This window comes from Glycine soja, chromosome 16 (genome assembly GCF_004193775.1).
Source record: "Glycine soja cultivar W05 chromosome 16, ASM419377v2, whole genome shotgun sequence".
Lineage (NCBI taxonomy): Eukaryota > Viridiplantae > Streptophyta > Magnoliopsida > Fabales > Fabaceae > Glycine > Glycine soja.
In genome coordinates this window covers 2,282,023-2,546,076 of record NC_041017.1, presented here as the reverse complement: position 1 = coordinate 2,546,076, position 264,054 = coordinate 2,282,023, and the positions used below count along the sequence as shown (strand labels likewise).

The window sequence follows — 264,054 nt, the reverse complement described above, 5'->3', positions numbered from 1 at the left end:
CTTTTAAAAATATGAGGATTGAATTAAAATACTTTAGTAAAACTTGAAGAAGAAATTGAATATTAAGCCTAAAGTAAGGCGTGAAGATATTCAAGCTGCAAATATGTGTTATAACTGGATGTATGATACTCTCTAAGACTGAATGTCTTTCTTCAAAATGATTCACGTGATTACTAAATAATTGTACAAGAAAATTAGCCAGCATGCAACTCAAGTTAATATTTCTTAAAATGTCAAGACATTAATTAACTAAGTTTTCAATATAATATAAATAGGCAAATACCAACTTGCCATTAATTTTCAATATTAATATAAATCATGCAAGTTAGTTTTAAACAGTTTTTTAGAATTTAAAAAGGTATAACAAATGTGTTAACAACAAAAAAAAGTCAAATGATTAAATTGTTAGTATGTTTATTTATTTTTACAATGATCGAGTTGACATTAATTTCTTAAACTGTCAGTATTACATTAAATTTTCAATATAAAATAAATAATACTGTAGACTTTATTTGCATAAATATTAGGCAGCCAACTTCCAACTTAAACGTAGTCGATAATTTCTTTATGAAAAAAAAGAGTGGTATAACATACATAGTCTACATGTACATGTCATTTGACAATACATCGTATAATTAAATTGCATAACTCAAAATGTAAACAACTAAACATTGAACGTAAAAATTATTTTATGACATGTAGATATTCAAGCTGCAAAAAAATTGAAAAGTACTCTAGTTGTATGTTTATTTTTATTTTTTTACAATATTAGTTGTATGTTATATATATATATATATATATATATATATATATGATCAATCAAGTCAATAAGTAATTCAGTCATTGAATCTCTGAATCTTTGACCTAGTTTTGATTAAGTCAATGATCGAATTAATTTTCACAACACTAATTGATACAGTGGTGTAAGGTTTTACTATACTCAAGTGAGTAACAATAATCTATTTGATGCAAGAACTTATGATTAATTTTTACTAAGACAATCATGCAGTGCCAGCTAAACTAATTTCTAATATAATGGATTGAGAGACCCGAAACTTAGAATAAAAATACAGAAATCTATTTAAAAATTTAATAAACTATAAATACATTAAAAAAAGATTAATATCACTGTTTAAATAGTGTGATTTGTAACATAAATTCAATAACAAGTGCAAAACAGAACATGAATATTGTAGCCGCCGAACACTAACCTGCGGCTGTTTAGTCCTAAGTCAATGGTTTGGTTTCTCCGTTTTAGCATTCCATATTTACGTTATTTTCTTGTAAACGCGTTGGCACACTTCAACTTATATGATGCAGAGGTTAATTAATTTCTATATTCTAGAAAGACAACGCGGACAATCTTTCATTCAGAGAAACTAGCTAAGAAACGAACAAATAAAAGATATAATAGTAACGTACTAAAAAAAAAAGATTATCATATTATACTTTTTACATTATTGTACGAATTCTTAGTCTATTTAGTCTTACGACTTTCAAGATAAGTATTTTATTTCTTATTTTTATGTATTTTTAATTAAATCTCTTAATTTATCATATTCGTATGTGTATACGTATAAAATTCAATAAAAAAATTATATTAATTATTTTAATTGGTCTGTGTAATTAATGTCCAAATTACCTTATAATAAAGATAAGAGAGAGTAACTATTATTAATAAGGACAGTCTAATCTTGCTATCGTGCAAAGTTGGTTTTACATTTTTTTATTAGCTTTTTTTGGCTTTTTAATGAACTAATGCTCCCTTATATTTTCAATGTCTTTATACTTACAAATTTACTCCATGACATGAAAAAAAAAACAATCTCCAAGAAAAAAGTGTTTGCGTTTATTAACTTCAAAACTTTGAATTAATTAACAAAGTGATTTTTGAATTTTTATTATTTACAAATTATTATTAAACTAACTTTTTTAACCAAAGTAATTTTATGCAAACTAAATTAATTTACATAATATTTTTTTATTTTATAAATATAATTTTCGTTAAATCAAATAACTAGTTTAAAAAAAGTAAATTTTGAAAAAAAAATTATCAAACAAATTTTAATTTAAAATGATCTTTCCAGCCAAAAAATGAAAAATTGCAACCAGTCCTTATTTTTCTTTAAAAAATTATTTTTATTTTAATTTAAAAATAGATTTTAAGTAGAAAAAAAACTGAACCTAACAAGAAATTATTTACCTCACTTTAATTTTTGTGTTTCTTTCCTATGATTAAGTGTTTGATTTTTCATTTACATGCCTCCAATAAACGTTTCAACATAATTTATCACTCAAAGCATTTATGTTCACAAAAAGATAAATATCTAACATGTTTACACTTATAAATGAGCAAGTGCAAAAGAAAATAGAACTAAACCATTTAATTATCTTTAGATGTCAATTGGAAGAATTTAAAAGTAGTTCTACTTTCAAAGTAATCATTTTCTTCTTCTTCTTTATTTTATGTCTTGAAATTCAGGGATGTATATTCAAATTATCAAAAATATGTTCTCCACTTTTACCCAAACATTATATTATAGTCTTAAAAAAAATTTTGCATTGCAAAACTTGAGTAAATAAAGATTAAATTAAACGAATGAGTATATATTTAGGTGCTATAAGTGAAAATTGATATGGAACAAAGATGCAACTAATCAAGCTTGTTCACACTAGTTTAACTAAATTTCTCACATAATACTATAATCATAACTCTCAAAGCATATAAAAAGTGTTATATTAATAAATTAAAGAAATAAACATTCATGGATCTACACAATACAAGACATTTAACATATGTTGTATTGTCATCTAGGATTTACAAGACCATCATTGTTTTAGCTAAATTTCTTCATCTAATTAGCCCGATGCTTTTTTCTCCATTCTTATGGCTCTGCCTTATTTTTAATATGTTAATATAAATGTTGACGTAGTTATTTATAATAGAAAATAAGTATACATATAAACATCAAGTCCATTTTGATAATTATATACTAAAAATCAATTTTGATTTAAAAAATCCAAATAACATTATCTTGAATGGTGATGGTCTCAACCTCTGTTATGTTTGTGTGGAAATTGATCTTTTGTTATTATCGATAGCCATACAATATGTTTTGTAGGGTGCAGTGTCCTTGATCTGCATGGGGGGGGTGGGTCTGTGATGTCGGTTATGAATTATTTTGGAATCCTAGTTGGGTACAGTGTCCTTGTTATAACAACGTTATAATGAGCCTCTACTCCAAGTTGGGCGCAGTGTCTTTGTTATAACATTGTTTTTCCTTTGAGTGTAGGGGCATGACCTATAGTCTTGTACCTCTACTCTCTTTTAATAATAATCTTTGATTAGGCTGTTTCAGAAAGAAGAAAAAAACATTATCTTGAAAAACATTTTTCTAATATTTGTTATTTAAAAACAAAAAAAAACATATTATTACTTAATAATCAATTTTAATCATAATATTATAAAATCGACTTCTTTCAAAATTAATTTTATTAGGGTCAATTCAAACCATTCCTATTGATGAATTTCTTAAATATAACATTCTCCTCCAAGCATGGACACAAAAGGAATAATGTCAAGTTTGCTTCTCCATCCTCCATTCATCTAGATCTAGACTTTTAATGGAAAAGGATCTCTCTAAATTGTTACTACTACCACAAGTTTGCTGTTAAAGTTAAAGTCCTTCTAACTTAAATTTCTTCTACCTCCAAATATTTGTTGGGTACTATGCCTTCTTCTATAGCTCATTTAACTTTGGAGTAATTGGGAAATATTGAGATCGATGATTCCGAAGACCTTCTTTATTCCGTGTTTTAGTCTAGCCTTTAATAACGTGAGTTTCTCACAAGTTAATCTCGAACATTTTCCATCTGTTCAGTTGGGAAAGTTAAGTTAAACACGTAACGTTAATGTTTGGGAAGTTATTTTCACACGATCAACTTTTGGTTATATTTATTTAAATTTGTGTTTTGTATCTCATCAATTTATGAGATAATGCATATATAAATCATATCTATTTATATATACTACTTTTCATTTTTTTGGAATTTTATACTCAGTTTTTTGACGCTTTGTTTTGTCGAACTATGGAATATTATTTAATTAATAAGAAAATTCAACGACCAGATCACAATCATTATTTTAAGTAGCCAATTAACGTTAATTATTTTTTTAAAATAGTGCATCAACATATTTGGAACATTATCATTTCGTGAAGACATGATATTGACAACACATTAAACATAAAATGAAAAGGTTGAGTTTAAACCAATCATCCAGGCACTTAATATATAGTAAATTAATTTTGGGTAACGAAGGAAAGATATTAATTAACACCTTTTGTAGTTTGACTATGATGGCGATTTGATAATCGATGTCGCAACAGATTCATATATATCTTATATGAGAAAGAAAATTGTGGAATTCAAACGAACTTTTGGAAGGATATAATCTGAAAATGAGACCCAATAATAGATAGCTCCTCAACGACGCGTTCCAATTTGGTAAACACTTTTTAATAATATTCACATATCTTTCTCTTGTAAGTGAAATGGGTACGAAGTTGTCAACAACAATAATAACATAAGACCAAGACGGGTTGCAAATTTTCCACAACGAAATTACCAAGTTATTTTGTGGAAAGTGAGAGCAGGGAACACTAGTAACGTATGTCATGTTTTCAAGATTTTGTCACTAGAAACCGCGTGCCTTTTGGACCTTGAAATGTTTTGTCTTTTACTTCATATCACATGGTTTCTCTTTAGAATACTTATTTATTTCTATTTCAGGGGCATTTTTTTCATTTCAAAAAATTTATATAATTTCAATTTTGAAATGAAAGAAAAGTTCTGGGATCAAATTGACACCTTTTCTTTTCTAACTTTCCTTTTTTTTTTTCCTCCTTACATTATTTTCTTCTAGGACAATTCTATTCAAGACGCATTTAAATATATATTTATAACATGTTTGCTTTGGCGTGGCATTCTCTGGAGCGTTTAATATTAGCTTTTGCGTTGTTTTAGCGAATTTGGCGTGAAAACATGCATATATGCATGTTGCTGCAACTTATTCAGACTCGTATTTGATGTAAGCATATCTTCTAATAGAAATTTAAACTTTAATTTATTACGAATAAGATGAGAGGTGTAGAAAAAGTGAAACATGAAGTCAACAAAAGTGAAATATCATTACTTTTAAAATTATTTTATTTATTATTTGGATCGAAAATGAGATACTATCCATGTCATAACAATCATCACACTTAATATAGTGATCAGCTAAAATTTAATAAATTACCGATATCAAAACTAATTCCATTTTTTGTTGATATAAAAAAACTAATTCCACTAATTGATTTTTAGTTTTTTTTTTTTAAGTTTGTTGTTTGTTTCTATGATTAAATTAACCCGTGGGACAGAAATCTAAATGAAAAAAATCTAGAAACTTTAGGAAAGCGTTGGATACAGAGAATCAAACAAGCAGCCACGTGTGTGAACATGTGCCATATAGCCCAACAAGTTGAAAACTTCAAAAGTATGTGTATGTAGACGTGAGTAAGAATGGGTTCGAATTAATGATTTTAGTCATTTCCTGAAAATTTGAATTTTCATATACTTCTCTATCTGCTAATAGATGATTGGAAAATTTTATCACGTATTATGCTAAACGATTCAATAAACTTTAAACATATGAGACTGTCGATGACATATCAATAAATTGGTTTCATGTGAAAAATATATTTAGTATGGCCTTATAGAGACTTGCATTCTTTTATCAACCCTGTCGTGTTTATTTCTTTCAAGAATTTGTGGAACTGTTTTTTTTAGTAGGACTTAACTTTTAAAAATAAATAAACGTGTATTTAATTAATTTGATTTTTGTAATATAAATAAATGTCTTTTTAGAAGTAAAGTAAATAAATGTAAAAATGAAAATGAAATGTATATCTATTATTAATCTGACCAATAACGGGAGATTAATTTCTTTTCCGGTGTACTTTACCTCTCCCAACTCAACTTTTTACAAACAAGATTATTGCTAAAATTTCCATGAAGCACTGTGTATCAAACAGCATGATGTTGAAAAATACTTGTACAGGAATATTGTAAACAAAATTTGATTTCACACAAAATGAATGATTTTTTTTTTATAAATATTAGTTTAATTAGAAATATTATATATATATATATATATATATAATCATATATACTTTTGTAAAGGGTGCAAATAAAAATATATACTAGAAAATAATAAAAGATTTGAAATGTTAAAAATTAGCACGTGTACAAAATAAATCCATTTCATATATATTTTATTTTTGATTGTGTATAAATATTTTTTGAATGAAACAAATTTCCTGGAAATATGATATTCGATTTTTATTGTTTTATATTACTTACACGATTCAGTGTACTTGCCGAATAATATTGCAGAGAGAGTGGCTCTAACATCTATTAAATTTCTTTTTAAAAAATAATGTAATCTCTAAAAGGCATTACACATTTGAATGATTCAAAAATAACATTTTAAATAAATAGTGTGGGGCCCTTTTGGAAATGGACCCACAACTTGAGTTGTTCACTTACAAGGGCAAGAGAGCATGTTTAACGACATTTGGACTTTATGGAAGATGAGGAGACACCTTTGTAACAGAATGGATTAATGTCAATGATAATATGTGTTAAAAGCAATAAATATGAATTAAAGTCGATGTATAATGTATTATAGAAGTTTTGATGCAAGAATGATACTTACATGGAAGATGTATACAGTTTTAGCATAATTTCAACATGAAACATTTGAAGAAACTTGCTCATTATAAGTTCAAGGTTCTATAAAGATGCAAAAGTATTTTGTTTAGGCGGTGGAGAAGTAAATTTTCTTGTGTATCTTCACAAATTTTTTTAATCCTTAAATTAGTTTAAGATTCATGTTAATACCATACACCATATGTAGAAGTAAATATGATATGAAATTTTCTAAAGTTTTGATAATGTCAAAGATAAGTGTTTCTCATGTTTGATCAAAGTCAAGAATTCAGAAATTCAAGATAATTGATGAACTTAGTTCATAGAATTTAAGGAAGAGTTTTCTTAATTGATAATGCACAGGTTTGGCCAAAGGATATTTTTTAAAAGTTTTGAGATTTCATAATTATGATATTTACTCTCTGTTAATCGATTATCAGAGGCTATAATTGATTACTAGTGGTCAAAATAATTTCTGAAATGCTCTTACAAAATTTGAATTTAAAATTTAAGCCTGTAATCGATTACACAAGGCTTGTAATCAATTACCAGAAGTTTTAAACGTTTTGTAATAGTCTTTAGAAATTTAAATTTAAATTTTAAAGCATGTAATCGATTACCAGACATGAAAATTCAAATTTCAAGTTTGAAGAGTCACAACTCTTTAGAAACTATGTAATCGATTACCAGTCAGGAATTTTCGAAAATAACTCCCAAGAGTCATAACTGTTCAAGAAGGTTTTTGAATAGTCATCAAAGGCCTATAAATAGGTAGCTTGGGACACGAAATTCCTTAGAGTTTTTCTGAACAACATTATCTTATCCTCTCAAAACCAAATTGTCTTATCACTCTCAAAATATTCCTTGGCCAAAACACTTACAAATTCAATAAGGAATCTTCATCGATCTTCAATTGTAATATTCTTCTCTTAAAGAGAGAATTCTTCTTCTTTTTATACAAAGAAATCTGTTTAAGAGACCCAGGGTCTCTTAAGTTGTAACGATATCTCAACATAAGGGAAGAGTGTCTCTGTGTGATTCGGAGTTTGTAAAAAGTTTTGAATTTTAAAATATGAATGAACTTTTCTTACTCAAATAATATTAGTGATATACTTATATATAGTAGATACATATATAATTTTGAATTTTTAATATATATTGGATCAAACTGGACCAATTACAGGTCCACTAATTGAACCACTAGCCCATTATCTTGATCGGGTTAATAACCGAGTCGGATTTCATAACTATGCTTTCAAGTCTATGCCTTTTGATTAGATGGAATTTAAAATATTTTTTATTTTAAATTTATTGTAAAATTAGATGAGATTTTTCATTCTATGTACAACTAAAAGGGTTATAGTATGAAGAGCAGCATTAGAAATTTAACTGTTTTTATTTTAACTTTGCTGTTTTTTTCTTCTAACTCAGTTGTTAAATATCAAATATCGAACTCAGGATTAATAGGAATTTTTAGAAGATTGTAATTACGATTTATTATTGTACTGTCGTAAAAACATAAGCATTGGCCTCTAGTTTGGTTAGACGTTACATCAAACGTTAACAACATTGTTGGACCCCAGTGTCGGGTATATAATTAAAAGTGAGATATTTTTTATTCTTTTAATTTTATGACAATGTTTTAATATACGTATATACAAAAGTGGTAAAAATTTAATAAAACTAAAGAGAAACAGTGATGTATAATATACTTTTTCACATTGTCATCTGATTATAACAAAATGATAGTAAGCATCCTTGCCATTGGCCTATATTTGTTCAACCTTATATATCTTTGAGCTCATCATGTATGAGTAATGTGAACACAGGCATACAAGTATTCTGAATATTTTAAGATACTAATTTTAAAAACTGTCAAACCAAATTTCTTCCTATAATAAATGGATTCAACCGATGTTGAATGAATATGAATAATATCGCATAACGCTTTTAATACATTTATGTCTTTTGACAGTTTGACCTGGAATGTCACTCTCCAGAGAACAACTCCTGGATTTTAAGTCATTTAAAATTACAGTGCACTTTCCAGAGAACAACTACTGGTTTTTAAGTCATTTAAAATTACAGTGCACTTTCGTTACGCGTTTCTGATTTCAGAAAAAGAAAAACGAAATTATTACAAATAAATGAGGAAGAAATTTTAAGCCTGCGCATTTTGTTGACACTTGAATTCCTTCTACCTTAGAAAGTTAACATGAATGACAATAATCTTGGAATATTTCATTGCTACAATGGTACACTATTACCTCACTCATCAAATTAAAGTCATAAATAGTAGCAACCATTCTATAATGGTTGTTTCACCTACGAAGATATAATCATTGACATACATTAGTTAGTGTGTAGTTCCTAACATTTAATAGCCAAATAATCATCAAATTTGAGTGCTGGGTATAGAAGCAACAATGCCTCCATTGAAATTCCCTGTACTCTCTAGTCCCCCCTACTGTGTGAAGTTTTACAAACAAAAGAACCAATGGTCTTCTACTGGCATTGTCCAATCACCAAGGCCTTCCTATTCCTCCAAGCCTCCGGGCCAACTCGATATCCTTTTTCACTGAGGGAACAAACAAGAAAAACAAATGGAGCATATATTTGTGAGGTTACAGAAAGAGAACACAAAAATATTCACAATGGAAAAACATAAACCAGTTAATAACACAAGATCTTTGCATAATTATCAATCTCAGATTGTGGTTGCTATTAAAAACTGCTCTGCTTTTTGAATTCCATAGCAGTCCAGGGCCTCTCTGCTCTGCTAATACACTATAGCGCCCGCTAATCTATAGACTAGTATGGAATTATGGATCTTTGGCAAATACCACTATGTTAGCAAACCAACGTTGTGTTTTAGTATTCTGCCCATTTATTTTCCTTCAAAAAAGTAGTATGCTCAACTATTCTGTTCATTTAAATATTTAGCTACTGAGATCCATCAAGAACAGTATGACACCAGCTCCCCCACCAAAAGGCAGCTTGGCTTAAGAATGACTTTTTTCTATCACCAAAAGGCAAATCCTTTTCATTCCATACTCTAATTCGATTTTATAATATCCGCTTCCATTCCAAACATAGCTAAGTTGTTGAAAAAGTATTCTGAAATTGATTATATGAATGGAACAGTAAAGAAGAGAATAGAAGCATTACTTGCTATCTAAAGAAGCATGCACTGCACTAGTGCGTGTGTGTGCTGTTCAACTCTAGTGGTAGCAAAATAAAGTTCACATTCTTAAATATGGTTTAAAAACAGTCAACATTCTTAATGAGAATTTGATCTCAATTAATAATCACCCCTGGAGGTAACTTAGTTTGAAGAGCTCTAAGACATACAAGGAAAGTGCAAGGGAACAGGTTTAAACCCTGCAATACACTCTGCAACCTTTTTCACTCCCCCTCCCTTTTGGAGCCATGCATAACCTTTCCCTCTATATACCAAGGAAAAAAGAAAAGTTCCAAGTATGCCTGTTGAATTAGTAAGGAATTATGAAATACAATTGCCAGGTCCTTGCATAATCGATATATTAATATTGTAATATGAATTGAAAGTTAAAAATGTAGCCTTCTAATGAAACATATATCACTTGGAAGTCTGATGGAACACCTCTTAAGTAGAGAAGTTAATATTATTCTCATTTCACTAAGACTGAAGATAACTAAAGCATATTGTGTTATACTAAAATGTTGAATGTGTAAAATCTCAATTTTCAATAATCAATGGGGTTTTTTTATATATGTAGAAATAGAACACGATATCAAGGGGTTTACAACACTCACACACTCTGCTCAACCAGCCAGACCCCCTTGGTAATCAATGGGTTCTTTTCTATGCAGATTTGGTAATATCTGACCGAGTTTCAATTAATACATAATCATGTAAAACATACAAATAAATTAAGCAGACAATATAGTGGACAACAGTAACAGTAAGTATGAAAATTTAAATAGTTCAACCAGAAGCAAATTGAAACAAGCCACATTTGCATTATAATTAGAAGAATTGCAAATTTGAAACAAGCTCCCTAGCAATAACTCACATGAGCATGGAAAAAGTTGCATACCTCCTGAAGTGCCACCACAGCTTCAGGTGTCCAACGAGACACCTCTGAGGAGAATTGATTTGTAATTTGTTTAACCTATAGCCAAAAAGAAAAATATTACCAAAACAGCAAGAACAAACTTCTCACAAGATTTAATTCAGCCAAATCAAATCATAATTCAGCTAAATCAAATAATAATTCCATACAGAGCATGTTCTTCAAGCACTTTCATCAGTGAATAAGTGGTAAGTTACAAAAATATTCCTACGAAAAAATAAATAAAACAGCAACCAAACTATGATGCTCACTTTTACGCCTAAGTTTACATCAAATAGTGTTAGAGTGAGGGAAGCTGCAAATGAAGAATTATGAAAAGGGAAAAATTTAGAAGCAACTCCTTAGATGCTTTTGGAGTGGTTCTCCAATTAGAATTGATGTTTCATCTTGGTAACCTACTCTAACATTTAATGCAAACCTTTATTGTGCATATTATCGAGGTGAAACTTCAATGTAATTTAATAGTATCACTAAAAGTAACCAAAACTGTATCCTAGTTTTGTCCTTATAAAAAAAACAGATTTTGAACTTTAATTACAGTTTCAGCTATTAGTAGCTGTGGTGAATACATGAAGGCGAGAACTAATTCTGCTAACTGTCTAGCAAATATAACTAGTATCTACTTACTAACTAAAGTGCCTAATTTTAACTAGAATGTGTTTACATATCCATTCCATCCAATGTTACACCAATCCAACACCTCTCTTACTTTATGCTTTGGCATTATAATATGTAAAACTTCCATTCAACACCAATCAAACAGTTTTCCAAACACACCCCTAATCATTAGTAATAAAAGATAGATAGACAACCATAATGATTTTTTCTTTTGGCAAAATTGACAAAGTTTAGAGTAAAATCTAAGCAGCAGCAATGCAGCACACCCAAAATTAACACTACATAATCATTATTATTATCATCATTCCGAGTACAAGCAAACACAAATCTGTTAATTTTCACTTGAGAGCAAAATGCTGAGGGTTTCAGAAATACTCACACATCTGATAAAGGGAGCAGCCGGGATAAGAAGCTCACAACTCCTCTGAAGATGCCGAATCTCACGAAGCGCCACAGTGCCCTGCCTATTGCGCATCTTTTTCCTTCCCTGAGTCTCAGGCAATGTTTTTATTTTTTTAACTAATAATTACAAAACATTAAAACACCACAATTAAGCACCATAATTATTACAACCACAATACAAACAAACTCAGAATGAGGCTTTTCGCGAAAAGACGTACCCTGCGGCTCCTCTCTCTAGTTGCAGGCTTCACAGATTCAAATTCAGAAAACAAAGGTCAAATTAGGGATTTCGCAAATCAAAACACAGAGAGAAAAATAGAGACAGAGTGAGTTACCGATTGGGATGATGATAGTGATGGCTGCGTGGACGTGGATGCGCGTGGCGCTTTTTTTTTACCTGCGAATTTTGCATGGCGAAGAAAATGAGGGTTGCATTTTTTGAGAAGTGAAAAAAAAATGAGTGAAGTGATGAGATTTCAGACATACCGGATTTGCGAGAAGCTGGCGTGTGCTTCACTCTCGCCATGGAATTCAAACGAACGAACGAACGAACCTTCTTCACGCTTCGGATTTGATTTTCGGTTTCGGTTTCTGCATTTTTCTTCTTCTTCTTTTTGGCTCTGTTTCGGATTCGGAACTTTGTGAATTTTCAAAATGCAGTGGTTTGCCTCCATTTTCTTCATTATACCCAAATTATCGCACAGACTGAAAAATGTTTTACTTTTTAGTTTAATTAAATTATTCACGTATAACTCAAAAAAGTATATGATTTTTAAAATTATTATTATAAAAATTAATAAATTTTAATTATATTATAATTAGATGATAGTTTAAAAAAATGTTTATAAAATCAGTGTATTTTTAATTAAATTCTATATTTTTTAAAAATATTATTAATCATATTTAATTTTTTCCTATTATAAGTGGAGATGTTAACGGTAAAGAAAGTAGAATGCTATAATAGTATCGCTTGAAAATGAAAAGCCTTCAAGGCAAAAAATACGTGCATAAAACATAAAACACCAGAGCAAAAGATACAACAAAACATTTTACACTTTCATTCAATTTCGGATTGTTACGACTATATTAACTAGTATTTAATTTTTATAATAGTTACTTAAAAAGTATATCTAAACTAATTTCTAATTAATTAACAGTAAAAAAATTTCACACTATCAATATATTAAATTAAGGGTCATGCTAACTCGTACTTTTATTGTATTAGTTAAGAAACTAAAAAAAAAATATTTATTGTAAAGATTAAAAATTTCATGGACATTACAATTTTAAACGTCTCAATAAAAATAATTCTACATTTAATTTCTTAATCAATGCACCAAAATTATTGATTAACATTTGCCTTAAATTAAATCCATCTTATATTGATATTTTCAGAAAAAGTCTACCATCAACATTTTTCTTTTCACAATTGCATAGTCAATTTGTGTTGATGAATCCGTACAAAGCAGAATTTCATACATAAACCTTATTTGCTTGCTCCAAAACTGAAAGATTAAATGTTATACTAAATCTCAAAATAACTACAATGTTAACTTGACACCTACCTCTACAACACATCCATCAATTACAAAAAGTGTACCGAGTAGCACAAAGTGGAAGGATAATCATAACAACTTCAAAATTATACAACGTATGTCACGGATCTTATCTGCAAATTAAGATGCATGACTATTTCTGATAGGATTATAGATTGTAGAGTTGTACACCTCTTGATACATGCTGGATATTTGGATAATTGATTTGCCTTCCATGGAATTCTGTTCAAGATTAAAAGAAGTGAAGGTCTAGGGCTGTGAAGGGGTAGGAGATGTTGGAGGCTTGAAATCTGGATACTACAATTCAAGAAGAAAAAAAAAGGAAAAGCAGAGTTATATCAGGAGCATGCAGTATAAACAGAGTATATAGTTTTCATAAATTAAATTTCCATTCATTACTATTTTTTTTAAAAAAAATATGAAATATAATGTTTCCTCTCACATGAAACTTCATATTCATCCCAAACTTCATTCAATATTTCAGTCTTCTCTTGGGCAGAGGGATCTCACAAATGAGTTGGGTCTTAGGGACTCACTAGGGTCAGGACTGGCGTCAAGACTCAAAGAGCACATACAGAGATTACCCACAAACAAGGTCTTCACATCGGCAATGAGAATCAAACTCATGCCCTTTTGGGATATGAGTTTGTTCTTTACCAATTGAACCAACCTTTGTTGGTAATGCAGTGTGACATTTGATATTGATTAAAGAGATTCTATTAAATGGAATCATAATGGCACCGGAAAAAAAATAGGAGTGTTAACAACACAGTCTTTAACACACTACTGTTACCAAACCTCTATTATTGAGTAAAATGTATTAGAAACTACAAATTATGAGTGAAACTCGTTATATAAGAAGTGAAACCCACCAAATTTTGTGATTTTCCATCAATTTCAACCAATAATAATGGGTTCTGAAGAGTGTTTTGGAAAATATGTTACTAGCATTTCTTAAAGAAAAATATATAATATATGGAAAGAAAAGTTCCAAGAAAATTGGCCACCACAAGCATGACTAATCAGCACCAAAAGTGGAAAAATTCATAGAGAAAGGAAGTTAAGACTTTACATATGGGTATGGTGAAAGTGGCCTTGGTTGCACAGGAAGTGATTCTTCTGCCTTGACTTCAGTTTTGGGCACAGAGTTTACTTCAGGAGCTACTGCATCCACTTTGGGCTCGGGAGTTGCTACTGCTTCAGCTTTGGACTCGGGAGTAGCTACTGCTCTCTGTACAGTGCTATCAGCTGTAGCAAGCTCTGAACTTTTCTCTGCCGGAGCAGGAAGAGCCTTATTATCGGTAGAGGATGGTAGAAGAGCCTTTCCAATATCCTAGTGTTTCCCAGCAATTTCATTCAAAGAGAACAAGGTCAGAGCAAGAGTGATAAAAAAGTTCACAAATCATATAAGGTAAATTTTCAGAAACAGATATAATATCTCAATTAAAATTTTAAATATGTGCTCCAAAATGATGCATCACATCATAATTACAGCTAATTTATTAGGATGTAGATCAAGACAAATATTAAGTACCTTTATTTCATCAACAAGTTCTTTGGGGGCAACCTTGGTGTTCAAGAACTCACCAAGTTGTTTCACGGTTTGCTCTCGGTCCTGCCATCAAATAAAATGAAATTAATATAAAAAAAAAAAACAAAAATAATGCGATATTGAGACTTTACCCATATAAATGACAATAAACCAGAGCAAAGGGCATGATGACCAATGAGACAGGGTTAATTGTCATGCAACAGTCAGCCTCAGTTGTCAACAAATGTCATAATGTACAAATTCCCGAGTGTGAAACTAACCTAATAATTTATTCTAGAGTATATTATACTCCCCTCCCACAAGAGAGGTTTAAAATACACCGCCCTACCCCTCTTATTTTAATATAAACAAATATCTTAGGGTTAATTTTTTCTCTTATGACTTTCAACATTATCAGCAACTAGTTTTGAATTCTTGCTATGAACTTTGAGACTTTAGAAGATGAATAATGATTCCAAGTGAAGTTTCAAAGCTGATAGTATGAGAATTCAAAATATCATTACATATTATTAAAGTCCAAATGTTGATAATACAATGTTCAGAATTAATTATCAGTGGCCTTCAAAGTTAAAGAAAAAAGAAAAGTATTCATACTGATGTCTCAGGAAAAAGGGAAGCAACTTCTAAATAAAGAGGGGAAGAATGTAATTTAAGTATCTCTCTAGGGAGAAAAGTGTATTTTTCTTTATATTCTAACTTCTTCAGTCATCACTATCAACTTTGGTGGATTTTCATGGAATACAACTATGTTATGTGAAATGAAAATTACCCAAAAACTACAGGCTATAGCTTTGCATGCTCTAGCAACAAGTCTCAAAACTAATGCATTAAAGAGGGAAAATGTTCTTCATTAAGATTGGTTTTTGAACATAGGAATCTTGATTCACATGATATATGGAAAACCATCTGTTAATAACAATCAACATTGTTGCCAGTTATCATACATCCATTAGAGTAGCAGAATATTCAAACATTTGTCCCATTTCTATCACCAAAATGTTAGGAAGTTCCACAAGACCTGCCTCAATTCTCGGGATGCAGCTTATATATTTGTTGGGCAACTTCACTTAGTGTCAATTGGTTTTAAGCTGAAAGCTAACATGGTATCAAAGCCTATAACAGTTGGGAGTACCCAAGGCCTTATAAACCTCACACTTCATATGTGGTACTCAAGTCCCATAACTTGAAATTGGATCCTATGCTTATAATATGGGACTCACAATCGCATCTGGGATCACAAACTGACAGGTTAAAATTGTTGGACTAAATGGAAAAACCCTCATACATTCTTCTTTCAGCAATAGAGGGAGACTGGTTTCTTAACCTCAAATGTACCTTGGCCCTTGCTCTTGCTCTCTCTCTCTCTCTTTCTCTGCCTCTCTCTCTCACATGTAGTTACAAACCCTAAAATGGCGCTTCTCTAATTTACATAATTAATTCAATTCATGAGCATATCTCTCTTTTACTTACATTTTGATGATATCATTAAAAAAGAAATGAACATATTCTTCATTCCTTGAAGAGAAATATCTGAAGTTTGATTTTGATACAATGCCTCAATAAACTCAACAGAAGGGCATACTCTAAAATTAAAGCACAGACATGCAACAAAAGGATGGTTGCCTACTAGAGGCAAAGGAGAATTATTCAAGAAATTGATGATAATAAACAACAAAAATGGAAAAAGCATGCATCTTGATTTGAAAACATTGCCTACCTCAGCAAACAAAAGCTTCTTGCTTGCAAACTGAATGAGCGCAGCTGATCCAACAACCTGGAGGATTGATTCTATCTACAAACAGAAAAAACATCATGAACAAGAAATTTATGTCAGTGAAGTAACATCATAATGGATTATTGCTTTTTCAGAAGAAGGGAATAAATTGTAAGTAATAACTCATCAGATCAACCTCAGAAAAAGCTAATAGACTAAGTCCAGCAGCAGCTGCAGCAACCCCAAGAGTAACTGCCACGCCATCAGTGGTATCCTGCAACAAACCTCCAATCATTAGAAAGACATAGAAATGGTCAAATAAGATCATGAACAAAAACTGTTTATGTTAAAAGCATCTATAAATGGATCAATCACCAGATTCTTGAAAAACAATATCTCAATCTCATATTTAACTTTTCTGATGAGCAAGTCCAGTTAATAATTCATTCTAAATTTTTCCTGATCGGTCAGTTTCCTTTCTTGCTAGCAAAAATTCTCAATTTGAGAGGGCAAACATTTAAATTTAACAGAATGAAAATGCCTACTATTTTTAAATCTGAAAACCAATAGTAGTATTTTGCAAGTGCATCAGCGTTGAAATAAGAAATGCAATTAGACAAATCCCAGATACTTACTCCTATTGCTTCAGATATAGCATCTGTCAGATTGTCAAAACTCAATGTTTTCCGTGGTTCTATCCAAGGAAGACCACTACTCTGCAGAATTCCAGCCAATGTCAGAATACTAAACAATAGAGAAAAAAAGTTGGTACTTAAAATGCAAATATTAGAAATATGATTAGAAAAATGGAAAGGGAGAGGAAATACCTTCCATCCTCGCGGTCCTTCTGCACCATCCTTAATCGCATAAGCTGCTTTAAACCCATTAACGGTAACCAACTCTGCAACCAGTTCAGAGTTCCCATCAAATCTGGCTTCCATCACAAGTTCACTCAATCAGATTCAAGAATATTCTCTTGCAAAGTGCAATTAGAAACATCAAATATCCATGATAAAATAACACAACAAACAACCTTTGAATGTCAATGAGAATTTTTCAATCTTCCCCTCAGCATTAATAGCAAAAGTGTGTTGACTAAATCTTAGATTTTAGGCCTAACTCATCATCCTCACAAAACTGAGTTTGAATTTTAAAGAGAATTCTTCAATTTTCCTGTCACCATTAATAGCAAAATTGTGATGACTTAATAGCAAAAGTGTGTTGACTTAATCTTAGATTTTAGGCCTAACTCATCATCCTCACAAAAACTGAGCTTGAATGCTAAAGAGAATTCTTCAATTTTCCCTTCACCATTAATTAATAGCAAAAATTCAGATTTAGGCCTAACACATCCTCACAAAATTAACATGTAAGGTAGTGGGTGCCTAAGCTTTATAACCTCCTAGCAGGTATAATCTCAAGTCAATGTGGGACATGTCACATGGGTTTTTCCCAATTCTCAATATGCTATATCATCAACATGGATTATAACAACAAAATAGATAAAAAATAAACTACAAATGAAATTGTTCTGTACTACTCTTACTTGTCCAGAATAAACAATGTGGTATTCTCTGGCTCCTTAAACTTCAAAGCAAGCTTCTTCAAGAACCCTGGCTTATCATCACCCTTATAAGGTATTGACACTGCTTTCTTCTTCAGACCCCCAACATCTGGGGACCCCACTTGCCTAATCTCCACCAGTGCCCTTATATCAAGCAACTGAGCATTCCCATCAGCACCAAGTTTTGCATAAGCATTCTTGGCAGACTCAACACCCCAAGCCTTAGGCTTCTTGAAAAGAACCTGAGACAAAACCAATGGCACTGCCAAAACAGCTACTCCCCCAGCAAGAATTGCAGGGTTTTCAGCTGCAAAGCCAGTGACACTCTCCACAAAACCGTTCACATCAAAGTCCCCAGCACCAGGGAGGCTCAAAGGTTGTCCCAGGGCTTCATCGTACGTTAAAGCTGTGGCAGCTCCACCATTTACAACGGAAGCTGCAAGAATCAGCCCCCCATGCAAAGTTTTTGATATGCAACTTTGCAGCAAGGTTTGTTTTTTGTTGGTGGAGGTGGAAAAGTTTGAGACTTTGCATACAGAAACAGAAGGGTGTTTAGTTCTTGTTGTTTTTGCATCAGAGAGCACAGATAGAGGGGTCAAGCCAGCAGCATTGAGGGCCTCCATTGGTATATATATCACAGAATCTGTGGTGTGAGGCACTCAGAGAGAGAGTGTGTGAAGTAGTAGTGCTACTACTACCATGAGAGTTGTGCAAGCTCTCAATGGGTTGTTTTGTTTCCTTGTGGTGTTGTGTTTTGGAGGTTGTGATCTATCTGGTTTGAGTGGAAACTCTTGAGAGAGAGAAGAAGCAAAAGGGTAAGCCTGTGTTGGTAGGTGAAGTGCAATTCAGTGGAGGTGCTGATGTGGTGAGGATATAGGAACATGGCCAATGGTTGAATGACACGTGGAGAATGAAGATGAGACTCTTCAGCTGATGAGGGTTGAGTTGAGGTTTCATGGTCTGCAATTGTGTGGCTCAGAAACGTCCGAGAGATGCTCATGAACTTGCTACCACCTGTTGAACAATGGGAGTACGACTACTCTCGAGAGTAGAGAGTGTAGTACAATTTTCTAAACTTATAGTATTCTTACAAGACATAATTGTTATTGTTTTAAAGAAATTTTATATAAATATGAATTATTCCATTAAAAAAATTGTGATCGTCCACCTCTGAACATTAATACATCAATTTAATTATGATTAAATCTTGGGATACTTTGTTTTAATTAGTTTTAATTTAATTATTTATTTTAAGTATACAGATGATATTTGTTTCTTACACTCTTTTTTTTATTTGATGAGATACTATGTTTTAATTAGTTTTAATTTAGTTACTTACTTTTATTTTTCATTTGATATACTTTCATAAGGATGGAATTACTTCACAATTATTGGTAAAGTTATTATTTTCCATACTTATTTGTATATATTATTTTTATTTATTTAACTATTAAATATTTTGATATCAAATCAATGAACATATACACCAAATGTTAGACAAATCAATTAACAAAAAATGATAAGTAAATCGACAACTGTAGTAATGTAATTTTATAATTATTATTATATTATATATTAAGTTGAATTTATTTAATGGAGTATTTAATAGGTTTAAATTTTTTTTAAAAATGTGAAATCTTCCATAAGAACATTTGATACAATGGTTGAATTTATAAAATTTACTGTATAAAATGAATTATTGAATCTATTTTTTAGGTAATTTGATTCCTCTTAAATATATATATATATAAGTATCAATTACTTAATCATAAGTGTTTGTTTAATCTTAAATTTAAGTTTATTTTAGACAAACGAATCAAATTGTTCATTGTTTTGTTAGCACGTACAGGTTGTATGTTATTCAATAAATCTTTGATTTCATTCTGCCTTTGTATGTATCCTTTATGAATGAAACTTCTTAAGTATTTTTCCTTAAAAAAATCTAAAATTTAGCGTGAATGATTGCTAAGGTATTTTGAAAATATTTAATAATTGAAGTACTAGATTTTAATATATAAAAAAATATTAAATGAGATAATAAACGTTGATAAGAACACCATTAAATATATGCATCAACTTATATGGAATTATTCTAACTTAATCAATAATTTCATGTTTGAATCTTATGTTTTCAACTACATTAAATACTTTGAAGAAAGAATTTGATTTCCCAGAGTGATTCAAAAAAATCCCTTCAACGAAGAATACTTTTTTTTCACTTCAAAAACTTTTTAAAACTAAGTTTGAAAATATTATTTTTTATTCTCAAACTAAGTTTCTCATACAAACAACAGTTGTAATATAAAAAACTAACCTCATTTACTCCAATTATTAAACAAAATCCTTAATTTTAACTCAACGTCAAAAAAATATAAATCAACTCGCTTAAGTAACTCAAAGATATTCTAAGCATGGATTATAAGAGCCTACCCACTAACACTTCTTGTTAAAAGACATTTGTTTGTTGATTCTTCTCGTAACAGGTGTGGTGCTCATCAAGAAATTTATTGCGGGACTGCAGCAAAGCCAAAATCATTTGGAATTCTCTTCATTTGGATGTGCATCAAGGTGTTCAGACTCTTGACACATTTCATCTTGGATCCGTAACAATGTTAATGGCAACTCTGGAATTCTTTTTTATGTTGCGTGTTGGATAATTTGGAAGGCTAGAAACAGAGAAATATTTCAAGACAACACTTGGAATCACTGGAATGTTCTGCATCAAATCCAGAATCCGGTCTCTTTGATAAATCAAAACTTAGACCACACAATGAGTATTAGACTCACTCACAGTCCGGCTCATATTAGACTCAAAAACATTGAAATAAACATAGTAGGAAGGAGGAATGATATGAACATTTAACTTCGTGTACAAAATCAACTAGTACATCAATCTCACTTATAACAACAACTTTCTCCCTTAACAAAATTTTCCAAGAATAAGGAATCAAATTTCTCGTAAAAGATGGCATAACAGCATAGCCATGCGCTGTGCGCCCCTTGATTTAGACAGCCTTGTTCTTGTATTAGAAAATCATTATGACACAAGAAACGAATTGAAAGTTGTCTCGGTTAAAGCATCAAACCTACTCAAGCAGTTTGATGGATCGTTGAAAGCATTAACAACTAATGTCTATAAATCTTTTTGTTCACAATAATGAAAACCTTATTATGACATATAAGGGAATCTGACCTAAAATGTTGGCATCTAAATGCTTATTAGTAGTATCATAAATTAAAATACATCGAAGAAGCCAATACGTAATGACATATACAAACACTGAAGTGTAAAGTCTCAACCCTTTTGTAACACTCCTATTCCTAGTAACAAATATTAGAATCATTGGAACAAACAGACCATGATGTTTTACTTGACAGATACGCTGAAAACTAAAATGTTTGTCATTCCCTCACAGGCATATGAATGCACAGGATTTTGTTTTTACCAAAATAAATAAACCCCACAATTTAAACCAAGAAGAAATGAATTATAAATAATGTGTTTGTATGTGTATACAAAAGATGGTATGGGATCAGGAACCAGTGTACATGTGTACTCCAATAGCCATCAAGAAGATGCAAACGAGAGCAAAGTAGAGGATGGAGTGAACCAATATCGACACTCCACTTGTCTGAAAGTTGCCAAACTCTACCATCTTGCCTTTACCAGGAATCTGGATCAGCAACCCTGGAGTCAAGAGAATGAAGAGCACCACAGACACAAAAACTGGCCCCCAATCAGCCATGATCTTCTTCTGCTATTTTTCCTTCTCTCACTCTTGTGTCTTTCAAGTTTCAATGCTTCTTGGTTGGTGGTTTCAATGAGTGTAATGTGCACATGGGACTTGAAAAAAGGTGAGGTTGGTAGAAAGGGACAAGAAATTGATGACTAGGAAGGCAGAAATTCTTGCCTAGAAAGGTTACAAAATCAAGTGATTCTCATTCATTCACATTTTACAACTCATACCCGCACACATGCCACCAACTTGTTAGCATGTTTACAATTAACAATTAACGTTTTATAGATCATTTGAGAAAGAATCCTGATGAATAAATATCCTTAAGATCTTCTTTTTTAACCTCTTTAAATTTATTTGAATAACTGATCACTCTAACATATAATAATAAATTCATATTTTTTAAATTATTAGTGACCATTTATCTTTGTAATATAAATTATAGTTTTAGTATATTGCCTACAAAAGTCATTAGAATTGGTATCAAATAACACAATTTAAGACTTGATAGATGTCACTTAGTTAGCAACACTCGTTAAGTTTGTGAGATTAAACTTGAGTTTGATTTCTATACAACACATTTTTTTAAAAGAACAAAAAGCTTTAATGATTAGTCATATAATTAGTCCCTAAGGTCAAAGCTTATGGAGATAATCGACGTCTCACTAGAAAACCAAATGTCCTTATTAATGTGATTAAAAAAATAAGATAGTTCAAGTTGCCCAAACGATTTTTTTTTTAATTTCTTAAAAAATATGTTTTACAAATTAATTTAAAATTAATGACACAAGCAAAAATCAAACATGTGAGTCTCACATTATTAGCACGATATTCTGATCGACTGAGCTAATAGGTCAATTATATTATAAAATAATTAATATCGTTATATATAACACTAAAATTTTTAAGGTATATTTAATGCACATATAGATTTAGATAATAAATTTTGTGACTATTAGTTTTGATCTAATAATTAATTTATTTACACATATAAATTTTTATGAAACCTATGATTTTTATTCAAAATTTATATATGTAAAAAAATATATTATTAGATCAAAATTAATTCTTACAAAATTTATTATCTAAATTTACATGTGTATTAAATATACATTAAAAATTTTAATGTTATATATAACGACATTTAATTATTTTATAATATAATTAACTTATTAACTTAGTTGATTAGAGTGTGGTGCTAATGACGAAAAGTCACGTAAAGCAATGCAATGTCCTTGTGTAAGTGTAGAAAGTTTTAGGCATGCACGTTGATGGGCAAGAGATAGGTCAATTATGTTATAAAATAATTAATATGGTTATATATAACACTAAAATTTCTAATGTATATTTAATGCACATGTAAATTTAGATAATAAATTTTGTGAAAATTAATTTTTATCTTATAATTAATTTTTTACATATATAAATTGTAAATAAAACTCATATGTTTAATAAAAATTTACATATGTAAAAAAATACATTATTAACATAAATCTACTAATTTATTTTTTGATCTTATTACAGTTAATTTTTATCTAATAATGTATTTTTTTACATATATAAATAACTAAATACATCATTCAATTAAATATCAAATTTGTTTAATTATCAATCGTTGTAATAAACATCTAATTACATCATTCAATTAAATATCATATTTGTTTAATTTTCAATCATTGTAATAAACATTCAAATACATCATTCAATTAAATATTAAAATTTTATTATTATTAATTACTATAATAAACATCTAAATCCAACATTCAGTTAAATATCAAATTTATTTAATTATCAAATTTTGTAAATAAATTAAATGTATAAAAAAATCCAAATAAATTATAATTTTTAAAAAATTCAAAATATACAGATTGACAATTTATATATTTTGAAGAAAAAAAATGTATACCTCTTCTTCTCTAACGATGAAAAATCAGCAAATTTCACACCATATATCTGTAAATAACATACATATATTACCTACGACAATAAACGCTCACAAAAAGATGCTAACAGAAGTAAGTTATACTAAGTGCAATTTTAGGAAGAAGAAAAAATACTACAAAAATAAAAAAATTAATCTATTATTTATAATAAAAATACTCAAAGACATTTTTAGTATTTTAAAAAAATGTTGGATGGCTAGGAAAAATGCGGGCACCCCAAGCAGTTACCGGCACCATTTCTATTTTGAATGAAGGGGAACATTGCTCTCTCAAAAAAATTCAGTTTTACGGATAGGATAAACCTTATCAACAAAAAAAATCTTAGAACCCACACGCTCACGAACTTTCTAACATTACTCAGCATTCAGACTATGAACAAATTTGCAAATAGATAATTGGAGTTACAGCTCAAGCTAGAGCTCTCAGTATTTAATTGCCCCTACCATTTCATCACTACTGACATAAACACTCTCATGACATTTTCCTTCTCCTTTCAGTACCATAGCTTCATGGATAACCTAGCAGCACCTTTCCATCATCTTAATCCTTATTTTGTTCATAACCCACAAACACACATGCCGCCAAGAAGCCATTCACCCTCTTCAATTTCTCTTGGAATGTCAGAAGCTCAGCTTGTTTCTTCTCCTCAATTTTCCCCACCAAAATTTTCTCCATTCTTTCACCCTTTTGGTGAGATAAGAACCTTGAATTCTGTGAGGGAATTGCATGCCCAGATTATCAAAATGCCAAAAAAGAGGAACTTGGTTACAATGGATGGAAGCATGATGAGAAACTACTTGCAATTTGGAGACTTTGAGTCAGCAACAAAGGTATTTTTTGTGGGTTTTGCAAGGAACTACCTTCTATGGAACTCTTTTATTGAGGAGTTTGCAAGTTTTGGAGGTGATTCACATGAGATTCTGGCGGTCTTCAAGGAATTGCATGATAAAGGAGTGAAATTTGACAGTAAAGCTCTCACTGTTGTTCTGAAAATTTGTCTGGCTTTAATGGAGTTGTGGCTTGGGATGGAAGTTCATGCTTGTCTGGTTAAGAGAGGCTTCCATGTTGATGTACACTTGAGTTGTGCATTGATCAATCTCTATGAGAAATATTTGGGAATAGATGGGGCAAATCAAGTTTTTGATGAGACCCCACTACAAGAAGATTTCTTGTGGAATACAATTGTTATGGCAAACTTGAGGAGTGAGAAGTGGGAGGATGCCTTGGAACTGTTCCGTCGAATGCAATCGGCTTCTGCCAAAGCCACTGATGGCACTATTGTCAAGCTGCTGCAAGCATGTGGAAAATTGAGAGCTCTCAATGAAGGGAAGCAGATTCATGGGTATGTTATAAGATTCGGAAGAGTGTCAAATACTTCAATTTGCAACTCTATAGTTAGCATGTACTCTAGGAACAATAGACTTGAACTAGCTAGGGTAGCTTTTGATTCAACTGAGGATCATAACTCGGCATCATGGAACTCGATAATTTCGAGTTATGCAGTCAATGACTGTTTGAATGGTGCCTGGGATCTCCTCCAAGAAATGGAATCTTCCGGCGTCAAACCAGACATTATAACTTGGAATTCTCTATTGTCTGGCCATCTTCTTCAGGGGTCATATGAAAATGTTCTCACCAATTTCCGGAGCCTGCAAAGCGCAGGCTTCAAGCCAGATTCATGTTCAATAACTAGTGCTCTACAAGCAGTCATTGGATTGGGTTGCTTTAATTTAGGGAAAGAAATCCATGGTTACATAATGAGAAGTAAGCTTGAGTATGATGTCTACGTTTGTACTTCTTTGGTGGATAAGTATATTAAGAACGATTGCTTAGATAAAGCTGAAGTAGTGTTCCATCATACAAAAAACAAAAATATTTGTGCCTGGAATTCATTGATATCTGGTTACACCTACAAGGGTTTGTTTGACAATGCTGAAAAGCTACTCAACCAGATGAAGGAGGAAGGAATAAAACCTGATTTGGTGACATGGAATAGTTTAGTTTCAGGTTATTCAATGAGCGGCCGCAGTGAGGAAGCATTGGCTGTGATCAATCGGATCAAGAGTTTGGGATTAACTCCTAATGTGGTGTCCTGGACTGCTATGATATCAGGCTGTTGTCAAAATGAGAACTACATGGATGCCCTACAGTTTTTCAGCCAAATGCAAGAAGAAAATGTAAAACCTAACTCTACTACCATTTGCACACTTCTCCGGGCATGTGCAGGCTCATCACTGTTAAAGATAGGTGAAGAGATACACTGCTTCAGTATGAGACATGGGTTTCTGGATGACATATATATAGCCACAGCCCTCATTGACATGTATGGTAAGGGAGGAAAACTTAAAGTAGCCCATGAGGTTTTCAGGAATATTAAGGAGAAAACACTACCATGTTGGAATTGCATGATGATGGGATACGCTATTTATGGCCATGGGGAAGAGGTATTTACTCTATTTGACGAAATGCGCAAAACTGGTGTTAGACCTGATGCTATAACCTTCACAGCTCTTCTATCTGGCTGCAAGAATTCAGGTTTAGTTATGGATGGGTGGAAGTACTTTGACAGCATGAAGACAGATTACAATATTAATCCAACAATTGAGCACTACTCTTGCATGGTAGATCTTCTTGGAAAAGCTGGCTTTCTTGATGAAGCTTTGGATTTCATTCATGCCGTGCCACAAAAGGCAGATGCTAGTATTTGGGGTGCTGTTCTTGCAGCCTGCAGACTTCACAAAGACATTAAGATAGCGGAGATTGCCGCTAGGAATCTCTTAAGGTTGGAGCCATATAATTCTGCTAACTATGCGTTGATGATGAACATATATTCCACTTTTGACAGATGGGGGGACGTGGAGCGCCTTAAAGAGTCAATGACTGCCTTGGGGGTGAAAATCCCAAATGTTTGGAGTTGGATACAAGTTAAGCAGACTATTCATGTGTTCTCCACAGAAGGGAAATCACATCCAGAAGAAGGAGAAATATATTTTGAGCTGTATCAATTAATCTCAGAGATAAAAAAGCTGGGGTATGTACTTGATATTAATTGTGTGCATCAGAACATTGATGACAGTGAGAAGGAGAAGGTTCTGCTCAGTCACACAGAGAAGTTGGCTATGACATATGGACTGATGAAAACTAAAGGAGGGTCACCAATCAGGGTGGTGAAGAACACAAGAATTTGTCATGACTGTCACACAACAGCTAAGTACATTTCCTTGGCTCGAAACCGCGAGATTTTCCTCAGAGATGGTGGCCGTTTTCACCATTTCATGAATGGAGAATGCTCCTGCAAAGATCGCTGGTAATAAGATACATGGCCAAAAGCCTGAATCATTTTCTTCTCTGGCTATTGTGATCTTGTGTATCAACAGAGGGAGTGTGTTCATGAAGGGAACTTTGTGCTAAGTTAAGGAATGACTAAGTTTCTCGGGGAATCATAGAATACCCTTTTTGCAAGTGGCAATCTTCACCTGAAATAGTTTGCCTTTTTTTGCAAGTCACAGTATGAAGGAGTTAGAATAGATACATTACTTGGGAGCCAGCATCACCAACAACGTGGCTTAGCTCTCGCTTTAAAAGGTTGCATGCAATCTGAAGAAAAATATCATGCAAGTTACTAAACAGTGGCACAAAATGTGCCTTGTGCTGCTTCTGCAACAAGTTCTTGTACTTCCAGGTTTCACCACTGTCAAGAGTGGCCATCTGTTGGCTTCAACAGCAAATGAAAGTAAAGTATAAAAAATACTTTTCAAATTCACATTGCTAGCAATCCAGTTTGACAAAAAAGCAATCATTTATTTCAATAGAAATTTTGTCTATGGCTATTACAGTATTTTTCTTCACATCCTCTCCTCTTCTCCACCTTTCACATAAGTTCGATGTCAGAAACACTGTTTTATTAGCGTGCACTTGTAAATAATATATACGTGAGGCAATTTTCAGGGTATGTATAAGATAAAAACTTAATATTACAAGTTTGACAAGTTATTCTGACTCTCACTCAAGTTAGTAAGTGATGTAGACGGTAACACGGGCTTTGAAAATTGAGTTTGGAATCGAGTTTGAGTTGCATATATAAATGACAAAAGGATAATTATCAACGTGCACCTCATTTTGAGGTGAATTTGAGTGGTAGGAACTGGGAACTAGGATAATATTTTTTGCAATGCTTTACGTGGAGTAACACAACTCAAAAACCACAAAATCCCTCGCAATATAATCACACATCACATAACAGTAGTTTTAGAATATTCTTCTACTACAACCCCCCTATATTCCATAAGTGGTTATGACATTAACAACTATACTTCCTACACCTAGGCCAGTTAAGCCACATCAATTATGTTTATGCAATCTACTCTTAGCAATGTTACTTCACCGACATAAACACTGAGCATTAAAATACCTTCTTAAATAGCTCCACCCCCTTCCTACTTGAACTTACAAAACTTCTAGAGTATTGATTGTTTGTGTTGTTACCTCAACGTCAAGGTTCAGGCACAACACTTACAAGCGTGATCCGGTTAAGCTTCAGGGTATTTAATGCAATCTTATCTCATGTATAGACAAGATGAAAGTGATATTCATAAATATTTATGTCAATACATTCAAACATATGAGAAAAAAAAGTACCACGAAAACTTCACTCCCTTGCAATTCCATCCTTATGATTAACACAGCTCTTCACACTTCCCTTTTCAGATTCAATTGAATTTGCAGTTAGAAATGTTATAACAGGCATTCTAATACAAATCCAAAGGACAAAAACAAAATGATCGCATAAGCAATGATCCTGGTATATTGGTAAAATTACTTTTGACCTACGGAACTAGAAACCAAACATGCACTAACCCTTGTATGCGTGTCACGTATGCCCAACTTACATAACACCCCTTTATGCAGTCCCTCCCAAGTTATAGATCAAAGAAGCCACCAGGATTCAAGGATCCACCTATTGCTTTAAACCATTTTTTTTTCTTTTCTTATGAGTAGCATTTTATCTACCCAACAAAGCGACACAAAAAAAAAAAAAAAAAAAGTTCAATTCGGAAGCGCTTGCAATACTTGGAAGAAGACACTATATATCTTTGAAGTTCCTCAAAGTAAGGTGCATGAAGAAACAGTATCTTCAAAGTTCCTCAAAGCATGGTGCATGAAGAAACATAATATCTTAGAAGTTCCTGAAAGTAAGGTGGACGAAGAAAGAGTATCTCTGAAATTCCACAAAACAAGGTGCATGATACCAACCGTGAGCCAGAAGCAAAAATCATTTTAACTGAGTGTTCTGAACATAGTCCTAAACAAGGAGAATATGGAATAGATAACTTACAAAAGCTACACTACTTATTAAAGAAAATAACATGGAAGTATCCACTATTTGGAGTTTCCTTGTGTCAGCACATAAATCTGGCAAAAAGTTGCTACTAAACATGAAACATGAAACATGAAAAACTGAAGAAACTGTCTTTGGTTCAACAAAAATATTTACAAATAACTATAGGTAACACACCATCCACAAAATCCAGAAAGAATATAGCAGGTAAAAACTTCCCCCCTACATCCCTGTGTTTTCATGAGGCCCTGAATCTCATCTTACAAATATTGAAGAAGAGAAACTTAGCTGTTCAAAAGAGTGATTACACAGCTAAAAAGTGCAAGAGGGGTGGTAGGGGGAATGTATCCATGATACAGAGGAAAAAAGTTCCAAAACTTCTGGGAACATGGAAGGTATACTCCAACCAATGTCCACACTTGAACTACGATCAGAGAGCAATGGATCATGTAATTTGTATGAACCCAGCTTCATTCTTCCCTAGACATGCTTAATGGTTGATAGGATCGGTTCGACCTTGCACGGCCATTCTCTCTGAGACATCAGCTAAAGAGCTTAGGTTACACCTGATCAAAGCCTCCACAAAGTAACAAGTTTCATCCCTGGTGTTCCCATCAGGCACATCCACCACAAATGATTCAATCACCATTGTACTGGGTCTCCCATCAATGACCTCCGGATGGACGGTGATTATGGAAGAATAGTTCTGCAAATTCCACATAACATGATTGAGCATTACAGTTGGTGACAGAGCTAGAAAATACATGATTTAGTGACAACATAACAGCATAAGGAATGAATTAACAAACTTAATAGTTAGCATATTCTAAGTGCATATCATCCAAGTTCAAACAAATATCGGCATTTCATCTTGGTAAAACCCTTGCTTTCATCTCGATGATTAAAATAGGCCACAATTACCACAATGAAATGTTGATTTTGGTTAAAGGACATTACCTACTGCACTTATGGTATTGTATCTAAGTTTTGTCAATAAATTTGCTTGATTTGATAAAAATATTCCTCCAATTAATGGTATATTTTGGTAAATGAATAGCCAGCTGCAATAAGTTGGAAAAATAAGGTAATCATCATGCAAATTAAACTGAGAAACCAAGGTTGCAAGACATAACAAATTATAGACCAAACAGAGTACATACCAAGGACAAAATAGGACTCTGCAATCCACAATCCTTACAAACTATTTTATATATACAATACATGATAAAAGAGCTAGTTTTAGGCTTTTTTATATATAGAAAAATCAAATGTAATTATGAAAAGAAAGATCCCCAAAGTTATACCAATTTAACAATATCTTCAAATGCCCGCTTTGTTTCCCATCAGCCAGATTTAATCATTAATAGTTAGCTCTCATGATTTTCTTTTCAAAAGCAGTAGAATTATTAGATTGTATAATTCTTTTCGTTTGTACAGAGAAGAGTGTTTTCAGTTAATAACTCAACACTAACATTTTACATATACAATATTATGATCTCGTAGAAAAGAACAATAATTTGGCTTTCAAGGTCTAATAATACAAAAATAAAAACGAATAAGGAGCAACACAATGGATCATACCCTCAGCCTGTGGTCACCTCCAACTATCCTTATTCCAAGAATGTGCTCCTCATCATCCAGTTGTTCCAACCTCTCAGTACTTGTTGTGGCTGGAAGGCCAGATTTAACATTCACTTCTCTAACGCTTCCAATGCCTAGGTCCCCTTGCATGATACACCTGCTAACAAATGGTTTATATTTCTGAGGTTGATCAAATCTTCTAACCAGCGACCACACCTGAGAAGGGAAATAACCAAACCACATCAAACAATAGTTCATTTTTTCCTTTACATCTACAAAATCCACCAAATAACAAAACATGCCATCACATATACTTATTTCTTCAATTTCAAGACACTGAATCCCAATTGTAATTCCCATAAAAAGAATAAATTTGGAAGATAACTTTGTAAAGTTAAGAATATTACATATTACTTGGTCTACTGAAAACAAGTCTGCAAGAAAAAATCAATTAAAGGGCATTATAGAGATGAGAAACTTGAAATAAGTGAAGAACTCTCATCAGCTGCAAAGCAAAATGTATTGCATAAAAAATCCAGCCGTAAAATTTTCAGAGTTCCTTCTTTTTCCGCTTACACTCACTATAGCCAAAAGAATTGAAACTTAAAACTTGACAAACAAATTCACACACAAAAAAACAAAGAAACAACCAACAATGTCATGGTTTTTGGAGTCATTGAACCGCATCACAACTGAAGTTGCGGTCGATACCGCATTACCGCAGCATGGAGGTTTTGTAGTTACTGCAATTGTTGATGTCAGCACAACTGCATCGGAACTGCAATTGTGGCTGATACCACAGCGACAGAGTTTTTTATGTCAGTGCAACTGCATCACAACTGCAATTGCGGCTGCATCAATCATATTTCTCCACAATTTTCCACAACAGCAAGGATGGTGATGCAGCCGCAGCAGCGACTGCAATTTAAAATCTTGCCAAAACCCAAAAAAAAATTCGCATCTCATGAGCTGAAAAATCAAACTTTTGTAAAATTTGACAAACAAATCCACGCACACACTCAAAACTATGTTTCCCCCAAAACTGATTTCATCACGGTTTTAAAAAACCGCAATTTCAGCCATAACATCATTGTTTTTGGAGTCACTGCAACCGCATCATGACTGAAATTGCGGCCAATACTGTGGCATCAAGCTTTTTGGAATCACTCCAAGACTGCAATTGCTGCGGTCACTGCAACTGTATCACAACTGCAATTGCAGCTGATGGCAGTATCGAGGTTTTTAGAGTCACTGCAACCGCATCCCGACCGCAATTGTGATAGCATCTGATGGTGACAAAACTGCAACCGCAACCACAATTTAAAATCTAGCCAAAAACCCAACAAAAACTAGCATCTAATGAGCTGAAAAATACCAACTTTTGGAACACCCTGACAGAACCAAAATTCTAGAATAACCAATTAACCACCCATCCCCAAGAAAGAGACAAAAAAACAAGAGAAATGCTAATAGTCACGCACCCAGATAACTATACAGAATTGGAAACTCAAAGAACACACCACAAAACAAGCAAAACCTCGCAGATCTCCAAAGAACAAAAAAATAAATAACTTTCTCCCACCACACCACACAAGTCAAACACGCACAATTCAGAAGAAAAACAAAACAAAAAACATGATATTGGTCCAAAAAGTTTAAGATAGAAAAACAAACTAACAAGGTGAACAGGAGCTCTTATGTGTTTAACAAGTGCAGAGGTGCACTGGTTTTCCCTTGGTTCATGTTTGTGATGCCTTCTTATGTACTGTGTCTCAATAGCACCATAAGATTCACCACCATTCATCTTCCGCTCTCTCTCTCTCTCTCTCTCTCTCTCTCTCTCTCACTAACTTCCCTTGATGGTTGGTTGTTGTTTCTGTTTCTCTCTCTCTCTCTCTCTCTCGCACCCTTTTGGCTATAACATTCGGCAGAGGGAACAAGTGGGGAGGGATAAGCTTAAGCTTAGGCTGTGTAGAGAGAGAGAGAGAGAAGAGTTGGTGTAAAAAAGTGTCAACCTTAGCTTAGCTTGGCAGTACATAAAAAATCCATGAATTCACCGACAATGTTTATATTTTATTGTTTTTGTTCAACTATGCTTAGCACACATCAATATCAAAACATTAAGCATATAATGAGTGGGTGTTATTATTTTATCTATCTCATGTTCCCAAATGACCTTTCCCTTTGCCCCACTATTGCCTCTTTAAATAAGTTTGAGACAAAAGGGATCCTCATTCACATTGTGGAACATAGCATGACAATATGATATGATTGGATAATCATATCACTTAAGTAGGTAAATTAAAGGTTTAATCTTTTACATGTATGAAAAAAATATTTGTTATTATAGTAAAAATGAAGCTTATGAATATATATTAATATTTTAAAAAAATATGTTTTTAGCTGCCGACAGAATAATGTTTGAATTGATTTTCAAAAACGCAAGTAAACAGTTAAACTCACGTTTAAATGAGAAAAACGACAAAGAAGCAAGAAAAAGTAGTTTCAGATTGACGCGCTCTTAACTACATAGGAACGTCAATCCAGATATTCTATGAAAGATACCCTGTATTCATAAAAAAAAAATGTTTTTATGAATTTTAAAATGCTATAACGATGGTGTTGTTCATATTTATATGATATGATAATAGATGTAAATGATAGCACCTAATAAAGTACTTTGTTTTGGTATTTCTTTTGTTAGGTTAAAAAATTGGAAAAAAAGAAAGTGCAAGTACAGGTCTAGTGGTGTCACAAAGTGTACAAGGTCTTTTTGGAATCACAGCCAATCTCTTCTGTCCATTTAGGAAATGCAAATGCACTTACTTAAAGTCAAACTACAGAGTGGGATTGACTTAACCTTCAAACAGTTCCCACAATTTTAACAATAGTTAAAAACTTAATTCAAAGAAATGCCAATCGGATTAATTTTCGACATGGACATTTATTAATAAAACAATGGACCATCAACTGAAAAATAGAGCTTTTGATATTTAAAAAAAACTAATTGAAATCATTTCATAAAAAAAAAATAGACAGCATTTTTAGTTTCTTATTGATTGTGTATGTGATATGTCCGTATAGGCATTAATAAAATCTTGAAATATTTAAGTTCTTACTTATAGTTATATTAACTTTATTTAAACACAACATTTATGAAAATGTATTTAATAATATATTGTAATGTTATTTTTGTATTTTAACATATAGTATCACTTAATCTTGTGAATATAATATTAATATACAAATAAATTTTAATATAAAATAATTTATATTAATAATATATTATATGTATAAAATATTAAAATGTATTAAAGTTAAATTATTATATTTTTTAGACTTCAATAGCTATTTTATCTTTATATTTTTGCACTTTTTGGATTTTAGTCACTATGCTTTATTTTTAATCAGTTTTTTGTTTCTTGTTGTTTTAGAGTCAATATTTATTATCCATATCATCAATTTAAAATAAATTAATAAAAACACAATTAATGATAATTGCATTATCACCATTATGTTTAGTTTATCTCAACACAATTAATGATAATTGCATTATCACCATTATTTTTAATCAGTTTTTTTATTTATTTTTGTTGTCACCGCTAAACACGCGTCGTCGAATTTAGAGTTTTTTCAGTAATTTTTATGTTTTTTTATTTTATTTTCTTTTTTATCTTTATATTTTTTCACTCACTATATATGTTTTATTTTTAATCATTTTTGTTCCCTATTATTTAAGAGTCAATATTTATCATTCATATCGTCAATTAAAATAGTTAATAAAAACACAATTAATGATAAATTAGTATGTGTTTAATTTTTTGTTCACCTTACCCTAATTTAGTATGCGTTTAATTTTTTGTAGTGCACCATTAGATGCACATCAAGCTTAAAAGCTACATTACTTCATTATAATAAATTTTTAAATTTTTTTATTTTGCAATTTTATGATGTTGGTCTTATGATTTATTTTTAAACATTTTATTCCTTGTTATTTTAGAGCCAAACTTTATTATTCATATAATAAATAAATAATATCAAAGAAGTTTAATTCAATTTATGAACATGAATATTATAAATTTCTGAGATATTATATTTAATTCTTACAAATAAAAAAAAATATACTTCATTAATGATAAATCACGTCATCACTATCAAGATTATCATCATCTCACTTCACTCTAATTTAGTATGCGATTGATTTTTTTCGTACACCCTTAAACACACATCAGACTTAAAGCTACTTTCAATAGCTTTCACGTTTTTTTATTTTATTTTAACGTAAAAATTGCTCTTGTACATTAATAATGTTGTTCCAAAGCTAAACAAGTTATTAACCTTTTTTTCCCTTTCCCATCTGGCCATATCGCAACCCTTTTTCCTTTCCCATCTCCTATCACACCCATCTTCCATTGGATTTTATGAGTTGAGATTGAAATGCTTGGTATAGCAATGTCTAAATACTTTCTCGTTGAAATCGTTAGTTCAAGAATGCGCTAATCTGTTTGTTGTTAAGCTCATTGATATTGTTGTAGTTGTTGCTATTGGTGGAGTTTACTCTATAATCAAGGTTCATTACATTTACCTATTATTATCCTAAAAATGCTTTGTTTTTCACATTCTTTTGTAAGCATTTAGTGAATCATTTCCATCCTATTTTGATGCGAAATGATCTAAATTGCCATTGAAATCGATTCTCAGTCTGTTTGTCTTATAATTATTATTGATTGAAATACTTGGATTTCAAGATTGAACTTGTGGTTCTTCTCTTAGTAGTGAGAGAGAAAGAAGAGAACAAGTAAAGTGAGAATCAAAAGTTGAAAACTTGCATATAAGTGGAGGAGAAGAGATCCTCTCAATTTGAAAGAAAAAAAAAGAGTTGAGATTCTCATATCTCGTTATTAATTTTGTAAAACCTCCACTTTCAAATAGATATATATTACATCAATAAAAATTTATTAAAAAGCTATAAGATCTCATCTAATAATAATGTCACTAAAAGGATTCATTTTGTAAGTGGAGTGGTAGAGGACAAATGAGAAAGAATGGAGAAAAAGGTTTGGTGGAGAGTTGATAACATGTAAAAAAAAAAACTACATCTAATAATAATATTTTTGTTTTTTTATTTGTTTTAGTAAAAAAATATTTATTTTTACATACCTTATACTTTTTATTCAAATTGAAAGTATTATCGTGCTTTAATTTTGAACACTTTTAGCTATGGCAAAAAAATGATTTATCATACAATCGAGTCGGATCACTTATTTTAAGACAATTTTTCATAAATAGTTGTTAACTTTTTAAAAATAAAATGTATAAATACATAAGTTAAAAAATAATACTTATACATATTAAGTATTTGATGTCGACAAAAGTATCTTTTGGAATTGTTTACTCTACCAAGTTAAAAATAAATTAATTAAAATGCATAAAACTAACTTTCTGTATTTCATCACAATTAAAAATAACTAATAATAGTGTTTTAGTATTATATATTTTCATTAACTTTAGAAATTAAAATAATCCAAATGCATCCTACACATCAAATCAGATTTTGGCATATAACTAATTATTGGAATTGGGGTGTCCACTGTATATCCACTTGGGCGTGCAATAAATGCATTATCTATCTACAAATTATAAATTCGTATTTTACTTTTTAAGAAAAGGCAGGAACACAAAAAATTAAAGTGACCCATTTTAATAAGATTCTTATTATTTGTAATTTTTCACAATGGTTTTGTCACCATCCATCTAAGGTCACTGATATATATTTATTCTCTTTTAAAAATATTTGATAAAAACTCAGTGTGATATTCAACATAAAAAAAGAGTAAAAAGAAAAAAATATAAATATGATAAGGTTTATAATATGATAAAAAGAGAAAAATAAAAATAAATATTGATGAAGTATAATTTATATATTATTACTTTTTTTTTTACAAGAACGCTATTTATTCTTCATGCATGTTTCTTGAAGGTATATGCCGCAGCATCTTTCTTTCCTAAAACTTGTGCAAGTAAGATGTGCCCCTTAAGAAAAAGACAAAGCTGCACCAATCAATCTACTTTGTAAATCCTTTTCAAGGCATCTGATAGAAGGTTTTAGAAGGAAAAAGATATATGAAAGCTAAAATTTTCATTTTCAATTAAGAAGTTAATGTAACATTTATAAAAGTGATTAAAAGATTTTATTTTAATTTGTTTACAGAAAGATTTATAAGTTAAGAAATATTTAAAATTATATTTTTTATCAGAACTTTTTATTTCAAACATTCCGTATGGTTTAATGTAAAAACCAATTAATAAGTTGTTTTTGGCTACATTATATTTTTGGTAGTTTTTGGCAGCATTATAAAAAAATCATTATTAAAAATATTTTAATTGTTAGAATTATTTTGCAGCATAATTTTGAATAGTCTATTTGTTAGTTATCAACATTCAACATTCTAAAAGAGAGAATTTTTTTTGAAAATTAATTACAAGAGTTTATATTTTTATATATAAATTCTTTGAGTAATGGTAAAATTTGAATGGCCTATTTTATTAGAGCCATACAATTTCAGTCGCATCATAAGAAACAAACGCATTGGCATTTCGTAAATTATTTATGAAAACCAAGACCAAGTAATTATTAATCTTTTTTTTTCTTTTTTTGACAAAAGACCAAGTCATTAATCGATATCATCATATTAACAAGCAAATATCATGAGTACATATCACTAAAATAATTAAGTTAAAAAAACCATCCAATTTTTAAAAAGTGAACAAGTTAAAAAAGTATTGTAAGGAAAATGTCCGTGGCAAAAAGTTTTCATGCACTTTTACTTCAAGTCAAAACATTTGTCCCAAAATATATTTAATTTTTTAATACTTTTAACAACAACAAAAAAATTCATAAATGACTCCAAAAATATGTCGAATTTCTAATAAAAATGACTTCACAGCAAAAAGTTTTTCTTTTCTTGATGCATCACAATGCCTCTGAAAAATGAAGTTTTATTTTGTTATTTTGTGTACCATTCAAATTAAAACAAATACTTTATTAGTTTATGATAAAATTTCAGTCAACATTCAACAAATCATAGGTAGTTTTCAACAATATTTCTCTGAAAACCTCCTTTATCCGTGTCCCTTTCCCACCATGTTTATCTCAAAACTTTATCTTTTTCACAAAAAATGTTAGACTTAAGCATTTGACCCAAATCCTATACCTTCAAATCTAACTTTGTGCTACGAAGATATATCCAATTCAATATTGTTAAGGAAAAGGACCCATTCGGATAATAAAAGAAAAAAGAACATTGCTGACCGTTGAAGTTAGAACGTTGTGAAACTTTTTCTTCTCTAGTTATTCATTTCATAACCCGCTTTGGTTATATTCATATTAAATGATGTTCATCTATAAGTAGTAGTCCCTTTTATCAGTTGAAAAGAAAAAGGAAGATAACTTCAATGATATTTTATAGACTCTTCTGTTATTTAATTTATTCCAAAAGGCACAAAACCCTTCCATAAAATGTTACATTTCGATCGAATAGAGGACGAGAAACCATCATGACCTTGCATGTAGAATTTTATAAAGCCACGTATGATCACAAGATGAATTTTAGTTTCTCTCGTAAATTCATTCATTCTATCAATATTTTTTTTGTAAAGAAAACACATGCATGTATCTTTTTTCTTGATAGGCAAGATGTTCGAATAAGACAATATTATTATATACGATAAAAAAATTCTTCCAGATATTAAATGTAATTTTGTATTCAAAATTTAAATCTAAAACATCTGATTAAGTTAAAATCATCAGATTAATTGATCTACACAAATGGTAGTCAAGTAAGATTATTAGATATAACAAATAACCTTCAATAAATATTTAGCTCTATTACATGTTTAAAATTGAAACTAAAAGTATTGATAAAAAATAAAATAATTTCACTTCAATTCAATTGATCTCCTCAGCAAAGAGCAAAGATATCATTTATTAATTCAGTTTATAGAATCCACCGAGCAAGGCTTGGAAATTATTTGTTTTACTCATCCCATCCATTTTGCTAAAATGAAATGACCTTTTTGATCAGTCACTTGGGGGGACAAACTTTTGTCCAACCCCGTGGCTATTGGAACAAGTGGATATAACACGACAAATTTGCTATAAAAATAAAAATATGGAATTGGTACTCACTTTAATATCGTACCCAATTTTTTTTCTCAATTTTAAAAACCATGTTGGATGTCAAAGTTGCTACTGCTGGCTTAGATCCTATTCCAAGTTTAGAATCGAAGTCGATCTTATCACCTGCTGCATTAAAATAATTAAAATCGCAGTTAATTATTCGTACGTCTGAAATTTAATTTACAGCTCTTTTTATTTTTTTGTATAGTATTATTGTTGGATTTGAGTAAGATCACGAGTGCTAAAGCTCTTTTATTGAGTATTCAATGCAGATGTTTATTGAATATTTGAATTCGAAGCCACTTAAATTGGGATGATTACATCTCTTATATATAGTTAATGATGAATTAGTTATTAATTAACTGTATATCAATTAATTAATAACAAATAACTTGTCTTTTCTTTTAAAAAATGTTATTATTGTGGACTAATTGATATATATATATATTAATCATTAACTTAGTGTTGCTGCTCCCTCCATGGCGTGTGAATAGTCACTACACTTTTCTATTTGGAAAGTTACCAAGTTTTTTTTTTTTTATCAGCAATTATAATTTGCATCATAAAAAACTCACAAGAAGTGCAAAAACAGTACATAAAGCGTCTGAAACCTACAAATTAGAGGTTCAACAACAATACCCAAACTCTCACCCAATGAGGGTACTTACCATCTCCTATAACCTTTATATATAAAATTATAAACCATAAACAAAGAGGGATATAGGTAGGTTCTCTTTTCTCAATGTGCTTTCCTAATTTTGAGGCTGACTTAAAGTCTTCGTAGATACTCCATGCTACTACCATTTGATTGACTTGAAGCTCTCCAACTGAACAAGGCATCGGTTAGAACAGTTACCACGACTAGTACATATTGAACATGTGAGATATTCTTTAAAATTTGAGTAGCACGCAATAGATGAACACTTTTTTTTTTTTTATAACAAATGCTTCTATTTGATATATTTTTCCTTTATATTTTTTTCTTTTAAAGTTTTTGCGTAGAAATTAAAAAATATAATAAATTTTCTTATCATAATAAAATAGTTATGAGCTTCATATTTTATCATTTTTTATTTCATAATAAATACGTATGAATAAATTAATTGAAGATTGGATGAAAAGTAATCGTATAATTGAAAAAAAAAAGTAATTAATATAATCTTAAACTTTATAACAGATAAATAAAAGCAATTTTTTTTTCAAAAAATCAACAATTAAAAGGAACAGATAGAGGATAAAGGAGATTTCCAGGAATATTTTTCAAATAAATGGTAAAAGTGTTTAACAAAAAGTGAACAGTATAATTGAATATTCTTGTTATATTAGTTAGAAAAAAATATGTTTTAGCTCATATACTTTCAGTTAAATGTGGTAAAAGTCTTTATATTTTTATATCAATGAATTTGATCCTCAAACTTAAAAAAAAAACATGAGTTTAGTCCTATCACTCTAAGAAATCATCATGTTTTTAAGGTTGGGAGAGGCTAAATTCATAAAAAAATTTAAGAAAAATGAAGACCAAATTCACTAAAACGAAAATATAAAAAAAAACCTTGACCACATTTGATGAAAGTATAAGGACTAAAAAGTATTTTCTAATAACTATTGAATTTAATAATTATGCACCAACCTTATATAATTTTCTTTTATTTTATTTTTCTGTTTAACTCATAGGCCGGTTGTTTAACCACGATCTATGTGGGGATGCAAATGAAGAAAATAAAGATAATTTATTTTGCGTACCAATCTAGCCCAACTCATTAAAAATGCAGATAAATGCAAACGAAATTTAAACAGTCTGATTGATCTATTTACCTAACTGTAATTGCTAGCATTATTCTTTTTTTTATTACTCTAGCATTATACAGGTCAACAATAAAATAAATTTTAATCAACAAATATATTTCTTGAGAGTTTGCGAAGAAAAACTTTCAAATGTCTACATTTCTGTTTTTGTACTTTAGTTATATTTATGGGTATTCATGCAATTCATTAAAAACTTGTTAGTTTTAGTATTAAAATAATTTTATTCATTTTTTTATAATTTGTTACATAAAACATTTTCTAATTATGATTATAAACATTGTTCTATAGATATGAGTTTAGATAAAAAAAAAAAAAAAAACCTTAAAGATACATTTAGATTAAGATACTCCAATACCTTATATAAATTATCCATTATCACCCTCTACACGAGCTACGGAGTTTCAAGGGAAATAATATATATATATATATATATAGATTTTCTTTCTTTTTCTATTTCCATTTAATTTTCCCCTCCCTATTTCGAGATGCTATCCAAGTGCACCGTATGCAAAGTATTAACTTTTGCTTCAAAGAATCAATCCTATGGATCAAGAGTCACGTGGAGCTGCCTTATTCTTCTGAGAACATAGACCAACCTCTAGAGTAAACCTAAAGTGCAAGCTAGGGCACCATAGATTCTTTTTATGGCGCCAAGTGGAAGCTGGGCTAGGTCCAACAATGTGTGGTTAGTAGCTTGTTCTTAGGGTTCCAAAGCTAGAGGTAGAGGACCATGTTGTCTTTGTCTGAGTGGGCTGTAAGATATTTGAGTCATGTCCAATGTTCCAATCTTATTTCCTACCTCCTAAGAAAGCATTTTTTTTTTTCAGTTCCACCATGTTAAAGTGATCAAGTCAATTATAGCATTTGAGGCAATATTTTAAGGTAGTCACGAAAGATTGGTATAAATGGTGGGCCCAAAACCTAACATGAGCTCCTAAAAGGACGGCTAGGAATCCCCCTCCCATCCCTAAACTATATAGATGGAGGTTTATGATTAACTTTACACTGCGTTTGGTAAGGATGTGTGAAACGAAATGAAAAGTAAGGTTGTTTAACTGAGATGAAAAATAGTGTAGAAAATATGAAATACTTGAATTAAAGTGATTAAGTAAGTAAGAATCTTTGGTGAAGGTGTTGTTATACTGTTTATACAATGTCCTTTTGCTACTCGGATTTGGAATTGGCTGGAAAGCAAAATCCTTGATCATTCTTTTGATCCCTCTTCTTAATATCTGCTATAACTAGCTAGTGAAGCCCGCATCTGAAAGTGACAGGACTTGGTGTGATCTTAAACACTTTTGGGATGATCAAATGAGGTTTCAGAATAAATTAAAGTTATATCTTTTCAGCAGGTCACAAATTAACTTGATTACAACTCATACAAACCTTGTTGGCAATCTATCTACTAGGCATATGACTTTATCCATGATCGATTTCCAAACTCTTCAATCTTTCCATGTCACGGGGAAACCTGGTCCAACTCCTAAAATCAAACCAGTTAATACAAATGGTGCAACTCATGTATCTCTTGGATTTGCAGCTTGTGGTGGAAATTTCACGGATTCTTTAGGAGCTGCATTGGGTTGTTTTGCAGTTAATGTTGGCATAGCTACTGTCCTTCACGCTGAAATTTCGACAACTAACTATTCATGCAATTGAGTTAGCTCATACCAAGGGTTAGTGAAAATTGTGGCTCGAATCTGCCTCTCAAACTCTTGTTTCAGCCTTCAAATCTCCCCCTATTGTCTATTGGGAACTTAAAAACAGGTGGAACAACAATTTTGTTTTGATTAGTAATTAGTAACATGCAATTTACTATTTCTTATATTTTTCTAGAAGAAAACTCTCGTACATATAGCTTAGCTACACATGACTTGTACAGAGTTTTGTTTGGTGGTATACAATTCGAACTTTTGTCAGAGATCACTTTTATAAGAAAAGAGTAGACATTTCTAACTATAGGTTTACATAACTCTTGTTTGTCATGGATTTTGGTTCTTGTCTCCCATGCTTTGTTTTCTTTATTTTTTTTATACATATGATATTCTTCAGTGTGTGACATGCAAACATAGTTGGAAAGTCTGCTGCCATTAATTTGCTCTGCATGTTTTGTTTTGCTTGAAAAAAGTAAGAAACAAAATCATTAACAAATTTTTCATCTTGCCCCCTCAAAAAAATAACATTTTGGTGTCTCTTTTGATACGAAATTTTTTTATATAAAATATATAGTTTATAAGAAAATAGTTAGTAAATTACTTCAAAAAAATTATAATATCTGGTTTATTTTTATTTTTTTAATAATCATCTCATGAAAAAAATTAATAATTAACATGATTAATTTTAACAAAATACACACAATATCTTAAAAAGCATTATATACAATAAATTATAAGTTGATAAAAACTTTGTTTCTTAATTTTACCCTTTTACTGGAAAGTGCATGTGATAGACTCTTTCATGATTTTCAATGCAACATTTTTAATAAATTTTTTTTTATGATTTCTTAATTAATATATTAATGACACTGGTTAGCATGACTCTTAGAATTAGTTTTAAGTAATTATTTTGTATTGGAGATAAAGCTTGGTGAAATTTATGTTTTAAATATGACTATATTTGACAAAAGTAATTAAAAAGCTTGTTGAAAGTTTGTAATTTATAATTGAAAGTTATTAAGTTGACTTATTGAAATATAAATGTTTGATAAAATTATTTACTGAAATAATTGATAAAAATAAAATAATAAAATTAAATAAACATATTTATATTATATTCTTATATAATTTTTAATTTTTTTATGTTAATTAGTAAAATAAAATACACATATCATCTATCGATAACAATATCTTGATGTAATGCTGAAATAATAAAATAAATATTGTAAATATTATAATGGTTAAACATTGTAATATAAAAATATCCAAATAATAAGAATAAAATAAATAAAAATAAATTTATTATCTATCATTATCAATATGTGATTAAAGAGTAAAAAAAAGAATAAAGAAGAAAACAAAAAATATATAATAAAATGATATCTTTTTATGTTGAAAAGAGTAAAAAAATAAATTTAACAAATATTTTAAGAATAAATAGAAGAATAAAATATAAAAGTTAGAAATTAATATTTTTTAAAATGCTACTTAAAATAATGAATTAAAAACAATGTAGACTACTGCAAAATTATTTACCAAATATTTTTAATAAAATTAAATAAAATATTCAATTAATAAATAAATAAAAGTAGCTAACGTTGCATGTCAAACATTCTATATTCTCTCTGTAGACCACACGTTCGTATCTCAAAAGAGAACCCCGTTGTCACCTGCAAACAAATTAAGGACCATATCCATAATGGTCCCCGTTCAACTACCCTTTCCCACAACTCCAACTTTCAACCATGAAGATTAAATTGATTTGCTATCATTTCAAACTTCAGTTTTTGGGTTAATATTTTGGCCCAACCTTTTGCTAACCTCTTTGTCTATGTTAGGTGGGCATGCCCCAATAGAAATTCAGAGTTAACCAAATTGCCACACATAATGAAATTATGTTTCCACTCAATTAATGCTCCTGAAAAGACCCAATAAAAAGAATTTAACGTTTGTATAAGTTACATGATTTTATTATAGTATATATGGCATGGCAAAAAAAAAAACATATATATCCAACTATGAACTGCCAAGTGTTCCAACAAAGCACAGCATAAAAATCCATTGCTATCTATGCATAGGAGAAATCAGAGAGCAATTTATGTAAAGGATATCTTACGTAATCCCATTGGACAATTCAAGTTTATGTTGTTTGCGACAAAATAATGCTATAGTACAACTTTTATTCCACTGGAACATACCAAAGTGGAGCAATTTTATTGGATCATATACAAAACTGGATGAGATATGATGAATTAGAGTTTCTAGAATATATAGATTGAAGAGCAATAAAAGGTGTTTCTTTTATTTTCAAGCAGAATTACTATTCAGACCTTTTTTAAGAGCAAGTCTTTTCCTGTTTGATGCTTTTCATCTTTAATGTACTTGTGCGATATTAATTGGAATGATGATAATATATATAATATTACATCAATGCTTATTATTATTGTTTATTCTTTTTATCGTATTATATTATTTATTGTAATTTTTTTTCTTCTCTAAGTGTTACCTAATATTTAGTGTCTAATAAATTCTTTCCTATTAATTTCACTCAACACAAGACGTTACAGCTACCAAAAATAACAGGAAAAAAAGGGAAACATATTTCACTTGTTTTTTTTTGCACCTGATTTTAGTAGAATGATTCATCTGGGGCAGGGTGAAACTGGACTGAAAGGATGTCCTGAAATCCAAATAGGAAATTTACGAAGAAAACAAAGTTTGTGTAATGTCCTTATTGTATCTACCAAAGGCATTCTAATGATCAAACTAGAAGTGATATTATGAATTTGGTTTGTGTACAAATTGATGTTCGGTGTATTTTAGAAGGTTACATAGTGATAACCGTTAATTGAAAAAATAATAATTGATTTAGTTCCTCTAAGTATATATGTGTACATATTGTAATTTTCAACGTATTCTTTATACTTTATTTTTTAAACTGTACCCTACACTTCACATAACCCAAAATTCAGTATTAGGAAGCAAATATGCGTGAGGGAAGATTCGTAATGGGTGGAATGGTGGATACTTGCTCAATAAATTGCTCGAGGTAATGATTAACAGAAAATTTGATTCGTTGATATAACAGGAAATTTAGTACAATCTAGCACGTAACACTAGTGAAAAGTTATGACTAATATGTTAATTCAGGTTATTTAGCAGTTTCATACTCCAAATTTACATTTCCTGTTTTTTAAGTTTTAATTAGATTCATTCGTCTATAGTGTACCTTAGCAAGAGTATATAAAATAATGAAAATGATAGCAATGCATGCAGCCAAACTCATGCATGTGAGTATATAAAGAAATTCAAATTGGCTTTGTCAAATTCCCTATCAACCTTTTTGGATTAACATATCAAAGGTTGTATCCATGGCGAATAAGGTTTAATTAATTTGTATTGTAGTGATAACCAATTAATTTAAATCTACTTTACCATAGACCTATTAGAAAGAAAGAAAGAAAAAAAAAAAAAGACGAGGGGTAAAAGGGTGGGAAGACCTATAATTTATCAACAAAATTGGATAGGGACCCCGTTAGAAATAAGTGTTTGGTAAGAACTCAAATCCTTATCTTAACTGCAAAAAAAGATTGTTGGACCACTCCTATTTTGTGCTTTAATTGCATAAAGTTAATCAATATTTACAAGATATTTAAGGCATGTAACAATATAGTCACATCAAATGTGAGAAGTTTTCAAAGGTGTTTGCTTTTGATAGGATCATTTTGCAAAAATCCGTAGTCAATTATATCATAGATCTCATGATAGCATACAGGAAATTTAGCTCTTCTTTTGAACTCTTTAGGGTACATACTTAGCTATCAATGGTAATTCTTGTGGAGATTCCAAGCGTGCTGTATGTTCGTTGTTTTCTCCAATTGACATTTGAAAAAGAAAAAAAAAATCCACTAGAACAACCTAACTGCTTTCTTTAGAGGGTATATTAGTACTTTGGTTAATTTGCTTTCGGATGGATTTATCCAAAGTAGGTGCTTATAACTTATAAGAGAGATATTGCTTGTCTTTTACAAGAAATATGAGTCAACAGAAGAAAAAAAAAAAGTTAGTAGTAAGCAAATATTTGACTGAAGATAATGTACTGACTAAAAAGCTTAATTATAGAATCTTTAGGATAAGTGAATATGGCACTAGACTGACTCTGACTTTAGAAGAAGAAAACTATTTTTTTTGCGTAATGTTCAAAAGTGGTATATATAATTGGAGTTTTTGTGGTCCTAAAATGTCGAGCCATTGACGGGTATAAGCTGTTGGTTGGTATATCTTCACAGATAAAAATGTGAGACTTATCTTTTGATCAGGACAATAATAAAGCAATGTATATAAAGTCTTTTTTTTTTTTAGAGATAACCTTAATATTTGATTTCTTAAATTGTAAATAGAATTTATAACCAACTATTATTAGATAATTCTTTATATAAAAAATAAGGTAGTTTGGGGACACTCTCTTTTGATTAAATTGAAGGTAATTTTGTAATTTATATTTTAAAGAAATTTAATTAGAAAATATGACACTAAAAATATTTTTAATTTATGAATTATCATATTATCCATAACTATTAAGATGATATATAGTATCCACTTTTCGTTTCCATAATTTTGAATTATTTTCCGTTAATTAATATTATTAGCATTTATTTGCATCTTTCTTATTTTCGAGGTTATATATCTTTTACGAATGCACAAAACATTTTATCATTAAATGATTTATTATGCTTTACAGTTAGCATGGAATCATGGATTTAGGAACATGATTTGTTAATCTAACTCCGAGTTAGCAGTCAAAATATGGGCCTTCAGTAGTCGCAACGCATTCCTCTTCCAAAGTAATCGAATGGTGTTGCAAATCAAAATAACTTAGGGTTGGGCCAATTAAAAACTCCATCAAGTCACGATCCAATCCAGTAGAATGACCCATCCATTCAAATGAAACAATTACTTAATGCAACCCATTCTCTAGGAGTGTTCAATTGTCTGACTCACGAACCCAATTAATTTTTTTTTTAAGCATTTGGATCAAATCCTATCCAACCCAATTAAATTTGGTATTCAATAAATAAATTGGATAATGGATTTTGTATTTCAGGCCATTGACCCAACCCAACCAGAAGATGTATATTATCTTATTAATAATAATAATAATATACACAAAATCAATTATTTCCAAATGAGAGAATTTTTTCTGAATTTTATTGGTTTCAAAATGAGATGACTTTTTTTGCAATTAACATATTGATCGATCCAAATCCCAATCAAACCAACCAATTTGATTTATTTTTTAAAACATTGATCTATATTGAAGGCGAGTTTTCAGTATTGATATGCCTTTCTTGGATTATAGTTTAATAATAATAAAATTGTTATATCTATAACTTAAAACTATGATTAAAGATAAATTATATATATATATATATAAATTAAAGATAAATTATTTTTTACTGTGATAAATATTATAATTAGTATTTTTTAAAAATTATTTATAGACAAATATATAATATGACCCTGTTTAATATCTATGGACAAATATACTTTTTTCATTTGTTTACAATATTTTATTCCAATGATATTTTGTTTTAATTTTTAGAGTTGTATGGTTTGACTTTAAATATTATTAAGATTAGGAGTATTTAGACGTCTAGTATTGGGGGTTAGGACTTTAAGGTAATATTTTCACTGCTTTAAATATAATGGACATCTAGTATTCGAAGTTAAGACCACTAGTTCTTAAGGTAATAATTTCACTAGTTTAAATATAATGGTTGTCTAGGAGAGGAACTATTGGATATTTAACAAACATGTAAAATGTGTGCCTTATTTATTTGCATTGTTTTTGTTACATGTCTACAAGGAGTGTGGTGTGACATTATGGTTGTTCAACATTGCACTGTTTAACAATTGTCTAGCATTGGATCTTATGGTTGTCCAAGTCCAACAAATTACATTATTTTTAGTTTTACTTTGTAATAGACTATTAGTGTCTGTTGTCCAACAAATTGCCTTATTGCTTTTAGTTTTATTTTGTATCAATTTTATTTTATATCACCATTGTTGGATGTGTGAAGTACTTCACATGAGAATTACCTCAAAGTGATGAGATATATTATGACATGGACAAATTGATTATGGATATGAAAGATGTTAGTTATATAAGCCACAAAATAATTAAAATTTTTAAAAAAGTCCATTTGAGATTAATATGTACATATTATTCAATTTGTTTTTATTTTTGCACAATTTATTCAAATTTAAATTTTTTAAAACGTTGTGATCCAATTGACCTCAACCCATTCTTGACCAAGTTGATTTGGGTTGGGTTTGATAGAAAATTTCTCAAACCCAACATAATCTAACCCGAAATTTTATTAGATTTGGTGACGGTTTAGTCAATAGTCCAACCTAACCGTGTACACCCCTACTATTTGCTTGGTACACCTTCAAAATTCCTAATATTTCTTTTTTACCATTCTTTTCCCTAGCAAACCTAGTTGCTTCTCTCCCGAACCTCCATGACCACTACACCCAACCTCATAACACTATTATCACACCAAACCCGCCATTGTGTTGCCACTCAACCACCCATTGTCGCCATGCACATCACTATGAATCATGAAACTCAACAATACATCAAACTCACATTGTGCGTCCATACAGTTATAGATTAAATAGCCTGTAAAACATTTGTATTACAAATTACTCAATTCATAATACATGGATTGAGTAATTTGTATTATATTTTGTATTATGGATTACTTAATCCATAATATATTTTATGTATTACATATTACTCAAGCAATCCATAATACAAAATACATTACAAATTACTCAATTGATAACTATAAGAAAATAGTGTGACGTCAAGGCTTGTGGATCACATTGATGTATGTGACAATGGTGGATGATTGGGTGGTGGCTCTATGGTGGGTTTGGTGTCGAGGTGGAGGTGGTGTTGGGTGGTTGTGACTCAGCACTATACACGGCAACAACCCCTCCCACCACCACCACGACCATTGTAGAAAGAGATCGCTGCTCCACCCCACAACCTTTCTCCCTATTCACCTTCCTCTTCAACATCCACAATAACCACCATCTTTTACCCAAACACCACCACCAGTCACCACTTATTCCAACCATAACCAAACCAGCTCGTGCCTCCACCAAACCCAACGCACCACCACCACCTTTCTATGGTGGTTGTCGTGGTAGTGCAGAAATGATCATGGTGGTCACCAACTATGAAGGAGGTAAGGGGCTGTGTAAAGGCCAAAAGGGGTTGCGTAAAAAAGATCTTGTGCAGAGAGTATATGGTATGATCCTAAGGATGAGATGAATCTAATAGTTATTAAACATGATTCATTTTAGACCATCTAAGAAGACGATACATGCTAGCAAATAATAAACTGTTGCATTTATCTTTTTAAGTTCAAATAATAAACTTTGTTCCATGATGAAATCTTTAATTTCCTTTATATATATTTGACTTGTATTTCACTTATCATTCAACAAAATCAGATCTTTAATTTTTTCTATATGTCAAACATTCTTATACTAAAACACAAAAACAAAAATCATGCATCCTCATTATGGAATGAATCTCTCTTATTTGCTTTCTCATCTTTTTCCCATTCTTTCTCATTTTCATAATTTATTAATTATTTTTCTTCCAAATAATTTTATAATCAAATTAATAATTAATTAGTTAATAGTAATACTAAAATAGAAAGTATCGGTTACAATTAAAGATCAGGGAGACTCTTATCAAGGACCAGGGGCGGACCCAGACTCTTATGGCAGGACACCAACTATAAAAATTAAAATTCATATAGAAAAAATATATAATAAATTTGTATATATAAAATATTCATAAATTGATATTTCAAAATGTTAATTACATTAATAATCCATCAAATTATGGAACATCTTCCTGCATCTCATGAAAATCTTCTATAATTTATACTAAATTTTTAAACAAATTTATTTTTAATGTATACTAAAAAACAATCCGTCAATATTTCATCCTTCATCTTCTTGGGAAGGATATGCATAGCTGAGAAAGATCACTCTGCCGTCTTGTTGTGAATTTGGAAATTATAACAATTTACTGTCACTTCAATGACACTTTGAGAAATAAGGACTAATTATATAATAACTCTAAAATTAATAAAATGTAATATTCATATAAGATTTATTTATAAAAAATAAAATTACTATTGATTTTATAATTTTAGAAGCATAGAGATAAAAACTAACCATAAAATAACAAAAATCTGATAACGTAATATTTAAATAAAACTTCTTGAAAAAAAATAAGATTGTTATTGATTTTACAATTTTTAAAAATTTCAAGGGATAAAAATAGTCATATGATGACTAAAATTAATAAAATATGATCTTCAGGTCAGATTTATTTTTAAAAGATAAAATTACTATTAATTTTATAATTTAAGAAAGTCAAGAATAAAAACTTATTGTATACAATAGTAATTAAAATTTGATAAATATAACATTTAAATAAGATTGCTATTGATTTGATAAATATAATAACTATAATTTAGTCCAATATATTTTTAGATCAGATTTCCTTATAAAAAAATAATAATCTATTTTCATAGACAAATTTGATACCAATCTCACACTGCTGCTTCTCCACTATGATTATACAAGACAATAAACAATAAAATAAGATCAATCTATAACCATCCAGGAGCCTAACTTGAAGTTGATATTTGATATAAGAGCCATATGTAAAACTCAAATTCAAACTTCCATAAAACATTAAAACATAACCGAATAATACATTAAATGTAAAATTTAGAAAAAAATCAAGGGGGCAAGGTCCATCGGTTGAACTTCAGTCCGTTCCAGTTAAAGACTCTTTAGCCAATCAAATTATGTGTTTGATTTCACATTTCGGATGTGATTGTACACATTTCTAATGTGACCTTTACAAGATAATACTTATAATGTATGTTTGATTGTAAATATGTAATGTGGATTTTTATGTCCAGGTTAATGCTCTATGTGATAACTTTGACGTATTTTTTAGAATGGACATGCACTAAAATAAAAAGAATTAGTTATTGTGAATAAATAATTAAAAAAAAAACTATTTAGCCAATCTAATGGCATGTTTGGTTCCACATTTTCATGTGATTTTTCACATTTCGGATGTGATTTTTAGGAAGTTAATAATTATAATACGTGTTTGGTTGTAAATGTGCAGTCCGATTTTTTATGCACAAGTTAATGCTCGGTGTGATAGTTTTCACATATTTTCCAATAATGGACGTGCATTAAAATAGAAAGTATTAGTTATTGTAAATGAAAAACTCTTAGTCAATTAAATAACGTTTTGATTCCACGTTTCATATGTGATTTTTCGTGTTTCTAATGTAATTTTCAGAAGTTAATAGTTACGATATGTGTTTGGTTGTAAATGTGCAATGTAAATTTCTGATTTCATGTTAATGTTTTGTGTGTTAACTTTCATGTATTTTTAAAATGAATGTGTACTAAAATAGAAAATATTAGTTACTAGTAATGAAGAACTCTTTAGTAAATCTAATAGTGTGTTGTTTAATTCCACATTTCATATGTGATTTTTCATGCCTTGGATGTAATTTTCATATGTTAATAGTTATAATGTGTGTTATTGTGAATATGCAATGTGAATTTCTACGTCTAGGTCAACGCTCCATATGATATCTTTCACATATTTTTCAAAACAGACGTGATCCGAGGCTTCATTAGGTGTTTCCAAACATGATAATATAGTATTCACATCTCAAACATGATTCTTCCATTCTCAACAAGTCTTCGAACACACTATAATTTAATAATTTATCAAAATCAATTCTCATGAACCAAGAATAAATTCTGGGATCATAAAAGAGAGAGTAGATTCTTGGTAAATTTAATCCAGCCCACAAAGTGCAGTCCAGAACACAAAATAAGGAGTTCACATTTCATGGAAAAGATGGGCTAGGTCTAGGCTTTTTCTAAACGGGTCTGGTATGGTGATGATCTCACAACACAAATTTTGTTTTTCAGGTGACAAAAACAATTTCCATTCCCATTTTTTTTTGTAGATAAAAAGGAATGGTGCAAATTAATGAAATTATTGAGTGAATATTTTTTACTTATTTCTTTCCTTTTCCCCTTTTGTTTTCTCTGTGCTTCTTTTTTTCGTTGTCTATCTCACAAGATTCTATTTCTATTTCTATTTATCACCCTCACAACAGGCTCAGTTTTTTGCCAATTAAATTATTTTTTGCATTACGAAAACCAAAACCAAAAAGAAAACTCCCTTAAATTGCACACATTCACAACAACAATAACACAACACAAACTCTCTCCTTTCTCTCTGAAACGCCGAACCCCTTTTTGTAGACTACTTCTTCAATCCCTAATTTTTTCATTTCATTTTTTCACACGTAACAACCACCAACCTTCGTTTTGCACCCTTTTCTCTATCTGTACCAAGACCCGTTTTGGATCGCAACCCAACTTCTCTCTCCCCTAATATTTGATGCCCACCATCTCCTCTACGCATTTCAACACTGTGTTGGGATTCACCCTTTTTCCATTAGGGTTTTGATCATCTCAACTCTTCTCTTGTTACAACCAAGCAGCACTTTTATTCTTTTGATTCGTTTTCATTTGGGTGTCTTGCAAAATCTTTTTTTTTTTTTTAACTTTTGGGTATTCGTATTTTGTACTTGCTGGGGTTCTCTGAAATTGTGCCTTTTGCAATATCTCTGTGTGTATTATTTTTTGGGTAATACCCAGAATTGGTTTAGTGGAATTTTACAGTTTTTGCTTCTTTTTTTTTTATTTTAGATTTTTTTTTGAACTGCAGAGGGAATAAAGTCCTGTCTTGGTATGTTTGTTGTGCAAGGGGAAGAAATTTTTTCCCTTCAAAAGTTTGAGGGAGAACACTGAGATTAATAGCTGCTTCTGCAAGCTTTTTTTTGAGTTTCAATATTGGTTCTTATCTAGAAGGAGCTGTGGTGGTATTTTGGTTTGGGTTGGTAGGTTTAGTTGGGGAGTGTTGAAAACATAGGCTTGCATGGGAGAACATGAGGGGTGGGCACAGGCACCAAGTGGGCTATTGCCAAATGGCTTGTTGCCCAATGAAGCTGCCTCTGTGATACAGGTTCTCGACTCAGAGCGGTGGTTGAAAGCTGAGCAAAGGACTGCAGAGCTGATTGCCTGCATTCAGCCTAATCCTCCCTCTGAGGAGCGCCGCAATGCGGTTGCCGACTATGTCCAACGGCTGATCATGAAATGCTTCCCTTGCCAGGTTCGTGTTTTGTGGAGATTGTCGTTTATCTGTTGCATAATAACTCAGGATTAGTAGGGAGTCATGTATTGTTTTAGCTATAATTATGCTGTGATATTTTTATAGCTGAAGGTCGTTGTAACTTGTGACCAATTACGACATCATTATTGTATGATGAAAGTACTTAATAACACTATCATGCTGTTGCAAGTCTTTAAACTGAGTGGTGCTAGATCAGAAATCCCAGTTTGTAGTGAGAAGGTGCACATATCATGTGTTTGTAGTGGGGGAATATTAAATTCTGGTTTTGGTAGTGAAATTATGTTATCCCTAGTAGTGAATAATTCTGCATCATGCCATTGTAAATTTTAATGCAGCGATTGTTGGGTATTGGGTATCATGGCTTTGTATGTTTCATCCAGAAGATCAGCAGTAATATTCTTGATTTTAACTTGCAGTTGTACTCACACATTATTATACAAATGATTGCTTACAACTACAGGTGTTCACCTTTGGGTCGGTACCCCTCAAAACTTATTTGCCTGATGGAGATATTGACTTAACTGCATTCAGTAAGAATCAAAATCTGAAGGATTCATGGGCACATCAAGTTCGTGACATGCTAGAGAATGAGGAGAAGAATGAGAATGCCGAGTTTCATGTCAAGGAGGTTCAGTACATCCAGGCTGAAGTAGGTTCTCTAATAACAGAGAGTCTTTAAGATTGTTAAACTCTTACTGTAACTGTTTATAATGTTGATCAATCATCTAGTTTATAAATATTTTGTTGCTTTCTCAATTTGGTTGTGATCTTTGTGTCATGCTTAAGTTTGGATTTTTCTAAGATTTATTTTAAAGTCTTGTGCTACTCTGCATTCACATTCACTGAGGAAATAACTTTTGTGTTAACTTGCAGATATTTAAATATATCCACCTACTAATACATATATGTGAGTGTGAAGGGGATTTTTTAAGTGGTTGTGAGATTGTTACAGAAACTTGAGGTCATAGGACACTAGGTCTGGTTATGGTTATGTATATGAAAATATAACTTATGCATGGTGGAAGAACAAATACTAGTTAAACAATTGCTAGCTTGAGAGACACATTTTTGTGCTATTAATTGCTGAATTCATTTTTTATATTTTAAATTTGTTGGCATGGTTAGGAATTTTTAAATACTTCAAAGTTAAAATTCAAAATGATAATTTACTAACAATTTGTTTCTAATGTTGTCATTTTTGTTAATTGTCTAGCTTGGTAAGATTTTCAAAGAAAGATGATTTTTTTGGGCCTTCTATTGGGATTATAGAGGGCTATTATTTACATTGTTTCCCTTCATATTTGCAGGTGAAAATTATAAAGTGTCTTGTTGAGAATATTGTAGTAGACATTTCATTTAACCAGCTTGGAGGGTTGTGCACCCTTTGTTTTCTTGAGGAGGTAATTTGGGGCATCCCAGAAGCCTCACATATATATCATTTGAATTTACAAGAATTTGAGTTTGTTGCTGTAAGTTGATACTATTTTTTTCTTGATTTTACAAGAATGAGTTTGTTTCTGTAGGTTGATAATCTGATTAACCAAAATCATTTATTCAAGCGTAGCATTATCCTGATAAAAGCTTGGTGTTACTATGAGAGCCGTATACTTGGTGCCCACCATGGACTTATCTCAACTTATGCCTTAGAAACCTTGGTTCTTTACATTTTTCATGTTTTCAACAATTCTTTTGCCGGACCGCTAGAGGTAGCAGAAATTACGTGGTTTTCTTTTATTTTAGTGTTTTTGATGATTGATTTGGAATGGTATTGTCTTTGCTTATGTAGGTATTGTATCGATTTTTGGAGTTTTTTAGTAAGTTTGACTGGGAAAATTTCTGTGTAAGTCTTTGGGGTCCAGTACCTATTAGTTCACTCCCAGATGTGACAGGTAGTTACATTCTTATTAAAGGTCCCTTTGTCTATATTGGTTTAGGTTTGTCTTGTGTATTGATTGCTTTTCTTCCTTCCCTAACATTATCCACAGCTGAACCTCCTAGAAAAGATGGTGGAGATTTACTGCTCAGCAAGTTATTTCTCGATGCCTGTAGCTCAGTTTATGCCGTTTTCCCCGGTGGCCAAGAAAATCAGGGGCAACCCTTTGTTTCCAAGCATTTCAATGTTATTGATCCTTTGCGTGTCAACAATAACCTTGGCCGTAGTGTCAGCAAAGGTCTGTTGGTCTCAAAATTTGGATTTGGCTCATTTTATATGTCCGTGTTACTATTTTTCAGATTATAATTTGGACCAAGTTCATTTTGTTTTGGATCTGTCCCTGCTGCTAGTTTTTAATGCAACAATAATATGAACTTTATAAAGTTTGAAGAATTAAGACACATGGGACAATGGACTATGGTTGCCATCTATGGATAAACATGAATGTCTTTCATGATGTAGTGTAGTCTCCTTACCTTTTTGTTTTTCCTATCATATATAAATTTATGCTATAGATTTGTAATGAAAAATGCATAAAATTCAAGCAGATACTTATACATGTCTCATAATGTTATGATGACCATCGATGTTTCCCTACATGACCATGGTAGTTTACTTCCAACTATATGCCTTTGGAGTCACTCTCATGGGTTCTTGTTCCATAGATGGTTAGAAAATCTGGACACAATATATAGAAGATTGGTACTGTATTTGTTTGTAGCTTCCAATAATTATTGTACACATTTTGGATTTTAGAATTGAACAAAAAAAAAAACCTTCAGTGTGTTTATCTAATCATAACCAACGATGAGAGTATGACAAAATTTTATGCATTCTGTGGAAGTTAAACTGGATTTATATTTGTTTGTTATTAGTTTCCTTAACTATTTTTTATACATTTGTCTTGTTTGCTAACTCTGCATATATGATACACGTAAACCAGGTAATTTCTTTAGGATACGCAGTGCCTTTGCGTTTGGGGCAAAAAGGCTGGCTAGATTACTTGATTGCTCAGAGGATGAATTGTTTTCTGAGGTCAATCAGTTCTTTTTTAACACTTGGGAGAGACACGGAAGTGGGGAAAGGCCTGATGTTCCAAGCATCGACCTACGGCATTTGAGTTTATCCAGTCATGACCAATTACAGAGGTTTGAGAATCTCCGGAACAATAACCATAAAATTGGTAGTGCCTCCAATCATGAATCTAATGAAGAGGAAGATGTTTCACAAAGTGGTCTGTCTCAGTATAGTAATTTATCATCGGAAAAGACAACTAGAAATGTTGTTTCTACAGTTTCGCATTCTCAGAATCAAAAGAGTTATGGAAGCCAAAATAATTCAAGGACCTTTGATCAAGTCCGTAGGGAAACTAATTCTAATCCAGGTCCTCATGTCGATAAAGTTCAGAGAAATGTTAAAGCCGATAACCTAGTGAGTGATGTTCAGGGAAGGTTTCTATTTGCCAGGACATGTTCTAGCCCTGAGCTGACTGACTCATATGGTGACGTTTCAACCCAAGGAAGGCGTACAAAAGCAACAGAAAGTAGTAAAGGCCAGACTTCCTTTGCAAAGTTGGAGAATAGTCGTAGGAAGCATGTTGAACCTGATGTAGCTGTAAGAATGGATGAGTCATCTGCTAGGCTCATCTCATCTCATCAAGTTCTTGAAAATGCTGCTGATTCAAACAGTAATCATGATGAATCAAGGTCAGGTGTCATGGGTGAAGAGTTTGCTTCTGTTGTGGGTGCAGATGGAATGCAGATGATGCATCAGGAGGAGCAGGACCTTTTGAATATGATGGCATCTCCCACAGCTCAGGGTTTCAGTGGTCAGACTCATGTTCCAATGAATATTGCGCCAGGTCACCTACCATTTCACTTTCCACCTTCCATTCTTGCATCGATGGGATATGCTCAGAGAAATATGGGTAACATTCCCTTTATTGAGGCTCCTTGGGGTACAAATATGCAATTTCCTCAAGGTTTCGTCCCACCATTGACTCCATATTTCCCTGGCATAGGAATGACCTCAAGTCCTCAAGATTTACTTGAAACTAACCATGAAAATTTCAGTTCTGTTGAGATGAACATAGCAGAAGCAGATAATAATTACTGGCATGAACAGGAAAGGGGTTCTGCTAGTGAGGTTGAAGTTGATAATGGAAATTTTGAAATGCTTCCAGAGGATAGACAACAGTCTACTTCAGATAGTTATAATAACTCTGCCCCATTGTCTCGGGTAGGAAGCTCCAACAGTAACAGTTCTGCCAGAGTTCAGCAGAAGTTTACTAAAGAAAACCGAGGTTCTACAAGAGAAGAGCATGTTGACAATTTTCATTATCAAGATGGCCGAAGAAATGAGGTTTATTTTGATGATAGAACAGCAAATTCTGAGTTGTCCAGTGCACCTCCTTTGAGCTCCTTTAAGAGTAGGACCTCTTCTGAAAGCTCATGGGATGGATCATCAGCCAAATCCTCAAAATCAACTAGGGAGAGAAGGGGGAGGAAAAATACTTCCTCAATAGCATCTCCTGTTTATGCGAAGGGTAAGAATGTTTCAGAAACTTCATCTAATCGAGTAGATGATGAAAATAGAGAGTGGACTCCTTTGTCGACCATGGCATCTAACATATCAGAAAGAAGCATTTGGCCCACATCTAGTACTTCTATGCATGTTCCAAGGAATCAAATATCTGGTTTTGAAACTGCCCAGACAAGTGGATCAGATTCTCCATTACCCATATCTCCGGTGCTTTTAGGTCCTGGTTCTCGCCAAAGAGATAATTCTGGGGTTGTTCCATTTACATTTTATCCTACTGGGCCACCTGTTCCCTTTGTTACAATGCTTCCTTTATATAATTTTCCAACTGAGTCTTCTGACACTTCAACAAGCAACTTCAATTTGGAAGAAGGGGCAGATAACAGTGATTCAAGTCAGAATTTTGATTCATCTGAGGGATATGAACACCCTGGGGTGTCAAGTCCTTCCAATTCTATGACAAGGGTGGCTATTGAGTCATCAGAGCACAAGTCTGACATTCTTAATAGTGACTTTGTTAGCCACTGGCAAAATTTGCAATATGGCCGATTTTGTCAAAACTCACGTCTTCCGCCTTCAATGACGTATCCTTCACCTGGTATGGTGCCTCCTGTTTATTTGCAGGGTCGATATCCTTGGGATGGCCCTGGAAGACCTATTTCTGGTAACATGAATATTTTCAGTCAGCTTATGAACTACGGGCCACGCCTGGTTCCTGTTGCTCCTCTCCAATCGGTTTCTAATAGACCTGCCAATATTTACCAACGTTATGTAGATGATATGCCTCGATATCGAAGTGGGACTGGAACCTACTTGCCAAATCCGGTATGATAATTTCTAAGGAACTTTGTAATTTTTTCTGCAGTTTTTTTTTCTTTCTGATGCGTGCATACCAAAATAAGTAAGTGTTTCCATTTCAAATTCTATAGTCAATTTACTTTTTGGTTCTGCTGTTTTCTTTATACTCTTTTTTTTAACTTCCTTTTCAATTTATTTAGAAGGTTTCTGCTCGGGATCGGCATTCCACTAATACCAGAAGGGGAAATTACAATTATGATAGAAGCGACCATCATGGTGATAGAGAAGGAAATTGGAATACAAACTCAAAATTGCGAGGAACTGGGCGTGGCCATAATCGCAACCAAAATGAGAAGCCCAACTCAAAGACAGAGCGGCTGTCTAGCAGCGAGAGCCGTGCCGAGAGATCATGGGGTTCACATAGGCATGACAATTTCATTCCTCACCAGAATGGTCCAGTTGGTTCAAATTCCTTGCAGAGTAATCCTTCCAATGTAGCTTATGGAATGTACCCTATACCGGCCATGAACCCAAGCGGGTTCTCGTCAAATGGACCAACAATGCCATCTGTTGTAATGTTTTATCCTTATGATCATAATACTGGTTATGGTTCACCAGCAGAGCAGCTTGAGTTTGGGACTTTGGGACCAATGGGGTTCTCAGGTGTCAATGAGCTGTCACAGGCAAATGAGGGAACTCAATCTAGTGGAGCACATGAAGATCAAAGGTTTCGTGGTGGTCACAGCCAACGATCTTCCCCAGATCAACCCTCCTCACCTCATGTCTCAAGGTAGTTGTTCTTAATCTACCTCTTTTATTTGCCCCTTGATTCATGAAACAAGCATCTTATTCTGTTGACTTCTATGATAAATTACCTTAATTTAAGGGGTGCATTTGGTAGAAGGGAAAATTTTTCATGTCCGAAGATCATGATTCCTAGGAATGACTAAAATCTGTTTGGTTTGTCATAAATGTTTTTGGGAATATTTATATATGTTTCTTAGGAATGAAAAAATTTTCGTGTTTATATTTTTGTAGAACTTTCTCATAAACTTAATTATTTACCACATTAAATGATATATAATAAGAGTAACATGATATTTTTATCACAAGCTTTTTTTCCCATCTTAGAAAAGTTTGATTCCTACTTCCACCCATGTCAACAATTTTGTGGGAAACATAATTAAAAAACATTCCTGAGAAACAATGTTTCTTGAGAATGTTACTTTTTAAATCATAAACAATCATTCTCCCCAAGTTTAGATTTCTTGGAAACTAAAAACTTCTTTTGTACCAAACACCTCCTAAAAGTCATCGCTAGCATGATTTTTGATTAGTTAACTGTGTAAAACTTTACACTGTTGTAGTTATTGTAAAAGTTAAAACTAAATTACCATACACGACAATTTCTAATTTGTCGACAATTTAAAAATTCTTTACACCATTGGTGCATAGATTTTAAACTCTCGTCATTATTCACTTGGATTGTTTTCATCATGTCTTAATTTTATGATTTTCAACAGGGGTCCCTGATTCTGCGGTCAGGTCAAGTGGCCAGGAGGAATTCTTGAAAGAGGAGGATTGTTCCTCTTCATTCTAGGACTGGGCAGGGCATGTAACCGGGGAATACTATCTGTCCATTTCATGGCATTATTGTTCTTTAAAAAGAAAAAGAATGTAGGTCCCTTGTTTGTTTGTGCCCAGGCTCTTACATGTACACTTACAGGTGATTAACCAACTTTGGTTAAGTTTGTCCATCCAAGACCCATGTTTGAGGATGAAAACAATGGGGACAGAGAGGATGCAGGACTCTCCTCCCAGTCTATCAAAAAGAAAAAAGGGATGGATGGATGGCTTGGTGATTAGATTTTTATTCAAAGTTTAGACACATTTGTAACCCAACCAAAGTAGAAAACTGGCTTAGGTTCAGAATTTAGAAAATTTACCTTGTTATAGATTTTTGTCAGCTTCTCTTTTAAACAATGTTGTAGTTGGGTACTCGTTTTAGAACACGCAGCAGATCTTTGTTGAAGTTTTGAACATTGTTATATAGCTTATTAGCAATAAAATTGTCATGAGATACTATTAGATGTCATTTTACGTTTGTGTTACCCAATCTATAAAACGATAAAAGGTTATGAGGCCGTTTTCTCCAATTTTTGTCTTCTAAGTAGAATTTATGAGGAAAACCCATTTCAACAACTTGTTGGTACAAGGTGGTATTAAACCTGGATTTTTGAAGTTAGGTCTTATGATTGAGTCTTGCAGATGAAAGAAAAATGTGGTTGAAAGAAGATATTTCATCAAAGATAGAGTCTTGCAGATGAAAGAAAAATGTGGTTGAAAGAAGATAGATATTTCATCAAAGATAGATGGTTAGAATTTTAATTAGAAATTAGTTATCAACGAACCTGCTAGAGATATACATTCATTTTATTTATTATATGTCATCAAACAAGCATAACAGAAAACTGTCTTTATTTATTTTCTTTTATTAAATAACTTAATTATCTCTTTTTTTTATACTTTCTTTCTCTGTTTCCTTTTTTTTAATTTTTTTCTTCTTTAAATCAAACATCCATGATTGTCAAATCGGTGGAGTTTCCACCACCCATTTTTATATTCTTTTTGTGAATCGCACCTCATCTTTTTTCCATCCTTATTTTCTTTTGTCTCCGAGACAATAAGATACTCCATTTTCCTTCTTAATTTCTGTCTCCTATTTTCATGTAACACACGAGCTATATCAAAGTAGTGAAAGTAGCCTGCTAAAACAGATGTGAATGGAGCTGGGTTTGACCAAGATATCTTTTAAGGTAAATTTGAAAACAAAAATTTAATTATAGTTTTAGGATTAAACTTGATAGTTCTGGAGTAATTCATATTTACTACGCTAGTATTAAACATTTTTTTCTTTAACCATATCAAAACTTATATTAATTGAATATTTAAGCTCTTTCAAGTTATAATTGTAACTTAATATAAATTTTTCATACAAGCAGTTAAAGATTTGATAGGTGCCCGACTTGGATGCTGTAGATTCACTCTTTTTGAATCCAATCTTATGTCTCTACTTTTACACCAACAATTCTTTACAAATAGAGAGATTTATTCCTCAAACAAATCTTTTTACATCTATATATTAACACTAATTTATCAAAAATAAGAAAAAAAACATTTTAATTTTTTATTATTTACCTAATGGATTTTTCCATTCCAATACTAAAAAACATACAAATCAAGAAATTATTATAGTTAGATGCTAGTTGAGTTGCAGGTTGGATAAGAGAAACTTAAGTTTAATTTGAAATTAAGGGAGTCTAGTTTAATTGGTTAAGTAAGATGCATAGTTATTATAAATCTCCTCATATTTGTTTTTCAATTCCTATGAATAAAAAACATTAATTTGCAAACAAAAATTGACTTTAATTTCTCAATATAATGAATTAACATCAAATCTTCAAACTCTTAATAGGCTATATGTCAACAACATAAAGTAGTTTTATACTATTATTTAATAAAAAAAAATCATGTTTGGTACGTTTGTTAACTTTTATAATGAAGAAAAAGTATCATGCATTAACTGCAAATTTTTTTACATAATCATCCAATCGCAACTCATTTTATATAATGAGTTTGTTGAATTTTAAAATAATTATCATAAAGTAATTCAAACAGTGATTTGTGATGAATAATAATATAAAACTATTTCACATTAGACTCTTTACCATAAAAATCACACCAAAAATGATTTTTTATTAGTTGACAGTGTAAAAAAAATACGTACATAATCATTAAGCTTTTTTCCCCATATATTTAGTTAATAAATAATTTAGTAAAAATAAATAAATACTAATATATTAATTATCATTAAAATTATATTTACATATCTTTTTAGTTTTTACATATATTCCCTTTAGAAGTAATCTTGTTTGACTTGTTAGGTACTAAATATGAATATCTCTTCTAGCAAAAATTTAAATCTTGATTCACTGATCATATTGTGGAGGACTAATTCTTTTTAGTAAACCCAACCCCCGTTAGTATATCTCTAATTATGCTCATAATTTAATGAATCATATAAGCGAATCAGGTATTACTGAATTATCCTTATAACTATTGAATCAAGCACAAGTCTCAAGCTCACTATAAACGAGCCAAATTTATAGCTCGTTAACAAATCAAGGTACGAACTAACGATTAACTTCACCTTCAATCCTAGCAACTATGGTGGATTCGTGGTGGCCCTTCTGTGAAATTGCATTAATCTTTAAATCTTCAGATAAGTAATTAAATAGCAATTCAAAAAATATAAATTAAATCATCAAAGTTAATATTTCATTTTAGTTTGAACATGCAATTTGATCCCACTAACATTTAAAGGCAATCTGCCGCACATATTCATTTCAATCTTACTCATTCAAAGCGGGATAGCTGTTGCAATATCTTAAATATCAAAGGCTTAAATATGTTTTTTTCTCTCTCAAATTTGGGATATACCTTTTTTAAAGGCAAGGAATATGTATTTTTTAGTCCCTTAAATTCACAAATTTTTTCTAGTCCCTCATTTTTTTACAGTTTAAATGCACAATTTATAGCAGTTTTGACTGCAAGGACTGAAACACTTTTCGAATTTGAGAGACAAAAAAATACACATTTTAATTTGGGGGACTAAACAAGACAGCTTCAAATTTGAGGGACTATAGATATATTTAAGCCAATAACAAATTCATCCAATATGAAGTTGCCTAGATGCAGTATTTTGTTCAGTGATATAATCTGGAACTACAATTACTCGGCAATGAGTTCAGTATAGCAGAAGATAAACAAAAAATGGAGGATGTATATATAATTGATATTTTGATGTCTCAAGTCTTGCAATTAATTATACGGGAGCATTTTAACTAGAAAACAATACATATTTCACATGACTTGTGAGAAATTGAATGGAAAGAATAACCTATTTGGCACGTAAACCAGGGATATTCCTAAGGCCCATCTTGCCAAGGACTAGCTTAGGTATAGCTGGAGGGTTATCAAGTCCCATGCTTCTACTAAACTCGTTTGCAAGCTCCACTAGCCTGTACTTGTCACGCCCTACTTTCTTGTTGGAATTGTAGTAACCAAGCCATGCCTGATATGCTGCTTCTTTATGCTTCATCTCCACATGGGATAGAGCTTTTTCCACCTGTAAACACCAAAATGTTGGTATATATAGATCCAAATTGATTTAATCATAAACTTGCCAATGCATGAGATGAAAAAAAGAAACAAATAAAGCTACCCTTGGGCCCGAGATTGTAAGGGCCTATCATTTTAATCTCTAAATATTCAAAACCTTTACTTTAGTCTCTGACCTTAGAAAATGTCATTTAGTCCTTGTTGGACAACAAATCCCACATTGGTGGATTAAATTAAGTTAAAAAGGTATGCACGCAATAGGGCCATGAGCCCAAACAAGTCACTAATATACTCTCCCATGCTGTTGGAGAAATGCTTTCACACTAATTCTAATAGTCCTTTTTCAACAGAAGATTCATTTTAGTCCTTGTCAATGGAAAATTATAGTAGAAAAGGACTAAAGTGAAAAATATTTTGCAAAATCAGAGACTAAAGTGAAGATTTGATAAAATTAGGGACTAAAAGTCTAGCATGAGGATTTGATTTAAAAAATGTCTCCATTGTATATCCAAGTAAATACCTTTTTCTTAGTATCAGGATCAACTGAAGGTAACACGGGAGCTTTCTCAATAGGCAAATCTTTTACTGTAGATAAAAAGAAGTCTTCCCAAGGAGCCAGTAGCAGTATGCCCTGCCCTTCTTTCCCTCTTCGCCCTGTTCTACCGAGTCGATGTATATACTGTTCTCTATCTGCTGGCAAACCAACCTGTCCATTTGACAAGTGGAGGAAATAAGAAACAAAACAATTACTTTTGATCAATGTTTTAACTTCTCTCCGATGCCAACAGGTGTTTAATTTCAGCAAAATGTATCATGTATTAAGCATTCTTTCAAATATTCATTGGCATTCATGCCTAAAGAAAAAACAACATAAATCCCTATAAACGATTCTAGGATGCCTGCTAGCATGGTTTGCAAGGGCTGATAGCTATAATTGTCACAGTAATGACATTTGAATGTGTGAATGTGCAGCACAAGATGCCATGCAAAAGTGTAATGACGCAAGGTTTTGTATGTATTACCTGTATAACAAGAGTGACATCTGGATAATCAACTCCACGTGCAGATACATCTGAAGTAACCAGGATGAGACCCTTTGACCTTCGAAATTCCTCAGAGACTCTGGTTCTATAACTCTGAGGCTTTCTTGAATGGATTTCTCTCACATTCAAGTTCAACTCACCAAGAAGTTCAGCAACAAGTCTAGTGACCATAGCAGTTGTGCAGAAAACAAGAACCTGATAAAACAATAGCTACATTACATATCTTCATAAAATATGTGAAATGTGATAGAAAAAGTAAAACCTTTTGTTATCAAATCACACTTTTAGAATTTAACAAGCAATAGACTAATCCAAAATATGATTTCCTTGTTTGTTAATCATGTTATATGTCTTGAAGGGAAAGGATAAAAAGAAAAACAGTCAATACAGCTGGTTGCAGATTAGAAAGCATACCTTGTAATCAACATCATCTGCAATGTGGTCCTTCAGAAGAACATACAGTAAAGAGAAATGTTTGTCCAATGGGGCAACTAAATGCGTCTGGCGGACCTGAAATGATTCGAAGTCCCATAAATAAATATCATAAAAAGGCAGTATATGCTGGTCGTGCGAATGCATATTCATTACCTCACACATGCATATACATGTGCAAGGAACTTGTTAGTTATTTAGCATGAATGATAAGCAATTACCTGTGAATGTGTCTCCTCAGTTCCCTCTTGCACTGTATTGATAAATTCATGATCCCTTCTCAAAGCAATATGACATACTTGACGGACCTTTGCCACAATAGTAAATACCAAAATAAGCTTGGTACTTCTATCTTTTCTAAACAAGTAACATACAACCATACACTAAAAAAGTTAAAGGAAAAAAAAAGACATACATACCTCTTCTGGAACAGTGGCAGAAAACATAAGAGTTTGTCGTTGTTTAGGGACTGCAGCAATTATCTTCTCAATGTCTTTGCGAAATCCCATGTCTAGTAAATGATCAGCTTCATCAAGCACCAAGACCTTCACACCCATCAGCCTAGTTGCAAAACCAGCAGTATTCTCAGTATGATCTCTTAGCCTTCCAGGAGTAGCAACAAGGATCTGTACAGTATGCAAATTAAAAATGGGTGTCAACAGAACATGTAGCTTAAGCAGAACTCAATATTCAATCAACAAAGTCTGAAAAACTAGTTAGTAGTTAACTATATGAGGATGATTATGCAAATAAATAAAAGATTAGAAGACTTACACACCAACAAACATATAAATTTTCTTTTCCTTGTCTCTTGATGTTTAAATTAAATTATAATCTAAGATGTTTAGTTGGAAAAAAGAAAATCCTACAATTTGTGATGGCTGCAACATCAATGTCCCAATACGAAGAATCATAATGTTCAGCATCCTTAAGCCAAGGCTGTTTAGTAGCGAAGGGGTGATACATAATATTTTGGAGGTGTACATTAACTAATAACTACATAAAATAAGACTTTGGTGGCAATGAGGAAAGAATTTACCTGGCAAGGGTTTGCCTGCATCCGTTTCTGCTCTAAAGCAAGTCTTGTCCCTCCAATCACAACTTGTACACCAATGGTAGGATGATACTTCAGCAGTTTAGTGGCCTCTGCAGCAGCTTGACTTGCAAGCTCTCGAGTTGGGCATATGACAAGAACAGAAATTGGTGGCCGCCTATGATCACGGTCACTTGGAGGTGACTTTGCCACAACTTCAATTGATGGAAGCTGATTAAAAACACTTTAAAAATAAGTAGAGTCAAAACTACTATTCATCTGTTACTACTGGTGCAATAAGAAAATAAATTAGCTGCCAGCTCGACGTGTTGAGACTCAAATAGACTTTTTGGTCTCTTCTTTTATTAAACATTCTTAATCAATATTTTAAATTCTTTCAAGATATTAGATCAACATATAACTTTCTTTAATACTCCCACTTCCACTGCAGACTAGCTAAACAACAAAAAAAGGGTTATAAGCAGCCTCCAACAAAAACAATTAAAAAGAATACAGAAACAGAAATTCCCCATCATCATGATAAAATATCCAACTCTGAATCTGAAGCCCAAGGAATTAAGCAGAGTGATCCAACCCAGTAGTTTGCTTATTTAAAGGTAGCTTAGGTGCCAACTGTACCTTACATTAATTGTCACCCATAAAGGAATATGAAGAAACATTCCAATGATAAAGAGGCTATTAGCCACCAAATCACTCAGGCAAACACAAATTAAGAGACTTACCAAAAAGGCTACTGTTTTTCCGGTGCCTGTCTTGGCCTTGGCAAGGACATCCTTACCTAAAAATGTTAATTGGAATAAGTTCCACCATAGTAAATAAACTCAAGACATATGAGAACAATGTCAACCAAAGCTGAAATAAATTGCTTGTTAATTTTCAATATTATCAATTAGGGATAGCCCAATATTGGAATACTGATTACTGACATAGTATGATAGTAGCATCCAAAATTATAAACTCCACACAAAAAGGATACCAAAAGGAAGAGGGAAAAAAAGGTGACAGAGTATGATTGTATCAGATGACATCTCTTACAAACAGGCAGAACGTAACCAGAAGAAGAAAAAAAAGACATTATGCCTTAAGATTGTTTTCTTTCAAATTGTTCCATCCTCCATGTCCATGAAAAAAGACTAACCTTTGAGAATTACTGGAAGAGTAGCCTCCTGCACAACTGTCATTTTCTCATATCCAGCATCCTTGACTCCTTTTAATGACAGTGGAGAGATTGAACATTGGTCAAATCTGTGGCATCACATCTAAAAAATCAGACATCCATAATACAACAGCAACATAACATACTAAACCATGGATAATAATATTCAAGTATATGTCAAAGTCACGTAAGGTAAACCAACAGCACAAATGTACAAGCAAAAAGGCTCACCTTTCTCTCTATGTTAATTACATTCCTATCCTCCTCCACAAATACAAGACAACTGGCTTTTAACATGTGCCCACCATGAGAGTATGCACAACCAATTTCCAAATTCATACATGGAAAGCATGGAACAACAACAACTCAGTAAGTAAAGTTGCATAATCCCATCCATTAACCAAATAGATACACAAAGAAGACAGTATCCATTCAATCTCAAAATAAACAAAAATGCACCGAACATATAAACACTCTCAATCCTTTCTTTCGGTTTGTTCTACTTTTCAAGGCTCACAACTCTGAGAAGTGGCAAAACAGGCTACATGGCCTGATGCAGGTTGCAAGCTATAACATGCAGAGGCAAAAAGCCTGGCTTCAATTTGGGCCTTCAAACTGAATCATATGTACTAGGTTTGTTTCCCATTGTGGGGAAAATGTGGCTGATGTGGCCACACTGGCGGTCACAGTGAGTAAAAAAACTTTTCAGGCTTAACTCGAACCCTACATTTTATCATGCTGCACTTCTACAATTCCCAAACCCAACAAGTACTACACAGTACAGTAATTCCATATGAATTATACAATAACCAATAGATTCAATACAATCACAAAGGCAAGGAAACTAAACCCAGTATCATGAGCAAAATATGTATGATATGATGAACAGTTGAACACACCTGGTTTCACTTAAATAAGAATCAGATCCTCCTCCAGGGGAAGAAGGTCTTGGAGTTGGTACGGTGGTCCTCCGGTTCAAACCGTTTTGTTGACCAAACAAAGCGGCTCTACTCTTGTTCAATATCTCCTCCTCCTCACTCCCTTCACTCTCTTCATCTTCATCGTCATCTTGATCCTCGCTAAGAAATGCTCCAACGCCACTACCCTTCAACTTTCTTCCACCCACTATCTCCTCCTCCTCCTCCTCCTCATCATCATCATCATCACTCCTCGGTTGAAACTTTCTCCTCGCATTGCCACTCTGTCTCCCCTTCCTCAAATCCTCACCCCTTCTCTTCCCCAACGCGGAAGCCCTGTCACTATTATTCCTCGGCGGCCGGAATTCGCGCTCTCCGTCGTTGTTGCTGCCGAACCGGCCGGAATCGGCGAACCGGTCTCCCCTACCAGTTCGCACTCCGTTTCCCCGGCCGGAATCGGCGAACCGGTCTCCCCTACCAGTTCGCACTCCGTTTCCCCGGCCGGAATCGGCGAACCGGTCTCCCCTACCGGTCCGCACTCCGTTGCCCCGGCCGGACCGCACTTCGCTGCCCCGGTCGGATCGAAATCCGTCTCCCCGGCCGGTCCGGACTCCATTGCCCCGACCGGACCGAAATTCATTGGTTCGGCCGGAACGCAATTCGCTGTCCCGGGCGGGCCGCATTTCGTCGGTCCGGGTGGAGCGCAAATCGTCGACCCAGTTGCTGAGGTCGGCCTCGTCGTCGACGAGGCTCTTGGAGGAGCGGAGCGGAAGCTTTTCCCTGCTGTGGGCCCTAGAAGAGAAGGCACGAACCTTAAACGGTGCGGTTCGGAGGAACTTGGAGGAAGGGAAGAAGAAGGCTCTTGAGAGAAGGGGGAGAGTGCGGGGCTTCATGGGGAGGAGGGGATGGAGAAGACGTAGTTGGGAGAACAGCTTTGTAGGCATTGCAGCAACTGCACAGTAAAGAGATAGTGTGTGTTCGCTCACAACTCAGACACCAGCCAGGGTTTTGTGGAGGGAGTCAAAGCAACCTATTAGGGTTTAAGTAAGACTTAAGATAAGATTTTTTTGGTGGGGAGAAGGAAAAAGGACTAAATAGACAATTTAGGAGACTCTATCCTTTTTGTATATTACTCTCTAATTTAATGTTAAATTTAAAATAGCCCATATCTTTACATTTGTTATGCAACTAAGTCTCTGTTATTAAAATCTAATTTTCTCTGTTAGTCAAATGTCTATTTGGCAAACCTTAGTCCACGTAACCAACCCCACATGACAAGTGTGAGTCCATGTCAACAATCCCATGTAGCAAGGACTGAATTGAAAAATTAGGAATTAGGTTAAAAAGCATTGAAAAAATGAAGTAAACGCATTTCCCCCCACAACGCCACGATCTCACTGTCTGCTTGTAGGGTTTTTTAACTGTTTGCAGTTTGCTCTTCCCTCCATTGCATTCCCTTTGTCAATGATTGTGAATCTTCGCGCTTGGCAGTGAGGTTCGTGGTTGTTTTGCATTCGTTTTCGTTTGCATTGTTTTCGTGGATTCATTTGGGGTTTTATATGTTGAAGGGTTTTCATTTGCATTGTCTTCGCGCTTCGCAGTGAGGTTTATGGTCCTTTATTATTTTGATTTATGATGCTATATTTTTATAGATGACATTGCATTTTGTTGTTTGATGTGCCTATGTTTGAGTTTGAGTTAGGTTTTTTATTTCCTAATATATGGCAATGTTTGTGGTTTGTGATTATGTAAAATGAATGACAATATAACTTTAATATTGCACCATGGAGGAAGATTCACTCCACGTGCCAGTGATGTACCAATGTAGGAGATTGTTTTTAGTTGATTGATGAGGACTTAGATTTTAATCATGGGTTAAGGAGTTGTACAACAGATGGAGATATATTACACTTAGTGAGGGATGCTTTTGAAAATGAGAATGAGATAAACATTTATTTTCACCATGAAGTAGATCCAATCTTAGAAGAAGTCTCATAGATGTTGTCCTTGAAATGTCATCCAATTCCAGAAGCTGTTGAGAATGAGGATGATTTAGATGATGTACATGTTGCTGGCCATGAGGAATGCAAGTTTTAATTCATTTGTACTTAGTCCAACATGGTTACCATAATTTTAAATAATTTTGGAATTTAATGTTTATAATTTATTAATATGGTTTTTAACTTTGTTGCATGAAGATATTGGGGATTACCTACAAAATGGATGAAATTTCATGTCAGACATGCAAAAGGTATGACATACTATGATTTGCAATTATTATCATAAGTTAGGGATATAATTGCATTTAACGACATAAGTCAGGGACTTATTCCACCGTTGCATGGTGTGATTTACAATTTACTGCACTACTGCATTTTTTCAGGGACTTATTCCAACTTTACAGGGAGTCATGTCTGGTGCACCTCATAGATTCTGTGTCTTGCATCTTTGGAGAAATTTTATAAAGCAATGGAAAAGCTAGGAACTTAAAGGAATTGTGTGGCAATGTGAAAAATCCACTACTGTTGCTGAATTTGAAGGCCATATGGCCCATTTGAAGACAATCAACTACCAAGTTTAGGAGTACTTGAATAAATGGTCGAAGGAAGCATGGACAAAAGTCCATTTCAATACAATACCCAAAGTGGACAACATATGCAACAACACACGTGAGGTATTCAATTCCAAGATTTTGCAGCGTAGGTGCAAGCCTATTCTCACCATGCTTGAAGAAATTAGATGTTACATCATGAGAACCATGGCTGCCCGCAAGGTTAAACTTTCTGGAAACCCTGGACCATTATGTCCAGTTCAGTACAAAATACTAGAAGAAAAAGAGATTCATTTTTCTAATCAATGGACTCCAATTTGGTGTGGTGATAACATGAGCTTGAGATATGAGGTCCACATATGGAGGAATAAGGTTGAGGTCAATTTAGCTAAATGGACATGCAATTGTAGAGTATGGCAACTAACAGGTTGTGTTCTTTACAATTTTTTTTTCATTCCTAACCTACATGTCTGCTGATTTCACTTTGATGTAGGGATGTCATGCCAACATGCCATTGCAGCAATAACTCACAAAGGAGGCAAGCCTGAGGACATGTGTCATGAGTGGCCGTCAATAGAGGCTTATAATAAGACATACCACCATTTTATTGAACCAGTCGAAGGACCACAATATTAGGCCCAGACACAGTATGCACAATGTTCCACCACATAAAAAGGTCCAAAGAGGAAGGCCTAAGAAAAATAGAAGGAGATCTATAGATGAAGACAATGTCATAGGACATAGGCTAAAGAGCAAATTGCCTGACTTTACATGTGGAAGGTGTGGCCAAACCAATCATAACATCAGAAGCTGCAAAAACATTGGAGTTCCTATTAGGCCAAAGAAATATGTTGCACCACCAACTTCAAATGAGGATGACCACCTACTACCTCAATATGGGCAAGCTTTGAATGAGGCTAAAGAAGCTATTGCTCATGTTCAACAAGGTTCGGTGGAGATTAATTTATCTCAGCCTAATTTGTCACCACAAGATAGTGACATGGAGTTGATGGTAAATATGTCACAACAAATTATTTTTATCTCAACCTAATTTGTTGCAAGACTCCATTTTTATATATTACAAGTGTTATTCATGTTTGGCATTTGCATGTATGTCCCTGCAACTATTGTTCCACTAGTAGCAAGGAATAAGCTAAACATAACAAGAGCCAAACAAAGGAAGGTTGCTGATAAAGATGATGCAATATAAAAAATGAAGAAAACTGAAGACCTATTTTTTGTTGTATTTTGTTATTAGGATGTGTAATTGTATTTTGTTATTAGGATGTCTAGTTGTATATTTTGAAAGTTTGAACGATGTAAACATTATGGTACTTATATATGAAAGCTTCATTGGTATGTGAAATGATGTAAACATTATGGTCTACTAAACAATTGCTTGTAACTACCATGCTTTGGTATGTGAAATGAAATAATTGTTGAGTCATGTTGGTTCTCTGGTTTAGGAAGTGTTTGCTGATATTTTAAAAATAATCACATGATTTAATGTCATGTTTCTTCTCTTTCTTTTATAATTTACACAATGTTTTGGATTTGGAGTTGGAGTAGGACCACCTGGTTTAGTGCTACTTCAATAACTTCAAAAAGCTATATAGCAACAAATTTCAGCTGCAAATTATATTTCATTGAAATGGGTAACTGACAGTAGCAACAAATTTCTTCCTACTACAAATTCTTCAGCAAAACAACAATTACAATATCAAAAGATGTTATTACAGATTTTACCTAAAATACATTCCTCCTAAAACTAACATTATAATTAAAAATGAAAAACCTAACAACACAATATTTGTTAAATTTTTCATTTTCTTTTGCAAAGCTTCAATTTGTAGGTTCAAATCAGCCACTGCCCTTGATTCTCTTGAGACAGAAGAGGAATTAGAAACTTGGTTTTCTTCTTCAACCCATTGAAAAAGTTGACAGTTATCTGGGTCTGTTTGGGCAATGCACAAGTATAGAATAACCTTCCTGGATTCCTCCTTGTTCTTGCAGTTTGAATAGCTACACGTCTTCCATGGTGGCATTGCCGAATGAAACTACCAGAAAATGTACAACAACTGCCACTTGCAGACATGGAGAAATCAAGTGAACAAGAATAAGCAAAAGGTAGAACCTTTACAAATGAAAGAACGAGAAGCAACTGAGCGTGAGAGAAGAAGAAGAAGCAACTCAACGTGAGAGAACAACAGCTTCATAAACCCTAATTTTTTTGGGGAAGAAGAAGAAGCCAACTTGCGTGAGAGAAGATTTAAAGAAGCAGACTTCAGTGCCACGTTGGACAGTCTACGTGGCACTGAATTGCCACCAATGCACCTCACTCACTAACGACGTCACTTGAGAATTTAACGACAATGACCATTTTGCAAAACTTATGTAAAGATAAGGATTATTTTGAATTTAATATTAAGTTAGGGACTAATATGCAAAAAGAGTACAATCTCAAGGACTAAATTGCTTATTTAGTCATGGAAAAAGAAAAAAAGGAAACGCTAATGCAAAGAGTACCATATACTACAAACCTCAAATTAATATAAAGATTATTATTAATGGTTCACAATGGACTACCTTTTAAAATTTAATGGACCAAAATAAAATAAAAAAATACAAAAGATGAAAAGTGATATTTATCCTAAATCGATAAATATAATATATTATTAGTTGGATCAATGACACAATATCATCTACCATATTAATAACTAGTGAATTTTAAAACATTGAATTATTTTGAGCGAATAAGATTTACACAAATTCACTTATTAGATAAAAAAAACATATCATTCAAATGATTGAATCTTTCATTATCTAGGAGAAAAAAATAAATATGGAAGTAAGACTCACATTCTATTTTACTTTCACTTATTCATCAAAAACAATAATTAATTATTTACTTTTTTTCTATTTCTAAGGACGTGTATGATTAATCATTCAAAAAGTACTTTTGAGTGTTAAACCACTTTTGGAAACTAAACTTCAATTTTGTGATAAGTTTGGTTATTCTCAAAAATATATTTGCACATTAAAATTTTGACTAGAAACTCAACTTGTAGAAGTAAAATTTGGGTTGATTTTACAAACTCAATTTACAAACTTAAGTTTAACTCAACTAAATTTTACAGTGATTAAAAAGAAAAAGAAAAAATTAACATATTTGCAAGCACGATAAAAAAAAAGGCTTAAATATAATGTATAAGTTTAATTGAATATTAATAAAATTAATAATCATGCATTTTTTCAATATTTCTTTACGTTTTTCCTTGTTCAACACTATAAGATCACTCACTCGTTACATAAACATTATAAATTCTCTCACTCATGATATACATTATTCCTTTCCTATCAAACACACACACCTAAAAACAATACAAACCCTATACACTATCATGAGTGCGCGCACGCACGAAACACGAATAATCAATTAATCCCTTATTCATTTTTTTTCCTCACTCAACACGCACACATTTTTTTACACTCTCTATATGGGGCTTCCGGCTTGGCTTGTGTATGGCCCAGCTTGGTGTGGTATATTAATTAAAAATGTAAAGTTTAGGACTTAAAAAAAATATATAAAGAAAGCCCTAATGTGTACTCCTATCTAGAGTAGCTAGACTGTGGGTTTTGAAGTAAAAAAAAAATGCTCTTTAAAAATCCTTTTTAAGTTAAAAAAAAAAAAAAACAATAGAAGCTTAGTGTGTATTCTTGTTGAGATTGCCTAGAGTGTGTATTTTAAGTAAAAAAAAGAAGGTAAAAATACATACTTTAAGCACTATTTTTATTTATAATAGGTACTTGGTGATCACATTTAATCTTTACTTATAATAAGCAAATAAATTCAATATTGATAATGATTAACTTTAGATTATTGCTTAACCAAGAAAGTATATCTTAATATATAAGAGTAGATGAATCAAAAATAAATTTGTGAAAATAGACCCATGAATCAATTTTACTATATAAAAATCTAAACAGTTGAAGTTTTCTGTTAGTATCATTATGTTGTCTCTGCCCTATCCAAAAATTAGGCTAATTTGTCAAATTCAAAACTAGAAAATTAGCCCACAATTCACCCATCATCTATTCCTTTCTCGGGTTTATTCAATTTTCTGTAACAAGTTCGTTCTTCTTACGTTTTGCTAAACGAATCAAGAAAGTCAGCACATCAGCAGGGTCACGCAGGGAATATGAAGCCTCAGTCTCCTTTGCAATCGAAGAAACAACAATGGGAAAACCACATCCAATGTCTCTTATAACCTACATGCATTTCATCCACAGAAAATCCTCCATTAACTTTCTAGCACCTTATGTCTTGATTATGTACAAATGCTTATACCTTTTGAGTGTATTAAAATCTATAATTAGTAAATATTACCAAATATTGTTCAAATATTTATTCTCAGAACTAGCTAGTCACCGCAATAAGAGATTTCGATTCTCTATAATTACTAGTGAAACTACGTGAATTTCATTCCTTCAATTTCTTTAATTACATTCAAATTTCATTAATTTCAGCGGTTGGATTAATTTGCTTATTCTCATTCAGCAATTTAATTAGTCTCCTTTCAAACTGTATTATCAAAAAAATTTAATTAAAAAAAATATTTACATTATGATCCAATTATAGATTATGTATGCTAAGATTGTTTTCTAATAAATACTTTGAAAGTTATATCTAAAGTGATTCTTTAATTAATACATAATAGAAAAATCTTTACATTAACAATGCATCATGAAAACTAAACTCTAAAAAATAAGGCATCTGTTTTAACAAACGATACCTTAAAAGCATCTTCATCTGTTCTATCATCCCCAAGGTACATTGGAAGAACATTGCTGAAGTTGTCAAAGCCAAGAGTGTCAAGCAAATATGTAAGAGCACGACCTTTGTCCCAGTTTACAGTTGGACGTATCTCCATAACCTAATCAAGGATGAAGGATGTAAGGTCAAGTTTAAGAATTAAACATTATTGTATTCATCAATAGCAATTTTAGTTTGGTACCTTTCTTCCTCCTGATATGTAAAAATCGGGGTAAGCTTTCATAATAGTCTTTACCATTTCTTTGAGAACACCAACTTCCTATAATTTTTTTTTTTTTGAAGAAACACAATTTCATAAGCTTATATATGATCCTCATATTTTCACATTAGATTTGTCAATCTAGTGGGTATCTTAGTACCTCTTCATTTTTCACACACCGGTAGTGTACAGTGACACAGAATGTATTATCCTCAATCATAGAGCCCTTTATTCTTCTTGTATTTTCTTTCAAAACCTTAACTATCTGCAAGACATAAATGGAACATTCACGAACAGAGGAAAATGATATATGAAGACTTAATCTCTTCACATGTGCAAGAGAAAAAATTAAGGCACAATTTGAATTAGGCCTATACTTTATAGGAGCTTTTCAATCGTCCAACTTCCTTAATTAATAACCTATTTACTTTTTATACACAGAAACTATACTCTTAATTTAGTTTCTTCTTTAAATACTTGTTGAGAACTTTATCCATGTTAAGTCTAAATGCAGGCCAGACCAAGCTACTTGAAGTGATTATTTCATTTTAACAGAAAAGGAATTACCTCTTGGATTGTTGGCAAAAATTCTATTGCCGGATGACAGTGAACAACGGGATTACCCTACAAAGGTAACACACTATGAGACATAGGTGACGAAATCAAGTTGGCACAAACATCATTTAATTATCCATACCAATAATTGCAATGTGGGTTTTGTCCAAATAATAGGCACAACTATATATTGTACAATAAAAAGCCAAATTTATATAAACCTTTTCATCAACAGCCTTTATCTGATGCTCCTGCTCTTCATATTTTGAAGAGCCTGATGGTGTTGATATGTCCATACCATGACTTCCAGCATAGTAAACATTCTCTAACTTCACAAATTCATATACCTACATGTCAAAAAGAATGATTTATTCAACGAAAAAATATGTGTTTGATTTCTAATGTGTGTAAAATTTTCTTTGGTCTGCGGCAGTTACACACCGCGAGTAATAGTTTCTGATCCAGTGGGTTGAGAGACACCCATAATCTCTGACCCAAGACAAAAAAAAAAAAAGAAAGAAAAATAAAGGTAAGCATTGAAAATACAAGTCTGAAAACAAAAGGAAAATAATACAACCTCAAAAAAGCTAGGATGATATCTAATGTCTACATAGTGCAATATTTTGTTGAGTGAGTGAATTACCTTATCCTTGCTCCTTCCACTAACAATGGCAGTGGGAAAACAATTGGCAACTTCACATACAGCTGCACGCATCTGCAAATTGCAAACCATACGACATTGACAATAAGTTTTGAGAAAATGAAAGCAAAAGAATTTAACAACCAAAACAACAGAACTTAATGATGAATCATAAAGCCACCACCAATATATGTTGTGGTGGTTATTGTTCTATGCCAAGCACTTACAACATCACTCATGTAAGCCTTGTCAGGGTCATCTACAATCGGTGAGAGTGTTCCATCATAGTCCAAAAACACAACAATTTGTTTCCCTTCAGCAATGGTCATCACCTCCTCAAAATTTCCCAAGGCAGAAGGATGTTTTCCCTTTAAGCCACACAAGTAATAATAATTAAGAAAAAATAACCAAGCAAAGAGGCCAATATGAATCAATGTCAGCATTAATTATTGGGCCATTCAGATAGATCATGACACACCAAAGCATAATTGGTTGAAATCTTGCACATACATATACCTCATGTATAAGTTACATAATATATATGCAAATAAGTTTAGCTTCTTAAGCATAGATCATCAAGTATTGAGTAAATTTTTTATTGGGTATGTAAGTTTTAAGCTTACTAGCCAGGAAGCATAAGAACGTAGTTCTCCATTCTCATCCGACTTTTCAAGTGAGACTGGTATCATGGTTGTGATAAGTATCTTATCTGAGATGGATCAAAATTGAACCTTTGCTACCTGCATTCAAGTTTCCCGAGAGAATTAATGATGGAAATAATGTCTTGCTTTTAATATACTATCCAAGCAAAAAGTTTATAAGTAAGTTCGATTATTAAAAGGTTTCATGGAGTTAATTAGAGTAAATGGTAATTAACCTAAGTCTGAATAAGCACAAAATAGTTTTAAAAAGGGGAAAATAAAAACTAGACAGAATGACACAGAACAGATTATATACAATTTCGTTAAATTTACTATTTATTCTTAAATGATGATTAAAAATATATTTATTATTTTCCTTTTAATGTACTTGCAATCACTAAAATATCTCTTAGACTTCTTTTTTTGGGGGGGGGGGGGGGGGGGGGGGGGTAAGACAATATATGTTACTTTAAGTAATAAATGATGATGATATCTTGTCAATTGGTTTGATGTAAAGAATAAAAAATAAAAAAGCATTTAATACTATTTATTAGATTATTCTAATTTCTTAAAAAGAATAAAAATAGTAAGAATCCTGCCAACCAACATCTTAAGAAAAACTGTTTAAGGAATCAATATATATTTTTTTTATTTAAAATCATTCTAAGATGCATTGAAAATTATGGTGGGATCTATCAATAATTCTTTTAAAAAAAAGAAGAAGAAAAAACTTTCATTTTTTTATTCTCGGTGTCATAACTCATATATAAGAGCATTGCTTAAGATAGGCAAAATAGTAAATACACAATTCTCATTGTAAGTGTTTGGTTTTTATTAAATAAATTTAAAAGAATGGATTTTCACGTGTACTTTGGGACAAATAATGTAGGTATAATGTATTTTTAGGTAATCATTGACAACAAATAAAATAAAAAAATAAAATCTAAAAATACAAGAAATTCCAACATCAAGACGAACCCTAGCTAGAGTGCACTAAATACGTAAAATTCTAAAAGGTAGAATAGTTTTTACTACTCAATAAATAAATAAATAAATAACAATTGATTGAAAATAACGAAATGGTTCACACTTTATAGAATTGTGGAATTTAGGAAGTGATGTAAAACATAAGTTAATTTGCCAAATGATTAAGGAAGTGGACAACATGTCATTTTATCAATCATCTGGACTTTTATGTATACTTTTAAGATGAAAGTTAATAATTAAAAGCGTTGTGAAAGAGATATAAAAAAAGCGTAATGAAAGATAAATATTTTATTATTCTTAATATATAATATATTGTCATAAATTTTGTGGCTTTTTTACTCATTTCTGTTTGATTTCCCTGAGTTCATTCTATATATTTTATTTTTAGGTTGTAATGTAAAAGGAAAAAAGAAGAAGCTGTATTTAATATATGAATATTATATTCTTTCAAGTTCAAATTTCATGTTTTCACACTATAAAAAAGTTCATATATATTGTTAACCAATTAAAAATTATGTTAGAAATAATTTTAAAAATAATTATTATAAAGATTAATAAAATTATCATACATCACAAAAAAACTTATTGGATTGATAGTATAAAAATTTTATATTGTAAATATACGTGTGCTATAGTTTTTTTTAAGGATATATGTGCTGTAGTTACTCTATTCTTAAAATGGTAATCATATAAAATAATTAGAATTTCACATCATTAACCTTTCTATTTTTTTTAAAGCATGAAGTCCATGTTAATTAATTGCAAATGTCAACGGTAGCATACACAAACTAACCCAAATAAGAATTTTTAGTTAAATATTATTTATTTACTTCTTCTCTTAAAATAAATGACGGATTTAAAAAGTTCAAAATAAGTGTCCTATTTAATTTTTAAAATTAAATAGTAATTATTTTTTCTACTAATATCCAAAATAAAATATTATTTTAATTTTTTAATATAATATTAATACTAAGATTAATTTTATAAATTTATTATTCTCTTTTATTTATTATTAGTTAACTTTTTTATCCTTGTAAAACGAATTATAATAACATTTATTTTGGAAGGGAGAGATTATCAAAAGAATATTCTTAATTATCGGCATGCACCTCTTAAATGAGTAAATATTATCATACCAAACATTAATGAGTGGCTTTCCTCAGCAATAATCATGCATTTAAAATGCTATGGCACAATCTGAAACGATCAATAGAGAAATCAAAACGCAACGATGTTGCTTTAATGTCTTCTTAAAAAACTCTCTGGTTTCTCATTAATATATAACTGCGCTTTCAAGTCCGAGAAAGATGTTTTAACTTCACATAATCGCATTAACTGACCAACCATATCTTAGAGGAGAATATTAAGACTATCGCAAGACATTTTAATTAATTTTTATTTTTTTTATTAATTTAAAAGTTGATTTAATTGTTTGATATAAGTTTTTTTTAATAGTTTTTAAGTTATAGTATTTTTAAAATTTTAGTTTCTTTTATATTTTTTTTAATTTTTATTCTAGATATATTTATTTATTTTTCTTATAACTTTTTAAAAATAAATCATAATTTTATTATTTTTCTTGTCATTTTACACTTTTAAGTTATCTCAACAACTAATTTTAATAAATATTTATAATTTAATAAATTAATTTTCACCTTTTAATTACCAACTAGTTTTTCCATTAATTTTGTTTAACATTACCTAATATTTTTTAAACTCTAACCAAGGAAAATTACAAATAGTAGGATTATAAATTTCGTTATATATATATAACATATTCTAAAAAAATACATAATATTTTTAAATTCAAATAATATTATAAAGATTTGAAACAAATAGTAAATTCTTAAAAGATAAACAAATTATTCATTTTTAAACTAAAAATATGAGACATATTCTCAATATATTTCAACTAATCTTTATAATAGAGTTGAGTTTTAATTATTTTATTCTAATAAATTAAAAAATTATTATTTTTATGTACAGATTAATCCGAGATCATATAAATATATTAGTCCTGAGTAAAAGAGAAATTTCTTCTCTGCCTTTCTCATTGCATAAATAATCGCATTTGAGTGATGATTTTTAGACACCTCATTTTTTTAAACTCTCATCAATACATCTTTTATTTTTTTATTTCTCTCATTCTATCACATTATATAATTATTTATAATATCTATATTATTATTATTATTATTTACTCTCCTTTTCTCCTTATTTATCTCTTCTTATTTGAGGTGTATAATTCCCAAAAGGGCATTTTCCTAACTATGATTTTTTAGCAGAAAACATGAGCAATTAAGAACCTTGAGTTGGAAGAAAGAGAGATAAACAAAATGAGTGGTGGGACATCCATGCGGTGACTTTAGCAGTAGCATATATAATATATATGTATGTTTTATTTTGTGATTGCTTCATCCAAAAGAATAACAAAACATGATCATAAGTAAACTTGAAGGGAACAAATTAAGAAGGAAACTTACAGTGTGAGAAGAAGATCAGTTGCAGAAAACACAGATAGGAATGAAACTTGAACAACATGAATCGACGTACGAGTCTTAGAGAATACTTGTAATAAGCATAGATATAGAGATATATCAAAATGAGAGAGAGAGTAGGGAAGAAGGAGGAGGGGTTATATATAGAGAGAGAGGGTGTACATAACGCATGTAACGGAACCTGATTAATGAATGAGTCATGACTTGCATTGGTGTTTTGTTTTGTTGGGCAGTTTCCTTTTTATATTTTTGCAGCCCATAATAAAATGGGGTCCTCTCTACTTTCTTCTCTTTCTCTTTCATGTAAATTCAATTGCTTAGTTAGTCAATAAATTATTTGATTTTTTAGCATTTAAGGAAGTATATAAATATATAGTACTACTTATAATTCAGTAAGAAGGAATCAAGGAAAGTACTTATTATGACAAAAATATAAAAGTATATATATAGTATATATTTTGTTTCAATCAAATCTTTTCACTTTTATAGCATCGACCTAATGAAACTAAACAATGAGTACAAGAATTTAATTAGAATATATTATACATTTTCATTCAATTCAATCAAATTTTTTTTATCATGTATGTGTATCTCAAAAAATAAAAATGTACCAAAAAAATATTTTAATGTGTAATAAATTTATTAATTTTTATAATAAGGTTGAAATGTGTTTGAAATCTCTGATATATATTTAATTTTTATTTTGAGTCTTTGATAATTTTTTTTGTTAGTTTGAATTTTTATTATTGGTTAAATGATGACAAAATATTATTTTTAACCGTTCTTTCAACATATATTAATTGTTGGAATGATATTACATAATTACTTGACTGACAATAGGATTCAAAAGAAAATTTTTAATATATCAAAAAGAGTAATAATTTTTTTTATTAGGAACTCAAAAACAAAAATTAAAAATATATTTTAACAACTTAAAAGTTATTTAAGCTTTATAATAATTACTATAAAAACTATACCTAACATGATGCTACTAGTACTATCAGATAAAAATGATATATTATTGATTGTCTTAAAAATTTATATATAGAGCATGTATAATTGATTTTATGGAGTACTGTATCTGCCATAGGAGGATATAACGCGTAATAAAATAAATAATTGAAAATAACAATGTATTAATATTCACTGATTTAATTTATTTAACTTGTGTAATGAATATTTAATAATAAAAAAATTCCTTAATGCATGAACTGCTTGATAAAATAAATAAAATAAAATGTGGGACGCTCATCTTGACTTGCACTCCATTTTCAAATCGTTGAAACGATAAACAAGGAAATTGGAAAAGAAAGACAAAAGAAATATATAAAAGACCTATAAGACTAACTAATACTTTTTAAAGCCTCATTTAAATTAGTTTAATATAAACATTTATTCATGCAGCAAAAAAAAAAAATATAAACATTTATTCAACTTTTAAACAAAAGATCCATTAATTTTTGTACCGGAAACCGTCAAATAAAAGTAAATAAGAATTTGTTTAGCTTCCAAGTCTTAAATGTTAAGTATAAGTGTGAGTTCGATCACTAAAATGTGTTTTTTCTTTAATTTTAAAGAATGAAATAACAAGAGTGTTGGGGAAAAAAAGAAAGGTGTAACAATAAAATAAAACCAAACCTCACTAATTAAGTGAAACAAAAGCACGGGGCTTTTCTCATAATCCGACAATGATGTTGATGAAAAGGTTAAATAATATTGTGCCTCACTTCACTTGCATGTCTAGATCATCCAATCAACAAAGTCCACTATATAGCTGGGGCCAATTAATTATAGTGCTCATGAGTGGAAATGGTGTTTTAAATTTTTAATTCTGGAAGTTAATTTTTTATTATTCAACCTTCGCGGTGTCCATTGTGTAGCATGAATGATAATAGCAAAGCTATATGGGTGCTGATTATTGCTCTTTAGCTCTTTGCTTGCTAACTGCTATATATATATATATATATATATATATAATGATCTTATATTAATTATCTGCAAGAGTGTTTATCACGAATTGATTGAAGTGGTGTTGTTTGACAATTTGTTTCAACCAAATTATTTAATTTAGACAAGTTTGGTTGTTTTTTGGTGAATTATCAGATTACTTAATTTATTGCACATAACAAGATGTGTAATATATATACTATTGATCATTAGTTTGGTTATTTGGAGACTGATTCTAGGTACTTTGATCCAAATAACAACCCTAATTAGCAAAAGAAAATTACAAAATTCAAACTCCAACAATTAATCAGGACTATATATAGACCTTATGTTTGCCTTGTAGCTTGCTGCAGAGAAAACACACCCTCCATCGGATTAGTACTCCAGCTATAAAAACTCAGATACAAATTTGATTTGCTCCGAGACTTGATCCACCCGTGGCTAGCGATTCAAAAAGATTTGATTTTCTTATATAGACAAATGTTAGCTAATTAATTAGCATGCTATATTAGTCGTAAAATTTGAGTCTATGACTTTCTCATCACTCCAACTCTTATACTTCTCCACGCAACCGCCAAAAAACCTTATACTCCAAGAAAATAAAGTTATAAACTAAGCAATAGGTACAATGATGAAGCAATTTTTTTATCACCGACATATTTGTTTAATTGTTTGACTGAAAAAAGCAAGAGCACCAATTAATAATATTGAGTCAGCTCATTGCATATGTATAGTACATAATAAAATTAGTTACGGGTAGCTTCACTATCCAAAATGCCTTAATCACTTACCCCAAAAGAATCCTTAAAATATAAAATCCCTCCCACACTTCTAGTTATTTTTTTCATTTGTACCTAACATGACCCTGCAATAAGGTTGAAAGCGTAGCTATGTTCATGTGTTAATTAGAATAATTAACTACGCCAAAGTACATGTCCTTTTTAGTACTATCATGATTCTAACATTCACTAATATTTTGCGTCAAAGTGGACATTAGGATATTTTCCTAACTGCACCTCTAGAACACAATAATATAATGGCCCCTTTTTGCCTCAATACCTTGAATAGAGAGTCCTCAATATAGAATAAATACTTTTAAGATTACAAAGGAATAATAAACTAAACAGCTCCAAGACCACCCGATTTCTAGAAATATAATAACATATATGTTGCCAGGTGGTGCAACTCTTTTGCATGGACTGAATATTCATACAAAGTTTCTTTTTGGGCTTAATTAATTAGTATATTGTGTTGCATGTGGCTGTGGTCAGTGGCACCTGAGGGGTAATAAGTGGACAGACCCCACACTCCCTCATTCTCTCACTTAAAATTGTTGTCCTTTCATGTGTTATTTATTTATAACTTTTTTTAAGCTTTAGTAATTAAGTACTTTAATGACTAATTACAGTCAATTTTGTACGTGTTCAAAGAACAGACGAAAGATAGTAAGAACATTTTGAATAATTGGACGTGTTTTTTGCAATTATATATTTTGTATATGTTGGAATACAGTTTGAGTGCATTGGGATATCTATATATATATATAAGGAAAGAATTCACTTATTTTAAAAAAAAAATTAGAGTTATTTTTTTATCTTTATTATTTAAAATCAAATGATTAAAATTAATTACTGATTATAATTATTAGATTTTAAGAAAATAGACGAAAAATAATTTTGTTGAAATGGCTATAATTGACTGACTAACTAACTAACAGCAATTCAGTTTCATCATCTCCATAGGCTTAAGGATTAATGTAAGACATACATAGGTCAAAACACAAGAAGTTGAATTGCGTTTTAATTATTTTTTTAAGTAAATTCATTTAAAAAATGTATTCACACAGGACGAATAAATCGTCTGGCCTCTATAAAAAGATTTTTCTCAAAATAAGTTCACATCAGTTATCTTCTTTCTTTGGTATTCAATACCAAATAAAAAATAAGATGGAAAGATAACAAAAGAAATTTATATTGATTCATCTTGAACCAAGACTGCATCACTCACCAAGAATTTCACTAATGGTTCAAAATTGTTAAAAGTATTCATTTGATTCAAGCTTCTTCAAACTCGGTTACATAGGTATTCGATCTTTTTACATTTGCCTTCTCAGTATTCAATTATTTCACATTCTTGTATATGTATAGCAATCTTGAAAAGTTATTTCACTTTTCAGCATCCATTATGGATATATTTGTTGAAGGATGGGTATCCAAACACCCACTTATAATGTAATATAATACTCATTCTCAATAACGAGAATTTTCATGTTTCATCTTCATTCCATGACATTGAAAAAAGTTTATTCTTTAATCTTTAAAGTTCTTAGTGTATGTTTGGTTAGTTTATTTTAAAGAAATAACTACTAATTTTTATTAACTTTTTGAAAGAATTTTTGAAAAAGAAAAGTAATTATTTATGAAAAATAAACTGCTATGAAACACTCGCTTAATGTTTCAGATGCTGTTACATATGATTATTATATAATGTATTTTTTTTCTTCTTCACAAATTAAATCACATATATCTTTCACGAAAAATAATCATAGAAATATATGTTTTTAATTCAACTGATGATAAGTTAATTATATATTATTCATTTTTAGTTTTTACATGCAAGTCATAATGTTTTCAGTTGATTTATTTATATAACAGATTGTCATAATATTTAGTGCTTTACTTGGGTCCTCCATAGCTGCTTAAGGCACAAAAGTTTGAAGGATTGGCAAGGGATATATAGCAACTTGGGTGAGTGTTCATTTTTCTTAAAATGTGAGCATCCTATAGTTCACTTTCAAGGTGATACCCAAAATGTGTTTAGGCCCTTTGATGATGGGACTACGGACACAAATACGGTTGGTTGGTTGGTTTGAAAATGTGAAATATGCGTAATAGCTTCAAATTAAGATCGATCCAAACATAACTCTCCTGGTTAGATCTGTCCAATATGGCAAAACTCCTTCAGAAACATTGTTATGCTTAGAGAAGTCATTGTTATTTCTTTATGATGAGTTGATTTCTTCATATTATAAGTTATAATACTTTCTTTAATAAAAGAAAAAGGTTAATTAAAAAATAATATTATTTGTATAGTGTGATTTTTATTTTTCACAAAACAATAATTAATTATGTTTAATTAGTTATTAAGCCCAGAGGAGAATGATCATATCTTGCCGTTTCAACAGAATTAATGTCAAGACAAATTTAATCGACCACTTTTAATACTATTAATTTTTTCAAAAATACTTATTTCTTCTCTATATAATTTAAACTTGAGACCTTATTTAAATAATTGAATCCATATCCATTTAGACCAATAAAATATTGGCATCCTCACAATTAATTCCAAATATTATCAACTCACCTTAAAAATCATGATTTAAAGACTACATTGTGGTGGTATCATTATTTGTTGTTAAAATCATTTTGTTTTTCTAAAAAGTTGGACATGTTAAAAACTAAAATCAAAGAAAGAGAAATTCAGCACTCCTGGGAGAGTACATGTAGATGTAGTTGAATCCGGGCCCAATTGGGGGAGCAAAAGAGGCAAAGTGTGGCCAGCACTTATCCTTAGGGTTTCGAAGTGGCTACAAAAGGTTTCTCACCAACAAAGGGATGCAGACACGATGAAGAAAGGTGATGGAAGTTGATACATTGTGGTCCTCCCAATAATTTTCCCTAATAAGTTTAAACTAAAAGTTTGGTTCCCCCCTTGGTCGTCCAAAAGTAACTTAGGTGCTCCTCTGGGCACCACTCAAGTTAAGGTTCGTGCGTTGTCTCCGCTAGCCATGTGCACCAAAAGTTTCTCGTGCATGTGTCATCATTGATGTGTAAAATGTGTGTTGTTGTCCCTCAAAGGGTTATGTTGTTGCCGGTGCCTATATCACCACCAACCCAACGTTGTCACCTATCACGTAAATCACAATAAATTTTTGTGAATACGACTAACTCGTTCATCTTTTAGACTTTGACTTTTTCTTTTTCTTTTTCTTTTTTGGGCCTATTTTGTGAAAAATTATGCTGGATTAACGATACTCACCTAAGATTAATATATGATTCAATGAATTCAAAGACATTCATAATCTTTTATCTCAAAGTAAAACAAAAAACTATTAATTGGTTTACAATTTTTTTTAATAATTAACATGTCAGCAAACCTAGTTGAACCTTAATTACCATCTGAATGACTTCTAGTAGAAACACCATAGATCGCCTTCAAATTCAACCTTCATATTTGCCATTTGAGGAGTTGTGGACACCCAAAATTGTCAGCCCCTAAAATCAATCTACTAAACATTTCAAGATGATTAATCTATCACTTACCACATTTATTAGGCTGCTCCACATATTCTGCATAATAGCTCATTAATCCATTAGAGATGTTACACGATCAATACATATACATATATAATTTTCAATCGGCTGCTCATAAAGTCTTTTTAAATATGTCCTAAGTGGGTGACAAAAGGTAAATAAGTTAGAGTATGTTTAACAAAATTAGGTTATTACTTGGCCAAAAGCATATATACTTATAAATTATATTATTATAAAAGGTTCACTTTGGGTAAAGCCTAAGAAGCCTGAAGATCTTCTTTTATATATATGTTGTCAAACAATTTTTTTTTAAAAATATAACGTTTTATATCAATTTTGTTGATAACTAATACAAAAAATATTGATTTGTGTCAAATAATTAACATATTTAATGAAAACGTTTTATATCAATTTTGTTGATAATTAATACAAAAAATATTGATTTGTGTCAAATAATTAACATATTTAATGAAAATGGTATAATTATTTCATCTTAAATAATTGATGGATTACATTGAACCTTTTAATGATAGATGAATCAAATTAAATTTTAAAATATAATTGAGGGTCCAATTGTATAATTGAGAAGAAGAAAAATCTTGAATAAATTAGCTGCTAGGTTCCACACTGGAAAGACCTAGAATTCTAGCAATAAGTTGAAGTAGGTTTTGATATTGTGACAGGGAACTTGATTTAATCAGATGCTATAGTATCATCAATGAACCAATTTACTTTTACGTTTGAGTAATTGAGCAAAGACTAATAATAAGATTTATCTTTACATACGAGCTTCAGAATGAGCTGTTGGAAGCTGAGCTAGCAAACCTTATGCTTATCCACTAGCTGCTAAAACCGCAATAATTCAACTGCATATTCTGACGTTCTTTATTTTCTACTTGAGTTTACGTGATGTTTAAGATTACTAGCTACAATCGCACAATTACACGTCCATATATCTTCTCGAAAATTATCGGAAAAAATTATTAAGGAATTACTTGCTCTATTTTAATTTAAGTGGCTCAAAATTGGTTGGTGAAGGTTTTTAGCTGCTGCTGGTGCCATGGTTTTGCAAATGTAATGTCTACTTTTAAACATCAGATATGATAGTGATATCACGGGAAAGTAGTGAACATAATTTAGTCAAGCGTTTATGTATTGAATGAACATATATTCATAATTTCAAGCTTCCAGACATTGATAAATTAAAAGATTAAAAGGTATGAAGTATGAACATAAGAACAAAAAGTAACCAAACGTAGATGAACTAACATTAATCTAGCTTAATCACAAGTAATTGATATTAAAATTCTAAATATGTAATTGTATTAAATAATTAGAATTAAGATTTTATAATAATTCTCTTGTCAGATTCAAATAAGATTATTTCTAATAAAGAATTAATATTTACGGTTTATAAAAAAAACAATTGGAGTGAGAGTTTTTTCACTAATTATGTTAAACCCTTTTTGTTATAACTTTCTTTTTTTTCAGTAAAAAAATAACTTTCTTTTTTCTTTTTCGATTGCATTTAATTTTCCAATATACTATTATGATACATGTCTATTAATTCTTATTATATAAATTTAAATAATCACTTTTTGATGAAGGAATGTTTAAAATCAATTACCTAATTTTTAAATAAGTTACTTTTGACTTTTCTTAAATCAATTATCTTATACGTTTTATATAATTTTTTTATTAATCTCAAATGTTACCTTTTTAAATTTAATCAATCACAATCTGAATTTGAATTAAACTTTTGATATGTCATATTGAAATAATTAACAAAAAAATTGATATACCTTAATTTAAATAATTCAGTTCCATTAGTAGTTCCTCAACTTTTAAAAAAATTATCTTTTTAATATATTCTTAATTATCTGTAATAATATAACATTTTCATTATTGACAAATAAGGTATTTTAAAATATATTTAAATTTATTAATATATTCAATGTCATTAATATTAGACAATTAATAATGATATTTTACTTTTTCTTGAATTTAAAAATATTCATATAACACAAAAACTGGATCAAATCCTATTTGAGACAGGATATACGTAGGTTCAAATCAGATACTTGGTGGTTGAGCTAACCAATGGAGCATGGTGGAGGTGGCGACACAACATCGGTGGAATACTTTGAAACACTTTGCCTCTCAAATGCATGTATGGGAGAGATAGAGAGTACTGAAAAATGAAAGTTTTAATTGTTTCATACCTCAGACCTATTTATATACTTGTGTTTTAGTTGGACGTTTACAATCACACGAGTACCTTCGAGACATCTCGTTCCGATTTAGGTGGATGCTATTTCATAACAATTATAGTTTTATTTTAATAATTCACGTTCATCTTTAATATTGACTTTCAATGCACGAATTATTAAGATGAAAATTTAAAATATCATTAACAAAGAATATTTATAATATTATACTTAAATTTTTGTTAATATCTAGGAAAAAACTTCACAAAAAAAAGATAATGCCACCTGAAGATACAACCCGACCAATTCCTGCCATCCACACAAACAAAGAGTTATATGAATGCAATATGTTTGGTCAAATTTTTAAACACAATTGAAATACTCAAACAACCACAAGTACCGCAACAACGACATCATAAAAAAAAAAAAGACATCATAAAAAACTTTGATTCAAAATATATCACCGAGTAATTAATTAAACCCTACACATATTTTTCAAAATAGATACAAGTCAGTAAGTTACGTTTCACTTTAACTTATCTTGGCATTACAGAACTTTTCCAAGATTATAATTATTTTTAAAAAATTAGTTATAAATCGAGAAATTTCATGGCTCAAATTATAATACGTTTTATTTAATATGATATTTTTGTACTACAAGTTATTTTGAAATACATAATGGAACGTTTTTCTAATTTTACTTTCTGGTTTTTAAAATTCTAGTAGTTAATTATACATAACATTTAATTCACACACATATATATATATATATGTGTGTGTGTGTGTGTGTCATCGAGTCAAATTGTTTTTGACACACATATATATTCATTATGACTGGATCTAGTCTAAATTTGATAACTTAACCAGATGGAAACATTTTATTAATTTATACTTAGATCATTAACATACTTAAAGTTAATTAATTTCACTATATGAGTTAATGCTCAGGTCAATTTTTATTTATAGATTTAAAATCGTAAAACGATACTCTCTCTTCAATTAATATACCGTGCTTTTAATGTGTAGAAATTTTAATGGCGAACTGAGTCTTGTAACAACCAATAGCCTCTTTTTTTTTTATCTCTTTTCCTTTTTATAAAAATAAAAAAATACATATATAGAATAATAAAGTAATAAAGATTTCTTAAAAAAATAAACGAATATGCTCTTTGCAATCACGGTTGAATGAGCACCGACAAAACAATTCTTTTGCATCTTAGACCTCAATATTTGGCTCCTGCCTTCAAATCTCAATAATCTCGACCTGTATCTATCGTGCTTTCAAGCAGGTCCAAGAAAATCAAGTTCTCAATAATTCAAGATTAAAAAATTCATGAACAATAATAATATGAAACAAACAAAAATCGAGGATATGTTTTGAACCTTTTTATATGATTGTGTTTTTCTTATAAGAGTGGCAATGTAAAGACTCTTTTAGCAAATTTCCTTTCCAAATTACTATGATAAGACTCTTGGTGTTGTTCTCTAATTAGATTTGGAGTTTTGTAGTGACATTTAATGAATTTCTTTATTTTGGATATTATCAAGGTAAAACTTTAAATTTATTTGGAGAGAACATCGATCACTAATAGTACTTACTCACTGTATCTAAATTTGGTCCAAAAAAAAAAATACTCATAATTAATGAAATTTTTGTTAAAGTAACCAACACGAAATATTTTAGATTGATTATTGTAAAAGGACTAAATTCAGATCTAATTTAGATCTTATGAAAAGGATCGAAGAGAGTAAATTATATTCTAGATTTAAAATAAATAAATTATATTTTAATATTTTTGAAAAATATTAAAATTCAACTTAAAAATAGAGATAAAGGAAATAAATTGAAGGAAACAAATTTAAAAAATCCTGTTGAATTTAAAAACTCCTAAAACACTATAATAATATCTTTATATAATAAAAATTGAAAAAAGTTGACTAGTTAATTGTCCAAGTTATGGAAAATAATGATTTGAGAGAGATAGGCAAAGAGACAAGATGAGAAAATCTTAGCGGGAATTTTGAAAGTCGTTCTTTATTGTATTTGACCTATTAACGGTCACGCCTCCACCACGATCCTCCGCTAAATACCTGCCACGTGTGCACTTCTCAGCCATAATGGAACAACCTTCTCTTTCATCCTAACCCTATCAAACAAAATTGTTATTCCATCCATCCCAAGATAAATATCATTTTAATTCTTTTACATTCAGAAAAATTAATAAATAAATAATACAAATCATGATTTTACAAAACTAATCTTAGATGAAAAAAATAGTAATATTAGATTTAAAAACTAAAATAACATTTATTAAGAATATTAATAAAAAAATAATTAATATTACATTAAAAAAAGTAAGATGTAATAATTATTTTAAAACATTATTTTTCTTCAAATATAATACTTATTTCAGAACGGAAGTAATACTATTAATAACTATGTGAGTTAATTTAAAGTTATTATTATCATTGATGTGAATTTTAGGTAAAATTATAAAAATTAACATATTTTTTTCTTTTATAACATTTTAATTTTTTATTTGATAATAGTGTATTTTTTTACATTAGTATAGAAATTATTTACTCATTAAAAAAATACTATCAGATATATGAATTATTTTTTAAAATTGTTACACCAATATCTTAAAACTAAAAATGAACTAACTTTTTTCTTTTATTACATATTAATTTGTGGTTTGATAATAACGTGATTTTTTTTTTACATTGGTAGTATAGAGATTATTTATTCATTAAAAAATAATATATAATATATGAATTATTTTTTAAAATTGTTACGCCAATATCTTAAAGATATTTATTATTACTTATGCAGTGTAACTATAAATCATTACTATTGCTTGTTGTACTTACTCTTTTAATGTTATAAGTTGTTTTTTTTTCCTTAGAAGTATCTTTTGCAATAAATAATTTTACTCAAAACATGTTTGGATATTGAACATGAGCGTCTCTTTTAAAAAAAAAATCATGATTTGCTAGTTTGTAAAAACATTTTTTTTTCTTCCATTAGACTCAGGTATGTATTTCGTCAACATTTTATTTTAAAGTCAACATGGCATAATACTTTTAGAACAAAATTGAAGATACTATAATTAGTTGAACTTTTATTTAAAAAAATGGTTGAACTTAATAGGTTAACTTAAATAACCCAATATAAAAAAAAACTTTCAATTTTAGTTCGACTTAATCCAACCCCAACATACATGAAAAATGATTAACCCATACGGGCTAATTTGCCCCTACCCAGCTTCCAACTTTACTATTTTATTTTATTTTTTTTTAAATTGATATATAAAGTTTCAATATCGTAAATCAACTGAAATTGTTTTAATTTAATCATTAATCTTAAACTTGAAAGATTTTTTTTGGATATAATAATCCTATTTTCTTTTTGCTGGATGATATAATAATCATATTTGACTCTAACGGAATTATCTTCCACACATAATATTTATGATGTTGAAAAAAAGCCTCATGCTAAAAAAAAAATAAGCAACAAAGTTTAAGGGGTAAAACACATTTGCAAAGAATTACATCAAATCATAAAATATATTAAATATCAAATATGGGTTCATAATATGTTAATGTCGAAATTGATAATTTATAATATAATAATAAATTAATTAACATAATTTTAACCCTTTCCTTAAAAAAAATATTAGCCTACCAATATTAACTGGTCTAACCTAACTTAACCTAGAAATTCATTAATAACTTATCATAGGTAAACTTAAATAAGTCAGGTCGACTTAACACCTCTATGTAAAATTTAAAGTGAATAAAAGCTCTCAATTTTTTTTGTGCATTCTAAAAAAATTATAGTAGTAGTATTTTACTATTGAAAATTTCTCTAAGTAAATAATGTACTGTAATATGCCATATGATTATTTATTTGAGATTTTAAAAGTTGAATTTGTTAGTGTAATTAATTAATTGTTCAGAATTTTTTAATCATTTTAATTAGTATTTAATTTTCAATCAACATTAGTAAGAAAAACGTTTTTGTTGGAATAAATTATTGTATGTCAAATTTATTCAAAGTTTATTTTCAGCATGAAGCAAATTTTACACTTTTGTTGGAATTGGATGCGAAGGAATTAGTTTAGGAAAAATATTTAATTGTACAATTTGAAGAGTTGGTAAATTTCTATTAATGGATGGAAAGAAAGAGATTATATTAATATAGGAAGGTTAGTTTGTATCATAATTAGGAGAGAGATTTTTTTTTTAAAGAATCACAATTAATTAGGTAGTTATAGTTAGTGAAAAGTGGATAATTAATAAGATTTAACCTGTGTAATGTTGTACAGCTTAGAAAAATCTTTTTAAAAAATTTAATTTACATATTATATATATATTTTTATCCGTGAGAATAAAAAATAATATATTTATGATAATTCTCATATACTATTCAATCTCTAAAGTTAAATCCACTTGACAAATATTTCATACACCGATACACATTGTACCATTTTATTAGAATGCACCAAATGATTTTTTTTTTTTATGATTTTCATAATAAATATTTTATTTTTTTAGTTTGTTAATCATACCCCCAAGAATACTTGTTAACAACAAAAAGAAAAATACTTAGCTTAGCGAAGAGTGAATATATAAAGTATAGTTCCTTTAGAATAAGATTCATGAAATGCGATATGGAGGAAGTTGAAGACGCAGGTGGGTATGGGGAGAGGGTTGGACCACGCAGAAGGAGTGGGGGCACTAATTGGGAATGGCAAGAAATTAATAAATGAATAGTGGTGGCAGAGAGGCACACTTCACACTTGCGTTGCGTAGGTAAGGGATGACTATGAAATGAACACAAAAAATCAACAACTTGGGACTGCATTAAGTGCTTTTGTCATTTTCCATAGATCCTCTAATTAGGCCAGGCCAATCAATGACCAATGTCATGGCTTTTGCACTTCATTCCTTCCCTTCTTTTTCACACCCTGCAAATCAACTCTTCAAAAGGGGAAAGACACACATTGTTGCTTTGTTTTCTGTGGAGCAAGCCCATGCCAGTGGCTATCCGATCCTTTATAAGGTAGGAACATCCTTAATAAGAGGCTATACAAATTAAGCCCTTTAATCATATGCTTAATTGGATTTGATAAACATTTTATCCCTGGGACAAACACCATTAAGATAAAATGTTTAAAATTAATTTTGAAGTGTTTAAGATAAAATCATTGTGTTTAACTAACTTACAAGAGTAACTCAAATTATGGATCAAAGTTTGAAATCTCTCCATGGTGATAAAAGATTTTAACAAAATCGATACATTATGAACAAGTGATAAATATATTTATTAATTTTTTACCTATTACACTAACATTAGATATATTTATAAGTGTTTGAGTTGGATTGAATTATTTGGCACAAGACCAAAAATAAGATTGAATATTACAAGATTTATTTATCTTATTTAAAAGTTTTAGATCGAATATCACAAAAGTTATTTATTTTATTTAAAAGTCTTGATTGAATATCTCAAATTTTTTTCATATAAAAATCTTTTAAAATCTTAATCAAATTCATTGCTTAAGTTATTTTTAATGTAATGATAAAGTAATATTACTCTGTATCAATGTATGATTTATTATTTCCAAATGTGTCTCAGGAAATTTGTGTTTAGGTGTTTGACATTGGTCAACACTTTTGATTTTGGGTTGATGCAGTGCTGTGGGCTACGTACGCACAATATGCCAATTAAAAATTAATTTCAGTCTAAAATAATCATCTCATCTCAACTATGAGAATATCTTGTTAAATTTGAAAAATGTTAAGACCGACTTATTGAGTAAAATATGCTTGAATTTATACAATGATACCTAAATTGAGACAAATTTAAATAAATATTTTTTGATAATTTTATATTTTATTATATATTATTTATTTATTTTTTACTACCAATATATATATATATATATATTCATAATAAAATCATTTTCACTACTCTGTTACTATTTTTTTGGGAAAAAAAATAAAAGAAATTCCAAACCGCTTGAGTCCAGCGAAGTCACTCTCCCAAATTGTTAGTAGAATATATATATATATATATATATATATATATATACCAATAAGAAATAACATAATTAATAGATGATTTACCATATTTATTTCACAATTTTTTCCTCGATGATTAGTCTCATAATTTTGATAATAAAAATATCTTACTTTCAAAGAATATTGATAAAAAAATTTAATTTTGTTTGCAGAGATAAAATGACTTTGGTGATCGTCCTAAACATATACTTTCCTTCAAGAATATATATATATTATTTTTCTTCCAAATTTGATTTTTCTGATTATTCAAAAATTTCCCACACGCTATCTCTTTTACTTTCATTTCACCTTTTGCACAGAACAACCCTCTCTCTGTAATTTTCTTGCAGAATCCTCATTGTTACTCAGACTTGTTGTGTCCCTAATGTAAATATCATTTTCCACCGTTTTCAAAATATCTCCTTAAACCTCAAATGCTATTATTGTTCACTCTCCACACTTCTTCATTCCTTCAACTTCAGCCTCAACCTCAACCCACTTACCAGTTTTTCCAAATTTTCATTCTTTTTCCCTTTCCATGAGTTGATGCATCTTTTTCAAGCTAATTAAGCTTGAATTAGCTGGTGGGGTTTTTTAAATTCGTCGATAAAAATTACAGTGTTCTGCTATTTTTTTTTTCTTCTTCTTGTGTTTTTGTTTGCAGATTCAGGAACTGGTGTGTGAGGTAATATATTTGCTAGATCTTCATTTCCCTTTTTTTTTTTTTGCTTCATGGGGTGTTTGTTTTTTGGGGCATTGGAGCTTCTTTGTTGTTTTGTGGCTCAAAAAGTTTATTCCTTTTGAAGGAGTTGTTTGCTTGATGAATCCTTGTGCTGCTTCCCCTTCAATTCTTAATTTCTTATCGGCAATCGAGATCTGGTTTGTTTCAAATTTGTTTAACTATTCCTTTCATTTTTTGAGATTTGAAAAAGGTTGTTTTTTTTTTCCTTCTGTATTTCTACCATTTGAATCAATTGTAGATAGGCATTGTTTCACCGACTGCAATTTTTCTGAAAGTACTGCATCATTGCATTCCCTCCTCCCCTTTTCTCGTGGCTGTTAAAATTGTGATGTTAATTATTGCCTAGTCTTATGGTGAACCATAACCGACTTTGATTTTTAACTATTCTTGCTGAAGAAATTTGAAATTCATCTTAAAAGCTGTGGCTGCACTTCTGATTTATTCTGTCAAAAGGAATGTTGAAATTGCTAAGTTGACTGAAAAAAAAAAGGCTATAGTAATTGTAGTGTTTTACAGCATCTCTAACTTGCTGCCCTAGTTTGCCTATGTCTACTTTATTTAGTGTAGTAATAAATGTAACTGTCATCCTTCCTTTTGGAGAAACTTCTCATTTTAAAACGTACAATTAATGGACCTTTTTTTTTTAAGTTTTTGTAACAGTACAGGCAAGTGACAGTTACATTTTCTTTACCATATGAAGTTCTCTCTGATGTAGAAGATACTATTTCTCATATTTGATCGAGGGTATTTTGATATGAATTTCTTTGTAGATGGTTTTTGTTGACTTAAAGAACCACTTCCTTATTTAAATGGTATGGTTTACCATTCTCTCATTACTCCTTTTGATTTATATGAAGATTTCTTCAACTCGGGGTTTCATTGACATAAATGCAAACAATCTTGAATTCGAAGGCAGTAAGTGATTACTTAAATCCCTGAAAGACATGCAGTCAGCCTTGTTTCTGCTGAAATGAAGAACTTGCAGGTTCTCCTATTATATGTTTTTTTTTTATCTTGGCAGTTGGTACATTGTTTGCCATATCCACTATCACAATGGTTAATTTTATGGATCTAATGCACTTGGATGTATTGGCTTTCAATGCTGAGAATATATATTCATGATATGGTTCCTTTTAAAATACAGTTATAACCAACCCGCGCTGTTTGCTGAGAAAAGCACCAATTTATCCTTGGAAAATTACGTAATTCAATCAATATATGCATATATTTACCCTGTTTTGGGGGAAACCCCTGATCTGATGTGCACTTGTGGACCAAGGGGTTGACATGATGAGAGAAAAGGAGTGCTTGTTAATATAAGGAATTTTACAGTAATACACGGAGATGATCATTTGTGTTTTTGAAATTTGAAGAAATGGAGGTTTTCCATGGTGTTTTGTTATCTGTTGCTGGTGTGGCCAGCAATAACTACGAATAAGTTAAACGGGAGACAGAATCCTGCTGAATCTAATTGTCATATAATAGGAATCTACCTGGATAAGTTTGAAGGTGTATTACTTTATTAACGGCAGTGATATAATTCTTTTCTCACAATTGACCGTGGTGGAGGTTAGTGAGTGGCAAAATTTACTATTTCCCTGAAAAAAACTTAAATGTCCATGTCATTTCCAGTTGTCTATTTTGTTGTAATGGTTTGTTAAGCAAAAACTAATGTGTACATATTTAAATCTCTAAAATTTAATGTGTTTTGGTCCTGTTGTATTCAGTATTAAAGAATACTTTCTGGCTTTCTACTCTCACAGTGATGCAAACTCTGCCCAATCTTCTAGATTTCCTTTGTAGCACTCGTAGCTGCTTGCATATATTATAATTAAACAAAGCTATTCTTTTATGGATTTGCAGAGCTCGGAAGAATTACAGTCGTCGACTCAAGCTTCTCATGAGCCCAAGAGTGAACAACCAAACAATCACACAACTGATGCTCCTGTTACAGACACAGGATCAGCATCTGCTACAAGTAATGACAGCAAAAAAGTTTCACGGCAGGATATTGAATTTGTAAGGATATGTATTCTTTGCTAAACATTTGACTAGTTTTCTGTTATTGCCTACTTTTCCACTTGCATCCTATGTCATGTGGATTGTATTTTATAAAAGGATAATTTGTGCCTTTCAAAAAAATAAATAAATAAATAAAAGAATATAAGGATAATTTGTGGAAGCTAATCTTCTTTTTTCCTCCTTTTTGTAGGTCCAGAATTTAATAGAAAGATGCCTACAGTTATATATGAATAAAGATGAAGTGGTTAAAACATTACTGACTCGGGCAAAGATAGATCCTGGATTCACAACTCTTGGTAGGCATCTTAACTCTTAATGTCTCTGTCATGCCATTTATGTATTGCATTGTAAATTGTAATTAATAATAGTCTATTGTATTTTCTATCCATAGAAAACCTTTGTATCCTTCTTATTGATTTTCCATGTTTTATTTAATCAAACTGGTTATCTGATCCATGTGTTTCTCTGTTTGATTACATTGAAATCATCATAGTTTGATAGTTGAGACATTTTTCTTTTAGAAAAAACATGGCATTATTTGCATTCTTGTATATTTTCTGTACCTTTTATAAGTGGATGCAAACTCATGTCCCATTGCTTTCAATGCTTTGTAATTGATCCTTTTTAATTCAGTATGGCAGAAGTTGGAAGAAGAGAATGCCGATTTTTTCAGGGCCTACTATATCAGACTAAAATTGAAAAAGCAAATACTATTATTCAATCATTTACTTGAGCATCAGTATCATCTGATGAAGTGTCCAATGCCTGCAAAGGTTCCATTGGCTCCAATACAGAATGGAATCCATCCAATGCCTGGTAAATTCTTGCCCTCTCATCAGTGTGTATATGTGTGTGTTTAAATCCAAAATATCTTCACCTCTTTGCAATTTGCACGACTTAAAGTAAACTGTGAGTTGAGACTTGAGTGATGGCACTTACATTTCACTTCTCATGTTATGTAATCTTGCTCAACACTCTATACTTCATGGCCAACAACACGGAGCAAATCATAGATCATGTCTCATGAAAAAGGTCTTAACTGATACTTTCCTCACTTTATGAGAATGAAAAAATAGTATGAAGATTCTCAGGATTCTTGGAAATTCCTTAAAACCATAGAGGCTTTGCTATATCAGTAATTAAAAACATTATCCTGAGTATTATTTATGATGCTGCCTGATTTTACTCCAGATGTTAATGTTTGGATTTATCAAAAACTCTGGTTTGTTAAGAAGTTTGAGTAATTGAGAAATGTTCAATTATTAGTGCTATTACAAGATTGTTCTTATGATTGTTTGGAAACTTTCCTTTTTTGTATTCTGAACAAACATTGGAAACCCTGGTATTTTCTTGTTAGTCTATTAATTGCTGGCTTTCTATTTCTCTCAGTTGAGGAAAGGAAACCTTTTATATATTTCTTGGTTGAGTGTTATTTTTGATGGATTCCTGGGGATATATTTTGCTGTATTAGTGATTGTAAATATTTTATTGGCCTGCGAGTATTTGAGTGTTTTACATAATCTTTTTGTGTTTATTGCTTAGTACATTTCAGTCTTAAAAGATGGACTAGATTATACATGCATAAGTTCACTTTGCTTTATCTTTTTCTCATTTCCCTGCAATATTCTTTAACACTATTTGTTTGCAGTGCAGCCAACAACCTACCTATGGGATATCCAGTGCTACAGCAGCCTCCCATGCCAGCAACAGGTCAACCTCATATTGACTCCATGGGTTGTGGTATATCAAGTTGTCATGTAGTTAACGGAGTCCCTGCCCCAGGAAACTTTCACCCCATTCGGATGAATTCTGGGAATGAGTGAGAACTTTCTCAACTACACATAATTCCTTTATGTTACTCATATAGAGGTCAATATTACAATTAAGATTGTTTACATGTCTAGCTTTTTAAGTTGTCTGAAATGTTTAAAGGTGTGTTTTGTGGTTAAATAGTAATTGATTTCATCAATGAAATGCTTAGTTGTGTGACTGATAATGTATTTCTAACTGTTTGTGTGTTTCTGCATAATGCACATTTTTGCCCAGATTGTTATAGTTGTCATGCACTTAAATATTAGTTAAATTAATTTGATGTAGAGGACCTTCCTTATGTTATTTTAAAAGTAACCTGCTTTGTTTTGTCCTTGTTGAAGTATGGTGGTGGACCACAGTGCTCCTGATATGGCTCCTGTTATTCCACCAAATGGTACAATGTCGTCTGTCTCAGAAATGCCAGTAAGTCCGACATCAGTAGCATCCAGTGGTCATTTCGCCTTCAGTGCCTCAGAAATATCAGGAATGGGCGCAGACGCATCAGCTCTTGATACAGCATTTACATCTGATGTGGTAAGTTCAGTAGGACTACAGCTTGCACCAGATGGTGGAAATGGAATTTCCAGATCGCTGGATCAAATTCAGTGGAATTTTAGCTTATCTGATCTAACGGCTGATTTGCCAAACTTGGGAGGTAATTTCTTGTTTGACTCTCTGATTCACTTTTAGGTATGCAGTTAAAGTTAGTTTGATGTCATCGTAGAGTGAAGTTGTTTGAGATGTACAACATGTGTTGAGTTTGTGATCTGTTATGTCCTTGATCTGCCCAAAGTATTCTGAATATTTGATAAGAAAAAGGTGAAACTATTGGACTCAGTAATAACAAAAAAGCAGGAAGCATTTACTATCAATATTGAATTTAGAGAAAATTAGACTTGGTCTTTTTGTTTCCTTATCTGTTCTCAGTGTTCTGTGAAGAACAGTTATTATACTTTATGTAGTTATCATAACATATCTGATGTAGGTATTAATGTCTGACTGCTATTGGTTCAAAGTAAATGACAGATAATCATTTTTGAAATGACTAAATGCAGTCAAGGATTATAATCAAGATTTTATATATGTTCAATCATTGTTGGTCTCTTCTTGCTTTTACTGTCTTGAGTTCTTTGCAGATCTAGGAGCTCTGGGAAACTATCCTGGTTCACCATTTTTGCCATCTGATTCAGACATTTTGCTAGAATCTCCTGATCAACAGGATATAGGTAATGTTAAATACATATATATCTTATTTTTAAATGTCCTAAATTTTAAAACTGTTGATGAATAGTAGTAGTGGTCCAACAATAGTGAGCTGACAATCAAATAGGATCCAAGTTCTAGACCACCACCGACTCCATGAGCAAGAGTAATTGTCAGGGTTGAATTAGTGACTCAGCGTAATAGGGCTCCTGTGAAATACATAAATAAAGGTTAAATTAATCTATATGTGCCTGTAGTTTAGGGTCTATTTACTTCTGTTTTCATTTTTATTTTACAAACTTGCCACCTTATTTTCAATCCATTTCCTGTTTTCAAAGATATGTACAGGAAACAGAGGAAAAAAATAAAGTATTTTAGTTGGATCCCTATGGCACTCTATAGGGTTCCTGATACAATTTTCTTGTTTTTCTGTTGATAAAATTGTTTGGACTTCATAAAAGCTTGATTTACTATTATTGTTATTAAAAGTTCAGAATACATATTCAATGTATGCAATCTATAGGATATTATGAAACACTACAAAATCTGCTTAAAAGAGGCAAAACAGAAACAGAAGGCAAGGTAAAACATCAAAACTACAAAGGTGGACATTAGAATAAAATCAAAATTTCATGAATTAGATTAATTAGTAGAACACCTTATACTATAGAGAATTGAATTTGGCACATATTAGTAGCATCTTGTTTCTGAAATAACACGTTATACTATATACCCACGTACTGCTGGAATCTATCTGGAATTTTCTGCTATTGCTTTTCAAAGTGAAGTTCTAGTTTTGATTTAACCAAGGTACCTTTGTTTTCATTTCAGTGGATGACTTCTTTGTTAATTCTGAGCCCCCATGCTCTCAATCGGATGAGGAGAAATCTTGAGGTGAGGCGAGTTGCATGTTTCACATTAATTGTTAGGTTAGGGAAAAATTAGGATTAATAAATGTCATCTAGCTTACATGGCATACAGGTTTACTGTTACCTAAGTGTAGGCAGCAGCCTGATTTAATATCATCAGGATGAAGATAGAGAATGTCAATTGTTCCCTGTAGTAGCAAACTAGCAATCTTTTGCATTCTTTTAAGAAAACTATTATCAGGATGAGTTGGGACATTGTTTAGGATGTAATTGATTTGATGCATTTGGATTATATATATATTGTTTGGATCCTTGTCAGTCCAAAGGTTGGTTTCACATTGTTTCAAAGCATTATATTATTTTCTTGATGCTCCAATTGTGTCAAATTAATCAGTTCATCTAATAACAGCATGGTTCAATGTCCTTTTCAGCTTTTACTTCAATTAGAAATGAGTATAGTGGTTGATCATATACTATTGTTGAAGCACAAATCACTGCTTTGTCTTTGATTGTTGCTTTAAGATTGCTAAGATATCCTTGAACATAATTAAAAACTAGCCATTTTCCTAGTGGAAGTCTTGACCCTTTATTTGTTACAGAATGACTTTGCTTGTGCTCGGAAGGTCCAGTGTTTTTTCTCTCTTTCTTTTTTTCCTTTTTCATATTTGGCTGGTTATCTTTATTTATTATTATTATTATTTTTTTTTTGTAGTGAGACTAACCTTGTTCAGATATTCACATTGCTCCGTTTAGCAATATTTTTTTATTGACTCAAACCTCTGATTTTGCACATGCCCTTCACCCCCAAATGTTTCTAATATGTATGGTAACCTGAGTTCACAAATACCATATGTATTAAATGAATAAAGACGTGCCTTTCTCTAGAAAGTTTTAAATTTCACGTTAATGATAATGTCATTGTCATTGACACAACTATGAAATTCTAGTTTTTTTTTTTATATATAAAAATCTGGACTCATTTTCTTAGAAAAACTACCTTATTTGATGATAAAATGTTTTTTTGAGAACTACCCTATTTAGAAAAATACCTTATTTGTCTAGTTATCACTTTGGGCACTAGGGTTTAGTCACGATAATTGTTTTGTGCACCTAGTACAAGATAGACAATTCTAATATTATTTTAACCAATTGAGTTAATAAATTAATTATATTATAAAATAATTAATAGTAATATATAATACTAAATTTTTTAATGTGTATTTAATGCATATATAAATTTATATAATAAATTTTATATAAGGGATTAAATTTCACGTTAATGATAATGTCATTGTCATTGACACAACTATGAAATTCTAGTTTTTTTTTATATATAAAAATCTGGATTCATTTTCTTAGAAAAACTACCTTATTTAATGATAAAATCCTTTTTTGAGAACTACCCTATTTAGAAAAATACCTTATTTGTTTAGTTATCACTTTGGGCACTAGGGTTTAGTTTATTACAAGATAGACAATTCTAATATTATTTTAACCTATTGAGTTAATAAATCAATTATATTATAAAATAATTAATAGCTATATATAATATTAATTTTTTAATGTGTATTTAATGCATATATAAATTTATATAATAAATTTTGTAAAGGACTATTAATTTGTAAAATATTTTAAAAAATATATATGGATTAGTAATCAGTATGTAAGTTTGTTAGGGTAATTTTGAAAAAAACCAAAAAATGTTGTATGTATAAGAAAAATGTTGGCTGCGCAAAGAAAAAGCCTTTAGTTACTCTTCTATTGAGCTGTTTGAAGAGATATTCAGTTACAAATATAAAGTTATTTTTACTCGCATGATAATCAGTTTCACCATTTTTTTCCAAATATCTCGCAATAACTCAGATTGTTTTTTTTATGCTAATCAAATTGGCTTTTATCATAGAAAACTAGTCCTAGGAAAAATTAATTTTCAAACAAGAACAATAGAAGTATAGAGCATAGTCAAGGGATGTCAATAATGAATAAACGCCAAAACTATCTTGTCATTTCCCTAATAAGCAAAGCAGTAATATATAAACTTTTGCTTTATTAGAGGCAACGTAAAATGACGATGGTATGGTCCATCAACTTTCATGAAACTTATTAAAATAAAGGTATTTTAAAAATTGGACCAGTGGTAGATTTGGTTGATATACTAGGTTAATGAGTTACTGATCGAATCAATGAATCAGTAATTAACCAGTTACTGATTGAATCAACGAATTAGTATTTGGACTGTATAAATTAGTGTAAGTAAAAAAAAGTATTATTGAATTAATTACTTTTCTAGTGTGCCACGTAGGCAGATGCGTTAATTTTAACAAATTATGCGACATGACTAAAGCGACATGCAATTGGTACTTTCAGAGTCTTTTTGAAATTTTAATATTTTGAAGGACCTGAATTAAACCCTTAAGTACTAAAGTGATAATTCACCCAAAAATAAAATGATCTCATATGATAATATGTATAAATGAGAGATAAGTTTTTAATTCATGAGTTAATTTTTGAGGTTGGATTAGACATATCCAAATTCAAAGATGATATAATAATTTATCTATATGTTTAAATTAAAGTTTGCAACAAGATTGAGTTAAACTTAAGTTTGTAAATCTTATTTTTAAACCTTAATGTATAAACACACTTTTTAATAATAACTAAACATGTTAAAAACTAAGATTATATTCGGCAAAATTAGGTAGTAGTTCGAAATTGAAAAATTAACTTATTAAATTAGAAGTGTTTCGTAGAATTAACTTGAAGTAGCTAAAAAGTATAAAATAATAAAAAAATAATAATGCCACGATTTATTTTTAAAAACTAATAAGGAAAATAAAAAGATATATCGAGGATAAAAATGGAAGAAAATATAAAAACCTAAAAGTTAGTGTTTTAAAAAATGTTATTTAAAATAGCGTTTGAAAAATGCTAGAAGCTACTAAGAAACTATGAAAAAAAATTTTATCGAACAATCAAATAAACTTTTCAGGTAGTAAAAAAAATTTAAAAATTAACTGAAATATCTTACCAAATATAGCTTCAATTTACTCTATAATCGGAATTTGGACCACTCCAAACAAAAAACCGATCATAGCATATCTTATTGTGGTTATTAGATCGCCATTATCTAGCCATTATTGGACCACCGGCAGGAAATGGAAAAAAGGAAAGAATATATGTGCTTAGCAGCCTTTGCTGTAGATTCAACTAGTAAGAAAAAATTCAAGGACAAGAAGTTTGAAAACAATTCCTTGTGTGTATAACATTTTTGGTGTAATTTTTCATGTTTTTGAATGTGAAGTTAATAGTTATAATTTTCACATCTCAAATGTAAATTTTTTTAATGAGTTTTCAAACATGCTATCCAACCATTTCGAGTGACTTTTTTGGGGTTGGTTCTATAATAGACAATCGAATATGGTCCCTGCCTTTTCATCCGATCCAATAGGCATTTAGGGATCTCGTTTCTTACATTAAAGTGAGCTTTTGGTAGTGTTATGCCTGTCCCTCCTTCTTGTCTATGTCTTTATGGGTTTGCACATGACCTTAAATTAAAGCATAAGAGCTAAAGACCTACATTCTAGTATACGAGGATAATCACGAGAGGACTAATCAATCTTGCAAACTTCAAGTTATGTATATGCAATCCTTGGAACAGAGAGTGTGTCTCTATCTACCAAAACTAATACACCTCTCATATATAAATAAAATGACTAATCTTATATTAATTAAGTCAGTTAAAATGTTTAATTTTATTAATCTCAATTTATTAATCACAAGTAAAAAAATTACTCATAAAATATTCTTAATTAAAATTTATTATCATGAATAAAAAAAATCGTTAAAAAATAAAGAATGTTTTAGGAATAATATTATTAAATAAGAATGAAACTATTTAAATTTGTTTATACTTTATTCATTACGATATTATTGGTACGGAGTGTTTATCAGTTTTGTCAATGATTAATTTCCGTCAAAAAATTGGTTGATCACCTTTAGTGAGATTCTTCTTTTTCAACATATTTTTTTCATTCACAAAACTTGAATTTAAGACCTTATTTTAAAGGAATTGAGTTCAATACCATTCGAACCAATGACTTATTCATAGATTTATTTATATTTAAATCTAAGATAAAAGGATAACTTTTTTACTTATATATGTGAGTATATAGAGAATAAAATTTTAGGAGAATAATTTTTTTAGTGACACTTTCTTGTAAAAAAAAGTTACAAAAGTATTGCAGAAATAAATTTTATCATAATGTACTAATACGCATGGGATTTATACCATATCGTAGGTTCGTATTTAATACTGTATATATCTGCATGTACTTGAGCTACCTTATGGACTTGGACTCTATTAGTCTTCTTACATCCTCAATCAATAATCATATCATTGCCGCTCGTTTTATTTCACTTTTTTTCCCATCACTATCATACTCTTAAGTGCGTGACCATAAAAATTCTTTCTCTGAAGGCTTAGTGCAACACTGCAACATTTTTTTTTGCTTTGTTTTAGTTTTGAACTCCTCTGCTTCATGCTTTGGTTCTCGGGGTAAGTAAAGGAAACAGAGAAGGGACTTCACACTTATCAAGAAACCTTGGCATAGCTAAGATTGATGTTCCTTTAACCTTCTAATCTTGGCCATCTTCTCTTACCTTCTTACCAACAACTTGAACACATCAAGGCTAGCTAACCACTTCACAGCTTTTTCAAAGTGTCTTTGAAATTTTCTTTGTTTTTGTTTGTTTTTTATCCTTGCAAGAGAGTTTTGGAGTTTGGCTCATGGTTTCTTAATCAAACCATTTTACAGCTATCTTTATACGTCTTTTTTTTTCCACAAGAATTGAAAACAGTGTCAAGCGGATTTACAACAACTCACCACTTTTATTCAACCAATTGAGCTAGACTCCCTTGACTGCTATCTTTATATGTCTATGTGCTGCTTGCAGTTTCTTCTTATTTATTCATTTGTTTCATATTAGCCCCGAAAAAGTCTTTTAGTTACTCTATATTCCTATTATTCATTCTTTTTATTATATGTATTTTTTTTCAATACTAGCCAATTGTTCTACTTGGTTCCTATGGTTCAAGTCAGCCCCCTCTCCTACTCTCCTTTTTCTTTTCTTTCTATAATTCGGTGTCTTTGGTTTTTACCAAATTCATTTGAGTCTGTTTGTGGTTACTTCACTTTAATTTGTTGTTTGGAAATTGGCTTGATAAATTTAAATAAATATTTGAGTTGTGGTGGTTTCTTGTTAGTGTTATAATTTTGAATCTGTAACTTATAGAAAGTTAAAAAAAGGCAAATGGTTTTATAGCCTAGCAGCAGAAAGTACTGAATTTTGGGGAAACATTCTAAGTCTAGAATTCAAATAATGAGAGCTTGATACAAAATAAAATAAAGTCATAAATAGTTGACCTTTTTTTCTCCTAGTTACATGTGCGCTGATTTAGAGTCTTTGAAGAAGACAAGTTTTTAATTTGAAGTTGGATTTTGCAGGCCTGAATCTTCTATTGTCCAAGTAAAGTGTGCTTTTCTATAAAGCATAAATATTCTCACTGGATACGGAAGTAGCTTAATCATGACTGCAAAGGAAAAGAAATTTGTGAGGTTCGTTTGCTAAAGCTTGGTTTTACTATATATTTCTTCAATTTCATTTGTTTAATTATTTTTGGTACATTCTGTGGTTTTAATTTAAACACTTGCTTACCACAGTAAGTAAATTAACTGGAGTGTAGTTGTTTCAGCTTGTGGTCTCGAGTTCGAGTTTGAGTATACAGTTATGCTAAATACCTAGAGAGAAAATTTTGCCATCATAGTATTCATACTTGACTCAAATAGAATTGATAGTGGTTGATATTTGTGTTCTAGACAAACAATAAATAAAAAATAGCACTCTCTTTGCACACTTTTAGAATCATATGTTCTGCCTCTGCATATTTATGCTGCCTCAGTTATTCATTTTCCTTTTGTGACTGAAAAGAAGTTGTTCATTTTCCTCATTCAGAACAAAAAATCATTTTATTGATTTTTCTAAAACAAAAGTGGTATTTACCTATTTTAAAAAATGTTTAATGTATGACAAATTGACACTATAAAGAGCAATCAATAATTTGAATATGATCATGTCACCAAGATTACTATACTACTACAAATTACACAAAGTTACAAACACTATCCTATATTCCTATTCCTATCTCTGACTGCTAGTAATGAAATTTGATCATTATTGTATTACTTTTGGGGTATTCAGTACTCAACAATTGTAGTGACCTTTTAAGAGATTTGATCTTATGATTCTTTTTTATCGTTGGAAACTTTCGATGCTAACATCTACATGATTTTTATTACTTCAAGATTCTTAACTGAGTTTTATATTTCTGTCCAGGTTGGATTGGAAGTCACTTTCTTCTTCAAGTATTGAGCACAATGATTCTTCTAATGATGGATTTCTCAAAAGAAAAGTTCGACCAAGCTTAAGTTCTCTCATTGATGGATCAATAACAAATTCGTCTTGTCGGAGCCATGTTCTTGATCCACAGGGGGCAACACTTCAGAAGTGGAACAAAATTTTTGTAATTACAAGTGTGATGGCAGTCTCTGTGGACCCTCTTTTCTTTTACATCCCAATGATTGATGACAAGAAACAATGCCTTGCTTTGGATGGAACACTGAAGATTACTGCCAGTGTTCTCCGCACATTCTTTGATCTTTTCTACATTCTTCACATCATCTTTCAGTTTCGAACCGGGTTTATTGCACCTTCCTCTCGTGTATTTGGAAGGGGTGAGCTAGTTAATGATCCTTGGGCCATAGTAATGAGATACTTAAGCTCTTACTTCATCATTGATATTCTATCAATTATTCCACTTCCTCAGGTATTTCCCTCTTCTAAACTAATTCTCAACTCAGAAGACGAAAATTCTTTTTAATATATCATCATTAACTGTCATTGAAGTGTTAATTACCCCATAACCGTACTTTGTAGAGAAACCACTAGACATATCAGTTTGAACCTTCACGTGCTGTAACCTCAAAAGTCTAAATATTTAAGACTTTATTTAATATACTATGACAGTGTAAACATTTTTTTACACTATCTCATTCTCTAACAAATTGTCATGTTTGATAAGTATGTTGACTTTGATAACAACTACTTTGAAAGTCACGATAAGGATGATTTTGATTAGTTGACAGTAACAGTGTATGACAACTCACTAAATAAGCCCTTGGAAATGGAATGGTTTTAGTCCTTTTGATATTTTCATATGACAATTACATGGTATCCAAAGTGAAGCTGCATTAGTACTAATTTTAATTAAGTTCAGTTTGCTGTGAAAGACATAATTTGATGTTGTTTTAACACCTTTAATGTTTTCTTAGATGGTCATTTTAGCTACGATCTCAATCCCAAAATGCTCAGTTCCTTATGTGGGAAAGGATTTATTGAAGTACACAATAATAACCCAGTACGTGCCAAGACTTCTGCGGATTTACCCGTTATTCAAAGAAGTAACAAGAACTTCTGGCATATTGACTGAGACAGCATGGGCTGGAGCTGCTTTCAATCTTTTTCTGTATATGCTAGCAAGTCATGTGAGTTGATTTTGTCACTTACATTCATAACACCTTACCTATGTTCCTAGTTATATATCATGCTATTATGACCACCAAGTACATGTGACATACCAGGTTGTTGGAGCATTCTGGTATCTATTTTCGGTTGAATCAAGGTTGCGGTGCTGGCGAAGGCAGTTGAAGACTACTATGATCTTTCATGAATCCTACCTTAGCTGTGGACGTAACAATCCCATTGTTCTATCGCTTCTCAAATATTCTTGCCCTTACACTGATCCAGAAAGCATAGAAAACCTGGCAACTTTCAATTTTGGAATGTTTGTAGAGGCTCTAAAGTCTCGCGTGGTGGAATCAACTACAGATTTTACTCACAAGTTCTTCTATTGCTTTTGGTGGGGTTTGCGCAGTGTAAGGTTGGTAAATAAATCTTCTCTACTCTTGCCTCAATATATGCAACATTCACATTTTATTTTGGAACTTCTGTCTTTTGTTCCCAACGTTTTTGTGGACTTAATTTTTATAACTTCTTATCAAGGAAAGCATAATATAATATAATGCTACCTAAAGTATTTTTTTTTTTCCTTTTTGCAGTTCTGTTGGGCAAGGTCTCGAGACAAGTAGTTATGTTGGGGAGATAATCTTTGCTATCTTAATTGCTGTCTTTGGATTGGTTCTATTTGCATCACTTATTGCAAACATGCAGGTAATTCTTTGGCAACAAGGACTATGAGATGAGATTATAGACAAGATAAGAGTGATCTTGCATATTGGTGTCATTAATTACACATCCCTAGTCATATAGTGTAACTCATGAGTATTTCTTTTTCTTTTCTTGGTTTGCAAATAAATAAAAAAAGAAAAGAATTTTGTGATGGTGTAAAGAACAAGCAAGCAAGTTAAGAGGACAGGTTTTAAACCTTAAAAGGGAAACCAATTTTTCATCAATTTTGGGTGTTAATTAAAAGAGTCAGCTACATTATTACATTCCACCCTTGATATATTTGTTGAATTCATGGTGTTGATTATTGTTACAGAAATATCTACAATCTACCAGTGTGAGAGTTGAAGAGATGAGAGTCAAAAGGAGGGATGCAGAACTGTGGATGTCCCACCGTATGCTACCAGATTTGCTGAAGGAAAGAATTAGAAGGTATGAGCAATACAAATGGCAAGAAAATAAGGGTGCTGAAGAGGAGACATTGATTCGCAACCTCCCTAAAGATCTCAGAAGGGATATCAAGCGTCATCTTTGCTTAGAACTACTTAGAAAAGTGTGTATATATCATCCATATCCATCTCTCCATTCACTTGGTGTTATTTTTCAATTAGAATTAGAGTTCCATAAGTACTTTTCATGCATATCTTTACTTAGAATTGAAGTTTCAGTTTGATAACCTACGCGTGCTACCTTTAATGCAAGTTTTTATCACGGGAATTATCTCTTTCAAATCGGATTAGAGATATACACAAGAATTAAGTAACTGCATCTAAGTTATATTTTTTTAGCCTCCTACCTATACATACTTATAACACACTTCTTCAAATACATTTTTTCTAATTTATTAAAATATATTGAAAATTACAAAATCAGCAAAAGATTGTGACAAAGAGTAGAGTGTGTTCTTAAGGTTTCTTTTCATATACTATTTCTCAGCAATACTTGTATGTGTGATGAGCATTTTTTACTTCTTATTTATTGGTCTAGGTACCAATGTTTGAGGACATGGATAATCAGTTGTTGGATGCACTGTGTGACAGACTGAAGCCAGTTCTTTACACAGAGAAAAGTTACATAGTTCGTGAAGGGGATCCAGTTGATGAAATGCTGTTCATAATGCGGGGAAAACTAGCTACTGCCACAACAAATGGTGGAAGAACTGGTTTCTTCAACTCCTTTGAGATCAAGGCTGGTGACTTCTGTGGAGAAGAGCTTCTAACATGGGCATTGGACCCCAACTCATCCTCAAATCTACCCATTTCAACTAGAACTGTGCAAACTATATCAACAGTTGAAGCCTTTGCTCTCATGTCTGATGACTTGATGTTTGTTGCTTCCCAATTTCGACGGCTTTTAAACAGCAAACAACTTCAGCACACTTTCAGGTGCTGTAGAAACTATATTCTAGTCACATCATTAATTATGTTTTGAGTAATTGTGTATCTTTCTATATATATTAGTTTTCTTCATACTTTATAAAAAAAATTTATTACATGCCAATTTGACCCTATAGTGACATTTTTTTATATTCAATTTGATTCCTATGAAATAATTTTTTATAATAAAAAATTGTTTTTACTAAATTAGAAAGTAATGCAACTATAGGAGTCAAAAATAATATTTAAACCTATTTTAAAAACATAAGACAATTTAATACTCTCTTTATTAGTAAGAAGATTAATAAAAATGTTATATATGACGTTATAAAATTATTATATATTTTGTAGAATAAATGCACTAATTACGTACTTCTAGGTTTTTGAAATTATTTAAATTTATATTTTTTTTTAATATTTACAGTAACGTCTCTTATATAAATTAAACTCCTTTAGGTTTCATTTATATTTTAAAAAATTAAGAGAATTAGTGTAAGAATAGATAAAAGTCAGAGAGTTTAAGATCACAAAACTTCAAGAGTAATTAATTAGTTTAATCTATTCTATTTTTTTTAATGTAAAAAGTGTTACACTGGTAAAAAAAAGGGGGGGGGGGGGGGGGGGGGGGCACACACCACACATATAATCTGAAACCATGACTTTTGTTTAGACTTTAGATTCTGATCATTGTAGTTTGTTTAGATCATCCCATCAAAGTTTTCATTTAACAAAATCAGATTAATTGGATAGGAAATCATCCTTAATAGTGCCACTCTTGTGCATATCACAAGTGCTGCTAAGACTGTGGTAAAAGATCAAAGTCAATTCCATGTTAAGCAAGAAAATAGAAAAAAGAAAAGAAAAAATGATTCATATATGTTTGTTCAGGTTCTATTCCCTGCAATGGAGGACATGGGCTGCACGCTTCTTACAAGCAGCTTGGCGCAGATACCGAAAAAGGAAGGAGAGCACGACACATCGTTCATTCACTGATCTCTCGTACAGGCAAGCCCATTTAATAAACTTCATATTTTTTTTATTTAGCCATTTTTTTAGTGAAAACCCATGTCATGCACTAAGAGTTTAACAACAAATTAAGTGTTGAACTTAATTTCATTAATTTTAAAAGTACAAAAAATTATTTGAGCAATTGAAATCATCGGAACCAAACCACTTCATCAGTAAGATGATTAATAAGAAGATATTATATCACCATATAGAACTATTCTTATATATATTTTTTATGCTGTAGTGTTAGGAAACAAGGGACACACATGCAAGTCATATGAAGCTAGCCACGACTTTTGTTTAGATTCTGATTGTAGTTTGCTTTGATCATCCTATCGAAGTCATTAATTTTAACAAAGATTGGATAGGCATTTATGTTAAACACAAGTTAGCAATCATATGATTGGACCAACCTTAGTAGAAGTCATCTTGAATATTGCACTAAGAGCAAGCTGTTTGTCTAAATGGAACAACATGAGGTTATTTGGACGAAAGATTCTAATAAAAATGATCAGTTACATTAATTTGTTTAAATCTAAATAAATTTTAAAAACTATTTATTTAATAAGTACATAAGATTTAATTATCAGAATAATCAGAAAATTATTTTTTTAAGCAAAAATAATTTAGACAAATTAAACATACTTAAATAACATAAAGTTGCTTATTCAATTGAAATAAATATATATTTTCAACAAATAAAATTAAACAAAATGACTCTTAACAAAGTTAATAAATTCTTCAGTAATAATATGATAATAAGAATCTTGAATAGTTGCACTGGCTTATAGCATGCAGGTACGTACAAGTTCTGAGATTTGATCATAACTCATAAGCTAGCAAGAAATATATAGTACTGTACTTGATTCAGCACAATGTTAATTTTTCCAGGTTCTATTCCCCGCGATGGAGGAAATGGGCAGCATGTTTCATTCAAGCATCTTGGCGCAGATACAAGAAAAAGTAGGCTGAGAGGTTATCACGTGAAGAAGCAGAAGAAAGGATAAAAGCTTTGGAAAATGATGAAGGGTCCTCACCTAGCTTTGTTGCCACCGTATATACAGCTAAGTTTGCATCAAATGCATTGCGCCACTTGCCAAGTGGTAAACGTAATAACAGAGTGCCAAAGCCACGGAGATTGCTACCCCTTATGCCTCAGAAGCCTGCTGAACCAGATTTCACTGCTCAGAAAAATCACTGATCAACCCTAGTTTTAAGTAAATTAATTGCAAGTTTATAACACTGAACTTGAAAAATTTCACATCTCCTTAGCAATTGTTTGTGCATAAGTTACTGCGTAAAAAAGTGGTGATTTCAGGATTCCCACGACTGTGCATATATATGTAGACACGGCAGTGTGTAAAAATATAATAATTGGTTGTTTGGATGAATGGTTTCGAAACATATTTTCACGAGAAGAGCTTCTCGGTGCTCAAATTAAGCCAAGTTTGGAGCATAGGTACTAACTAGGAGCTTCTAGTAACATATTATCTAACATTTTTTTCTTTCTAATATACACTTTATTATTAATTAAAATTTAAAAAATTATAAAAAAATTTATTAAATAAAAAGTGAAACTCACTGATGTTTATGTTTTTCAATTAATTTTAATTAATAATACAATCTGTGTTTAGTTTTTGGAGGAGGGATACTCCTAATTCACCCAACAAGCATATGAAGATATGCATTGTTAACTAAATATAGTTAATTCAGTTGCTTCAACATGATAAATAACTTATTGTTAATTAACATTTTTCAACCAATAATAATATATTTCACTAGATTGAATAAATATTTTAGATAAAGAATGTTAATCAAAATGATCTAACTCATTTAGTTAAAAAGAGTATGAGTATTATAAGAAAAAATATAAGAAATGTTAGCAACATATTATTTAGCACAATCGTCTTAACACATTCTCTATTATTATTAAAAAAAAAGTTATTAAAAACTAAAATTATAAGTGGCGCTAGCAAATGAGAAGTAGGACTCTCTCAATTATAATACGTAGTGTAGAGAAAATAAAATTACGTATAATCAAAGTGATTGAGGAGAATCTTTCAAGTTTTAATCCGTTTCTGTATAAACACTAAAGGATTTCACGGGAAACACGTTGGAAGCGCATAATGGTGAACTTTATTGTTTTTTCTATCTTTATTTCTGTGCATCTTGTTTTTCTTTCTTTTCATGTCTTCTCCTTTTTCATGTTCAATATTGTTACATCGAACACCTAAGCTGTCCATGGCTCATGCCCTCAAAACAAGTCATAGAGTGAGAAAAAAAGTTCGTAAACAGACCAATATTATAAGCTGAAGCCCTTGATCGAGACTCCTTCTATAATGCATAACAAGGATTGATGAAAATTAATGCTAATAATAAATTTAAGTTACTCTATTCTTATCCATTAAGACACTAAAAAACTGTAGAAGTAGAAGATATTTTTATATGGTGGGGTGATATAACTAAATTATAGTTCAAGGTTTAAGGTTTTTATTGCAAGAATATTTAATTTCATAAAGATATTTAAAAAGTTTTGTCAAATACCACTCGGTTCTTGACATAGGCATATCAAAAGAATACTATGATTTTTGTTGACAAAGGCATATCAAAAAAGCAATCCTCTGATTTTTCTTTGTTAGATTGTAGTGATTTACAATTCCATTCGGGGAGAAAATTTATAGAATATAATTATGCACTTAAAATGTGAATTTTTTTTACAATATTATTTAATTTATTAATTATAAATTATCACATATAATGAAATCACCTTTTGTAATACTTATTTAGAAGTTGTTTATGGTGTGATTCTAATATTTATTGATAGTACAAATTTTTTTATACATAATACTGTGATAAAAAAAATTAATAGTGTTTCAATATTGATTTCACAAAAAAAAAAAATTGATAAAATATTTGGCGGCCGAAATGGAGAAGTGCTCTTCTTTTACTTTTTGTGTGGTTTGAGATTTTTCTTCAACTTTGGTAGGTAATATTGCTTTATATTGTGTAGAGTTTGTTTGGTTTGCTGGAAAAATCATGTTTCTAGCCATAAAATTCAGTTTGAACAATACTTCGGATTTCATGAGTAAAATAGATCAATTTAAGTCAAGTTAACAAAAAGCTATAAATAATTAAGTAGAACGTGATTTTAGAATCGAGTCTCACCAAATTATGTTAAAAGAAATAATCTATTTTTTTAATCTCAAAACCTTTATTTTATATTAAAACAAAATACTTTTAAATTAATTTTTAAAATACTTTATTTTATATTAAAACAAAATGCTAAATATTATTTTTAAATGCATCAATCTTGATTTTTTCAAGCTATAGCTTTTATCTTACATTTCTCAGGTTCCTTATGTTTTAATTTTTTTATTGTATTCCTTATCATATTTATCATTATTATTATTTCTTAAGGTGTATATACTTTTCAGTAATATATACTGTGATGATGGAACACCAATCATGATTTATGATATGAGAGAAGGGAGGAGATACACAAGTCTAAAATGCTAAAGAGAAAAAGAAGAAAACTAATAAGATAGAATGTTTTATTATTCTTACACATTTTTATTTATAACTCATTTTTTCTCATTATCTTTTACATTATATGGCCCATCTTATTTTATATTGAGAAAATGCTAAGAATGTAAAGAGTTTTTATATTGTGATTTTTCCATCACAATAGTAAGTTTGTTGTCCTTTTCTTTTCTTTTTTTCGGAAAAGCATAAGTTTGTTTTCTTTTATGTTAATACTTAACATCCTTCATGGTTTTTATTTCCTAGCTGTCCCAAAATTAAATTCTTTTATACTGTTTTTCATCTTTGTTGATTGTAAAAAAAAGAAATTGCAAAAGCATTGTAGAAATAAAATTTCTGGAAATATAATTAGGCATGGCATTATACCATTTCGTAGGTTCGTATTTAGTACTGTATATATCTGCATGTACTTGACTCTATGAGTCTTTTTCTAGTCTTCTTACATCTTAAGTCATATCAGTGTTGTTCCGGGTTTATTGCATGAAATCTTTCTCTGAAGGCTTATTATTGTTGTAACATTTTTGCTTTGTTTAGTTTTGAATTCCTCTTCTTCCTGCTTTGTTCCTTTACACTTATCAAGCAACCTTGACCTAGCTAATAAGTAATAAGGTTGGTGTTTCTTTAACCTTCTACTCTTGCCAATTTCTATTACCTTTCTGAACCACTTCACAGCTTTTTCCAAGTGCCTTTAACTTTGTTAGAAACAAATCACATCTTTGAAATTTTGTTTTTTTGCTTTTATCTTCAGAAGAGAGTTTGTGAGGTTGGCTAATAGTTTCTTCCTTGGACTTCCAAAGATGAGAAAACTTTGAAGTTAGATGTTTTTTATATTGAACAAGTTTTGCTATCTTTATATGTCTATGTTCCACATGCTGTTATTCATCTGTTTCATATTAGCCTTTTGTTACTTGTTCATTGATCCAATATTCCTATAATTCATTCTTTCATTGTATTTTTTGTTTAATTTAATACTAGCCAATTGTTTCACTTGGTTCCTATGGTTCAACTCAACCCCTGTCCTCTCTCTCTCTCTATCTATCTATCTATATATATATATATAAAATAACATGTGGTTTTTCCCAAATTCATTTGATTCTGGTTGTGGTTGATTGGGCTGTTGTGTATTTCATTTTATTGTTAGAAAATTGACTTAATTGACTTGATGGATTTAAATAAATATTTGAGTCGTTGATGTTTCTTATTAGTGTTATAATTTGGAATTTGTAACTTATAGAAAGTTAAAGAAATCAAAGATTGTGTAGCCTAGCAGAAAGTACTGGATTTTTGGGAGTCATTCTGAGTTTAGAATTCAAAAAATGGAAGCTTGATGGCAAAAATAAAAGAAAGTCATAAATAATTAGTTCACCTTTTTTTCTCAGGAGGGACATTAAGCGTTAACTATGCTACCTTTAGCAAGTTCTTACTATGTGAATTATCTCCGAAATTCCAATTCTAATTAGAAATAGACATAAGAATTACTTAAGTAACTGTATCTAAGTTTTGTTTTTTTCTTTTTCCTCCTGCCTATACATTACTTCTATGTGTATGTGTAATGAGAATTTTACCTTCTTCTTGCTCTAGTGCCAATGTTTGAGACATGGATAATCAGTTGTCGGATGCACTGTGTGATAAACTGAAGCCAATCCTTTACACGGAGAAAAGCTACATAGTTCGTGAAGGGGATCCAGTTGATGAAATTGTTGTTTATAATGCGTGGAAACTTGCTACTGCCACAACAAATGGTGAAGAACTGGTTTCTTCAACTCCTTTGAGATCAAGGCTGGTGACTTCTGTGGAGAAGAGCTTCTAACAAGGGCCTTGGATCCCAATTCCTCCTCAAATCTACCCATTTCAACTAGAACAGCAGAAACTATATCAGAAGTGAAGCCTTTGCTCTCATGCCTGATGACTTGAGGTGTGTTGCTTCCCAATTTAGACGTCTTATAAACAGCAACAACTTCAGCACACTTTCAGGCAAGGCTTGTTGACATGTGTTTCACCCTTTTTCTCCTTGATAATCCATCACTATATTTCAAGCTGAAATGTCATGAATAAATAATATAATTCTTCTCTACTCTTGCCTCAATATATGCAACATTCACATTTTATTTTGGAACTTCTGTCTTTTGTTCCCAACGTTTTTGTGGACTTAATTTTTATAACTTCTTATCAAGGAAAGCATAATATAATATAAATGCTACCTAAAGTATTTTTTTTTTTTCCTTTTTGCAGTTCTGTTGGGCAAGGTCTCGAGACAAGTAGTTATGTTGGGGAGATAATCTTTGCTATCTTAATTGCTGTCTTTGGATTGGTTCTATTTGCATCACTTATTGCAAACATGCAGGTAATTCTTTGGCAACAAGGACTATGAGATGAGATTATAGACAAGATAAGAGTGATCTTGCATATTGGTGTCATTAATTACACATCCCTAGTCATATAGTGTAACTCATGAGTATTTCTTTTTCTTTTCTTGGTTTGCAAATAAATAAAAAAAGAAAAAGAATTTTGTGATGGTGTAAAAGACAAGCAAGCAAGTTAAGAGGACAGGTTTTAAACTTAAAAGGGAAACCAATTTTTCATCAATTTTGGGTGTTAATTAAAAGAGTCAGCTACATTATTACATTCCACCCTTGATATATTTGTTGAATTCATGGTGTTGATTATTGTTACAGAAATATCTACAATCTACCAGTGTGAGAGTTGAGAGATGAGAGTCAAAAGGAGGGATGCAGAACTGTGGATGTCCACCGTATGCTACCAGATTTGCTGAAGGAAAGAATTAGAAGGTATGAGCAATACAAATGGCAAGAAAATAAGGGTGCTGAAGAGGAGACATTGATTCGCAACCTCCCTAAAGATCTCAGAAGGGATATCAAGCGTCATCTTTGCTTAGAACTACTTAGAAAAGTTGTATATATCTCATCCATATCCATCTCTCCATTCACTTGGTGTTATTTTTCATTAGAATTAGAGTTCCATAAGTACTTTTCATGCATATCTTTACTTAGAATTGAAGTTTCAGTTTGATAACCTACGCGTGCTACCTTTAATGCAAGTTTTTTATCACGGGAATTATCTCTTTCAAATCGGATTAGAGATATACACAAGAATAAGTAACTGCATCTAAGTTATATTTTTTAGCCTCTACCTTATATACTTATAACACACTTCTTCAAATACATTTTTTCTAATTTATTAAAATATATTGAAAATTACAAAATCAGCAAAAGATTGTGACAAAGAGTAGAGTGTGTCTTAAGGTTTCTTTTCATATACTATTTCTCAGCAATACTTGTATGTGTTGATGAGCATTTTTTACTTCTTATTTATTGGTCTAGGTCACATGTTTGAGGACATGGATAATCAGTTGTTGGATGCACTGTGTGACAGACTGAAGCCAGTTTCTTTACACAGAGAAAAGTTACATAGTTCGTGAAGGGATCCAGTTGATGAAATGCTGTTCATAATGGCGGGGAAAACTAGCTACTGCCACAACAAATGGTGGAAGAAATGGTTTCTTCAACTCCTTTGAGATCAAGGCTGGTGACTTCTGTGGAGAAGAGCTTCTAACATGGGCATTGGACCCCAACTCATCCTCAAATCTACCCATTTCAACTAGAACTGTGCAAAACTATATCAACAGTTGAAGCCTTTGCTCTCATGTCTGATGACTTGATGTTTGTTGCCTTCCCAATTTCGACGGCTTTTTAAACAGCAAACAACTTCAGCACACTTCAGGTGCTGTAGAAACTATATCTAGTCACATCATTAATTATGTTTTGAGTAATTGTGTATCTTCTATATATATTAGTTTTCTTTCATACTTTATAAAAAAATTTATTACATGCAATTTTGACCCTATAGTGACATTTTTTTATATTCAATTTGATTCCTATGAAATAATTTTTTATAATAAAAAATTGTTTTTACTAAATTAGAAAGTAATGCAACTATAGGAGTCAAAAATAATATTTAACCTATTTTAAAAACATAAGACAATTTAATACTCTCTTTATTAGTAAGAAGATTAATAAAAATGTATATATGACGTTATAAAATATTATATATTTTGTAGATAAATGCACTATTACGTACTTCTAGGTTTTTGAAATTATTTTAAATTTATATTTTTTTTAATATTTACAGTAACGTCTCTTATATAAATTAAACTCCTTTAGGGTTCATTTATATTTTAAAAAATTAAGAGAATTAGTGTAAGAATAGATAAAAGTCAGAGAGTTTAAGATCACAAAACTTCAAGAGTAATTAATTAGTTTAATCTATTCTATTTTTTTTAATGTAAAAAGTGTTACACTGGTAAAAAAAAGGGGGGGGGGGGGGGGGGGGGCACACACCACACATATAATCTGAAACCATGACTTTTGTTTAGACTTAGATTCTGATCATTGTAGTTTGTTTAGATCATCCCATCAAGTTTTCATAACAAAATCAGATTAATTGGATAGGAAATCATCCTTAATAGTGCCACTCTTGTTCATATCACAAGTGCTGCTAAGACTGTGGAAAAGATCAAAGTCAATTCCATGTAAGCAAGAAAATAGAAAAAAGAAGAAAAAATGATTCATATATGTTTGTTCAGGTTCTATTCCTCGAATGGAGGACATGGCTGCACGCTTCTTACAAGCAGCTTGCGCAGATACCGAAAAAGGAAGGAGAGCACGACACATCGTTCATTCACTGATCTCTCGTACAGGCAAGCCCATTTAATAAACTTCATATTTTTTTATTTAGCCATTTTTTTAGTGAAAACCCATGTCATGCACTAAGAGTTTAACAACAAATTAAGTGTTGAACTTAATTTCATTAATTTTAAAAGTACAAAAAATTATTTGAGCAATTGAAATCATCGGAACCAAACCACTTCATCAGTAAGATGATTAATAAGAAATATTATATCACCATATAGAACTATTCTTATATATATTTTTTATGCTGTAGTGTTAGGAAACAAGGGACACACATGAAGTCATATGAAGCTAGCCACGACTTTGTTTAGATTCTGATTGTAGTTTGCTTTGATCATCCTATCGAAGTCATTAATTTAACAAAGATTGGATAGGCATTATTGTTTAAACACAAGTTAGCAATCATATGATGTACCAACCTTAGTAGAAGTTCATCTTGAATATTGCACTAAGAGCAAGCTGTTTGTCTAAATGGAACAACATGAGGTTATTTGGACGAAAAGATTCTAATAAAAATGATCAGTTACATTAATTTGTTTAAATCTAAATAAATTTTAAAAACTATTTATTTAATAAGTACATAAAGATTTAATTATCAGAATAATCAGAAAATTATTTTTTTAAGCAAAAATAATTTAGACAAATTAAACATACTTAAATAACATAAAGTTGCTTATTCAATTGAAATAAATATATATTTTCAACAAATAAAATTAAACAAAATGACTCTTAACAAAGTTAATAAATTCTTCAGTAATAATATGATAATAAGAATCTTGAATAGTTGCACTGGCTTATAGCATGCAGGTACGTACAAGTTCTGAGATTTGATCATAACTCATAAGCTAGCAAGAAATATTATAGTACTGTACTTGATTCAGCACAATGTTAATTTTTCCAGGTTCTATTCCCGCGATGGAGGAAATGGGCAGCATGTTTCATTCAAGCATCTTGCGCAGATACAAGAAAAAGTAGGCTGAGAGGTTATCACGTGAAGAAGCAGAAGAAAGGATAAAAGCTTTGGAAAATGATGAAGGGTCCTCACCTAGCTTTGTTGCCACGTATATACAGCTAAGTTTGCATCAAATGCATTGCGCCACTTGCCAAGTGGTAAACGTAATAACAGAGTGCCAAAGCCACGGAGATTGCTACCCCTTATGCCTCAGAAGCCTGCTGAACAGATTTCACTCTCAGAAAAATCACTGATCAACCTAGTTTAAGTAAATTAATTTCAAGTTTATAACATGAACTTGAAAAATTTCACATGCTCCTTGCAATTGTTGTGCATAAGTTACTGCGTAAAAAAGTGGTGATTTCAGGATTCCCACGACTGTGCATATATATGTAGACACGGCAGTGTGTAAAAATATAATAATTGGTTGTTTGGATGAATGGTTTCGAAACATATTTTCACGAGAAGAGCTTCTCGGTGCTCAAATTAAGCCAAGTTTGGAGCATAGGTATAACTAGGAGCTTCTAGTAACATTTATCTAACATTTTTTTCTTTCTAATATACACTTTATTATTAATTAAATTTAAAAAATTATAAAAAAATTTATTAAATAAAAAGTGAAACTCACTGATGTTTATGTTTTTCAATTAATTTTAATTAATAATACAATCTGTGTTAGTTTTTGGAGGAGGGATACTCCTAATTCACCCAACAAGCATATGAAGATATGCATTGTTAACTAAATATAGTTTATTCAGTTGCTTCAACATGATAAATAACTATTTGTTAATTAACATTTTTCAACCAATAATATAATATTTCACTAGATTGAATAAAATATTTAGATAAAGAATGTTAATCAAAATGATCTAACTCATATTAGTTAAAAAGAGTATGAGTATTATAAGAAAAAAATATAAGAAATGTTAGCAACATATTATTTAGCACAATCGTCTTAACACATTCTCTATTATATTAAAAAAAAAGTTATTAAAAACTAAAATTATAAGTGGCGCTAGCAAATGAGAAGTAGGACTCTCTCAATTATAATACGTAGTGTAGAGAAAATAAAATTACGTATAACAAAGTGATTGAGGAGAATCTTTCAAGTTTTAATCCGTTTCTGTATAAACACTAAAGGATTTACGGGAAACACGTTGGAAGCGCATAATGGTGAACTTTATTGTTTTTTCTATCTTTATTTTGTGCATCTTGTTTTTCTTTCTTTTCATGTCTTCTCCTTTTTCATGTTCAATATTGTACATCGAACACCTAAGCTGTCCATGGCTCATGCCCTCAAAACAAGTCATAGAGTGAGAAAAAAAGTTCGTAAACAGACCAATATATAAGCTGAAGCCCTTGATCGAGACTCCTTCTATAATGCATAACAAGGATTGATGAAAATTAATGCTAATAATAAATTTAAGTTACTCTATTCTTATCCATTAAGACACTAAAAAACTGTAGAAGTAGAAGATATTTTTATATGGTGGGGTGATATAACTAAATTATAGTTCAAGGTTTAAGGTTTTATTGCAAGAATATTTAATTTCATAAAAGTATTTAAAAAGTTTGTCAAATACCACTCGTTCTTGACATAGGCATATCAAAAGAATACTATGTATTTTTGTTGACAAAGGCATATCAAAAAAGCAATCCTCCTGATTTTTCTTTGTTAGATTGTAGTGATTTACAATTCCATTCGGGGAGAAAATTTATAGAATATAATTATGCACTTAAAATGTGAATTTTTTTTACAATATTATTTAATTTATTAATATATAATTATCACATATAATGAAATCACCTTTTGTAATACTTATTTAGAAGTTGTTTATGGTGTGATTCTAATATTTATTGATAGTACAAATTTTTTTATACATAATACTGTGATAAAAAAAATTAATAGTGTTTCAATATTGATTTCACAAAAAAAAAAAATTTGATAAAATATTTGGCGGCCGAAATGGAGAAGTGCTCTTCTTTTACTTTTTGTGTGTTTGAGATTTTTTCTTCAACTTTGGTAGGTAATATTGCTTTATATTGTGTAGAGTTTGTTTGGTTTTGCTGGAAAAATCATTTTCTAGCCATAAAATTCATGTTGAACAATACTTCGGATTTCATGAAGTAAAATAGATCAATTAAGCAAGTTCTGAATCTTCTATTGTCCAAGTAAAGTGTGCTTTTTCTATAAAGCATAAATATTCTCACTGGATACGGAAGTAGCTTAATCATGACTGCAAAGGAAAAGAAATTTGTGAGGTTCGTTTGCTAAAGCTTGGTTTTACTATATATTTCTTCAATTTCATTTGTTTAATTATTTTTGGTACATTCTGTGGTTTTAATTTAAACACTTGCTTACCAAGTAAGTAAATTAACTGGAGTGTAGTTGTTTCAGCTTGTGGTCTCGAGTTCGAGTTTGAGTATACAGTTATGCTAAATACCTAGAGAGAAAATTTTGCCATCATAGTATTCATACTTGACTCAAATAGAATTGATAGTGGTTGATATTTGTGTTCTAGACAAACAATAAATAAAAAATAGCACTCTCTTTGCACACTTTTAGAATCATATGTTCTGCCTCTGCATATTTATGCTGCCTCAGTTATTCATTTTCCTTTTGTGACTGAAAAGAAGTTGTTCATTTTCCTCATTCAGAACAAAAAATCATTTTATTGATTTTTCTAAAACAAAAGTGGTATTTACCTATTTTAAAAAATGTTTAATGTATGACAATTGACACTATAAAGAGCAATCAATAATTTGAATATGATCATGTCACCAAGATTACTATACTACTACAAATTACACAAAGTTACAAACACTATCCTATATTCCTATTCCTATCTCTGACTGCTAGTAATGAAATTTGATCATTATTGTATTACTTTTGGGGTATTCAGTACTCAACAATTGTAGTGACCTTTTAAGAGATTTGATCTTATGATTCTTTTTATCGTTGGAAACTTCGATGCTAACATCTACATGATTTTTATTACTTCAAGATTCTTAACTGAGTTTTATATTTCTGTCCAGGTTGGATTGGGAAGTCACTTTCTTCTTCAAGTATTGAGCACAATGATTCTTCTAATGATGGATTTCTCAAAAGAAAAGTTCGACCAAGCTTAAGTTCTCTCATTGATGGATCAATAACAAATTCGTCTTGTCGGAGCCATGTTCTTGATCCACAGGGGGCAACACTTCAGAAGTGGAACAAAATTTTTGTAATTACAAGTGTGATGGCAGTCTCTGTGGACCCTCTTTTCTTTTACATCCCAATGATTGATGACAAGAAACAATGCCTTGCTTTGGATGGAACACTGAAGATTACTGCCAGTGTTCTCCGCACATTCTTTGATCTTTTCTACATTCTTCACATCATCTTTCAGTTTCGAACCGGGTTTATTGCACCTTCCTCTCGTGTATTTGGAAGGGGTGAGCTAGTTAATGATCCTTGGGCCATAGTAATGAGATACTTAAGCTCTTACTTCATCATTGATATTCTATCATTATTCCACTTCCTCAGGTATTTCCCTCTTCTAAACTAATTCTCAACTCAGAAGACGAAAATTCTTTTTAATATTCATCATTAACTGTCATTGAAGTGTTAATTACCCCATAACCGTACTTTGTAGAGAAACCACTAGACATATCAGTTTGAACCTTCACGTGCTGTAACCTCAAAAGTCTAAATATTTAAGACTTTATTTAATATACTATGACAGTGTAAACATTTTTTTACACTATCTCATTCTCTAACAAATTGTCATGTTTGATAAGTATGTTGACTTTGATAACAACTACTTTGAAAGTCACGATAAGGAATGATTTTGATTAGTTGACAGTAACAGTGTATGACAACTCACTAAATAAGCCCTTGGAAATGGAATGGTTTTAGTCCTTTTGATATTTTCATATGACAATTACATGGTATCCAAAGTGAAGCTGCATTAGTACTAATTTTAATTAAGTTCAGTTTGCTGTGAAAGACATAATTTGATGTTGTTTTAACACCTTTAATGTTTTCTTAGATGGTCATTTTAGCTACGATCTCAATCCCAAAATGCTCAGTTCCTTATGTGGGAAAGGATTTATTGAAGTACACAATAATAACCCAGTACGTGCCAAGACTTCTGCGGATTTACCCGTTATTCAAAGAAGTAACAAGAACTTCTGGCATATTGACTGAGACAGCATGGGCTGGAGCTGCTTTCAATCTTTTTCTGTATATGCTAGCAAGTCATGTGAGTTGATTTTGTCACTTACATTCATAACACCTTACCTATGTTCCTAGTTATATATCATGCTATTATGACCACCAAGTACATGTGACATACCAGGTTGTTGGAGCATTCTGGTATCTATTTTCGGTTGAATCAAGGTTGCGGTGCTGGCGAAGGCAGTTTGAAGACTACTATGATCTTTCATGAATCCTACCTTAGCTGTGGACGTAACAATCCCATTGTTCTATCGCTTCTCAAATATTCTTGCCCTTACACTGATCCAGAAAGCATAGAAAACCTGGCAACTTTCAATTTTGGAATGTTTGTAGAGGCTCTAAAGTCTCGCGTGGTGGAATCAACTACAGATTTTACTCACAAGTTCTTCTATTGCTTTTGGTGGGGTTTGCGCAGTGTAAGGTTGGTAAATAAATCTTCTCTACTCTTGCCTCAATATATGCAACATTCACATTTTATTTTGGAACTTCTGTCTTTTGTTCCCAACGTTTTTGTGGACTTAATTTTTATAACTTCTTATCAAGGAAAGCATAATATAATATAATGCTACCTAAAGTATTTTTTTTTTTCCTTTTTGCAGTTCTGTTGGGCAAGGTCTCGAGACAAGTAGTTATGTTGGGGGAGATAATCTTTGCTATCTTAATTGCTGTCTTTGGATTGGTTCTATTTGCATCACTTATTGCAAACATGCAGGTAATTCTTTGGCAACAAGGACTATGAGATGAGATTATAGACAAGATAAGAGTGATCTTGCATATTGGTGTCATTAATTACACATCCCTAGTCATATAGTGTAACTCATGAGTATTTCTTTTTCTTTTCTTGGTTTGCAAATAAATAAAAAAAGAAAAGAATTTTGTGATGGTGTAAAGAACAAGCAAGCAAGTTAAGAGGACAGGTTTTAAACCTTAAAAGGGAAACCAATTTTTCATCAATTTTGGGTGTTAATTAAAAGAGTCAGCTACATTATTACATTCCACCCTTGATATATTTGTTGAATTCATGGTGTTGATTATTGTTACAGAAATATCTACAATCTACCAGTGTGAGAGTTGAAGAGATGAGAGTCAAAAGGAGGGATGCAGAACTGTGGATGTCCCACCGTATGCTACCAGATTTGCTGAAGGAAAGAATTAGAAGGTATGAGCAATACAAATGGCAAGAAAATAAGGGTGCTGAAGAGGAGACATTGATTCGCAACCTCCCTAAAGATCTCAGAAGGGATATCAAGCGTCATCTTTGCTTAGAACTACTTAGAAAAGTGTGTATATATCATCCATATCCATCTCTCCATTCACTTGGTGTTATTTTTCAATTAGAATTAGAGTTCCATAAGTACTTTTCATGCATATCTTTACTTAGAATTGAAGTTTCAGTTTGATAACCTACGCGTGCTACCTTTAATGCAAGTTTTTATCACGGGAATTATCTCTTTCAAATCGGATTAGAGATATACACAAGAATTAAGTAACTGCATCTAAGTTATATTTTTTTAGCCTCCTACCTATACATACTTATAACACACTTCTTCAAATACATTTTTTCTAATTTATTAAAATATATTGAAAATTACAAAATCAGCAAAAGATTGTGACAAAGAGTAGAGTGTGTTCTTAAGGTTTCTTTTCATATACTATTTCTCAGCAATACTTGTATGTGTGATGAGCATTTTTTACTTCTTATTTATTGGTCTAGGTACCAATGTTTGAGGACATGGATAATCAGTTGTTGGATGCACTGTGTGACAGACTGAAGCCAGTTCTTTACACAGAGAAAAGTTACATAGTTCGTGAAGGGGATCCAGTTGATGAAATGCTGTTCATAATGCGGGGAAAAACTAGCTACTGCCACAACAAATGGTGGAAGAACTGGTTTCTTCAACTCCTTTGAGATCAAGGCTGGTGACTTCTGTGGAGAAGAGCTTCTAACATGGGCATTGGACCCCAACTCATCCTCAAATCTACCCATTTCAACTAGAACTGTGCAAACTATATCAACAGTTGAAGCCTTTGCTCTCATGTCTGATGACTTGATGTTTGTTGCTTCCCAATTTCGACGGCTTTTAAACAGCAAACAACTTCAGCACACTTTCAGGTGCTGTAGAAACTATATTCTAGTCACATCATTAATTATGTTTTGAGTAATTGTGTATCTTTCTATATATATTAGTTTTCTTCATACTTTATAAAAAAAATTTATTACATGCCAATTTGACCCTATAGTGACATTTTTTTATATTCAATTTGATTCCTATGAAATAATTTTTTATAATAAAAAATTGTTTTTACTAAATTAGAAAGTAATGCAACTATAGGAGTCAAAAATAATATTTAAACCTATTTTAAAAACATAAGACAATTTAATACTCTCTTTATTAGTAAGAAGATTAATAAAAATGTTATATATGACGTTATAAAATTATTATATATTTTGTAGAATAAATGCACTAATTACGTACTTCTAGGTTTTTGAAATTATTTAAATTTATATTTTTTTTAATATTTACAGTAACGTCTCTTATATAAATTAAACTCCTTTAGGTTTCATTTATATTTTAAAAAATTAAGAGAATTAGTGTAAGAATAGATAAAAGTCAGAGAGTTTAAGATCACAAAACTTCAAGAGTAATTAATTAGTTTAATCTATTCTATTTTTTTTAATGTAAAAAGTGTTACACTGGTAAAAAAAAGGGGGGGGGGGGGGGGGGGGGGGGGGCACACACCACACATATAATCTGAAACCATGACTTTTGTTTAGACTTTAGATTCTGATCATTGTAGTTTGTTTAGATCATCCCATCAAAGTTTTCATTTAACAAAATCAGATTAATTGGATAGGAAATCATCCTTAATAGTGCCACTCTTGTGCATATCACAAGTGCTGCTAAGACTGTGGTAAAAGATCAAAGTCAATTCCATGTTAAGCAAGAAAATAGAAAAAAGAAAAGAAAAAATGATTCATATATGTTTGTTCAGGTTCTATTCCCTGCAATGGAGGACATGGGCTGCACGCTTCTTACAAGCAGCTTGGCGCAGATACCGAAAAAGGAAGGAGAGCACGACACATCGTTCATTCACTGATCTCTCGTACAGGCAAGCCCATTTAATAAACTTCATATTTTTTTTATTTAGCCATTTTTTTAGTGAAAACCCATGTCATGCACTAAGAGTTTAACAACAAATTAAGTGTTGAACTTAATTTCATTAATTTTAAAAGTACAAAAAATTATTTGAGCAATTGAAATCATCGGAACCAAACCACTTCATCAGTAAGATGATTAATAAGAAGATATTATATCACCATATAGAACTATTCTTATATATATTTTTTATGCTGTAGTGTTAGGAAACAAGGGACACACATGCAAGTCATATGAAGCTAGCCACGACTTTTGTTTAGATTCTGATTGTAGTTTGCTTTGATCATCCTATCGAAGTCATTAATTTTAACAAAGATTGGATAGGCATTTATGTTAAACACAAGTTAGCAATCATATGATTGGACCAACCTTAGTAGAAGTCATCTTGAATATTGCACTAAGAGCAAGCTGTTTGTCTAAATGGAACAACATGAGGTTATTTGGACGAAAGATTCTAATAAAAATGATCAGTTACATTAATTTGTTTAAATCTAAATAAATTTTAAAAACTATTTATTTAATAAGTACATAAGATTTAATTATCAGAATAATCAGAAAATTATTTTTTTAAGCAAAAATAATTTAGACAAATTAAACATACTTAAATAACATAAAGTTGCTTATTCAATTGAAATAAATATATATTTTCAACAAATAAAATTAAACAAAATGACTCTTAACAAAGTTAATAAATTCTTCAGTAATAATATGATAATAAGAATCTTGAATAGTTGCACTGGCTTATAGCATGCAGGTACGTACAAGTTCTGAGATTTGATCATAACTCATAAGCTAGCAAGAAATATATAGTACTGTACTTGATTCAGCACAATGTTAATTTTTCCAGGTTCTATTCCCCGCGATGGAGGAAATGGGCAGCATGTTTCATTCAAGCATCTTGGCGCAGATACAAGAAAAAGTAGGCTGAGAGGTTATCACGTGAAGAAGCAGAAGAAAGGATAAAAGCTTTGGAAAATGATGAAGGGTCCTCACCTAGCTTTGTTGCCACCGTATATACAGCTAAGTTTGCATCAAATGCATTGCGCCACTTGCCAAGTGGTAAACGTAATAACAGAGTGCCAAAGCCACGGAGATTGCTACCCCTTATGCCTCAGAAGCCTGCTGAACCAGATTTCACTGCTCAGAAAAATCACTGATCAACCCTAGTTTTAAGTAAATTAATTGCAAGTTTATAACACTGAACTTGAAAAATTTCACATCTCCTTAGCAATTGTTTGTGCATAAGTTACTGCGTAAAAAAGTGGTGATTTCAGGATTCCCACGACTGTGCATATATATGTAGACACGGCAGTGTGTAAAAATATAATAATTGGTTGTTTGGATGAATGGTTTCGAAACATATTTTCACGAGAAGAGCTTCTCGGTGCTCAAATTAAGCCAAGTTTGGAGCATAGGTACTAACTAGGAGCTTCTAGTAACATATTATCTAACATTTTTTTCTTTCTAATATACACTTTATTATTAATTAAAATTTAAAAAATTATAAAAAAATTTATTAAATAAAAAGTGAAACTCACTGATGTTTATGTTTTTCAATTAATTTTAATTAATAATACAATCTGTGTTTAGTTTTTGGAGGAGGGATACTCCTAATTCACCCAACAAGCATATGAAGATATGCATTGTTAACTAAATATAGTTAATTCAGTTGCTTCAACATGATAAATAACTTATTGTTAATTAACATTTTTCAACCAATAATAATATATTTCACTAGATTGAATAAATATTTTAGATAAAGAATGTTAATCAAAATGATCTAACTCATTTAGTTAAAAAGAGTATGAGTATTATAAGAAAAAATATAAGAAATGTTAGCAACATATTATTTAGCACAATCGTCTTAACACATTCTCTATTATTATTAAAAAAAAAGTTATTAAAAACTAAAATTATAAGTGGCGCTAGCAAATGAGAAGTAGGACTCTCTCAATTATAATACGTAGTGTAGAGAAAATAAAATTACGTATAATCAAAGTGATTGAGGAGAATCTTTCAAGTTTTAATCCGTTTCTGTATAAACACTAAAGGATTTCACGGGAAACACGTTGGAAGCGCATAATGGTGAACTTTATTGTTTTTTCTATCTTTATTTCTGTGCATCTTGTTTTTCTTTCTTTTCATGTCTTCTCCTTTTTCATGTTCAATATTGTTACATCGAACACCTAAGCTGTCCATGGCTCATGCCCTCAAAACAAGTCATAGAGTGAGAAAAAAAGTTCGTAAACAGACCAATATTATAAGCTGAAGCCCTTGATCGAGACTCCTTCTATAATGCATAACAAGGATTGATGAAAATTAATGCTAATAATAAATTTAAGTTACTCTATTCTTATCCATTAAGACACTAAAAAACTGTAGAAGTAGAAGATATTTTTATATGGTGGGGTGATATAACTAAATTATAGTTCAAGGTTTAAGGTTTTTATTGCAAGAATATTTAATTTCATAAAGATATTTAAAAAGTTTTGTCAAATACCACTCGGTTCTTGACATAGGCATATCAAAAGAATACTATGATTTTTGTTGACAAAGGCATATCAAAAAAGCAATCCTCTGATTTTTCTTTGTTAGATTGTAGTGATTTACAATTCCATTCGGGGAGAAAATTTATAGAATATAATTATGCACTTAAAATGTGAATTTTTTTTACAATATTATTTAATTTATTAATTATAAATTATCACATATAATGAAATCACCTTTTGTAATACTTATTTAGAAGTTGTTTATGGTGTGATTCTAATATTTATTGATAGTACAAATTTTTTTATACATAATACTGTGATAAAAAAAATTAATAGTGTTTCAATATTGATTTCACAAAAAAAAAAAATTGATAAAATATTTGGCGGCCGAAATGGAGAAGTGCTCTTCTTTTACTTTTTGTGTGGTTTGAGATTTTTCTTCAACTTTGGTAGGTAATATTGCTTTATATTGTGTAGAGTTTGTTTGGTTTGCTGGAAAAATCATGTTTCTAGCCATAAAATTCAGTTTGAACAATACTTCGGATTTCATGAGTAAAATAGATCAATTTAAGTCAAGTTAACAAAAAGCTATAAATAATTAAGTAGAACGTGATTTTAGAATCGAGTCTCACCAAATTATGTTAAAAGAAATAATCTATTTTTTTTAATCTCAAAACCTTTATTTTATATTAAAACAAAATACTTTTAAATTAATTTTTAAAATACTTTATTTTATATTAAAACAAAATGCTAAATATTATTTTTAAATGCATCAATCTTGATTTTTTCAAGCTATAGCTTTTATCTTACATTTCTCAGGTTCCTTATGTTTTAATTTTTTTTATTGTATTCCTTATCATATTTATCATTATTATTATTTCTTAAGGTGTATATACTTTTCAGTAATATATACTGTGATGATGGAACACCAATCATGATTTATGATATGAGAGAAGGGAGGAGATACACAAGTCTAAAATGCTAAAGAGAAAAAGAAGAAAACTAATAAGATAGAATGTTTTATTATTCTTACACATTTTTATTTATAACTCATTTTTTCTCATTATCTTTTACATTATATGGCCCATCTTATTTTATATTGAGAAAATGCTAAGAATGTAAAGAGTTTTTATATTGTGATTTTTCCATCACAATAGTAAGTTTGTTGTCCTTTTTCTTTTCTTTTTTTCGGAAAAGCATAAGTTTGTTTTCTTTTATGTTAATACTTAACATCCTTCATGGTTTTTATTTCCTAGCTGTCCCAAAATTAAATTCTTTTATACTGTTTTTCATCTTTGTTGATTGTAAAAAAAAGAAATTGCAAAAGCATTGTAGAAATAAAATTTCTGGAAATATAATTAGGCATGGCATTATACCATTTCGTAGGTTCGTATTTAGTACTGTATATATCTGCATGTACTTGACTCTATGAGTCTTTTTCTAGTCTTCTTACATCTTAAGTCATATCAGTGTTGTTCCGGGTTTATTGCATGAAAATCTTTCTCTGAAGGCTTATTATTGTTGTAACATTTTTTGCTTTGTTTAGTTTTGAATTCCTCTTCTTCCTGCTTTGTTCCTTTACACTTATCAAGCAACCTTGACCTAGCTAATAAGTAATAAGGTTGGTGTTTCTTTAACCTTCTACTCTTGCCAATTTCTATTACCTTTTCTGAACCACTTCACAGCTTTTTCCAAGTGCCTTTAACTTTGTTAGAAACAAATCACATCTTTGAAATTTTGTTTTTTTGCTTTTATCTTCAGAAGAGAGTTTGTGAGGTTGGCTAATAGTTTCTTCCTTGGACTTCCAAAGATGAGAAAACTTTGAAGTTAGATGTTTTTTATATTGAACAAGTTTTGCTATCTTTATATGTCTATGTTCCACATGCTGTTATTCATCTGTTTCATATTAGCCTTTTGTTACTTGTTCATTGATCCAATATTCCTATAATTCATTCTTTCATTGTATTTTTTGTTTAATTTAATACTAGCCAATTGTTTCACTTGGTTCCTATGGTTCAACTCAACCCCTGTCCTCTCTCTCTCTCTATCTATCTATCTATATATATATATATAAAATAACATGTGGTTTTTCCCAAATTCATTTGATTCTGGTTGTGGTTGATTGGGCTGTTGTGTATTTCATTTTATTGTTAGAAAATTGACTTAATTGACTTGATGGATTTAAATAAATATTTGAGTCGTTGATGTTTCTTATTAGTGTTATAATTTGGAATTTGTAACTTATAGAAAGTTAAAGAAATCAAAGATTGTGTAGCCTAGCAGAAAGTACTGGATTTTTGGGAGTCATTCTGAGTTTAGAATTCAAAAAATGGAAGCTTGATGGCAAAATAAAAGAAAGTCATAAATAATTAGTTCACCTTTTTTTCTCAGGAGGGACATTAAGCGTTAACTATGCTACCTTTAGCAAGTTCTTACTATGTGAATTATCTCCGAAATTCCAATTCTAATTAGAAATAGACATAAGAATTACTTAAGTAACTGTATCTAAGTTTTGTTTTTTTCTTTTTCCTCCTGCCTATACATACTTCTATGTGTATGTGTAATGAGAATTTTACCTTCTTCTTGCTCTAGGTGCCAATGTTTGAGGACATGGATAATCAGTTGTCGGATGCACTGTGTGATAAACTGAAGCCAATCCTTTACACGGAGAAAAGCTACATAGTTCGTGAAGGGGATCCAGTTGATGAAATGTTGTTTATAATGCGTGGAAAACTTGCTACTGCCACAACAAATGGTGGAAGAACTGGTTTCTTCAACTCCTTTGAGATCAAGGCTGGTGACTTCTGTGGAGAAGAGCTTCTAACAAGGGCCTTGGATCCCAATTCCTCCTCAAATCTACCCATTTCAACTAGAACAGCAGAAACTATATCAGAAGTTGAAGCCTTTGCTCTCATGCCTGATGACTTGAGGTGTGTTGCTTCCCAATTTAGACGTCTTATAAACAGCAAACAACTTCAGCACACTTTCAGGCAAGGCTTGTTGACATGTGTTTCACCCTTTTTCTCCTTGATAATCCATCACTATATTTCAAGCTGAAATGTCATGAATAAATAATACATATACTAATAATGTAAAAGTCTAGACCATTAATTCTTCTAAATAATACATATACGAATCATAACTTGTTATATTTAGTAAATTTGTTGACTTTCATAACAATTTTCTTAAAAGTCACTCGAAGATGATTTTTGCTTAGCAAACAATTCAACCAATCAGAAATCTCTCGTTGATATAACTTTTAAGATAATTATTGTTGTTTGTTCAGGTTCTATTCCTTGCAATGGAAGACATGGGGTGCATGTTTCATACAAGCAGCTTGGCACAGATACAAAAAAAAGAAGGCTGAGAAGTTGTCACGTGAAGCAGAAGAAAGGATACAAGCTTTGGAAAATGAGGAAGGGTCCTCACCTAGCTTTGCTGCCACAGTATATGCATCAAGGTTTGCTTCAAGTGTATTGTGCCACTTGCGAAGTGGAAAACGCTCCAGAGTGCCACAGCCAAAGAGATTGCTACCCCTGATGCCTCAGAAGCCAGCTGAGCCAGATTTCAGTGCATATATATGTAGACACAGCAACAGCAGTGTGTAAAAATATTGGTTGTGTTTGGATGAACCGTTTCAAAATATACTCTTACGAGAAGAGCTTCTCATAGTCATATTCTATATCAGACTGATTCTACTCCAATGTAACTTGTTATCAAAGATAATAAGTATGTATTAACTATTAAACAGTTTATCTATATATATTGTAAAAGAGGCACGAGGTTCCTTTGGCTATATTGATACTACAATAAGTGACAAGATCATCAAACCTACGACAACTCTTCTGTCTTCGGACTTGCAAATTTCTCTTCTGGCACATAATTCAGAGCAAAAGAACCATTGCCTACTTCAGTAAGGCCATTGCTTCTGAGCATTTATCTAAGTCTCTTTGTAATCATGGGTACCATGGGAAGACCATTTAAGTTGTTTACTTATCACAAAAACCTCAGCAACAACATAATTTGAATTTGAGGTAATTTATAAACATGTTACAGAAAATCTAGCTACAAATGCTCTATCTAGAATGGTTGATCATAAGGAACTGTTCGCCCCAATTTTCATTCCTTGGATGAAGTTGGCAATAATTTGAGGGGTATTTTGATTATGTGCAAGGATTTTAAATTTATTAGCAGCCATTAAAGAAGATGTAAATTCAATAATTAACATATAGGACATCATCCCTTCCCAATCAATCAAAAGTACGATTGATTTTGAGTCATGATCATAGTGTCCTGTGATGCATCATGCATGGCCCCATCACAAACACAAAGCAAAGTGAAGAGAAGCACCACGTAATGTTCGCTATTACATTGGGTTACGAGTTTGTTTGTAATAAGGTGAGTGTGGTCGTCGATAAATTACTGACTGTTTTTCCGTCGATAATAACAGCATAGTACAGTGGGTTGGATATATCCGTCAATATATTACTACGGTGGATTTTTATGTGTAATTGATCCAAGTAAAACAAGGAGTTAAACAATCCCATAATTTATAATTAATAAAATTTGGACAATTATCTTATTCTTAATATTTATCATTAATGCAATTATTATCTTATTTAATGCATTATATTTTCTGTCTGGTGTTATTTATTTGTGAAAGTTGAAATTTTACTTTTAATGATACCTATAACATTGGTCATATATATTCCTTTATCATACATTTTTTTTATTAATACAACTTTTATAAGTATAATACATTAATACATCATTTGTTTTCTCCAAAATACCCTATTTCTCATAAAGTGTTTTCCGAAAACATGATTCTTAATCTTGTGAATAGAAAATCATATTACTCCATATTCACCAGCAAATACTCTTCCATGTTCACTATTCTTAATTTTTCACTTTCTCCACGTGTGTTTCCCATTCAAAAATTCATCTTTCATCTTCCACTTACGTAGAGACGGAGAGAAGAGGATCACGGAGATCGAGCAATGCATAAATGTCCTTATTAGATACCCACAACAAACCCCACCATATCCAAAAAATCATCTATCACCAAACAGGTTATAATTGGTTTCTTCTTTTTTTTGTTCATTAATATTCCCACCTTGTATTTTTAATTTTTTTTTTAAAAAAAGGTACGAAATCTTCCTTTCACAAAATTGGATCATATTACCATAATCTTACATTTGATCATTATTTTAATATCTTTTCCAGATATCAATAACAAAAAAATCAAGTGGAGAAGGGTATAAAAAATCAGAAACTAATTAGAGGCAAAGTGTGGTGCAGCAAGTCAGCAACATCATCAAACGAAATGTTGTTGAGATGGACTAGAACGAAAATAGAAGCGATGAGGAAATTGTTATTGGCATCGTCTACGAGAGAAAAGGAAGAGCCAATGATCATGGCGATTATTGGAGGACAATAGGGGGAGTGCGTGGGTATCTCTACGGGGTGGTATTATTTGTGGGGGAGAAATTATTATTCAAGGAGAAAATTTTAAAATATAACGTGGGGCTCAGCTATATATTTTTTTTTATTTTCTCTATCACATAATCAAACCTACTCTTCAGGTAGAAGTAAAACAAAGCATCATTATAGAGGCTATTTCTGAAAAATAAAATAAAAAGGACAATGTATTTTATTAGTAAAGTGAGGGTGTAGAAATAGCAATTCCCCACTAATAGGTCTGCATTTTGTGCCAAGCCGATGCATTATTGATTTTAAATTGGTTTAAAACCAGTTCTAGAAGGAAACCATAATTAAAACCAATTTTGAACCAAAACTGGATTTAAAATTGGATAAAAAAATCCAAATTGTTTTTCTTTTACAAAATATAAATTTTAAATTCAATAAATTTAATTATATATGGATTTAAAATATAGTCTGTTTAAATAAATCTGGATTGGATTTTTCATACTCACCCTTAAAAATAATCGATAATAGGAGGTTTTTAATCAAAAAATATATATTTCTCTCAAATTCTTATTTAATATCCAATACTAATTGTGCAAGTATTAAAAATCAATGTATTAAATAAATATATTTTAATCTAAATATAACAATTTTTAATTATATTAAATATTTGTTAATCCATGCGTAATAATTTTAAACACCGTGGTATTTTTTTATTTTTTTCTCATACCTACCATTAAGTGTGACGTCATCATTTCCACGTCAGTTTTTAACAAAATATTTTACCCTTGTTCAGAGCCGAGTTATTGACGTGAACCGCAAACCTTCGTCGCCGTCTCGAATTCTTATTTCCGATCTCCGATCTCCGACGAACTCTCCTTTGAATTTGTTTCTGGGTTTGTAGAGGAAGCAAATTGCTGCCTTTTTCACCACCTCATTTTCTATTCACCCATGCTCATGTCCAAACTTTCCGGTGAGTTCATTGGTGTGATGGGTTTTTGGTTTTGCCCCTAAATTTTGCAATTTTAGTTTTTTAGGTTATGCTTTTGGGGTTTAACATCTGCGCCGTGACTCGATGTTGACGATGATGATCATCACTGCGCTCATCACTGCCATAATTGCGGGACTTTGCATTGGTCCGATCAACGGCCGGCGGCGGAGGAAGAGAGCCGTGGGGTTCTTCCATCCGTACACCAACGACGGCGGCGGCGGGGAGAGGGTGCTGTGGTGCGCCGTGAGAGGCATCCAGGAGGAAAGCCCCGACCTTGATTGCTATGTGTACACCGGAGATCATGACGCCACCCCTCAATCGCTCATGGCTCGTGCCCTCGATCGCTTTGGGGTCACGCTCCTCTCTTCTCCAAAGGTACCTTCTTCTTTTCTCTTATTGGAATTGTGGGGTTTCGGAAGTAGGTTTTTCAATTTTGAAACAATGAGGATGGGAAGTAAACAAATATGGTTGCAATGGTTAGTAGCAATTTGGCTCCTATTGTGCTAGAATCTATGAAGCATGGACATAGACACTTCAACACGGCTAAATGTCTAAAATATAAGATACGGGACACAGTGCAGATACACACAAGAGAGAGATTCTAATTAAATGAAATATAAGTAACATATAACAAAATATCTTAATTGATGGTATATTCATCTTTTGAAACCAGCCTTCTTAGTTGTGCAAAGATGACAGCTGAAGTGTTTAAGCCAACAAAAAATAATTTTTAAATCAGACACCTAATAAAAAGTGTCGACCAAGTGTCGGTGTCAGAAACATGTCCAACATGGTGAAACTTTGAACAAGAGAGGTGTCTGTGCTTCATTGGCTATAATAGAATCTACTTGATTTGTTTAAAAGCAAAGCTTGATAACTTGTGTCTTTATATTGTTCTTAATAATTCTCAGGTGGTTCTTTTGTACAAGAGAAAGTGGATTGAAGAGACTACTTATCCGCACTTTACCATGATTGGTCAAAGTCTGGGTTCTGTGTATCTTGCATGGGAGGCTTTGTGCAAGTTTACCCCAATGTATTACTTTGACACAAGTGGATATGCTTTTACATACCCACTTGCTCGGTTGTTTGGATGCAAAGTTATTTGCTATACACATTATCCTACTATCAGCTCAGACATGTTAGCTCGTGTTCGTCAGCACAGCTTCATGTATAATAACGATGCCTTAATTACAAAAAGGTTTCATTTCTAACTTTTGGATTTTGTATAATTTTTTCACTTCTAGTTTAGTCATACTTCACAAGTTTTCCTCAGCTGTTAATGATGCTATTGATTCTTTCTTTTCAATATTTCATTAATTTGAATATTATAGGCTATCCAAATTGTTTTGAGGGTGAGGGTATAGAAGGGAATTATTTTTTTAATAGTATTTTGGTATAGAATTTGGTCAAGTTGAAGTTTTTATATTTGAAAATTCAACTTCTGCATACTTCCCCGTACCCTTCACTGTATACACGCTTCTATGCTATAATATGCACTAAATTCACACTTTATTTTACCTCTTTCATATCCTAAGGAGTCTAACAGTTATTTTCTTGCAGTGTTTGGCTTTCAAGGTGCAAAATAGTCTATTATACAGTATTCAGCTGCTTGTATGGATTTGTAGGATCTTGTGCACACCTAGCTATGGTCAATTCATCTTGGACTAAATCCCATATTGAAAATCTTTGGAGATTTCCTGACCGTATTAAGCGAGTCTATCCTCCTTGTGATACTTCTGGACTCCAGGTTTGCAATTTGTTCTTTATTGTCCTACAATCGATGTTATATTGTCAAGTTCCTCTTTTCCATATTTGTTTCAGTTGGATGGATAACTTTCCTGTATTGCATGTTACTTTGTGACATTGAATCTCTTAACAGTCTGTTTCTTCTATCTTTTCTTATTTGCCAAATGTTTAAAACTTGAATTTAATGTCAGCACCTAATATGAGGATGATACTGTGTGTGTGTGTGTGTGTGTGTGTGATTGTTTTGCCTAGTTTGTAATCACCAATGGATTCTAACAAGTAAACAATATGAGCAGGTACTTCCCTTGGAACGATCAGCAGAAATTCCTGTATTAATATCTGTTGCACAATTTCGACCGGAGAAGGTGGGCATACTTCTATCAACTCTTGTGAACAAGAGGTACAACCTTTTTATGTGGCTCATTTGAGCCTTTGATGATTAAACCTGTTTGATATTTTTTATTCAAATGTAGGCACACACTCTCCAACTTGAGGCTTTTTCAGCTGCCATTAAGAGATTAGATCCTACCTTGCCAAAACCTAAGTTCCAAATTGTGGGTAGCTGTAGAAATAAATCAGATGAAGACAGACTTCAAATGTTAAAGGAGAAAGCAATTGAGCTGAATGTGAATGAACATGTAGAATTTCATAAGAATGTAACATACAGGTTAGTACCAGTGTATTTCCAGTCTCTTCCCCCCTCCTTCTAATGATCATAAGAAACACTTTCTCTGCACTCTGCTGAATAAAATATTTTAAATAAAAAGTTATATTCTGTAGAATGCATACCTCTCATTTCTTAGTTAATGGTATATGGTAGTTGTCAGTCCAGCTAGCATTGAGAGCTAACTCGACATTGATTATTTGTTCTTATTTATTATTATACTTTGATAATCAATTGGATTATGTACTGATCAATTAAAGAAACTTCAGTGAAACTTTGAAGTGTTTCAAATTTCTAGTCATAAATGTCTTGCATTGCTCTCAAGCTCATGTGTTAGGAACCAAGAATTGAAATGAGGAAGAAAAGAAAGGATTTTATTTATTAGTAAGAAAAAAACAGAAAATAGGAGAGAAAACTCTCCTCCAAGGTTTTCCCCTTCACAAAGGATTTCTCCTTTCACAAAGAGCTAATGCTCAATTTACAATAACAACAAATCTGCCTCTCTCCTATCCTTCTTCCCCTATTTATATCTAATAAACCCTCAAACTAACTAAATTATTAATAGTCTAACTATCTTAACTACTATCCCTTCTCCTTATATCCTAACATCATGTACATTAGGCTACTATTGATTAGTTTAGGTATAAGCATGTACTTGCATTGATTACTAGTTCAGGTATGTTTAAAACCTGAATGGATTTTGTCCTTGCTCAAACTCCTAAATCTCGTAAATCTCACTGCTTAGAAAGAATATGTCTTTAGCCTGATTATCCACCTTATTTGTTCATCTACTTATTATCTGTATAATAACCAGCATTACTTATGCATCATTACTTTCATTTTAAGGTGTAAGATTGGATTACTTTTATATGGCTATTGTTTATGTAATTAGTTGTGCTGGATAGACATAGGGATGTGATTAATATTTTAATTTCCAAAAGCAAGTTAGAATCCTTAATCTAAATTAGAACGAATTCAAATATTAGCTTTCCTCACCTATTAAGCATCTTGGCATTTTCGGATCCATCATACCAATTTGTTGGAACTTGGAGTTGGAATCCTTAGTATTTTGACAAGTAGATGGGCATACAAAAATTATGCACAAGGGTTGCACCTTAGTTTGTTATAACTTTGGAGGGTATTTAACAATATCAAAGAACTAATTATGTCTCTTAGACTAGATTATTCTTCTGAACTACACTTGTCAATTTTCTTTTGTTGAACTAGCATGGCTGGCAAAGTGTAAGCCTTGTAACCTTCTCTTGCAAAGTATAAACTATATTTTATTTGGATCTTAATTAACATTATGTTTCAGATTGTAGAGTTTGTGGAAAATTTCAAACATGAAACTATAATTGGTTTATTCATATCAATTAATCTAATATCATCTGTCAAAGTCAAACACCGCTTACATTGTTTGGGAAATTTATTAACAATTAACTGAAGCCTTACAATTGCTATACGGTTCATTCATCTTTTTGGTACTTTTCTTGAACTTATAATGGTTGCGCATGGCTCGTTGACACCTCTAAAATGCATTCAAATTTTCAACCATAAAGATCTATAGCCAAGTTGATAGGGCTGGAAGGACTCTGCTTGTAAATCCTTTATACATGGTGTCAATTAGCCTTTGACTGGACTGGGTATGAGTGTTACTTCCAATGGACATTATGTGGCTCAGAGACCACCTGACCTTATAGGAAAAAGAAGTCATTGCATGTATTGTTAATTGGGATTTGAATTAGTCTGGATAAATGACTAATTAGTCTTTCACTAAAAATATTTAATCACTTTTATCACATGCATTCATTTTTGAATGTCAATCAATTGCTTAGGTTATCTTGTACTTTTAGAACCGTAATTTTAAATGCTGTTCTACTGATAATATATATATATATATGATAATTGCATTAAACCTACAGAGATTTGGTGGGACTTTTAGGGGGTGCTGTTGCTGGCATTCATTCAATGACAGATGAGCATTTTGGCATTAGTGTGGTAGAATACATGGCTGCTGGTGCCATTCCAATTGGTGGGTTTGATGTGCAATTTCACCCTTTGCCTTTTTTTTTCTCTCTCATGGCTGCTCTTGCATGCTTTAATTATTCTTGCAATGTTTGTTTTTCAGCTCATAATTCTGCTGGCCCAAAAATGGACATTGTATTAGATGAAGATGGACAGCAAACAGGATTTCTTGCCTGCACTGTTGAAGAATATGCAGATGCCATGGTGAGAATTGTATCGATGTCGGAGATGGAGAGACTAAAGATGGCTGCAGCCGCAAGGAGACAGGCGAGGAGGTTTTCCGAGCAGAGGTTTTATGATGACTTCAAAGCTGCAGTGCGTCCTATCCTGTCTCATACTTCTAGGTGATGGTCTAGGGATCTAATTAGCATGATTGTAACTTTAGAATATAGACCAAGAATTTTGTTACGGAAATAGTTATACTTGTTTCATAAAACACGTATAATTGATTAACTAATTATCACCAAGTACTAACTAAATGGTAAACAGCAAAGTTGACCCACATCCGCGCCACCTCCCCTCTCCCAAAAAAACAAAGCACTAACTTATTTACCTCACAACAGACACAAAATCAAAAGGAAAAAAATATATATGTTTTTAGTCTCTATTTTTAGTTAAATGTGATCAAGATCTCTATATTTTATATGGGTAAATTTGGTCTTCAAACTTTAAAAAGTATGTGAATTTGATCTTTAATAAATGAAAAATTAAATTCACATGTTTTTTAAAGTTTGAGATTAAACTTATCAATATGAAAGTATAAATAGCTTGGTTACATTTGACTCAAAATATAGGAATTAAAATTATTTTTTCCCAAAAGCAAATAATGATTCAAACAAGAAGACCAAAAATACAATTGATTCTATTTAAATAACTATATAAAAATAAAAATGTGTATGTACGTATGGGTCCCTCAAAATGTTTTTTATAACTTTTAGTCATTCATTGTTTTTTTATTCAGCATTTGTAATTGGTTGCTTTAAAAAAATGTTCATTTTTAGTCTTTTATTTATTTTTACTACTCAAAATTAGTCTCAAATATAAAATAAACTATGAATTAAAAATAAACAAAATAAGAATTAATTTTAAGTAATAAAAATAAATGAGAGATTAAAAATGGACAAGAATAAATAAAGAAACTATAAATGTTAACTGAAAAATGAATAGAGAATTAAAAATTGTCAAAATCTTGAGACTTAAAAATTAGAATATGAAAAAGTAGTCAGGACTAAAAACTTAATCAAACAAGTTTCCTCGTAATCATAATTAGCTTACACATTTTTTGTTTTGTTTGAAGTCTCACATTGAATGTATATACATATCTAGTGTACTTAGAACATGATTTGCCAAAGGAAATTATCCTTGATGACTTAAGGGTCAATGGACGTAACATGAATAGGAGAAGGGGAGGGAGAGTTGCGGCAAACTGGGCATGTGGTGTTTATTCGAAGCCACTCGTCTATGCAGTCTGCATGGAAGCAGTGTTTGCATTCAGGAATCAGTCTTATGGTCTCTTTGCTGTTGTACTCCGACAAGCATATCCAACAGCATCCATTGTTGTTGGGTCCCGGAACTCGTCGACTCTCTCCGAGCACCACCTTCTCGTAAGACTCGATGGTGGACTCGTCCAGACCCGTGGTCGTGATTTGTGGCTCCGGCGATATTGTAGCTGCAGGTGCAGACCTTGTAATGGCACTGTTACGAATGTTGGCTAGTCTGTCCTTGTAGCACACACAACATGCCATCACAATTGCAAAGACCGCTGCTGGTCCAGCTATGCACAGTGTGATGATTCTGAAAACTTGGGTTCCACGTCTTGAAGTACCTGAGAATATTTGAAGCCAGTATAGGTCAATATATAATAGCAAGTAATTTTGGTGAAAACGTACAAATTCATTTTGGATTGTAATAGCAACTAATTTGTTACATTTAACCTGATTGGGTCAAATGTGAGCTAACATGGTTCAGGTTAGTCTATAATGTTGATAGAAAGAACAAGGGATGCAAATTCTTAAGAAAAAGATTGGTGCTAATTAAAGAGAGATATAATAAGTAATATAATGTGATAAAATAAAATAAAAGAGAAATAATAGATATTAACATAGTGTTTGATACATATACATCGAGACGGGTATATATATATATATATATATATATATATATATATATATATATATATATATATATATATATATATATATATATATATTCTTAAGTGAAGGTTGTTCAGTTTAAGAATTTTTTTTTTCTGTTTTCATAAAAGTATATATAAAATATTATTTTATTTTGACTCTACTTTTATATATATATTGTAAGATATTTTTTATACAAAACTTTGAAAATTAAAAATTAAAAGGAAATTTGATGACATTATTATAATTATTTAGAAAAATAAGAAATAAAAAATATTTTCTCAAATTAAATAAATCCTTAAAGAATGTTTTCCAAACTCAAATAGAAAACCTTTCTGGTTTTTCCTACTAGTAATAAAGGTCAAATAAATTTCCAGCTAGCTAGCGCCCTCTATTGCACGTCAGCTGTTATTCATGTCAACTTATTAATGAATTCGGTTTTAAGAATTCATGGATTAATGTGAAACAATTTTTTTTTTTGGAACGAAAACTAATGTTTAGTTATAAAAAAAAGAAAACCAATGTTTAAGCTTCAGTTACATGGTGTACGGTTTTAAAAATTCAGGAAATGACGTGAAATAATTAAAATAAATTTCTCACCAAAAAAACAAAAATTAAAATAAAGTTGTTTTAATTTACTCTAAAATCTAACGAGTGCCGAGTAATAATTGAATCAAAAGGATTGACATACAAGACATCTGCCTTATAAGTGAAGATAACTTGATCTTTGAACTAGTATGCACAAATTACAGTTGCCTAGCATTGTTTTGTACTAATATTTAATTTAATGACAACATGCAAATCAAACCATGAAGTCAACTAGTATAAAGTATATAAACAAACAAAAATTTCCGTAGTTATCGTGTCGTGGATACCGACGTAAAACCATTGACCAACATTTTTTTTCTTCGAATAATACTCAGTAAATTCATGTGGCCACCTATGATTGAGTGATAAAATCACTTAAGTTATTATCAATTTTTCTTTTAGTTCTTTATAATGTTGGGTCATCTAGAGTGTATGAACTTTATGGAAATGCATATTGAAGATGATAGAACATTTTTACCTGTTTGGTAACCAGAGAAGCAGAAGAGTTGACCGTTGTTATTTGGATCAAACCCACACAATTGCTGTCGCGATTCGCAATATTTGCAGTCAGGTGTATCCCACGTTAATCGAAGATCTTCAATAAGCTCATCTCTGAAATTCTTCTCATACTGCTGCTCTGGCCCTGAAACTGGGACTGAAACCCTTGTAATAACATAGCAAGACTCATTCAATGGATTGATCAAGCTCAGTGTAGGGATAGCTGATACAAAACTTGTGGAATTACTGAGGCAGTCTATGGGAATGAATTGTGACCCTGCGTTCTGAAATGGACAGCTTAAGAAGGTGTAGTCACGAGTAAAAGTGGGGATAAAAGGAGAACCTGAGATATTGAGGCTCAGAAGACGTTTGGGTAGGCAATCATCAGGGTCGTAGACTTGTATCTTTTGTGTGAGGTAGTTGATGCTGCGCACATAGAATGCGCCACGAGAGTATGGAAATTTTAGCACTGTTTTGCTACTATTCGTACAAGTTAAGTTGAAACCAGGATAGCCACAATAAGGATTTCGATCACCTTCTAGTTGAAAGGGGAAACGAATAAGGATACTATTGTTGCCACAGAGAGAAAATTGGCAATCATTTGAGGCAGCATATATGACAGGAAAGACGAAGAAGGGAAAAAGGACTTCTAAGATGCCCATTGTTTTTCAGATGTACAAGTCTGAGGTAGAAAGGGATCTGACCAGGTTATAAGAAGAAGAAGAAACCGTATTTTAATCTTAAAAGTCTATTCAATTTTAAAAGCAATGTTGAAAGTCATATTGTATTATTTATTGGTATAGTGCAATTAACTAACAGAGATGACTTTAAGAACATTATAATATAATTCTTGTTCTTGTCATATCAGCCTTTGAGGGGAAGAATAATTAAAATCCCAAGTTCCTCAACAATGATCTTAAGTACTATTCGGCTTTCATTAGTTTGTTTCCAGCACACGGCACAAATCATTTAATTTCACGGAAGCAGATGCATCAAGATCTATAGAATACTTTCTATACTTGCATAGAAAAAAAATGCTTGGTCATCACCAATTTGCAAGTTTTCATTCGGAAATACTAGTATTATTTGTCATTGGCTTTCAATGTTTAAACCAGAGCTACATGTAGGAAATTAATGAATTATAGGAATAATTGTTTTCGAGTCCAAGAGTGTATTCTTGTATAATAATGCCAAGGAGAAATTTTAAAAGCTAGGAAAGAACTACCCTTCTCAAAGAAAGGTTAGAGTTGAATCACAGGAGCTGTTGAGAGATTCTAATAGAAACAACTTCTCCATCGGCTCCTGCCCTCATAGCATGGTATTTCACATGGAGACCTGCATGTATTGAAAAAAAAAGGGGGGAAAGCTTGAAAAATCAATTGGGACTGAACTAAAGAAATTCAATATTGAAGCATAAGCAAAGCAAAGATGTAAAAATGAGTTACTACACAGGCCAGTGAAATTTCTAAGGACAAAATAAGTCTGGGATTCAAGGTTGCCGAGATTCTTTCAAGTAATTTATACAGAATACAAAAGCTGTATAGAAGAAAGCTTAGTACCTTCATTTTCTTGTAAATTAGTGTTCACAGCTACGGCATGGAAAGCAATCATTGCCTTGGGTTGCCAGTCATTTGCTCTCCCAATCCATGACTTGTAATCAAATACAGCTGTCATTGGATGTAGAAATCAGAACAGATTGTTTTATGTGTTAATGCCATGACTTAACTGTCTTCTATAAAATGGTAGGCAATAAAAAAAAGACTAGAACATGTAGTAATTTACTGAAATGCTCAAAACCTAGACCAAGAATCATTAATATTCTTATTGAAGTTCGTTTTTTTATTATCTAAGAATTCCCTCTTCGCTGGAGTTAAATCGCCTATCTGTAATTGAAACTATACACAAAACACAATTTTCAAACCTTTCTGGTTCCATAGTGTTAAACAGAAGGTGATCTCTTTATGCACTGACACTAGATCGGTGGTTTATTCTCAAGAACACATTTGACTGAGTTACCAAGTAAGTTGACTCGAAGAATCAAGATTTACCCGAAGTTGAAGAATCCTTTAGGTGTTTCATGTCAAAAATGGCGCCAGCAGCCCCATCTGCTCGTTTTTTTATATCACGAGATCCTACAAGCTGGTAATCCCAGCTCCCATTTTGGAAGCCTTCGCAGAGGAATAGCTCTATGTGCCTTGCATCTAAAGTCTGCATTGTTCCTATATAAGTAGGAGTAACCTGTTAATTTAAGTTTAATCTAGCCTCACTACAAAGGCAAATCCTTTCTGTACAACACAGTGATCAGTGATGTATATTCACGGCAGTGTTATTTGTTTTGTCCAAATTAGAAGGCAATCGCAGTACAAAGGGATTGGGGATATGCGGAGATCTTCGTATTGTATTCAAATTACCATCGCAAGTATTGAGGTCACAAACCGGGCATCTTACAAGCTGCAGGTCTGAAAAATTAACCATATCAAATAAGTGAAATTAGTTAAACGCAACTGAGATAATATGTTGACAATAATTTATTTCAAGGATAATCCTAGTGTAAAAGATTAATAGTTAACTTGTGAATTACCAGCTATCCAGATTCCAGTTTTAACATTGTCTAGCACGCAACAACCTTGAGACCGCAACATCTTTTCCATGGTTTCTCCATTCCGTATCTTCCCCGGAAGAATCAGTCTCTCTGCCAGGACGGCTACAGAAGAATCAAAAGAAAAGGCGCCAATACGCATCCAATCTGATGGTACATAATACATAAAAAAAAAAGTTATAACATCAATAACTTTCTAGTTAAAGCTGCACATATTGCCTGTAGCACATTTTTAGTCAAGTGGACTTTGTTTTAGTTCAACAATATATGTATAAGAATGACTCAATCAGTGGTTGGAAAAAATTAAAAATTCTAAAAAGATCTACACGACGAATTTGCATCATAGCTAAACAATCACAAACAGGGGAGGAAGAATAGGGGCTAGAAATGGTTAGTGGTCACTGACGTTGTTGACAACAATAATAATTAAAATTTAGAATAATATTATTTTTACTTGACAATTTTACCATACTTTTTTATCTATTTCTAATCTTTTTTCTACTTTTTTCATATTTCTTATCTCTGTTATAGAAAATATTTGAAAATAATGTTACTCTAAAATTTATTATGAGTTTCACAAAATTTGGAATGTGGATACGGTAATAATTGTGCGTGGGGTATGTTAAAATTTAGTATGAATTTCACATGTCATGACTAACGACTATACCCAATTGCCCACCACTTCCATAAATTTGCTTTTAATTAATTAGAGAACTATGAGTTCCTCACCAATTAAACAATATTCTTTCCCTTAATATTTAAGATTTCATAAAAACTACTGTTATTTAAGATTTCCCTTAAATATTAAGGGAAACAATATTCTTCCATAAAATTTATTTAATAAGAGAATTTATTAATATATCTCTTCTTTATGAAATTCTCTTTCATTATACTACATATTAATCATTTCATATTTAATACTTCATATTATAAAATAAAAATCTAAATAGAATATATTTTTTACTAAAAAGTCAAACAAAATAAGAATAAAAAAATAAATAATAGTCACACTCATTATACTTTTTTTCCTTTCTAATTGATTTTCTTTTCCATTACATCAAATAACTAACATATAAATCACTTATTTCTTTTCTCCGATCATTTATCTCTGGTATCTCTCCAGGTAATGACTAACAATCTTTTTTCCTTAGTTAGAAAATAAGAGTTTACCATCCAGTTAAGAAAACTCAAACCTCTAATTTCATTGTTTAAAATAAATTAGGCCTGATAGGAACCATGCGTGGCTAACAAAAGAACCAACTAACCAATGTGTTTCTCTTGTTGACGGAACATGTAGGAGTGGCTTCCATCTGAAATTTCATTTGAATTTCAAAAATCGAAGTTAACCGGTAAAACTTGTTGATTGATTGAACAACATTGAATAAGGGTGAGGTCTTACCAAAGGTTGACGTGTACAGCTTGCACCATCTGAATGCCACGCATTCCGGGGGTGGGACCTGAAGATCACGCAGACACACGAACTTCCATATGCCGTCATCCATAATAGCACGGCGGAACCATCGGCTTGTGGCTGCCAGCATCACCAGAGATTTTCCATCCAGAAACTTAGCAATCTCTGTCCAAATGTCTTCTTCGAACCTTCTCGTTTATCATTCACAATTTACACGTTGTTCAGACAAAATTAGAAACATTAAATAAATAAACATAGATTCCGCCAATTAATTGAGCTTTTCTACAGATAGAAACTACAGAAAACGACGATTTGAAACATTTCAATATTTTCTAACTATAAATGAAAAGGCAAAACATAAAACAAAGATGCATCCACATATTGAAGCTATAGAAAACGACGAGCTTAGTAGTTTTAACATTTTTTATTTATTTAAGAAGTAATTAGAAACCGAACACACTTCAAAGAAGACAGAACAGAGTTCGAAGAGTGATTAAGCTGTTTTGCAGTTTAAATTCGGAAATGCTCCTCTCAATTTTATGCAGATAGCTAAGGAACTCATTGAATGAGACGATCTAAACATTCCGTAAGAAGCAAGTGTTTGAAATCACAAATTAACAGCTGATGAAGCTTTACTGGTTTCCTCTTATGTAAAAATATGCCACATAACATGATTCAGCGCGCGATTTAAAAATTGAACTCGTTAAATCAAATTCGAAGCTCATTCACAAGCACAAATTCTATAAGATCGCACGAGCACGGAGATCTCCAACAAAACGAATAAATAAATCATAAACCGGTTCTTTTTGACGAGTCTCGGAACAAGTAAACATAGATTCCGCTTACTCGTTCAAGCGTAAACACACAAATCATTGAGAAAAATAGCTGGATCGCACGGAGCACAATTCAGAAATCAGATCTAAATGAAAATCCGAACCGAGTTCAAATCCGTGACTAAGCAATGCGTAATTGCATACTAAGCATAAGACCGCGTTTAATTAAAACCAGCATTCATATATACGAGTAAAGTGCTTGAAATTTAAATCAAATTTGCAATAAGATTTTCAGAGAGAGAGAGAGAGAGAGATAACCAGGAGAAAGTGGAGTGAGCAGAGAGAAACGGAGGGCGAGGAGAGTTGCAAGAGCAAATGGTTTTGCTCCGGCGGATCCGCTTTTCCGGCGGAATCTCGCCGCCGGAGGAAGTAGCGTTTTGGAGGCGCTTTCCCATGCTGCTGCCTCGGGAATCTGAGATTAGTTTTTTTTTTTTCAATCTGAAATGAAACTCTGAAGCTGAAGCGGGGAAACAACAACCCACTCTCAACTCTGAAACGAAACACAACGGTTTCTTGTGAGCTCAATTCCCTCCTTTTATAGGCGCGCCAAAAGCTCCCATTTCAAAATATAATATAATAATAAAAACAAAAATAACAAGAAATGAAAACCACAATTTGAATATTTATTATAAAAAAAATTAATGAACCTTGTTTCTTTCTAATTATAACTGTTGCAGATTTTATTTATCAAATGCATGTTAGGTTTTTGAAAGAAAAAAAAATCAATTAACTTATATAGTAATAAAAAAAATGCAATTGCATAATGTTATATGTATTCTACTACTAATCTTCTTACTCCCTCATAAAAAAAAAATATGAAATAAGAAAATAAAAATTTAATTTCATGAAAATATAAAACACGTTTAATACTTACCATATAAGAAAAATAAAAAAATATTTAAGGAGGATGAAGAATTATTCTATTCAATTGGTTCACTGCATTTTGTTTTGATAACGTAGCATTAAGTTATATTGAATTATAAATTTAAACTTATTTAATAATTTCCTAAAGCTATTATGAATTAATATAGTACATTTAATCATTGATTTATCTAGTAAATATTAATTTAATAAACGTATATAATGATTCATCTATTAATTTTTACATTTAATCATTATTTAAATAAATTATTATGAATTATTTTTAATTTATATATATTAAAATTATTCAATTATTTATTTGTATTGAAAATCAACAAAATAATATAAAATAAAACAAAAAAAGATTGACGAAACAACTGCTGACATTACCTAAATTTTGTCTTACACAATTTTGTCTTACCTAAATAAAAAGTTGAATTCACAAGAATAACATTATTAAAAAAGTTAAGAATTCATATTTTTGAACATAATGAAAAATATGTAAGACTACCTTGAAAAGAAGTATTTAATAAATTACCTTTATATAATTAATTTTAGTACATCTCATTTGAACCACAGCCTAACTAAAAATGGTTACGATTCATGTTATTAATCTTAGTAAAAAAATAATAATCATTATACTATTTTTTTATGAATTATTTATTATAAATTAATAAAAATTATTTAAAAAACATTTTAAACTATATTTTTCTCTTCCTTAAAATTATACTATTTTGATATAAATTATATTTGTTTATGAATTATTTATTATATCTAGTACTTGTTAAAAGACTTTTAATTAATGTCTTCATTCATTTACCCCATTAAATAGCACGTGTCAGTATTTTATAATCAGAACTCTGTTTAACTTTTTTAAAAAAGAAATAAAAAATTAAAACTTAAGACCTTTTACAAACTATATAAACTCAATGATCGTTTTGCTCTTTTTAATGTTGAGGTCTGAGGACCAATTAACAGCGTGTTTGATTAGGACTTTGTATCACAATTTGTTAATAGATTTAGTGCGAAGTAAAAAAAATTGCTACCTCAATCAAACCATAACACATTGCTTTGAGAGAGAAAAAGATGATACCAAACTTTTAGGTTATTAACACAACATTCTAACATGTAAATTTAAATAATAAATTTTATGATAATAAATTTTAATATAAATCATACGAATTATTTAATTCGTATATTTTTTTATAAATAAAAAATATTTATTATTGTAAAATTTAATATATATTAAATTTTATAATAATAAAAAAAATTTAATGCACAAATGAGTAATTTAACATTAATATTTAAAAATAAATAAAAATTTAAGGAATTAAAAAAAATCAAAAAACCAATACGGATAAACTTCATTCGTATGATTTATATCAAAATTAATTATCATTAAATTTATTATTTAAATTTACATCGCATTAAATATACATTAAAAAATTTAATGTTATATATAACAACATTATTTATTTTATAATGTAATTAACTCATTAGCTCAGTTGGTTAGAACATTGTGTAAATAACCTGAAAGTCACAGGTTCAATTACTTTTACGGATGAACTACATCAGTATGACTCTTACGGATGAAAGAGTCATACAAATGTATAAGTCATACGGATGTAGTACTTCCATATGGATGTAGTACTTCCATATGGATGTAATACATCCATATGGATGTAGTATGAGTCATACGAATGAAAAGACAAAATTGAAAAAATGCGAAAATGCTGGGTGCACCTATCAACACCCATTCGATTTTGGTTTAATTTTGCAAAGGCCAAATCAAGTACAGCATTTGACCCGGGGAAAAAAAGAAAAAAAAAACACAGCAGATATGGCTAAGGGTTTACATGAAAAGCCTAAAATGTATTATGTATCATGTGTGCTCCTCTATACACCTTTTGTCTTCAAGTAAATTGCATCTAAATGTCATAATTTGAAGAACATCCTTGCTAGTTAGAAAAATGCCTCCAGCTCATTTGCTCAGAAGTTTTCTATTTTATTTTCTAAATATATAATGATATACAAATTATACTAAACCATTTAAAAAATTAAAAAATGGCTCAAAGGACAAATGTTCACTGTGGTTTGGTAACTGCAATTGCTCAAAAAGCAAAAAAAGAAAAATGTGAAGCCTAATTCATAAATCTCCTACAATTAGGGGCTTTGCAAAGGCAAGGAACTTTCAATTCATCCCGCTCATCTGGATCAAACAAGTAATCATACCTGTTGCAAAATCAGAGAAAAATAATAGTTCATGTCGGGCTAATCAAAATTTTTATTCCTATATATGCCACTTGCATATGAGAACATGCATAAATATATATATATATATATATATATATATATGCACAAACACAAACAAACCGTACGTTAGTTCTTCACCAGCAGAAACATTGGTCTTGGCAATAAGAACAATCCGGCTCCCCTGATCACCCATACTCATAATCCTTGCATAGCAGTTTGGCATGCACTGAAGTGAGGGATGAACATCAGTCTCTTTTTTGTTTTTGGCCATTGGCCCATTGCAGTGTAATTTTCTTATATAAAACCAAATGGTGCAGGATTATGTTTGAATTGTATAATGTTCAAACAATATTCATAATCTAACCACTACGTTTAGTATTGGAGCAATTCTGGTACATGTCATAAAATATAAATAAAGAAAAACAGACAAGTTCCATGAAGTTACAGCAAAGTCCACTTATAACTTACAGAATGGTTTATTAAACGTGCTATATTGCCGCTGTTTGTTGCATCAACTACCACTTCCTCACTGATCTTGAACAACTGCATAATTTATTTTGTGTTAAGATTAGCAGTAAATGAACTCAAATATTAACAGCATCATGAACCTGTCATAACAGGCTTTTGAACTATAAAATATGCTTTCACCATGTTAACCTAGACAAAAAAAGATTGGAAGTATATACAGATGTTAAAAACTATCTTAAATAAGATACTCACATAGCAATCTTTGCCTTCTGAACGGTATTTTTCTTCCCTCAGATCAGTAACACTACGCCTTACATGCACACCACGATACTCAACAACCTGCAAACAAACATAACAAGCATGAACTTAATGTCTTCAGAAGAAACATTGGTAAGGTATTTACCTTACAGTTGAGTGACTCCTAAATTAATGTAGTTACCATCTCTCCTTCTTGTATATCTCTACGAGCAAAGAGACCCCATCCATGAATGCCCGATTTTCCAAAGCAAACTCTAAATTTTTCCATCTCCTGAAAAACCAACATATTACAATTGAAGAGGAGAGAGAGAGAGGATTTAAAATTTTAAAAAAATAGAGAAGCAAATGGAAAGATATGATTTACCCATAAATGGTGAAGACGTTCCTTGAAAGAAGTGAATACTTTAGATTCATCAGCATCCTATCACAAAGAAGGATTATAAGATAACAAAATAGCTTTTTTTTTCCAACATACTACACTAAAGTCACAACTCAGCAAGAATAGGTTGTTCATTTCAAAAGTAAAAGGTCTATCATATATCATGTTAGCCTCAAAGATTACCTTAAAGTGGTTCAACTGAGTTATTGCACCTAAAGAATGAAGGCTGGGTCCCCTCAGCAAGTGAATTATTGGCACATCAGCCCTCTGGAGACACAGGAGAAAATGTGTTGCAAGAGACCAAATTGAAAATAATACATAATGCAAGTAATTAGCAAGTTTGTATTAACAGTTAGCATTAGCGAAGGAATAGCATTGGATTTTTTATTTATATCCATAGGAACTGAAGACAAGTATCAGGGTGTCTACAACAAATCACATAATTCAACCAACTAAACTAAACCCCCTTGGTTGACTAAAAATACCAGAAATGGTTGATTAAAAGTAAAATGAAACATAATAGACTATAAGACAAGAGTTAATATACTAGCATGCTCATGAAAGTATGTTTACAATCATTACCTTATTAGGAGACCTTTGGTACACACGACACCTGGCTGCAGACAGCGGCTCCACTATGTCCTTTTCAGTGGTTGAAGATTCATTAAGCTCTATATTCTTTGATGAAATTAGCCTTGATCCCCTGAAGCATCCCTTCTGATTTTGAAGTGAAGTTCTGGGAGAGAAAATCCCAAGGGGGGTGTGTACCACCAGTACAGAATCTGGATTTGGGACCCTGAGATGGAATTAACTTATAAAACCAATTTATTAAAAAAACGTGAAAATAGCATTAGACATAATCACAACACTAGAGCTCAAACCTGTGAATTGCACAATATATTAGCTTCTTTGTTATTTGAGTCCCATTCTTCTCCATGGAATGCAACTGCAAATTTAAGCAATAAACAGCCATAGAAATTATTTATTTAGGATGAAACTATAAAGGATGCCTCTGTCCTCCACAAGAAAGGCAGAAAACTAGGGTCATGAAAAAAAAAATCTAGAAAATATAACAATTTCAGATCCACATATTTACACTTAAAAGCCAGATGAAACTTATACCTCCATTGTATATCCTGCCCTTGATGCACACATCACATGAAAATAAGTAGAACACTTGCAACAAGCTATGCAGGAACCATGGCTCTGTTCACAGATCACACAAGTCTGCAGTCATAGGGACAAGAACCATACACAAGTTCATGAGCCCAGCAAAATATAAAAGTAAAAAAAAAAAAAGGAGAGCCAAGTGATTACATAACAACCACACCACTATCTAAGTGCTCAATTAGGGGGGGGGGGGAATCAAAACTGAAGTTGGAAGATTATATAGTGCATGTTTGGATTATAGGCATGGACTTTACTTTTTTAGTTTTTAGGAAAAAATAATTTTGAAGAATGAAATTTCTGTTTTGAGAATAGTCATCCAAAAGTAATTTGAGCATAATTATATAGATTTTATTAAAATAAATCACTAGATTACACCAAAAATGAATTCAGGTTCATTTTGGTTTCCCAGTCAAATAAAATTTATAATCAATCAGGATTCATTTGAGGCAATATTATAGCTGAAACCAACTGTTTAAAAAACAAGATCACCATTTGGCCATATTTTTACCTTCACAAAGGAATTAGGAGGAATTTTAAGGATTCCCGTGGCAGGTTCCATGGCCTCATGATTTTGGAAAACAACTTGAGGTCGAAACCAAGCACATGTTACATGAACCCACAACATTTCAACATCAGTTGGCTTTAGAGCACCGCCTGAAATGGAAAAAAATGGTAACATTAGAGATTGATGATCCACCAAAGCAAAACAACTCTTTTTAATATTTGAAAGAAGGTTAATTCAATATATTAACGAAAAAGGCGTCCTTTAAGAGTGCTGAATCCACCATTTACTATTTCAAAAAGAATTTAACACCATAGGATATAGTCATAAGAACAAATAGAGTTCAGAGTGCCAAAATACTAAATGTGACATGCCTTTTACTGGGCAGAGGCAACACTCTCTCTCAACATCAGGAGTTTCACATACTCTACAAACCCAAGAAGTAAAATCCTGAACTTTCTTTGCCCCATAGCATTCTTGGTGGACTGCTATTTGGCATCTGCACAATGAACAAGTGTGCTTATATTAATCTATGTTACTACCTTTAAAGCCTCATAAAATTATAAAATACTAAACAACCCCAAAATTTTACAACATAAGGTAAAAGATCATGAAAAATATTGAAAAGACCTGTTACAAATAATAATTTTGTTATCTTCCCAATCTTCAACCCATCTGCAAACAGCACATCTTTCTGTTGTCCATTTTACATTAACAGGCTCATACTTCTCTGTGACAATAAGGTAAAAGTACAATAAATTTGCTTTTAAAGATATATTCAAAAGAAAGCATGTATCTGCTATGTGCCATAAGACCTGGTCAATTAGAAACAATGGAAGGCTTCAGTATGTAAAAGTTTACATGGAGTGCACATTTACCTTGTAAAAAGGCCAGCACCTGCTGTTGATCTAACTGCTCAGGTATTCCATCAAGTGGAATGTTTTCTGCCATCTGAAGTATTTTATGTTAAGTCAAAAATGAGAAATAAGTACAACACATAAACAAAAAAAGGGCACAATAATAGACACACTCAAAAACACAACGAATTCAAACTCAGAATGGAGAGACATTTGGAAATAAATTTGATGTAGGCACTAATGAAGAAATCCATCAGATAGAACTCATACTATGACTGTTAATTCAAAACCACCCAACAGAGTCCACCAGAAATACTTGGCATAAACCTCTAATAAAGCAAGAAATATTACATACCCATTTTTCCAGTGGTAGCATTGTACTTTTCACTTTCACACTATGTTTCCATTTTTTCGCTCTGCAACCTGTATGTTTTTCCCATTCACTAAGTGTCTGCTTTCTTGTACCACAAGAGCCACACTTGCACATGACTCTGCAAGAAAAGGCAATCACAAACTGCTCAATGGAATTCTTCAGGGAAGAAATCAAGTGCATTCACCTAAGGTTCTTTTATTTTTCTTAAACCGGTTTCTTTGTATAGAACTTAGTCAGGGTGATAAACAAAACTATTAGGTAATTTCTTTTCTGAAGGCTTACAGATGAAGCTTTGGGATGTAAAATCCGTCCATTCCATTGCACACCACCAATACTTTCTCGGGAATTATAGATTTTTGGGTATTCTCTATTGATCTGTCTCAAAAAATATCACATAATAAGACTGAATAAAATTAAATTCTGTAAAATAGAAGAAAAAGGACGCAACAAACAATTACTACATACTCGATATTTGACTTGTATGTTTGTGATGCTGGTAATTTACAATTGAATTTTCCCTTGCAATCTGGACAATAGTAATCTGTATTTTCCAGATCCTGTAACCACGAGTCAGACATTTTTCTTAAGCCACTTCATGAAAGAGAGAAATTTAAAAAAAAAAAAAAATAGTGCCATCCATTTTAAGCATGATACAGCACCTTGAAAAGTTTGCTGGATATTTTATCACACTCAGCATGCACCCACACATTACACCCATCACAACACACCTGATACAAAGAGTTCAGTCCCAAAAGATGTCAAAATTCAGACAAATTAAATTAAAAAAAAAAAACTACATTGACAGAACAGGCAATCTCACCCAATTCCCACCATCTGAATGATGCCAAATCCTTTTGCAAATGCCACAATATTGTTTTGATTTTCGTAACTGTAAAAACATTAAAATAAATAAAATCAAATATCTGCTGTAGAATTTAGTGAAAATTCTTAAAGCATTATAAATGAATCATTCATAACCTTAGAACAATGTTTGCAATAAAATCGGGGTGCACAATTTGAATCCTTAATTTTCTTCATGGTTTTGCATGGAAACATCAGACCACATCCAGCACAATACCTTGTATCCTGCACAATATATCCACTGGATAAAAAAACACAGATAACATATATAAGAAACATTTTTCTACAGTTAACTCTTATCCAGATCTGCTTTTCAGAGTAACTAGCATTACAGGACAACAAATCAAAGTAACATAACTAACACTGGCATACGGTTCATGATCAGCAATTCACCACAAGATTATTTTCATCTCTGATACAGAAATATTAGAAAGACATTCCCAGAAAGAATTTTAAAATATTTATTCTGAGTATGAATAGATTCATCACTTCACCACTTGATTTCCTACTTCAGTACAAGAGAACAGTAATGATACAAGGCTAAAGCCTACAGACAGGAGCAGTGCCTCCTTGTAGTTGAGGGGGCCTTTTTTGGCTCCAACCGATTCTTTTGAAAAACAGTAGTTTTATAATGTAATTATACGAAATTTAATAAATAATTTTACTAAAGCTTTGCTGGCCTCAATGTTAGTTTTCTTTGTTGGCCATCCTAGGTTCTCTCCATTTTTTCTAGTTCCTACACTTGCCGAAGAGTATATCATAGGCACTTCGTCCTTCCTCCACAGATAAGCAGTCATATCATAGGTACCCATTCGCACTTCCTCCACAAATAAATATTGACTACCACAGCCTTTGTCAATGATAACTTAAAATGACTAAAACCTCTTTCTTATGCATAACAAAGTTTAATAAAGCTCTCTCATCCAGTGACAAAACATAAAATAAAAAAACTAATCTCACCTGATCCTGGCCGTAGCATTCCTCATCAACATAAGAACCAGTGGCCTCCATAAGTCCATCAGGATGAGCATTTGCATGAGTTACTTCTTCTCTTCTTCCCAAATGTGATTCCAGAACACCATCTTCTGCCAGCATTGCCTCCTCCAGTGCCATGCGGAAGTCACTCGGTTTGCTCTTGTACAACCGGGTCTGCCCCTGAAACCTGAACAAAGATAATCTTTCATCAATTAAACATCCAACATTCTCATAGAAACAACCACAGCACACCCAAAACTCATTCAACCACGCACCTGTCCATGAACTCCGAGAAGGGGAACACCATTCCCTGCTTCACCCACGCGTAGTCCTGCACATATAATATCAGACCTCAACATTAAAACCTAGAACCAAAATCTCATTAAATTCATGACACCATAAACAACACTTGCAGACAACCTCACTTACCCTTTGGGTTCCATTCTTTGAATAACCGAAAAACATCACGCAAAGCGCACCGGGAACGCAACAGCGGAGCACGGACTCCGGAGCCTCCAAGACAGGATCGATCACCACAGCAGGCCAAGCCGGGTACCTCTTCCCACACTTAGCCCAAACGATATCCCCCAAAGCAAAATCCTCCGGCTTGTAAACCTCTCTCCTCTTCTCACCGATAGGCTTTTGGTCCACACCCTCAAAACTAATCCCAGAAGTATTACTCTCAGCCTTAACAACAGTCCTTTTACCCACACTCGACGAATAACACACACTATCACTCTTCTCCACTTTCACACTAATGCCACCCTTTCCATCCTCCACAAAACTCTTACCATTATCTTCAAAGCTCGAGTCTCCATCCGCGGCGTCAAGGACCGAGCCATTGCACCTCGACGGAATCTTCTGGGCATGACCACGCGAGGACCGGAGCAATGGTGGCAGGCGCGACTCCTTCGCCATTTTCCGGTTAAACGGAACGGAATTCGAATTGGACTGAACCTCACCACCACCACCCCAATACGAACCTTCGCTGCTCAATGAGCCAGAACCGCTGCTGAAATATTCAGCATCCCCTGGCACTCCCAGCGAGTAAAAACCGGTCACCCTACGCTTCTTCCGAATCGCATTCTCGGAATCCTCAATCTCACAACGTTTCAGGTTCGACGCTTCGGTTTTCATCGTCCGCTTCACTATCATGATGCTGCAACCATCCACATCGACGATTTCGCACACCAAGAAACCCTAATTCTAAACCTGTGATGACGCCGTTGCCAAAAATCGCGCAATTCCTCACGACGCTTAAGCAAATTCGTAATATATCCTGTTATTGTCACGTGTTTTGAATCCTGCAACGCACGAGAACCGCAGAAGGAAGTTTTGAAACCCTAAATTGAACAATGAAGTCGTAAGAGAATGAATGAACGAAGGTATGTGTGGATTGTTGTTGTTTTTTTTTTTTTGTTTACCTTTTGCGAACTCACGGGGAAACGGAAAGGCGAGGGAATTGAACAGAGATTGAAACGGTGGTTTCGATCTCTGAAACGATTAGCGGGAACGGGGAACGAGAAATCCCGGGAAAACGCAGCGTGAAGATTTTCCCGAGAAAGGAGGAATTTGAATTGGCAGAGAAAACAAAAACGGAAGCAGAAGAAGCTTGTGTGTGACACAGGGAACGCCTCGTCCAAGACACATGACACAAAAGAAGTGTGCTGGGGAATTTTCAATTTATATTTTTGAAGACAAGAAATAGAAGGGGAATTATTAATTATTTTATTTATATAGATATAGAAAATCATAAATATTTGTTAAAAAAATAAGATTTCATTAATTAATTTTATGTTTCGAATTTTTATAGAAACTATTCAAAGTACTACTCCAAATTTTAGAACTTGCATTTTCCGAAACTAAAATTTTTTTTACCAACCAAACAAATAAAAAAAAAGATATATGGGAAATTTATTTATTTTTTAGGGAAAAAACTTATTAATATTTTAACTTGTTGGTGATACTTATATTACTATTTTTTAATATGTTTTGCCTTCACTCACGAATAAATTACAAAAAAATATATATATTTTATTAGTACAGGTTGTGCTAAATAATTTTGTTAAGTGATTTCTTACATAATTTTTAAATTTCTCTTAATATGGTGTGATTCATTTGGGTATTAAAGTTAAAAATACACTATTTAACACAATAATTCATACATTCTCTCTAATTAGTTAAAATTTATTAAAAAAATTATAAAATAAATATAGAATGGTTAAATATGACTTGAGACCCACCAAATTTTGTCATTTTTAATAAATTTTAATCAATTAAAAAGAATATATTAAAAAATGTATCAGAGAATATATTGTTAAGACATGGTACCAAATAAAATTTTAATTTCATGGGAATCTTATATCTTAGTATATTGGAATATTTGGTACCTATTTTAAAATAACATGATCAAGAAATGAGGTTTCTTGAAAAAAAAAATTAGCTAGTTTCCCACAAAAACAAACTTATCATAGAAAGAGGTGGAAATCTAAGGAGGCCTATTGGATTAGGATTTTAGTAAATTATTTTAACATTAAAAAAGTCTTATAGATTTTAAATATTATGCAAGATAATTTGAAAGAATATTTTCTAAAAGGCTTAAAATTTTATTGAAGTGCTCTTGATTATTAATTTTGTAAACATAAAAAATGTGAAAGTTTTCTTTAGGGGAAAAATTGTGAAAGTTGAAACACATAAAAAGGTAGAGTAAAATCTAATCCCATATAATCCATTATCCAAAAAACCATTAAAAAATTTTAACCATGAAAATTTTACATTTTTATAATTGAGTTCTTTATGATTATGACACTATTAATGAGTTGATGTGATACATGTGATATTAATTATTATTAAAATGTTGTCAACATATCTATTAAAACATATCTAATAGACTGTCACACTATTCCTTGTATGAATAAAAAAATTCACAATAGGCAAAAAAAATGCTCAATTTTAAAAACGTGAACAACATATATGCAATATTTGTTTTTAGATTTTAAAGTAAATTGAGCAATTTTAAAAGCGTCAAGATCAAATATGCAATTGACTAACTATAACACTAAAAATAAATTTAAGAAAACAATAATGAATTTTCAATTTTTTTTCTAATGGATTTGCGTTTTTTCAGATCAGATTGGACACGAACACCTTACTAAAATCCATAGCCCAATAAAATAAACTAATTAAACCCTAGTTTAGAGAAATGACATTGCAACTTATGATTGCAGCCATAAGAATAAGAACCAACACTGCAACCTTAAACCCCAAATGTTCCTCCTCACACGCCTTACCCGCCAAAACCCCTCACGCGCCACGCTCCTCACGCGCCACCTCTCCTCAGCCGCGTCCAAACTCCACTCCAATTACACCTTCAAACCACCGTCTTCTCTCCCTCCCCAGCCCCAATGCTCCAATTTCCCTCCCTCCAAGCCCAACCAGAAAAAGCCCAAGCCCAGGTATCGGCCCCCCTCCTCCCTCGACCAGGCCGGCCGCAAGCCCGTCCGGTCCAACGACCTGCCCTTCGACTTCCGGTTCAGCTACACGGAGAGCAGTGCCAAGGTGCGACCCATCGGGCTCAGGGAGCCCAAGTACTCCCCCTTCGGACCGGGCCGGGTCGACCGCAAGTGGACCGGAGTGTGCGCCCCCGCGGTGGACCCCACGGTGGAGAGCCTGGAGGGTCCGGAGGACCCTAAGTTGGAGGAACAGAGGAAGAAGAAGAGAGAGATGATTCAAGGAAAACCGCTTTCTAGTGAAGAGAGAAAGACATTGGTTTCGCAATTTGAGAGAAGCAAAACTAATAAACATGTCAATCTCGGTATGAAGGTTTAAAAATACTGTTTTTCTTTTCTTATTTTATGTGTAATGTGTTTGTTTAAACTACTATGACTGGGGATGTGAAAAATTCTATAAGAATTGAAGAACATTAGGGACTAATTTTATAATTTATGAATACTTGAAGCAATCTTGGTATGAAAGTATATATTGGTATTTTTTAAGTACATGGGAAGGATGGAGATATAAGGTTGGCCTAGTGGTTGGGAAAGGGTGAAGGGAGAGAATGAAGGGGGGAGAGGTCATGGGTTTGAATCCACTCAACTGACATTTCTAACAAAACTAACATTTACCGATAAAAAAAAAAAAAAAGTATATGGGAAGGATTATCTCAAATTTGTTGTTTTTAGTTTTTCTTATATCCCACCAATAACCTCTGTCGGTAGCAATCTTGTAAGAAATACTGTCAGATACTAAATATGAACATTCTCCTAGTGGGTATTCTTGCCACATTACTTGTGGGAGACTAAGTGCGTGTTTGTTTCACCGGTGGACATGCGGCAGCATGAAGCCTGAGATCTCTTCACCGCAGAAATATGGGTGTTGTGGCTTCTCCAACCTCTCCAAACACACACTAAACCCTTTTGCTTGATCCAACTTCAGTTGGTTTGGTTGTTTTTAGTTTACGTGTAATTTTTTTTAATTATTAGGATTGGGGGTGTGAAAAGTTGTACGAGAATTGAAAAAGTTGGGGACTAACTTCATAATTTATGAATACTTAAAGTATATGTCGATTTTTTTTTAAAGTATCTCATTTTTTTTCCAATGGATACTTAAGATAGTCAAGTGATATGAGTTAATGTTGAGATTATGGTTAAGTGGTGGGCACGTGCAAAGGCCGGTGGAAGTATTGGTGAGGAGAGTAGATTGAATCATTTGTGGCCCTGTGACCGGGGGTGAAGGGGAGATCAAGAAGAACATTCTAGGAAATTGTTAAAATGCATCTCATTGAAAATAATGTTCCTGAGAATTTGTTTTTTAATAGAGTCCAATAGCATTGTGTCCTGTCCTGTAATCCATATAGCTGTCCTCGACTAAGGTGAAAAGGCTTTTGTTGTTTTTAGAAACAATCAAATAGTCATGCTTCAAAATGTTTGCTGTACTCATGTCAGATTTATGGTAGAGTTTTTTCTTTTTTTTGCCAGTAGAGTGGTTTTTGGTATGAAAATTTTCAATGGTTGCTTGGTTTATAAATTTTAATTTTGCTTGTTGAGTCAGACAGCATGACTGTTGTGCGGTCCTTTCACTACTAGCTTTTATGTTTTAGTTAGTGTCGGTTGTGTTGAGAAATGAATAAGTCTTGGTACAGATAACAATTTGCTTTGCAATTATATTGGAAATGTATTGGATGGGTATGCGGGGAGGCAAATTAGTCCATTTGCTGACATATATTGGAAGCATATATGGGATGTTGTTTTCCTTGTACTTATTTCTTGGAAAATCCTGGCAGATAGATGGTTTAAATAATAGTTCTTGATTCGGTTGTTGTGAATTTGATTTTGCCCTTCTCTATAGTCCATACAGTTTGGTTGCACCTTTCTCAAGCAATTAATTAATATATTTTTACATTGAAAAGGCTAAATAAAACAACCAGAACTTATTTTTTTAACTTCATTATGTGTTCTTCAACCTCTATCTTATCTATTTATGATGGACTTTGATTGTTTCGGTTCCAGGGAGGGATGGTCTAACTCACAACATGCTGAATGTTATTCATAATCATTGGAAATTTGCTGAAGCAGTTAGAATCAAATGCATGGGTGTTCCAACTATGGACATGAATAATATTTGTACCCAGCTTGAGGTGCACACCTCTTCATACTTTTTCACGTCTTTTCATCTGACTACCTTGCATACTAAAGTAAAAGTTTTATATTGTGATCCATTTTGAAACATCTGGACTCTTATGATAGTTGAACTGTAGGCTGGATTACATGTGATTCTTATGTCTAAACTTGTCAGATACACATGCATAAGCAATGCTCATGTTCTTGGTGCAGGACAAAACATTTGGGAAGGTCATTTTCAGACATGGGGGTACACTTATACTATACAGAGGCAGAAATTATAATCCGAAAAAGAGGCCTGTAATTCCTGTCATGTTGTGGAAGCCCCATGAACCTGTATATCCCAGACTGATTAAGACAACAATTGATGGCTTAAGTATTAAGGAAACAAAAGAAATGCGGAAGAGAGGACTATCTGTTCCTGCTTTAACAAAACTTGGTATGTGCGTGCGTTGTATTTTCTTATTTCAGTTGCCAGTATGCTTTTTGCAAACATTATTGACTCTGAAGTGAATTGCAGCCAAAAATGGTTATTATGCTTTTTTGGTACCCATGGTCAGAGATGCTTTCCTCTCCTGCGAATTGGTTCGGATAGACTGCGAGGGACTTGAGAGGAAAGATTACAAGAAAATAGGCTGCAAACTCAGGGTAAAGACAATTCTCTTTAGCTTTGCTGATTTGGTTGTTGTGATAACCAGCTTCACAATGCTATCTTTGCCATGTAATTTTCTTTTGTTGCATAACTAAAATGAAGAATGCCTTTTCAGCTTGGATGATTAGGTACCTCAATAGAAGTTTTAAAATTGAGTCTGTTTGGGTATTATAAATTAGAATCACTTTTCAAATGGGATTTTACGAAGATTCTTTTTTATGAAAATTATCTGGGTCCTACTTGCTAAAAAAATTGATTTTGAAGTGTTGATGGTGTTGATTGTAGGGATGTTTTATATATTCCGTTGGGCCAACTAGTTGAATTTTCTTGAGAAGCATGGAAATCCTACTACCCTCAATCAATCTTATGATATATAAATATTTAAAAATTTACTTTGAAAAACTACTAAAACAGATTGGATTGTTTTCATAATCTATTCTTAAGGACCAAATGTGATTATAGACTCTCCAGAATGTAAAAGAAAATAATGCTAAATTTTTTAAAGAATATAAAAGAAAGTGGCTAGTCCCTAGTACTTCATCTGCGTGATTTGATTAGTTGATAAATCTACAAAGTTTGGCTAGACTATTTGTTATTTGACTAGCAATGTTTGTTACTTTGTGATAATGGTTGTCTATCAGTTTTTAAGTCAAATCAATGGAGTAAAGTGTAATTTTTCTTTATATTTATGTAACTTGAAGGTAAATAACAATAATAGTGGTAATGGTAATACAATAATGTTTTCACTCTGCTCTACCGTCCAAACATTTTATAGAGAAGACATGATTTCTGATTTTCAAGTTTTGTTCCCCTGGGTTTGGTGATTTAAGTTGCTCCTTTTCACTTATCTCGTGAGTTAATGCAGGACATGGTCCCCTGTATTCTGGTGACTTTTGAGAATGAACAAATTGTGGTTTGGAGGGGGAAGGATTATAAGCCCCCGAAGGATGGATACTTTCTCAAAGATCGAGAATCGTTTGACGACGATGATGACTTTTGTGTGGGAAAAGAGCAACAGGCTATGTAACACACCACAATCAGATGTGATAATTAAGTGGAATCTTTGTGCAAATTGCTGCCATGAATCAGAAGTTCCCTTGAGATTGGATTGTTGTGTTCTGTGTAAATGCAGTCAATGATGAAATTTGAGATATTTGGATATAACAAGATATATCTACACTGTTCTTTTTCCATGACTCATTGTAGGCCTTTAAAGTTGTAAGGAAAAATCTGAAGATATAGGATGAGTTTCTAACCATATACTGGCTATTTAAACTGCAGAGCTGCAGATATTGGGGGTTTGGATTTTTCATATTCTCTATGATCTACAAATGGTACACACAGCTGTTTGTTAGGAATCACAGATTGGAGGTGTTTATTTAGAGTTTTTGCCCATTGTTTTTGTCACAAATTCACAACAGTCAATTAGGAATCAATTCATGGTTTTGCTGACATAGCCAAGCTTAGAAGGGACTTTGGTATTTCATGATGTGAGAGAATCATGGAGGAAACTCAGTTCAATAGTTCAGTACGCAAGTTTGTCACCATTACCAAATTGTCAGTTTTATATGAAGAGCTAAATGTACATATTAGTAATTTTACAGTTCATGTTTGGATTAGTTTAGTTTTAGAATTACTTATTTCAAAACCTATTTAGTAAGGTTTTGTTAACACAATGAGTGAAGGTTACTGCTGAATCATATGAAACAAAAATTGACGAAAACAACTTAAAATTAAAATCATAGTGATAGATAATAGTACTATTGAATTGAGAAGAGAATGTCGTAGTAATTTTAAGAGGAGATTTACCATTGTTACTTGGATGCAAGTTCCTTATAAGGTTCATTTTTATCAACATCTGGTTCAACTAGTAATTTATTTATTTTTCCCTGATATTTAATAATAAGTCTAGCGTCCATAATTAAAACATCCTCAACTAAACAAGACGTGGAATTAGATTTTTTTTACTCCATAACTTCAGTAGTAATTAGGATGTCAATTTGATTACCAAACTCATTTGCAGGTCAAGATAAATTAGGTTAATAATTACTGGTACGAAATAGTTATGACACTCGACCCGAGTGGACTGCGGGCCATTAGACCATTTTGTTAGCACCTACTTCCAACCTTTGAGGGGGAAAAAAAGAACGATCAATTTTCGTTTCAATTCAATCTTCAAAAATTATAAAATTAACAAACTTATCATATCAAATATAATTGAATAGTGATGCAAAGACCTTATACAACGTCAATGTATATATTATAATAAAAAGCAAGTTACAAGATGGAGTAAAGGCCCAAGTTATGCATACTTTTGGGGTAAGACTTCTTAGAGGCCTTTTCTGCCTGCACCCATCCTTTTTCTTTTACACCCAGCAAATTTTTGACAATTTCAATATTATCCTTTAATATAGATCAATTCGTATGAATAAATACATTATTAAATTAAAATTAATTATTACAAAATTTATTATCTAAACTTATATATATATTAAATATAAATTAAAAAATTTAATATTATATATAACGATATTAATTATTTTTTTAATATAATTAACCTATTAATTTAGTTGATTAGAATATTATGTTAATAATGCGAAATAACATGTTCAATACCTCCTTATGACCCACATACATAAGGGCAATGTTGAAATTGCATGAAAAAATGCCCTTCTCAAATGTATTTTAACAAGTGTAGCAAAAAAATTTACGCCTGACAAAGTTTTTTGTCTTGGCTACCGAACTCCTAATACGACTTATAGCCGAACACCCAACTCGTTTGATTGTTTTGTATTCTATTCTAACGATAACAATTCTTATTCATGCTCCTTTATTTGAGAGAAATCCATGCTCCTTACAGAAATCTTTAAAATGTAAACCGTAAAAATTAACTCTTTTCAAACCAAACATTCCATAACCTTTCACTATATTTTCTAGCTTTTTTAAAATGAAACTTTTCCAAATTTAAGTTCAAAAATATCCAACAACCTACGCATTTCAGGTGAAGTAACTTCATCCTACAAGGTTTGATTTAGAACTTACATCCTCAACCACTATATTTTTCACGTAATATTTACACTATTCTATTTTCCAAATCATCAAACTATTGAATACTTATGTAATCCGTGATTGACATTACACCCAAAGTAAAATAACGAAATGAATAAATGGTAAACTTGAAGTGGTCAATTATGCCTCAGCTACCACTCCCTTAATTTGTGCAGGAATTCCCATCCTGTCCAAAACGAATAACTGCTATAAAAAAGGTTTCACGGTTAACAGGCAAGACCCCAAGAACCAAAATGTTAGCACCCAAGTGATCCAGTGGCTAGTACCAAATCGATTATTTTCTCTTAAAATCATTTTGCTTTCCAATAAATACAGAACACCAGAAAATCTATAGACATAAAGACTGAAACATGCCAAATATTTGTTATTTTCAGTTCAACCCTTTGCAAGTCAATTTCCAAATCAAATTCCACTTTAATTATATTTAGACACAACAAAAAGACTAGAAAGGTCCTCTAGATAACTGCCAAGTTAAATTTTAAAAAATAAATGGAAATATAGAGTAATATATGCTACGGAGGCAGCAAATATGAAAAGTTTAACAGTATTACAAGGTTGACCATGGAAGGCAAATATTCTTTTACCTCTGTCAAAATTGTTACAAATTCACAGACCAGTGACTTTTCCCACGGCAACAGTTTTTCCTGCAAGATAGAATAAATCATATCGCTGAAACATATATTAATATTGGAGACACGAAATATGTTCTAACTCTTACCCTCAGTGCGAAGAGTGAACCTCCCAAGTTGTGGAAAATCAGAGAACTTCTCGATGCAAATAGAGTTATTAACCTAAAAGTTTACAATAAGAAAATGAAACTAAACACAGGGAAATCAAACTACCATCAATAGTGAACTGATCCTCTCTATTTGAGACTTTGAGAATCAGTAAAAAAAGAATTCCATAGCCCTGGGAAGCCCACATAAAGCAACGCATGAAGGGCCATAAAGTTCCTGCCATGTGCAGGGCCCAGGAAAGGTCCACCACCATGTAGGTGTATACCAGGAAGCCTCACCTTGTATGGTAAGAAGCTGATTCCACAACTTATACCTATGACCTCCAGCTCACTATGACAACTCCAACCATTGCATTTTTTAATAAAAAGGAAAAAAAGACAAATTAGATTCTAGATTCATAATGCAAAAAAATGCACCTGAACATGGTACACTACAACAGCTCCATTCTTCACAAAGAGAACTTTCTTTTTCAAAGGCTTCTTTGTCTTTGTATCAATTTGCTGTAAAAGTTCAACAATCTCACATTCCTCAACCACAGTGGATGTGCAGAACAGTCTTGTACCCTGCAGTAAAAATAGCCTATAGATTATATATAAAGATTTTAATGTCCTAGATTAATTAATTAATATAAAAACTAAAAAGCTAACATCCAAATGCTGAGGATGAGGGATCACCAACTGAGCAACAAACTCAGTGAGTGCTGGTATTGGATTAGCTGCAAAAGGGAAACCCCACAGAGCACATATGTATAATATTAGCATAGCAGTCATATTGCTATCCGCCATCTGTTGTCAACCCCTTGGCACCCTTTCCGGAATTAATTGCTATGATTAAAAAATGACAAATGCTAATCAGTGTGTCCTTGGAACATTAATTAAAGAACTAAAAAGAATTTCTTATTTATTAGGATGTGTAAAATTGTGTAACTCATGACTTTTTTTGTGCTCTCCTGTGATCTTCACAATAAATATTTTCTTCTTTTAACTCCATAACCAATGTCCTAAGGACATTAATTAGCCAAAACCTTAAAAAATATCTTCCAAAATGTACTACTTATGTCTAGCAAAATTTTAAATGAATGGAGGGAAAAAAATCCTTACCAACACTAGACAGGACAAACTCAGATAATATCTCTTCTTCTTCAACACCGGATAATTTAATCCGTAAATTTTAACTAACTCCCGCACATTTAACACGATCCTCATCAATAAATATGGCAACAACTTTTACTTGATCCTGCAAGTTCATAGACAATTTTCACCCATTTCATGTTAAACAGGCTTACAGCAACCCAAAGAATAAATAAATAAACTACCTTATTTGGCATGAGCAACAAGGAATCTCCCACACGAACAGTACCAGATTCAACCTTCCCCATAACAACAGCTCCCATGTCTTTGACTCTGTCAATAATTGGCATCCTGAACAATTCAGAACCTCCATCTTAGCAAAGAAGTTGAAATAAACAATAAGGACCTCGAAAGTGGGGACAAGATGATGGTCAGAAAGACAATACCTGAAAGGACCGCTAGGGTCGTGGTGGAACTTCAATAGCATCAAGGGTCTCAAATAAACAAGGCCCATTGCACCATGGACCAACGTTTTTTATCCACTCTTGTTTTCATGTTTGTACCCATTTGACCAGATATCGGTAAAAACAAGACATCTGTTAAATAAACAATTAGTAAAATAACTTCATTTACACAATCAAGAGATCAACTAAACAGGTCAAGATCTATACATAAAATAAATTGTTGCTAAGAAATGCTTTCCTAACACAGGCCTTTCCGTGTCCATTTTCACAAGCTTTTCAAATCCTACGCCATAGAGATAACATGTGGAGCAGAAAGAGAATAATCTTCACACAACCTAAAGTCCGTTGAATCTCAATTCTTACTTTCCTAAATCAAAACAAGTTGTTGTTCATTCTGTACACTAGGTTCAACATCATCCCCCATCCTTGTAGAACTTAATACCTACGATCTCAAACCTGCTCAACATTTTGTGCAAAGAAACCACCAATCGTATTCAACTTGTCCCAAGCTCTAGCAGTTTTAAGCAAGACATAACATTTCCCACTCTAGAAAACAACAAGCTTAAAGAGTGAAAATGACAAACAGTCCCCCCAAATTACATTTTTTATTATATAATATGATGCATGTTCTCCATGTAAAAGCTAAATTGCCCCGCTCATCATAAATCGCACATTCACACCAGCATCCCACGATTGAAAAACATAAATCCCAACATTTTCTCGAACAAATAAAAGGCAGATACCTTTCTTTACATCAGCAGCTTTAGAAATGGAACCATCTTTGACTCAATTTCATCATACCTAGTGGTACATCAGCAGCAAGAAAATATCATTATAATCGCATATAAGCATAGAAGGGTGTGGTGTGTGTGGCAAGAAAGTGAGAGAACCTTTCTTTTGACCACTGCACAGTATCACATTGTTACCTCAAAGTAGGCATAAAATGGTTGAGCGTTCATAAAATAAACAATTGAGTCAAGGGAGGGGTATCTGTTAGAAAGTCCTCTAAGTAGTTCAAAACAGAATACTATTACTCTAGAGAATATGCATGTCCACAATACAGAAAACTGATTCGAGGGGAATCATGCAATGCAGATACTCACAGGTGCATCCCAAATAGTGAACCTTGTTGTCTCAGTCTCAAAATGTGCTTTTCCAACTTCAACTGTCTTTCCCTGCAATGATCACAACTGTACCCTAATTATGAATTATAATCAAATCCATATAATTAGAAAGGAAAAAGCAATAACTACATCGAATGGGATAAAACCGTTAATTTTTATCCGCAAACTTATTCATACCTTTACCCTCTCCTCCTCATTTGTGTTCAATATATAAGCCATACACCTAGCATATCAATTTCAAGTCATTAATGAAATAGGTTAATATCAGGTACATCACTAAGCTATAAGATTCTCCCTACACCACCCCACCCTTTTCTTTCTCTTAAAAAGAAGTCTAAATTACACAGACTCTCCCAGATGTATGCTCTTATGACACGATACCCCTCCATTTTTTTTTACATTTTTGAGTCCCTGAGAGGGGGCTGTTGGTGTAATGAAAGCCATAGGGTTCAAAAACAGAGAGGTATCAGGTGTAATAAGGGCAAACCTTGGGGAAGGATCTGTGTAATTTACTTTAAAAAAATTAGAAGCTAATCAGATAGTCATTGCTTCAATTAAGATACCATTAGCTAGAAAAACAGAATAACATCTTGACTTAATAGTACTGCAGGTCTACAGTTATGAACTAGTGGGAGAACATGCAAAATAAATCATGAAAAAAGTTTACCCACTAAACTTGAGAAGCATAAGAACATAGTAAGTAATGGACAATTACCAAGTGTAAACAACTGGCTCTAGAAGATAGATAAATTAGCATGACACAAATTTCATCAGGACAGAGAGAGATTTCACCTAAATATTTGTAGTTATGTAGTTGCAAGGAGATAAATCTTCAGAAGACACACTGCACATTATAAACCACAGATAGACGTGACAGTGTGAGACAACCATAAGACAACCAGTCTCAACTTAATCTGAAAAGTCAAGTACAAAAGAAACATACATTTAAAATTCCACACAAGTCCTAATTGAATTTTCTGTTTGGATTACTTTACCCATCATAGAATTTGTTTTTATTCTAGTTCTTCAAAACAAACTGCAGGACAGACTACCTTTTTATTTACTATTTAATGTTTATTTATTTTTCCCTTTTTTTATCTGGTATTTCTGGTTTAATCTAATTACAGCATGTAATAGTCCAGTCCATTAACCATTGTAATAATTACTAATAGTAGCTCATTCAGATCAACAGAAATCCATGACAGCATACAACACTGAGTAATTTATCCAAATCGAGCTAAATAAGCTACCTACAATATATAACACTCTAAAAATGCTACTGTCCCTGTCTTGCAAAACACCCGAGTATTAAAAATCATGTGTACATTTGTTGACTTTTACTGGTTGCACTGTTTTTGTATCTATAGGAACCGATCATATCAGAAAATTTATAATAAGTCACATATTTTACTTAATCAACTGAACTATACTTCCTTGGTTTCTCGTTGCGCTATGAGGTAATCAATAATCAGTGTCTCCTTCTAAAATCTTTTGGACATCTTGAGTGCAACCATTTCCTCCCTAAAAAACTCATAACAAACCAATTAAAATAAATTGAACTGGCAGCCTAGTAATTTTTACGGTCAATTTTTTAACCAATATCGCATTTTTAAAGATTTCTGTAAGGAGCGTGGATTTCTCTCAAATAAAGGAGCATAAATAAGAATTGTTTTCGTTAGAATAGGATACAAAACAATCAAATGAATTAGGTGTTCGGCTATAAGTCATATTAAGAGTTCGGTAGCCAAGATACAAAAATTTGTCAGGCGTAATTTTTTTTGCTACATTTGTTAACATACATCTGAGAAATCTTACCCAAAAGTAAGCATAACTATTAGTTATAAACTCTTTCATTTACTTTTTTCTAATAAACTTTTTAAAACATTAAGCAATATAAAATTGTTTCACTAATTCCTATGCAAAGTTTTGAAAATAAGACACAACGTGAAACTAAAAATAACGTTTTGTAATTAAAAATAAAAAATGTTTTCTCAAACAAAGTACTCCCTAATTTGTTTAAGTTCTTTTTTGGTACAAATATTCAATTCTTAGCCGATGCATTGTTGATATTGTAAAAAAAATAAAATAAAAAAAATAAACAGAGGCAGTGTTGCATTGATTTGATTAATAAAAATTTGGGATTTTATGAGCTGTGGCTTTGGACTTTGGATGATGTCCTATGAAGCACGGACACTTCAGTCCCTTGTCGTGTCCGGTGTCCGACACGCGTCTGTGTCAGTGTCCGACACCGACACGACACCCGTACTACATTCTATATTTTGGACATTATAGGTGTCCACGTGTCCGTGTCCGTGTCGTGTCCGGTGTCCGTGTCGGTGTTGATGCTTCATAGATGATATCTCTTATGATGCATTATCATAATATTAGTCTTCCACTAAAATAGTCCTTGGTCAAAAACATGTCTGGGTCAGATGGGAGTTACTGTCCACAATATTGAAGGTGACTCGTAGAGAGACACGATATGATTGGTGTCATGGGGTGCTACACCTTGTTGGTTCACTGCATTCTGCAACCATGTTATGCTTATCTTTTAGCTAGGATTTATTTTGCATGGCGTTATGTTTCTGCACTTGGTATTTTAGTTGACTGATCAATATGCATGCCAGAGTGCCCGACATGAGTGGAGACTTAACAATCCAATTTCATTGTAAAAATAACAAACTACAAGACATTTTTGTAGCGTAGTAGACACCAGAATATTGTTGCAATAGGAATTCACATTTGTCGCTACACGACTCCCTTTTGTAACACACTGATTATGATGATAAGAATTAGAAAAATGCTACTAGAACTAACAACACACCCATTTAAACACGTTTTCTATTATTTACTAAAAATTGTTAAGACTCAGAGAGTAACGTAAGTCTTACTTTTTATTAAACAATTCTCACCTATGAATATTCATATTTATTAATAAATTTCAATATATAACCGTGTGTTGAAAAGAATATGTTTAATATTCTTCTGTTTTATTGAATACACCTAATGTGGACTGTTCTTTTTGTTACTATTGATTTTAAGAAAGTTTGAGTGAATTAGATATTCAGCGTTCACTTAGTTAAGACAGGTCTTACGGTTGAAAAAATATTTTTAGAGATAAATATAAATTGTTCACCAATAATTTTTTTACATAGATGATTAGATTCAAACTTACATTTTTATACACTGAGTCTTATTTTTTTATTTTACCTAGATGAATGTGTATTTTTATCGAAAACAATCTGATTCGAATCAGTTAAGATCACTATAGATAGCAAAATTCTTCCGTCAAGTATTACATACTCAAATCTAAAACCAAGATCACTAATTAAACTCAACCAATCTCATACCATGGTGATTCACGAGTTTGATGGTGATGAGTCATATTCTTATTAACTGAACTCTGTTACTCTTACTCTGATATAGGCCAAAGGTGTCCATGTATATCAAAATGTTGTGCTGAATGGGGCTTCCACCTTGGAAGGAATCAACAAAAAGTAGACAGAAAGAGCCCGTCTGACATATAAGGAGTGGCTTTGGTTGATTATGAAAGGCTACATCCATTATTTTGCATTTTGGATAGAAGGGGTTAGCCAATCGTTTAGGACTCTTCATACTCATAGATTCCTACGAAAAAACATTGATTTGATTGGCTTGGTTTGGCCAATCTCTACTTCGCATTTCCAAATGTTTGACAATACACTTTGCACCAATAGCAAAAAATGATTAACTACCCAAGGCCTCGTGGGAGACACTTGGAAAAAAGATATAGACTAATAACTAGATGGTGTGAAATAGCTTTAAAAGACTTTTTTTCCCCCCCCATAATTCTCTTCCTTCGAGATAATCATGTTCCAACACTACTAAATATTAATATCTGTTTTGAATTTGGACTTTGACTCATTACTTTGTGAGAAATTAATTCCTTCTATTAGACGTAACTCTCATTGGTAAAAAGTCAAATTTTAATCTCTAATATTTTTTTTTAATGAAAGAAAAATTGTTATCCCATAATGTAATGCCGCCCCACACAATTAGCTAGTAGAGTTTATAGGTCTTGGATATGTCTACCCTGTATTGGCCACTCTCCTATTGTTGGCTATTTGAACGTATAGCGGTCTCTTGCCAAAAGGGCATTAAAATAACTCAGAAGAAGGTGCAAATTTGCTGTCCAGATTTTAAAATTTTATAGGTTGCATGAATAGAAAAATAAAATTGTCCCAAGAAGTAGGAGTACCTTGGTCTTAATTTAAGCACATTACTTTTTAGTTGACGGATCGTGGGTTTATATACATTTAATTAATTAAGCTGATGACGTGTTCAATACCTTTTGTTGTTTTTTACATTGCAAATTGGCAGATCATGACGAGATTATATTATGTCTAATAAGTATCATCAAGGACACTTTAGTTGTGTAATTTAAGAAAAGATTTATTGTTTTTGTTGCAGGAGTACAATTCATGCAAATTCAATCGGATTTTAATATTCCATCGTGATTTACACATAATATAGATTTATAGATTGGATTGTAGTAATTCTTCATGATTTTAGTGCTTTAGACTTATTTTGTTGTAAACATACAATTTAAAAAAGCTCTGTGTGAAAATTTATAAGAAATGTTTCCGCTGTCAAAAATGTATAACACAATTTTAAAAAGTTATAAATTTAATTTGTGCTCAAAATTTAAAATTTAAGTCTTGAATTTTATCATATAGGTTTGGGTTCACTGGCAGATGCTCCGAGTATAGTGTAGGGAAAATTGTTCCCACTATATTTTTTTATTTGTTAATATATATATAAAAAAATTACTCCCATAAAAATTATATATTGTTTCATTGGATTTTTTAAATCCAAAAGTCTAAACAAATATAAGACATTCAATACAAAAATTATATGCTCAATTCCAAATCATTTAATTCAATTCTCATTATTGTTACAATAACAAAAAATATTACACACTACATAGATTAAATTATTTTAATATTTTAAATTATTATATTTTAAAAAAAATATATTAATATAATAATATATTAAATTAGATAAAGATAATAAAAATAAGAAAAAAGAAAAATTGGTTAAACAAATATCAAAAGATGTAATTTAAAATTACGTACAACACTTATATAAGGATAGACAGTTCTTTGTTCTAGAATCACACAAATAAATAATCTCTTGTGACATTAGTAGGATGCTCAAGGATTGAGAAAAAAAAAACAAAATTTTTTTATTGAGGCAAAGATAACGAAGAACTCGAATTACTTGCTTCAAGAGGTAAATAAATCACGTATCTTTTCAAAATTTTCATGGTATGATTTTTTTAGAAATGTTTTTCCTTTTATTGTGTTCTTGATATAAAGAAATCGTAATTAATGGTGTTTTAGTATTGGTTATTTTAATAAAGGATGTTACATTTCACAAACTAAATTAGTAACTTATCACACACTTTGATTACAATGTGAATCACCCCTCACTCCTTCTAACCCTCCCAATTCTCAAAACGGTCAAATACCATTGTCTCTCACTCTAGATCACTTTGTTACTCATTTACATTTTTTTTTATTCATTTTCTCTAAATTTAATTAGATTTAATTCCTAAACTTATTTAGTTATTCACGTTTATAGAATCACAGTGGTCTCACTCACGGACATGTGTGTTGTGTGCATTGATAGCATTGTGGTCTTTGTGGAATTGTTGTTTTTGTGAAATTGCGGTAAGACTTTATAAAAAAAAAAATCTTTTACTCTTTTCAAATTTTTAATAGTAACTATTGATGAGGCTTAACATAGTGTAGATGGTTTTATTTGTAAGCAATATGGAGATTAGCTTTATTTTGTTTTTTTTTTTACCTTAATTAGCTTAATTTTTTTTGTAGTGTACTAAAAGTGAATAAAATTTTAAAAAGGGATTGCACAACACCATTAGAGTCATTTGGGAAAAAAAAGATTCTTAGAAATTTTTAAAAGGGATTTCACAACACCATTAGAGTCATTTTGCATTTGATAAGGAAAAGTTGATTTGTTTGGCTAAGTTTTATATATAAAAAATTTCTTGCATGAAACTTATAGGACTTGAAAGTCAACTTAAAACTTTTATCAAAGATGCTTGGTCTAATGATCAATTTTTAAAGTTAAAAAATATTGCTAATCTTTCTCAAATGTTGGTGAAAACTAAAAAAACACGTTGTGTATCCAATGGTATACTTGCTTGTGAAATTAGCTTTCAAAGAATGCGAAATCACATGAAAGATTAATGGTTGAATAATTGTTTGGTTAGATACATAAAAAGGAATGTTTTTGATAGCATTGAAAATGAAAAAATCATAGAACATTTTCAAAGCATGATAATTCGTAGAGGATAATTGTAATTTGTAGAAATTTATGTACTTTAGATTTCTTTTATCATGATATTATATATTCTGTAGTATCTTGTGATATTTTACTTTTAAGAAAATATTAAATTATTTTTTGTTTCCACTAAGAATTTTTTTGGATCCGGCAGTGTTTCGGTTGGTTGCATTCTAATAAAACTTAGGTTAACCAACTTAAATTTCAGTTTGTTATTGTAAAATGATGTACAAGTCGAATCAAAGCTTGGTTGGTATGGTCTTTTGAGGGTTAAGCCTTGATCGAGTTTAAAAAACCCTAGATTTAACTTATACTCAAAATTTAAGGTTTAAATACTACATTTCATTGGGTGAATTTGAACTTTTATGAACTTTCAATTCAAACTTTTAAAATGAGAATTAAGTTAGTTTAATTTGTATAAGTTTTTTTATAGGTTAGAACTGAGATTAAATTATGATCGAATTGGATTAAAAAGATTCAAGTTTAATTCGTGCTCAAAATTTAAAGTTTAATGACATTTCATCAAGAAAGTTATAAGCTTAATATGGATGATAAACTATAGTGAGTTAGGCCAAAAAGATCCAATTCAATTTGAGTTTTTAAAATGAAGTCCAAGTTCCATAAAAGTATAATTTATATCAATATTTTTTAGCTAAGCACATATCGGAGCCTGATCTTTTTTTTTTATATATATAATTAGAACATATAAGCCCCTTTATTTAATGTTCCTAAAGACCCGATAGAAAATAAAAGACAAACAAAAGCACAGAAAATGTAAACCAATGGAAAATTATGAATTTCTCTTTTGTAACTATGGAAAAACACCAAAATGGACAGAAAGACACCTATACAAGCAACATTGTCGTGGAAGAAAGCAATACTCATATTTCATAATTAAAAACAGACCTATACACGCATCACACGTATGACATATCAATTACATTTGCATATATATTTATTTGCTTCAGTTAGGAAACTGAATAGTATATATAATTTTTTTAGTTAAAAAAATTAGGTGAATTGGTATGTGAGAACTTATCAACTAACTTCACAGTTTAGAAAGCGTACGGATTACCTAATAACGAAGTCTTTTGACAACCGAATTCAAACTCACAATTTTATAAAATATGAATTTTATCTATAGTAACTAAATCAATAATCTTATTTTGCATTGAAATATATAATAATTGCATGAAGAATTTTTTATATAAAAGAATAATTGCATGAACAAATGGTATATGACGTACCCGAAAACCCCATGGGACTTATCATCTGTGTTTTACAAAACTCCAAATACAAACAATAGGATCAGACTGAAAAGTAGAAACAAAGTGCCCCGCAATTGGTTTTCATTTTAGGGTCAATATATATATCGATTATTGCGAAAACTTTGCACCAAGTAAATTATGAAAATGAAAATGATTTCGAAAATAGAAAAAAAAAGACAGCGAAAGCTTGTCATTACATTTCTTCATCCATGCAATTCTGAAGTTTATAATACTAATTGATTTGTTATTCCTAATCAATTACATCCAAAATACACTTTTTTTTTCTTTTAAAGGGAGTTGAAATTGAAAAAGTTGGCCTCTTAATAACTAAAACTATCTAATTTTCCCTTAAAAAATCTCGTTTTCTATTTATATATATTCTTAATTGCGAAAATGATATATATAATGTATATATGGTTAATCAAAATAAGTAAGGGATAATTATGCCTTCCAATTTTTATTTTGTCTTAAACGAAATGTTCCAATATTTTTAATTGTGAACTTAATTCTCCTTTGATGTCATATAGTGACTCTAGGACAAAGTGTCATGTAAATTACTTAATAATAATCAGCCTGTATTTTTTAAAAGATAAATATTTATTTTGGAATAGATTTAAAACAATTACCATACTTTTAACCGTGAATATAAATCTAAACCAGAATTATGAACTTATTTGGTTTGCTGAAGACGCAAATGCTTTGACGTATTATAGGTCTGAACCCTGAAAGAATCTGATGAGTCGATTAATGAAAATTCAAGCAACTTTAATTTACATCAAGTTAAATAATAAAATCTATAAACCACTAGCTAAGATCAATATAGTAATGGAAGAATTTGGATAATAACATGATGCGGAATAAATTTGTGATTTTAGATTAATTTCGTACTTGAGTCTAGATAAGTCATCATATGGATTGGACATAACAACCTTTTTCAATAATTTATTTTCTATATATATTTTTATGAATCGAACTCCAATAAATATGCTTAAAATACTTAATTATTTATTAGTTTTTTTTGAAAGAAATTATTTATTAGCCATGCTATACTCTATTAGTAATCGGATGATCTTGAATCATTAGATTAATGGTCGTTCTAATATTTTTTGTGTGTTGGTATCTAAACTTGACCAAGACTATCATAATAAAAAAGGTAAAACTCAAATAAAAATAATTCACAATTTATAGGCTAGATGCTACTGCATTCAAATCCAATTAATATGAAAAAATAAAAATAAAAAATTATATAGAAAAACTGAAAAAAAAAAATTTTGCTAAAAGGATGTTATTTTCAGCATTATTGTTATAATGATAATTAAAACCTAATTAATCCTAGATTTACAATTAACATAAAGAGTTGATTTCTTCGAAGAAACTTCTAATTGGGAAGAAAAAGGAAATAAAGGTATATTTTTCTTAGAAGAAACTTATAATTACGAAGTGTTAAAGGAGATACACATAGAAGAAAAAAAATTAACTATTTCAGTTAATTTTCCTAATAATTTCATGGTCCATACACTCAAGTAAGGTAAAATTAACTGAAAAATTAGATGAAAATTAAAAAAAATAACTTGTTAAATTATAAGTATTTAGTAAAATTAATTATTGAAATAATTCAAAAGTATAAAATGACTGAAAATAATAAAGTTATGATTTATTTAAAAAAAAATAAATAAGAAATTTGATAAATATATTAAGAGTAAAAAAAATATAAAAAACTTGAAATTAGTGTTTAAAAAACTCTAGTTCAAATAACATTTTAAAAAACACTAGAAATTATTGAAAATAACATGTTTATGGAATAACCAAATCAATTTTTCACTATTAATCTGTAAAAGAAGTATTTTTTGTTGAATAAAGAAAAGCAACTATTTAGTTTTAAGATATACGAGTACTCCATCGATAAATGGAAGGAAAAAAAGAAGTGAATGACAAGACTAAAATGTACGACATAATCTTGATAGATTTGGTTGGTAATTTTTTTTTCAGTAACTAAATTTGGTGGATGAATTTCTTATAGGTTAATTTGGATATTTAACCTAATTTTAAATTTGTTTAATATATTAAAAAAATTAAAATACCACACTTTGCACAAAATATTAAAATTTAAAACTTGGTGAACACTAGAAAATTTGAAAGAGAATTGAAGCATCAATTAATTAAACTCTTTTCAAAATTCTTGAGATTGTTATCATTCGATTTTGCCAAATATTTTTTTTATATAGATCACAAGAAACAATCTTACTAAAATATGGTAGAACTACTGGATTTTGTCGGATATGTTGATGGCATAATTTAGTACCTTGAAAATTTATTTATTTAATATATTTTACTTTAAACGTTATAATTCATATAAAGTATTAACATATTATACCAAAATAAGTATTAACATACAAAATTAGATTGATGGTAAAAAAGTGGAAGATGATTAACCTTTTTCTATTTATGTATAATTATATGATTATAATTTATTATTCTAAAAATGTAAATTTTTTGTATTTGAGATGTCTCACGCATCACTCTCTATACATATATGTACGCATCATTTTTTTTACGGTATGTACGCATAAATTGAACATTTTAATCATTATAAAAAAATGAACATTTTAATAAACTAGACCTTCAATAAAAAAAAAAAACTAGACCAAAACATATTACAATATCAAATCATATCGTTATATAAAAAAAATATCAAACCATAACAATACATATAATCGATTCCCTTTTTTATTAACCTATTTAACACTCTAATTCCACTTACCAATTTTCCCATTGTCATTACTTGGGATTGCAAATTTAAGCTGTTCAGAACGATTCTTTCCTTTATTAAACCTCTATTGCATTTAGAAGAATTTGAAACAGCCAAGACTTTGTTGTTGTCCATGCTAGTACATCATATCTCCAGAATGGGTGGACTTTGATGAAAAAAAAATGTGGCATATTTTCAATCCAAGCCTGTGCACTAAGAGCAAAATTCCTCCCGTTTTACTTCAGAATTTGTTGCAAAAATTAATAAAATCCCTATTTCTGATGCAAATTTCATCTTATGTACTAATATTACATATTGGTAGAATTGAACCTGAATTTTTTCAATAAAATTTGAGACCAAATTTCATGTATGAAAAAAACATAATTAAAAAAAATCTAATATGGTCAATTAAGTGTGTGTTTGGAAACTAGTTAAGAATTTTGGTTCAAGCTTTCTAAAATATTTTTCCACTCAAAGAGTACTAACAATACATTTTTTAATATATTCCTTAAAAACACTCTTACTTGTGCATTAAAATTTATTTAAAACTATAAAATCAGATGAAAAAAAGTCATTAAATACGATATAAAATCCACAAAATCTTATGTTTTTTTTAATAATTTTAACCAATAAAAAATATATTCAAAAGAATATGTTCATGTGTTTTTAATATTTTTTCTACTTTCTCAGACACCAAATGTGGTTGGAGAAAATTGTTTCTCCTTGGACGGGATGCAATGTTTTATCTAACATAGACTATGCTATCTTATGGAAATTAATCATGTTAAAAAATAGTAAATACTTTGCATTTATAAATGGTAAAAAAAAAATGTATCTTAGTGTTACAAAAAATATCTTAGGCTATCCAAGTTCTGAATTGAAATTTACAAAGCGTAGACTGTGGACCCTATCCATGCTGCGGTCCCCTCTTGACCTCTTCCAAACGCCGCAGCTACTGGATTCCCAAAATCCAAAATAAAAAACCCTTCAGTAGATTATTATTCACTAAAATTCACCCAAAAAAATAAAAATAAAAATAAAAATATTATTCACTGAATAATCTTTTTTTTAGAACAGAAAAATAATAATACAGAGAGAGCAAATTGATAATTAAGCTGTATAAGCAAGCTGCCATAAAATGCCAATTTATCACTCTGACCGTTGAATCTCAGCCCTTCCTTCCTTATCATACAAAACCTCCCATCTTATATCTCTGCTTTCCCTCTGCCATTTTGCTTCCTCCTTCTAGTGGATGAAACCAACCTTCTCTTATGAACATTTCACTTCATTCTGCTCCCTCCTCCCTCTGAAACCTCTTTCTCTGCCTCATTTTTATACCTATCTATTTCATAATACATCTTTGGGTTATATACCCAACAATGCATTAAGGGTCTTTTTTTTCTTCTTTTCTCTCTTATCCAATCATCCAAGTCCTATAAAAAGCATCTATATATATATTGATATTGCTTTGGTAAATTCTCTTGTAGCTATGCTGAATTTTGATTGCCTTATGTATAATGTTTAATAATCTGTTGTATTCAATTGATTAATAACTTGTGCTTCTTCTGTGTGTACTTGGTGCCAGAACTTTGATTTTTATTTTTTTTTCAATTCCCCAAAAGGAGTGGAAAATGGCACCAAGAAACAGTCGCGGAAAGCCCAAGGGAGAGAAGAAAAAGAAGGAAGAAAAGGGTAACGGAATTCTGTATCTATTAGTGTTTCTTATCGTTTTTACAGAAGCTCTCTCGTTCGCCTTATCCGAAAAGCTGAAGTGCATTGATTTTAGTTTTATAAAAGAAACTCCATTCATTTTACCTTCTCTTGGAAAAAAATTATCCCGTAAATTGATTTTAACTTATCGGATAAACTTAATTCATTTTATATCTTCTTGTTTTTTTTTGTCTTTCTATAAGAGGTTATAGAAAGTTTATTGTTGTATAAGAATAGGGTAGTAAAATTCTATATCTGAATGATTCTTCTATAATTTTTTTTAATAGAAACTCTCTTGTTCAACTTATCCAAAAACTCAAGTGTATAAATTGTTTTTAGTTTATAAGATAAATTCATTTTTTTTCTTATCCTCTGAGTGTCTATTGGAGAAGTTTATCCTGTAAGTTGATTTTAACTTATGGGATAAACTTAATTCATTTTATCTTCTTAATTTTTTTCCTTCTACAAGTGCCTATGGAAACTTTATCCAAACATATTCATATATAAACACTTTCTTAGAACTTGTTAAAATAGGACAGGTGGTTTAATTAACTTGATTGTTTTTCTTTTCTGATTTGTAGTTCTTCCGGTTGTCATAGATATCACTGTGAAGCTCCTCGATGAAACTCATGTTCTGAAGGTTTGTTGTGTTTATTTAGGGAGAAGGATTGAGAAATAAGGGTTAATTTACTACTTGTCATGGATGCTTATTTTTTGTGTGCATTGACTAGTTATTGGCAACAAACTTGTCTGCATTTTGTTATGATTCTCATAAGTATCTTTTATTTCAAGATTGTACTACCTGTCAGTGCTGAACTTTGTACCATGTAGATTATTATTATAATTATAAGATTACATATAAGTGGCGACCATTGGCTCACTTTTCCATTTGAAAATTCTTATTAGCTATATTTAACTATTGTTTCAACTTACCATCATTTACTCTGTTGTGGGGGCATAACAACCACCAAAAGTCCTGTTTCTAAAAATGTGCTACGAGTTCTTGCTCTGGTTTATTTTCGTGTATCACACGTGGATGTGTGTACTTGTTGCATAATGTCGTTGAGTACTAGCGTTTGGCTTTGAAATATCAATTTTTCAGTATAAACATTTTGACAAAATATAATTGTGTTGATCGATTTTCAGGATAACAACAAATCCAGCTTGAAAATCTAATCCTATTACGTGTGGCTTGTATTTAGGAAACTTTTATATACTTTGAAGATGTATTTTTTATTTTATTTTATATATATTTCCATTTCCAAGTTCTAGCTCTCACGACTTTATTATTGTTTTTTATTCACATAAATTGATGCAAAGTGCAAATTTAAATGGTTTATTTATTTTATAAATTTTGAAGCAGGGAATATCAACGGACAGAATTATAGATGTTCGTCGTCTTCTATCGGTGAATACGGAGACGTGTTATATCACAAATTTTTCCCTGTCGCATGAGGTAAACTGTATACCATTAATAATATTAATAATTAATAAAATAACAATTCAAATTATTTTAATTTCTAGTTTTCAAGTATTTTTTGTACCCATTTGGAACTATAGTTGCGTGGTTTCTTTACGCACTTTGAATGTCAACATGTTTGATTTCTCTTTGACAAGCTTAGACATAGGTACCCAATAGAAAGCAAAGATAGTCATCTCAATAAACATACAACACAAAAATGAAATCGGTACATTTGGTATTTGGTTTTGGTAATATTAGGTGACGAATTCAATCCAAAAATCAACAAATGAATGTAGACCTCATAAAAGTGTGAATGACAACCTTTTTTTTTTGTTTTTCCAAAAGTATAAAACAAATAATGAATTATGCATAGATAAATTTTAGAAAAAAAAAATAGGATTGTCCAAGTTTGAATTTCAATATAAAAATACAACTCATAGTTTTTGCTCTGTAAATATTGTTGAAATTGAATCGAAAACTGAACTATCTACTTTTTAAAACTTAATCGGTTAAATTATGTGAAGGTTTCACGGCATTGAATGGCATCACAACACACACAATTTATGTAAAATAACAAAAAAAAATACATACTAATTTTACGTAATATAAAAAACTGTTAGATTATAATTTCATAATTAATCAATATTTGACTAATTCAAGTAATTTACCTTTTAATTTGTGTAAAAAAATCAGTTTTAAAATTAAATCATAATTAAATATAAATAAAGTTTAAATTAAAATATATTAACATTCAATCACGAATTATCATTTATTAATTCTAAATGAAAATTAAATTCTTGAATATATGTCCAAATAACTTATTTTGATGATATTTAAGTATTTAACTTGATCTAACAACCATGAATAGTTATATTTTAAATTTATATTTTCGTAACCAAACCCTTTTTCTATCAATACAGGTAAGAGGGCCACGTCTGAAGGACACGGTGGACGTGTCCGCACTGAAGCCCTGCCTCCTCACTTTAGTTGAAGGTACTAGTATATTATTATTAATAAATTAATATTAATATCGTTCTTTTTTTATTTAAACAAAAAAGAAAAAAAAACTATTCATTACGACGTCGTTCCGTTCATCTTGTTCCCCATCTTCGTTTTCTTAAATTTTTCACGCGCAGAGGATTACGATGAAGACCGAGCAGTGGCGCACGTGCGAAGACTCCTCGACATCGTCGCCTGCACCACGAGCTTCGGTCCGTCGTCTCTGCCGCCGCCGAAGAATGATTCTGGCACCGTCCCGAAGTCCGGCAAGCCTGAGGCGCCGCCGGCGAAGCAATCTGCGAAAGATGCGGAGGCGGCGGCGGCTACGGTGGACATTGAAGGCGAGATAAGCCACTCGTGCCCTAAGCTGGAGAACTTCTACGAGTTTTTCTCTCTCTCACACCTCACTGCACCAATCCAATGTACACTACTAGTCTCTTTGTCAGTTTTTAATTAATGGCATTTGCATGTGTGAAATGTGAATGAGGGAGTGTGCGAAACGATGCATGCAGATGTGAAGAGAGGTTCGAGGAGGCGCGTGGAGGAGATTTTGGAGGAGGATTATCTGTTCTCGCTGGATGTGAGGATTTTTGTTTTTGTGCAAGGCGCGTGTGAGGAAGGTAAATTGACGAGCGCGTGTGTGTGTTGTGGTGCAGGTGAAGGTGTGTAACGGGAAAGTGGTGCACGTTGAGGCATGCAGAAAGGGATTTTACAGCGTTGGGAAGCAGCGGATACTGTGCCATAATCTGGTTGATCTCTTGAGACAGCTTAGCAGAGCTTTTGATAATGTAAGTTCTCCTTTTCCTTCTTTTCTTTTATTATGGGAAATGCTGAATCAGTCATTCAGCTTTGGGTGTTATTCATGAAAGCTCCACATGACTGTTTAAGTTTTTCTTTTTGCTTTTTTTTATCACTTCTAACAAAAATATATATACTAATTAATAATATATATACTACTTCCAGTTAAAAAATAAAATAAATAATATATACCAATTAATAAATCTGATAAATGATATCCTAAAAAAATGAATGATATCTTTATGAATTTCCTTAAATTGTTATTACCTAAACGAATTATAAGTTATGTATTATTATAAGTCTTATTATTTATGTATCTATTTACTAATTATTAACATCAATTATTATTAACATTATATTATAAGCATATTTATATAATTTTACCATTTTTAATTATTATTATATTTTGAGTTTGTTATTTTCTTTCCTGTGAGTTTTGTTTGATTGTTATTGTGTTTGTGATGTATTTGTTTTTGTCGTGGGACTATACTGTGAGAACCTTGGAGATGTAATTTTTGTTAAGCACTTATTTTGCTATTTAATATATTTACCATTACAAAAATTGTGTTTGTGAGACCAAATTCTCTTTCAGAACCTGGAAAAAAAATCCAAGTTATTAATATCTACATGCATTTTTTTTTTTGTATAATTTAAAATAAAAATTAATTTTTATATTATGTGTAAAACTAATAGATAATTTTACACAAATTTTAGCCCCCTGATGGTTTTCAGGATCGGTCCCGGGTTAATAGTATCATTAAAGTGATAGATTGAGGTTTAAGAGTTGAATGAAGAAAGAAAAGAAGGAAATTAGAGATCTATGGTCGGTCGGATCTCTTTATTAATAATCTAACAAAAATTAATAACTAACATTAACTGATAAAAAAAACTTAAGTCATACAATTTTTTTTTAATCTTGAACTACTGTAATTGATGAATTACACTTTGAATGACTTATTTGCAATTTTCTTAGTTTCAAGACTAATATAATATGACAGCGTTATACACTTCTATAGACTAAAATAACAGTTTACTCGAATTTTAATTATTTTGTGCTTAAACTAGTTGTAGTGAATATACAATTTGATGTTTAAAAAATAGATTTAACTACATATTTATTTATTTTAGTTTGGATAACATGTGGTTTATTTATTTAATTTTATTAATGAATTAAATTTTTCTAATTTTAAAATTAAATAAATTTTATTTTTCATTATTTTTTTATCTGAAATTCTTATTTTCTATTTAATTATTTAAGAGTTTATAATTAATTGTGATTTGAAACAATTTTAAAAGTGAAAACTTAATGAAATTTGAAAGAGTTTATAGAATATGAAATTGGGATATAAGGAAGATAAAATTTGATGTGAAGGTCTTACGTAAAAGAAAAATAATGAAAATATCAAAATTACTTAATTTTAAAAATAAAGATACTTAATTGAGTAAAAAGTTAAAAAATCAAATTCATACACGGTCAACTTTAAAAGTGTAATCAAGCTTAAAAAAATTATTTGTGTTGCTTTTATCTCTCAAAATTTTCATTTGTACAAAAGGAAATTTGTCAGTTCTCTGTAAAGCAAGATAGGTAGCGTGTGTGGTATTTTCTTTTCCTAATTTAAAATTTTCTAAAATAAAAATATGAAAAAACTGTTAAATCCAACATGCTTGCACTTCTCAGTTGCTTCATGAAATTTTGAAAAAAAAAATCTGTTTAAAGATAAAATATTTATGTACATTTTTTATTTTCATTTATTTTTAAGATTGAAGGAGAAGGAGTTTAACGTAGGAAAATGGTGAACATACATACCATTTTCGGGTGAATGAGTGTGGAACGAAAAAGAGATAAAAAGAAAAAAATAAAGGAAGACAGAAAAAGTGATTACCATGTCATGAGAAATGAAAAGAGCCATAGAAAAAAATGAGGTGAAATGATTTGAAATAGCTGGTCGATATGAAAATAATAAGAGGAGTGTTAGCGATACATTATTTATTATTGGTTAAAATTTATTAAAAATCATAAAATTAGGAGTGATGCTGATTAAATAAGTACTTAAGTAGTGAGACATATGAATTATTATTATTTTTAATAAATTTCAATCAATAAAAAAATGGTGTTCAAACAATCGTTTCTCTAATAATAATCTTTTAATATATGCCGCTACTGAAATTCTGAATGAATCTGGTTAGATTATTTTGCAGCAGCTATAAGTCACCATTAGCTTATTAATATTATAACAAGGGAGAGCACTGTACTGTATGTGAGTGTTGTAAACTTTGTGGTACCATGTTCAATTTCTATGAATAAAAAAAGTTTATTAATATATGTTAATATAATTAAATGATAAATAATTTTGTCTGATTTATTAAATAATTTATAAGTTTAGTATGGGTTTTCTTGGCTGAATGTATTTTTTTTACCCTGCTACATGAGCGTAATATGCTACTTCTAAGTGAAAAAATATTATGTATTGACAATGTCAATCAATCACAAATCATTATTAGTTATAAGTTACATTGCCAATTTAGAGAGAAATTTGGATTAACTTAGGAAACTCATTAATAGTTTAAGATGAATGTTAAGAATACATTCTTTAAAACATTCTTTCTAATATACATTTTGTTATTGGTTAAGATTTATTGAAAATCATAAAATCATGAGTAGAGTTCATTAGATAAGGAATGAGACTCACAATGTAGTGATTCTAGCTAATGATAAAAACTGTTTTTAAAAGAATGTGTAAGAAAGTATGTTGCTATTAGTTTATTGTATGTTTAGAATTTGATATTCAATAAAGTATGGGAGACCAAGAAAAGGTATAGATGTGCAATAAGATGAAATTTCAAGTTCCCAGTTTCAACATTCCCATTGACGGTACTATATGTTTAATGTGCTTTACGTTAGTCATAACTCATTAAAATTTACAATTTTACTCTTTAATTTCAGGCTTTCGATGATCTCTTGAAGGCATTTTCAGAACGTAACAAGGTATTGGGAAACTTTTTGGCTCGTCTTCATTTTTTATTCATTGCACAAAATTTGGTATAACTAACAAAAAGAACCAGAGAACATGTTTGACTTCTATTGTTCCATGTAAATCTTGTTCACTGTCGTCAACATTGTATTTATTTGTGCTCTCTGCCCCATTTTTTTGTCTTCAGTTTGGGAATCTCCCATATGGCTTCAGAGCCAACACGTGGCTTGTTCCTCCTGTTGCTGCACAATCACCCTCATATTTTCCTCCTCTTCCCGTGGAGGATGAAATGTGGGGAGGGAATGGGGGTGGTCTTGGAAGAGACGGAAAGTATGATTTGGTTCCTTGGGCTAATGAGTTTTCATTTATTGCATCCATGCCTTGCAAGACAGCGGAAGAAAGACAAGTTCGTGATAGAAAAGCATTTCTTCTGCACAGCCTGTTTGTCGATGTTGCCATTTTCAGAGCAATAAAGGCCATTAAACATGTTATGGAAGAGCCGAATTTTAGCTGCTCAGTTGTAGAAAATAATATTATTTACACTGAGAGAGTGGGTGACTTGAATATCAACGTCTTGAAAGATGGTTCTGTTGCAAGCTGTAAGATTGATACTAAAATTGACGGAGTTGAAGCTACTGGAGTGAATCAAAAGGATCTACTAGAACGAAATCTAATGAAAGGAATCACTGCTGATGAAAATACTGCTGCCCATGTATGGTATTTTTATATAGATAAGATGGATTTAATTGGTCATTTAGGGTTGCTTCTTTTCCTTTCATGGAAATGACAAATGCTTCACATTTTATGCGCAGGATATTACCACTTTAGGTGTAATTAATGTAAGATATTGTGGTTATGTGGTCGTTGTGAAAGTTGAGGGAGGAGTTAATGAAAATGTTGACTCTCCATCTCAACAAAATATTGAATTGTTTGATCAGCCAGAGGGTGGTGCCAACGCACTCAATATTAACAGGTTCCTGAATCCTTCCACGTTACACACTTTCACTAGTTTATAACTTTTCATATTATTCATATCAGTTTGTTGTGCTCTCTCCTGTGGTCCTGCCCTCTTTCACTCTCCCTTTTATAGTATTGCAATTTTTATTAACTTGATCTATGACATGAGTGGGAATAATGTTTTTGAATGAAACCTTGTATAGTTTTGACATTTTTTCGTAACATGAATTTATGTTGGAAGTTTCTTTGTTTCTTTTGATGAAGTTTTGATCTTGCATTATTTTTAGATATATATTAATTGTTTTTTTCATTTTGTTAGTGTGAGTTGTACTCGTAGAAGATTTTGATCACTTATGTTTTGGTTCTAGATTTTATGGCTTTTATTTCCTAGTTATTTTTTAATTTTGAATCTGTTTCTAGATGTTCTTTCTTACTTTATAGTTGCTGTTTCAACTTCTTGTGGTTGATCAAATTCTTGTTCATCACATGACGTTGTTTCTTGTGCCTTGCAGTCTGAGATTACTTCTTCACAACACAACTTCACCAGAAAACAATAAACCAGTGTCTCAGATACAAACGTTTGAGAGTGAAGAGCTTGGTGCTTCTCATGCTTTTGTGGAGAAGCTGATTAAAGAAAATCTTGCTAAGCTTGAGGAAGAAGAACCAGGTATTGACTATTTTGTAAGATGGGAACTTGGAGCTTGCTGGGTACAACATTTGCAAGACCAAAATAATACAGAAAAAGATAAGAAACCATCATCGGAGAAGGCTAAGAATGAAATGAAGGTTGAGGGTCTTGGGAAACCCCTTAAAGCCCTAAAGAATTATAAAAAGAAATCTGATTCAAGCAATAATAATTCTGCAACTGAATATTCAAAGTTTAATCGTGAGGCTGAAAGCTCTCCATTGCCCTCTATTGAATCCCAACATGAAACTACAGAAGCTGAGAATGAGCTTGTTCTGAAAGGGATGCTATCTGATGAAGCTTTTACCCGATTAAAAGAATCGGGAACTGGACTTCACTGCAAGGTAAGCCTTCTAAGTGTAATGAAGTACTTTCAAGTTTTATAACAGTGAAAGTGTCTGAACCAAATCATGTCTTGTGATTAACAGTCTATGCATGATTTGATTGAGTTATCTCGAAAATATTACACAGACGTTGCTCTCCCAAAATTGGTAAGGATGGAATTTTATTTGGTTGATTGTTTGCAAGGCTTTTGGTTAATATGACTTTTGTGATCTTTATTATAGTCTTAATTGTGGAATACAGGTAGCCGATTTTGGCTCATTGGAACTCTCACCAGTTGATGGACGCACTCTAACTGATTTTATGCATACTCGGGGTCTACGAATGCATTCTCTTGGACATGTTGTCAGTGCTCTAAACTAATTCACTTTATTCAGCTGTGAACATCTTTAATAGGAAGCCATCTTTTCTGTCCTTACTGTCCTCTTTGTTGTTGAATTTTTTGTTCTGTTCCCAAACTTCTTCCACAGTCCAAGTTCATGAAATTCAATTGTTATTGTTTCATCAATATATCATAGGTTTACTAGTTCTGGAAATATGACCCTTTCTATTTGCATTGAAGTTTCTGCTTTTACTCTTCAAGTCTGCCACACATCTTATTAGAACATTGTGAGAGGGATTTTGTGTCTTAGGTTTAGAATCATTTATTAATATTTTTCAGGACTACTGATATTTGCCTTTTACTTTTCTTGATAGGTCAAGCTTTCAGAAAAGCTTTCACATGTCCAATCACTTTGTATTCATGAGATGATAGTTCGAGCTTTTAAGCACATCCTGCGGGCAGTAATTTCTGCTGTTGACAAGGAGAAAATGGCTTCATCAATTGCTGGTGCATTGAATTTGCTGCTTGGTGTTCCTGAAAATAGAGAATCAGATAAATCACGTGAAGTTCACCCATTGGTGTGGAAATGGCTAGAGTTGTTTTTGAAGAAGCGATTTGATTGGGATCTTAACAAGTTGAATTACAAGGACGTGAAAAAATTTGCAATTTTACGTGGCTTGTGTCACAAGGTAATGGAGTCTAAAAGTAGTCAATAGAATCCAATGTTCCTGTAGTATCTTGCTCTTGCACAATAGATTGTGTTGTTATAGTGCCATGCATTTGTATATTTTTTTAAGTCCTATTTTCTAGGAATTTATTTGACTAATTTTTATGAACTGAATTTTCTGCTTGAATATTGTCACTGTTGACATCTATGGAAGTATGGGTTTCAGTTTAACCTTCTTTGTGAAGTTGAAGTAGGCTCAAGTAGCTATATGGTGCTTGAGAATTTTACATACTCATATGCTACCTAGATGACCTTATCCACATAACTGTATTCACTTCTCATATGAAGTGGTTCATAAGACTCTTGTCTTAAATTCAGCAAACTCTTTCTGTCTCTCTCATTGACAGTTTGTTTCTTATCATCACTTTCTGTGTTAGGTGGGAATTGAGCTTGTTCCAAGGGATTTTGATATGGATTCCCCAATTCCCTTTCAAAAATCTGATATTGTCAGCTTGGTCCCTGTTCACAAGGTAACAAACAAGACATGTTGATCATAGGTTTTCTTGCATATTTCTTTGAAGTTGATTGAATAAATCCAAACTTTATACATAATGCTCATGCTGATACGTTGCAGCAAGCAGCATGCTCATCTGCAGATGGAAGGCAGCTCCTAGAGTCATCCAAAACTGCTTTAGACAAGGGAAAGCTTGAGGATGCAGTTACCTATGGCACAAAGGTATCTACGTCCAGAACCCTTTGTTTGGAAATCTTCAAAGTGTCGACAAGGTTTTTCAACAGTCTACACCTTTCATTTCAGAATTGTCGTTTGATATCTGCTATAATTCGTTGGTGACAGGCTCTTGCTAAGCTGGTAGCAGTTTGTGGTCCCTATCATCGGATGACAGCGGGAGCCTACAGCCTCCTTGCTGTAGTTTTATATCATACTGGAGACTTCAATCAGGTCTTATTTGTCTCATTTATGTTTTGGTAGTGGTGGACATTGTTTCATCAGAAACCATTATTTACATAATTATATTCACCAATAAAAAAATTCGACATTCTGTTGAAATTTTATCAAATGGAAGATAATTCAATTAAAAGTAGAGAAAGAGTAAAGTCCAGAGCAAACTACTGGTGAAACCTTTAAAAGGACCTGGCTCCATGTAATTTGGTTTTTAATAGTGCCCAATGGTCAATGACATTGTTTGGTCCATGTTATTGACACCATCCAATGGGATAAGGCTTGTTTGTTATTGTTTTATGAAATAGGCATTTTAATTAAATATTTCAGCCATTGTTTATTTGCACCTATGCCAAAATATCTTTTCTCTTTTAGATTTAGTAAAGTTTCTGGATTTGATTTCAATTCATCAAGTTTTTTACTTAAATCGCAGGCTACCATTTATCAACAAAAAGCTTTGGATATCAACGAGAGGGAGTTAGGTCTGGATCATCCTGATACCATGAAGAGCTATGGGGATCTTGCTGTTTTCTATTACAGACTTCAACACACAGAGCTGGCTCTGAAGTATGTTTTGCTCTTGTGCAATATAGTGATGTATAATTTTTCTTGAGTTTTTAAAGTTTAATTTGGTTTTTGAATTAATATAATACTTGCTTAATTGTTAATTTGAAAATGAAGAATTTATTCAGAGAGAAAATAAAGTTTACAAATTTGTTTTCTATGTGATGGGACAATGTAGATTTTCTTTTTCCTCCTTAACAGAAATTTATGTATTGATTAACACAGTGTAAAGATAGGTTTTGAAATATTGATTAGTTCATTTTAATTTTTCTTCTGATTTAGCGTTTTATTACTTGGATCTACAATCAGGTATGTGAAGCGTGCTTTATATCTTCTGCATCTAACATGTGGCCCATCTCATCCAAACACTGCTGCTACTTACATTAATGTGGCTATGATGGAAGAAGGTCTGGGAAATGTACATGTTGCTCTCCGATATCTTCACAAAGCTTTAAAGTGCAACCAAAGATTACTTGGTGCAGATCATATTCAGGTTTTATTTTATTCATTTTTTTGATTTTGCCAAATTATGAAGTTATATGATTCTTTATGCAAAATGTTGTACATAAATTCTCTTTTGAATGATTGTTAACAAGGAATTGTCGACAGTGGGATCCATATGAATTAGTGTGGTATACCCCTGGCAAAATAAATAAATAGTGAGATTAAATGGTAGATAATTTAAAAATTTGTTAGCTAGTTGGATAAAAAATGTTGGTTTTGCTTTAATATTAAAGGATGATATTTTCAGTACATGTTATAATTATTGTATTGATTTGAATTCATAAAAAAACTGAATCAGATCGTAAAGAAGTTACTAAAATAATAGGAACCTATGGGATTGATTTATATGTTTAATGAAACTTCTCATCTTTGTTATAACACTTAAACACTTGCATCTTCTTGGATCATCCTCTGCAGACAGCTGCAAGTTATCATGCAATAGCAATAGCACTCTCATTGATGGAAGCATATCCATTGAGTGTCCAGCATGAGCAAACAACTTTGCAAATTCTGCGGGCAAAACTTGGCTCCGATGACTTGCGCACACAGGTATACTGTCACAATAGTATGTTCTTTGTGCTGAAAACACTCATTGGTTTTGAATAAAAGGCTTAGGCAGCGACACAAAACTTTGTAATTATAAGTAATATAGTCTCACATAATGTTGTAAAATAGCGTTTAAATGATTTGTAACATCGTTATGGTTATATATATTGGCACTCTAGTCTCAATTTGTCTTTTTCTTAAAAAAATGATGAGGAATTATAACTGTTTGCATAATCTATAGTTTTTTTTATTTATTTACTTTTTTTTATAAATTTGGCAGGATGCTGCGGCTTGGCTTGAGTATTTTGAATCCAAGGCTTTTGAACAGCAAGAAGCTGCTCGAAATGGTACTCGAAAACCTGATGCATCAATAGCCAGCAAAGGCCATCTTAGGTATGGTAAAATTAACCTTGGCAATGTGGATCTGATACTTCATTGGCTAATTGTTGCATCAGGAAAAACTTCTCTCATGCATATTTTATTTGGTGTCTTTTAAGGAGCAACTCTCTTAAATTATCATATTAGAAATTGTATTATGTAATTTTTGTATGAAAGGTCGTGGTTGTTACACCCTTTGAGGTCTGCTGTTGATGACAGTTTTCAATACAGTTGCCTGGATGTTCTTATGGCTTGTATGAACTGCTCTCAATTTTGTTGACTTATAAAGAATTTTTTTCTGTACTTTTTATGCAATCATGGACATTTCATAAGACAATAGACATGGACACTGTACAGTCATAGAAACTGCTACAGAGCAAAATTTAATTTGTATGTGGCCCATAGAGTCACGTGCCTGAAACAGACACAACTATTTTATGTGTCTAACTGTCTATGGTTCATAGAGTGATATATTATCCTATTCACTTGTCAATATTGATATTTTGTACATATTGAGATATTCATATGATACAGTTATAGATACCTTTTGTAATGATTTGTTTTTATCTTCATTGAATTTTCCAGTGTGTCAGATTTGCTTGACTACATTAATCCTAATACTAAAGGGAGAGATGCAGCAGCAAAGAGAAGAAGCCAGATAACAAAGGTATGCTGCTGATTTACTGGTCTTGATAAGTTCAATTCATCAGTTTGAGTCTTCAAACAGTTATAAAACAGTGCCTGATTATTGATTACCATTGCCAACAGTCGGTTATATATGTCTTTTGATATAGCTGCAAGGGTTTGACTAGGGCATTATCAGGATTTGATTATGGAACTGTTGGTTGCCTTTGTTTAACTTGAACCCCTCTAAAGGGTATTTTATTATGGCTTGACTATTGATAAATATTCTTAAGCTTTAAGATCAAATGAACCAGAGTATTTGTCATCTGGGTCATAAGATCTCTTTCTCTGCTCTAAGCATTGCTTTTTACTTTGTGAGATACTGAGATGCAGGCACCAATAATCCTTAATTGTAAATCTGGTCAGCTACCCAGTTTTTGAAAAATAATAATGTACAGAATGAGTTGATAAAGGCAATAGAGTAGTGATAAAGGGTGACATTGTAATTTGTAAGGTCCAACTAAATCATCTTCTCTATTTTCATATTCTCTTTGTTCTCTTATAAAATGTAATTTTCAATAAATACAGAATGATCTTCAAGATTAATCCAGTCTGTTATAAGAAGGAAAAGAAGTAATTGGGAGATCATATACCTAATGGAACAATTATTTCTTGTCGCGGAACTGTTAGTCTTTATATCATTGTGAGAACTGGCTACTTGTGCTGCCGCCTACATTCACATCTCCTGGGGTGTAAATATACATACATAGACATACACACATGCATATATAATTAATTTTTTAATATTGGGCAGGTGAGAGCAACATCTTACCAGAATACTGGCATGTCAAGTTCTGATGAATCTTCAAAAGAAATTCCAAAAGAGGCTTCAGATGAAGAGGTACAAATATCCGAACCAGTAGGTAGTGCAGATTCTGAGCAGGAGAGCAACTCTGGACCTGATTTGGAACAAGCTATTTTAAAGCAAATATCGGATGAAAAGCTACAAATTTATGATGAAATCTTCTCTGAAGCACATGCTGAAGGAGAGGATGGATGGCAATCAGTTCAAAGACCAAGATCAGCTGGCTCATATGGCCGGAGACTGAAGCAGAGACGGGCAGCACTTGGCAAAGTTTATAGTTATCACAAGAATGTGGAAGTTGGCACAGAATCTCCTTTTGTAAGGAGTCCTAATCCGAATAGTAGGTATTATTTCTTGAAGAAACGAACAATTTCCCATGGGAGTTATACAGATGATCATACTACAAACATCACCCAAGGCAATAAATTTGGAAGGAAAGTAGTCAAAGCTGTTACATACAGGGTCAAGTCCATGCCCTCAACTTCAAAGCCTTGTGCAAATGAGACATTAGAAAATGGGGATAAGCTGCTCAGTTCTCTTCCAGAACCTGATCCAATTGATGCTAATCCAGTTAAGAATTCTAAAGTTAGTCTCGGAAAGTCTCCTTCATACAAGGAAGTGGCCTTAGCTCCTCCTGGGACAATCTCCAAGTTTCAGGTCTATAATCCTCAAAGTGAGATTTCTGTTAGCAGTGAACATGATAGTGGAAAACACGAAGAGGAAGTTGAAGCTAATAGAAATGTTGATGTTGATCCAACCCTGATAGAGGTAAATGATACAGTTAAAGAGAAGAATAATGATTCTTTATCAGATTCTGTAGATGATTCACTGGATGATACTGGAGTGGCTATTGAGGGGAAAGAAGAAACTGAGTTGATTGTTGCTGTGCAAGATAATTGTATGAGTGCTGAGGGGCAATCGGGAGATGTTGAGGCTCAAGGAGCAGTTGATAGCAGCATATTGATTCATGCAGTAGATGATCATGTGGATTCTTACAAGCAAGAACTTGATACAAGTAATTCATCTGGCAGTTTAGAACCTAGTGCCAATACAAATCCCATTTCTCAGGGTGGTGAGGATTTAAGGGTCAATGTATCACCATCAAGTCAGATTCGTACCGGGGGCATCCCATATAAGAAATTGTCTGCATCTGCAGCTCCATTCAACCCATCACCTGCCATTGCACGTGCTGCACCAATTGCCATGAATATGACTCTTCCTTCTGGTCCTAGAGCAGTTCCTGCAATTGGCCCCTGGCCAGTAAACATGAATGTTCATCCTGGACCTACTACTGTGCTACCCGCAGTTGCCCCAATGTGCTCCTCTCCACACCATGCATATCCATCACCTCCAACAACACCAAACATGATGCAACCACTGCCATTTATGTATCCTCCTTTTACTCAACCTCAATCAGTATCGCCTAGCAACTTTCCAGTCACTAACAGTGCCTTTCATGCCAATCACTTCACATATTTGAACCCCACAATATCTAAGTTTGGTCCCAGTGCTGTTTGGCCTGGTTGTCATCCTGTAGAATTTCCTCTTCCAGTACCTATTGTTGAACCAATCCCTGATCCCATTTCAGAGTCACAAGCTCTGTGTCATGGTTTGGAAAGTCCAAGTTCGGCTTCAGTTCTTCCTGAGGACATTGATAATATTGGGGATTCCAATCAAGTGGTAAAAACTTTATCATCAGAGATAAGTGAAGATGAAGCAGTGAGATCTGGTTCAGAAAGTATAAAAGAAAATGGTAATATGAATTTTCACGGGTCTGAAAATGCTGGGAACAAGCAACATCAAAACATTGCTTCAAATGGCAACTCTAGCAGTAGTGGAACTAACATGGATGGTGAGAAAACCTTTAGCATTTTGTTTCGGGGAAGAAGAAATCGAAAGCAGACTCTGAGAATGCCAATAAGTTTGCTTACTCGACCTAATGGCTCACAGTCATTTAAGGTTATTTATAACCGTGTGGTTAGAGGAAGTCATGCTCCCAAGTCTATGAATTTGTCTTCAAGTAAGGATTGTACAGCTACTTCATAATCCACAGTTCTTTGTTGTTACTAATGAAAAGTAGCAGAATTATTGTGGGTAAAGAAGATCTCATAATTTTGAACAAGAGAGATGTGGTATTTCGATCATTTCTGGAATTGAATTACAAAATGCCCTGTTGTATCAGCTCAAGTTTTATAGCTGCACTATCTTTTGGGAGGTTTCTGGTAGGTCTTCCACTTCCATATCTTTATATCTGCTGAAAGTTAACTTTATATATTTGAAATTTGAAGAAACTATGAATCAATGAACCCTTTTGACCATGCAAATCAGATTTGACTATCTAATCATTCAATTTCATGAAATATTGCAGATATATGTCTCTATTTAAGATGGAGGATTGGAGGTTTTTATTCATCAATATAAGGTATTATTTCACCGGCAAAAGTTAGAGCTTTTTAATTGCTTCCTTTTCCGCAGAAGTTACAGTTTTATGTTTCTGGAACGCTCTGAAACCCATTTTTTTGGTTTTGCTTATATACGAAGTTTCCTGTGGAGCAGCATTCATGCTAATCTCTTGCTCAGTCTGCAGGTTCATCGCAGTCAGTTTCGGGGTTTCTGAGGTACCTTCAAGGTGAAAATTTGGTTCTCTACGTAGTTAGACAATTTTGATATGAATTACGGGACTGATGGATAGTTCTAATTATTATTTTTTTTGTAACAACATTATCAATGGCTTTGATAATTAATTTTGTTTAATTGTATATACTTTCTTACTTTCTTAATATGTTGTTAGTTAGGTAATAGTGGTTTTTTTTTTTGTTGTTGATTGAGTTGATATTTAATTGTTAAAATCGAAATAATGTGAACGAGCGTTACATTAATGAAAATCATTATTTCCTTAAATACATAAAGCCAAAAGTTTAGCCTATCACTCAGTATGTTGATTCTCAAGGACAGTCAAGGTAACTACTAACTTCCTAATATTACTTGAGGTGCGTATAGATTCTTCATTGTGACTTGTGAGTATATTATATGCACGAGTGGGTACGTAGGAGTGTACACGTCAAATTGCTTCGTACTCCTGATATGTACGATAAAATTTATAAGTATGAAATTAAGGTGTTACAAAAATCAAAGGAAAATTCGGTCCCTAATAATTTTTTATAATGGCATTAGATAACCTCTAATTATAAGTTTGTTTTGATTTATAATAGCTGTCAATCTTTAAACCAGGTATTTTAAACTTATTTTAGGTTTGATCTTTGTAAGTGACCGACTAATTGAGCGCACAACTTTATATCAAATTATTGATTGATTTTAAAGGTTTCACTGAATCAAATTGAAAATCTTTAGCAAATTGTATTACAGCTGGTAACGCGACGAACTTTGTGTGTTCCTGTCAAATCAGAGAGAGGGCTAACCGTCTTGAAGAAGGAGGTGAATGGATGTAATCTTGTCACTCAACCAAAAACAGTATTATTTTTAAATTCCAATACATACATCTCCAGAAAAGAAAAAAGGAGCTACGAATTACAAAAATGTAACTGTAAATAAGCTCATATGAATCGTAATTTACATTCTTGACCAAGCAACAGAAACCCTATGAAGAAAAAAGCAATAAAAAAGAATTCAATCTCGTGAAGTTGAGTGAGAAGGCCAAGCATGGATTGTCCAACTTGGCAACTTCTAGCTGGTTTATATTCGCATTTCCACCTATATGTACACCCAGAAATGGCACCAAGGAACATGCCAAAAAGAATTCAAATGATATGCCCATAACACAAACTTGAACCAGATTGTGATTTAACATGGGCTGGTTGTTTAATGGAACAATTGACAACGCTTGTGGAAGTGCAAAACAAGCAGCAATCACATTCCCCCTGCTTCATCAAAGTGGTATAAGAATAACATATAGATAGAACTGAAAACATTTTGCTTTTGAGCACCATTTTCACTGAACAGATGATATAAAAAAGGGAATGAAAAAGGAAAGAAAGTGCTTGATTACTCATTTACTTGGAAATGTAGCTCCTCCAACAGGATCCAATTGGAAGTTAGGAGGTAGAGAACGCATCTCTGATCTTTTCAAATAAGCCAATATTTCAAGAACAATAGCCGCAACAACCATAATGCCAAAAACGAATCCGTAGCCTATCTTCCAATCACTTCCTGCCCCCGCAGCTTGCATCCCCAACACTATGTTAATGGCTGCAAATACAAGTGCCATCCTTCCAAACCAACTGTGGTACCAATTCCAAAATTTTCGAATCTTGGAATCCTTGTTTGGTCTCAAGAAGAGTGCCAACACCTGAATTTAGCATAAAATCAGTTCAAATTGTACTCATCAGACATGAATAAAATAAGTTTTTATCCCTCAAAATATTTCGAAATATCAGTTTTGTCTCTATTAAAATTGAATACATTTTTAATCTTTACATTTACTCAGAAATACGTGCTTTTAGTCCACAATGAAAGACTAAAATCACATCACTTCTGGTAATTATAGTGACTAAAAACGCAGTAAATTTTTATACTGAAACATATTATGCTTATTGGCCAGTGACAAACCTGAAGAATACTTAGTACCAGAGCAAAGATGCCTATGCCTCTGTGAGCTGGTATATGGACTTGCATTTTGGAATAGAGTTGTAATCCAAGAATTACTGTACCAAGCCCAAATGTGAATCCTACAAACTGAATGATTGCATGGAGATAGAACCATAAGGGATCCTTGTGCCTGAAATATCTAGCAATAATAGCCCCTACAGGCAGGATTAGACCCCACCCTATTATAGCCAAAATTCCATGGTTCGTCCTCATCTGAATCAATTCACGGGATACAGGACCCGTAGAACCTGTCAAAGTATAGTTGATCAAGTTTCTGCTCTCAAAAAGTTATACATCATAAAATGCCATCATGCAGTTATATATGAATAAGACGTGTGTAAATTTTGTTGGATTAAAATATGGACTAATTCAAGTTTAGATCCTCCAAATAAAAGATCATTTCCTGTTTTAATTGCTGAGTAATTTTGTTAAATTAATATATGATTCTATAGTAGTATAGTACCATCATGTGTTTCACTGAAGTGAAATTTTGCTAAAAGGAGCTGAAGAGAATTATGTTTCTTAAAAAATTCGTTTGGATTTTGGAATTGAAAATAGCTTTCACTATGTGCAACAAATTATAAAATGACATATCTGCTGAACTGCTGTTAGAGTAATTGAGAATTGGTTTAGACCTGCAGAGAAGTCAAACACAATAGCTGTTTTGTCTTCATGCTTGGAGAGGTGGTGGTTCTGTGGATATTTGCTACCAAAAGCCAACAAAATTGGTTGTTTCTGAAATGGGGTTGTCATCTGCAACTGAAATGCCATATGAATTTCAGCTCCATTAGTCGCCACAGCCGAAGGGATATTATTGAGGGGGAGTTCACCTTTGTCTATTTTGACTTCTGATGACTTCCTACCCCTTAGGTAAAATTGCTTCATGTTTGCATGACCATGTTTGGTAATCCATCCCACCATTGCACTGGAACCAACCATCATTCCATCTCTAGAAAATCCAATTCCTACCCACCCTATTGTGTAGGGAGCAGATAATATGATAGTTGTTGTATCACCATTCTGGAAATACTGCAATAAAAAGATCACTACTAAACTAATTAGATTGTAAAGAGACAACCAAGTCATTCACAAATTAAATACTAACATACCCTAATGCTAGAGGCTCTTCGCTCAGCGAAGCTACAGGGAGGGTAATTGTAAGCTGTCTACATATGCAAAGAGACTATTTCTGGATTCAAGTCCATGACCAACCGGTCACTAAGGCACAACTTTACCGTTGTGCCAGGGCTCCGTTCACAAATTAACAAAACAAAAAGTTTCTTGCTAGATTTTAGATTTGGTTTGGTTGTCTAAGAAACAACAACAGCTCATGATGTACAAATTTTTTGTACTTGCATAACAAATGAGGCCAACCTGAACTAGATCAAAGTGAACTAAACTAGAACCCCCACAAGGAAACAACAAAATGAACTTACCCTCAATTCATAGGTGTGCCATACAGGTGTGCATATCATTTGGGACATATTCTGGTACGGTGGAGGGAGAAAACTTTGATAATTTGTGTTCTTGCAAGTGTTTTCTGCTGTAACACTTCCACTGACATCCCCCAATGCTGTGATTTTGAAAACCAAGACAAGATTCAGAACACCTAGCTTGACAAAACATGGCCATGTTTGAGTCCAAGATCTACTATTTGCCATTCATAGACACTTGGTTAAGTGAGATCCAAGAATAATAACAAAACTCACTAAAAAGAGAAGGAAATGTGAATAGGAAGACCTAGCAAGGAAGCAAAGACTTGAGAGATGATTAAGTCTCTTGCGTTTGAAGATTAAAGTTCGGTGGTTGTTGTGGGGTTTAGTGGTTGGTACAAATAGGTAATCATCACTCTGTTATATTCTTGAGAACTCAATATCAAGCATCATTTGTTTCTCTACCTCAAAACATTTTTTTTTCTTCCTGTTAAGACATCATTTTCCATATTTATTCATTCTCCAATGTTACACGTTCAAGTGTTTAATACTTTCAATCACAAGAATGGAAGTAATAATGGAACATAAAACTGCAATTTCTAAACAACGGGACTGCTTGTTCTGCCCAAATAGTCTTCTAGCAACTTGAACTACGGCATAAATAAAAGTTTAGGAGTTGGTAAATAATGAACTCTCATCTAAAAAGAACATGGGTTGAATTTCTGTTTCTACTGTGTTGTTAATATCTTGTTCAATAATATGTAAATATCTTTTTGTAAGTACATTTTAAATCTAAGATTTGTCCTAATTCTAATGAACTCTTAAAACTCAATTTCCTTAAACTTTTAGTCATAAATTAATAGAATAAAAGCTGATCTTACCCACAAAAGTAAAAAAAAAAATGTATATATGTTATTGACTTAATACTTATTTTTTTAATTGGAATTTCTCTTTATTAAATTAATTTTGGCGCATATGATGATTTTATTTGCAGCCAGACAAGATGAGTGGTCAATATTCAATAATGGTATTGTTACCCGTCAATATTCTTCAATTATTTTTGTCGTTTTGGTTTTTTATAACAACGAATTATGATATATGTATATGAGTATCCCCAAAAAAAAAATGAACGCATGTGTCGGTAGTTCATTTCATTCCTTTTTTTATAATGAGGAAGACAAACGTTGAGCATTATGAAACAGTTTTTTTTTGGTGCATTATTTTCTTTGTTACATCAAACAGTTTAAATAAACTTACTAAAATATTTATATGAGAAGAAAATAAATGAATTAAATTTCGTGTATTTGTTAAAATAATTTTAAAGCTCAGTTGTCTAACTTCTCTATAACCACCTATAAACTTATTGAATTCAGCCAAAAAAAAAAGAACCTATAAACTTATTGAGCTCATCATGTCTGTCTTAAAAATGTATTAATAATACCAATTAGTAATTGGTTTTGAGTAGTACTGAATTCCATAAGTTAATATGGTTAAGTAAAATATCAAATTTAAATCTTATAAATGAAAAAAAAATAACTAAAAAGAAAAATCTCATTAAAAATGATTAGGCATATTTTTTAATAAATTTTAATCATCCATGAATTCTCTATAATAATAACATGTTAAAACATGTATTAACAATAGGTTCTACAATTGAAAAGCTCTCATGAGCTAGAGACTAATCCAAACTGCTTGCCTTTTAAGATTTATTTCTTTCTAATAAAAGAGAACACAACAGCAATAGCAATAGAAAAATTAAATACCTACTTTTTCTTAGGACAGAAAAAGAAAGGAAAATAGGGGAGGCTTTATACGGAAAGCAAATGCTTCTCCCTGCGTTTCTTTCTTCTTAACATGATTTTTTTTTTCTCATTTTTCTGCATTTTGACCTCAAATCCTTTACATTTAGGAGAAATAGAGGTCAAAGGCTAATGCTTTGAGTTGAAAAAAGAAATACCCATTCTTGAAAATTTATCTATTTAGGATTCTTTGAGGTAAGCCATTCATGAGAATCATGAGATTTGAAATTTATTTTATGACATTCGTGTGTAATGTGTGTGAGTATAAACTATAAAGTAGTAAGTTAAATTCCTAGATTTATTACTTTAAAACTCCTGGTCCTGAAAATTGGAGGCTTTAACAAATCTATATTAGTCATTCTTAGTAAGACTTCGAATAGATTTCTAAAGGCTCAATATTTATTTGTTGATGTTCAGATTAAGAGGAAATTGCTCCAACAGATCCTTTTAGAAGCATTGATAAAAATCAAATTGGTTCTTCATGGTAATAAGTATCAAATCTACTTAATAGCAATTTTTATATATGATTATTTTCTCTATGATGTCATGTAGAGAGGAAAAAAATAAGGTAGATGAAAATTAAAAGGGGCAACAGTGAGAAATAGAGTGAAAAGGAAACATGTTTGGTTGGAAAGAAATAAAGAAGAAATGAGAAGAGAGATAGCAAGATGAACAAAAATAGGTAAAATATTATTTATTTTACTCACAAGCACCTGTTAAACTATCCAAATCCAATTTGTAACAAGTTTTACCCACAGATATTTCCTGATACAGGTTTTTTCCACCATCTCCAATTTGGATGCATGTGAATAAATATACGGGAAAAGGTTGGAAGGTAAATGGATAAATGTTGGAATGCAACACACAAACTCACCATATTATCATCATTTAAGTATTGATGTTTATAAAAGATTATTGATTTAGAATTTAGATACACAGTAATTAGTGTGTCATCCTATATTTTTCAGCTGTACACAGGACATGCTCTATATAGTTCCTGACTAAGGCTAATGCACTTCACAGGCTCGGTATATTATTATTTCCTAGCAGCATGTCAAATACACATGAGTCATAATCATGACACCAAATACACAAGTTTTTTTTTTCTTTTTTCTTTTCAGTAATTGGAATCTGCTAAGTTAATTACTTAACTCCAGAACCAATCAACCTGAGGCACCCTGTATATATGTTCCTCACCACTCTCCTCATCAAATTTGGCAATCCATGAGCTCTTTCTCCTTTTCTTGCTATAATCTCCTTTAACACCAAATCTCATATTATTAGTGTTATCACTCTTGCTAATCCTAGTAACTTCCATGCCATTCCCTAAAGGATGCTTTAGAGATCTTACTTCTAATTTCTCATCCTTTCCTCTTAGGCACCATCTTATTCCTTTTTTGTCACCATCACCACCAACCATGTTCTTTGCGACCACTATTGATCTTGTGAGGTTAACATCTACCAAGTTGAGCAACCTTGCATAGTTTTCATTATCCTTGCAATCAACAAGAAAGAAATCAATGTTCTCATAGAAGGGTAGTAGCTTGGAGGGGTCTTCAGTTCTAAATTCAACTTGGTCTTTAAGCCCTGAGTTGTTGATAACTTGTTGTGAATCATTAAGGATTGACTCGGGTAGAATACACACCACTCTGCCTCCGGTTGGTCTTGCAGCAGCTGCAAGGGCTAAGGTGGTTAGCGATACGCAGGACGTCACTTCCACTATGAGTTTTGCTTTCATTCCTGCTGCTAATGCTGATAAAAATTCATTGCTTCCTGGATTTTGAATTCTCCATGTGCCGTATTGTCTTTTGTGATTGTTACACTGAAGAAATAAATGAAACATAATACTTGTTAAAAGCTTAGAATACCTGCCACAAATTAGGGAATTATGGACATTGTATAAAATTTCGCATGGCCCTTATGTGAAGGTGTCAATAAAAGTTCTTAGTAGCTTGATTACAAGAATTTGCAGATTGAAATTTAAATTAAGGTTTCGTAGATCAAACTATATGCAAGGCCAAAGAATAATGAAGGTCAATCCATTCCACAAAATTAAGGATTATTCTTTACATTAAATTCCTTTGTATATGATTAAAAAAAGAAGACAAATATTCTGTTTATTAATCGATCAGTTCATGCTTTATGGAAATTTTACAACTAATTATGGATTGATATACATCCATTTGATTAGAATTGAGTTTGTTAGAAATATTAGTCAACTGTTATTAGGTTGTTAGAAAAATTGTCAGCTCTAATATGCTCTGTGTAAAGATCATTTACATACTTTCATTGTTTCTTTTTCAAATCTATGAATTCAATGAGTTACGTCTATGAAAGTCCTTTATCATTCTTTGAGATCTATGATCTTTGGCCACATCAAATGAGAAATACTTACATTTCTTCTCACTTTTTTCTGATAATAATATAATTTTTATAAACAGTACCAATAAAAGCAAATAGTCCAGGACCCTTAAAAAAAGAAGCCCTATCACGGTATCATATACCGAAAAAAAAGAAGCTATAGAACAACATACAAGTAAAAGATGTGGAATGCCAATATAATTAAGGGGCTGTTTTACACATTTTTATGAAAAAAAAGGAAAAATTGTGAAGCAAATACAACATAAATTTATATCACCCTTGAATTGATAAAATGAAAGAGAGAAAGGTGAATATATATACCAGTTGAAGGGTATCAAGGTACGCCTTTGTGGCAGAGTTTGAAGACCATTCCATCACGAAAACCAACCAAGAATATTATAATTAACACAATAATATCCCAGAAAAATTATTTATGTGGAGAAATTTATTCCACAAGTCCAACTTGTGAATAGTAATTATTATTTCAGGTAATAAGGATCTAATAAGAAACTGAACGCAAACGAGGTCAATCGATCGAAGAAGCTAGCAACTCGTTTGATTGTATATATGGTTTTGTTTTGTTTGTGTTTTTTTTTTCTTAATTGTTTAATTGTTTACTAGTTGTGGAACTTATTTATATGGCAAGCGAAAAGGAATGTCTTGTGTTTGTGTGTGCGCTGTATCGAGGATTACGCAGAAAGCGTGGTCAAAGCGCGGAGAGGTTGAACCCGTGGCCATACATACAACGTAAGAGGTTGACTAGGTTTGAGGTTTCTGTTACGTTACGAGACTTCCATGCATATATTTGTGAATATTCATTCTTCTCTCCTAACCAATGGATTTACACATCATCGTCAACAACTGCAAGATTCACGTTTGATTCGTTGCGGCAACATCACTAATCTATACATTGACCTATAACTGTATATTCATATTATTTAATTAATGCATAAAGAATATTAATTTTAATGAATATCTCAAAATGTTAGTACTTTGTCATGTATGTTTGGAATAATTTGTTTTGGAGATTTTTTCTTTTGTTAGATTTTAAGGAGGTTTTTTTTTTTACTGTAATTTTTAAAATTATTTTGCTTGTGAAACCTCATTTTGTCATTAGCATTGCCTTGTTGAAACTAATGCTTGCAGAATGAATAGGGATATAGGATACGTGGTATATATATATAGGTATTTTCATTAGAAATTATATTAAATCAAATCAAAATATTATTTAAACAAAATTTCAATAGACTTTTAATTGTCAATCCATTGGTACATAATGCAATCTTTATAGTGAGAAAATAAAAGGACGTTTCGGACATAAGTACTAAAAAATATTGATATAACTCTTTTAACCAAACTAATCATCAAGTTGTAACAAAAAAGAGACAACTATCAAATATTAATTAGAAAAAGAAAGTTATTTATATAATTTCACCAACTTATTAACAAATGGGGGTGTAGCTCATATGGTAGAGCGCTCGCTTCGCATGCGAGAGGCACGGGGTTCGATTCCCCGCACCTCCATTGTATACTTTTAATATACATATTTATTAATTTTATTTTCATAAAGATCAATTCTGCGTGATGAAAACCTGCTTTCTGTGCAAGAAATCACTGGTAAACAACATCTATAAATGTGATCTGAAATTATACAACTTTGGTTTGAAGTAATTGCTTTGAAATTAGTACATCTATTTAATCATTCACTCGAGCAACAAAAATAATGTAGGGCTTGTTCTCATTCCCTCAATTCTTCCCAGCTTTTATATATTCTATGAAAGATGCTGAACAATAGTACTAGTTATTGAGATTGTTAACTGTCTATATATCTAACTGTTGCTACCTGACTTACATATGTTACCTAACTAATTGTTATATCTCTTTTAACTCTTTTTATATATCCAATCCCATCTTCTTCTTTCTTCCGAGAAAAGAATGAGCACTGATTCGTGTATTAATTCAATAACGAGGTTGAAATAAATGAATAGAATTGAATTAGTTCAACAAAAACAACGAAGCTCAGGAGCATAAGCCTATCATAGAAAAGGTGAGAATGACTTCATTGATCCGTGTCAAAAAAAAAAAAAAAACTATACTCTTCTTCATCAATGTATAAAGAATTATAATGAATTTTAAAAAATGTCCTCCAACCCCTAAAAAATTCAAATTCCAAGAACAAGCACTGGTGCTTTCTACCTTTCCTATGCAACTGCCTCAATTTCTGATTGTGCACTTCTGTATAGCTTTAGCCTCTTTGCAAGGGAGGTGCGGGGCTGCATGATTGCAGGGTCCTCATTCAGCAGTGAAGCTAGTTGTTTTCCCTACAAAAACAAAACATAGACCATGATAAAGTAAGCTCAGAGCATTCTCATCAGACATGCCTATTAGTATTCTATTCTTAAATAAAGACAATAACCAAAGCTCACCTCCTTCTTCCCCAATTCTGTAAAGAAATGATCCTGTAAGCTGCGCTTAGCCTCACGCACTTGACAGTAAACCACAGACTTGGGAATGGTATGCCTCAGGGTCCCACATACCATGTTCACATAGGACAAGACAGTGGTAGCTGTTCTTATTCAAGGAATCTCAGTAAAGGGAAAATGAAAACAATGCCTCTTGTTTCATGAACATATGTGGGTTTATGCACTCATACTATATATGTTGAACACAAGTACAATGCGTGACTAATGGACTCCTTTAGTTCTTTTTATGGTAAAGACTACTGGTATCTTTCATGGAGACAATCTTGTTCGCACCAGATAATCATTTAGTTCTTCTATTATTTGAATTACAAGCAAGGAATAAAACATCAAAATAAAATTGAATATCACATGTTCTTACTTAAATTCCAGTCGCTTACCAATTCGACGAAGATAAGAATCATCATATCTGTCAAAAAGTGAATGAGTTGGATTTCCACCCTTCTCTGCGTCTTGGGGAAGTTTGCGGAAAAAATCAATAGTCAAATAGCCATACTCCATGTCCACCAAAAGCAAAGTTGATTTCTTACTTTCTTCTCTCATCCTCTCCAATGAATCAACAGCTGCACTCCAAGTTCTACACTCAAGGTGGGATACTGCTTTAATTCCTACAATCAACAGAAAACTGCAACCCTTGAGATTTGAGACGCCACTAGAAAAAATATACTAATTTTGATATTGCACTAAATTAATAAAAGTCATCTGCAGGTTTAACATGTCTGAGAACTATATGCGTAAAAGATAAAATAAGCAATCTGCTACTTGCCATTGTCTCACTCATTGATTTCTGAATCAAATCTTTCAAAATTCCATGAACCTGAAAACATTATAATAATAAGCATTAAATGCATAATTCAACATAAAAAGAAATGCTTCTCAATTTTCCAAAGGTGACTTTCAACTTTGCCTTAAGTCCAGACTATAAAATTTCAGAGACTTTTAACTGTGCCAAGGAAAGAAATGCAAACGTTCCTTAGGCCTAAGTAATGCCAGTAGTGTCAATCTGTTTTTCTGTTTTTGTTACTAGTGTCAAAATAAATACGGAAAAAGAAGTCAGCTACAATTTTCTCATATAACACCTCATAGCAACGTATTAATTATATTTGTATAAAAATATACACCGCATCAACAGCTGCTTCAGCAGGGCCCCTAATTGATACTAAGCATGATTCAATAAGACGGCCGTATCCTTGCTCAGGAGCGATTACATGAGGTTGATACCCATCTGCTTCAGTTATTAGTTTCCGCACCTTGCCGATTGATAAATGTTTGTCAAACTGCAGCCGTTTTATAGATGCTGGAAATTGATTATCAAATACTTGGTAAATTTTCTCACCACCTGGCCGTCTGTACACATTCAATCATTTTCAAGATCAAATTGGAATGTCTGATATCCGATTTATATGTAATTCATTATATGTACCAAATAACATGGAAAAAAAAGGACATACATGCCATCAAGATGATCTTTAAATAACTGATCAAAAGTTTGACAGATTTCCATTATCATGTACAACTTCCCCTGCAAATGGAAAAACAAAATTAGTTATTCATCCACTAATAAATATAAGGATAACCTAATCATGAAGAGTAGTACTTATAAGAAGATTACAAGTTAAAAAACTTTATATCAGTTGTTAGGGTTACGGGTGGGGTGAACGATGTGGCTTACTCCAGTATCAGCAGCAATAGGTTTCCCAATACGTTTCAATTCTGTCTCCAGTTCAATGATAGTCTTGTTAATGAGTGATTGTAGGCCTGGGATCCAAGACTTGATGACAGATTCTAAATGCTGAAAATTTAAACATATACTTAACAAAACAAAACAAAAATAAGGACACTAATCAACCCAGCAATTGGAAACAATCAGTTGCATCCCTAGAGTCAATGCATCCATTGAATTTCAATTTTCAAGTAACACCTCCTACTAGAATTACAATTCAGCATACCTTAGATAGCACCTTTCCTGGATGCACAGAGCCCATTCTGGAAGCAAGATGTCTATATTCGGGTGTATTAGAAAAATACTCGGTCTCTCTTTTCCGAGCAGCAATCATATCAACTTGTTTATTGATATCAGCTTGGGAGCGGTTGACAACACCAATCCAAGGGAAACTTAGCTTATATGATTTCCCTTCAAGGATCTAGAAAAGGGAAAAAGAGACGAAGGAAGCCACATTATGAGCTTCCTAAATATGATTCCAGTAATTTAAGCTTAGGAGAAAGTTAAAAAGGAAATCTCAACTCAACTTGTGTGATTCTTAAGTTTTATACAATAGTTGAGACATGGAAAGGCAAATATAAGCAAAGCATAACAATGACACTAAATATGTGCAAGATATATTTCCATCCTCCATTCCCCTGGGAAGATATCCAGGTATCCAACATAAAGGAAATAATGCCTTTTTAATCACCAAATGACGACTACCTATGTCCCACTTTTCTACCACGTAATTGTAATCCTACTTTTATACTATAGACTTAGTTTTCTGAAACTACAAAATGACTCTTCCCGTGCTAACTTTTTGGTCAAAGGACAGCATGAAGGAAAGACTTTTCCCAAGGAAAACCTTGCGGCAAGAGAAGCTTACCTCAGCTGCATCAGTACCCTTGTCCATAAGATCAATCTTTGTCAAAACTCCAAATGTCCTTTCCCCTGAAAATTAAAACAAGCGATCTTCAGCCACATAGTAATCTAATCATCGAGTTAGTTGCTTATAAAAGTATTGAGTTGTCTACTTATATAGAGGTCAAATAACATTGAGTAATTGACAAATCAAGAAGCACAAAAGTTTGAACCAAAATGTTGAGAATTCTTATGCTCAAAGAAGTCAACCGTAGAAACTTAAAGAAACCAAGCTACCGTATCTCTCAAAACACATCAACCAGTTTAACCATCTTCCAAAAGTTATCGTTCCAAACCATGACAAAAAATTGTGCACGCATGCATTTTAATACTTGATACATTTCTGAACAAAAAACTGCATAGAACTCAGTCACATAATTTAGTATTCAAAGAAGTTTAATTTTCATATTCTAATGACAACCATTACATGCCAAGGAAATTTGAAACTGAAATTCTGTACAAATATAAGAATTTATTGATCTAAGAAGCCCAACACGATACAAATCAGTCTACTACATACTGTGCTTTGCAGCAGATGTCACGATACAAACCTTCTAGGTTCTGTATTTTCAGCATCTTCCTTACTTTCAGCTTCAGCTATATTTTATTAAATTACTTAATACGGCTTACTTCAAATAACACATTCCTACTGAAAGTATTTTGACACAAAAAAATATGTTCAGCGTCTTACCTTTAGGATCTGCTTCACGGGAAATCTTAATTGCATCCGAGGTAGCAAGGTCTTGATTGGCAGGAGAAATTGCCAAAATTATGCAATTAGGCTGTAACAGGTGATAAGTTTCAGTATTACTTTCAATTACATGCTCAAGAAGTTTAGCTTCCACCACTGGAGCTCATACATCTAAATAAGTAAATTATCGAGAAGCATTTAACTAATATTAGAGTAAGAGAGCTCAATAAATACACTGGATCAGGATGGATAGCTTAAATTGAATATAGAGTTCATGAGTATTAAATATGCAAATTGATGTTTCAATACACACCTTTAAAGATTGCATTTAAATTTTCTCACCTCATAACAGATAACTGTTTCCATAAGCATCAAAACCTTTCTTGTATGCATGCACGTATTCATTATTTTATTGTATACCAAAATAATTACCTTCTCAATAAAGGCCCGAACCATATTTTCAATGTCTTGCACAAAGCTATCTGGTTGACCATCTGCAATATCCCGGGCAACATTATGCCAGTACACTCCAGATTTAAAATGTAATAGTGCTCGGAAATTTAATTTTAAATTTGATTGACAGGCAAAAAATCAATGTTAGAAACTCACCAACAGCGACTTTAGTAAGCCCCGGAAGATCAACCAGAGTCAGATTGACAACTGTCAAGTCAACAAATTCAATGCATGAAATGAGTGCCTAAATAATTATATTGAATTAAAAAAAAGAAGAAAAAAAAAAGAGTAACGAGACACGAGCACAAACAAGCTGTATGTAGCCAAGGCAATTAAAATAAGTTTCTTCTCTCATAATATTGACAAATTGAGAGTAACTCGTATGAGACAGGCTGAGACTGTGAAGTAAAAGATAGTAGTTGCTATTCAACTCCAGATTTAAAAAAGAGTTGTAGTTACTAGTTAGTAGTTACACCATCAATACTTAAGTTATTTGATGAGAAAACCAAATTGCCCAATACTTTGGGTTTGGGTCCAAAACAAAGCAAAGATAAAATTGATGCACATTAATAAAGTGCTAAAGTAAAACATAATTGTCATTGTATGGTTTGTATTCTGCAAGCAAATAATCAATAAAAATAGCAACAACAGCCAACATGATGGTAATAGGAAACAGCTAATCAACTGATTAGTTTAAACTTAAATGTAATTGAATTATGGATGTTCTTCGTTCTCAAAACCTTGATGATAAATAAAATAATATTTTATTGCTAATATTTATATCTCACCATGAGGGGAGTAGATACTCAGATGGATGGGCACAGATGAAATACCCTTGTTGTGACCTGTTTCTCTATCAGTCTCATCAGCGATCTCCTGCCTAACAGCAGCTACAGAACAGGAAAAAATTAGTAACCATGGAAGAAACAGAAGCATAAAGATCATAACATAACAACATAAAATAAGAAAACTAGTTAATGCGGAAGTCACCATATGCAACATTTGATAACCACCCCCCCCCCCCCCCCCCCCCCTGAAATAGAACAATAGTTAACACTCGCTTCTGCAAATCATCATAATCAACATTTATTTTAAAAATTAAGTTACTTGCTAATTCCTACCACATTGATGTTAAGTACAACATACATTAAACCATATGTCTGGGAAAATGTTTTATGTAACAGAATACCAAAATCAAGAAATTTCTTCCTTGGAAGGTGCATAAATTCAGCATATTCTCTCCCTTCGTCAATCTTATGAAGTTGCAAAACAAGAGGACGCCAAGTAACAATCCCTGTATAAAATAGTGGATCAATTATCCAGAAACTCATCTAAGGGAGAGAGCAAGAGAAAAAAATCATAAAGGTGTACATGCCTAAGTACATATAACAGACTTACCAGATCCACGAGGTAAAAAGTCCTTCCCGACAACACTCTCTAACACTGAAGATTTTCCAGAGCTCTGCAAATTATAAATTTAAATTGTATATGTTTATGACAAGTAGAAATATAAAATGGAAACGTTAAAGTTGATCAGAAAAAGAAAAGAAAAAAAAAAATTGGTAAGTCATTATCTGTAAAGAAACATGAATTTTTAGTCTTATTTCATTGCAACGTCTATGCAATAAATGACAAAGAGAAAAGAACCTGGAATCCAACAATGTTAGATTAAATGGATCACATGATACAGTAAGCAACGGATCAATAAAAAAAAATCCCTAAGCAATTGGGTAAATTTGAATAAATATTGATAATTGAAGAATTAACTATTTATGAATCAAAATGAACACATTAATAAGAAACAATAACAAATTGCAAAATATGATTTTTAAACCCTTCATCCCTCGTCTGATCTTTAAACAATGACATGAGGCAGCAGATCAGAAGAATTCGTATCAATGATAATGTTAATGACATTATTATATGGGCACCCTCGTCTGACGGAATCTATTCTGCTAGTACAGCGTACAAGTGCCTCACTTCCACACCTTCCATCAATGATACCTCTGGAGTTTCTTGGACCTGACTCTGGTCTCTAAATATTCCCGAAAATATCAGATTAGTCTTGTGGCTCTCTCTTCATGAGAGCCTCCCCACTAACATGTTTCGTGTTTATAGACATCTATCCCTGGATGTCAATTGCTGCAGGTGTGGCATATTCCAGGAGGATATCCTTCATCTCCTACGTGACTCTCAAAAAACGAAATGGAGCTATCTCAATTGGCCAGGCAGCAATGCTTCCCATCAGAACAACTCAAAAGATTGTATTCAGAACAACATCAAAGGAGATAAAGGCATTCTCTTTTCCATAACTTGCTGGTTTATCTGGAGGTCTAGGAATGAAGAAATTTTTAATGATAAAGTTCAACCGGTGTGGCACATTGCTAACCAGATTCACACTCTCAACGACATTATCTATAAGGATGTTACTCAATCATTGCAACAGCCTTCTCCTATGCTAGTGCTTTGGATTGCTCCTCCCGGTAATGTCATGAAGCTTAATACTGATGGGAGTGCTTTTGGAAACCTGGGGCAAGCAGGATTTGGCGGAATCATAAGGGATAATCTTGGGAACTGGCACACAGGTTTCATGGGATCCTGTGGCTTTACAACATCAGTTCATGCAGAGTTACTCTCCATCTATCATGGTTTGAAGATAGCTAGAGACATAGGAATTGGAAGATTGATCTGCGAATCAGATTTGAAGGTTGCTTTGGACCTAATCACTGGAGAAATCAACATGTTTCATCAATATTTCCCCACCATCATGCTGATCCATTCGTTGAAGCATATGGATTGGGAGGTGACCTTTGTGCACGTGTACCGTGAAGGGAATAAATGTGCAGATTGGTTTGCAAAGACGGGAAACTCTTCTCAACAGGGCATGATTATTCTTGATCATCGTCCCTCTCCCATATACCAAGCTTACCTTGGTGATGCCATGGGTGTCACAACCCAAAGGATGATTTAGTCGTTTCTTTTCTTTGTTGCCTTTTCCTTTTCTTACGCATAAAAAAAAACCCTTCATCCCTAGAAAATAAGATATTAATTCAATCCACTGCTTATTCGTGCTATTAAAACTATACCTTAAAAGATCAATCATAGAAAAATCGGTTACAGATTAAATCCAAATATAAGCCAACGATAAGGTTTTACTCATGATTTGTACAAACAGTTTGTGTGTGTGTGTGTGAGAATATGTTTACAAATAGTCCACAACGGTGATTTCAACAGCAACGTCAAGGTTTTGAACTTTCTGTGACTGCATTGCAACCACAATAGCGCCTGCATCAGCAGCATTTGTGAGTAATTTCCCCCAATATCAAGGATTATGATGAAACTGTGATTACAATTTAAAACCTTGGTTTCACTCACTTAAACAGAGGCATCAGCGTATCACTACATAAATCTCTATATTCACTAGTTTTTTCTTTCTTTCTTTTAAAATAAATTTCCATAATAAATTAGAAATCACCAATGAGATGAGATTATCAAATTGATACACCAAGTACAAACAAACTCAACTCAACAAAAAAAGAAAAGAGGAAAAAAAATGATAAAAACATTTAATGAAGGGAGAACACTGAATTGCACGAACAAATGTGGAGTTAAATGAATGACAAAGGAACTGAAAACGGCAGAAAATCAATCTCAATTTCTAAAACGGAAAAAGTTAAATAAAAAACAATGCAGTAGAAGAACGATCGCGTAAAGTAAAAAAATAATAATAATGACAACAATGATGTTAGGAGAGAGAGGAAGAAGATGGAATGCCTTGGTTCGAGGTCAAGGTCCCTCCTTACTAAATTAAGCTTTCTCGAAATATTTCTCTGCGTTTTATTCATGCAAGCCATGTCTTTATATACAATTGTGTCCGTACTGCTACAACACGTAACTACTTTGCAGTGCCATTACAACAAACTAACAGCTCATAACTAATTAACGGCCGTGTTAACTCACTAATGGCCATGCATGCAGCTTTACACGTAATTTTCTAGGTATTTGGGTCTCGTGGTGTTCCTTCGTGGCCTTTCTTTACGTGCTTCTTCTGGCGCTAACAAGATATCTTCCCTGTTCTCTCTACTGTTGGTTCTATCATTATCCCGCCCTGGAAAAATCACCTTGTCCTCAAGGTGATGGGATTTACAAATGTCTTCCCACTTCTCCCAAGTAGACTCCTCCGGGGCCAAGCCAACCCATTGCACCAATACTAAACGAGTTGGCGGATCAGTCGAAGAGTCCATAGCGAATCAAGGATGGTCAAGGGCTCCAATATCGGCTGATTATGAAACGCGTCTGGTGGAAGGGCGGAGATTTGCAGTTCCAAGGGACCATGGTGAGGGCGTAACATGGAACAATGAAAGACGGGGTGTATCTTGGACTCGTCAGGGATTTGTAATCAATACGCAACACTACCAATGCGTTCCATGATGCGAAATGGCCCAAAATAGCGCTTAGCAAGCTTATTTGGTGACTGGGTACACAGCGAAAGTTGGCGATGAGGTCGAAGACAAACATAAACCATATGTCCTTCTTCATATTGAATATCTTGGCGATTCTTGTCCACGAAGAGTTTCATGTCCTACTGAGTCTTGAGAAGCTTTCTCTTGAGAGTTGCATGAATGGCTTCTCGTGTGAGTAGCATTGTGTCAACTGCGTCATTGGGGGAAGAGCCTTTGAGGTAATCGGGAACTGAGGGAGGAGGCTTGTCGTAAGTAACCTTGTAAGGAGTAAAACCCGTGCTGGAGTGTTGCGACGTATTATACAACCATTATGCCAAAGCCAGAAACTTTTACCATTCAACTGGTTTATGATGAAAGAAGGAACGAAGATATTGTTCAACAATGCGGTTCATAACTTCTGTTTAGTCATTCGTTTGTGGATGGTAGGCCGTACTCATGCGTAACGTTGTGCCGCTTAATCGAAATAATTCTCGCCAAAAGGAGCTAATAAAGATCAGATCACAATCGGAAATGATGTTACGAGGAAACCCGTGGAGCTTGCATACAATATTGAGGAAGAGGTTAGCCACCTTGAACGCCGTAAAGTGAGTAGGTAAGGCACCAAGGTGAACTCCCTTGGAGAACCTATCAACGACCACGAAAACAACTGTGAACCCGTGGGAACTCGGAAGGTGTGTGACGAAATCCATGGAGAGGTCTTCCCAGATGCCGGTGGGTATCGGAATAGGTTGGAGCAGTCCAACACTTTTGCGCGTGATATGTTTAACTTGTTGACATGTACTGCAGTTACGGACGAATGCCTTGATGTCCTTGAGCATGCTGGCCCATTGGAAGTTGGAACGGAGGCGATGTAACGTCTCTTTACGCCAAAATGGCCGCCAATAGGAGCAGCATGATACTCATGTAGCAGCACGAGAATGAATGGGTTTTGAGTATCAATCCAAATAGCACCCTTGAAGAGGATAAAATCGCCTAAGATAAAAAAATCGGGATGATCTTCAGGCTTAGCTTGTATGGCCTCGCATTGTTTCTGGAACTCCGAGCTAGCTGATAAGGTTTCCCTTAGTTGAATCATGAACTCGTGGTGAGGAATGGACAGAACGAAGTACTGTCCTTGAGTTGAGCTATCTATGCGCGAAAGAGAGTCAGCAACTACGTTCGAGGTTCCCGCTTTATATTGAATGTCATAATCAAACCCAAGTAGCTTGGCAAGGTAAAACTGCTGCTTCGGGGTCTTGATAGTTTGAGACATAAGCTCACGGAGACTACGATGATCTGTGAAAGTAATGAATCTGTGACCCAGCAAATACTGCCGCCATTTGCGGACGGCGGCGACGATGGCTTGTAACTCGCAGACATATGCGGATGCATGCTAAAGGCGCTGGCAGAATGGCTTACTAAAGAATGCTATAGGGTGACCTCATTGATGTAGGACAACGCCCATAGCGTAGCTCGATGCATCTAAAGAGCCAATATCGGCGCGGCCGTCATAGCATCTTTCAGATTGTCAAACGCCGCCTAGGAGTCTAGTATCCATTTGAAGGCATCTTTACAAAGTAGCTTTGTTAATGGTGTTGCAATGGCTGCATAGCCTTTTACAAATTTCCTGTAGAACCCGGTGAGGTCAAGGAAAGCACGAAGATCCTTCGAAGAGCGAAGGGTGGGCCAGTCGATAATGGCCTGAATCTTGGAAGGGTCCGGTTGCACACCCTTGCCGGAGACGATGTGACCTAAGTAATCAAGCTGACGTTGCTCGAACAAGCATTTGGAACGCTTGAGGAAATACTGAGCTTGGGATAAAGAACTAAAGACACATTCCAAGTGGTGAAGGTGATCGGGAAGAGTTGCATTGTAGACGAGTATATCGTAAAAAAAAATTGTTGTGAATTTCCACAAGAACGGACTTAGCAGGGCGTTCATGGCTACCTGAAACGTCGACGGCGTGTTGCACAGGCCGAAAGGCATGACTCGATACTCATAATATCCCTGATGAGTTCGAAAGACTATTTTTGGGATATCCTTTTCTGCCATTAAGATCTAATGGAAGCCCTGTCTCAAGTCTAGCCCCATGATCGCCGAGGGCAGTGCATGCTTGCTAGATTTTGTTCACCAATTGTATCAGATTCTCCATTGTAGGAGAAGACTCTTTTGAGTTAGAGAGTGCCAAGCGAAGAAGAAGCAAAAACAAATAGTTGAAGAAGCAACTTTCGAAACATTTGTTTTGAAATATTCCTCAACGAATTTCTGTTATTTGTCTATTCCCCATTTTGCCCCTACCTTTCGCTCTACTAACCTAGTGGATTTAATTTCAATTAACAAACAACTTAGCTTATTTTTGCTTCTTTCTCGTTTAATTTGTTTTTCACTGTTAAACTTTGAGTTTTTTTTTAAAGTCTTAACTCTTTTTTGGGCAAAGTCTTAACTCTTAATATACATAAAAAAGGACAATATGATAGTAACGGACTAACAGTCATTTTCATATATATGTTAGTAAAAAAAATTCGTCCAAAGAATATTGATCAATTTAAGTAAACATAATTAAAAAGGTAACTTTACAGCTGATTTTTTTTTGTACATAAAAAATTAGTTTTTGAAAGAAAATAATCAAATTGCACAATATTTTAAACTATAATAATGGTGTAATTGTATTATTATTACTAAAAATGATTTGTTTCAAAAAAATTATAATATTGCACAATTATTTATAAAAAAATAATTTGAATCTTTCTAATGTAAAATTTTTTATATTAAAAATTAATAAATTTGGTTTCCTTGCCCACCAAACAAATGGTTTTAAACCATTCGATTTTTTTTAATTTTTTATGATTTAATTTAATTAGCTGAATGTTGATTTCTTTTAATGAAAATTGATGATGTGCACTGTATATTTTCTTAATCTTTGAAGCATTACCGTTTTTTCCTCTCTATGTATGCAATTGATTATTCTTTTAAAGTTGATTAAAGTAATATATGTTACAAGCTGCTTCTTTTTTGACACAAATATGTTACAAGTTTAAGAGAGCTGTAAGTCTGTAACGTTCAGTTTGCTTTCTTTTTTTAAGTTAAAAGAGTGAGAACTTACCGTTAGCCTTTTTTGAGGAATTAAGAAAACATTGGAAGCTTTGAATCCAAGTTGCACATCAACAGATGAAGATTATAAGTTTGTTAATGTTGGAGGACATGTTAAAAAAAAAAAAAAACATTGGAGGACCTCATGTTCATTTGTGTCATCTAAATACTTGTAATATATTACTAAACTTAGAGAAGAAAGAATTTCAATGGCTAAAAAAAATTGGGTAATGGCTGAAAAATCATGTTAATTACCTATATTGACCAATCTAATAAAATTATTACTTACTGAACATAATTAGGCCTTTGGGCCAGTAAAATTTCAAGTAACCCAAATTCATAAATTGAAAAATTGATCCAAATTATGGTCCAAATCTGTGAACGTGACCGGGACCATCCGTGACCCGCTTAATCTGAACCCGCCCAAACCGATAGATGAAACTGTTGGAGATGGGCCTGCTATTTAAGAGTTCGGATTGGGCCTATTGGGCCCGAATCCGACCGAACTCAACCATGCTCAGTCTTGACCGTTAACGACAGAGGCGTAGTGACATGACACACGTAACATGATGAACAGTAAAAAAGTTATCATGTCACTGTCATTTGCATCATTGCTAACGTTAAATGCCTTTATATTATAATCGTTGTTCAATGTTCAAAAGTGGGAGTGAGAGAGAGCGCACTCGATCGTGTAACGCAACGGCTTCCCCGAAGTTCGAACATACCACCAATTATCACTATTTTGAGTGCGAAAAACAAGGCCACAAGGGTAAAAAGCCACCTAAAAAATAAAAAACAATTATGTATGTACCTAGAGATACGTATACGTGTATGGTATACAGTAGTATTTTGATGTTTCTTACGGCAAAAGCTTTGTACTAGTATTTGTACACCAGGCGGCTACGTGCGTCTGTGTCTTGTTCTTCAATCCATTCTTCTCTCTCTCTCCTATTTGTGTATCTTTCTTCCTTTCGGTCAGAGTCAACAATAACATAACAACCCTTCCCTACTTTCTCGAGTATTGAATTGAAAACTCTCCCCACAACTCAAATTGAAAAGGAAGACAAAAAAAAAACCCCATTGCTTTGTTTTCCATTATTGGTGCCAAAGTTTCAAACTTTCTCTGCTTCCTCTGCTCCTCCAGGGTAAGAACTGCTTTCCCTTTCGAGTTTACAGTGATTTGATTCTTGCCCCTTTTGTGGTTTGATCCAAATCAAAGGACGTTTCTCTACTGGTGCTTTGATTCTAAGTTTTGGTGGGGGGAAATGATGGGAAATTAGGGCCTGGGTCTGGAATTTTTCATCATTTCTATCGAAAAATTGTACCTTGTTGTGCATATTTTGTTAAAAAGTTTCGATTTTGAGCTTGTTTGGTCATCTGGGTAGGTGTCTGTGTCATCTCACACCCAGGCAGCTGTAATTGTACAAATCCCATGGCTGTCTTGTGAAAAATTGTAGAAATTAGGGCTTAGGTCAAAGCCTCAAGCTTTTCTTTGTATTTTACATTCCCTTAATCAACATTGAAAAATGTCGTCTGCTGGTGTCACCACTCTTAGCCCTGTTCCAAGGGAACTATTGTTGTCCCCAGATGGATACTATACCCCATTGCACTTGTCATTGGATCAAGAGTTTATTTTCATATATCTGTCCTATTATGGATCTTTGACTCCAATGCGGGTTCTTCCCTGCGATACCATCGAGTCTGTGAAACTCAAAATCCAGAAGTCTGAGGGGCTTCCTTCATTGACAAACAAACAAAAGTTGGTTTGCGATGGGCGGGAGCTAGCGCGGAGCAATTCCCTGCTGAAAGAATATGGGGTTACGGAAGGAAATGTTTTGCATTTGGTTATTAGGCTGTCGGATCTCCAGACCATCAGTGTGAGAACTTCTTCCGGGAAGGACTTCACTTTTCAGGTGGAGAGATGCAGAGATGTCGGGTATGTTAAGCAACAGATTGCGAAGAAGGAGAAGCGCTTTGCTGATCCTGAACAGCAGGAAGTTGTGTGTAACGGGGAGCTGCTTGAGGATCAGACGCTTATTGATGGTATCTGCAGTAAATATAACGATGCAGTGATTCATCTTTTTGTTAGGGTGAAATATGCAGAAGTTAGGACGGGACAAGATGAGTTGTCCGTTGTGGCAAAGGAGTTGAAAGATACAAAAGATTATGATGTTAGTGAAACTAATTGTAGGAAAAAATATGATGTTAGTAAAGAAGATACAGGAAGGGAGTATGGAGTCGTTGAGCCAATTGTGCCGAGGAAGGCTATTGATAGGGATCTTCTTTTGGAGCCGGTTATTGTTAACAAAAAAATTGAATTAGCTTCTGAGGTTTGGAATATGATAAACTCTACATATGAAGGGCTAGACAGTGGAAATTATCCAATCAGATCTGCAGAGGGTACAGGGGGTGCTTACTTTATGCTTGATTCAACCGGGCAAAAGTACATATCTGTTTTTAAGCCCATTGATGAAGAGCCAATGGCTGTGAATAACCCTAGAGGTTTACCTTTCTCTGAAGATGGTGAAGGCTTAAAGAAGGGTACAACAGTTGGTCAGGGAGCATTCAGGGAAGTTGCAGCTTATATTTTGGATCATCCAATGAGTGGCCGCCGATCATTATTTGGTGATGAGAAGGGATTTGCTGGGGTTCCCCCGACTGTTATGGTTAAGTGCTTGCATAAAGGATTTAACCATCCTGGAGACTTGACTGCTAAGATTGGCTCCTTGCAAATGTTCATGGAGAATAATGGAAGCTGCGAGGATATCGGACCTGGGGCTTTCCCAGTGAAGGAAGTGCATAAAATTTCAGTACTGGACATGCGACTCGCAAACGCAGATAGACATGCTGGGAATATTTTGATTGGCAAAGAGAAGGAAAATGACCAGGCTGTTTTGATTCCAATTGATCATGGATACTGCTTGCCCACAAGTGTAAGCACCTTATTTTTGTTCCCCGTTGTTTTCTTTATTTTTATTGATAATCTGTTCTCTATGAATACATGTGATGGTGCTTTATTGTTCTCTTGGTGTGAACTTGGGTTTTCTCCTGCTTGGTTTGGGGTGCTAAATGTTTTATTTACAGATTGCAGATTTCTGCAGCTCCTGACCAAATACGATATTTGGAATGCTTTTAATGTTTTTTTTTTCTTTTTTGGGCTGAAATGAATTGTGCATTTTTTCCTAGCAGGACTACATGTTGTTGGATAATCAATGCTTCCACAAATAAAATTACTCACACCCACAAAGGATCGTGAGAACACACACAAAGATTATACCGTAGAAAAAATAATAACAAACACAAGAATTTAACGTGGTTGACACTTCTTGTCCACGTCCACGGAACCGTTTCAAAAGTATTTCCACTATCACAAGAATGATTACAAGATTGCAACCCACCCCAAATAGTGTATCACTCTATAAACTCAAGTATTCCCCTCAATGGTTACAAGAAATGATAACACTCTCACACAAAGACACTTTTCTTTCAACAAATTGAGTTTGGTTCACAATCTCGCTTCTCACACACTCTATCTTCATATGTTGTTTTTCTCCACTAATTTTCTTTTCTATTTGTTTTTAAGATTGTTACCAACTATAATAAATAAGTTTTTTTAGAAGTTGAAATAAAAATAATTTTCAATGTATCCATTCAAATAATCTTCATTTAGTAAAATGTAATATTTCACTTTACATTTAAGTCACCTAAACCATAGTAATAAAAATCAAATTCTCAATATGCATGTATCTTATCTTTTTGGCTTGAAACTCTACACATGTCAACAAGGACATGCCTTTTCACATGTTACTCTTCTCTCTATTATGTTCTTTACACAAGTTATTTTGGATAGATTGCTGATATTTTAAGAAGTGGCAAACCTTATCCTTGAACATTATTTTCTTGGTGCAAATACCTGTTTTGAAAGATGTTGTAGACAATTTTTCTTGCTTGGTTGGAGGAAGGTTTTAGTTATATTTTCTATAGCTTTTCCCTTGAATCTTGTCTAAACTTCAAACCAGTCATTTGACGTGATTTTTCTGCTCCAACAGTTTGAGGATTGTACCTTTGAATGGCTTTATTGGCCTCAAGCTCGCCAGCCATACTCTCCAGAGATCATTGACTATATAAAGTCACTGGATGCTGATGAAGATATTGCCCTTTTGAAGTTTCATGGATGGAATCTTCCAGTTGAATGCGCCCGCACTCTTCAAATCTCAACCATGCTTCTGAAGAAAGGAGTGGAGAGGGGGATGACCCCCTTTGCCATTGGAAGTCTTATGTGCAGGGAATCCTTGAACAAGGAGTCTGTGATTGAGGGAATTGTAAAGGCAGCTCTGGATTCTGTTCTTCCTGGCACAAGTGAAGCCACGTTTCTGGATGCTGTTTCTGAAATCATGGACCAGCACCTTGATTAGATCACCGGTTCCATTTCTTAATTTAAGTTAATTTCTGTCATAGAAATTGGTATAGAAATGTCTGTATAATCGTGTTCAGCTACATATTTATAGCTCAAATGGTTGTTTTTACATTATTTTCACAGTAATGACTTCCTAGGCCTTGACTTTTTTCCAGTATTTCACAAATTATTTCTTGTGTTTGGATCCAACAAAAGAAATTCATTTTCTATCCTTTTACCATTTTACCTCAAAATCCCAAAGGTTGTTTAGCAACAAAAAAAAAATCACTTTCATGGGCACATGCAACAAATTATGCAAAACTTTTACAAAGCATGAATAGCTGTGCAGAATAATTAATACCTTTTTTTGAGAGAAAAATACTTTTTAAAACATTAATTTTCTGTTGGGGTGCTTTTACGTGTTCAAGTCAAGGATAACTGATGATGCTATTAATATAGCGTAAGGGTTAAGATGTGACAATGCAACCGGTTAAGATGTGAGAAAATTACGAGCGTGCTCTCTTGCAATTTGACTTTCCATTCAAGGAAGAGAAACGAAATCTTCAAACTATGCAAAGCCCAATTTTCAAGTTATACAGCGCATGATGGAAGATGAAATTCCACCTACACAACCGAATTTCTATGCATGTACATTCTTCAGTACTGCAAATATACAATTTATAGAAAATGATTGATCTTGACCATAGGTATTACAGGAGTGTAAAAAATTTACTCCCATAATTGATGGACACAGTTGCTACAATGACCCAATATATGTTAATTTTAGGTGAGTAAATTAATGTCTTTAATACTCCTTTTAATACCAAAGGATTTAACTAAAAGAAATAAATATATTCAGTATGTTAAAAAAATTCATTTCTATGCATTAATATTATAAATATGATTTTTAAGTTATTCATCTAACAGTTAACAAATCTATCATAACAAATCTATCATACAATACAAGGTAATTTTTAATTAGATGATGGTGTGAGAACTATGACAGAGACTATTTTATCTAAAATTAAACATTTAATATTTTGTTCGTTTTATTCGGATTAAATAGACATGAAATTATTTGAATAAATTAGATTCAATCTAGTTAGAGATAATGAATAACTGTGAATCGTGTAGCTTTCAAAACAGGAATGCTACTCTGCACGAATACTGAACCACACAAAATGCACGAACACATACGCGGATCAATACCATTTTTTTAAGAAAAGAAGCATGAATTAATATTAGAATAATAAAAGAAGCATGAATTAATATTAGAATAATAAAAGAAGTATGAATTAAAAATAGAATAATAAAAAATACGCTTTTGACAGAAAACATCGTTGTGCAAATTTGACGGAATCATTTTCAGGCTAAATCAGCACTTCTGCTTTTAAAAAGGATCAGCAGTCAGACTAATAATTTTATTGATTTTTATAATTATCTAAATTTATACTAAAATTGGTTTCTAATTAGTTAAGATAATAAAAACATTTACACTTGCATGCCTATTTAACTCTTGTAAAAAGGTTTATTTTTTGCATATGAATAGAAACATCTTTATTCACAAAAGAAAAGAAAGAAAAAAAATATATTTAGTGCTATGGAAGCGATGGAACCACAACTGATTAAAAATTAAAATAAATAAAATGCCCCAAATCTTTCATTTTCTATACGTGAAGAAAATCATTCTCAGTAGTTGCCTACGTGGAGCTTGATAACTATATCTATATGTTCCTCAATTATATACAAACATCTGTGAATTGGGTAAGAAAAATAAAGTACACAAACTAGAAGTTGGAAGGAAGATACCACATGCTAGTGATGCTACCATGCAGACATGACATCATTTTTTTCAACCTTACAAACTTCTGATGACATGTTCTCTCCATGTCCTCGTGAGTATAGGAAAATCTGGTCAACAAAATATGTTCTGGAAGCAAGAAAACTCCCTTGCTTTGTGAAAAGCGTTTATGCGCTCGTGTTCAATGTTTGGGGTTAGAGGACTTTTCAGTGTCTTCAACTGGTCACATTGTTAAAAGTTTGAATGCCATCATCCCTTTCTGGGTTTCTTCAACTTCCTCTTTAACCTTAAGACCCAAATGAAATCAGTAAATGTAGCATAAACAATGATGAAAAACTAACAATTCTAAACTTATGAAACTACAAAGCAAATACCTCTTGATGGACCGGTCACTAAAACCAAATACACCTTTCATTAATGTGTTTATATCCACAGACCGCTCCTTCATCATCATATCATGATACATTTTGCTGCCAATCTCTGAAATTTGTTCCTCTACTTCTTCTAGTGGTTGGTCTATATTGAGCTGAAGTTCACCTTTCTTGATGACCGTAACACCAAACCCATTTGCTTTAGCTTCTCGAAAAGCATCCTATGACATGCAAAAGTTCATAAAACATTCATATAATCACCCCCAAAAGGAATGAGAAAAGAGTTTAATCTCTATGCACAGAGTTTTACATGTCCACTAATCAAAAATCATGATAGATATGATTTTTAAGATAATTATTATAAAAGTCAATAAATTTATCGTACATGTAGTATGTGATTAAAATGACCATGTAAAAATTCTTTATAGTGCCTGAACTATTTATTCACAAGAAAATTTCACTAAGAAAATGTCCTAACAGAACCCCCCCTACCGTCTTCCAACAAAAAGTAAAAAATAAAAATTGAAGGCATGGTTGCATATTACAATAATACCAAAAGCATGAAGAGAACTAAAGCTATCTGTGTCAAACCTCTACAATAATTTTTCAAACAAATGCATTATTACATTCTAAAGTAATCTATGGGACCAATAACATGGGTGAGAGCACACAAATACCTTAGGAGGCCGTGCAACAACAAAGGCATGACCATTTCCCAGCATTTCCATATGAGCCTGAATTATGTAACAAAGGTTTTTGCAGTCATTGGGATCTTGGAAAGCAATCACATGATATGGCTTAGGTTCCAATTCAAGATCTGAAGCCATCTCCAATGAATAAAGTCCTACTTTCTGCTCTCCATTCTCAACTGTGTACAATTCAATGCACTGACAGAAAAGAAACAAATTAGCTCAGTATCAATGGGCAGAAAAACAAAGCAAATCAATAATAACAATCAGAGAGGAAAATCTGAAAAACAGAGAGAGGATAATTAGCTTTAATCCAGAAGAATTATCATTTAACACTATAATTTCCACGTGTGCCAGTGAACTAGTGGAAACTGAAAACCAAGAACAATATATATAATACACATACCAGTACGTGTGAAAGATCTAACCACCATAAGTAATCTTCCTCTTTGTCGTCTGCATATTCACGATATTTGCTAACCACTGCTTGCGGTCCAAACAACTCCATCTCTCTTTTAATCTTGTTGAGTTTCTTTTCCATGAAACTCCTATTCCTATCAGGTAGTTTGTCCATTAGTTCAGCTGCTTCCTCTATTTCTTTTTCAGTGATCCATCGATCCAAACCCTTCCCCATATCCTTCATTATGGACTTTACTTCTGGGTCTGTCTCATCATTGTAACAGTCCAAAAAACCTTGGGACCATTTCTTTGTGTGCTGCCAATATTCCTTACCTGATTTTTTGCCAACTTTAATTGAACCATCACTTCCTTCAATAATAGTCTTTGGATTTTTCGACTTCTTAATAGGTGCTGTAGAGCCATCAACCTTTTCTTGTAAAGAGGAATCAGCTGATGTTATAGCAAAGCCACTCTCATCCTTCTTCACTGGGTTCATATTTCTGGTGGAACTTGTCTTTTTTTCATCGAGAAATTCATTGAGAAACTCGGGAATTTTCTCCACAGGAGGCCCTTTCCAGCGTGGTATGATTTTCTCCGGTGGGTCATATATACTAATGCCATCTAGAGGAATTAAAGACAACTGTTAGCATCACGTTTAAATTTATTCAGAAGAAAATGCTTGGTAATATATTTATAAGAATTTCCAGGAACATATTGATCCTACAGAAGAAGTTGCTGAAATCATTTCAAGAAATTAAAAGTTGATCAAATACTGTATATCGTATAATTTTAGAAACAGGTAATTTACCTGCTCCGTAATCAAGATTTTCAATATTTGAATGGAGCCATTCATGTATGTCAGAAAGTTTTTTATTCTCTTTCTCCACTTTTTTCTCAAGACCTCTAAAAAATGTGTCCTTATCTTCATCATTCATCAAATAAAATGGGTCCCGTCCAGACAGCTCATTCTCACGGACTCGAAAGACAATATCTCTAAGATGATCATCCTGCATCCAGTCAAGTTCTCCATCATCTTCAACACCCCCAAGTGATTCCATCTCAGTTGGTATATCTAAAGTTTGATTGACTCTCTCTTTTGCAGCCATGTAGTTATTTCTAAATCCTGCTCTAATTTGCTTAACTATAGGCTCAACTTCATGGAAGTTTTTCTCCAGCCAGTTTTCTGTCTTTCCAGAGCCCCTTGTCTCTGTACTAATGCCATTAACTTCACTGTCTAAAGTGGTGCCTGACTTTTGATGGTTTCTTATTCCAGGTTCAACACCAGCATCTTTGAGGTAGTCATCCTTTGTAGTGCCAAATTTCTTATTCTTCTGATTGGAATCTTCCCTGGCATTTGTGGCAGACTTAGAATCTGATAATCCATTTAAAGCATCACTCCTGCTATGCTCAACTTCAATGAGGCTTTTGTCTGGCCAATTTTCTGGCTTTACAGGCAGCCGTGTCTCTGTACCAATGCCATTAATTTCATGGTCTAAAGTGGTGTCAGACTCTTGAAGGTTTCCTAGGCCAGGTTCAACACCAGAGTCTTTGAAGTAGTCATCCTTTGTTGGGCTAAATTCCTTATCCTTCTGATTAGAATCTTCACTAGGACTTGTGGCAGCCTTAGAATCTGATACTCCATCTAAAGCATCACTTCTAATTTGCTCAATTATGGGCTCAACTTTGTGGAGTTTTATCTCCAGCCAATTTTCTGGCTTTACAGGTAGCCTTGTCTCTGTACTAATGCCACTGACTTCTTGGTCTAAAGTGGTCTCATCCTTTTGAAGCTCTTCCAATCCAGGTTCAATACCAGAACCTTTGATGTATTCATTCTTTCTTGGGCTAACTTCCTTATCCTTCTGATCAGAATCATCGCTAGAATTTATGAGAGGCTTAGAATCCAATATTCCATTTAATGTGTCACTTTTAGACACAATTGTATTCTTCTCCAAATTCTGGTACTTCTGGCCATTTAAATCAATAACACTTGAAGATTTCATATCAGCAATATTTTCTTTCGCGAGTTCAATTTTACATTCCGTGCTAGTGCCAGGATCTTGTTTGTCATGTTTTTTCGAAAGATAATCCCTAGCTTCCTTAACAGACCGTATGATCCTAGGTTTCTTCTTCACAGAACTTTCATTTGTCATAGATGAGCCATTAATAGGAGTATCTGAGGGCTTTCCATTTTCACTGTCCTTCAGGTGCACATCATTTTCAGAAAATTCTATTTCTTGTTTCTTGATCTCCCTATCACCAGGAACTATGGCATCCAAAGCATATAAATTGCCTTTATGTGTGGGGACTTCCTCATGCAGGACTGAATTATCAATGCTCTCTGGGACATCAACAGAAACTGATTGCATAATGGTATTACTATCTGTTGTTTCCTTTGAAACTTCATTTTGATGATTACTTAAACCATCATATTGTTCACTATCATCAGATGATATCTCAATCACAGGGTCATCCGTTTCCATATCCCTGTTACCTACAACACCATTGCTTCCCTCAATTTTCCGTGCCTGCCTAGCCATTTCTCTTATTTCTTGAACTTTATAATCCATCTCTGTGGATCTAGTTTTCACTTTATCAGACGAATCATGCACTACCAATTTATCAGCAGAACCAGTAACTTTCAGAATACTATTCCTAAGTTGTTCTTTATCTAACTTAGGCTTCTTAATGTCCACCACCGGTGCCTCCGAAGATTCAACAACAACTTCAACAGCGCGCTTCGTCAGCTTCTCTTTCTCCTCTCTTGCTTTTATCTTTCTCCTCATCATTTCCTTCTCCGTTGCCGTATACTCCACCTCCTTATCTCTTTCTCCAAAAGCAACAAATAATTTCTTCACCACCCACACAACAACCAACACATACAACACTTTCCTCCCAACCCAGGAAAGCCTCGGAAGCAATCTCGGCTTTGCAACAAAACCTTGAACAGCCTTAACAAAACCACCACCCTCCTCCTTCCCTTCAACCACAAACTTAGCCACAGAACTATTCCTAGCAATCACATTATTCCCACTCTCCATCTCCCTAGCAATGTTCTTAGCATTCAGAATTTTACTTCTAACTTCAGCTAAATTCTCAACGGCATCTCTCCTAACCTTGCTTCGTTTCAGAATCTGGTCTTCATCAACAACCACCCTTTCGACAGCTCCGAGGGAATCTTCATAAACAGTGAATATAGGACCAGACCCTACACCCCAATACTCAACATCCTTCTTGTACTGGTCAACCCAATTCTCCAACTTATTCCACAAAACAGACTCACGCAAAATCTTAGACTTTGGTTTTTCAGCTTCGACCACATTGTTAACAACAGAAACACCCTGAACACCTACACCACTCTCCTCAACGCCATTACCCGAAACAGAAAAAGGGTCGTTGGGAATCTGATTAGGGTTTACCTTGTGATCACGGAGGAGCTTCTTCCTCAGGGAGTTGCGGCGGTTGCTGGGTCGGCCGGAGTGCGCCCAAGTTTGAAACTTTATGGCGGCGGAGCGTGATAGGTAGAGAGAAAATGAAGTTCTGCGAAATGGGGATGTGGGTTTGATGTTGTTTGAGGTGAATTTTGAAGTGAGGGTTTTGGGGTGGCAGAAAGTGGGGATTGAAAAGTTTGTGGGGTTTGAAATGTTGAGAATTTCCATGGATGAAAAACAAAGCTACACAGGATGAAGTGGTGAGGGCATGGTTGAATTTAATGAAGCTTTTTTTGCTGAACTGTGTATGGAGTGTGTTGTGAGAAATGGAAATTTGTTTTTCGCTGAAACCTGTTTTGTTGAGCTGAGATTGCACTTAAACCCCCAAGCAAGACGATAACGTCCTGCACCGATCCCGCACACGTCGTCGTTTTCGCTGAAATGCATTCATTTTTAATTTTTTTAAAGGGTTAAATTTTTTTTTCTTTATAAGTTATTTTTCTTCTTAATAGTTCAGTTTATCACGAGAAATAAATTATAACTGGTCTGAAATTCATTAAATATAAATAAAATATAATTAAAAATTATTTTCTTCAAAAATTAAACTTAAATAGCACTCAAATGATTCCTTAATTTTATATAAATTCATTTTATAATTTTAATTTTTATAAGTTTATGTCTTTTTAATTTTGAGTTTTAAAAAATATTTTGTTATTTTTAGTTCTTAAAAATTTTCATTTTTCTAATTTTGATAAAATAATAATAAAAAAGAATAATTTAATAAAATTTAATTGTAGTAAAGTAGACTAAATCATTATTTAAATATGCTTATTTGACTTGAAATCTGGTCATATATATATATATATATATATATATATATATATGAAAAAAAACTCATTTTAAAAAAATAATATTCACTTCAATCTCTTTGTTTTAAAGGGTTATAGTTATGAATATCCTTAATACACTTCAAAGTCTTTCTCAATAACTATGGTACATACTAAAAAAAACATAGATGATATACATTTACTAAGTTCGTGACTCATCTACCAATTATATACATCTTAAAATCCCCCATAATCAAGTTTAACACTGGACATTTCTTAGCTAATTCACGTGTGCTTGTCTACAGCAGGGAGTCTAATAGATAAAAGCCAGATCATAACTTATTCAAAATAGATAATAGTGTATGACAAAAAAAAAAAAAACCCAACATAACTTAGTTCATGATAAGATGTACTTTTGAGCTAATTCATGTATGCTAATACATTGACTAGAGCGAGTGAGCTTTTTGATAAGGGATGCCATTTTCATAGCTATAAAAGGCGGATGTAAAGTAAAATGAATTGAGATGCACATTTTTTTTTTACAAGAAAACAATTCCAATTTTTTGTTATAAATGAAAGAGATGTACATTTTCATAGCTATGTATGATTTTTTATTTTTTTATCTTGCTCTACTGTATCATCCATCTCATCTCACACTTATTTCTCTTGTCTTCTTATCTCTCTCCTTATTGTAAAACTCTTGTATCCTTAAATCAGCCGTCCATTGGTAACATCCAAAGTCAAAACCTTCATATTCCTCTACTGATTTTATTGTTTTGGGCTCAAAGTGGAGGTTGTTATTTCTTGCATCTTCAAGTTGCTTCCTGCACTCATTTTTTGGCTTTCGGATTGATGGCAGATTTTGGCTTCTGAAATGACCAATCTGAAAAATAAAATAAAATAAATCCAGAAAGGATGCAGAAAACAATTTGGAGGTGTAGGAAGCAACAACACGAATTGGAATACATTAAAAGACCGGAAGGTCAAAAGCCCAAGGTATGTAAACAGTGGAAAGAAGCCCAACAAAATCAATAGAGCAGTACATCTCCAACTAATAGACACATAGCACCAGGATACGTTAAAGAAATGAAGGTTCCTCTAACGAATTTGATTCCATTTCTATTCATAAATTAAACGGGATACCATTTTCATTTTTTTTTCCTCACTAGTCAATTTGAGAATGTTACGTCAACAGAATTTAGATCCTCGAGTGTTGGATTCTTGGAAGAAAAAGAGAGGTTAGAGTTAGATTGACATATTTTGGTTATTTGTTTGTTGGACGACTGAGAAGGAAATTGTAGTAAGAAGTTATTAATTATCAAAGATCAACAAAAGTTACAACACAATCTTTCATTTGGATTTACTGCATCAGCATCCATGAATAGTTGAACACTTGAACTCCCATAGGTTCTAGAATGAATTTGCATTTGCCATCAATTAACTCACCAATATTTTAATTAATTTTGATACCACTAAATTTGTACTCTGACCTGCTCTACTAAAATTGAATTTCGTTTTGCACCATATTGTATATAATTTAATAAAATCCTCACCTCTTGCAAGGTGATGTAGTACGAAAGAAGTTTCTTGCACAATGTAATTTTGTGGTTATTTAGCACTAACTATGCGGCAATCTAGGGATTTGTTTTGAATTACATTACAATTAATATTGCTCAATTGTTTTGTTCTCTCGCTCACAGAGTCAAATTAATTAAATTAAGAAGAATGGCAATATTTTTGGACAAAAGAGAGAATGCAGGTCCTGGCCCATTGTTCTTCAATACAAAGCATACATATTTTATTGCGAATCCAAGACTTTTTGTCTTACATGCTCCATAATTGAAGTCTAAAGTCTATATTCACATGCATGATGAACTTGCGGGGACATTTCTTCTCCAAACATTCAAAATTAAGAAATTTGGACGAATGTTCATCCTTGTCTTCTTGCTATACGTTCAATCATTCAATAGCATTGATTAAATATGTTGGTAAGTGTGTTTTACTCAAGTCCTATTATTAAATATTTAAATATGAATTTTCAATAATTCAAGTTCTATTATACATTTTTTGGCTTTTTTTAATACTGGTGTAGAGCATGTAGTAAGACCAATCACGGTCATTGACTAACCTTTTACTGTCATGTTCCCGTACGTACAATTCGCCAAAAGTAAGAACAATTTCTATTTCTATTTTTTATTTCTATATAGTACCTACTACGTAGTAGATGCATGCATATTACTCTAAAAGATGGGCAACACAATGGCATTTATTACAATAGATACATAATTACAACTTCTAATCGTTATTTTTTTTTATAAAAAAAAAAAGGAAGGATGAAACCGTGTAAAATTTCAAGTTAGGGAAGACAATTGTAGGAAATTTGTATAAAAATTGAAAAAGGTAAAAAGAAAGAAGAAAACTCACTATTCACTGCATTGGTCAGTGTTCGTTGTTGTGATTTCAGAAAAGGTTTCTATAGACACTCCTGCAGTGTCTTGGTGCTTTCTCCACTATAATTAAAGTCTCTTTCACAGCTAGAAATAGAATCCAAAGACATGGAAAAGATAATCGATTAGCTCTTTCCTAAGCTATCTATCTCCTATTAACCATTTGACAATTTAATTAATTTCTCTACTTGTCTGTGCCTGTTAGTTAGTCTGCTATGCTATGCATATGCTGATTGGAGCTCACATTTTGCTACTAGTGGGCAATCATATATATGGGCATGTTTCAACTAGCTTTTCCATGTTTGATTGAGATTATTAATATGGAAATAATTACTTTTTTTAATTGAGAAAATTATTTTAAAAAACTATAAAAAATAATTCAAATTAAATTAATTAATATAAACTCGTATTCATTGATAGAGGGAGCAAAAAAGTAGGAGACTGTAGAATCCTTCCTTTAGCCCATATATATAAGTGACACTACAATGTCTATGACTATGTTTCTTGTTTGAACAAGAGACGTGAGCATTTTGGAAACCACTAAAGCATCCGAATAATTTAATTGCTTAAAGATTTACAACTGAAATGAGCTTAATTAAGCTTCATCATAATGCCTATTTTATCGGAAGAAAAACAATGTTTTCATGCAAATCAACTATCCTGGGAACTTTAATTTAAAATTAGTTTAGCCACTAAAAATTTGAGATTTTAACTAAAATTTAGGTCTAAACCCTAATTGAATATAATTTATTAACTCCTTTTAACTTCTTGAGTTGCCAAATTATTTATCAGAAATTTACAGTTAACTAATTAGAATGCTTATTATAATATAATTAATTCATCTAACGCATCTTAATATATAACTGACCTCAGATAAAATGTAATTAAAAAACTTCTATTAACAATAGCAATAGCTATAATATTGCGAATAATAATTTATAAGCAATATATTTTATGCATTTTTCTTTGGCTAAGATCTAGTGTAATATTTTATACATACAAATACTTTATTATAATTTAATAAAAATCACAATTTACAATTGTTATTATTCTTCAGCTTATTCTCAAAAAAGTAGTGATACTTGATTACTTGTACACGTAAATATTTTAAACATTTCATTAATACTCTTAATATATTTTTTTTCTTATCACATAAAATATTTAAATGTTAGTATATTGAGTGTCTATTCAATATTTTTCTTCTGAAAATATAGAATTCCTTCCGGAAAAATTAATCAAAAGATGACCTCCGTGATTAGCGATCCACGCGTCCACCTTATCATTCGTTTCTTAGATATTCTTTCAATTATTTTTTACACTTTTCCCCCCACTACATTAATAAGATCTCAGATCCCATCTTATGCCATCTCAGACCCTTTCTACATTAGTAAGATAACATGGTGACATAATTTAACGCTTTTACACTATGAGAATCAAACTCTTTTTACAAGAATTTGATTAAAACATAATCAAAGTGTAAAACATTTTAACACAATCAATCAAATTCGGATCATAATATCATTAATTGTTAACATTATGTTACTTATATAGTAGTATTTTTTAAAGAAAAAAAATGGAAAAATGATAATAAAAAAAACAAATTTCCTCGGAGCAATTGGTTACAATGGTTATACTCACACAGGTGAGGTGTTGGACGCATTGCTGCAGCCTAACCAAAACAAAAACAAAAAATACAAAGCTTAATTTATAATACAAATTGATATTTACTCAAACAAGAATGTTTTCCAGACTCTAATAGTAATTTTAGAGTACATCTAGTAGTAGTAATTTGAAGCATTTATTAACGAGCTATAACCACCCCTTACTGTAGCATTTCATTAGGTAATATGATAAAAACATCAACATTAAAATATTAATCTTCTTCTCTAATCTTAAATAATTTCGCATGATTAAAAAAAGAAAAAGGTGAAAGACTTGTTTGGTTCCCATCACGCGCACCCTCTCGGGGCAAACCCGACCCGAGAACCCGCCAAATCGAACACAACCCGAAACCCTTGCTGCTGAATGTTCCCAACAATAGACAACCCACTCATCGTTCCGGCGAACGCAAAACAAAAAGTCCCGTCATTATCCACCGGAATGAGATAATTCGACGCCGGCAGTGACACGTCAGCACCCCGAAAATGCAGTACCACGGTCGGAACCTTAACCTCCGACAGCCCCGAAAGATCATAGCACGTGTCAAAAAGCGAAAACTCAGACGCGCGCTTCAAATGTGAAGCCCCGACCCGAAACGCGTCTCTTAACGCCACATAACCAGGGCGCGTGAGGCGCGTGACGGAAGTCCCTGAGTCAATTATAACACCCCCGTTCCCGGTGGAGTCGAGCCGAAAAAGTGAAGCCGAAATCCCCCGAACCGGCGCGCCGCCAACACTAAACCCGAGAAGCTCAACATAATAAAACGTATCAAGCTTAGGGTTTTTAACCAAAGGAGTGAACCGGGCGGTTCGAGAGACAGCCGAGTCGCCGAACACAACGGAAGACGGTTTAGCGGAAGCGGTTCGGTCTGTTAAACAGTAAGAGAATTTGTTATTGAACCGGGTTCCGGTCTGGGTAGGAAACGACAACCCGCCGCGACCTAGGCCCAACAAACCTGCGGCGCCCACGAAAAGTCCCTCGTTGTCGTGACCGCATCCGAGGGCCACGCGCGGGACTTCGGCGCGTCGGAACGTGAGAGTTTCTATTGAGAAATCTCCGACAGTGAAAGAACCGTCTCCGTAGGAAACCTGGTACTGGCAAAGGTTGTTTTTTGTATTGCATCCCGGTGAGTCGAGGCGGCGGCAGAGAGGGGAGGAGCAGGGGATTCCGGCGAAGGTTTTCGATTTTGATGGGTCAAAGATTTGGTCGGTTTGGGAGTAGCATTTGGTGCAGGGCTTGCATTGGAGCCAAACGACGTCGCTTCCCGTGTCGAGGACAATGTAGAGGTACTTCGGAGGGGTTCCCACGCCGAGGCGCGTGAAGTACTCGCCGCTTCCCTGTGAGAGACCCGAAACTACGGAGCTGCTGAAACCCGACCCGGTATTAGTGGGTCGGGTTTGATTTGTGGCTGCGGCTAAGGAGTTTAGTGTTTTGACTCTTGCGCCGTCGCGTAGGAGTCTTAGGTGGAAGAGTTGGGAAGGGGTTTTGTTGGGGGAGAGTGCGTCTATGTGGTTGAGGTGAACCGAAAGGGAGAAGGGGTCGGGTTCCGGGTCGGATCCTGATATGGTTGATTCGGGCCAGGAGAGTGTGGGTGGGTTAGGGAGGGTGCGGAGGAGGAGGGTTTGGGTTTGGGAGTTATGTGGGGCAATGGAAGTGGCGGAGATGCAGAAGAAGAGGGTTAAGAAGGAAGAGAGAAAGGGGTACTTTAGTTTCTCTTCCATTTTTTGGAGGGAGTGAGTGTAGTGAGAGTGGGAAATGGGAGTATGGGACAAGTGTTGTTAGAAGGTGGGAAGGAATTATATAAGGAGCTGTGAGGTTTTTGAAGAGTGTTTCCCATTTGGTTATTTTTTTTTTAGGATTAAGTAACTTGGGTATTTCTTGTGATGATCACTTTGGTTGATAAATAGTTTGTCTTTTAAATACTACTGCTGTTTAAATTTTAGAGACTTAATTTACTTTCTACAAAAAAAATTGTATTTATTAAGAAAGATTAATTCATTAAATGGATCTTAATAGTTTAAAGAAATTAGTCTTTAATTTTTGGTTAAAGATATTCTATGTTCAAATAAAAATTTGGATATTTTCTATCAGTCAATTTTTTTTTAATAAATTCAGTCAATAATTAAATATTGATCTCGTACTTAGATTTATTTAAAAGATTACACCTTTTAACATATGTTTTTTCATGCATATAAAATTAAAGATTAAATTTCTTATGAGTGACCATATATTTAAGAAACTTAATTTTCTATCAATCATTTCATAATTATATTAGTTGTTTGAAGCATTTGTTAAAGCCTTTCTATCATACATTCTCACATATGTTTGCATGTCAAAGTAAAAGTTATTTCTTACATTTTTTTTTTATTTTGGTGTAAAGCAACAAGTTTTAAACATGATTTGTGAAATTATTATTCTTGCAGTTTCTCATGTTCGTGTAAAATAGGCACATTCCAAGATTCAAAAGGCAGCACAAACAGTCTCATTATTCCCTATTTTCTACTTCCATTTTACGGTTTCTATTAATTTAACTGTTGTAGGAAATTATGAATTTACCGGTATAAGGAATAAAAATTCAGAAATTGGCATGCAAGACTAACTATAGTAATTACACCACTTTGCTTTTATGCGTGGTTTGGTGAAACTTTGGCTTGTACTTCTGAAAAGTGCTGTTAGTAAGAATGGAGAAATTTTTCTTATGGTGATAAGAATGAAGAACTTCCTGAACGTGAGTATATTTGTTTATTTCAGATAATTAAAACTAGTAACTTTTTTCTGTAAAATTTAAAAAAAGAATACCGTTTAATACGTGTTAAATACTCCATTTTAAAATAAATTAAGAGAAAATAAATTATACACTAATATAAATTTATAATATTATTCCATCACAACTTATTATATATAATAAGATGATTAATTTTTGTAATAATTACTTTAAAATTATTTTATATTATGCATGCATCCGTATTTAAATTCATAAATTAATTCATTTTCACACTCAATTCTTCTTATTAATCCGGGCGTAGTAATTGCCGTGGACCACTATTGTTTCCAATTGGATTATCTTCGTTGTCCTTAAAGGATGTACGTACCGATGTGAATGTTTTGAACATTTGCATATTTTTGTAAGGCTGATGATGCGGTGCACAAAAGGTTTTAGAATAAAACATCGCGTCAACGAGAGAATGTGGAATATGGAATATAATATCTTAACAATAACACCCTTGTGAATCCTAGGAGAAAATTTGCATTCTGCATAAAGTGAAATGCTCCTTCGTCATAATTAATGTCATCATTTTTTTTATATAGTGAAGTTACGCAAAAAAGAAGTTATAAACTTTCTGTAATTCTTGGTATGTTATTGGGAAGAAGCACTCTCAAAGTTTAATGATGAGGAGTGAGGAGATTGAAAAGTTTAAGACAATGTAATTCTTGAAAAATGTTGTTAATGGGGAAACCTTACTTTATAAACGCGTGTGCATTTGTTTATTTTAAATAAGGCAAATGATAAGTTTTCAATGTATTAATTAAGAAATTAAAAGAAGAAATATTTTGGTTGAATTATGTAAAATTACATTGCACGAAACTTTTTTCTTTTAGCTTATTCAATAATCTTTTTTCAAAGGACATTGATTAGAAAGACCTTTAAATAATAATAGCAATTTTTTCAGCAAGACTTGAAAGATGTTTTGATATGTGCTAAATACACCTTATATAAAATGAAATGTTGACTTGAAGAGATGGTGATCCGGCCAGAAATTCGATCTAGGGAGGCAGATCTAGAGCTGGTTCTTGAAGGTGTTCTCCAATGATGAATGGAAATCGTTTGTGCTTGCAACGAACGACTCTGATGCTCAAGTAACGAACGACTCTGATACTCAAGTAAATATGAATCTCAAATAGAGTGATATAATTGATTAGAGTTGGTTACATACCATAATCTTATGTTTTTTATACACACACTGAGACAGGAAAATTAGTTATCCAACTGTCATTGCTTTCCTTCCTGTGGGTCACATGTAAAGCTTGAGTCTCTCTTTATTCATGTCGGGGAAAAGTCACCCCTGAATTGAGTCCTGCATTTTATTTCGAATAGCATAGTTCCCAGGTGTTAATCGGAGCTTCTCAGTGGTTGTGATTAGAGTGACATCTGGTCTACTTGTTATTGGGTTAATTCCAGAACATGAACTAATTCCATTTCCACACCCAATTCTTAGTCTCACTGCACTAATTGGCGTGGGCCACATTGGCTTCCAAATTGATTATCTCCTTGTCCTTTATATTAATGTAAGAAGGATTTGAATGTTTTGAACGTTTACATATTGTATGGCGGATGATGCCGTGCAGAAAATGAAGACATTACTTCAGTATGGGATATAATAACTTATCAAACTGAAATGTTATTTCGTGATAATTAATATCATCAAGGTTTTTTTCTGAGTGAAGTCACTTCCTTGTTGTCTAAGCAGAAACCTCATAAACTTTTTGTAATACTCATTTGCATCATTTTCTCCTCATATCAACCTTGGGTTTGTTTTTGAGAAAAATAAAAGAAGGAAATAACTAGATTTAGTTTTGATTGAGGAAACTAAACAAATATAAGCAGCCTTTCATTTGTGACATGTGATTTTGAACTATTATCCGATGTTATACTTTGATTCCGTTATATAAGAATTGAACTAGGTAGGAAAGAAGTAGAAAAGGATAAAAATAAAAGTGGATTTTATTTTAGGGAAAGCCAATATGGACACCAGGAAGCCAACTGAAAAATATATGCATATATCTATGACTAAATAATATATAAATTTGATCTTTGTTATATATATAAAAAAATAATATTTGATCTAGTAGCTACTAGCTCCATTAGTAGTTTTAAGCATTTTAGGGAAAGCACGCGCAAGCTGCCAAAAGGTGGTTCTCAGTTCTCACTATACGAATTTTTGGTCATGCCAGAAAGATGCGTTAAAATAAGAAAAAGAATAACATAAAGGCCCCATCATTCTCTTTTTCTTTTTCTTTTTTTTAAATAGCACTACTTAATCATTCCCCATTTCAGTTTTCAGGGCATGGGTTGTACTTAACTTTGGCAGCACGGGTCTCCAAGGCTGTGCTGTGACACTATATACTATAAGTTTATGCTACAGCATAAAAATGTATCTAATGAAAATACAAACAAATTAGATAATGCGTGTGGCTGCAAATGTTTATAGCATTGTATTTGTATTCACACAATTATTAGACCCTTTGGAATATATATGACTGCAATTGAAGAAGCGTGCAATCGTTCTGCTTCATACAGTCTGTGAAACAGATAAATGCATCGTGATGATATGGTAGATAGTGATTCAGTACTGTGCACTTTTTACAGATGATCGTTCAAGCATTGAAATTAACCATGGCCAAGGCCAACCACAAAAAAACAAGTCAGAAACAGAATTGGTGTTATCATAAGAGCTATTTGAGATTTCTCATTTGACATTTAATTAATCGTTTTTCTATCAGTCGACTCATTTTGGAATGAATGATAACTTTAATTATGATTTCATATATAAATAAAAAATATTTAATCTCAAACTTTGATTAAAAAACTTAAATGTCAAATAATAAGTTGTGAAAATATATATTTATAGCACGTCAGACACCTTAGTCAGTACGGCATAAAAGTAAAAATTAACAAATGTAAAAAAATTACAAATCAATTTTATTAGAGAAACTGATTTATATATTAAAAAAATCATCCTTATTATTTATTACCCCCATACCAGACTTTAAAAGTAGAGAAGCAAATAATTTCGTATCCTAGTCCACTGACGAAATAGAAAATGAAAATTATTTTGGCATGTAATCAATGTGAAGGACAATAAAGTTATTGTTGTAATATATATTTTCAACCATAATATAGTTGACAGTTAAATTATAAGATAAATTCTTAACGTGCACGATCTATATTCCATTTAAAATTGTATTTTCAAATATTAAATAAAGTGTTTATGATATGAGAGTGAATTTAATAAGTTGGCATCAACCAAAGTCTAAGAGTATCTTTGTCTTCATAAGATTAAACATAGGTTTGAGATCTTCATCATATAGGATGAGTCTTTGTGAAAAAATTCTAAAAATTTATTATTATAGTGAAAAATATTGAAAGAGATCTAGGTAATATTGTGAGATTAACCAAAAAGTGTCTTAAGATTTTAAAATGAAATATAATATTAAAGATATTTTTATAGACTTTTTGTACATGATTATTAATGTTAAATTAAATTATCCATCATGTTATCTTTTCCCTCTCCCCAAACACACATATATATTAAATTCACTCTACTCTTTCAATCTGTGTATATCATTAAATAAATAAGATACATACAAATAGAGTTACTTATGTATGTCATCATTTTTATTTTTTCCCTCCAAATTCATACACCCTTGTTACATGCTATTAGGAATTAAGCTAAAAGGTAATTGCCGGTGTACTAACGAACTACCATTGGATCAAGAAGCTAAAGAGAAGATAAAAATACGACTCATGTATTTATTTTCATGTTCATTATGCAATACATAATCCTACACTAAATAGCTGTCTACAAGGAATAACAATCTGACATCATCTTGTCATAAGGAATTAAAACAAAAACAAATAAAATGTATTGTAAAATTTTTCAGCCCATTCAATAAAAAAATAAAAACCTTTAAGTTTTGGCAAATGTTATATCTGCTCACTCCATTTCTTTCTAAGTATACTTTCCTCCCTTATTTTAATTTGATCATGACTTAAATGATCATTTTCAAATACTATTTTCTCTCTCACACTTTCGCATACTCTCTCTCCCATGATAGTACACTCCTTTCAATTCAACAAAACACCCCTCTCCTTTTTTATTTATTAGAATAGTTCCTTTCTTTCACTTTTTTCTATCACCTTCTATTCATAATCGTGCACGCTCTTCCTTGCTTGGTTTCTTTGTCTAAGATTAATTTTTTTCATCATCAAGCTCTCAAACATGACATGGTTGCACTCCTTTTTTGTGATTTATGTATAATTAAAAGAAATAAAATTTTAAAAGAAAGAAAATTAAAAATTAAATTCGATACATAATCTTTTGAAATTAAATGAGTATATTTTTAAATTCTAGAAAATAGTTTCTAGAATACTATTGTTTACATCTTGTATTCTTGAAAGTAATTTTCAGAATACAAAATATAAACAGTATTCTAAAAATTACTTTCGCGCGAGAGCTTTATTTTTTCTATTATGGAAAGTAATTTTTGGAGTTCTGCTTTAGACTTTGCATTCTAAAAATTACTTTCTAGAACCAAAAGAAAAATTAAAATAGGATTCTAGAAACTATTTTCTGGAATAATGATATAAGGATATTCTTATAAAAAGTATTTATGACAGTAAAAAATTTAAATAAAAATTAATGAAAATGTACTTAGAGAAAAGGGAGTGGATATAGTATTTGCCATAACTCTTTATTTTTTAGAACATTTTGGGCCTAATTGAGCCCAACTAATTCCGTCACATATCCATCCATTTTGTAGTATGCGTTCACTATGCTCAACCGGGGAGAAACAAACATGGCTTACAAGACCTGTATAAAATCATAAAACTTATGCATATCAGCTTATGAACGAATTATTAGAAGGATTTTATAAAAAGATAAGTACATAAGTTAAAATTAACTTATGGAAAAAAATTAATTCATCGTATTTTTTTTTCCTATAAATATTTATAGAGAAACTGTATTCCAATGGAACTTTAGTAAGAGATCCTCTTATTTAAAGTCTAAGGTTGTCTTGGACTTGGAGTTTAATTCCACTTGACAGATCAAGGTTTAAATTTTTTCTAAGAAAAGTGCCTCAAACATGGTTGTTTCCATTGAAGATACCTGTGAAAAATAAAAAATAAAAACAAACTACTACCTCATTTACTATTAAAATATAAGAAGAGATATAAGATTGGTTGGATTGTAAAAAAAAAGTCACAAATTTGATCTATCGACTAACAAAAAATTAATCATTAACATTTGACGATAAAAAAAGTTAATATACAAGAGACTCAACTACTCTGGTTGAAATCAGTGTTGTTAATAACACAATTTTATATTGAATGAATCATGACAGGGTACAATGCATCTCTAATATTCTCTCTCGGCTTAACCAGTGGATTTTGGGTTGGATATTTACCTTTTCCTTCATTATTATTACAAATAAATAAATAACATATATCTTGAGCCATCTTGCAAAGATTTTATTTTCAGGATCATTTTATGCGATTCGTTCTACTGTGCAAGTGCTTTCTCATTGATTCTCCCTTAGTAGAACCAAATTTTAAACATATTATTGATCTACAATTGTTAGTGAAGCTCTATCTTGTTCTTCTTCTGTATTCAGATAAAACTAAAGTTGGGGATTGAAAGTTAGGTGAGGGTCAAAAGATAGACAAAGAATTAATAGGAAGAGTTCATCAGGTGTTCATTTGCGAGGAAGAAACTATGAAACATACCCAATAGAAGTCAAGCAGAGAAACGAAAACGAATTATCAAAGATTTTTCTGCTTAACTTTGATATTAAGTACATAAACGTTTTTGGTAGCATCATGAAAACTATCGTGAAGACCATCGTGTGTATTTATGTTCCACCTTTCTTTGGAGATGTTCCTCTTGATCTATGCCTCCAACAAAATTAAATGCTAATGCAAAAATTTAATGTTGATAATTGCTATACAATATTGTTCAACTAACTTTTCAGGCTTGATTTGTGAAATTTCCCTTTTTATAATCTAATAAATTTTAGCTCTCTTTTCATATTGGCAACAAATTTAGCTTTCTCGCGCCTTATATTTTACTTAAATATAAATATAAATGGGAAGCAACATTCTTAAGGCCCATAGAAAATTTATGACTTTTTAGGATATTGATTAAAAAACTAAAAAAAATATTTATTGTAGAAAGTGAGAGTGTAAAACAATTTATAAACAATAGATTTATGTGTAACCTAATAATTTTTTTTGTAGTTTCTTAATCAATATCTCAATGACACTAATTAATATTTTTCAATTTGTTCCAATATACAGATGACACAATATTTGACAGTGACGCAATACTTGATAATGTGGTCATCACCAAATCAATCTTAAGGTGTTTTTGAATTAGTCTCCGATTTAAAAAGTTAATTTTCACAAGAGTAGATTTGGAGACTTGAGATTGCATAGGGAGTTGTTGGAGAGATATGCATCATATTTGAATTGTAAAATCTTATAATTCTCATTCGTCTACTTGGGAATACCGGTGCTAATGTAAGGAAGAAGGTGATGTGGGATCCATCATTGCAAAGTTCAAGAAGAAACTTGCCTCTTACAAGCATTAACATCTCTCGTTTGCCGGGAAGAATTTGTTTGACCAATTCAGTACTTATTTCTTTACCCTTTTTTTTTTCTTTTTTCTAAGGTTCCGATAGGTGTAGCTAATACTGTGAGGGGCTTGCAAAGGAAATTTTTGTGGGCGTGTGAGGAGGGAAGAGAGAAATATCTTGGGTGAGTTGGAAGACAATTTGTGCTCCTATAAATCATGGTGGCTGGGGGGTGAGGGATATTGTTGTGTTCCATGAGGCACTTATAGCAAAATGAAAGTGGAATCTTTTTCACGATAGGGTGTCTTTATGGGTGAGAGTTTTAGAATCCAAGTATGAGGGAAATGTTAGTTTGAGTGGGGAAGAGTTGAAGTCGCATGAATCTCTTAGGTGGAGAGATTTGAAGCTAGTATGTGGTGGGAGGAGTGACGGGTATGTTGGAATGGAGAATAGGGAGTAGTAGACACACTAGATTTTGGGAAGATTGTTGGGTGGGAGGTGAGTGTCTTCAAAATAAATTTCCTCGATTATTCATCAATTGGGAGCGAAAAGGAGAATTAGTGAGAGATATGGGTAGTTGGAGTCTTGAGGGGTGGAGGTGAGAGTTTAAGTGGAGAAGAGAGTGGTTTGATTGGGAGTTGAGTGTGGTGGAAGAGTTCCTCAATGTATTGGCAAATGCCAATATTGCTAATCAAGGGGAAGATCATTGGCTTTGGTTAGAAGATTCATCTTCAATGGACTCGGTCAAATCCACATATACGGCTTTGTATGACTTGAGAGTTGGTTCTAATGAGATTAACATTTTCAAAAGTCTTTGGCAAATTAAAATCCCTCATAAGGTAGCCTTCCTTCTTTGGAGGGTATTTTATGATAGGATTCCAACTAAAAGTAATCTCATTAGAAGAGGTATTATTATTGATGGAGGAGACACCTTGTGTATCTTTTATCATGAGATGCTGGAAGATACAACACATTTATTGTTCTCTTGTAGAGTTATTCATTTAATATGGAAAAGGTGGTTCGAAATTTTCGATATCAACTCAACTCTACCTAGGTCGGCTCAGGAGCATTTCTGGCAATGTGGTCATGGTTTACAGGGTAATTGGTGGCAAACGGGTTGGAGTGCAATTGTGTGGGCCATTTGGCAGCAAAGAAATGCAATGCTTTTTGAAAGAAGGAACTTTGAGGTTGAACAAATTTGGCTGAGAATTATGTTTACGATGTAGTCTTGGATGAAGAAATATTGTAAAGACTTCAATTATTCGTTTGTGCAGTGGCAAGTGAACCCAGTTGTGTGCTTAATGTCTCCATAATCTTATTCGTTTGTGCAGTGGCAAGTGAACCCAGTTGTGCTTAAACCAACTAAAAACACTAAATGATCATGTTGTGGGGAAAATATAATACGCACATGTACATGTACAATTTTATTTTTAACTCCAAAATGTGTGTTAAATCAATAACTAGACACAATTAAAAGGTGATGTGTATGATAAGCTCAATTGTCAACATTAATGGGTAATAATGTGTGTCCATTCCTTTAATCATATCTATTTGGAATATTGGCGCTTGATTTGTTCATTGCTTGACCACCACACCACATGGCATTATTCATTCTTGACCCTTGTGTTGTATCAGACGAACGAATGAGTCCCCACATCTCACCCTTGTAATGGACTTTCGCTACCTCCTTAGGGCAAGTGTCTTGATCTTCTTTTTTTTAATGAAATATCAAAACTATGTGCCTTTATCATCTAGATAGAATAGAATATGGATCTTACAATATGAATAGAGGATTTTCACCAAATCAAGATGAAAAGAGTATTTGGGCAGGAAAAGCTGAAAACTTGAAACATGACGTTCTATGTCGTGCTTTTTTTGTCACCTAATATTGATCACATTTTGTCAGTTCTTACAGTACATGAAATTCATGTTTGGGCGCATGTCCTTATTGACTTGTTCCCGGGACCAATTTCTAATTCTCTTTTTCTTTTTGGACTTTTGCCCCTATAATGTCCCAAAAATACTTTAATAAAGCCTAAACTATAACACCACCTAAAAATTGTAATTATAAATCATAGGAAAATTGCTTTTCTTGACGAAGCAAAACTAACAATCCGCTGCGCCATCTCTAGAAATGACCGTTTGACATGGAGGAAAAAAAAACTATCATACTACCTTTAAAACCTCTATCATATTTATGAATCTCAACCTAACAACAAAAATTTACACACAAAAAAAGTATCTTTGTGCATGCTTGATTTTCCATACAACTATCTCACCATCTCCCTTTCCATTTTCGTTTAGTTTTATTTCTCTGATACTTCCGAAAACGTTCTTGCCACGAAGTTGGAGATTATTATTCATACAAAAAAAAATTCCGGATTCAGGTTCAAATGTTCAATATGTGATAACATGCATTAAAAATCATATTATAATATGATTATTAGGCCTTACATGAATTGTGCTGTTGAGCACTAATAATTTTTTCAATAATTATAGCTTTACAATTTTTTTAGAAGTCGCTTTCAGTTTAAGACTTTGGAGGTAGCATTATTCCATATTCAAATTCTGCCAAGTAATAATTGTCACTGACCCAAAAAAATGATTAGCAATGAAAGTAAAAAAATACAAATATTGGTGGGCGATCTATAGCATTCAACTATAGGCAAGGAATCATACGCAAGAATTTCATGTAAAAATTGACACGACCTTGTTGGGGTTTCTCTCAGCATCAACGACAGCTTATGTCAGATATATAGACAACTTTAATGAATAGTCTCACACACACGCACACACTTTCTTTCCCTTTGCTTTTATTTTTCCCTTTCCAAAGTCCTACCTTTCACTCTCTTCCATAAGCAAACACATGCACCACATGATCCTTGTCATCGCAAAACTCATTGGATAAAAAGAACTTGGGCACGTGAACGATTTTATAACTCAATCAATGAAAATATCAAATGGGACACGAGTCACACGATGCTACACATTGAAGGACCACAGAAAAGAATAAATGCTACTATTATATTATTTTGTGTCAACTTTGCACAATGTACTTCTTTGTATTTAATGTTGTTGCATAATGAGACGTGTATTTTCATTTTTATTTTGTTTGTTGCCTAAGCTATATTTTTGGCCTCCTTTTTCAGCATCGTTTACTTTTCAAACCCAGGAACTTTTCTTCTGCTGCATGAGATATCTCAAACTCAAACTCGTTATGAAAATAACAAAGGAACTGACTACAATTTGAGGGCAGTACCCCTTTTCTTCCTTTTCATGGACAACAACCCTAGAATTCATTCACAGTACTGTGGTTAAAAATAAAACCAAGGATCTAACTAAGCAAAAGTTTGTTGGGGCCCCTTTATTTCCATTCATTTTCTAACTTGTGGAAAAGCCAGCCAAAGAAATCCACAACACAAACCATTCCCTTATATGCAAGCAGAAAGAAAAATAAATAAAGAACATGTTCAATAAATTCATTCAATTGCCCATGTGTCAGTATTAAAAATAAGAAACTTGCATTCCTATTTAAGGAAACTCTTCATTACACCAGCTGACACATTTTGACAAGAAACACATTTATAGTAGGAAATTATAGATGAATACACTGATTGTCATCTAACCATAGACTGTCATATATAGTAAGGTACTAAACTTTTATAATAAATACCTTAAAAGTCATGCCTAATTTGATTTTTGATGGATCAACAATATAAAATCTTTAAGCTGAAAATCCATACAAATTAAACTCACAAAAGATACTGTTTTTAGATAGGAAAGAAGTACCCTGACACTAACAAAGACGGTATCCTATACAAGAAAGGATTACAAATACGAAATTATCCTATAACTTATAACAACATTTTAATGAAGGGAGAAGATAACCCTATAAATGAGACAATGATAAAATCAGTGGACAATTAACTAATATTTCGCTGCACAAAACTTGTGTAGAATACAAAATACAAGAAAAGAAAAACAAAAGAAAGAAATTCGAAGCTATGAGCCTCTGACCAAGGTAAAATGGTACAATAGTTAAACTAAACAAAATAATTGACATTGCAGAAACAATATTGATCAACTGTATATTTATAGACAAACATAAATTGGCAGCCCTAGAGGGTTAATAGAAGTTATTATTCTAATTCTCTAGTTCCCACTGCTTTAGTTTTAGAATCTCTATGGTATAACAAAATTTCTGAAGATACATATTTGGCTCTTCTATATGTGTAAAGCCTATGGAGTATGTTGATTGCAATTCTCCAAATCATAGTGTTTGTATGAAGTTGGATTCTTTGGAAAACAATGCAATCAACTTATCCTTTGTTACTTGATCAGGTCCTTCGGATTTAACTACAAATGTATGGAAAACAGTATCGTTTGCAACAGTAAGTCTTGATTCAACAACACCAATTTCTGCCTCTTTGAAGGTTTGAATGACTTTTGAAACAGGATGAACATCGATAGGACAGCTCACCTTTACAATGACCCCATCCTGTGCAGCTTGCACGTCCATATCAGGAGCTCCGTTGTGATGATTTTTTTCTACTTCTGCATTGACATCCAATACTGGTCCATCCACACAAGTGCTTCCAAACCTCTCTCTCTCAAACTCCATGGTCTTGAGTTTTGCTTGAAGCTGGTTGATGTAAGCAATAGCATCTCCCAACAGCGATGCCTTATCCATCTTAGAGATGTTTGGAACAACGGCTCGCAGTGCATAGAATCGCTGGTTCAGCTTCTCCCGCCTTTGCCTCTCAGCCTCCACATGATTGAGGGGTTCCTCCCTTCCATTAGCCGGCTTCCTCCCCCGCTTCCTCGGCCTCCTGTCATCGGCAATACTCATTCTCTCCTCCTTGCACGACGCCTTAATATCAGAAATCTCAGACTCCGCAATGATTGATCTCTCAGAAGCCCTTGAAGTGGCTCTTGAGAAATCAAATTGCATCTGTACAGGCAGCTGTTGCTGCTGAAAGTTGTTATGCACAAAATCATTCTTCGCACTATTGGCAACATCCGGCAAAGCTCCAGAGCTGGCCAACCTAGGAGCAAGAATTTCAGGATGACCAAGCTGCCTCACAACTTCACCAGCCCCCCAACTAGAACCATGAACACCATTAGGAAAGCCAATACTATTTCCGTTGGGGGGATGACCTCCCCACGGCCATGGCCTCTCCTCCATTTTCCTCACAGCCAGTTTTTCTCTAAATTGAGTGGAACAATTCAAATCCTGCCCAAAAATCTTTGGAACACCAACTCCCTCTACCCTGTTATTACTGTGGCTGTTGTTATTCTTATTCTTATCCACAATTGCCAAACCACAAAAAAGAGCATTTGCACTCTCATTCCCATCTCTCTTTTCACTCACCAAATCCAATGGTGCAGTTGGCTTAACCTTGGGGAGGACCAAAGGTGCAGAAAACACAGATTTGACAGCCTGCAACAACTCAAAGCTCTCATCTACCGTCCTCACAGACCCCATCTCCACCACCCCCAAATCAGTAGGCACCAAAACAACAGTCTGAATCCCAGCAGATTTGGCCAAGAAAGACCTCACACAGTAATCAAAACCAGATTTGAACATATCCGAAATCCACAAATGTTTCCCAGAAGCAAAACACTTACCTGGACCCCCAAGCCCCCGGGGAAAAGAGAAATACATGGAAACAAGAAAGAACATTTCCGTGTCGGTAACACGGTCCAACCCAAAAGCATAAATATCCTCATCAGAACCCCCAAAAGTCATGTGCAGCTTCTGCAACACCCTCTTCCTCATCCTCTGCACCTTTTCATCATCAACAATTCTCACTTCTCCACCCTCTTCTCCATCCCTTGGCTCCCTACAACACCCATCTCCCCACCCCAAAATCCAATCGCCATACTTTGACTGCGAAATTTGCCAGTAGATGGCGTAGTTCCAACTGAAGTTCGACGCGTTCGGGCGCTCAACGAGACCCGACAGCTTGTTCTGCAGATTCTCCCCGCTCCCAAACGCCATTAACAGATTCTCGTTCGAAACCGAATTCGCCACCAAGTAATCGAACGCCTCTCGACCCAGAACCTCCACCACTGTCGCTTTCTCATCCTCATTCCACACCCCTCCCAACCCCACCTCAATCTTCATCCCCAAAACCCAACAAAATCTCTACTTTCGCAACACTCAAATCCAGAAAACCTTAGATCTTGCGAATTCCAACCTGGGTCTCCGGAAAATCACCGAAACCTAAAAAGGGGCCAAAAGTGTAACAACTGAAGACGAAAAAGGAATATTACCAGCAAACCAAAATGTTAAAGTAATCAAAAGCTCCGAGAAAAAACAAACACGTCTCAGTCTCACCAAATAATAATCAAAAGAAAAAGATAGAAAGGTTTCAGGGTTTGAACGTTTGAGAGAGAGAATGGGGTGTGAATGAAGAACAAGAACAATAAACAAAGAAAGAACAGTGCCGCTCACGTTCTCTAGTTTTGAACTTACTTCTTTTTTGTTTGTTGTAGCTTAAGTGCGAAGAATGAACCAACTATGGTTAAAATTTTACCAGAGTTACTTGGTTGGAACTTCAGAGGTAGTGCTTTCGCCTGTTAATCCTGCGAAACATTAAAATATTTATAAAAAAATAACTATTTTTTTCTATATAGTGTGTAAAATACGAATTTAAATTAGCATGTGTTGTAATAAATAAGCGAAACAAACTGGTGCTGCTGCTTGTATTATTTAGTGTGCAAGTATAAAAGGACAAGTTAACCTTCCAGTTTAAGGAATCATTATATGAAATTCGTGATACTCGTGCTGAACAGTGACACGCAATAACTCACATGTGACTCACAGTTATGAATATCGGAGTGGCTGAACTTCGTGTGTGCATGTTAAAGATGGGAATTGGTTTGGTTGGTTGTCAATTAGCAACACTATCTTACCAACAAAAACATCATAGCAGGAGTTTATTTCGTTTTACTAAATGAAAGCATCGAAACAAGGAAAACAAATATCCATATCTGGTTTTCAAATACCGCCAAAAATGCATACGCAACTTCTGCCAAAAAAAAATGTTTTTTATTTACCTTTTCGCAAAGTAAGATCAGTAAGTGTGTCATAAGATTCAAGGAAAATGACTTGACGACTCTGCTAGGTAGATCTGCGACTGGATTTTGTCTTTAAAATGTAGGGAGATTGACATGCAAAGGAAGTTTAATTTTAAACAAAAATAAGTTTTCTTGTAACATTGTTATTCTAAATCTCTTATTAATTGAATAATATTAAAAAAAACATATTTTTAAGGAAATAAATACATTTTATTTAATGATTACCTTATCAGATATTAAGAGAATCAATAAAAACATCCTTTAAGGAAATATAACATAATAGATCAATAAAACTAGATATGTAGTACTTTATTTATTTGTTTATTAATGATAAATTAATACAGTAGTATTTTATTTTATTAATTATTGTTTATATATAATGTGGTTTGTGGTGGTGTGGTCGCTGTGGAAAGTGAGGAATAAGAAGATTTTTTAAGGGAAGAATTTATCAGTCAAGACATTGTAGAATATGTAAAGATTCTAGCTGGGAAGTGGTTTAAAGGGAGAATGAGGAGTTTCATTTATCCTCTTTCTTCATGGTTATTACTCACTCCCTTTTCTTGCCTTGGTGGTGCTGGAAGGGTTTTGGTGGACATGGTGGTAGGGGTCTCAGCTTGGCAACAACGGGCCAGAATTATGTTGAAGGTATTGGCCGGAGTTGGTTCGTGAATGAGGTTGGTGTTCAGTCTCTTTATTCAACTGATATTTATGGACTAATTGTGGTTGATTGATCGGGGGAGGTGAAATTTCAACATCTGAATCATGTGTTTTTTAATAATATTAATAAAAGTTAAAATATATTTTTTCACCTTATAAAATAAGAAAAGTTTGAATTTTATTTATGAAATTCTTTTGGTTTGTTTTTTTACTCGTAAATGTATTATATGCCAAATTTTAGTCCAGAGCAAGATTTGGTTAAATCCGGAACTATAAGAGAATTTCTAAAGGATGGAAAGCTGCCACAAATTATAAAAAAAACTGTCACAAATTGTATAAAATAAAATAAAAAATGCAATTTGTGGTATTTTTTTTTTCAATTTTGTGGTTGTTATTTTATAATTTATCCCTGGATTCTCTTCCATGGTATTGTGGTTCATGTACACCTGAAACGCGATGTCATGATCATTACAGTGCATGATGGTGTTGTAGATCCTTGCAATGAGATTGTAGCAGTTCTTCAAGTCCAGTGTCAGAAACAACCATTGGCAATAGGTTCTTCTGCTCACATAAAACTTGAACGTTGTCTACCCTTCCTTCAGCAGTAAGGCACATCGATCGTCATCGCCATCATCGATCCTTAAGCGGCTAAAACTCTTCTTGTAGCGAACTATATATGTCTCTATGTTGTTGTTATTGTGCTTCTCAATGAAGTAATTGATTGTGAACATCACCAAAAAGCTTTCACAAACAATCTCAACAATAAAATAGCACTAAAAGTTTTAGATTTGGTGTAACCGGCGACGTCGAGGGTTTCGCTGACAACAAAAGTGTGGATGACCATAGAGAAAGAAGAGTGTCGCGAAATAGTAGAGTACCATAAATTATTTTTTGTCAACAAAAGCTTATAATATTTTTTGTCACTAAAATTATTATGTACTATTTCTTTATCCTACTAAATAATTTTTTTGGATGCTGTCATTGATCTCATTAGATAAGGTTAATTTAGTTGAAATATATGTATATATTTGAAGTCAATAAAAAAATATTTATCTCATATTCAAGAAATTAAGAATACAGGAAGTAACATGTCAATTTCTTTTAACTATGTCAGCCTTTAACTTAAGAGTTATAGTCTCAGTAAATAGGACTATTTCTCAAAAATGATGAGAAACCAAAAATTTCTTTTTAGATTTCGGAGACAAAAAGACATTACTACACCTATTTTAAAAGATTAAAAATATATTTAACTTAAAAAAAATCTCAAGTAGAAAAGAAAATAGTAGATAAATTTTAAATGTAATGCTTTACATATTTTTAGTGCTATTCTCTAGTCAAAAGTAACATTTCACGTGGTAATCAATGTAAAGTTTTAATGGCAACCTTTGTTGTACATGCATATGTGGTCGAAATATATAAAATTCAAAATTTAATTGAAGAACAGAATTAAAAATACTTAATAAGCGTCATCTGACCACCATGTTGGTTCAACTGATATTTAGCTCAAAATTTTAAGTAAGATTTTGGGTTCGAAATTTATGAATAAAAAAATATAATTAAAAAAATTATTAGAGATGTTTAATTAGGTTTTCTAATAAAAACTACTGATTATCCACCATAATATTTCATCTTATGAACTAGAAAGAACATTACACAGCTTTTAATCTAAGATAATTAATGAAAAATATGATCAGATATATAAAATGAGAAATCATATTTGTGCAATAAAATTGCACAATTCTTTTTTATAATCATGAGAGAAAAACACACACAAAAGACAGAGATTTAAAATATGATTAATAGGATGAGAAGTATAAAAATAAGTATCGTAAGAATTTATCTTAATAAGAATATAACTAATTGAAATTTACTGATAAAAAATATAACTCAATTAAAAAATATCAGAATTAAGTAAAGGGGAAAAATCAAATGTAATTCTTGAGGTGCTGATATTGTTGCTGACTAATTAAAATTAGCGTTTCTCCTAGCCATAGTAACCAATGTCAGCCTTTAATAACGACCTTCACTATATAGATGACCAAAATAAAACTCAAATTTTAATTGAACAAACAGTTTTTTTTTGGAAAGGAATTGAACAAACATTAAAAACACACATAGTTAAAGAACTGTACCTAAGTTGTTGTTTTTTTAAAAGAGTTAATAAAAGAAATGTAAGAAGAGGTAAGATGATAAGGCATATTAATTTCTACAACAATTTTTTTTTTGTTTTTTAAAGGTATGAGAGAGAGAGAGAGAGAGAGAGAGAGAGAGAGAGAAAGTGAAGTTTGGGAGAGAAAATAAAGGATATAATAAAAAGAGATTTTTTATACTAAGATTAAAATTGTAAGAAAAATATAAATCATAAAATTATACTTTTCATGTGATAAATTTGTTGAAATATTTATTTTTCTTTGGTGTATTATCCATGAAATCGTAGGTATTTGGAGTTCACTTGAGTGGAAGAGATCATTATCCTTCACGCACCCTTATGTTTATTTCACATGCTTTGTTACTATCGTACGGTACAAAGACAAGTGTTATCTAATCAGCAAGAAAGTTAAAGGGGAGAAAACACAATCAAACTCTCTTAATCATTAATATGTGGAATCATGACGTTGAAAGTTATCCAAAAAAGGATTCCTAGGAACCAAACACATTTTCGTTGGTTTGAGGTTTGAGGCTTAATTACTTTGCAAAAGATAAAGCACTTCTCGCCCTCTCGAGCTTTAGTGCTACATTATGGTGGTGGGCCTGATTGGAGTGTAACACAAGGCAAAAATAAAAAACGATTCTAATACAAAGTTACTAGGTTTATTTCTCTTTGCCTTTTTCGAGTTGTATATCAAACTAGTATTTTACCTCGTTTATATGAATGTTTATGATTCAAATGGATTATTATATTATAAAATATATGAAAAATTATCCGTATTATATAACTAAAATAAATCAATATTATCAAATATCCTAAATAAAAATTAATAATAAAAAACATTTTAAATGAAAATGGAAATAAATATATAAGAATGCATTATAATAAAGAGATAACAAATATCATGAAATATAGTATTGCATGAAAAAATACCACAAAATATAATATTGCACGAATTGTACAATTAAAGTGGAAAATAAAAATTTCACTTATAAAAAGTAATCAAAGAAAAAAATTTAAGAACATATTTATTATTATTTTTAATTAAAACAAATTATATATTATTTAATTTTAAAATGATGATTAATATATTTTTCTATTTTTATTTTAATTCTTCATTCACATTTAAAAAATTCATAAAATGTACTGAACAAAAATTTCTAACAATATATTAATTAGTATCTTTATATATTTTTTTAGAAGAAAAAAATTGATCAATATATATCTTAAAAATAAGGAAAAAAGTAGAAAAATATCATGTTAGAATTTAGAAACATATAGTCTCAGGATCTCTAAGACTGCTGTGAAGACAATTGGGTATCAGAAATTGTTGAATATATTGGAAATCAGGAAAAAAAAACTAGAAAAACGAGACAAATATGGTTTTATTTAATAAATAAAGGGACAAAATTAAATCTAATAAATAAATTAAGGGGTCAAAATAATTATAAAAAAAATAAATTAAAGATCAAAATAATAATTAAATCTAAATTTTAGTTTAGTAAGAAAGACTTAACAACATAGTAGTCTTATAAAAAAACAAAATAGTAGTAGTATTGTAGTGATATTAATGATAATTTAACACATGTCCTCATCAAATAAATAGAATATTAGTGATTTAATAATCTCTCTCTCTCTCTCCCAATAGAATGCGCGTGAAAACATAGGGCGCGGGCAGCATTGGTCACGCGTCTTTGGGCTCCGAAAACAAACACGTTTCCGCACATTGCACATCACACGCCTTCCACGTGTCGCGTCCTGGGTCCACTCAAACCAATACAATGATATTATTACTTTTTAATAATATCTATAATAAATTTTACTTTAGTTTTTTATTGTAATACTAATATTATTGTTTTTCATTTATTTAATAAGATTAATTTGATAAAATTATTATTTTTATTTATTTATTAACCTTTTTATCTGTATGATATAACAAACACTTATTTTAGGGAAAGAGGAGTAGTTTACAATTATGTGTCGTTTTGTGAACTATAATCCGGCTAATTAATTTATTTCCAGGTTAGCTTTTTTGCATATTGAAAAATGCACGTGTACCTATTTACCTTAATAAATAAATACTTGTAATTGTCTTTATAGAGAGAGAGAGAGAGAAGAATCCAATTTCCTCCAACCAACATTTGCTGGAACTCTGGAAGTAAACGACTTGATTGGAATTCACCAAACTAGCTTTTTTTATCATTCGACGTGAACGGGTGCTACAGAACAGGAAACATTAAAGGATGAGTATTTTTCTTCCTATGTGAAACTCGCAATAATTTGTGGGCTTATCAATGCCAAACTTTTACAATATGGTTCTATGAACAAGTCAACATCACCGCGGTTTCATAGTTGTTGGTTCAAATTCATGTTGTGGGTTATTGCATGATAGCACATAAAACATTAGAATTGTGAAAATATATTTAGTTTGATTTTTTATTTTCTTTTTTCAAGAAATAAAAATATTAAAAATACATTTTTAAAAGAAAATATATTTTTAGATTTATTTAAAATTAATTTTTTTAAAAAAATATTATTGTTTTTAGTTTTTGGTTCATTTGAAAAAATATTTTCATTGAAAATGAAAATAAAAATCCAACTAAACCTATTTCTATTACTATTTTTTATTTTCAGTGAAAATGAAAACAAAAAATAATTAAATCAAATCAAGTGCCCCTAATTAATTATTTAAAAGCAAATATGATCTCAAACATTGTCGAGAGTCTAGTTCACACTTTCACGGGTTACAGTGTTCAGTGTTATATATTCTTTGATGATCTCTTCCAATCAGTTATATCTAAGCAACGTCTCTTAGCTTTCAGCTTGGGGACTAAGATTGGCATCATTCATGCAAAAAACATAAATTATTGAGAGAGTGATACGAATATAATCTTTCACCAACTTGTGTTCAAACTCAATCATCCACTTAATTTGGTCTTGTTTACATGTCTTTAAATTTAAAAGTCTCAATGTGATTGTGGATTTTATTTTGTTTTGTTTTTTCTCTTTTCTTTTATTTATGGAGTCAAAGTGGATTTGAGTTGTATAAAATATAAATAATATGCATACATCCATTTCTGGGTCAGGACTTGGGTTTCCTAAAAGTTTTTTTTTTTAAAAAAAAAAAGTTTTCTTTCAATTTAAGAAGTGAAAACAGTTGGGGTTTCATATTCTTTTTGTTTTCCTTCTTTCTTATTTTCTCTCTACAAACCAAGTGAGCAAAAGAAGTTACATTCTTTTTATTTTCTATTTACTCAACTTTTCTCTTTCCATTTTCTGTTGAAATAAAGAATGTAAAGGTATATTTGGATGAGAATTTTAAGAGGGTTTTTTATAGTGAGATTCAAACTATGATTTGTTGTTGCTTTGTGGAAAACTAATTTCTTTTTTTAAACTTAATTCTCGTTGGTACGTGAGTCTTTTGACAAAAGAAGAATGAAATGGAAATTCTATAAACTCTACAAAACTCTCACGCTTTTATTAATAAGTTTATTATGAGGACTTGGATTTTTTTGTATAAAAAAAGTAGATTGAGTTAATTATTTATTCTTTTAAAGGGATAAAACCATCAATCCATATTTAATCATTTCAATTTAACAAACTCTTATTCCCGCCATTATGTATTATATATTAATTAATAATATCTAAACAAGGATAAAGGTCCATCCTTCATTTCTTTTCATTATGTTGCTTCTAATTTTCAACGCATTCTTACTTTTTGTATACGTAAAACTAAAATTAGAGAAAAAAAATGTTATACATTAACGGTGTATATATAAATAGTCAATTATAGGTAAATTTATTGACTTTTAAAATAATTATTTTAAAATTATTTAAATTATAATTTCTAATTAAATGATAATATAAAACTATTTTATATTGTTAGTAAATATGCATCAAACTCTTAAAATTATACATGGTATCTAGATTTTAACACACATCCCAGGGTCTGGATCATTAACAACTCCACAATAGAATGCATGGGAACACATTCTAGAAGAATATCAAGAATACAATTGTCTAACATATTTTACAAAATAATAATATACCCCTTTTTGTCCTATTAATTAAAAAAAACTAAATGGACTAGTTGAGCCCAATATAGAAAAACTGCACTGAAAAATGAATGAAATACATTCTGGGCCAGAAGCTCAAATCTCGTTCACTAAGAAATAAGCACAAAACAATAATAAATAGTTAAATAAAAAAAATTAAATACAATAAAAAAATGTAAAGAATGTAAAATTTCAAAAGTCTTCCGTCCTTGTGCTTCTGCTACACTAACACCACCATCAATCTTATAATTTGTAAAGAACTTGTTGGAAAAAAAAAATTGTGACATAGCTAACAGACGCCTACGTGACACTGTATCATTGCTTAAATATATTTTTGATCCCTGCAATTATGCATTTTTTTTACTTTTCATCCTAGCAATTAAACATTTTTTTCTTTCACTTTATTCCTTGTGTTTTCACTTGGAGGTAACCGTGAGTGCTTTTGTCTAATTTCTCTGTTAGTTCATTACCATTTTATTTTATGTTGTGTGCTCTTTTTGGACTTGGGGCAGCCCATTACATGTTCCGATGTGGGCTTGTCCCAATATCCTTGTGCTTTTACTTCGGCTTTTACCTCTTACAATTCCTTTTCATTATACACTCCCTTTGTGCTTTCGTGATTTTTTTTTCCTGAATGAATTTGTTCAGAAATTAAATTCTATTTTTAAAAAATAATTCCCAAAATATATTATAAAATTAAGAAAGGATTAAATTTTAATATTTCCAAAATTTAATTTTCAAGAATACAAATTTATTTAAATAAATTTTAAGGTATAATCCAACATTTTCAAAATTTCAGCCTAACCAATAGATTTATTAAAATAAAACTTAAAAATTATAATTTAAATATTTTAATAAATATACACACAAATGAATTAATATCTCAGCTTTGCATTAAATTAGATATATATATTTATTTTTTATAATCATAGTTCATTATAATAAAATGATTTTGGATATATGAATTATATTGAAATTATATATCATATTAAGTTTTACAATAGATAATTTAAATTGTGATATAAAATTATTTTTAATTATTGATATTTTCTTAAAAAATACCGAATTCAAAATTTATATTTGATATAAAAAAACAAGAGAATATATTGAAAGAGATAGACAATTGAAAAGATCAGATAAAAAAATTGACTTGATATGTTTTTGAGAAAAAAAAATTGGCTAGTTACCGTAATAGTCTATGAAATTCACATTTAAAAGAGAGAACAAGCAGAATATTAAAAATGTCTAATTAAAAAAGCAAAATAAATGATAACCTTCCACTCTAAGTTGTGTATTCTACTATGTGATATAGGAGTAGGTTCAAACCTTATTAAACCCAACAAGTATATATTATTTACAGTGTTGAGTTAGTGTCTAGATCACCATAGACTATTTTTTTTTAATTAACAAAAAAATTTTAAAAAGTTAATATCTCCTTATAAGTACTTTTTTTATATTGACATAGAGATCCAACCTTGATAATATGCTTATGATATGTTGGGTTGAGGTGATTTAAAAGAAAAATAAGTTGTATTTAGAGACATAGAAACAAAGAAAAAATTATATTTAACAATTTGGTTGAGGTGATTTAAGAGAGAAATAAGTTGGGTGGAAGTGAATCCAGTGATAAAAAATCATCTTTGTATTATTTACAATTTTTTTATCAAGAGAAAAAAATCATTAAATAATATATAAGATTCACTA

General features: G+C 32.1%; 22 protein-coding genes, 1 non-coding gene and 4 pseudogenes across 34 annotated transcripts; 11 read left to right on the top strand and 16 right to left on the bottom strand.

Moving 5' to 3' along the window:
- Positions 1-8,909: 8,909 nt before the first annotated feature.
- LOC114390269 (histone H3-like centromeric protein HTR12) lies at positions 8,910-12,590 on the bottom strand. Its single transcript, XM_028350977.1, has 6 exons — positions 12,372-12,590; positions 12,221-12,282; positions 12,104-12,130; positions 11,863-11,970; positions 10,830-10,904; positions 8,910-9,328 (listed from the first exon to the last, which is right to left on the bottom strand). The coding sequence occupies exons 1-6, from the start codon at positions 12,409-12,411 to the stop codon at positions 9,326-9,328; spliced, it is 315 nt and encodes a 104-aa protein (XP_028206778.1). The 5' UTR covers positions 12,412-12,590; the 3' UTR covers positions 8,910-9,325.
- A 698-nt stretch (positions 12,591-13,288) lies between these two features.
- Positions 13,289-19,099, bottom strand: LOC114390601 (rhodanese-like domain-containing protein 4, chloroplastic). The gene is made up of 8 exons (XM_028351399.1): positions 18,254-19,099; positions 17,535-17,637; positions 17,343-17,423; positions 16,904-16,981; positions 16,711-16,785; positions 14,976-15,056; positions 14,514-14,774; positions 13,289-13,738 (listed from the first exon to the last, which is right to left on the bottom strand). The coding sequence occupies exons 1-8, from the start codon at positions 18,892-18,894 to the stop codon at positions 13,691-13,693; spliced, it is 1,368 nt and encodes a 455-aa protein (XP_028207200.1). The 5' UTR covers positions 18,895-19,099; the 3' UTR covers positions 13,289-13,690.
- A 2,306-nt stretch (positions 19,100-21,405) lies between these two features.
- On the bottom strand, positions 21,406-22,141 carry LOC114389726. Its single transcript, XM_028350474.1, has one exon. The coding sequence runs from the start codon at positions 22,015-22,017 to the stop codon at positions 21,805-21,807; it is 213 nt and encodes a 70-aa protein (XP_028206275.1). The 5' UTR covers positions 22,018-22,141; the 3' UTR covers positions 21,406-21,804.
- A 2,085-nt stretch (positions 22,142-24,226) lies between these two features.
- On the top strand, positions 24,227-27,947 carry LOC114389407 (pentatricopeptide repeat-containing protein At4g01030, mitochondrial-like). The gene has a single exon (XM_028350075.1). The coding sequence runs from the start codon at positions 24,425-24,427 to the stop codon at positions 27,260-27,262; it is 2,838 nt and encodes a 945-aa protein (XP_028205876.1). The 5' UTR covers positions 24,227-24,424; the 3' UTR covers positions 27,263-27,947.
- Positions 27,948-29,206: 1,259 nt separating this feature from the next.
- Positions 29,207-32,888, bottom strand: LOC114389408 (abscisic acid receptor PYL9-like). The gene is made up of 3 exons (XM_028350077.1): positions 32,549-32,888; positions 30,871-31,086; positions 29,207-29,995 (listed from the first exon to the last, which is right to left on the bottom strand). The coding sequence occupies exons 1-3, from the start codon at positions 32,672-32,674 to the stop codon at positions 29,780-29,782; spliced, it is 558 nt and encodes a 185-aa protein (XP_028205878.1). The 5' UTR covers positions 32,675-32,888; the 3' UTR covers positions 29,207-29,779.
- Positions 32,889-52,798: 19,910 nt separating this feature from the next.
- LOC114390893 lies at positions 52,799-61,212 on the top strand. Of its 2 annotated transcripts, none has more exons than XM_028351813.1 (9): positions 52,799-53,827; positions 54,309-54,497; positions 55,156-55,248; positions 55,372-55,554; positions 55,635-55,737; positions 55,834-56,019; positions 56,725-59,144; positions 59,321-59,907; positions 60,641-61,212. In XM_028351813.1, the coding sequence occupies exons 1-9, from the start codon at positions 53,594-53,596 to the stop codon at positions 60,648-60,650; spliced, it is 4,005 nt and encodes a 1,334-aa protein (XP_028207614.1). In that variant the 5' UTR covers positions 52,799-53,593; the 3' UTR covers positions 60,651-61,212. The 2 variants fall into 2 exon arrangements, with proteins under 2 accessions (XP_028207614.1, XP_028207613.1); XM_028351812.1 differs by having other exon boundaries at positions 52,800-53,827; positions 59,318-59,907.
- Positions 61,213-63,928: 2,716 nt separating this feature from the next.
- Positions 63,929-69,927, bottom strand: LOC114390664 (DEAD-box ATP-dependent RNA helicase 31-like). Of its 2 annotated transcripts, XM_028351483.1 has the most exons (11): positions 69,430-69,927; positions 68,883-69,378; positions 67,966-68,072; positions 67,550-67,605; positions 66,813-67,037; positions 66,193-66,399; positions 65,995-66,081; positions 65,756-65,851; positions 65,321-65,536; positions 64,819-65,004; positions 63,929-64,305 (listed from the first exon to the last, which is right to left on the bottom strand). In XM_028351483.1, exons 1-11 carry the CDS (start codon positions 69,842-69,844, stop codon positions 64,078-64,080), a joined length of 2,319 nt encoding a protein of 772 aa, XP_028207284.1. In that variant the 5' UTR covers positions 69,845-69,927; the 3' UTR covers positions 63,929-64,077. The 2 variants fall into 2 exon arrangements, with proteins under 2 accessions (XP_028207284.1, XP_028207283.1); XM_028351482.1 differs by having other exon boundaries at positions 68,883-69,927.
- Positions 69,928-76,112: 6,185 nt separating this feature from the next.
- Positions 76,113-81,894, bottom strand: LOC114388903 (probable trehalose-phosphate phosphatase 3). The gene is made up of 9 exons (XM_028349444.1): positions 81,791-81,894; positions 78,303-78,419; positions 77,907-78,047; positions 77,683-77,754; positions 77,261-77,386; positions 77,052-77,108; positions 76,645-76,749; positions 76,467-76,544; positions 76,113-76,385 (listed from the first exon to the last, which is right to left on the bottom strand). The coding sequence occupies exons 2-9, from the start codon at positions 78,366-78,368 to the stop codon at positions 76,203-76,205; spliced, it is 828 nt and encodes a 275-aa protein (XP_028205245.1). The 5' UTR covers positions 78,369-78,419; positions 81,791-81,894; the 3' UTR covers positions 76,113-76,202.
- A 14,747-nt stretch (positions 81,895-96,641) lies between these two features.
- On the top strand, positions 96,642-103,354 carry LOC114388900. Of its 6 annotated transcripts, XM_028349441.1 has the most exons (11): positions 96,644-97,023; positions 97,145-97,217; positions 97,851-97,892; positions 97,993-98,065; positions 98,944-99,099; positions 99,293-99,398; positions 99,736-99,918; positions 100,756-100,921; positions 101,256-101,569; positions 102,051-102,140; positions 102,949-103,354. In XM_028349441.1, exons 4-11 carry the CDS (start codon positions 98,051-98,053, stop codon positions 103,008-103,010), a joined length of 1,092 nt encoding a protein of 363 aa, XP_028205242.1. In that variant the 5' UTR covers positions 96,644-97,023; positions 97,145-97,217; positions 97,851-97,892; positions 97,993-98,050; the 3' UTR covers positions 103,011-103,354. The 6 variants fall into 6 exon arrangements, with proteins under 6 accessions (XP_028205243.1, XP_028205242.1, XP_028205241.1 ...); XM_028349440.1 differs by lacking the exon at positions 97,145-97,217; XM_028349439.1 differs by having other exon boundaries at positions 96,644-97,217.
- A 4,083-nt stretch (positions 103,355-107,437) lies between these two features.
- Positions 107,438-115,058, top strand: LOC114388897 (putative cyclic nucleotide-gated ion channel 13). The gene is made up of 10 exons (XM_028349434.1): positions 107,438-107,541; positions 108,491-108,601; positions 109,380-109,869; positions 110,375-110,587; positions 110,684-110,982; positions 111,161-111,272; positions 111,604-111,840; positions 112,275-112,672; positions 113,552-113,668; positions 114,563-115,058. Exons 2-10 carry the CDS (start codon positions 108,573-108,575, stop codon positions 114,636-114,638), a joined length of 1,971 nt encoding a protein of 656 aa, XP_028205235.1. The 5' UTR covers positions 107,438-107,541; positions 108,491-108,572; the 3' UTR covers positions 114,639-115,058.
- A 3,750-nt stretch (positions 115,059-118,808) lies between these two features.
- On the top strand, positions 118,809-123,140 carry LOC114391063 (annotated as a pseudogene).
- A 2,839-nt stretch (positions 123,141-125,979) lies between these two features.
- On the top strand, positions 125,980-136,602 carry LOC114388902 (annotated as a pseudogene).
- Positions 136,603-138,952: 2,350 nt separating this feature from the next.
- Positions 138,953-144,090, top strand: LOC114388898 (GDP-Man:Man(3)GlcNAc(2)-PP-Dol alpha-1,2-mannosyltransferase-like). The gene is made up of 7 exons (XM_028349435.1): positions 138,953-139,528; positions 140,065-140,351; positions 140,714-140,900; positions 141,196-141,264; positions 141,373-141,566; positions 143,486-143,595; positions 143,692-144,090. The coding sequence occupies exons 1-7, from the start codon at positions 139,238-139,240 to the stop codon at positions 143,934-143,936; spliced, it is 1,383 nt and encodes a 460-aa protein (XP_028205236.1). The 5' UTR covers positions 138,953-139,237; the 3' UTR covers positions 143,937-144,090.
- A 717-nt stretch (positions 144,091-144,807) lies between these two features.
- Positions 144,808-147,509, bottom strand: LOC114388899 (putative RING-H2 finger protein ATL21A). The gene is made up of 2 exons (XM_028349436.1): positions 146,787-147,509; positions 144,808-145,413 (listed from the first exon to the last, which is right to left on the bottom strand). The coding sequence occupies exons 1-2, from the start codon at positions 147,466-147,468 to the stop codon at positions 144,959-144,961; spliced, it is 1,137 nt and encodes a 378-aa protein (XP_028205237.1). The 5' UTR covers positions 147,469-147,509; the 3' UTR covers positions 144,808-144,958.
- Positions 147,510-147,739: 230 nt separating this feature from the next.
- LOC114391062 (probable F-box protein At3g61730) lies at positions 147,740-152,044 on the bottom strand. Its single transcript, XM_028352060.1, has 8 exons — positions 151,908-152,044; positions 150,805-151,004; positions 150,671-150,715; positions 149,388-149,552; positions 149,218-149,265; positions 148,855-149,025; positions 148,366-148,473; positions 147,740-148,141 (listed from the first exon to the last, which is right to left on the bottom strand). Exons 1-8 carry the CDS (start codon positions 152,042-152,044, stop codon positions 148,059-148,061), a joined length of 957 nt encoding a protein of 318 aa, XP_028207861.1. The 3' UTR covers positions 147,740-148,058.
- Positions 152,045-154,353: 2,309 nt separating this feature from the next.
- LOC114388896 (histone-lysine N-methyltransferase ATX3-like) lies at positions 154,354-162,251 on the bottom strand. Of its 2 annotated transcripts, none has more exons than XM_028349432.1 (24): positions 162,031-162,251; positions 161,036-161,949; positions 160,882-160,937; positions 160,592-160,793; positions 159,749-159,856; positions 159,591-159,659; positions 159,430-159,498; positions 159,236-159,327; positions 159,053-159,145; positions 158,753-158,888; positions 158,419-158,491; positions 158,171-158,270; positions 157,915-158,039; positions 157,547-157,692; positions 156,991-157,095; positions 156,750-156,814; positions 156,451-156,664; positions 156,052-156,135; positions 155,854-155,910; positions 155,671-155,760; positions 155,484-155,570; positions 155,232-155,306; positions 154,889-154,989; positions 154,354-154,742 (listed from the first exon to the last, which is right to left on the bottom strand). In XM_028349432.1, the coding sequence occupies exons 2-24, from the start codon at positions 161,759-161,761 to the stop codon at positions 154,652-154,654; spliced, it is 2,964 nt and encodes a 987-aa protein (XP_028205233.1). In that variant the 5' UTR covers positions 161,762-161,949; positions 162,031-162,251; the 3' UTR covers positions 154,354-154,651. The 2 variants fall into 2 exon arrangements, with proteins under 2 accessions (XP_028205233.1, XP_028205234.1); XM_028349433.1 differs by having other exon boundaries at positions 161,036-161,910.
- A 1,559-nt stretch (positions 162,252-163,810) lies between these two features.
- LOC114389504 (CRS2-associated factor 1, mitochondrial) lies at positions 163,811-168,509 on the top strand. Its single transcript, XM_028350191.1, has 5 exons — positions 163,811-164,420; positions 166,114-166,241; positions 166,438-166,663; positions 166,745-166,872; positions 167,742-168,509. Exons 1-5 carry the CDS (start codon positions 163,874-163,876, stop codon positions 167,901-167,903), a joined length of 1,191 nt encoding a protein of 396 aa, XP_028205992.1. The 5' UTR covers positions 163,811-163,873; the 3' UTR covers positions 167,904-168,509.
- Positions 168,510-169,839: 1,330 nt separating this feature from the next.
- Positions 169,840-174,494, bottom strand: LOC114391061 (annotated as a pseudogene).
- Positions 174,495-184,916: 10,422 nt separating this feature from the next.
- On the top strand, positions 184,917-201,857 carry LOC114389131 (protein TSS-like). 3 transcript variants are annotated; one of them, XM_028349733.1, is made up of 26 exons: positions 184,917-185,173; positions 185,325-185,394; positions 185,994-186,052; positions 186,776-186,868; positions 187,795-187,867; positions 188,011-188,295; positions 188,386-188,453; positions 188,530-188,661; positions 191,616-191,657; positions 191,831-192,355; positions 192,456-192,616; positions 193,113-193,629; positions 193,714-193,776; positions 193,871-193,972; positions 194,324-194,638; positions 195,054-195,146; positions 195,251-195,352; positions 195,473-195,577; positions 196,011-196,144; positions 196,451-196,634; positions 197,063-197,194; positions 197,472-197,584; positions 198,155-198,236; positions 199,008-201,280; positions 201,427-201,480; positions 201,646-201,857. In XM_028349733.1, the coding sequence occupies exons 1-24, from the start codon at positions 184,955-184,957 to the stop codon at positions 201,102-201,104; spliced, it is 5,766 nt and encodes a 1,921-aa protein (XP_028205534.1). In that variant the 5' UTR covers positions 184,917-184,954; the 3' UTR covers positions 201,105-201,280; positions 201,427-201,480; positions 201,646-201,857. The 3 variants fall into 3 exon arrangements, with proteins under 3 accessions (XP_028205534.1, XP_028205533.1, XP_028205535.1); XM_028349732.1 differs by having other exon boundaries at positions 201,639-201,857; XM_028349734.1 differs by having other exon boundaries at positions 185,288-185,394; positions 201,639-201,857.
- A 624-nt stretch (positions 201,858-202,481) lies between these two features.
- LOC114389132 (cytochrome b561 and DOMON domain-containing protein At3g61750-like) lies at positions 202,482-205,720 on the bottom strand. 2 transcript variants are annotated; one of them, XM_028349735.1, is made up of 5 exons: positions 205,100-205,718; positions 204,299-204,692; positions 203,625-203,911; positions 203,073-203,364; positions 202,482-202,936 (listed from the first exon to the last, which is right to left on the bottom strand). In XM_028349735.1, the coding sequence occupies exons 1-5, from the start codon at positions 205,322-205,324 to the stop codon at positions 202,926-202,928; spliced, it is 1,209 nt and encodes a 402-aa protein (XP_028205536.1). In that variant the 5' UTR covers positions 205,325-205,718; the 3' UTR covers positions 202,482-202,925. The 2 variants fall into 2 exon arrangements, with proteins under 2 accessions (XP_028205536.1, XP_028205537.1); XM_028349736.1 differs by having other exon boundaries at positions 202,837-202,936; positions 203,065-203,364; positions 205,100-205,720.
- Positions 205,721-207,788: 2,068 nt separating this feature from the next.
- Positions 207,789-209,845, bottom strand: LOC114390321. Its single transcript, XM_028351022.1, has 2 exons — positions 209,578-209,845; positions 207,789-208,717 (listed from the first exon to the last, which is right to left on the bottom strand). Exons 1-2 carry the CDS (start codon positions 209,629-209,631, stop codon positions 208,043-208,045), a joined length of 729 nt encoding a protein of 242 aa, XP_028206823.1. The 5' UTR covers positions 209,632-209,845; the 3' UTR covers positions 207,789-208,042.
- An 862-nt stretch (positions 209,846-210,707) lies between these two features.
- TRNAA-CGC lies at positions 210,708-210,780 on the top strand. The gene has a single exon. It is a non-coding gene; the product is annotated as a tRNA-Ala (tRNA).
- Positions 210,781-211,263: 483 nt separating this feature from the next.
- LOC114391060 lies at positions 211,264-216,164 on the bottom strand (annotated as a pseudogene).
- A 7,786-nt stretch (positions 216,165-223,950) lies between these two features.
- On the top strand, positions 223,951-227,612 carry LOC114390304 (phosphatidylinositol 4-kinase gamma 4-like). Its single transcript, XM_028351008.1, has 2 exons — positions 223,951-225,971; positions 227,088-227,612. Exons 1-2 carry the CDS (start codon positions 224,565-224,567, stop codon positions 227,451-227,453), a joined length of 1,773 nt encoding a protein of 590 aa, XP_028206809.1. The 5' UTR covers positions 223,951-224,564; the 3' UTR covers positions 227,454-227,612.
- Positions 227,613-229,046: 1,434 nt separating this feature from the next.
- LOC114390495 lies at positions 229,047-234,527 on the bottom strand. Its single transcript, XM_028351231.1, has 5 exons — positions 231,503-234,527; positions 230,702-231,315; positions 230,284-230,493; positions 229,610-229,827; positions 229,047-229,521 (listed from the first exon to the last, which is right to left on the bottom strand). Exons 1-5 carry the CDS (start codon positions 234,348-234,350, stop codon positions 229,485-229,487), a joined length of 3,927 nt encoding a protein of 1,308 aa, XP_028207032.1. The 5' UTR covers positions 234,351-234,527; the 3' UTR covers positions 229,047-229,484.
- A 4,458-nt stretch (positions 234,528-238,985) lies between these two features.
- On the bottom strand, positions 238,986-240,847 carry LOC114391057 (aspartyl protease family protein 2-like). The gene has a single exon (XM_028352056.1). The coding sequence runs from the start codon at positions 240,774-240,776 to the stop codon at positions 239,346-239,348; it is 1,431 nt and encodes a 476-aa protein (XP_028207857.1). The 5' UTR covers positions 240,777-240,847; the 3' UTR covers positions 238,986-239,345.
- Positions 240,848-252,315: 11,468 nt separating this feature from the next.
- Positions 252,316-255,073, bottom strand: LOC114389217 (transcription factor bHLH13-like). The gene has a single exon (XM_028349845.1). The coding sequence runs from the start codon at positions 254,531-254,533 to the stop codon at positions 252,677-252,679; it is 1,857 nt and encodes a 618-aa protein (XP_028205646.1). The 5' UTR covers positions 254,534-255,073; the 3' UTR covers positions 252,316-252,676.
- Positions 255,074-264,054: the final 8,981 nt, after the last annotated feature.

Excerpts from the sequence above, each read along its gene's own strand:
- LOC114390269 (XM_028350977.1), bottom strand. The coding sequence starts at position 12,411 with ATGGCGAGAGTGAAGCACACGCCAGCTTCTCGCAAATCCG. Across the intron at positions 12,131-12,220 it reads CACTATCATCATCCCAATCG|CCTGCAACTAGAGAGAGGAG; the intron begins GTAACTCACTCT and ends GAATCTGTGAAG. Across the intron at positions 10,905-11,862 it reads CTGCTCCCTTTATCAGATGT|GTTAAACAAATTACAAATCA; the intron begins GTGAGTATTTCT and ends TTTTGGCTATAG.
- LOC114390601 (XM_028351399.1), bottom strand. The coding sequence starts at position 18,894 with ATGGAGGCCCTCAATGCTGCTGGCTTGACCCCTCTATCTGTGCTCTCT. Across the intron at positions 15,057-16,710 it reads AGAAGCTTTTGTTTGCTGAG|GACCGAGAGCAAACCGTGAA; the intron begins GTAGGCAATGTT and ends ATTTGATGGCAG. Across the intron at positions 13,739-14,513 it reads CACTTTCACCATACCCATAT|TATCCAGATTTCAAGCCTCC; the intron begins GTAAAGTCTTAA and ends CTTGAATTGTAG.
- LOC114389726 (XM_028350474.1), bottom strand. The coding sequence starts at position 22,017 with ATGGCTGATTGGGGGCCAGTTTTTGTGTCTGTGGTGCTCTTCATTCTC.
- LOC114389407 (XM_028350075.1), top strand. The coding sequence starts at position 24,425 with ATGACATTTTCCTTCTCCTTTCAGTACCATAGCTTCATGGATAACCTA.
- LOC114389408 (XM_028350077.1), bottom strand. The coding sequence starts at position 32,674 with ATGAATGGTGGTGAATCTTATGGTGCTATTGAGACACAGTACATAAGA. Across the intron at positions 31,087-32,548 it reads TAAGAGCTCCTGTTCACCTT|GTGTGGTCGCTGGTTAGAAG; the intron begins GTTAGTTTGTTT and ends TTCCCTTCTCAG. Across the intron at positions 29,996-30,870 it reads GAGGTGACCACAGGCTGAGG|AACTATTCTTCCATAATCAC; the intron begins GTATGATCCATT and ends TGGAATTTGCAG.
- LOC114390893 (XM_028351812.1), top strand. The coding sequence starts at position 53,594 with ATGGGAGAACATGAGGGGTGGGCACAGGCACCAAGTGGGCTATTGCCA. Across the intron at positions 55,249-55,371 it reads CCCTTTGTTTTCTTGAGGAG|GTTGATAATCTGATTAACCA; the intron begins GTAATTTGGGGC and ends TTGTTTCTGTAG. Across the intron at positions 56,020-56,724 it reads TGGCCGTAGTGTCAGCAAAG|GTAATTTCTTTAGGATACGC; the intron begins GTCTGTTGGTCT and ends CACGTAAACCAG.
- LOC114390664 (XM_028351482.1), bottom strand. The coding sequence starts at position 69,844 with ATGCCTACAAAGCTGTTCTCCCAACTACGTCTTCTCCATCCCCTCCTC. Across the intron at positions 67,606-67,965 it reads TCTTCCAGTAATTCTCAAAG|GTAAGGATGTCCTTGCCAAG; the intron begins GTTAGTCTTTTT and ends TAACATTTTTAG. Across the intron at positions 64,306-64,818 it reads ATCCTGATACTAAGAAAAAG|GTGGAAAAAGCTCTATCCCA; the intron begins GTATTTACTTGG and ends TGGTGTTTACAG.
- LOC114388903 (XM_028349444.1), bottom strand. The coding sequence starts at position 78,368 with ATGATACCAGTCTCACTTGAAAAGTCGGATGAGAATGGAGAACTACGT. Across the intron at positions 78,048-78,302 it reads GTTCTTATGCTTCCTGGCTA|GGAAAACATCCTTCTGCCTT; the intron begins GTAAGCTTAAAA and ends TGTGGCTTAAAG. Across the intron at positions 76,750-77,051 it reads TTTTGCCAACAATCCAAGAG|ATAGTTAAGGTTTTGAAAGA; the intron begins GTAATTCCTTTT and ends TATGTCTTGCAG.
- LOC114388900 (XM_028349440.1), top strand. Across the intron at positions 99,399-99,735 it reads TCCTGGATTCACAACTCTTG|TATGGCAGAAGTTGGAAGAA; the intron begins GTAGGCATCTTA and ends TTTTTAATTCAG. Across the intron at positions 100,922-101,255 it reads CGGATGAATTCTGGGAATGA|TATGGTGGTGGACCACAGTG; the intron begins GTGAGAACTTTC and ends TCCTTGTTGAAG.
- LOC114388897 (XM_028349434.1), top strand. The coding sequence starts at position 108,573 with ATGACTGCAAAGGAAAAGAAATTTGTGAG. Across the intron at positions 109,870-110,374 it reads CAATTATTCCACTTCCTCAG|ATGGTCATTTTAGCTACGAT; the intron begins GTATTTCCCTCT and ends ATGTTTTCTTAG. Across the intron at positions 112,673-113,551 it reads CAACTTCAGCACACTTTCAG|GTTCTATTCCCTGCAATGGA; the intron begins GTGCTGTAGAAA and ends ATGTTTGTTCAG.
- LOC114388898 (XM_028349435.1), top strand. The coding sequence starts at position 139,238 with ATGTTGACGATGATGATCATCACTGCGCTCATCACTGCCATAATTGCG. Across the intron at positions 141,265-141,372 it reads CACAATTTCGACCGGAGAAG|GCACACACTCTCCAACTTGA; the intron begins GTGGGCATACTT and ends ATTCAAATGTAG. Across the intron at positions 141,567-143,485 it reads CATAAGAATGTAACATACAG|AGATTTGGTGGGACTTTTAG; the intron begins GTTAGTACCAGT and ends TTAAACCTACAG.
- LOC114388899 (XM_028349436.1), bottom strand. The coding sequence starts at position 147,468 with ATGGGCATCTTAGAAGTCCTTTTTCCCTTCTTCGTCTTTCCTGTCATA. Across the intron at positions 145,414-146,786 it reads CTTCTCTGGTTACCAAACAG|GTACTTCAAGACGTGGAACC; the intron begins GTAAAAATGTTC and ends AAATATTCTCAG.
- LOC114391062 (XM_028352060.1), bottom strand. The coding sequence starts at position 152,044 with ATGGGAAAGCGCCTCCAAAACGCTACTTCCTCCGGCGGCGAGATTCCG. Across the intron at positions 150,716-150,804 it reads GCTGTACACGTCAACCTTTG|ATGGAAGCCACTCCTACATG; the intron begins GTAAGACCTCAC and ends ATGAAATTTCAG. Across the intron at positions 149,553-150,670 it reads TCAACAAGAGAAACACATTG|ATTGGATGCGTATTGGCGCC; the intron begins GTTAGTTGGTTC and ends ATGTACCATCAG.
- LOC114388896 (XM_028349432.1), bottom strand. The coding sequence starts at position 161,761 with ATGATAGTGAAGCGGACGATGAAAACCGAAGCGTCGAACCTGAAACGT. Across the intron at positions 159,660-159,748 it reads ATTGCAAACATTGTTCTAAG|TTACGAAAATCAAAACAATA; the intron begins GTTATGAATGAT and ends ATGTTTTTACAG. Across the intron at positions 155,761-155,853 it reads AACGTCTTCACCATTTATGG|GAGATGGAAAAATTTAGAGT; the intron begins GTAAATCATATC and ends TTGGTTTTTCAG.
- LOC114389504 (XM_028350191.1), top strand. The coding sequence starts at position 163,874 with ATGTTCCTCCTCACACGCCTTACCCGCCAAAACCCCTCACGCGCCACG. Across the intron at positions 166,242-166,437 it reads ATATTTGTACCCAGCTTGAG|GACAAAACATTTGGGAAGGT; the intron begins GTGCACACCTCT and ends TTCTTGGTGCAG. Across the intron at positions 166,873-167,741 it reads AAATAGGCTGCAAACTCAGG|GACATGGTCCCCTGTATTCT; the intron begins GTAAAGACAATT and ends GAGTTAATGCAG.
- LOC114389131 (XM_028349733.1), top strand. The coding sequence starts at position 184,955 with ATGAAACCAACCTTCTCTTATGAACATTTCACTTCATTCTGCTCCCTC. Across the intron at positions 187,868-188,010 it reads CCTCCTCACTTTAGTTGAAG|AGGATTACGATGAAGACCGA; the intron begins GTACTAGTATAT and ends TTTCACGCGCAG. Across the intron at positions 191,658-191,830 it reads CATTTTCAGAACGTAACAAG|TTTGGGAATCTCCCATATGG; the intron begins GTATTGGGAAAC and ends TTTTGTCTTCAG.
- LOC114389132 (XM_028349735.1), bottom strand. The coding sequence starts at position 205,324 with ATGGCAAATAGTAGATCTTGGACTCAAACATGGCCATGTTTTGTCAAG. Across the intron at positions 204,693-205,099 it reads GGCACACCTATGAATTGAGG|TATTTCCAGAATGGTGATAC; the intron begins GTAAGTTCATTT and ends TTTTTATTGCAG. Across the intron at positions 203,365-203,624 it reads TGGTACTAAGTATTCTTCAG|GTGTTGGCACTCTTCTTGAG; the intron begins GTTTGTCACTGG and ends TGCTAAATTCAG.
- LOC114390321 (XM_028351022.1), bottom strand. The coding sequence starts at position 209,631 with ATGGAATGGTCTTCAAACTCTGCCACAAAGGCGTACCTTGATACCCTT. Across the intron at positions 208,718-209,577 it reads ACCTTGATACCCTTCAACTG|TGTAACAATCACAAAAGACA; the intron begins GTATATATATTC and ends TTATTTCTTCAG.
- LOC114390304 (XM_028351008.1), top strand. The coding sequence starts at position 224,565 with ATGTCGTCTGCTGGTGTCACCACTCTTAGCCCTGTTCCAAGGGAACTA. Across the intron at positions 225,972-227,087 it reads GATACTGCTTGCCCACAAGT|TTTGAGGATTGTACCTTTGA; the intron begins GTAAGCACCTTA and ends CTGCTCCAACAG.
- LOC114390495 (XM_028351231.1), bottom strand. The coding sequence starts at position 234,350 with ATGGAAATTCTCAACATTTCAAACCCCACAAACTTTTCAATCCCCACT. Across the intron at positions 231,316-231,502 it reads AAATCTTGATTACGGAGCAG|ATGGCATTAGTATATATGAC; the intron begins GTAAATTACCTG and ends TAATTCCTCTAG. Across the intron at positions 230,494-230,701 it reads TAGATCTTTCACACGTACTG|TGCATTGAATTGTACACAGT; the intron begins GTATGTGTATTA and ends CTTTTCTGTCAG.
- LOC114391057 (XM_028352056.1), bottom strand. The coding sequence starts at position 240,776 with ATGGAAGAGAAACTAAAGTACCCCTTTCTCTCTTCCTTCTTAACCCTC.
- LOC114389217 (XM_028349845.1), bottom strand. The coding sequence starts at position 254,533 with ATGAAGATTGAGGTGGGGTTGGGAGGGGTGTGGAATGAGGATGAGAAA.